Here is a 288,358-nt window from a genome sequence, read left to right on the forward strand (position 1 = left end):
GAAAACGACCCAGCTGAAATTCCTCTGTTGGGGCCTTCCTGGCCTCACACCACGCAACATATTTTCGCCAAATACGGTGATAATGGTTTGCGGTTACTTCTTTCCTGGCTTTTATCAGCGTAGGAATGACTTCCTCCGGAATGCCCTTTTGCTTTAGGATCCAGAATTCAACCGCCATGCCGTCCAACGCAGCCACGGTAAGTCTTGGAACAGACAGGGCCCCTGCTGTAGCAGATCCTGTCTGAGCGGTAGAGGCCATGGGTCCTCTGATATTATTTCTTGAAGTTCTGGGTACCAAGCTCTTCTTGGCCCATCCGGAACCACGAGTATCGTTCTTACTCCTCGTTTTCTTATTATTCTCAGTACCTTTGGTATGAGAGGCAGAGGAGGGAATACATAAACCGACTGGTACACCCACGGTGTCACTAGAGCGTCCACAGCTATTGCCTGAGGGTCCCTTGACCTGGCGCAATATCTAGTTTTTTTGTTTAGGCGGGACGCCATCATGTCCACCTGTGGCCTTTCCCAACGGTTTACCAACAGTTGGAAGACTTCTGGATGAAGTCCCCACTCTCCCGGGTGTCGGTCGTGTCTGCTGAGGAAGTCTGCTTCCCAGTTGTCCACTCCCGGAATGAACACTGCTGACAGTGCTAAGACGTGATTTTCCACCCATCGGAGAATCCTTGTGGCTTCTGCCATCGCCATCCTGCTTCTTGTGCCGCCCTGTCGGTTTACATGGGCGACTGCCGTAATGTTGTCTGATTGGATCAGTACCGGCTGGTTTTGAAGCAGAGGCCTTGCCAGACTTAGGGCATTGTAAATGGCCCTCAGTTCCAGAATATTTATGTGTAGGGACGACTCCTGACTTGACCAAAGTCCTTGGAAATTTCTTCCCTGTGTGACTGCCCCCCAGCCTCGAAGGCTGGCATCCGTGGTTACCAGGACCCAGTCCTGTATGCCGAATCTGCGGCCCTCTTGAAGATGAGCACTCTGCAGCCACCACAGTAGAGATACCCTGGTCCTTGGAGACAGGGTTATCAGCCGATGCATCTGAAGATGCGATTCCGACAACTTGTCCAAGAAGTCCCACTGAAAGGTTCTTGCATGGAACCTGCCGAATGGAATTTTGCTTCGTAAGAAGCTACCATTTTTCCCAAGACTCGTGTGCAGTGATGCACCGATACCTGTTTTGGTTTCAGGAGGTCTCTAAGTAGAGATGACAGCTCCTTGGCTTTCTCCTGCGGGAGAAACACTTTTTTCTGTTCTGTGTCCAGAACCATCCCCAGGAACCAGCTGTGACTTTGGAATGTATAGAATCCATCCGTGCTGTTGTAGCACTTCCCGAGATAGTGCTACTCCGACCAACAACTGCTCCATGGACCTCGCCTTTATAAGGAGATCGTCCAAGTACGGGATAATTAAAAACTCCCTTTTTTCGAAGGAGTATCATCATTTCTGCCATTACCTTGGTAAAGACCCTCGGTGCCGTGGACAGTCCAAACGGCAGTGTTTGGAATTGGTAATGGCAATCCTGTACCACAAATCTGAGGTACTCCTGGTGAGGATGGTAAATGGGGACATGTAGGTAAGCATCCTTGATGTCCAGGGATACCATGTAATCCCCCTCCTCCAGGCTTGCAATAACCGCCCTGAGCGATTCCATCTTGAACTTGAATTTTTTTATGTATGTGTTCAAGGACTTCAAATTTAAAATGGGTCTCACCGAACCGTCCGGTTTCGGTACCACAAACAGTGTGGAATAGTAACCCCGTCCTTGTTGAAGTAGGGGCACCTTGACTATCACCTGCTGGGAATACAGCTTGTGAATTGCCTCTAGCACAGCCTCCCTGCCTGAGGGAGTTGTCGGCAAGGCAGATTTGAGGAAACGGCGGGGGGGAGACACCTCGAATTCCAGCCTGTACCCCTGAGATACTACTTGAAGGATCCAGGGATCCACCTGTGAGCGAGCCCACTGATCGCTGAAATTTTTGAGGCGGCCCCCCACCGTACCTGGCTACGCCTGTGGAGCCCCCGCGTCATGCGGTGGACTCAGAGGAATCGGGGAAGAATTTTGATTCTGGGAACTGGCTGACTGGTGCAGCTTTTTCCCTCTTCCCTCGTCTCTGTGCAGAAAGGAAGCGCCTTTGACCCGCTTGCTTTTCTGAAGCCAAAAGGACTGTACCTGATAATACAGTGCTTTCTTAGGCTGTGAGGAAACCTGAGGTAAAAAAATTTCTTCCCAGCTGTTGCTGTGGATACGAGGTCCCAGAGACCATCCCCAAACAATTCCTCACCCTTATAAGGCTCTATGTGCCTTTTAAAGTCAGCATCACCTGTCCAGTGTCGGGTCTCTAATACCCTCCTGACAGAATGGACATTGCATTAATTCAGGATGCCAGCCGGCAAAATATCCCTCTGTGCATCCCTCATATATAAGACGACGTCTTATGTTCGCAAAATAGTATCCCTGTTTGACAGGGTTACAGACCACGCTGCAGCAGCACTATCTGCAGGTCTCAGTCTAGTACCTGAGTGTGTAAATACAGACTTCAGGATAGCCTCCTGCTTTTTATCAGCAGGTACCTTCAAAGTGGCCGTATCCTAAGACGGCAGTGCCACCTTTTTTGACAAACGTGTGAGCGCCTTATCCACCCTAGGGGATATCTCCCAGCGTAACTTATCCTCTGGCGGGAAAAGGTAAGCCATGAGTAACTTTTTAGAAATTACCAGTTTCTTATCGGGGGGAACCCACGCTTTTTCACACTTCATTCACTCATTTGATGGGGGAACAAAACACTGCCTGCTTTTTCTCCCCAAACATAAAACCCTTTTTTAGTGGTACTTGGGTTAATGTCAGAAATGTGTAACACATTTTTTATTGCCGGGAACATGTAACGGATGTTCCTAGTGGATTGTGTATATGTCTCAACCTCGTCGACACTGGAGTCAGACTCCGCGTCGACATCTGTCTGCCATCTGAGGAAGCGGGCGTTTTTGAGCCCCTGATGGCCTTTGAGATGCCTGGGCAGGCGCGGGCTGAGAAGCCGGCTGTCCCATAGCTGTTACGTCATCCAGCCTTTTATGTAAGGAGTTGACACTGTCGGTTAATACCTTCCACCTATCCATCCACTCTGGTGTCGGCCCACAGGGGCGACATCCCATTTATCGGCATCTGCTCCGCCTCCACATAAGCCTCCTCATCAAACATGTCGACACAGCCGTACCGACACACCGCACACACACAGGGAATGCTCTGACTGAGGACAGGACCCCACACAGCCCTTTGGGGAGACAGAGAGAGAGTATGCCAGCACACAACAGAGCGCTATATAATGTAGGGATAAACACTATCACTGAGTGAATTTTCCCCAATAGCTGCTTGTATAAACAATATTGCGCCTAAATTTAGTGCCCCCCCTCTCTTTTTAACCCTTTGAGCCTGAAAACTACAGGGGAGAGCCTGGGGAGCTGTCTTCCAGCTACACTGTGAAGAGAAAATGGCGCCAGTGTGCCGAGGGAGATAGCTCCGCCCCTTTTTCGCGGACTTTTCTCCCGCTTTTTTATGGATTCTGGCAGGGGTAATTATCACATATATAGCCTCTGGGGCTATATATTGTGATTATTTTGCCAGCCAAGGTGTTTTCATTGCTGCTCAGGGCGCCCCCCCCCAGCGCCCTGCACCTTCAGTGACCGGAGTGTGAAGTGTGTATGAGGAGCAATGGCGCACAGCTGCAGTGCTGTGCGCTACCTTGGTGAAGACTGAAGTCTTCTGCCGCCGATTTTCCGGACCATCTTCATGCTTCTGGCTCTGTAAGGGGGACGGCGGCGCGGCTCCGGGAACGAACACCAAGGACGGGTCCTGCGGTCGATCCCTCTGGAGCTAATGGTGTCCAGTAGCCTAAGAAGCCCAAGCTAGCTGCAAGCAGGTAGGTTCGCTTCTTCTCCCCTTAGTCCCTCGTTGCAGTGAGCCTGTTGCCAGCAGGTCTCACTGTAAAATAAAAAACCTAACATATACTTTCTTTCTAGGAGCTCAGGAGAGCCCCTAGTGTGCATCCAGCTCGGCCGGGCACAGAAATCTAACTGAGGTCTGGAGGAGGGGCATAGAGGGAGGAGCCAGTGCACACCAGATAGTACCTAATCTTTATTTTAGAGTGCCCAGTCTCCTGCGGAGCCAGTCTATTCCCCATGGTCCTTACGGAGTTCCCAGCATCCACTAGGACGTCAGAGAAACTATTGGTAGTTTTTTCTCCCCAAACATAATACCCTTTTTTGAGGTACCTGGGTTTTTATCAGAAATGTGTAATACCTCTTTCATTGCCTCAATCATGCAACGAATGGCCCTAGTGGACATTAAATTTGACTCATCGTCGTCGACACTGGTATCAGTATCCGTGTCGACATCTGTGTCTGCCATCTGAGGTAGTGGGCATTTCAGAGCCCCTGATGGCCTTTGAATTGTCTGGGCAGGCACGAGCTGAGAAGCCGGCTGTCCCGCATTTGGCATGTCGTCAAATTTTTTATGTAAGGAGTCGACACGTGCACGTAATTCCTTCCATAAATCCATCCACTCAGGTGTCTGCCCCGCAGGGGGTGACATCACATTTATAGGCATCTGCTCCGCCTCCACATAAGCCTCCTCATCAAACATGTCGACACAGCCGTACCGACACACCGCACACACACAGGGAATGCTCTTAAAGGAGACAGGACCCCACAAAAGCCCTTTGGGGAGACAGAGAGAGAGTATGCCAGCACACACCAGAGCGCTATATAATGCAGGGACTAACTGAATGATGTCCCCTTATAGCTGCTATAAGATATACTGCGCCTAAATTTAGTGCCCCCCCTCTCTTTTTTACCCTTTCTGTAGTGTAGACTGCAGGGGAGAGTCAGGGAGCTTCCTTCCAGCGGAACTGTGAGGGAAAAATGGCGCCAGTGTGCTGAGGGAGATGGCTCCGCCCCTTTTTCGGCTGACTTTTCTCCCGCTTTTTTCTGTATTCTGGCAGGGGTAATTACCACATATATAGCCTCTGGGGCTATATATTGTGGTTATTTTGCCAGCCAAGGTGTTTTTATTGCTGCTCAGGGCTCCCCTCCCCCCCCCCCCCCCCCCCAGCGCCCTGCACCCTCAGTGACCGGAGTGTGAAGTGTGTATGAGGAGCAATGGCGCACAGCTGCAGTGCTGTGCGCTACCTTGGTGAAGACTGAAGTCTTCTGCCGCCGATTTTCCGGACCATCTTCTTGCTTCTGGCTCTGTAAGGGGGACGGCGGCGCAGCTCCGGGAACGAACACCAAGGATGGGTCCTGCGGTCGATCCCTCTGGAGCTAATGGTGTCCAGTAGCCTAAGAAGCCCAAGCTAGCTGCAAGCAGGTAGGTTCGCTTCTTCTCCCCTTAGTCCCACGTTGCAGTGAGCCTGTTGCCAGCAGGTCTCACTGTAAAATAAAAAACCTAAAATAAACTTTCTTTCTAGGAGCTCAGGAGAGTCCCTAGTGTGCATCCAGCTCGGCCGGGCACAGAAATCTAACCGAGGTCTGGAGGAGGGGCATAGAGGGAGGAGCCAGTGCACACCAGATAGTACTAAATCTTTCTTATAGAGTGCCCAGTCTCCTGCGGAGCCCGTCTATTCCCCATGGTCCTTACGGAGTCCCCAGCATCCACTAGGACGTTAGAGAAATATTGTATTGGAGATCAAGAATTGCTAACAAATTAACACTGGAACATGTTTTCAAAGGGATTATTTAGCCCATCATCTGCACATGTAGATTTGACGATTTAGGACTCTGCTTGCCCAAGATATGTCCAGAAAAATGAATCCTCTCCAAACTATTCTTGGCCCTCTCTTTCCTCTTCCATGTCCCAGTAAATCATGGACTCATATCTCTGAGGACTATGGGCCTAATTCAGACCTGATCGCAGCAGCAAATTTGTTAGCTAATAGGCAAAACCCTGTGCACTGCAGGTGTGGCAGATATAACATTTGCATAGAGTTAGCTTTGGGTTGATTATATAGTTTCTGTGCAGGGTAAATACTGGCTGCTTTACTTTTACACTGCAATTAAGATGTCAGTTTAAACACACATCACGCAAATCTAACTCTCTCTGCACATGTTATATCTGCCCTCCCTGCAGTGCACATGGTTTTGCCCATTAGCTAACAAATTTGCTGCTGCGATCAGGTCTGAATTACCCCGTGTTACAGATACTTCACCTGTTAAATGATTTCTCTGTCATTTACATGGTAGTGGACTATTTTTCCAGATCAACTGGAAAGGTTATCTTACTGAGGAGAGATCTTTGGTCAGTCTTTAATGTGCCTTCCTTCTTGTGATGTTGCATAGACGTTACCTATGCTAAACTAGTTGGAGCATGCCCGGCAGTCATCCGTAAGAGTGGTGTTACCAAAAAAAGCCGTTCTTCCTGATCTTTACGATATAGCATGCGTCTTCAACCTGCGTCCCTCCAGCTGCTGTGGAACTATACATCCCAGCATGCCCTGCCTCAGGTTTAACATGCCTTAATAGCAAAACTATGGAAGGGCATGCTGGGATGTATAGTTCCACAGCAGCTGGAGGGACGGAGGTTGAAGACCCATGCTATATTTAATTTGTGTGTCATGTATAAAAGGAAAGTGCAGCACTTGTTTTCAGATTGCACTAGAGCAGCCCGTGCTGACCTCTGGTCTGTCTCTAATCAATGTCTTTGCCTTGTCGGCAATCTACACATTCCCGTTTTGCAGGGCAAACCAGGGGTGTGATATATTTTGCCAATATTCATCATTGATGATCTAGCATTGACTTTCCTGGTATGGCAGCTCCAGCGATGTCTTCCTGGTCCGGCGGGCAGCTGATGAGGACTTCAAGTGGAGTCAGCGGCGCTTCAGACAGTATCGCTAACCCCCACCCTTCCGTAGCCTAACTCGTGGCTGGCATGTTACATTTTAAAACAGACTATGGAACCCGTAAGTAACATGCTATATAGTTAGAAATGTAATTTATGCAACAACATAATTTATATTTTTAGATTGGTATATTTTGTAACAACAGCCACAGCAGATATAGAAAAGTAACACCGTTGTCGCCACATTGCATAGTCACATAGAGATAGCCAAATAAAAATGGGACAGTCATACCATGTGTCTAACACATGCACACGTGGTATCAGTATGAAATGCCGACGGACGAGATCCTGGCTGTCATGATCCCATCCACTGTAATGCCGGCAGCGGGGCAAGTGCTAGAAAGCCCCTTGCGGGCTCACTGCGTTCACCACACTGCAGGCACGGTGGCTCGCCACAGGTTCTATTCTCACTCTATGGGTGTTGTGGACACCCACAGAGGAAGAATGGACTGTGGAGCCGGTATTTCGGTGGTGGAATTGTGACTGGCAGGATCCCGACTAGCGGTATTTTAACCGCTTCCCGTACACATCTAAGCTAATGCAGAGTCCTCCCCTTTAGTTTTGTACTCATATACATTAAATAATGGCAGGTGAATTTATTACTCACTCTGTAGCCTCCTTACCTGTAAATTACATTTTAATTATACAGTATAAACTACAGAGAATGTATAACCATAGTCCCTGCCACAGTGAACGTGAGCATATGGTAAATTATTTTAAAGGAAAGCTTTAAAGCCAAGTGTTAAATCCCAGGAATCCCACTCCAATGAGTCGCACCCCTCAGCCAATGAGGTCCTCCGACACAATGACTGCAGACTAAAGAATGCAAATAGTCCTGTTGCTTTGGCCTGTAAAGTGCCAGCAAATAGCGAGTACCACGCAAAGGCATCATTTCTAGTTTGAGACCACTGTAAGTTTACTAGATGGGGGAGATTTCGGTTACCTATCATGCCAGTTTCTTCCTTAACTGCCCTAGCATTATCTAATTGTAACAAAATGGATACCATGACTTTTCATTAGTCAACTTGGATTAACTGTACCAGGGAGAACCTACCATGTGGATGGCTGTGGCATGCAGGTTTCCCCAGCATTAGACTAGCTGAAATGACTTCATACAATTCAGGTGATTTCTTGAGGAAGAGAACTTTGTGCATAATGACTATCACATGGTGCTTAATAAATAGAGCGGTATTCAAACTATATATATCTCGCCCAATCTCCTTTCTAAAGTGCTCCCCCGTTATCGCGCATATTGCGCCCATAGTAATCAGCTGCGTAAAGGGTTGCGTGCCCTTGCTACCCTGGGGGTAGCGAGCTGAAATGATTATACCACTCCTGTCAGTAGAAACAGAATGGGTGTGCAAGAGGGTAGAAAGAATTGAATACCGCCCACATTGTTAGTATACGCAGACAAGCTCCAGTCTATAGAAAAATAGCTAGTTGGCATATGTGAAATAACACTTAGGCAATTCAATAAAATAACGTTTGGGACTAGAAAGCAGCATAGTGTATGTACACCAGCCTTCCAGAATCTACTGCATGCTGCACCTAAGGAGTGGCTATCATCATATTAAGGTTTTGCCCGAAATCCACAAACTTAGCTTCAGGGAAAGATAAAACCATGGGTTTAAACCCAGCCAATTGCCTGTTGGTGTGTAGGTCTGTGTTTTGCATCCTCATGAACTACTACACAAAAAGCAGACGGGGATGAATGAAATGAAACTGGGGTAGCGATAATACTGTACCTTTATTTGAACTAGCCATATACCATCTGGTGAAATCTTCATTTCACACAACTGTAAATATCATCATATTGTTATGGTGGGAACTGAGATGTTAAGAAGCCAGGAGACATTTTTAAGATTTTATTTTTTCTTAAAATATTTTTTTTTCCTTAAACTCTTGTACTGACCATGTAAATACATACAGTAAGACAATAATCAAAACAAATAAAAAATAAAATAATTGACAGCTCAGCTCATGGTGTATATGCAATAGGGTCCACTATTGCCGTTTAAAAAATACGGGCACTCTCGGACGACATCACACACCTGCTCTATTACATACTGTATACCCCCATGAGTCAGAAGTATGTCATATGCACTACAGTACGTAACACAATAATGTAAGCTAACACACACCCAATCCTCCATATAACACGGGAATGCCATCAGAATAAATGTGCTTTACACAGGACTCGATTACCACTCTTCTTATGCTGCTGTATAATTATCTGTGAACAAATCCCACCTTGTGATAATGAGCAGAGATATGATCACAGGTAAATATACATATCTATGCTGCTCAATGAGCAGTGTCATAGCAGCAATGGCAAACCCTACCAGCAGCCTTCTACTTTGCCGCAGGTATGCCAAGAGATGAGGGGATGTAATATGTGATATTTAATATGCAATCGCAAGTGGCTTTGAAATTGAAATAATCACAACAAATTGTACCAGCAACAGATTAAATTAGACCTGTCACTTTTTCCAAAAACATATTATAAAGTCTTCAGTCATTATGCATTAGCTTCCTTTGTAGTCAGGTCCTCGCTAATATCTGCGTGGTATCCAAATGTATACGGTCAGGTCACTTGAAACATAAGGTATATAGGGGTTGATGTATCAAGCTGTGCAAAGAGTTGAGAAGTGAACCCGCAGTAGTGAAGTTGCCCATAGTAACCAATCAGAATCTACCTAATTGCTACCTCAAAGTTGATTGGGCAACTTCTCCACTGGTCCACTTCACTCTTTTCTACAGCTTGTTACATCAACATAATAGTCCCCAGCCAACTACAGACTATACAATTAAAAACAAATTATCTGTAGTTTGGCTGTTATAAACGCAATTTACTGGGTGTGGGGTCTGTAGACATAAAACTATGTATTACTGCTCCCCTGAAATGTCCTTGACAATCTATGTAGAGAAAGAGACAGGTTAAGCAGACATTCTAGCCTGTAGAGAAAGGAGTCATATTAGCACTGGAATAAAAATATAGATGATCATAATAGAACTATCTGTAATGTAAGATAAATGACAGACGTACAGTATGGGACACTTCCCCACAGTCATACCGCTATCGGAAGTTCCTAACATTCTCTTGTTATATACAGGTACAATGGATTATATACAGTTTTAAAAAACTAAGTCACCGAAGCAGTTCACCAAAAAGAAATTAAATTCCTCTCCCAATAAAACACACTGTACAAATCAGATCAGACAGACATCAGAGCATTAAATGTCCTTTTATCAATAAATTTTAAAAAAATATTTCCTACATGTAATTATGAATACAGAGAAAAGGCATATTATATAGTCTATGTCAGTGGTTCCCAAACTTTGTTGAGTCACGGCGCCCTAGAGTATTAGAATGTTTTTCACGGCACTCCTAGGCCAAAAGTTTCTTATTGAGAAATTAAGAAAAAAAATATTAGTAAATTGTTTTTATATGTCATGTTCAGTTACATAGTGAGGGACAGGATTCACTTCTTTTTGTCAACATATTTTATGACTGGAAGCCACCAGCACTGGTTTTGTCTATTACATTGACCGTAAATAATTGGAATTGGTCCTGGACCACCAATCCAGGGCACTGCTGCAAGTTCCCTGAGGCACGCCAGGGTGCCACGGCACAGTTTGAGAACCACTGGTCTATGTTAAAACTGCAGGACAAGAAAATGATGTGAGATTTGTAAGCTAAGAACTCTAGGATAAGGTTAGAGAAGAGCTAGCAATGCCCAGTCAGATACAGCTGAGCTACAGCAGGACCGGAGGAGGAAAATGCTTTTTAAATATGTGGATAGTGAACGAGATTTTTGAAAGTTGACATAAAAAGTATTGTAGCATGTAATTTACCGAGAGCACCTAAAGCGAAGGTGTGCTGCTGACCTTCTGATTCTTCCAGGCAACAGTGGTATTACACACATATCGGTGCTTGTTTACACAAAGGGAAAAGCTGCATCTTTTGAAGGTCTCGGCACGTTGGGAATTAAAATTTTAGGCTGCCCTCACATACTGTGTAAAGCCAGGCGTGCTGTATGCAGTGAGTTAGTGCTGCTTTAAAACGCCACCGCTTAGTAAATATAGCTCCATGGTGGAAATAACTCTATAAGAAATCTAGATTTCCTACACTTTCAGCATTAGTGAGCAGCTGAGAAGCACATTAACAATGGATAGATGTGAACGAATTCTCATTCAGTAGAAGCTACAGACATCACCGGGACCAGAAGAGATTTGTTGTGCTATCCAAAAGTGGGATTCCTATTAGTTACGAACAGCTTGCGTACGAGTTACCATTGCAATGGCGTGTAAACAACGGCAATGGCAACCAGATACGCACCCCTCTGAGCACCAGAGACACATATTTTTGCTCACGGCCCCATACATAAATAAGTATAATTGGATTGCCCCTACGATAGCATCATTCTGTAACGTTACCACCATTTCCACACAACAGATAATTCTAAATTCAAATTAAAAAGAGGCAAGCATAGACATGTTATATGATGGTCTTCAGTGAGTGGGAAACATATGGTGTGACCTCAGTTATGTAGTGTACATCTACAGGATCCTACACTAAATACCAGTCTATAGCATGCTGTACTGAAGGCATAGATTCCACTACGTTACTGGAGAAGTCCTATTATTATGCCAGCTAACTTGTTGCACTGACCGTGTCCTCAAATAGAATGAATCAATCAAGATTATTGTCCTGTACAAGGAGCATAAAATAAGTTCAAGGAATGGCAAAATTTGCGGGAGTGCAAAATATCGGTTTCTTATCTCAAGCTTTCAACCAAAATAAAAAAATATATTTACAAAACAAAAAATAATAAAAATATCGTTTTGTGCATGAAGATGGAATGAAATAAAACAATGTGGTGTACTTCAGTGAGGCAGTTCCACAAATAAATAACATTAGCTTTGTTTTATCCTGCACCAAAAGGGATTGCAAATCATTTTACAACAATGGACTCTAGGATGCTCTTGTAAACATGACTTATTATGCAGAGCATTTGCATTGCAGTGCAATATGCACTCATTTACAATTTAGTCATGGAGCATGCACACAGAAAATAAAATGAAGCTTCTTGTACAGTCTCCGTTTCTCTTCCTCTAAAAATTGCATGAATAGAAATGTTTTCCGCTCCTATAAAATTTCCAAGTCAACATGCCGAACCTCAGGATTGCATTGCTGTAACAAAGAGGAGATGTAATTAATGATAACATAAGAAAACATTTGCATCCTGGTCACATTACTTTGTCTTCAGCAACAGAAAGATATAGTCTCTACAACAGATGATCATTTCTGGGAGATGAGTTCATATTTTATAAACAGATATGCTGGAGTTGAGGCAGCCCCCCGCATGCAGAACGGTCTATATGCTCTGCAGCCTCAATCTGCTTACAGCAGAAGTGATGTTTAATGGTCATAATTAATACTAGAAGCTCTTTCTTAGCCTGCTCTGAGCTGCCTGTGCCCTGATGTTATGGAGGAACAGAGGGCTGAGCGGCTGCTGCCAGCAAGTACTCTCCTGACCACACTCTGCAGATGTAGCGTCTGTGCACCCCAGTCATTAGGGGCCCCAAGCTTTTCTATATAGAGAACAAACCTATTGCAGTACAATGGTAACTAAAGAGCCACACATCCGGAGAAGTCTGATTCCCAAGCATCAATGATTATTAAAAATAAATTTGCTCCAGTAAAAATAGAAGCTATTAATAGGGATGGTGATAAACCTAAGAACAATGCTCATTAATGTAGAGACCTCGGGGGTGATTGAACTAGCCAAGAGTCATCAAAAGCACTAATAGCATGGAGGCGTGAGCAAGAAAGGAGGGAGGTTTACCTCCCGTGATTACGCGCTATGGGGCTGATTCTTTGGTAGGAGAAAAAAAAAAAAAGTAAGTACAGTAAGTAACTTTGTATCTGGGACAAACCATGTTGCAATACAAGGAGTGGAAATACACTTATTACATTTGCATGCATGGTGAATACTGTGTTTCTGTATGTAGCCCAGAAATACTGGACACCTTTTTTTTTCACATTGCATCCTGGGACATGACCCCCTTTACACTGGGTCGGTATCATTTCCATGGCACTCAGGTGCAGTATCTTCTGGATGGTGCTCTGCCATGGCGTCATCGCCAAATGCTGGGTAAAACGGCAGATCGGGACCCCGGGGTGCTCCCAGCCTCCGGCACACACCTTTCCCAGCCATCGCTGCTGTCTGCTCAGCAGGACAGACAGCAGCGCTGACAGCATGTGCCGTGTTCCCCAACCTCCCGAGGGACACTGCGGTCAGGGAGGTATGGGCTATAGGCATGCATAAACAGATCCCGGGTTCGGATGACCTGGGTAACCCGTTTACACTGCACCTTAACTCGGGGCCTACCCATGTCCAACCTTGGTCGCTACCCAGGTTGGATTCCCAGGTAAATGGACTTTTTTTTTGGGACCCTTTTACACTGAGTAAAAACTTGGGTTTTTCAAGGCAGTGTAAAAGGTGAAACAGAAACGCAATGATTGCAGAGCCAAAGCTTTGCAAGAAAGGATTGAGGGAATTCTTTGCCCAGTGTGGATGAGTTACACAAGCACTTCTAGATTCACACAAAAGTGAAGAAATGAGATCTCTTTTGGGACAATTATTTTATTAATATATAGGGGTAGAGTGTTCATTGCTTCGCTGAAGAAGGCCACAGCCTTTTCCTCCTCCACCAAAGGAAATTACTTTCACTTCCCAAGTCCACAAAATAGGGGTTTTCTCCAATATGGGACCTACAGATGTGTCCTCATTCGACCAGCCTTAATTCGCCATGTGGCACGAGATACCCGTTGTGTGTGAGCAGCCCAGGTCCCATGCAACTCTGATTGTATATCTAAAGTGCGACTGAGTCTGTATATGAAGCACAACAGAACATGGCCGCGACATCACTGAACTTTGTATACAAATTCAGAGACAGATATACAAGTGTATACACAGATATAGAAGTGTTGAATACCAAATTAATCAGCACAGTCTTCAGGTGCATTCCAACTATGACACATTCTCAGGTAAAAAGATGGCTGGCACTAGCAGAAAGTTTGCATGGTACCTGGTGAGCTGACAGGGGCTGTTTGGGGCGACTGCAGCTAGAATATAGGAGGACACATCTGTATATAGTGGGGCATAATGCACATTCCAGCTAAACCTCTGCAATTTTCATACAGTATGGCAGATATATCTAACTGCATTCTCTAAAAGCTTAACACCACAGACACACTAAAGATATCTCTGCTCCCCACTCTCAAGATATACATAGATATTTAGAGAAACCAAGCAGAATATCAGGAGAAAAACTGAAAATGTAAAATAATAAAGGCCTGAGGCCTAGGATGGACGTTGTGATATTTTTCCGTTTCCACCATGTCCCATTTCCTGAGCCAATGGTAGTTTATGAGAGGAGAGGGCCCATGTGCTAGCAGCACTTGACAAATACGTACTGTGTGTAGATTTTGTGAGTTAATAAATGACTAAATGGTACATCTACATGACTTTCAGTTCCATAATACATCACTGCCTTTACAGAGGATATATTGAACAAGGAAAATAAAAAATGCTAAATGTTTAGAGACACGCCTCCATGTACAGTGCACAAGTCAGGTATATACAGGTGTATCCGCATTGCACCTAATAGCTCCATTTAGCTCACCACAGATTTTCTTAAAATATGTGTCAATCTACTACTATATACAGATTCCTTACTTTGCAACAAAAATACTAGTGTTCATTCTAGCACCCTGCACCTTTCAAAACCCATGCAATTTATTTTTCCTGCATGGTTTTACTCTCTGCTGTGGTTACACTCTAGCACACCGAGTTCTATATCTCGGTGCTGAGCTACAGACCAGACTGTGGGCCTAATTCAGATCTGATCGCTGCTGTGTGTTTTCGCACAGCGGGCGATCAGATCTGAACTGCGCATGTGTATGCACTGCAATGTGCCGGCGCGTCGCACAACAGCAACAGGCATCGGCGCCTAGTTAAGGAATGGTGCAAAAAATCGGAATGCACGGGCGTTCGCATGGTGATTGACAGGAAGAGGCAGTTTGTGGGTGGCAACTGACAGTTTTCCAGGATTGTCCAGAAAAACGCAAGCAGGCTAAGGCGTTTTCAGGGAGGGTTTCTGATGTCAGCTCCGGCCCCGATCAGCAGGACTCAATCACACGGGAAGAGTAAATTCTCGGCTGCGCAAAGACTGCACAAAATCAGTTTGTGCAGTTCTGCTACACATGCGATCGCACACTTGCTCAGCGATTTAACACCCTCCCCCCCCCCCCCCCCTGTAGGCGACGACTATGTGATCGCAAAGGCAGCAAAAAACGCAGCCCAGCGATCAGATCTGAATCAGGCAGGAAAGAGGAACTGCATGGGTTTTAAAGGTGCAAGGTGTTAGAATAAACACTAAATACTAATCCCAAGTAGCGAATTAAGATGCAAACTTCAGGAAACAGTACGCAAGCACGGGAAACACTACCTGTGGTCTTAGTCACGTCAGGCATCTTTCACCATATGGCACAAAAAGGATAAATGTATGAGGACACAGCTGTCCTGCGAGACTCTGCTTGTGCAAATCTGTTTTGCGTATTTTATCCAGGAAATGTGTCTTGGTCGCACTGCAATGTGGATAGGACACACAAGGAGACTCTACGGATTAATGTGATATATGGCTCGTGCAACTAAGTCTTTGAATCTGCATACAAAGATTCAGGAAGCAGAGACCGTGGCTTTGTCCATGCCAAGTTCTGTTGTGCTTCATATACAGACTTAGACGAACACAGATATACAAGTGTCGCATAACATATTAATCAGCAGTCGCCTGGTGCAGCCTAGTAGCAGTTTTGAATGGTTCCTGGAATCTCCCACTGCGTGGCATATTCAGGATAGATGTATGAGGACACAGGTGTAGGTTTACAGCACTGCCAGCATCCCTATGAAGCAGAAAGTTACTGCCTCTCTTCTCCCCCCTCAGAGCGAGTGATGGAGTTCTCTGACTCATCAATCAACAGCCGCTACTCTCAGTAGATGCAACCCAACAAACAGAGCTGTTACACTAGAGAGTGTGGTCTGCATTCCTCTCTTCTTTCATTTAAGCCAAGCTAAAACGATAAGACAATGTTACAAAATGTAAGGAAATAGACTCTACATTTGGAGTACATTCTCCATTGACTCATACATAGACTCCATAGTCTAGCAACGCAATACTGGGTTATACCATTGCCGTTACTCTTGTTCCATCACTTTGCAAAGACACAAGGAGGCTCAGTAGTGAGAGACACTCCAGGAGCGCTGAATTACTGTACCAATACAACAGACACTGATTGTCTTCTTGGATGGAACGATTACAGATGTATTTAAAGCTACATAACAGAATACATCACAAACATTTAAATCAGAAAATATAGTTTGTTGCTCTTATGGAGAGCACATTTCAAAGGAACACTATGACCATTTTTATTTGGACAAGCAGCATGTGCCCCATATTAGGAGGACACTTCGGGCCTTATTAGCAGGAGGTACATGGCTACTTGGGACATATCCACTCAGAACAAGGTTATATAGAAGGGCGTAGTTTTTATTAAAGGTCTTCTTTATATGCAATTCACCAATAAACAAAATGTACTTAAAATCCAACTTTCCAAACACGTAACAAATAATTTTTCACACACTGAAAGAAAAAGCTTAAGAATAAACGATGGCGGTATCTCTGCACTTTCTGCCAACAGTAATAGTTAATAACCACACGTTTTTATAAGTAAAATCCATATTTCATAAAATGATAAAGCATTGGCGTAATTATCGCAATTACTCTTTAATTATCGTTATGCCAAAACATGATCTATTATTCTGTTAAATGGCAGACCAGCAAATTAATTAGGTGAGCCTCCTAGAAAGATTTATAAGATGTGGAAGCATAGTAAGGAGGTGAATATGATAAACTGGCATTTCTTTGTAAAATCCTCCTTTTATAATGCAGATAAAAATGGGGTTACATATGTAAAGCACAAAGGAAGTATATTATCAATTGTGTGCGTCCCATGAGTGGATGTTATGTGAGAGCATTAAATAGTGAAGGCAAAATCTGCTACTCGCTCTATACTCTCAGTGGTGTAGTTGTATTGCAGGCCTGGCCAACCTGTGGCTCTCCAGCTGTTGTAAAACTACAATTCCCAGCATGCTTTGCCACAGTTTTGCTATTAGGGAATGCTAAAACTGTGGTAGAGCAAGCTGGGATGTGTAGTTTCACAACAGCTGGAGAGCCACAGGTTGGCCAGGCCTGTTGTATTGGGATATTAGTGCTTGAGAATGAGGAAAGCCGCCATGCTGAAACCAGAAGCATCTTGAGAGTACAAAGTGTGGACCATTATGTGCTAAACAGATTTCCGTGACTTCCAAAATGTCCTAGGACTAAAAAACCCACCAAAGGACTGTGTGCGATGAGAACAGTGATAGTGAATGCTGTAACAATTTGTGTCATTGCCTTAAGGGGCGTGCCTAATTACATATACGTGGTCATAATTGTAGACAACATTCAAGAAGGTAAGTTTAAGTTTCTACTCCTGAAATGTAAGGCTTACGCAAACAAAATAAATAAATAAATAAATAATAATAATAGGATTTTAGTACCTACCGGTAAATCCTTTTCTCCTAGTCCGTAGAGGATGCTGGGGACTCCAAAAGGACCATGGGGTATAGACGGGATCCGCAGGAGCTTGGGCACACTGAAAAGACTTTGACTGGGTGTGAACTGGCTCCTCCCTCTATGCCCCTTTTCCAGACCTCAGTTATAGGAACTGTGCCCAGGAGAGACGGACATTTCGAGGAAAGGATTTTTGTTTAAACCAAGGGCGAGAAAACCTACCAGCCCACACCACAACATACCGTACAACCGGAGTATCATGAAACCAGATAACAGTATGAATAAACAACAGCAACAAGGTGAATACAACTAATACACAACCCGCGTGTAAACAAATTTAACCAGCAATAATACACTGCAAGTAACAGTCCGCCCTGGGAAGGGCGCCCAGCATCCCCCCACGGACTAGGAGAAAAGGATTTACTGGTAGGTACTAAAATCCTATTTTCTCTTACGTCCTAGAAGATGCTGGGCACTCCAAAAGGACCATGGGGTCTATACCAAAGCTCAAGGAACAGGCGGGAGAGTGCGGACGACTCTGCAGCACCGATTGAGCAAACATGAGGTCCTCATCAGCCAGGGTATCAAACCCGACCAAGTAGCAGCTCTGCAAAGTTGAAGTGCCGAGACCCCTCGGGCAGCCGCCCAAGACGAGCCCACTTTCCTGGTAGAATGGGCCTTTACTGACTTCAGCAACGGTAGCTCAGCCGAAGAATGAGCTTGCTGAATCGTACTACAAATCCAGCGTGCAATAGTCTGCTTAGAAGCTGGATTTCCAATCTTGGTGGAAGTATACAGGACAAAGAGAGCCTCAGTTTTCCTGGCAAGAGCCGTCCTGGCGACGTTAATCTTCAAAGCTCTTACAACATCAAGACTTTGGAACTGTCACAGCATCCGTAGCCACAGGTACCACAATCGGTTGGTTAATGTGAAAGGAAGAAACCACCTTCGGCAGAAATTGTTGACGAGTCCTCAATTCTGCTCTATCCGAATGGAAGATCAAATATGGACTCTTGTGAGATAAGGCCGCCAACTCTGACACTCGCCTGGCAGACGCCAGAGCCAAAAGCATGACTACCTTCCAAGTGAGAAACTTTAACTCAACCTTACGCAAAGGTTCAAACCAGGGAGACATAAGAAACTGCAAGACCACTTCAAGATCCCACGTCGCCACAGGCGGCACAAATGGAGGATGGATATGCAGCACTCCCTTCACAAAAGTCTGAACCTCCGGAAGGACGGCCAATTCCTTTTGAAAGAAAATAGATAAAGCCAAAATCTGCACTTTGATGGAACCCAATTTCAGGCCTGCATCGACGCCTGCCTGCAAAAAATGGAGAAACCGACCCAAGTGAAATTCCTCCGCAGGAGCAGTTTTGGTCTCACACCACGAAACATACTTTCTCCAAATACGGTGATAATGTTTCGCCGTAACCTCCTTCCTCGCCTTAAGGAGAGTGGGGATGACCTCCCCAGGAATACCTTTTCGAGCTAAAATTTGGCGCTCAACTTCCAAGCCGTCAAACTCAGCCGCGGTAAGTCCGGAAATACGCATGCACCCTGCAATATGAGGTCCTCTCTTAGAGGGAGCGGCCAAGGATCTTCCACCAATAATTCCTGAAGATCCGGATACCAGGCCCTGCGGGGCCAATCTGGAACTACGAGAATCGCCTGAACCTTTGCTCGTCGCATGATTCCCAGCACCTTTGGAATGAGAGGAAGTGGAGGGAACACATATACCAACTGAAACACCCACAGAGTCACCAGGGCGTCCACTGCACTGGCTTGAGGGTCCTTTGACCTGGAACAATACCTCGGAAGCTTCTTGTTGAGGCGAGACGCCATCATGTCTATCAGAGGAATTCCCCAACGCTTCGTCACTTCTGCAAATACCTCTTGGTGAAGAGCCCACTCTCCCGGAGGGAGATCGTGTCTGCTGAGGAAGTCTGCTTCCCAATTGTCCACTCCCGGGAGGAAGACTGCTGAGAGAGCGCTCACGTGCTGTTCCGCCCAGCGAAGGATTCTTGTGGCCTCCACCATAGCCGCCCTGCTTCTTGTTCCGCCTTGACGGTTTACATGCGCCACCGCTGTTATGTTGTCCGACTGGATCAAGACAGGTCGACCCTGAAGAAGGCTCTTTGCTTGTAGCAGGCCGTTGTAAATGGCTCTTAACTCGAGGACATTTATGTGGAGACAAGATTCCTGGTTTGACCATTTCCCCTGGAAATTTCTTCCTTTGGTGACTGCGCCCCAGCCTCGGAGACTTGCATCTGTTGTCAGTAGGACCCAGTCCTGGATTCCGAATCGGCGCCCTCCTAGAAGGTGAGAGCTTTGTAGCCACCACAGGAGAGAAATCCTGGCCCTGGAAGATAGACTTATTTTCCGGTGCATGTGCAGGTGAGACCCGGACCATTTGCTCAGCAGATCCCACTGAAACACCCGGGCATGAAACCTGCCAAACGGAATGGCTTCGTACGACGCAACAATTTTCCCCAGAACCCGAGTACACTGATGAATCGACACACTTGTCGGCCTCAGAAACTCCCTGACCACTGTCTGTAGTTCCAGAGCTTTGTCTTCCGGAAGAAACACTCTCTGTAACTCCGTATCTAGAATCATGCCCAGAAAGGACAGCCGAGTGGTCGGAATCAACTGAGACTTTGGTAAATTTAGAACCCAACCGTGTTGTCGCAGAACCGACAGAGACAATTCCACATTTCTTAACAATTTTTCCTTGGACCTCACCTTTATCAGGAGATCGTCCAAGTACGGGATAATTGTAACCCCTTGTTTGCGAAGGAGAACCATCATTTCCGCGATGACTTTGGTGAAAAACCTCGGGGCCGTGGAAAGCCCAAACGGCAACGTCTGAAATTGGTAATGACAATCCTGTATCGCAAACCTGAGGAAAGCTTGATGCGGAGGATATATCGAGACGTGTAAGTAGGCATCCTTTTATATCGACTGATGCCATAAAATCCCCCCCTTCTAGGCTGGAAATCACAGCTCGAAGTGATTCCATCTTGAACTTGAAAACTTTCAAGTAAGGATTGAGGGATTTTAGGTTCAGAATAGGTCTGACGAACCATCCGGCTTTGGTACAACAAAGAGGATCGAGTAGAGCCCCTCCCCCCGTTGGGACGGGGGAACGGGAACAATGACCCTCTGTTGACACAACTTTTGTATTGCTGCCTTCACGACCTCCCTGTCCGGAAGAGACATTGGCAAGGTCGAAATGAAAAAGCGGTGAGGGGGCAAGGTCGAAATGAAAAAGCGGTGAGGGGGCATCTCCTGAAACTCCAGCCTGTATCCCTGAGACACTATTTCTAGGACCCAAGGATCCAGGCCTGATTGACCCCAGACCTGACTGAAGATCCGCAGACGGCCCCCCACCGGTCCAGCCTTCCCCAGGGGAACCCCAGCATCATGCGGTGGACTTGGTAGAGGCGGGAGAGGACTTTTGGTCCTGAGCGCCTGATACTGCAGGCGACTTTCTTCCTTGTACTCTACCCTTTCAAGCGAGGAAGGACGAGCCTTTTCCTCGCTTGTATTTATTTGGACGAAAGGACTGCATCTGCTGATGGGGTGCCTTTTTCTGCTGTGTGGGAACATAAGGAAGAAAAGATGACTTACCCGCAGTCGCGGTAGACACCAGGTCAGTCAAGCCGTCACCAAACAAGACACTACCTTTGAAGGGGAGAGCTTCCATAGCTTTCTTGGAGTCGGCATCAGCATTCCATTGATGGATCCACGGCGCCCTCCTGGCCGAGATCGCCATGGCATTGGCTCTTGATCCCAAGAGACCAACATCCCTCGCCGCATCCTTCAGGTAATCTGCAGCATCCTTGATATAACCAAGAGTCAAAAGAACATTATCTTTATCAAGGGTATCCATATCAGAAGCTAAATTATCAGCCCATTTAGCAATAGCACTACTCACCCATACCGACGCCACAGCAGGTCTGAGCAATGCACCCGTATTAGCGAAAAAATGGCCTTCAGAGACGTCTCCAGCTTGCGACCCGCCGGATCCTTGAGAGCTGCCGTGTCAGGGGACAGAATCGCCACCTTCTTAGACAATCGGGATAGAGCCTTGTCGACATTCGGAGACGACTCCCATTTTTCCCTGTCATCAGAGGGGAAAGGATACGCCATGAAAATTCTCTTGGGAATCTGCCACCTCTTGTCCGGCGACTCCCAAGCCTTTTCACAAAGAGTATTAATTCCATGAGAGGGGGGAAACTTCACCTCAGGTTTTTTCCCTTTAAACAAACAAATCCTTGTTTCCTGCACCGCAGGCTCGTCAGAGATACGTAAAACATCTTTAATAGCCGCAATCATGTACTGAATACTCTTAACTAGCCTAGGGTGTAAAGTAGCCTTAGTGAAGTCGACATCGGAATCAGAATCTGCGTCGGTATCCGTATCTACCATCTGGGTAAACGAACGCTTTTGCGACCCTGACGGGGCCTGCACCTGAGACAAAGCATCCTCCATGGATTTCCTCCACACTTGTGTCTGAGACTCCAATTTATCCAATCTCTTAGACAATGAGGCCACATTTGTATTAAGTTTACTCAACATCGTAAGCAAATCAGGTGTCGGCTGTGCAGACAGAGCCATCTCCAGACCCGTATCTGCGCCCCCAGCAACCTCCTCCGGGGAGTAACACTCAGCTTCAGACATGCCGACACGTAGTACCGACACACACACACTGCCTCAGCTAGGGGAGAGACCCACAAGGAAGCCCGGATAGAGAAAACACAGAGGGAGTATGCCAGCACAAACCCCAGCGCCCATATATCCCACCAAACGATATATGTGGAAAAGCGCTGCTGTTAATTACAATATATGCACCAAATATCTGTGCCCCCCCCCGATTTGCTCCCTTTTACTTGAATGGAGCTTGGAGGTCCCGGGCCAGCGTCTCATGCAGCAGCTGTGGATGAGAGAAAATGGTGCTGGTAAGCTGTGCGGCTAAGCCCCGCCCCTTCCCGGCGAGCTTCAGTCCCGCAAAAATTTAAACTTGAAATGCAGGCGGGGGTACGGAAAACGGTGCCCGGGCACCGAAAATGCCTTCTGCCAGCCCTTAAAAGACCCAGTAACATGCTGCCCAGGGCGCTCCCCCCCCCAGCGCCCTGCACCCGCAAGTGCCGTTGGTGAAGTGTGTGGGAGCATGGAGGGCAGCGCTACTGCTGCGCTGCTAACTCGTTACTGAAGTCTTCTGCCGTCTGATGTCTTCGGATCTTCACATACTCACCCGGCTTCTTTCTTCTGGCTTCTGTGAGGGGGGTGACAGCGCGGCTCCGAGAACAAGCAGCTAGGAGAACCAAGTGTTCGAACCCTCTGGAGCTAATGGTGTCCAGTAGCCTAAGAAGCAGAGCCCTTAACTAAGTAGAAGTAGGTCTGCTTCTGTCCCCTAACTCCCACGCTGCAGGGAGCCTGTAGCCAGCAGGTCTCCCTGAAAATAAAAAACCTAACATAAGTCTTTTCTAGAGAAACTCAGTAGAGCTCCCCTAGTGAGTGTCCAGTCACTCCTGGGCACAAAGTCTAACCGAGGTCTGGAGGAGGGGCATAGAGGGAGGAGCCTGTTCACACCCAGTCAAAGTCTTTTCAGTGTGCCCAAGCTCCTGTGGATCCCGTCTATACCCCATGGTCCTTTTGGAGTCCCCAGCATCCTCTAGGATGTAAGAGAAAATAATAATAATAAGTAGTAGTTATAAGAGTTACGGGTTACTGAGCAGACTGCTGTTGTGTACTGTGTATATGCTACTTTTGTTTATAAAAACCGTTTCATGCTATGAACACGATTTCCCCCTCTCTGATACACGCTATGAATACGAGTTTCCCCTGTCTGATACACGGTATGAATACAAGTTTCCTGTCTCTGATACACGCTATGAATACGAGTTTCCCCTCTCTGATACACGCTATGAATACGAGTTTCCCCTGTCTGATACACGGTATGAATACAAGTTTCCTGTCTCTGATACACGCTATGAATACGAGTTTCCCCTCTCTGATACACGCTATGAATACGGGTTTCCCGTCTCTGATACACGCTATGAATACGGGTTTCCCGTCTCTGATACACGCTATGAATACGGGTTTCCCGTCTCTGATACACGCTATGAATACGGGTTTCCCGTCTCTGATACACGCTATGAATATTAGTGTCCCCTCTCTGATACAAGTTATGAATACGAGTTTCACCTCTCTGATACAAGCTATGAATACGAGTGTCCCCTCTCTGATACATGCTATGAATACAGGTTTCCAGTCTCTGATACACGCTATGAATACGGGTTTCCCGTCTGAGATACACGATATGAATACGAGTGCCCCCTCTCTGATACAAGCTATGAACACGATTTTCCCCTCTCTGATACACGCTATGAATACGAGTTTCACCTCTCTGATACACGCTATGAATACTGGTTTCCCATCTCTGATACACGCTATGAATACGAGTGTTCCCTCTCTGATACACGCTATGAATACGAGTGTCCCCTCTCTGATACACGCTATGAACACGATTTTCCCCTCTCTGATACACGCTATGAATACGAGTTTCACCTCTCTGATACACGCTATGAATACTGGTTTCCCATCTCTGATACACGCTATGAATACGGGTTTCCCGTCTCTGATACACGCTATGAATACGGGTTTCCAGTCTCTGATACACGCTATGAATATTAGTGCCCCCTCTCTGATACAAGCTATGAGTACGAGTGTCCCCTCTCTGATACACGCTATGAATACGAGTGTCCCCTCTCAGATACACGCTATGAATACGGGTTTCCCATTTCTGATACACGCTATGAATACGGGTTTCCAGTCTCTGATACACGCTATGAATATTAGTGTCCCCTCTCTGATACACGTTATGAATACTGGTTTCCCATCTCTGATACACGCTATGAATACGAGTTTCACCTCTCTGATACACGCTATGAATACGAGTTTCACCTCTCTGATACATGCTATGAATACGGGTTTCCAGTCTCTGATACACGCTATAAATATTAGTGTCCCCTCTCTGATACAAGCTATGAATAGGAGTTTCCCCTCTCTGATACAAGCTATGAATATGAGTTCCCCTCTCTGATACACGCTATGAATACGAGTGTCCCCTCTCTGATACACGCTATGAACACGATTTTCCCCTCTCTGATACACGCTATGAATACGAGTTTCACCTCTCTGATACACGCTATGAATACGGGTTTCCCGTCTCTGATACACGCTATGAATACTGGTTTCCCATCTCTGATACACGCTATGAATACGAGTGATCCCTCTCTGATACATGCTATGAATACTGGTTTCCCATCTCTGATGCACGCAATGATTACGGGTTTCCAGTCTCTGATACACGCTATGAATATTAGTGTCCCCTCTCTGATACACGCTATGAATACTGGTTTCCCATCTCTGATACACGCTATGAATACGAGTGCCCCCTCTCTGATACACGCTATGAATACGAGTGTCCCCTCTCTGATACACGCTATGAATATTAGTGTCCCCTCTCTGATACACGCTATGAATACTGGTTTCCCATCTCTGATACATGCTATGAATACGAGTTTCACCTCTCTGATACATGCTATGAATACGGGTTTCCAGTCACTGATACACGCTATGAATATTAGTGTCCCCTCTCTGATACAAGCTATGAATACGAGTTTCCCGTCTCTGATACACGCTATGAATACGAGTGCCCCCTCTCTGATACACGCTATGAATACGAGTGCCCCCTCTCTGATACAAGCTATGAATACGAGTGTCCCCTCTCTGATACAAGCTATGAGTACGAGTGTCACCTCTCTGATACACGCTATGAATACGAGTGTCCCCTCTCTGATACACGCTATGAATATGAGTTTCCCCTCTCTGATACACGCTATGAATACGAGTTTCCCCTCTCTGATAAAGAAAACCGGGGTGTTTTGGGCTTTTTAAATGATTGCCGCTTTACGGGCTGACTTGTGGGCATCGTGCACAATTACGGGGATTGTGTCTGGGTCTGCATCTCGCAGGCTATTACATAGGGTCAAGAATGTAAATAAACTTGGTCATTCTCAGTTTGCAGTAGCTTCCAGATCTTGACCTCGCCACAATGAGGCTTGCCACAAACACACTGAATTGCGGGGATTGTACTATGGAGAGACATTTTCAGTAATTATGTTTTAGTGATCTTCGAGCAGGGTGAAACTTTCCCCTCCATTCTGGTTTCACCTTTAACTTCCCATTTACCTCGTTTTAAAAAGTATAACAATAACTCGCTGACAGTGATTTTTGCATTTCAAGTTTATTTTTCAGTGTAATATTTCTGTTAAAGTATTAGGAGTGTGGGGGGGATATGTTCTATATTAATGATCCTATCCAGGTATTTGGTTATTATATAGCTAACTAGATAGTTATCAACTTAACTTCTGTGTGCTTTTAAGGGTCCCATACATCAGTGGAGTCTTGGAGCAATTGCCAGTGCTCCAGAGACCAGGGTCGATAGATCAGGGAAATCAAACCTGTTGGTAATTGTCGATTCGCTGATTCCTACCAAAAAACTATCAGGATCTGCAAGTCAGGGATTTTTAACGTGATGTATTTTGCCGACGCCCAGACAGATTGTTGATCATCAATGTCCGTCGATCAGAGTTGGGGGAATCGCCCAGCTTATGTACAGCCCGTATTACTGGCAATTAGAGGATTAAAGTAAATGAGTTTCTATTAACAGCTCCTATACACTTCTGAAAAGGAGAGTTATTTGGCTCTTGAACAGAACAGTTTATAGAATAATCCTGTAATTAAGCTATTTGAATTCAAAATGACTGCCTTATTTAGAACAAGCGGTCTCATTCAGTAGTGGAACCTATACATTTCTGTAGGATTGGAGATGCACTCCAATTAGGGACAGTTAGTACCTAATTAGCTTCCTTAAGAAGACTGCACATGGTAGAACCTAGACTACTCTCTATGATTGGGCCAGTCCATTAATAGCATTTTTGCAGATATCGTAAGCATAGCTAGATAGACACAACTGAACCATAAGGCCATTTCCATTACACCACCTATGACTTTGGAAGTGTGTTAACGCCTCCAGACCAAGTGAAAAGTAGGGAAAACACTTATTTTAATGCAAAAATGACAGAATACAGTGAAGTGCCACTGGATTACCCATTTGAATGAATAATAATGTATATGGCCAATAAAGACATAATTTTCTATAAAATGCAGAATTGGGTTAAATGCTGCCTATCGTGTTGATGGAAAAGGTGCTTCTGGAACCTGCAGATGGAAGTTGCAAGGCTTTTTCCCCTACGTTCTTACAAACTAGTATATACACACTATGTTACTATGAAAACATTTGAATGCGCCCTAAAACCCTATAGATACTTATTTGTTGAAATACAATTGATTGCTAAAAAATTTTCCATAATTTCTAAAGGCTGCAAAAATCATCCAACTGAGGCCATGAAACAGCGTCCTACACTTTGCGTATTATTATTATTATTATCCTTTATTTATATGGCGCCACAAGGGTTCCGCAGCGCCCAATTACAGAGTACATAAATAAATAATCAACACAGGAAAACAGTGACTTACAGTTGAAGACAATATAGGACAAGTACAGGGTAAATAAACATAGTTACATCAGCAGATGACACTGAAATAAGTATCAGGTGGCAGAGGACTGCTGGATTTGGTGCAGTTGAAGATTAATAAAGTAAGAAAAGGATAGGCACATGAGGGAAGAGGGCCCTGCTCGTGAGAGCTTACGTATAGCCACTAACCGCCTTCTGCACTGTCCTGTTATCTTATTTGCAACCTTTTTGGGTTCAGGATGATTCCCCTAACCTTTCATGCACTTCATATAGAACTGCGCAATGCGTGACATTGTTGCAATGCCCGTGACTTCCTGTTCTAGCTGAATTATGCCCATATCTGGGGGATGCTTCATAAAAAGATCTGCATTGTGTGCGTTATTTAATGCAGTACTTCATACTACGGAACATCCGGATAATTGAATACAGATTCAACATAAAAAGTGGAGAAAAGAAATGGGCAGCAGCCTGATTTGGTTGCACCCTGGATCACAGCATTTGCTTTAGTTAACCAGTCTCCCACTGCCTTAATTGTAAGCGCACAGGATACACTCCAGTTTGGATGTAACTGGAAGAAATTACAGACTACTGTTTTGTGAAGTTCGTAAAGAAGATCTAAAAACACAGAGGGGGAACTTCCCAAACACTGTAGGTTTCTTCAAGAGCACTGTGTGAGCACAGCATGACACACATACACAAATCCGAAAATAGGCTCCCGGGGAGCTGACAAACGGAATAGTGAGGAAATTAGCAACTATAAATTAGCGACAGCAAAGGCTGCTGCAGAGACAGAGATGGATGTAAGAAGAAGCAGATCTTGTAGTCTGGTAACTGTAAGCCCAGGCCCGGAGGTGATGGGCCTCGTTTTCATATAAAACTCAATTAATCAGTTGAGCTCGGCAAGTCCAAAGACAGCGATTTTCATATCTAAGGCAGTGGTACTGAAATGTTTTTGAATCACAACACCCTAGAGTGTCAGCATTTATTCATGACATCCCTAGGCCAAATATTTCCTATTGAGATGTTCTACAAAACGCATTAAATTAAGCAAATTGTGCATATATGTAATCCTTAGATTCCGTTATCTGGCGGTGGACAGGGTTCCGTTTCCGTTTGTCCACATATTTTATGATTGGGAGGAGACACCAGCACTGGTTTTGCCTATCACATGGACCATAAAATAATTTGATTTGGTCCTGGACCACCAACCCAGGGCACTCCTGCAAGTGCCCCATGGAACCCCTGGGAAGAACTCAATTTGGGAAACACTGGTCTAAGGAATAGGCACTAATGAAGAAGAAACTATCTTTCTACCCATCTAAATGTGCTCTCCCAGAGTTCAGGACAAGTGACCTGTAGAATTGACACAATGGGTCCCTACACACACACACACTTTGAGATTTTCTTTTCTTTTGATGGGAATGGATCATTGACGATAAATGGAGTTTGTTCCTTATTGACTGGGAATAGTCACAGACTTACTGTAACCTCTACATGAGCTCTGCAAAATGAATGTTACTATATACAGGGTGTTTCACTCACCATTGGCCCCCAAAGTATTTTTTAACTTTTAAAGTAGTTGACGTAATTTAATGAAACTTGACACGGATATACTTTGGTCTATGAGAAACATAAGGAAGTCATAGCCGACTGCTGAGAGTGTTCGCCATTGGAATCCAGGCCAGACGTTCACGCATGCGCGACGTGAAGACCAGTTGTCCACCACCCTAGTCAGTAGGTGTTCCTGCTCTGACATTGGTGTCAAGTACTGTGGCGTCCACATACATTGTGTCTGTGTTACATGCCGACATGAACCAATACACAGCTGAACAATGCATATTTATTGTCCAGATGAAAATCCTCATGAACTCCGTGAGAAACCTCTTCATGCTGGAAACCTTCGAGTGCGGTGTGCTTTGGATCGGTGACGCATTATTGGCCCCATCTTCATCCACACAACAGTGAATACCACAGTCTACATGGAAACATTCAATGAGTCTGTAAATCAGGTTGACGATGAGGAAATCAGTACAGGTTCCTTCAGGAGAGTGGTGCCACCTGCCACCCCTTCAGTGCCAGCATGGCTGAAATAGCTTCATTCTCTGATGATGGCGTCATTTCCAAGGGACTTTGGCCACCAAGGTTGCTGACCTTAAACCACTGGATACCACAACAAGCCACAGATTCTCATGGCACCGAGAGAAAACATTCAGCAGGAAATTGAGACTGTGACTCTCGATATGTTGAGTAAAACCTTCCATTACATGGGGCGACGCCTTCAAGCTTCCCTGGATGCTAATGGTGAACACTTGCTATCATATTTCTCACAGACCAAGTTATGTCCATGTCAAATTTCACTAAATTATGTCACCTGCTTTAAAAGTTATAAGAAAAACTGTGGGGCCAGTAGTGAGTGAAACTCTGTATTGTATTTGTTTCATTCAAATATATTAAAATTTTTACACAGTGTGGAGACTTGGGATGGGCAGATACAAAATGTAAATGCACCACTGTCACATGACCAGATTGCCAATATTAACTGCACAAAGAGATATACCTTCAATTCTTTTTCAAGTCTGTCTACTTCAGCTCCTAACGTGTCTATGATGTTTTCTCCATGTTTGAGCATAAAAGCTTCTAAGTCCTCTGGAGTCTTCACCTGGCGGATTTCCTGCATCATAGATAAATAGGAAGAATCAACACAGACCAAATTTGTGCTACAAACTACATCTGGGCGCAGTGTCAGACCAGACGTATTCCAAATCCAAAATATCTATGTTTTATACAGCTAGATTATTTACCAAAACTTCACAACAGAAACACAACTGCAGAACACACAATGCTCAATAAATCTCAAGCCAGTGTCACGTGTATGTTAGCATCTTAGGGATACCTAATATATCAAATTGGTCAATGACCGCAATGCCATCATCCTGGTCCTGTTAGGAGAACTGATTGGCTGGTGCGTTATCACTTTGCACTTATCACTGCTTTATCACTTCTCCAAGCTTAATACATCTGCCCCCATGTGTTATAATTCTTAAATGATTAATTATAAAAGGCATGACTGGGATGTCCGCACACCACCGACTTTACTTATTTGTGGTGCCATCTAGTGGCAAAAGTAAACATATAAGTGGGCTTTTTTTCCATAGTTTATACTGACTCTGGTCAGTAGCAAGGAAATCAATAAGAAATCAACCTTCACTTCTTTGTTGAGCTTTGTAGAAATGCCCACGTTATTCAACCAATGTTTTCCTTTAATTAGTATGGGGTTGTTTGTAGGTTTATTTGCAGTCATTTAAGAGCATTTTGTGCACAGATATCTTGCTTTTAACTTCGTTGCAGTAAGGATATGCTGGTCTATTTTGCATTTTGTTTATTATTTCTGTGGACCTGACCACTTTAGCCAAGTGCATGCCTCTATGCCTAGAGACATAAGAGAAGCGGAGAATGTCAGCTCATAAGGCAAATGGATAGAAACACAACAAGGAAGCAGATGTGATTGCTGTTAAAGCCTTTTTGGATGAAATGCTTTCTATAATGTATATGGCAGAATGGGAACCCAGGCACTACTGTGGAGAATGCCTAGGCATCATTGTGCAGAATGCCTGAAATAGGTTAGGGTAAGTTAGAAGATATATCTTTACTTGCTTTGCCTAGGAATTGCTAACAATGCCTAATATACTGTATGTTACACAATGCGGGGAATAAAATGCCTACTTTGACTAGGAAAATGTAGGAAGACGGAGTAGCTACTTAGTCTGCCAGGACCACCTAACAAAGCCTGTTATCCTGAAACCTCCTAACACCAAGACAGACAAGGAAGTGGCTCATAATCTGACCGACATCTTCACTCTTGTTGGAGTTTGCAACCAGCATTTATCACTTTGCCTAAAAGCTTCAGCAAGTGTGTGCCATGCCTGGATTTCACACATTGACTGTAACTGCATATTTGTATTCACTATCCAAAATATGTATACACTTTGCAAATATACATTATTGGAATACGTTTCTGTCCTTCTATATTTCGATTTAAAAGAGAATATAAAAGATATTTTAATATGGAAAAAAAAAAAAAAATCATTTTGCAATATTTCTGTCCCCATAACATAATTTATAGCGAAAGCAGCAGGAAACGGAGAAAATATTAGGGTGTGTTTATATACCCCCCATAGACTGAAGGTGTACTACACTTCTACATCAGGGCTCACAAATCCATCACCCCACTCTAGTCTTGACATGGATCTAACAGTAATATACTGGTATACCTAATTAGGCTGTCCTGATTAAGGAACCAGTTGTCACAACCTGGAGGAAATCCCAAGTGAAGTCGCTGCCTGTTTTTGCAACATAACTCCACGGCAATCACACAACCGTGACCGTGGGCCCAGCAACAGGATGACACCGATTCTGGTTCCATCAGTTCAATAGCTTCAGCTCCTTTCTGATGTTTAAAAACATTAATCTGAAGTATTCATCAGCAGATGTAATATTTTTAAAAGTAAATTTACATTAAAGATTTAAAGGATCATTTATTATTTTGATTATATTTGACCTATCCCTATATTAGCAATATGAGATAGACTAATAAGCTTAGGAGCAGAAAATAGGTTTATCTTTTATTGTTTTTTTTTTTTTTTTGGGGGGGTGGGGGAGGGGGGGTGGTGGAAGTGTTTGTTTTTTGTTTGTTTCCATATTCGGCGGTGAGGAGTGTGTCTGCTTCCCGGTTACAGTGACAAGCTGGACCCCACTGCAGTCCAAACACATGGCACTGTTCCCCGAGGATGAGACAGGAAAGACTGCTTTTACCATCTCAGCTTACTTTCTGTAATTGTAACATTCAGAGAAACAAACGTATACTTACATGCAAAACCTGGTCTATATCTTGCTTTTCCAAGTATGATCGTGTCACAACCCGTCCATCAAAATCAACTTCTGCTTTAAATCGTACTTTACCCAAACCCATATCTGTAGCTTTGACATCATGAATCGCCCTGAGAAGAATTGGGAGATTAGCAGCACTCACTCTTACTATACATTGCACGTGAAACTGTGAAGAAACTTCCGCTTTAAGCAATTTACTTCTGCAGCAAATTCATTTATAAACCTGACTGCAAGTATAAAATGCTAAACGCCATTAGAGCAGATTAAATGACTATTAGTGTACATTCACCAGCTTCTCACAGCAATTACCACCATGGTGCTGATGAAGTGCGTTTCTGGGTAAATGGGATACAGATTAATGCCAGCCTCTGGTGCCGTACTTTTGTTCTAAATGACAGTCAGAACGTAATTAATTTTTAAGAAAAGTTTGTACAGGCAAATATAGTATACCACTAGTGCCTCATTTCTTAGCCTGAATATGTGCGCATACATACATACATACATAGCAACGCCAGAGTATGCACACCCTGCTGTATAGGAGGTCATGTATGTGGATAGTACCAGGGTATAGGCTGGGACAAATACACCTGGTGTATACAGTAGAGGTTCTTCCAATTGCACCTCAGTAACAAAGGGACAAATATAAATGCGATTAAACGCAAAATAAATCAGTATGAGGTCATTTATTCCGAAATCACAAAAATTCCCTATCCCTGTATCTTTATTTATAAAAAAACACTAAAGTTAGTAGCAATTACTTTCTTATTTCGATCATATCAAAGAATTCCAAACAACTAGTTTAGGAAATGCATATGCCAAACAGATAATCGCATTTGTAAATGATTGACAAGTACATTTTACCTCTGGTGAAATAGAATAAGCAGTTATGGTTGATTACACCCTACCTTTATGTGAACTGAAAAGATTTCAGTCGGAAAAGGCAGCATTCACACATCCTACAACTTTGTTATCATTACATTGGTGGCACAATATTGCAGCACTGTGTAGCACAGATAGACCTCAGTGTTGCTGAAAAGCCAATCATTTTATTATACATTGCTGGACATAGGGGGTGGTTCACAGATGGATGTAGATCGCTGCATACGCAGCCAGATATCTGCGTCCGTCTCCTCACATGATGGGGGCTGCCCAGCAAAGGGCAAGGCCGCCCAGCGTGTGTGATGGGCCGCCTCCTGATGCGTCCACAATTAGATTGTGGATGCATCAAACTAAGATTGACCCCGGTGCACTGTCAGGCGGTTGGTCGCCATTTTTTTTTTAAACGGAGCGGCTGCATGCGACGTACAGCCGTCCCGAAAACGATCACGGCATGCCCCCGTTTGGAGCCCCGTGAACGCTGCCTCGCCGGCGCGCGAAAGCCCGCCATTGTCAATCATCTTCAGCCGTAAGGAGTAGGGTCGCGCACATGCACTGTGCACAGACCAGTCGGACGCGGCCGCTTCCATCTCTGAATCAGCCCCCTAATCTGAAGTTGGGGAATATTCCCTGTTTTGTTACCTTACAGCAGGGTCACTTTCCAGGAATTCAATCAGACGCTGCACTTGTTCCGGCTGTATGGAGCGACCTATAAGAGCCTCGGTGTTGGTGTAAATGAGGAAGGCAGATACAGCTCCTAACAACGTCCCCACTCCCAAGGAGCCCAGGCTGTCATAATATGGATTCCCTAATAAAAGATATTAAGCGATATCAGGATCCACTGTCTGAATGTACAAACAGAAGGCCAGCACCAAACACACCTATCTACCACATCAGTATTACGCTGCGTGTGCGTGTTGTGGAAGCAACACATAAACTGCACAAGTTTATCCTGCGGAAAGTTATTCCAGGCAGTACCAGAGCTCAGCAGAGCGGATGAAAACATTACACACCTTAACATGCAAACTGTTTCTGTGACAGGTGACGCACAATAAAACAAAAGATGTGACTGCAGTTTGCCGAAACAACAGATGTGGTTGTTGAGATTTATGAGGTGAAAGAAAGAATTGAAAGTTCAGACAACAGCAGTATATGAGCATAATTCATGTAACTTTGCCTTGGGTGCATGTGTCCAATCATGGGAATGACAGGAAAATAAAAAAAATGAGGTGTCTTCAGAATTAACGACCTCACTGCTATATTGGTATGTAACCTACCGCGCCACCATGCAGCAATAGGTATCAGGTCTCCAATTAATACGCACATATGCATTTATCAAACAACTAGTAAATAAATGAAATAAATGTTGAACAGTCCAGTTTATTACCGAGAGAAGGCATATCTAAATGAATTGCAATCAATCAATCTGCTCCCATAAGAATACAGCCTATAAATTTACCTGCAGAGATTACGCTGTTCCGCAGGAGTCTGGAACAGTCCCTTGCATGCGGCACATTTTAAGGTTACAGATAATGGTGCTGACCCTTGACAGAGCACAAACCCTGATACCATATGTTACCTGTTAGTGATGTCAGACCCATACAAGAGGCAGCCATGATCACTCCTAAAACTGCTGCAGCGTCCTCCATCAACACTACATTAGTACTCGGGTCATGGGACTGGATCACTAAAAGAAAAAATGGTTTATTCTGCAGTGAAATATTAATAGTTTGTCCCAAACTACAGTTTAAAAAAAATTGGTGTCATTTGGTCAAAACAACTGGAATTAAATTAATAATAATAATTATTATTATTATAATTTTATTTATATAGCGCTCTTTCTCCAGCAGGACTCAAGGCACTTTACAGACATCAAAACAATGCACATAGGGGGTCATTCCGAGTTGATCGCTCGCTAGTAGTTTTTAGCAGCCATGAAAACGCTATGCCGCCGCCCACTGGGGAGTGTATTTTAGCTTAGCAGAAGTGCGAACACTTGTGCAGCCGAGCTCTGCAAAAACAGTTTGTGCAGTTTCAGAGTAGCTCTGAACCTACTCAGCGCTTGCGATCACTTTAGCCTGTTCGTGTCCGGATTTGACGTCACACTCCCGTCCAGCAAACGCCCAGACACGCCTGCGTTTTTACACACTCCCTGAAAATGGTCAGGTGACACCCAGAAACGGGCGTCAATCTTCCTGTCAATCTTCTTGCGGCCGTCAGTGCGAAGGAAAACTTAGCTAGAACCTGAGCACAACCACAAAGAGCTTTGTACCCGTACGTCACGCGTGTTCATTGCGGCCCATATGCATGCGCATAAATGCAGTTTTTTTTCACCTGATCGCTGCGCAAATCGGCAGCGAGCAATCAACTTGGAATGACCCCCATAATACAGAGGATCTAAGTAATACAGCAATAGATAAGCAACACAGACATAAAAGAAAACCTTAAGCACACAGAAAGCATAATGCATGATTGGTGTAGGCATTTTGGGTAATGACTTCCAAGGGTTGTGTATTCCACTCTCACAAGGTACCAAGTGCGGCAGCCATCTTGGGCGCACAGCGTAGGATTGCCCTGAGTGGAATAGTCCACCCCTAGAAGAGATGACACAAAATAAGAATTTACTCACCGGTAATTCTATTTCTCGTAGTCCGTAGTGGATGCTGGGTACTCCGTAAGGACCATGGGGAATAGACGGGCTCCGCAGGAGACTGGGCACTCTTAAAAGAAAGATTAGGTACTACATCTGGTGTGCACTGGCTCCTCCCTCTATGCCCCTCCTCCAGACCTCAGTTAGGGAAACTGTGCCCGGAAGAGCTGACATTACTAGGAAAGGATTTGGAATCCAGGGTAAGACTCATACCAGCCACACCAATCACACTGTATAACTTGTGATAACTATACCCAGTTAACAGTATGAACAACAACTGAGCCTCATTTAACAGATGGCTCATAACAAAACCCTATAGTTAAGCAATAACTATATACATGTATTGCAGAAAGTCCGCACTTGGGACGGGCTCCCAGCATCCACTACGGACTACGAGAAATAGAATTACCGGTGAGTAAATTCTTATTTTCTCTGACGTCCTAGTGGATGCTGGGTACTCCGTAAGGACCATGGGGATTATACCAAAGCTCCCAAACGGGCGGGAGAGTGCGGATGACTCTGCAGCACCGAATGAGCAAACTCAAGGTCCTCCTCAGCCAGGGTATCAAACTTGTAGAATTTTGCAAAAGTGTTTGATCCCGACCAAGTAGCAGCTCGGCAAAGTTGTAAAGCCGAGACCCCTCGGGCAGCCGCCCAAGAAGAGCCCACCTTCCTCGTGGAATGGGCTTTTACTGATTTAGGATGCGGCAGTCCAGCCGCAGAATGAGCCTGCTGAATCGTGCTACAGATCCAGCGAGCAATAGTCTGCTTAGAAGCAGGAGCACCCAGCTTGTTGGGTGCATGCAGGATAAACAGCGAGTCGGTTTTCCTGACTCTAGCCGTCCTGGAAACATATATTTTCAGGGCCCGGACTACGTCCAGCAACTTGGAATCCTCCAAGTCCCGAGTAGCCGCAGGCACCACAATAGGTTGGTTCAAATGAAACGCTGATACCACCTTTGGGAGAAATTGGGGACGAGTCCTCAATTCTGCCCTGTCCATATGGAAAATCAGATATGGGCTTTTACAGGACAAAGCCGCCAATTCTGACACACGCCTAGCTGAGGCCAAGGCCAACAGCATGACTACCTTCCACGTGAGATACTTCAACTCCACGGTCTGAAGTGGCTCAACCAATGTGATTTTAGGAAATCCAACACAACGTTGAGATCCCAAGGTGCCACTGGAGGCACAAAAGGGGGCTGAATATGCAGCACTCCCTTAACAAACGTCTGAACTTCAGGCAGTGAAGCCAGTTCTTTTTGAAAGAAAATAGACAGGGCCGAAATCTGGACTTTAATGGACCCTAATTTTAGGCCCATAGTCACTCCTGACTGTAGGAAGTGCAGAAATCGACCCAGCTGAAATTCCTCCGTTGGAGCCATCCTGGCCTCACACCAAGCAACATATTTTCGCCATATACGGTGATAATGTTGTGCTGTCACGTCCTTCCTAGCCTTTATCAGCGTAGGAATCACTTCATCCGGAATGCCCTTTTCCGTTAGGATCCGGCGTTCAACCGCCATGCCGTCAAACGCAGTCGCGGTAAGTCTTGGAACAGACAGGGCCCCTGCTGTAACAGGTCCTGTCTGAGAGGCAGAGGCCATGGGTCCTCTGAGATCATTTCTTGTAGTTTTGGGTACCAAGTTCTTCTTGGCCAATCCGGAACGATGAGTATAGTTCTTACCCCTCTCTTTCTTACTATCCTCAGTACCTTGGGTATGAGAGGAAGAGAAGGGAACACATAAACCGACTGGTACACCCACGGTGTCACTAGTGCGTCCACAGCTATCGCCTGAGGGTCCCTTGACCTGGCGCAATATTTTTTTAGCTTTTTGTTGAACACTGCTGACAGTGCTAGCACGTGATTTTCCGCCCATCGGAGAATCCTTGTGGCTTCTGCCATCGCCATCCTGCTTCTTGTGCCGCCCTGTCGGTTTACATGGGCGACCGCCGTGATGTTGTCTGACTGAATCAGCACCGGTTGGTTTTGAAGCAGGGGTTCTGCTTGACTCGGGGCATTGTAAATGGCCCTTAGTTACAGAATATTTATGTGTAGGGAAGACTCCTGACTCGACCACTGTCCTTGGAAGTTTCTTCCCTGAGTGACTGCCCCCCAACCTCGGACGCTTGCATCCGTGGTCACCAGGACCCAGTCCTGAATGCCGAATCTGCGGCCCTCGAGAAGATGAGCACTCTGCAGCCACCACAGCAGAGACACCCTGGCCCTCGGGGACAGGGTGATCAACCGATGCATCTGAAGATGCGATCCGGACCACTTGTCTAACAGATCCCACTGAAAGATCCTTGCATGGAACCTGCCGAAGGGAATTGCTTCGTAAGAAGCTACCATCTTTCCCAGGACTCGCGTGCAGTGATGCACCGACACCTGTTTTGGTTTCAGGAGGTCCCTGACCAGAGATGACAATTCCTCCTCCGGGAGAAACACCTTCTTCTGTTCTGTGTCCAGAATCATGCCCAAGAACAGCAGACGCGTCGTAGGAATCAGCTGCGACTTTGGGATATTCAGAATCCAGCCGTGCTGCTGCAACACTTCCCGAGATAGTGCTACTCCGACTACCAACTGCTCCTTGGACCTTGCCTTTATAAGGAGATCGTCCAAGTACGGGATAATTATAACTCCCTTCTTTCGAAGGAGTATCATCATTTCGGCCATTACCTTGGTAAATACTCTCGGTGCCGTGGACAGACCAAACGTCTGGAATTGGTAATGACAGTCCTGTACCACAAACCTGAGGTACTCCTGGTGAGGTGGGTAAATGGGGACATGTAGGTAAGCATCCTTGATGTCCAGTGACACCATAAAATCCCCCTCTTGCAGGCTTGCAATAACCGCCCTGAGCGATTCCATTTTGAACTTGAACTTCCTTATATAAGTGTTCAAGGATTTCAAATTTAGAATGGGTCTCACCGAACCGTCTGGTTTCGGTACCACAACATTGTAGAATAGTAACCCCGTCACTGTTGAAGGAGGGGACCTTTGATTACCACCTGCTGAAGGTACAGCTTGTGAATTGCCGCCAGTACTACCTCCCTTTCCTTGGGAGCAGCTGGCAAGGCTGATTTGAGGTAACGGCGAGGGGGAGACGCCTCGAACTCCAGCTTGTATCCCTGAGATACCACCTGTAGAACCCAGAGATCCACCTGTGAGCGAACCCACTGGTCGCTGAAGTTCCGGAGACGCGCCCCCACCGCACCTGGCTCCACCTCTGGAGCCCCAGCGTCATGCGGTGGACTTAGTGGAAGCAGGGGATGATTTTTGTTCCTGGGAACTGGCTGTCTGGTGCAGCTTTTTCCCTCTACCCCTGCCTCTGGGCAGAAAGGATGCGCCTCTGACCTGCTTGCCTTTCTGAGGCCGAAAGGACTGTACTTGATAATACGGTGCTTTCTTAGGCTGTGAGGGGACCTGAGGTAAAAAAGTCGACTTCCCAGCTGTTGCCGTGGATACGAGGTCCGTGGTTAGCAAAATAGTATCCCTGTCAAGGGAATCAATGTTATCTGACAGGGTATCAGACCAAGCAGCTGCAGCACTACACATCCATGCTGAAGCAATTGCAGGTCTCAGTATAGTACCTGAGTGTGTATACACAGACTTCAGGATAGCCTCCTGCTTTCTATCTGCAGGCTCCTTTAAGGCGGCCGTGTCCTGAGACGGCAGTGCCACCTTTTTTGATAAGCGTGTGAGCGCCTTGTCCACCCTAGGGGATGTTTCCCAACGTAACCTGTCCGTTGGTGGGAAAGGGTACGCCATTAGTAACCTCTTAGAAATCACTAATTTCTTATCTGGGGAACACCACGCTTCTTCACACAATTCATTTAACTCATCAGATGGGGGAAAAGTCACTGGCTGCTTTTTCTCCCCAAACATAATACCCTTTTTAGTGGTAACCGGGTTAATGTCAGAAATGTGCAACACATTTTTCATAGCCGTAATCATGCATCGGATGGCCCTTGTGGACTGTACATTTGTCTCATCCTCGTCTACACTGGAGTCAGACTCCGTGTCGACATCTGTGTCTGCCATCTGAGGTAGCGGGCGTTTTTGAGCCCCTGATGGCCTCTGAGATGCCTGGGCAGGCGCGGGCTGAGATGCCGGCTGTCCCAAAGCTGCGTCATCGAACCTTTTATGCAAGGAGTTGACACTGTCGGTTAATACCTTCCACATATCCATCCACTCAGGTGTCGGCCCCGCAGGGGGCGACATCACACTTATCGGCACCTGCTCCGCCTCCACGTAAGCGTCCTCCTCAAACATGTCGACACAGCCGTACCGACACACCGCACACAGGGAATGCTCTGACTGAGGACAGGACCCCACAAAGTCCTTTAGGGAGACAGAGAGGGAGTATGCCAGCACACACCAGAGCGCTATATAACAGAGGGATTTACACTAACAGAAAGTGAATTTTCCCCCAATAGCTGCTTATATCACCTTTTGCGCCTAAATTTATGTGCCCCCCCCTCTCTTTTTTACCCTTCTTGTAGTGTATACTGCAGGGGAGAGCCTGGGGAGCGTCCTTCCAGCGGAGCTGTGAAGAAAAAATGGCACCGGTGTGCTGAGGGAGATAGCCCCGCCCCCTCCGCGGCGGGCTTCTCCCGCTTTTTTAATAATGTGTATGGCGGGGGATTAGGCACATATACAGTTTAAAACTGTATTATGTGCACATTTGCCAAAAAGGTATACATATTGCAGCCCAGGGCGCCCCCCCCCCCCAGCGCCCTGCACCCACCAGTGACCGGAGCGTGTGGTGTGCTGTGGGAGCAATGGCGCACAGCTGCAGTGCTGTGCGCTACCTTATTGAAGACCGGAGTCTTCAGCCGCCGATTTTCTCCGGGTTCTTCCATCTTCTGGCTCTGCAAGGGGGATGGCGGCGCGGCTCCGGGAACGGACGATCGAGGTCGGGCCCTGTGTTCGATCCCTCTGGAGCTAATAGTGTCCAGTAGCCTTAGAAGCACAAGCTAGCTGCAAGCAGGTAGGTTTGCTTCTCTCCCCTCAGTCCCTCGTAGCAGTGAGTCTGTTGCCAGCAGATCTCACTGAAAATAAAAAACCTAACAAATACTTTCTTTTCTAGTAAGCTCAGGAGAGCCCACTAGGTGCATCCAGCTCTGGCCGGGCACAGATTCTAACTGTGGTCTGGAGGAGGGGCATAGAGGGAGGAGCCAGTGCACACCAGATGTAGACCTAATCTTTCTTTTAAGAGTGCCCAGTCTCCTGTGGAGCCCGTCTATTCCCCATGGTCCTTACGGAGTACCCAGCATCCACTAGGACGTCAGAGAAAATGGGATTAATATTACAGAAGTTTCCTATCATACAAGCTACAAATCAAAAAAAGGGATATAATCTTTCCACATGTTGGTTAGCTTGACCTTGCTGTCTATGACAGGACTGATATTGCTGCTACAATATCTTACACTGCTATGCTGTTCACTAACAAGTGGTGTGACCAAATTCAGCATTGATTTTTCAGCAATGATCTTTAGTTGGGCCTTAGAATTAAGGTAATTTACAATGCAATAAGCTCCATAGGTGCATCTGTCATGTCTACACAATGCACTCTATTAGATCCCCATTATAATGCTGTTCTAACAATAAGGGAGAGGCGTAAACCATCTGTAATGGAGAGTGGAGGAAATAATTAACTTTCTGAAAAGTACAACTGCAGTAATACGTTGGGTCAACACTTAAGGACAGATTCAGCAGATTTAGCAGGAAGTAAACCTTGGCAGCAATCTAAGCATTACTAATTCTTCTGTAAATCAACTGGAGAAAGCCAGTACTTTATATAGTACGGATGAGTTTAGAGCCCAGGACTTACCATATTGGTAAAAGGACAATCCCTTTGTCCTCGCACTTTTCCTAATTTCATTAATAGCGACAAGGAGTGTAGCTAAATCAAAGACAGGAAATGACAGTTATTAAAACAGTACAACCTTAAAAACACCACAGGTTTGCCTAAAATAGGGGAGATTCAAATGTTTGAAAATTCAGTTGCGAGTCTGTTTTTTCCCTATCTAATAGACAGGAAAAAACAGACACCCAACCGACTTTTCATACATTTGAATCTCCCCCAGTATGTCAGGTTATGGCAGATCCTTCAGTGGAGAATTGGTTGCACAGACACCCAATTAGCACTTTTTCACATGTATTAAACTTATTAGTCTATTATATGATTCAAAGCCGCATTCTAATTAGATGCATAACGTCTGCAGGTTCAGTTTACTGTTTACGGTCAGTCAGAGATACAGCGTCCTCTACCACGTGTATCAGTCTGCAGATTTATAGGCTGAGAAAACTGCTAAATCTACAGCAACAAGTAGAAATAATTGTAATCCTTCTACTCTGGCGAAAACTATTCAGATTAGATCATCCAATATGAGCTTCCTGACAATAATGAGGAAGAAATGCAAATACAGAGTTCCTAATGTTACAATATATTGGTAACTTATCTAAATAAATAAATAAAAAGAGAAAAAGCAAAGATGATTTCCTACCTCCTTCAGAAACTAATGATCCTGCTAGAATAAAATATGCCTGCAAAGAAAGACAGAATTTATGTTACTTTCTCTAGGAAGCGCTGCTTTGTTGCCGTGTAGTAAAGGCAGAAGTGGGACCTACCCAGAGAAGTGATTCAATTTGCTGTGGATGAAGTAGGCCCATGATGCCGTGGTACCACGACAAGCCAGCGCCCATCATAAAAATGCCAACACCGCTGATCAAGGAAGCAATATAGCGCATGTTTGTAAAGCCGTACCTGTGTGATGCCAAGCCAAAAACAAAAGAACAGAATTAATTCCTACGGTTCTTAATACTGTGTAATTCCGGTGCTGACGTACACCAGACAACGGATCACATGGAGATAAGCAACTACCATAAATGTATGAGCATATCTTTAGTTATTCTTAAATATCTGCAGGCTTGTCCAACATTTACATAAAACGAGCAATATATATATATATATATATATATATATATATATATATATATATATATACACACACACACACACACACACACACATATATATATACACATATACATACACACAGGTTGAGTATCCCATATCCAAATATTCCGAAATACGGAATATTCCGAAATACGGAATTTTTTGAGTGAGATAGTGAAACCTTTGTTTTCTGATGGCTCAATGTACACAAACTTTGTTTAATACACAAAGTTATTAAAAATATTGTATTAAATGACCTTCAGGCTGTGTGTATAAGGTGTATATGAAACATAAATGAATTGTGTGAATGTACACACACTTTGTTTAATGCACAAATTTATTACAAATATTTGCTAAAATGACCTTCAGGCTGTGTGTATAAGGTGTATATGAAAGATAAATGTATTCTGTGCTTAGACTTAGGTCCCATCACCATGATATCTCATTATGGTATGCAATTATTCCAAAATACGGAAAAATCCGATATCCAAAATACCTCTGGTCCCAAGCATTTTGGATAAGGGATACTCAACCGGTATGAATGTATGTATGTGTGTGTATGTATATATATATATATATATATATATATATAGAGGTCATCATTTATCTATTGTGTGTGAAGGGTATGGGTCGTTGTGTCGACACAACTTAGGTCGACAGTCATTAGGTCGACCAATAGTGGTCGACATGCATTAGGTCGACAGGGTCACTAGGTCGACATGGACATTAGGTCGACAGGTCAAAAGGTCGACTTGAGGTTTTTCCCCCTGTTTTTTTAGGTGTCATTTTCTTCGTAAAGTGACGGGGAACCCCAATTAGTGCTCTGTGTCCCCTCGCATGGCACGCTTCGCTCGCCAAGCTTTGGGCAAGGTGCCTCGCTGCGCTCAGCACAGGTTACCGCTCCCAATTTTAATCCACGTGGATCGTAAATTTTGAAAAAGTAAAAAAATTGAAAACAAATGTGAAAAACTCATGTCGACCTTTTGAACTGTTGACCTCGCACATGTCGACCTAATGACCATGTCGACCAATAGTGGTCGACCTAATGACTGTCGACCTAAGTGGTGTCGACCTAATGACCGCATCCCGTGTGTGAATGTGCTTTACATATAATAACAGAGTCTCTGAACAATCAATCGTACAAGTGATAAATAAGCTCTCTTACACATTTATTTGTGGGCTATAAGAAATATTGTATTCCCTATGTCAGTGGTTCCCAAACTTTTTTGAATCAAGCCACCCTAGAGTATCAGAATATTTTTCATGGCTTCCCTAGGACAAAAGTTTGTTACGGAGAAATTCAGAATATATTATTAAATTAAATTAATTGTGTTTATAGGTCATCCTTAGGTTCAGTAATGTGGTGAATGATCAGATGAGTCACTCACCTCTTTTGTACCCAGTGTGGCAGGAGGCGTGGCTTCACGGGGCAAAAAGTGGGAGGGGGCGTGGCTAAGCGCCCCTGCCCGGCTTTTCGTCGCTCCAGGGATCCAGGAGTTGCGGCCTGCACCCGGAGACTGACGTGTCTGCAGTCCCAGCTCCTACATGGTGACAGGAGCTGGGTAGCTGCACGTAATGTTACAGTGCAGCACCCAGCTCCTGTCACTGAGCAGAAGCCGGCACTTTGGTGGCACCCCCCGCACCCACCTTGTGACGCCACTGTGAGGGATAGGATTAGCTTCTCTTTGTCCACATGTTTTATGAGAGGAAGCCACAAGCACTGGTTTTGTCTATTACATAAATAATTAGAATTGGTTCTGGACCACCAACCCAAGGCACCCCTGCAAGTGCTCCGAGGCACCCAAGGGTGACACAGCACCCAGTTTGGGATCACTGCCCTAGGAGATTCACATATCCCTATTTAAAAGCACTGACAACTTTTTTAAATGACAATTTAATAAACATGTCTATTAAAAGGTGTAATAAACAAGTGTCATTTTAGAATTGTAGCTTACATTAAAGAAAAAATAAACTTTTTTATATGGCAGATATGATAAAGAAGACAGTGAATCCTGTTCTCAGAGACCAATTAAATAAGTAATCCCTTTATACTTTAATGAACAGGTCACTTCTGCTTTATACAATAATAAAAAAAAATGTTCTCTCATTATCTGTGTTCATCGCTGTATGAGAAGTCCGCAGATAGGCCTGAGTGGTAAAGACACATTATGGACAGTGATAAATAGATCGCCCTTCACACAGTAGTACCGCCTGCAACATGTGTCCTCAGATATTGTTGCTGCAGTCGCAACAAACAGCCCCTCTTGGCACGCAAGGTGCCGTGAGACTATGCTAGCGTCAGGTGTCTCTTTTTTTCCCCAAGAAGTGCACCCGAGTTGCAATGCAATGTGACTGGGTAAGTGCGTCCCAGCCGCATTGCATTGGAGACAACTGTGCAACACTTGTATATTTGTGTGCAACCGAGTCTCTGACTCTGTATACAAAGTGCTACAATGCAGCAACTTTTTTCCAGGATGTAGTCAGAATCCAGACACAAACGATGCAGATGGATGCCCACAGTGAGTACTGGGGTTAGTCACTAGGAAGGGAGGTTAAACTTAAAATACTCACCACAATCAGTCGACATTCTGACCGTCGGGATCCCAACCGCTGGTATTTTCATACCAACCCCCAAGTTCCGTTGAGCTTCATATACATAATCAGTAGTTGCTTATCAAATTAATCAGCACAGATCCCTGGTGCATCCTAGCCACATCACATCAAGACTAAGATGCCCAACATTGAGACAAAGATGGCCAATGCTAGGAGAGTTGCATGGGACCTTGCGGCTCACTCCCACCAGGCATCTTGTGCTGGATTGTGTATTGAGGCTAGATGTATGAGGGCACATCTGTACCTTGACTCACATACAAATGTGAGAAATGATTTACCTATTATTCTTATAACCACATATTCCACTTGCTCTTTATTGGCCATATTGTCCAAATTCACAGGATAACAGGACAACAGTGATAAGCGAATGGGGTTTTCTGTTTTTTTTTTTTTTGGTTCTATAATTTATTGCCTAGAACTTGCATGCACTTATAGTTCACACCAAAAGTACAATCACTGTTTCAGTACAGCTGTCCATAAACATCATGATCTAACCCCTGGAGCCAAAGCTTGACCATACAAAAGCTCTGTTAATTTGTTTATAGTAGTGGAAATCCAGCATACACAGACCAGATCATTTGAAGAACTGGATCACTTAAGGGTTCTCTCGAATCTGGTTGGATGAGGACTGCTCACACGATGTAAGTGGCCAATAGGACCAGATTTCCAGGCATACCTGATCCTGTCCAGATTTCAGACCACCACAAACGAACTCCTCGGTTGTAAAACAGACTGGTCACATGTGTTGCCAACGATGTACACAAAAATACTAATAACGCAGGTTCCTGGTCACCTCTTTTTTTTAGGTAATGTACTTGTTTTTATTTTACTGTATGTCCTTTGTGTGTAGTAACTGCTCAACTTTTCTTTTTTTTTTTAAATAACATGCAAAATTAAGTACTGCAAAAAGTACACAAACTAAGCATGGTGCAGAACAGTTTAATAGAATATGATTACTTTGTGCCCTTTTCAGTGTTTAAAAAAAAAAAAAGTAATTTAATTCTGTATATTTTTTTTCTCTCTAATCCCTTCCCTGCATAGGCTATTTAGATCTAATCTTATTACTTTAATGCTATGCACCGCAGCTGCTGATGAAATTGATTTAATCCCCCTTTTTTTCAATGCATTCAGATGTTTAATGAACAGGGTAGTATTTAAATATTCACTGACTACCATTCTGAATGTAAATCCTCTTGTCGTTCTGTGTAATTTCAGATATAGTTTGATATAGGAAATGCATTTTCACATTTGTAATTTGTAAGCATCTAGAAGTCCAAAGAGCTTGTTATTATCCTCTGGGGAAATGCTGATTGTACAAAGATGTTGTGCATGAATGTGGCAACTTGGGCAGGTGTAAGGGCTATAGGTCTCAAAGATCTGTGGCTGAAAGAAACCATAATAACGGAGATCAATGAATAAAATAATTTTGAACAATATGAAATTTGTGTACTAAAATCATCAGATATGTCAGATGAGTTATATGAAAACGTAATTCTACTTTAGAGAATGTCGTAAGACAGTGGTTCTAAAACTGTATGCCTAGACACCCTGGGGTGCCTTGGGACACTTGCAGGGGTGCCTTGGATTGGTGCTCCAGGACCAATTCAAATTATTTATGGTTAATGTAATAGGCAAAATCACTGCCGGTGGCTTCCGATCATAAAATATGTGGACAAACAGAAGCAAATCCTGTCCCTCATCACACAGTTGAACCTAAGGATGACATATAAACACAATTTACTTAATTTAATATTTCTTTCTAAATATCTGAATAAGCAATATTTGGCCTAGTAGTGCCGTGAAACAAATTCTGATACTCCAGGGAGCTGTGATTCAAAAAAGTTTGGGAACGACTGCCATGAGACATTCTAAATACCTTTAAGTTCAAGTTTACACTATACGTTTTCACGGCTATAAATCTCTTTGGCTTTTTTGAGTTTGCGTCATAAGTACCTTATATTGCAAAAATGAAAATCAATAAAAACAAGGACATAAAAAAGCACATACTGATTTTTAGGCTGGTTGTGTAACCGGGACTTCCCATATGATTATTATTAGAATTTATATTGGTGCTCAGCAGAGGTCTGCGGCACTGTACAGCACAGAGATACAAACCAGGAGACATAGGGGGTCATTCTGACCCTGACGCTGTACGGCGCATAGCGCAGATTCACACACTGCGGTCGCATCCACGATGGATGCAACCGCAATGTGATTGACAGCGGTGGACGTTTTCGGGGCGGCGACGCGACAGTGGCTGGGCAGGGTGATGCGAACAGGGAGTAGGGGTGCAGGACCGTTTTCGGGGGCGTCTGCGTGACGACACATGCAGACACTCCAATAAAAATAAAAAATGGCCACTGACCGCCAGACAGCACAGCCAGTCTGCGCTGCCAGGGGTCAACCTTAGGTCAGATGCATTTGCAATTAGGTTACGAAAGCATCGGGAGGCGGACTTACACATGCTGGGCGGCTCCGTAGCAAAAACCTCCATGGCAACAACATTACATGGGGTAACCATCATATATACACATAATTCCAGCAAATAATAGGATTTTAATACCTACCGGTAAATCCTTTTCTCTTAGTCCGTAGAGGATGCTGGGGTCACTTCAAGAACCATGGGGTATAGACTGGATCCGCAGGAGACATGGGCACTTAAAGACTTTCAAATGGTGTGACCTGGCTCCTCCCTCTATGCCCCTCCTCCAGACTCCAGTTTAAGGAACTGTGCCCACGGACATTTCGAGGAAAGGATTTATTGTTAAACCACGGTGAGCATCTTACCAGCTCACACCTCAAGCATGCCGCAGAACGTGGCCTTCAACAGAACCCAAGTCAACGGCATGAAGAATGTGCAGCAATATGCTGACAAAAATCGTAACACAACCAATAACTGCCGATACAGTACGCACTGGGACGGGCGCCCAGCATCCTCTACAGACTAAGAGAAAAGGATTTACCGGTAGGTATTAAAATCCTATTTTCTCATACGTCCTAGAGGATGCTGGGGTCACTTCAAGAACCATGGGGTTTATACCAAAGCTCTAGAACTGACTGGAGAGTGCGGATGACTCCAGCACCGATTGACCAACTTAAGTTCTTCATCGGCCAAGGTGTCAAACTTGTAGAACTTTGCAAAATGTGTTTGACCCCGATCATGTAGCTGCACGGCAAGTTGCTATGCCGAGACCCCCCTCCGGACAGCCGTCCAGAAAGAGCCCATCTATTTAGTAGAAAGGGCTTTCACCGATATCGGCAACGGCAAACCAGCCATGGAATGAGCGTGCTGAATGCTGTTTCGGATCCAGCATGCAATGATCTGCTTGGAAGCAGGACACCCAACCTTGTTGGGAGCATACAGGACCAACAGAGCCTCTGTTTTCCAAATCTGAGCCGTTCTGGCGACATAAATCTTCAACGCTCTGACCACATCCAGAGATTTTGACTGAGCGAAGGCGTCAGTAGCCACAGGCACCACAATAGGTTGGTCGATGTGGACAGAGGAAACCACCTTCGGTAGAAATTGCTGACAAGTCCTCAATTCAGCAGTATCTTCCAGGAAGATCAACTAAGGGCTCTTGAGAGACAAGACCGCTAACTCAGACATCTGCCGTGCAGATGCCAAGGCCAATAGGCTGACCACTTTCCAAGTGAGGAATTTCAACTCCACCTTCTGTAAAGGTCCAAACCAATGTGATTAAAGGAACTGCAACCCCACATGACGATCCCAAGGTGCCACCGAAGGCACAAATGAAAGTTGGACGTGCAACGCGTCTTTCACGCAACTGAACTTCCGGAAGGGAAGCTAATAGTTTCAGAAAGAAAATTTCCAATGCAGAAAACTGGACCATAATGGAGTCCAACTGCAGTCTGCATTTCCCCCAGCCTGTAGGAAACGGAGAAAACGCCTTACTGAAACACCTCCGTTGAAACTGTATTGGATTTACACTAAGACATATATTTTCTCCAAAAACGGTGGTAATGTCTAGACGTTACTCCTTTCCTGGCCTAAACAAAAGTGGGGATGACTTCCTTGGGAATACCCTTTCGGGTAGGATTCGGCACTGAACAGTCATGCTGTCAAATGTAGCCGCGACAAGTCTAGGTACATGCCCGGTACCTACCGTAGTAGGTCCTTGCGAAGATGAAAAGGTCCAGGATCTTTTAATAAGCAACTCCTGAATATCTGAGTACCAAGCTCTCCTTGGTCAGTCTGGGGCAGTGAAAATTCCCCCGAACCCTTGTTCTTCCTATTATCCCGAGAACTTTTGGGATCAGTGGAAGTGGAAGGAATACACTGACCGGAATAGTCACTGGGTTACCAGAGCATCTACTGCTACTGCCTGAGGGTCTCTTGACCTGGAACAATTTTTCGGAAGTTTCTCGTTGAGACGTCCACTGGAGGAACTCCCCAAAGACTTGTCACCTCTGCGAAGACTTCTTGGTAGAGGTCCCATTTTCCCGGACGGAGATCGTGTCTGCTGAGGAACCATGCTTCCCAGTTGTCCACCGAAATGAAAATTGCCGACAGAGCCTTTACAGATTTTTCTGCCCAGAGGAGGTCTTCGTCACCTCAGCCACCTCAGCTCTGCTTTTTTATGTTACCTTATCAACTGGATCTGCACGGGGTGATCTTGAAGAAGATGTACCGCCTGCTGAAGGCCGTCGTAAATGGCTCTCAATTCCAGCATATTCATGTGAAGGCTGGCTTCCCGACTTTAGCATTTTTCTTGGAAGCTTTTCCCTTGAGTGATAGCTCCCCAGCCTCGGAGACTTGCATCCGTGGATACCAGGACCCAGTCCTGACCCTGAACCTACGTCCCTCTAGTAAGTGCGAGGTGTGGAGCCACCACAGGAGCGAAACCCTGGCTTTTGACAACATGGATTATCCCGTGTATGTGTAGGTGGGAACCGGACCCCTCGTCCCACAGGACCCACGAGAACACCTTGGCAAGGAACCTGCCAACTGAACATTCCAAGGAATGGCCTTTGGCAGCAATGATGGTCTGTAACATGGTGCAGGAGTCTAGAACGGTCACCAGATGACCGAGGCCGGCAGACTGATAAGTTTTGGATTTTGTCTATTACATTGCATTGATGTTTGAAATTGTCTTGGCAACAAGATAGCACTTCTATGTGCTTATAACAAGATTGACATTTGTGTTTCAACTTTCATCTATGCCATCAGCATGGAATTTTTAAAGTGTTCTTTTTGGATATTAATAAAATTAAGAGATATTTGCTATTTATATGAGTGCCCTTTTCCTGCAAAGTATACATACTGGACCATGGAAGGAACAGATTAAAGGGGGCATTTACATGAAATTGGAGTGTGCATCTGTTTATAGACTCAAATATATATATATATATATGTATATATATATATGTATATATATATATATATATATATACACATATACACATACATACATACATACATACATACATACACACACATACAAACCCCTTTGTTCGGAACAGCAGGGTCCACAGTGACGTTAATACGTCCTTATTAAGTACTAATCATGTACTAAATGCTCCTTTTTTGGGGGGGGGGGGGATCTCATGAGGAAGCATTATGGTCGACACAGGAATTAGCATCCGTGTCGGTATAAGGGAGTAGTAACTGGACAAAATAACCTGTTTTCGACCCCGAGGGGTCTGAGGGAAACATAGGTATGACCAAGACATCCATAAATATTCCTGTGTCTCTTACACCGCATTATTCAACCTTTCTATATATATACGTATATGCATAGCCCTTTTTGATATGCATCACATTAATATGCAATTTTTTGCCCAGTCATATATTGGAGGTGCCGACAGGGTCACCCCCCCCCTCGTCTGTGTCCCCAATATAGTTTTCACTTGTCCATCCACTTACATGTTGACTCACATGTAACAGGAGTCGGCCGTGCCGACAGGGTCACTCCCACGGCCGTTTGTGGGAAGCACTCCGCCTCAGACATGCCGACACATGTGTACCCAACATGTCAGAGAGACCCAGACAGAGTTTGTCAGCTCATAACACAGCACTTAATTAACAGTTCTGAACATTATAGAATGCCCCCAAATCTGCAGCGCTTTATATTACACATATATTTCACCATTTGACTGTGCACACCCCCCCCCCCCCCTGTTTTGCACCCTGATACATTCAGCAGTGTGAGGAAGGACCAGAGTACAGCAAAGGAAAATGGCGCTGGCTGTGTGAGCTGTGAGGGCTAAGCCCCGCCCCCGCAATGGCACGCTTCAGTCCCGCTATTTTAGTTAACATTTTTATACTGGCTGTGGTTAGGACAGTGCCCCAGCATCTATGTCCCCTGTTGCCAGTCTTATAATTGAGGTGTATATGCTGCCCAGGGTGCCTCAAAAGCAGTCACTGAAGTCTTCTTTTCTTCTTCTACTCACCGGTCTACTGGCTCTGCAAGGGGGGTGACGGCGGGCTCTGGGAGTGAACCCCTAGGTTTACCTAGTGTTCCAAACCCTCAGGAGCTAATGGTGTCCTGTAGCCAAGAAGCAGAGCCTTTAAACTCCCTAGAAGTAAGTCTGACTTCTCTCCCCTAAGTCCCACGATGCAGGGAGACTGTTGCCAGTAGCCCCCCTGAAAATAAAAAACCTAAAAGAATTTTCCGAGAAACTCAGTAGAGCTCCTCAGTTGTGCATCCAGTCTGCCTGGGCACAGATCTAAAACTGGAGTCTGGAGGAGGGGCATAGAGGGAGGAGCCAGGTCACACCATTTGAAAGTCTTAAAGTGTGCCCATGTCTCCTGCGGATCCTGTCTATACCCCATGGTTCTTGAAGTGACCCCAGCATCCTCTAGGACGTATGAGAAACATAAATTAGTCACATACACGTAATAATTACGTAAATGTTAGGAGGAGGAATGAGAAAAGCACTGGCAGAGATTACATACTACTGGGGAGATGTAGGACACATAACAGGTGAGGGTTAGGGACCTTGTGGTGGGTCAGTAGGCTTAAGTGTACATGTGAGTTTTTAAGGAATGAAGGAAGGGGAGGAGTCTGATAAGAACAGGGAGAATGTCCAACACAGAAGGGCCGCAAAGGAGGCGACTTTGATGGGAGTGAGAGGTGGTAAATCAATGGGAAGGAGAGATGGCATTCACCAGCTGACTGAAGCGAGAGGGAGTACGGATTGAGATAAGGGGAGATAGTAGGTGAGGATGAGGAGTCTAAACAGAATTCTGAAAGTGACGAGGTATTGGCAGAGAGGGAGGTAGAAGCAGAGCGGGGTGAAAAATAGCTCAGTCTAACAGCAGAGTTAAGGAGAGATTGTAAAGAGGCAGGTGAGGGAGACATGATAATGTGGTCTGACAAGTAATATCAGCCTGTTTATATGTATGCGATATATAATAAAACATTCAGCTTCTTCATGTCAGCAAACATCTGCTTCTAGAACTAGCTGGATACAAAGTATTACATAAATAAATATATAAATAAAGGATAATAATAATATTACAATGCCAGACACTGCAGAATGTGAATGTAAAGATGACTTACGGGTGCCCAGGATCAGGTGTCCGTACAGACTGTGAGATACCCACTGCCAACAGTGCCTGCAATAGGGAACACAGAAATCAGTCACCTATGCAGACCTCTACAGAACTGGCAGCAGTTATACACAATTATGGTCACATAATATACAATTTATGGCCTAATTGAACATAGTGGAAAAGATATTCTAAATGAAGTTCTCCTAAACTCTCAATACATGACGACAAAAGGGCTGATTCTCAGTTGGAAGTATCTGCGGCCATGGGAGCCCGCTTACTAGCTTATATGAGAATTCCGCTGTATAAAATCCGTGCTTCTCCTGCTTTTCCCTCCTCTGCCATCATTAGTATTTGGACTTGCACCCACCCCACAATGGTAGACGGGCATATTACCTCTGTATACCGTGGTGGATGAAAGGCGGGCTACACTCCCATGAAACGCCCAAGACACTCCTATTAGATGTAACGCAAGGTGGTCGCCCAGAAACGCCTATGCCACAGATAGCGTGGTCCATCGAAGGACAAATAAATCCAGTGAACCGCATCTGTGCGCTCAAGTCTGATTTGGCGGATTCACAATCATCAACTTTTCTTTAGCGCATGTGCAGTATTCAGAGATCCGCGAGATTTGTCTACATTGCCAATTCCGTCCGACTCAGAATGAGCCAATTTTTATAAAAAAATCTTATCTTATTATTACTTTTAAAAACTACGAAACAATCTTAACATTGATTTTAATTCAGTATAATATTAGGAGCGCTCAATTTTCTGTTCAGTGTCTGTATTCAGTAAAATGATGAAACTAGTGCCACCTTGTGGCAGTGGTAGGATAGTCACATTTATGGAAATTTCAAGTCATTTATGAGCCATGAAACACAGTGAAACAAGCAAATGAGGCTACAGCTTCCCTGCCTGAGAGAGTAGTAATGGCGGACTCGATCATTACATTTAAGAAGGGGCTAGATAAATTCCTAATGGATAAGGATATACAGGGTTACGGTGGGTAAATCATGCACTATAAAATAATTAAAGAAAACATTCGCCACAGTTAAAATTAAAAATATTACAGTGTAGGAGAGCACTAAGAGGTTGAACTGGATGGACAAAATAGGATTTTAATACCTACCGGTAAATCCTTTTCTCCTAGTCCGTAGAGGATGCTGGGGTCCACTTCAGTACCATGGGGTATAGACGGTTCCGCAGGAGCCATGGGCACTTTAAGACTTTTCAAGGGTGTGAACTGGCTCCTCCCTCTATGCCCCTCCTCCAGACCTCAGTTATAGGAACTGTGCCCAGGGAGACTAACATTTCGAGGAAAGGATTTACTTTTATACTAATGGTGAGATTTATACCAGCTCACACCTCAACTATGCCGCACAACATGGCATTCAACATGACACACGCCAACAGGCATGAACCATTTACAGCAACATGCTGAAAACAAATGAAACACAACTTGTGTAACTATAAAAAACAAACTGCAGGTAAAGTACGCACTGGGTCGGTTGCCCAGCATCCTCTACAGACTAGGAGAAAAGGATTTACCGGTAGGTATTAAAATCCTATTTTCTCATACATCCTAGAGGATGCTGGGGTCCACTTCAGTACCATGGGGTTATACCAAAGCTCCAGTACAGGCGGGAGAGTGCGGATGACTCTGCAGCACCGATTGACCAAATTGAGGTCCTCGTCGGCCAAAGTGTCAAACTTATAAAATTTAGCAAATATGTCTGACCCTGACCAAGTAGCTGCTCGACAAATTTGTAAAGTAGAGATGCCCCAGGCAGCCGCCCAGGATGAGCCTACTTTCCTAGTAGAATGGGCCTTCACCGACTTCAGTATCGGCAATCCTGCTGTGGAATGAGCGTGCTGAATCGTACCTCTGATCCAGCGCGCAATAGTCTGCTTACAAGCAGGACACCCAATCTTGTTGGGAGCATACAGGACAAACAGAGCCTCTGTTTTCCGTATCCGAGCTGTTCTTGCGACATAAATCTTCAAAGCTCTAACCACATCTAGAGACTTTGACTCAGTGAAAGTGTCAGTAGCCACTGGCACCACAATAGGTTGGTTTATGTGGAAAGATGAAACCACCTTTGGAACTCTGCCCTATCTTCATGGAAGATCAGGTAAGGGCTCTTGTGAGACAGAACCCCCAACTCAGACTTCCGCCTTGCAGATGCCAAGGCCAAAAGCATCACCACTATCCAAGTGAGAAACTTCAATTCTATCTTCTGCAGAGGTTCAAACTAATCTGATTGAAGGAACTGCAACACCACATTAAGGTCCCATGGTGCCACTGGAGGCACAAATGGAGGCTGGATGTGCAAAACCCCTTTCACGAATGTCTGAACTTCTGGGAAGGAGGCCAATTGTTTTTGAAAGAAAACTGATAAGGCCGAAATCTGGACCTTGATTGACCCCAATCTAAGGCCCGCATCCACACCGGCCTGCAGAAAATGGAGAAAACGTCCCAACTCAAACTCTTCCGTAGGAGCCTTCTTGGATTCACACCAAGACACATATTTTCTCCAAATACGGTGGTAATGTTTAGACGTTACTCCTTTCCTGGCCTGAATAAGAGTGGGGATGACTTCCCTGGGAATACCCTTTCGGGCTAGGATCCGGCGCTCAACAGCCATGCCGTCAAACATAGCCGCGGTAAGTCTAGGTACATGCCCGATACCTACCGTAGTAGCTCCTTTGCGAAAAGGTCCAGGATCTTTTAATAAGCAACTCCTGAATATCTGAGTACCAAGCTCTCCTTGGTCAGTCTGGGGCAGTGAAAATTCCCCCGAACCCTTGTTCTTCCTATTATCCCGAGAACTTTTGGGATCAGTGGAAGTGGAATGAATACACTGACCGGAATAGTCACTGGGTTACCAGAGCATCTACTGCTACTGCCTGAGGGTCTCTTGACCTGGAACAATTTTTCGAAAGTTTCTCGTTGAGACGTCCACTGGAGGAACTTCCCAAAGACTTGTCACCATCTGCGAAGACTTCCTGGTGGAGGTCCCATTTTCCCGGACGGAGATAGTGTCTGCTGAGGAACCATGCTTCCCAGTTGTCCACCGAAATGAAAATTGCCGACAGAGCCTTTACAGATTTTTCTGCCCAGAGGAGGTCTTCGTCACCTCAGCCATCTCCGCTCTGCTTTTTTCTGTTACCTTATCCAACTGGATCTGCACGGGGTGATCTTGAAGAAGATGTACCGCCTGCTGAAGGCCGTCGTAAATGGCTCTCAATTCCAGCATATTCATGTGAAGGCTGGCTTCCCGACTTTAGCATTTTTCTTGGAAGCTTTTCCCTTGAGTGACAGCTCCCCAGCCTCGGAGACTTGCATCCATGGATACCAGGACCCAGTCCTGACCCTGAACCTACGTCCCTCTAGTAAGTGCGAGGTGTGGAGCCACCACAGGAGCGAAACCCTGGCTTTTGACAACATGGATTATCCCGTGTATGTGTAGGTGGGAACCGGACCCCTTGTCCCACAGGACCCACGAGAACACCTTGGCAAGGAACCTGCCAACTGAACATTCCAAGGAATGGCTTTTGGCAGCAATGATGGTCTGTAACATGGTGCAGGAGTCTAGAACGGTCACCTGATGACCGAGGCCGGCAGACTGATAAGTTTTGGATTTGGTCTATTACATTGCATTGATGTTTGAAATTGTCTTGGCAACAAGATAGCACTTCTATGTGCTTATAACAAGATTGACATTTGTGTTTCAACTTTCATCTATGCCATCAGCATGGAATTTTTAAAGTGTTCTTTTTGGAGATTAATAAAATGAATGCAGCAGGTCCTCGCGAGGAGGAAGAGCCCAAGGATCTTCTATGAGCAACTCCTGAAGATCTGGATACCAAGCCCTCCTTGGCCAGTCTGGGGCAATGAAGATTGCTCGAACTCTTACTCTTATTATTATTTTGAGAGCCTTCGGAATCAGTGGAAGTGGAGGGAAAACATATACCGACTGAAACACCCACTGGGTCACCAGTGCATCCACTGCTATTGCTTGAGAGTCTCTCGACCTGGAACAATGGTGGTCATTCCGAGTTATTCGCTCATTGCCGATTTTCGCTATGCTGCGATTTGCTGCTACATGCGCATGGTACGCAGAGCGCATGCGCTAAGTTATTTAACACAAAACTTAGAGGAGTTTTGTTGGTGTTCGTACAACGCTTTTCTGTCGCACTGCTGAGCGGTAAATGATTGACAGGAAATGGGCGTTTCTGGGTGGTAACTGAGAGTTTTCCGGGAGTGTGCTAAAAAACGCAGGCGTGTCAGGGAAAAACGCGGGAGTGTCTGGAGAAACGGGGGAGTGGCTGGCCGAACGCAGGGCGTGTTTGTGACGTCAAACCAGGAACTGAACGGACTGAGCCGATCGCAATCTGTGAGTAGGTCTGGAGCTACTCAGAAACTGCAAATAATTATTTAGTAGCAGTTCTGCTAATCTTTCGTTCGCTATTCTGCTAAGCTAAGATACACTCCCAGAGGGCGGCGGCCTAGCGTGTGCAATGCTGCTAAAAGCAGCTAGCGAGCGAACAACTCGGAATGAGGGCCAATATCTCTGAAGCTTCTTGTTTAGACGAGATGCCATCATGTCTACTTGAGGAACTCCCCAAAGACTTGTCACCTCTGCGAAGACTTCTTGGTGGAGGTCCCACTCTCCTGGATGGAGATCGTGTCTGCTGAGGAAGTCTGCTTCCCAGTTGTCCACTCCCGGAATGAAAATTGCTGACAGAGCTCTTACATGTCTTTCTGCCAAGAGGAGAATCCTTCTCACCTCTGCTATTGCCGCTCTGATTTTCATTACGCCTTGCCTGTTTATGATTGTGACTGCTGTTACATTGTACGACTGGATCTGCACGGGTTGATCTTGAACATGCACCGCTTGTAGAAGGCCGTTGTAAATGGCTCTCAATTCCAGAACGTTTATGTGAAGGCAGGCTTCCTGACTTGACCATTTTCCTTGGAAGCTTTTCCCCTGTGTGACAGCTCCCCAGCCTCGGAGACTTGCATCCGTTGTTACCAGGACCCAGTCCTGAATGCCGAACCTGCGTCCCTCTAGAGAACTGTGTAGCCACCACAGGAGCGAAATCCTGGCTTTGGATGACAGGATTATCTTCCAGTGCATGTGTAGGTGGGATCCGGACTACCTGTCCAAAAGGTCCCACTGGAATAACTCTGGCATGAAATCGGCCAAACTGTATGGCCTCGTAGGCCACTACCATTTTCCCCAACAACCGAATGCATTGATGGATCGACATGCTTGTTGGTTTCAATATTTGTTTGACCATTTTCTGGATTTCCAGAGCGTTTTCCACTGGAAGAAATACTCTCTGTACTTCTGTGTCCAGAATCATCCCTAAAAAGGACAATCTTGTCGTTGGTTCCAACTGCAACTTTGGAAAATTCATGATCCAACCTTGTTGTTGGAACATTGACAGGGAGAGTGCGATGTTCTGCACCAACTGTTCCCTGGATCTTGCTTTTATCAGGAGATCGTCCAGATAAGGAATTATATTGACTCTTTTTTGACGAAGGAGGACCATCATCTCCGCCATCACCTTGGTGAATACCCTCGGTGCCGTGGAGAGACCGAATGGCAACGTCTGGAACAGGTAATGGCAATCCTGTACTGCGAATCTCAGATAAGCTTGGTGAGGAGGATAAATGGGAACATACAAGTAAGCATCCTTTAGGTCTACTGACACCATGAAGTCCCCCTCCTCCAGACTGGAAATCACTGCCCTCAGGGATTCCATCTTGAACTTGAATCTTCTCAGGTAGAGATTCAGATTTTTCAGGTTTAAAATCGGTCTGAAAACCTTCTCCTTGTTGTGACAAGGGTACCAGGACAATGACCTGATCCTGACAATTTTTGAATTGCCGTTGTTACTGCCTCTCTTTCTGGAAGAGAAGGTCGATTTTGAGAAATCAGCATGGGGGGACGTCTTGAAACTACAGTTTGTACTCATGGGACACTATTTGTAAGACCCATGGGTCCAGGCCAGATTGAATCCAGATCTGACTGAAAAGCTTCAGACGTGCTCCCGCCCGAGCGGACTCCCGCAAGGGAGCCCCAGCGTCATGCCGCAGATTTGGCAGGAGCAGGGTTTTGACTTCTGCTCCTGGGATCCTGGAGACACTTCGGATTTCTTTCCTCTTCCCCTCCCTCTACCTGCAAAGAAGGGGGAACCTTTGGCGTTTTTGTATTTGTTGGGCCAAAAGAACTGCATGTGAGAGTGATGTGTCTTTTTCGCCGGTGCAGGAGCATAAGGCAAGAATGTTGACTCACCTGTGGTAGCCGCCGAGACTAACGCATCCAGCCCATCACCAAATAAGGCCTCACCTTTATACGGGAGAGCCTCCATGTTTCTTTTGGAATCTGCATCAGCATTCCACTGGCGAATCCACAACGCCCTCCGAGCCGATACTGCCATTATAGCGGCGTTTGAACCCAAGAGTCCAATATCCTTCATAGCTTCCAGCATGTATGCGGCAGCGTCTTTGATATTACCTAATGTTAGGAGTATCTCGTCTCTATCAATCGTGTCAATTTCCGATGACAAGTTATCTGACCATTTTTCAATAGCACGATTCACCCACGCGCAAGCAATGCCTGAGCAGCGTACCATTGGCCACATAAATAGATTTTAACGTTGTCTCCATTTTGCGGTCTGCCGGCTCCTTTAGTGAAGCCGTCCAATGTGCAGGGAGAATCACCTTTTTTGTTAACTTTGACAGTGCACTGTCTAATACCGGGGTGACTTCCACCTTTTCCTGTCCTCTAAAGGTAAAGGATAAGCAATCTAAATCCTTTTGGGAATATAAAATTTCTTTTCATGATTCACCCACATTCCCTCAAAAAGAGTATTTAGCTCGTGGGAAGGAGGGAAAGTTACCTTACATTTCTTTTCCTTATAGAAATAAGCCTTCTCCTGAGGTACAGTAGGGGCTTACGTAACTTCTAAGACCTCCTTTATAGGAACAATCATATATTGTATGTTTTTTGCCAATTTATGATCTATCTCCCTGGAGTCACTATCGTCGACACAAGAATCGGAGTCCGTGTCGGTATCAGTATGTACAATGTTTGCAAACGGTCTCTTATGTGACCCAGAGGGGTCGCCTGCGGATGAGACAGCAGATCCCGGAAAAATCACATCTTCAACTGATTTTCTCCAGCTTTCTGCATGAGACTCAGACTAATCTAATCTCCTACCGATATGATTCACACTATCACGTATTTCTTTCACCCATTCAGGCTCGTGGTGTGTTGGCAGCGCCACCACATTACAACTCTGTGTCCCTAAAATGGCTCCCTCAGGGGAAGAACTCCCTGCCTCAGACATGTCACACACGTGCACACACACACCACAGACACTCCGGGACTTATAGGGGACAGACCAACAGTAAAATCTGTCAGAAGGACACAGATAAGAGCAGCCAGTTCACAAACCCAGCGCCAGTAATACAATGCCTGAGAAACATAAAATGCCCGCTGACATACAGCGCTTTTTATAACGTAAATACACAATGTAAAGCACAAATTTCACTGTGCCCCTCCCTTTTTTGCACCCTGATACTTGTATTTAGTAGTGGAGGAGGACCAGCGTGGTCTCTGCAGCCTGAGGAGAGAAAATGGCGCTGAGCAGTGTGCTGGCTGACTGAGGAGGAAGCTCCGCCCCAGCAATGGCACGTTTCTCCTTAGAGATTCTGACAATATTATTTATACTGGCGGGGGTAGGGCTGTGCCACTTTTCTACCAGTTTTGTAAGGTATTATGCTGCCTAGGGCACCGCCGCCCCCCCCCCCCCCCCCCTGCAGTGCCTGTGTTGTGTGGGCAGTATGGCGCGCTGCGCTCCCGCCAGCCGCGTGGTACCTATAGCCGTCACCTTGATTGAAGATCTCTCTTCTAGCACTCACCTATCTTCTGACTTCTGGCTCTGCAAGGGGGGTGACGGCGTGCTGTGGGAGTGAGCATCTAGGCACAGCTAGCGTTCAGTACACTTAAGGAGCTAATGGTGTCCTGTCAGCCAGAAACAGAGCCATGAAACTCTTTAGAAAGTTGGTTCCTACTTCTGCCCCCTCAGTCCCACGAAGCAGGGAGACTGTTGCTAGCAGTCATCCCTGAAAATAAAAAACCTAACATAAGTCTTTTCAGAGAAACTCAGTAGAGCTCCCCTGGAGTGCATCCAGTCTGCCTGGGCACATTTCTAAAACTGAGGTCTGGAGGAGGGGCATAGAGGGAGGAGCCAGTTCACACCCTTGAAAAGTCTTAAAGTGCCCATGGCTCCTGCGGAACAGTCTATACCCCATGGTACTGAAGTGGACCCCAGCATTCTCTAGGACGTATGAGAAATTTTCTTTTTTCAACCTCAGAAACTATGTAACCATGTTACTAGAGCAGAGATATTCAGCATATAAACAGAAAAAATAAGATTTTACTTACCGGTAAATCTATTTCTCGTAGTCTGTAGTGGATGCTTGGGACTACGTAAGGACCATGGGGATAGACGGGCTCCGCAGGAGACATGGGCACTTTAAGAAAGAATTTAGGTTCTGGTGTGCTCTGGCTCCTCCTTCTATGCCCCTCCTCCAGACCTCAGTTAGAGAAACTGTGCCCAGAAGAGCTGACAGTACAAGGAAAGGATTTTGGTAATCCAGGGCAAGATTCATACCAGCCACACCGTATAACATGAGTTTATAACAACCAGTCAACAGTATGACAACAACAGAGCATCAGGTCCAACCCTGATGCAACCATAACATAACCCTTATTGACGCAATAACTATATACAGGTTGAGTATCCCTTATCCAAAATGCTTGGGACCAGACGTATTTTGGATATCGGATTTTTCCGTATTTTGGAATAATTGCATACTATAATGACATATCATGGCGATGGGACCTAAATCTAAGCACAGAATGCATTTATGTTTCATATACACATTATACACACAGCCTGATGGTAATTTTAGCCAATATGTTTTATAACTTTGTGCATTAAACAAAGTGTGTGTACATTCACACAATTTATTTATGTTTCATATACACCTTATACACACAGCCTGAAGGTCATTTAATACAATATTTTTAACAACTTTGTGTATTAAACAAAGTTTGTGTACATTGAGCCATCAAAAAACAAAGATTTCACTATCTCAGTCTCTCAAAAAATTCTGTATTTCGGAATATTCCGTATTTCGGAATATTTGGATATGGGATACTCAACCTGTACAAGCATTGCAGAAGAAGTCCGCACTTGGGACGGGCGCCCAGCATCCACTACGGATTACGAGAAATAGATTTACCGGTAAGTAAAATCTTATTTTCTCTAACGTCCTAGTGGATGCTGGGGACTCCGTAAGGACCATGGGGATTATACCAAAGCTCCCAAACGGGCGGGAGAGTGCGGATGACTCTGCAGCACCGATTGAGCAAACACAAGGTCCTCCTCAGCCAGTGTATAAAACTTGTAGAACTTTGCAAAAGTGTTGGAACCTGACCAAGTAGCCGCTCGGCAAAGCTGTAATGCCGAGACCCCTCGGGCAGCCGCCCAAGAAGAGCCCACCTTCCTAGTGGAATGGGCCTTAACTGATTTTGGCAGCGGCAATCCAGCCGCAGAATGAGCCTGCTGAATCGTGTTACAGATAAAGCGAGCAATAGTTTGCTTTGAAGCTGGAGCACCAAGCTTGTTGGAAGCATACAGGAGAAACAAAGACTCTGTTTTCCTGACCCTAGCCGTTCTGGCTACATAAACCTTCAAAGCCCTGACCACATCAAGCAACTCGGAATCCACCAAGCCAGTAGTAGCCACAGGCACCACAATAGGTTGGTTTATATGAAAGGATGAAACCACTTTCGGCAGAAATTATGGACGGGTCCGCAATTCTGCTCTATCCGCATGGAAAACCAGATAGGGGCTTTTATGTGACAAAGCCGCCAACTCTGACACACGCCTAGCCAAAGCCAAGGCTAATAGCATGACCACCTTCCACGTGAGATATTTCAACTCCACCGTTTTGAGTGGTTCAAACCAGTGGGATTTCAGAAAACTCAACACCACGTTAAGATCCCAAGGTGCCACTGGAGGCACAAAAGGGGGCTGAATATGCAGCACTCCCTTTACAAACGTCTGAACTTCAGGTAGAGGAGTCAACTCCTTTTGAAAGAAAATGGATAGGGCCGAAATCTGGACCTTAATGGAACCCAATTTTAGGCCCAAATTCACTCCTGACTGTAGGAAGTGAAGGAACGGCCCAGCTGGAACTCCTCCGTAGGGGCATTCCTGGCCTCACACCAAGCAACATATTTTCGCCATATACGGTGATAATGTTGAGCTGTCACGTCCTTCCTAGCCTTTATCAGCGTAGGAATGACCTCATCTGGAATGCCTCTCTCTGCTAGGATCCGGCGTTCAACCGCCATGCCGTCCAACGCAGCCGCGGCAAGTCTTGGAACAGACAGGGCCCTTGTTGCAACAAGTCCTGTCTTAGAGGAAGAGGCCACGGGTCCTCTGTGAGCATTTCTTGCAGATCTGGATACCAAGTCCTTCGTGGCCAATCTGGAACAATGAATATTGTTCTCACTCCTCTTTTTCTTATTATCCTCAGCACCTTGGGTATGAGAGGAAGAGGAGGGAATACATAGACCGACTGGAACACCCACGGTGTCACCAGGGCGTCTACAGCTACCGCCTGAGGGTCTCTTGACCTGGCGCAATACCTCTGTAGCTTTTTGTTGAAGCGGGATGCCATCATGTCCACCTGTGGCAGTCCCCACCGACTTGTAATCTGTGCGAAGACTTCCTGATAAAGTCCCCACTCTCCCGGGTGGAAGTCGTGTCTGCTGAGGAAGTCTGCTTCCCAGTTGTCCACTCCCGGGATGAACACTGCTGACCGTGCGCTTACGTGATTCTCCGCCCAGCGAAGAATTCTGGTGGCTTCCGCCATCGCCACTCTGCTCCTTGTGCCGCCTTGTCGGTTTACATGAGCCACTGCGGTGATGTTGTCTGACTGAATCAGAACCGGTTGGTCGCGAAGCAAGTTCTCCGCTTGACGCAGGGCGTTGTATACGGCCCTTAGTTCCAGGATGTTGATGTGAAGGCAAGTCTCTTGACTTGACCACAGACCTTGGAAATCTCTTCCCTGTGTGACTGCTCCCCACCCTCGGAGGCTTGCATCCGTGGTCACCAGGACCCAGTCCTGAATGCCGAATCTGCGGCCCTCTAGAAGGTGAGCGCTCTGCAGCCACCACAGAAGAGACACCCTGGCCCTGGGGGATAGGGTGATTAACCGATGCATCTGAAGATGTGATCCGGACCACTTGTCCAGTAAGTCCCATTGAAAGGTCCTCGCATGGAACCTGCCGAAGGGAATGGCCTCTATGATGCCACCATCTTTCCCAGGACTCGAGTGCAGTGATGCACTGACACCTGTTTTGGTTTTAATAGGTTCCTGACCAGTGTCATGAGTTCCTGAGCTCTCTCTATCGGGAGATAAACCCTTTTCTGGTCTGTGTCTAGAATCATGCCCAGGAAAGGCAGACTAGTCGTAGGAACCAACTGCGACTTTGGAATATTTAGAATCCAGCCGTGTTGCCGTAACACTTCCAGAGAAAGTGCTACGCTGATCAGCAACTGCTCTCTTGATCTCGCCTTTATGAGGAGATCGTCCAAGTATGGGATAATTGTGACCCCTTGCTTCCTCAGGAGTACCATCATTTCCGCCATTACCTTGGTAAATATTCTCGGTGCTGTGGAGAGACCAAACGGCAACGTCTGAAATTGGTAATGACAATCCTGTACCACAAATCTGAGGTACGCCTGATGAGGTGGATAAATGGGGACATGAAGGTATGCATCCTCTATGTCCAGAGACACCATAAAATCCCCCCCTTCCAGGCTTGCGATGACCGCTCTCAGCGATTCCATCTTGAACTTGAACCTTTTCAGGTATATGTTCAGGGATTTTAAATTCAATATGGGTCTGACCGAACCGTCCGGTTTCGGGACTACAAACATGGTCGAATAATAACCCCTTCCCTGTTGAAGGTGGGGAACCTCGACCACCACCTGTTGAAGATACAATTTGTGAATTGCAGTTAACACTATTTCCCTCTCGTGGGGGGAAGCTGGTCGGGCCGATTTGAGGTATCGGTGAGGCGGCATCTCTTCGACTTCCAGCTTGTATCCCTGAGACACAATTTTTATTGCCCAGGGATCCACCTGGGAGTGAACCCACTTGTGGCTGAAATTTCGAAGACGTGCCCCCACCAGGCCTAGTTCCGCCTGTGGAGCCCCAGCGTCCTGCGGTGGATTTTGTAGAGGCCGGGGAGGACTTCTGTTCCTGGGAACTAGCTGTGTTGTGCAGCGTCTTTCCTCTGCCCCTGCCTCTGGCAAGAAAGGACGCACCACGGACTTTCTTGCTTTGTGATCGAAAGGACTGCATTTGATAATGTCGTGCTTTCTTAGGCTGTGCGGGAATATAAGGCAAAAGATTAGAATTACCAGCTATAGCTGTGGAGACCAGGTCCGAGAGCCCTTCTCCACACAATTCCTCAGCCTTGTAAGGTAAACCTTGCATATGCCTCTTTTAGTCGGCATCACCTGTGCATGTTCCACAGGACACGTCTAGCAGAAATCGACATAGCGTTGACTCTAGAACCCAGTAGACTAATGTCTCTTTGGGCATGTTTATATATATATATATATATATATATATATATATATATATATATATATATATATATATATATATATATATATATATATATATATATATAAAATCTCCAAAGGGTGATATTCGGCGCGTAGAAAACCTTCCTCCAGACAGTTGGCTGGGTTAATAGCGTATAGGTTTAATTCAGAGCACTTTCCCTTTAATTCCCAGGGTGGCTGCCTATTTTTCCAAATGGCCCGCTGTTCAGTCAGGTCTTCTTAAAATCTACAAAAACAAAGTGAAAAAAAGGCGCCTCCTAGTGCAATACTGATAGTATGATTAACCTCCACCAATAACACCCTATAAGTGGGAGGTGTACCGTAATCAGTGGTCTTAAACCACCTTAAAGCAGCGTGTATAGATCCAATACTTTTCCCCGATTCTGATAATTAATTTTCTGGGTACAGTGGTCACTCAGATGTCCCGAGGCTCAATTCTCATAATCGCCCAGATGCAAAAAAATGAGAAGCAAAACGACCATAGTGTAGTAAAGTTTAAAAAACACACATATTTATTTGGTATAACACATAAAGTAAGTAGTTGCCCGTACCATATAAAAGAATAAAAACAGCTTATCTGATATCAAATATGTCAGTCCATCGGTCTGTCACTCAACGCGTTTCGTCCGTTGCTTACTGCAGGACTTCCTCAGGAGTTTGTACAGAAAGGCCCCCCTAGGACCTCTATTTATACCCCTCTTAATGGGGAAAATTGCTTCAAAATGCTCACAAAATTACCGGAAGTGACATCACTTCCTGTCCAGATTAAAAAAAAACTTTTTTTTTTTTTAATCTTCATGATTTTATATTATAATATGGTATTATATATGTATATATTCCGATATGATTTGTTTATATATATTTATTACACATGTACTTTTTTTTACATATATGGATTTTTTTTATATATATGAATTTTATATATATGAATTTTTTTATATATTGATATGTGTATAAAGTATTTTCATGATTTCATGATTTTTATTATCAATTGAATTTTGCATCATCATCTATTGATAGTTCTCTCCCATAATCCTTCTCATTCTCATCCTTATTTTTAATATATTCTTAATATATTTTTAATATATTCTTATTATCAATATTCCTTCCTATTTACAAAAGAATTTGACATTAATCACTATTACTACTTCTATGAAATTAACTGGTTTAACAAATATCGGATGATCTCCTTTAAAATGGCGCCGTGGTGCATGGACAAAAGATCATTGCATCCCTCACAGCGGGCGCACACAAGAGCGGCGAGGACGGGCGGCACTGTGTCCGGCCTAGTCCTGCGCATGCTCTGTAGATGCGCCTGACGCTGGAGCAACTGAGGGCGGAAGCGTTGCCCGGCCTGCTCGTGACTTCCGGCGGTCACGGGCAGCGGGAGCGGGGACGCCTCTCAATAGATGCAATTTTCTAAAAGTCAGCAGCTTGATGCACTGTTGTGGGGCATTTTAATATATAAATATTATCATCACAGCATTATAATGACTGGAAAAAAAAGGAGAAAAGAAAAAAAAAAGTTTTTTTTTTGTTTTGTTTTTTTTAATCGGGACCAGAGGTGATGTCACTTCCGGTAATTTCGTGAGCATTTTGAAGCAATCTTCCCCATTAAGAGGGGTATAAATAGAGGTCCTAGGGGGCCTTTCTGTACACACTCCTGAGGAAGTCCTGCAGTAAGCAACGGACGAAACGCGTTGAGTGACAGACCGATGGACTGACATATTTGATATCAGATAAGCTGTTTTTATTCTTTTATATGGTACGGGCAACTACTTACTTTATGTGTTATACCAAATAAATATGTGTGTTTTTTAAACTTTACTACACTATGGTCGTTTTGCTTCTCATTTTTTTTGCATCTGGGCGATTATGAGAATTGAGCCTCGGGACATCTGAGTGACCACTGTACCCAGAAAATTAATTATCAGAATCGGGGAAAAGTATTGGATCTATACACGCTGCTTTAAGGTGGTTTAAGACCACTGATTACGGTACACCTCCCACTTATAGGGTGTTATTGGTGGAGGTTGATCATACGATCAATATTGCACTAGGAGGCGCCTTTTTTCACTTTGTTTTATATATACATATATATATATATATATATATATATATATATATATATATATATATATATATACATACACACACACACACACACACACACACACACACAAATTCTGCTCCGGCACTCGGCTCTGTCCCTGTTATGGGACTGATTTGCTCAGGTGCCTTCCTCCCGGGGTACAAACCCTTTGTATAGAATCAGCAGGAAATAACGAGGCGGCACTCGGAGTCTTGTAAAACAGCAAACCATGTAATAGTGCAGATCAACGTTTCGGGGTTTCCCCCTTCGTCAGGATTAGTGCAATGTAACAAACAGTGTGTTTAAATACAACTTACCCCCTCTTCAGAACATCCCCTCTGGCCGGTGCCGCTGGCCGCGCGGTCCCGGTCTTCAGACTGACGTCACCAGCGTCTCACAGGAAGTGACATGCCGGCGCCGGGAGGCGCGTCCATAGCAACCCAGCCTGACAACCAAACATAAATATCGTTGTGAAACAGTGCCGTGAAAAACATCAAATAAGACACGGCTTTGTGACAAAACCACTTATACGAGCTTATACGGGTTTAGCTTTTAATATGGGTATTTTATCCTGAATAGAGTTATAATATGTTTTGCACAGATTAAGTTATGTCTATATGGTGGAAACATTTTCAATACTGTTGATGCAACAGCTAATATATGACAGCTCGTATAAGTGGTTTTGTCACAAAGCCGTGTCTTATTTGATGTTTTTCACGGCACTGTTTCACAACGATATTTATGTATTTATGTTTGGTTGTCAGGCTGGGTTGCTATGGACGCGCCTCCCGGCGCCGGCATGTCACTTCCTGTGAGACGCTGGTGACGTCAGTCTGAAGACCGGGACGGTGCGGCCAGCGGCACCGGCCAGAGGGGATGGTCTGAAGAGGGGGTAAGTTGTATTTAAACACACTGTTTGTTACATTGCACTAATCCTGACGAAGGGGGAAACCCCGAAACGTTGATCTGCACTATCACATGGTTTGCTGTTTTACAAGACTCCGAGTGCCGCCTCGTTATTTCCTGCTGATTATATATATATATATATATATATATATATATATATATAAGACAGCATCTTTTATATATATATATATATATATATATATATATAGATATAGATATATAGATAGATACAGACAAAAGTCCGGCACTCACGCTTGCAATGGAAACAACGGGTCCGGTGCCTAACCTCTCAGAAAGAGCATGTAGAAGAGCGTATGGTGGCACTCAGAAAAACGACAGCAAAGGCAACGCTGATGCGGTCAACGTTTCAGGGATGGTTCCCTTTTATCAAGACACAACCAGCAACCTGTGATACAAAACATTTAAATACAAACCCGGTACCTGGCAGGCCTCAGATCGCGCGGCTACGTCCGTCCCTCCCTGCCGCCAAACGACGACGTCATCAGTGCAGGACTGCACCGAAAAACCACGTCAGGCGGGTAGGGGACGCGGCTGCACACACGTCGGGGCATTGCTAGGCAACCAGACACAACAGGAAGTGCAGACGTACTGAAATAACACTTTAACAATACAGAAACATGAAAATAACGAACAGTTAAAAACACATAAAGATATGTATATCTATATACCCGGCACCACTATCCTATACAGCAGAAGAGCTAATTAAAGAAGCATGCAATGTAAACTACATGCTGATATATAAGTCGCTAACACTCACAATATAAATTGTACTGCAGCACAACCATCCTGAAAACAGAATGATGTGCACCTTAATAATGGAATGATAATGCGATAGCATACGCTAATTTGTGAACGAACAATCTAGTGAAAACAAAATATAGATAATAATACTATGTAATACCTTATATACTAATAAGCATTGCATACTAGCCATATTCTAGTGAATAATGGTGCCTACATAAAATGCATAAAAGGCACACTTTAACGGCCAAAAATAAAGCAGACTGTAGATGATAAATTACAGAAAACAATTAAAGCTAAGAGCTTCATTGAGGCCCTGCGGGTGAACCGTTTGGAGGGTATGGATCCACCACGCTTCTTTTCTCAATAGCACCTGGCCTCTATCACCACCTTTATTACTGGATGGAACATGGTCGATCATTTTATAGCGGATGGACGACAAGCTATGATTACATTTTTTGAAGTGTCGTGCCACTGGAAGATCGCTGCCTCTACCTTCTAAAGCTGCTCGTATACTAGACCTGTGTAGGGCAATCCTCTCCTTGAACTGTCTAATGCTTTTGCCGACATATAACAGCCCACAAGGGCATTTAATGTAATAAACAATAAATTTACTGCTACATGTCAGGGTATACTTAATAGTTCAAGGAGAGGATTGCCCTACACAGGTCTAGTCCTGTGTCTAATCCTAACCCTCTGTTCTACGCTCTCTATGTACCCCATCTGTGTCACCCCTGTCTGTTTACCCCTCCCCTTTAGAATGTAAGCTCTCACGAGCAGGGCCCTCTTCCCTCATGTGCTTATCCTTTCTTACTTTAATAATCTTCAACTGCACCAAATCCAGCAGTCTTCTGCCACCTGATACTTATTCCAGTGTCATCTGCTGATGTAACTATGTTTATTTACCCTGTACTTGTCCTATACTGTCACCAACTGTAAGTTGCTGTTTTCCGGTTTGATTATTTGTTTATGTACTCTGTAATTGGGCGCTGCGGAACCCTTGTGGCGCCATATAAATAAAGGATAATAATAATAATAATCATAATCATCATCATCCACATATCTGGCAGTACTTCATTAACGAACATCGCATTTGTGACGATCTTAGGACAGATAATCCCAAAACTTTTTTTATTAATTGAAAAGTCTGATTGTGAGTGAAATCGTTCAGGTATTTACCTATCATTAGGTGGCAAAAATTGGGCAACCTAATGAAGTGGGCAGCACCAATGTTGTTCATTCATCAAGTGATTCATTGCTATGTCTATTTACTTTGCAATTGATGATTTTCAACTTTAGGGTTAACAAACTGCATGCTTTTGAGACCCAAAGCTGCGCATTTTCCTTACCTGGTTACAAGTATCAGCTAAGGAGTGAATTGCTTCAGAAAACATGCTGGCAGAACCCGTGTACACCCAGGCCAAAAGCTTAAAGAAAAAGTTTAATCCGTTTCTGGATTCATGAGGAGGGGGGGGAAAAAAGTAAAAACACGTCAATATCAAAGCACTTACATTTCATGTTAGAGTAAAATCAGTAATTTTATTGTTTGTACGAAGTATGCGAATTTCATTATAGATGACAGTAGCACCTAGAGCAAACGGAGATGTCAATTAAAATTATTAAAGAGTTCCTTGTTCTAAGAAGCTTAATCTACAAAACAAATAAATATGACCAGGATCAAAGATGCTGTTTACTAGGGATTCAAAGCCAGGATAGTGCACACACAGACATCAAATAAATAGTATTGTCCCAAAAAACAAGATGGACTAAATAGCAAAATATATACATATATATATATATACCAACAGCTGATGACAAAAAGAAAAGACCTAAGGAAAGAAAAATAAGAATAGCAAATATAATTGAAAAGGATTGTGAAATAAAATGATTATAAATATACTGCTGAGTAACAATTTAATTACATCCACAAAATATAAACCCTCATAGGATTTAAAGATAATTGCAGGCAGGATATGAAAAAGATTGAAAATAAGTATTTTAAGCATAGAATAAATTCTGTATTTATTTCTCAAGTGCAACTCACATGCAGATAGCAACCATTACAACTTTACCAGGACCCTTCGTAAACATGGACGCTGTGCTCAGCCGAGGCTGCAATCAAACAGAAATATTCCACATGTAATAGCTGTAAATAGGAAAATGTGGAGCAAATTAATGAATGCAATAGAGGTATTGAGCGAAAATCAGACCCATGTTTGTTTGTGATTACTCATTGCTATAGCATTTTAAAATAGACCTTCCATCTGCAAACAGTAGACAGCCATTTTGTGAAAGAAAGAAATGTTCAGTCTATAAATTCACTAGGAACCATTAAAACTGAGGCAAAATTGCTGCAACCCATGACACAAACATAGGGGCAGATTCAATACCTGTGGTGTTTACAGAGTTGGTAAAGACCGAGGTTTTACGCCTGGAGCTATTTAATTGTTAGACAATTTCGATAATTTCTCAGATAACTCGCCCCAATCCATAGACTCCACATGAAGTGCCGAAATTTAAGGGTTTACCTGCGCATTAAGTCCGAGAGGGTGCATTTAACTCCTGCTAAGTGCACCCTCTAGCGAGCCTTAATTGAATAGCTCAGGGCTGACAATTAGCCAATGGGTGACCCTTGCAGTTTATTGAATCTGCCCCATAGTGGAGGTTGCCATTTTGATTCAGAGATTTAACTGGTGTCATTGAATATTGCTTTAATAGACTTCTAAATAAAATAATGCAGCAGCAATTTAACTTCATGGCAGACCTCAATTCAGCACACTGTTATACGTCTGTTTATGGTGCGGTCTACATTTTTTAAGTAAAAAAATTAAATACAAGCATATTACTTAAAATAATTATTTACTTACCGATAATTCTATTTCTCATAGTCCGTAGGGGATGCTGGGGACTCCGTAAGGACCATGGGGAACAGCGGCTCCGCAGGAGACTGAGCACATCTAAAGAAAGCTTTAGGACTAACTGGTGTGCACTGGCTCCTCCCCCTATGACCCTCCTCCAAGCCTCAGTTAGGATACTGTGCCCGGACGAGCGTACACAATAAGGAAGGATTTTGAATCCCGGGTAAGACTCATACCAGCCACACCAATCACACCGTATAACTTGTGATCTGAACCTAGTTAACAGTATGATAACAGAGGAGCCTCTGAAAAGATGGCTCCCAACAATAATAACCCGATTTTTGTAACAATAACTATGTACAAGTATTGCAGACAATCCGCACGTGGGATGGGCGCCCAGCATCCACTACGGACTATGAGAAATAGAATTATCGGTAAGTAAATTCTTATTTTCTCTAACGTCCTAAGTGGATGCTGGGGACTCCGTAAGGACCATGGGGATTATACCAAAGCTCCCAAACGGGCGGGAGAGTGCGGATGACTCTGCAGCACCGAATGAGAGAACTCCAGGTCCTCCTCAGCCAGGGTATCAAATTTGTAGAATTTAGCAAACGTGTTTGCCCCTGACCAAGTAGCTGCTCGGCAAAGTTGTAAAGCCGAGACCCCTCGGGCAGCCGCCCAAGATGAGCCCACTTTCCTTGCGGAACGGGCTTTTACAGATTTTAGCTGTGGCAGGCCTGCCACAGAATGTGCAAGCTGAATTGTACTACAAATCCAACGAGCAATAGTCTGCTTAGAAGCAGGAGCACCCAGCTTGTTGGGTGCATACAGGATAAACAGCGAGTCAGATTTCCTGACTCCAGCCGTCCTGGAAACATATTTTCAGGGCCCTGACAACATCCAGCAACCTGGATTCCTCCAAGTCCCTAGTAGCCGCAGGCACCACAATAGGTTGGTTCAGGTGAAAACGCTGGAACCACCTTAGGGAGAAACTGAGGACGAGTCCTCAATTCCGCCCTGTCGGAATGGAAAATCAGATAAGGGCTTTTACAGGATAAAGCCGCCAATTCTGACACGCGCCTGGCCCAGGCCAGGGCCAACAGCATGACCACTTTCCATGTGAGATATTTTAACTCCACAGATTTAAGTGGTTCAAACCAATGTGACTTTTGGAACCCAAACTACATTGAGATCCCAAATTGCCACTGGAGGCACAAAAGGAGGCTGTATATGCAGTACCTCTTTTACAAACGTCTAAACTTCAAGGACTGAAGCTAGTTCTTTTTTGGAAGAAAATTGACAGGGCCGAAATCTGAACCTTAATGGACCCCAATTTCAGGCCCATAGACACTCCTGTTTGCAGGAAATGTAGGAATAGACCCAGTTGAATTTCCTCCGTCGGGCCTTACTGGCCTCGCACTACGCAACATATTTTCGCCAACTGCGGTGATAATGTTTTTGCGGTTACATCCTTCCTGGCTTTAGATCAGGATATGGATGACTTCATCCGGAATGCCTTTTTTCCTTCAGGATCCGGTGTTCAACCGGCATGCCGTCAAACGCAGCCGCGGTAAGTCTTGGAACAGACAGGGTCCTTGCTGGAGCAGGTCCCTTCTTAGAGGTAGAGGCCACGGATCCTCCGTGAGCATCTCTGGAAGTTCCGGTTACCAAGTCCTTCTTGGCCAATCCGGAGCCACGAATATAGTGCTTTCTCCTCTCCATCTTATCAATCTCAGTACCTTGGGTATGAGAGGCAGAGGAGGGAACACATACACTGACTGGTACACCCACGGTGTTACCAGAGCGTCTACAACTATTGCCTGAGGGTCTCTTGACCTGGCGCAATACCTGTCGAGTTTTTTAATCATGTGGACGACTTCTGGGTGAAGTCCCCACTCTCCCGGGTGGAGGTCGTGCTGAGGAAGTCTGCTTCCCAGTTGTCCACTCCCGGAATGAATACTGTTGACAGTGCTATAACATGATTTTCCGCCCAGCGAAGAATCCCTGCAGCTTCTGCCATTGCCCTCCTGCTTCTTGTCCCACCCTGTCTGTTTACGTGGGTGACTGCCATGATGTTGTCCGACTTGATCAACACCGGCTGACCTTGAAGCAGAGGTCTTGCTAAGCTTAGAGCATTGTAAATGGCCCTTAGCTTCAGGATATTTATGTGAAGTGATGTATCCAGGCTTGACCCTAAGCCCTGGATATTCCTTCCCTGTGTGACTGCTCCCCAGCCTCGCAGGCTGGCATCCGTGGTCACCAGGACCCAGTCCTGAATGCCGAATCTGCGGCCCTCTAGAAGATGAGCACTCTGCAACCACCACAGGATGGATACCCTTGTCCTTGGTGACAGGGTTATCCGCTGATGCATCTGAAAATGCGACCCGGACCATTTGTCCAGTAGGTTCCACTGGAAAGTTCTTGCGTGGAATCTAACGAATGGGATTGCTTCGTAGGAAGCCACCATTTTTACCCAGAACCCTTGTGCATTGATGCACTGAGACTTGGTTCGGTTTTAGGAGGTTCCTGACTAGCTCGGATAACTCCCTGGCTTTCTCTTCCGGGAGAAACACCTTTTTTCTGGACTGTGTCCAGGATCATCCCTAGGAAACAGAAGACAAGTCGTCGGAACCAGCTGCGATTTTGGAATATTGAGAATCCAATCGTGCTGCCGCAACACTACCTGAGATAGTGCTACACCGACTTCCAACTGTTCCCTGGATCTTACCCTTATCAGGGAATCGTCCAAGTAAGGGATAACTAAAATTCCCTTCCTTCGAAGGGATATCATTTCGGCCATTACCTTGGTAAAGACCCGGGGTGCCGTGGACCATCCCTACGGCAGCGTCTGAACTGATAGTGACAGTTCTGTACCATAACCTGAGGTACCCTTGGTGAGAAGGGTAAATTTTGACATGAAGGTACGCATCCTTGATGTCCCGAGACCTCATGTAGTCCCCTTCTTCCAGGTTCGCAATCACTGCTCTGAGTGACTCAATCTTGAATTTGAACCTCTGTATGTAAGTGTTCAAAGATTTTAGATTTAGAATCGGTCTCACCGAGCCGTCTGGCTTCGGTACCACAATAGTGTGGAATAATACCCCGTTCCCTGTTGCAGGAGGGGTACCTTGATTATCACCTGCTGGGAATACAGCTTGTGAATGGCTTCCAAAACTGCCTCCCTGTCAGAGGGAGACGTCGGTAAAGCCGACTTTTGGAAACGGCGAGGGGGAGACGTCTCGAATTCCAATATGTACCCCTGAGATATTACCTGAAGGATCCAGGGGTCTACTTGCGAGTGAGCCCACTGCGCACTGAAATTCATTGAGAACGGGCCCCCACCGTGCCTGAGCTTGTAAGGCCCTAGCGTCATACTGAGGGCTTGGCAGAGGCGGGAAAGGGTTTCTGTTCCTGGGAACTGGCTAATCTCTTCAGCCTTTTTCCTCTCCCTCTGTCACGAGCAGAAAAGAGGAAACTTTTGTCCGCTTGCCAACAAAGGACTGCGCCTGATAATACGGCGTCTTATTTTGAGAGGCGACCTGGGGTACAAACGTGGATTTCCCAGTTGTTGCCGTGGCCACCAGGTCTAAAAGACCGACCCCAAATGTCCCCTTTCAAAGGCAATACTTCCAAATGCCGTTTGGAATCCGCATCACCTGACCATTTTACTGGTAGAATTGGACAACGCACTTATACTTGATGCCAGTCGGCAAATATTCCGCTGTGCATCATGCATATATAGAAATGCATCTTTTAAATGCTCTATAGGCAATAATATACTATCCTTATCTAGGATATCAATATTTCCAGTCAGGGAATCCGACCATGCCAACCCAGCACTGCACCTCCAGGCTGAGGCGATTGCTGGTCGCAGTATAACACCAGTATGTGTGTGAATACATTTTTGGATACCCTCCTGCTTTCTATCAGCAGGATCCTTAAGGGCAGCCATCTCATGAGAGGGTAGAGCCCTTGTTCTTACAAGCGTGTGAGCGCCTTATCCCCCCTAGGGGGTGTTTCCCAACGCACCCTAACCTCTGGCGGGAAAGGGTATACAGCCAATACTTTTTAAGAAATTATCAATTGTTATCGGGGGGAAACCCACGCATCATCACACACCTCATTTTATTTCTCAGATTCAGGAAAACTACAGGTAGTTTTTCCCTCACCGAACATAATACCCCTTTTTGGTGGTACTCGTATTATCAGAAATGTATAAAACATTTTCCATTGTCTCAATCATGTAACGTGTGGCCCTACTGGAAATCACGGTTGTCTCTTCACCGTCGACACAGGAGTCAGTATCCGTGTCGGCGTCTGTATCTGCCATCTGAGGTAACGGGCGCTTTAGAGCCCCTGACGGCCTATGAGATGTCTGGACAGGCACAAGCTGAGTAGCCGGCTGTCTCATGTCAACCACTGTTTTTTTATACAGAGCTGACACTGTCACGTAATTTTCAACAGTACATCCACTCAGGTGTCGACCCCCTAGGGGGTGACATCACTGTTACAGACACTCTGCTCCGTCTCCACATCATTTTTCTCCTCATACATGTCGACACAAACGTACCGACACACAGCACACACACAGGGAATGCTCTGATAGAGGACAGGACCCCACTAGCCCTTTGGGGAGACAGAGGGAGAGTATGCCAGCACACACCAGAGCGCTATATATATATACAGGGATAACCTTATATAAGTGTTTTTCCCCTTATAGCTGCTGTATGTTTTAATACTGCGCCTAATTAGTGCCCCCCTCTCTTTTTTTAACCCTTTCTGTAGTGTAGTGACTGCAGGGAAGAGCCAGGGAGCTTCCCTCCAACTGAGCTGTGAGGGAAAACGGCGCCAGTGTGCTGAGGAGATAGGCTCCGCCCCCTTTTCGGCGGCCTTATCTCCCGTTTTTCTGTATATTCTGGCAGGGGTTAAATGCATCCATATAGCCTAGGAGCTATATGTGATGTATTTTTTGCCATGTAAGGTATTTTTATCATGTTTTATTGCGTCTCAGGGCGCCCCCCCCCCCCCAGCGCCCTGCACCCTCAGTGACCGGAGTATGAAGTGTGCTGAGAGCAATGGCGCACAGCTGCAGTGCTGTGCGCTACCTTATTGAAGACAGGAACGTCTTCTGCCGCCGATTTTTCCGGACCTCTTCGCTCTTCTGGCTCTGTAAGGGGGCCGGCGGCGCGGCTCCGGGACCCATCCAGGCTGGGCCTGTGATCGTCCCTCTGGAGCTAATGTCCAGTAGCCAAGAAGCCCAATCCACTCTGCACGCAGGTGAGTTCGCTTCTTCTCCCCTTAGTCCCTCGTTGCAGTGAGCCTGTTGCCAGCAGGTCTCACTGAAAATAACAAACCTAAACTAAAACTTTCACTAAGAAGCTCAGGAGAGCCCCTAGTGTGCACCCTTCTCGTCGGGCACAGAAATCTAACTGAGGCTTGGAGGAGGGTCATAGGGGGAGGAGCCAGTGCACACCAGTTAGTCCTAAAGCTTTCTTTAGATGTGCCCAGTCTCCTGCGGAGCCGCTGTTCCCCAAGGTCCTTACGGAGTCCCCAGCATCCACTTAGGACGTTAGAGAAAAAGTGAAGTGCAGCATTCAAAAAGTAAAATGTGTTCAAATTCAAAAGTAAGATCCCCCACACAAGAAATTGTTCAAACAGACAAGAACACATCAAGGGGCCAAGTCAAACAAACATGAGAGGGGCAAGTTGCTGTTAAGTCATGGAAACACCAACTGCCTCCCAACTAGCTGCACGCATAGGCCAACCTCACCCTTGACTCATGGACTTTCTCATACGTCCTAGAGGATGCTGGGGACTCCAAAAGGACCATGGGGTATAGACAGGATCCGCAGGAGACATGGGCACACTATAAGACTTTGAATGGGCGTGAACTGGCTCCTCCCTCTATGCCCCTCCTCCAGACTTCAGTTAGACTCTGGACACACACTAGGGGAGCTCTCCTGAGTTTCTCTGAAAAGACTTTATGTTAGGTTTATTATTTTCAGGGAGACCTGCTGGCTACAGGCTCCCTGCATCGTGGGAGTGAGGGGAGAGAAGCAGACCTACTTCTTCTGAGTTCAAGGGCTCTGCTTCTTAGGCTACTGGACACCATTAGCTCCAGAGGGTCTGATCACTTGGTGCACCTAGCTGCTCGTTCCCGAAGCCGCACCGTCACCCCCCTCACAAAGCCAGAAGAAAGAAGCCGGGTGAGTATTAGAAGAACAAGACTTCATTGAAGGCAGAAGACTTCAGAGTCTCGGAGGTAACACACAGTGGTCGCGCTGCGCGCCATTGCTCCCACACACAAGCGGCACTACAAGGGTGCAGGGGGGCGCCCTGGGCAGCAATATACCTCATAGAATAAGCCTGGCAAAGATGTATACAGTGCATAGGCACTGTATACGGACCCCCGCCAGTATAAAAATTTTAAATGATAGCGGGGCTGAAGCGCGCCGAGAAGGGGGCGTGGCTTAGTCCTCACAACTCTATACAGCGCCATTTTCTCCTCACATAGATGCTGGGCCCGCCATAACACTGTTATACACCTAACAGTGTGAAATGAGGGGGGGCACAGATATTTAGTGCAATATAGGTTTAACCATGAAGCACTATAGATATGTATATATAATGAGCGTGTGTACAAGGAGTTGGTTAGAGTTTCTGTGTTTTCTCTGTCAGAAATCTGCCCATTTTAGCAATGTTGGTGGGTGTTTGGTACACGTGTGTCGACATGTGTGAGTGCTCTACCACAAACAGATATGGGAATCCCTCTGTTGGCATTGCCGACTCCGGATGGTACTTGATTCATGAGATTAAGCATGTCAGTAGTTGTAAGCTTTTCCAAAGTAAACACTGTTTGGGGAACACAGACGTAGGTGGGTGACCCTGTCGGCACCAACTATTAGGACTGGGTGTAAAATAATTTTAATAAACCTATACCTGTATGTGTATATATGTATGGTACGTTTGCAGTGAGCTGTAGCTCGAGCACAGACATGGTAGTATTTGTGGGAATTCCTAGTGAAATTAGGTATATGTTTCCCTCAGACCCCTCGGGGTCACAAAAATGTTGTTTTGCCCAGTTACTACTCCCTGTTGTCGACACGAATACTATGTTCTATGTCGGCCATAATATTTCCTGATTAGATCCACAACATTGGCATTCTGTACATGTTCATACACATTCAGAACACATTAATGTCACTAGGGACCCTGATGTTCCTGACAGATTGTGTGTGTGTATATATATATATATATATATATATATATATATATATATATATATATATATATATATATATATATATATATATATAGATGTGTGTATATATGTGTATTTAAATGTGTACATTTATATTTCAATTTATTATGAATGCTGAAGTAACGTTATTCCTTCTCATGTGCTGGTCGCTCTGTTGATGAAGCTATAGGTCAGCCGTGACAAGATGGTCTCAAATCCTCACGAGGAGTCCGAGTGTTTATTCTTCTACCGCCATGGATAGAATAAAGTGAATGTCAACCCCTGGTCTGCACGGGGCCCTGTCACAAAGGATCGTATACAGGAAGCTAAGTGATATTTTAATTATATGCTTTGATGATATTTGCATTACATGCACATGGGGGAGTGCTTGTATTCAGAAATGGTTGGTTACCTTGTTATCCGATATAATTACCCTGGGGAGAAATTGGATATTCCTTGGGTCTTATCTAGAACATTGCAGCTTGCTGCCGTGCGACTACAAGAGGTATGCACCGACTCCGAGAAATACTGGAGTATCTTCCCTATGAAGGGATAATCTGGTTTGGGGCTGACTTGGTTAAGTTGATCTCGGCAGATACCACTGGTAAGTCTACCTTTCTTGTGCTATGTTCCATCACAACGGTTGGTGACGCATTTTTCGTGGGATGCAGTCATTTTGACCGGTTGGATACCGTTTTTATTCCCCTTCATTGTAGGTAGAGGGAGGTGAAAGGTAAGAGGTCTGCAGCCTTTTCAAATTCGCAGAACCTGATATCGTCCTCTGTTTCTACCACATCCACCGCAGGTCGCTGGGTCTATCTTGCTGGAGCCCACACTGGTGGGAACTCGTCTAATACTCTTCAGTCAGTCCTGGAATGACTTGACACAGTGAGTTAAGAATAGGGTCCAAAGGGGGGACATACTGGAATTTCCAGATGATTCCACTCACTGAATTTTCAAAAAGATCTTACCGATTCTCCTCTGGAGAGGTAGTATGCGACGCCATACAAGAGTTGGGTCAGGATCAGGACATTGTCCTGCTGTCCCGGTCACAAAAAAAAGGAAGGAAAAAAAAAAAAAAAAAGATGTTCTTCGAGCTTTTTCGTGCTGCTGACGCAGAGGACGGAGTTGGGAATAAGAGTAAATACTGATCTGTTAAGAGATTGTTTTTTCCTGTGGAAAGAGATCTGATGATCCAGAGTCGGATCAGATTTGCAACAGTGTAAACCAGTCGATACGTTCCGTTGATGCAGAAGATGGTTGCGGCCTACGAGGCCATTCGGTGAGCAGGTCAAATGCCAGAGTTGTTTTTGCGGGACCAGTTGGACATGTGGTCCGGGTCTTACCTGCACATGCACCGGAAAATAATCCGATTTTCCAGAACCAGAATATATCTCCTGTGGTGGCTTCACAGTTCTCATCTCCTAGAGAGACGAAGGTTCTGGATCCAGGATTAGATCCTGGTGTCCATGGATACAAGTCTCCAAGGCTGGGAAGCAGTCTTTCCAGGGGGATAGGTCAAGCTGGGAAGCTTGTCTGCAATAAGCTTTCTTGAATTAAGCGCTATTTACAACGGAACATCTTCTTCGTGTTCTGCCCGTCTTAATTCTGTCGGACGACTAAACGGCAGTGGCGTAAGTAAGCCGCTAGGGTGGAACGAGGAGCAAAGCGGAAATGGTAGAAGCCGAAAAAGTTTCCGATGAGCGGAAAGGCATATAAACGCTCTATTAGAGGTCGTCGTTCCGGGTGAAGACAACGGAGAAGTAGACTTCCTCAGCAGACACGATCTCCATCCAGGAGAGTGGGGTCTTCATCAAGAAGTTTTCACAGAAGTGACAAGTCTTTGGGGAATTCCTCGATTAGACAGGTTGGCGTCTCGCCTCAACAAGAAACTTCAGGGATATTGTTCCAGGTCAAGGGACACTCAAGCTATAGCAGTGGATGCCCTCGTGACGCCTTGGGTGTTTCAGTTGGTCTATGTGTTCCCTCCACCTTCACTCTTTCCGAAGGTTATAAACGTAAGAAAAACAAAGGTTCAGGCGTTTCTCGTTATTCCGGTCTAGCCAAGGAGGGCTTGGTATCCAGATCTTCAAGACTTACTCATAGAAGATCCCTGGCCTCTTCCTCTACGAGAGGACCTATTACAGCAAGGACCGTGCGTGTATCAAGACTTACCGCGGCTGCGTTTTTGACGGCTTGGCGGTTCAACGCCATATCCTAGCCCGAAAGGGTATTGCCGGTGAAGTCATTCCCACATTGCTTCAGGCTGGGGAAGAAGTAGCGTTACCACCGTATTTGGAGGAAGTATGTGTCTTGGTGTGAATCCAATAAGGCTCCTGCGGAGCAATTTCAGCTGGGTCGTTTTTTCTCCATTTTTTGCAAGCAGGTGTGGATGCAGGCCTAAAGTTAGGCTCCATTAAAGAATTGGCCACCTTTCCAGAAGTTCGGACTTTCGTGAAAGGAGTGCTGCACATCCAACCTCTATTTGTGCCCCAGTGGCACCATGGGACCTTAACGTGGTTGCCACGTTTCTTATGTCACACTGGTTGGAACCTTTATGAAAGGTTGGGTAAAAATTTCTCACTTGGAAAGTCGTCATGCTATTGGCCTTGGCGTCCACAAGGCGGGTGTCGGAATTGGCGGCTTTGTCTCACAAGAGCCCCTATTTGATCTTCCATGTGGATAGAGCGGAATTGAGAACTCGTAAACAATTTCTGCCAAAAGTGGTTTCTGCGTTTCACAGGAACCAACCTATTGTGGTGCCTGGGGCTACTTAAGCCTTGGCCGATTCAAAGTCTCTCAATGTAGTCAGAGCTTTGAATATTTATGTCGCCAGAACGGCTCAGATTGGGGAAACAGAGGCTCTGTTTATCCTGTATGCTCCCAACAAAATTGGGGTTCCTGCTTCTAAGCAGTCTGTGGCGCGCTGGATCTGTGAGACGATTCGGCATGCTCATTCTACGGCTGGATTGCCGGTACCGAAGTCGGTGAAGACCCATTTTACCAGGAAGGTGGGCTCTTCTTGGGGCAGATGCCCAAGGAGTCTCGGCAGTTCAACTTTGCCGAGCAGCTACTTGGTCGGGTTCAAATACTTTTGCTAAGTTCTGCGAGTTTGATAGCCTGGCTGATGGGGACCTCTTGTTTGCTCAATCAGTGCTGCAGAGTCGTCCGCACTCTCCCGCCCGGTCTGGAGCTTTGGTATAAACCCCATGGTCCTTTTGGAGTCCCCAGCATCCTCTAGGACGTATGAGAAAATAGGATTTTAATACCTACCGGTAAATCCTTTTCTCTTAGTCCGTAGAGGATGCTGGGTGCCCGTCCCAGTGCGGACTGTATCTGCAGCTCTTGGTTGTCGTTACACTCATGTGATGTTTCTTTTCAGTCAGGTCTGTTGCTGCTGTTATTAATGCCATGGCATGCGGTATGTGATTACTGGTCATGTTACACACATGTTGCGTTACATTTTCGGTCAGCATATTGCTGTATGTTTTTTCCATGCCGTCAGCTGGTGTTCTATTGAATGCCACGTTCTGCGGCATGTTTGAGGTGTGAACTGGTATGACACTCACCATGTTTAAACAATAAATTCTTTCCTCGAAATGTCCGTCTCCCTGGGCACAGTTTTCTAACTGAAGTCTGGAGGAGGGGCATAGAGGGAGGAGCCAGTTCACACACATTCAAAGTCTTATAGTGTGCCCATGTCTCCTGCGGATCCCGTCTATACCCCATGGTCCTTTTGGAGTCCCCAGCATCCTCTACGGACTAAGAGAAAAGGATTTACCGGTAGGTATTAAAATCCTATTTTTGTACGCAAGCATATGGGGCTGCAAACAACACTCAGCGAGCCCAGAAGTAGCATAAGTGTGCCATAGAAGCGACTGAATCCTGCCTGATGAATTAAACCCCATAAAAGTGAGTGTTTGAGCGCATCACGCCTACTTACCTACCACTATGGATTAAGTGTATATCAACATAATACACACATCTGCACTAAACTAGCCAGTTTTTTTTAAATACCTTCAACATGGCACTAATAATGAAATACTAAGTTAAGTAATTTACAATTACTTTGAATCTTTTATTTCTATAATTTTAAAATATAAAAAAAAAGTAAACTGAGAAGACGGCTATTCAGCGAGCAATGGAATAAGTCACAGCACAAATACAGGATTGCATTCCATGAGTAATTATAACAGACACCTGTAAGAAAGCATAGCCTAAGGATTAAAAATGTCCCATATGTGATACTGTAGAAGTAAATAAGTAGATGTAATGATGAATTTAATATCAATGTATAATTTTCCTTCAAAATCTCTATCAACAGGAAATATAATGGGTATAATAAGTGCAGTGTAGACTTTTCCAAGCACTGCAACTACAAATGAGCATCTCCAACAAATCAATATGCGTGATTTATAGCTTCATTATTAAGCAATATCTCAGGTCATTACCCTGAACTTTTATTAGAGGAGAAATAGCAATACATTAGACATTTCATTTGTGGCTCTAATAGTCTACAGTATCAGTGTTAGGAGCTTTTCAGAAGTAATCCACTGCTAAAGTACAGCGTAATTACCGGATAAAAGCAGCTGCTACTCCAAGGGAGGACCCACAATCTTCACATCTGATAAATCCGATACATGTGCAAGAACATCTTCAGCCTAAAGGAGTGTTCTGGCCCATACAAAGGCAAGGGCTACCAGGTGGCCACAATGGGAGCTCTGGGAATATATTATCTAAAATCCCTTAGGTCAAATATAATACAGATGTGTCATCCTACACCTTTGCTGCAGTCACGCCAAATAGTTCCGCGCCAGGTCCTGCGAGAATCTTCTAGCGTCAGATGTCTATTTTGCTTCTTGTTGCCGAAAATGTGTCTTAATCGCAATGCAATGCATCTAGTATACACAACGGGGAGACTGTGCTGATTAATTTGATATAAGATACTTATACACTGTATCTGTGTGCGTAGGAGTCTCTGAATCTGCATACAAAGTGATACAAGTTCAGTCACACACAATATACAAGTGTCATATCAAATGAATCAGCACAGACTCCTTGTGCATCCTAGTCACTTAGCTTTGCGACCAAGATGCACTTTCTGCAAAAAAAAGAAGGCAGACCGTAGCAGAGTTGTATGGGACCTGGCTGCTCGCTCACACCAGACATCTAGCACTGCATGGTGTATTGAGGCTGCAGAACAAATAAGAATATATTTTTAGATTTTTTTTTCCCATTTTTATTACTATTATAATATTTATTACTATTATAAGTATTAAGGCAACTAGTTTTGCTCAGTCATCAGAATGTGGGCAGCGTGATCCTGACTGTATAATGCTAACATGATACTAATGCCATTTAAAACAGTGTTGGAATTACAGCTTTAAACATGATGGTAAGGCATTATGTTTAAAGCCTTAAAATGCTTATGTTTAAAGTGTTAAATGCCTTAAATTGTTAAAATGCCTTAATTAAACATTAGTACGGCATCTGCATTATGCTGCTTTCCAAATGGTAACAGTCGACAAAGTAAGTACTACCTGAGTTTTTTTGTTTTCTTTTTACAGTTTATGCACAGATGAAATTATTGAATCATTATTATTAAATTTGGAAAAGTATGACAGCTTTTACTTATTTTCAAATGAAACAATTTAACAAATCTGTCATCTTTAATAATCCTACTTACAACACTGCTAATGTACCTTTAAACAGTCAAAAATACGGTCAAACTAAGATTACACTATAAAATTATATATGGTGTGTTCTTAGCACAGATAATGTGAACGTGATGTCATTATACATGTACATTTGTGTGATGAACAAAAAACGGGCAATACTCTAGGAATTTCTATTACATAGTGAAGGAAGACGTTGCGTTATAGTGCTGCCTAGAGCACTAAACTGCATAGAAAACAACAGAAAATGAATGTCACAGTGCTATAGTCTGAGATCTGAAAAACATGATTTGTAACTTATAAATGGAGGACAAATACAAGTATCATGAAAAATATAACTGAATGATCTTTAGAAGTAAGCATGAAAGAAAAGAAAATCTGGTGAAGAGCATCAGGATTTCTCAGCATTATTTTTACAGCTTTTCTAACATATATAATTATAATGTACAGCGTTTTTTCCCAAGGTCAAGAGATTTCTCACAAATATACAGATGTTTTGCAAAGGTATTCAACCCCTTAAAAAGTCAGATGTGTCTGTATTACAAATGACACAGATTATTCCTGCTCAGGATATTTATTGCTTACTGCTAGCCTCTTAAAGTCAATTTTCAAAGTCCTAATTCATCTGCAGATATTTTTCTTGTTATTAATTGTTGCATAAGTATTCAACCCCTGCAACTAGAACTTGGTAGAAAAACCTTTTGCTGCAGTCACAGCCTTAGGTTTACTGGGGTACAGCAAGTTTCCACCAGGACTGCTCACTGTTTGGGAGTGATTTTTTGCCCATTCTTCTTTACAGATTTGCTCCAGATTGTTCAGGTTGGTTGGTTGGTTGGTTGGATGTTTGTGGACTGAAATTTTTAAATAGCGCCACAAATTCTCAAATAGATTCAGATCTACTACAGATCTTGACTTGGCCATTGTAGAGCATTCACCTTTTTGGTCTTCAACTAAAAAATGCTTGGACCTTGTGTAATGGATCATAGCTCCGTTGAAAGGTGAACTCTCTCCAAAGCTTACTTTTTTTCTAGCAGACTGAAGCAGGTTGTTTTGCAGTATCTTCAGTTATTTTGCACCATCCGTTGATTCTTCAAGTTTAAAAAGATGAACAGTCCCAGGTGAGGAAAAGCATCTCCATACTTCATTGTTGTGATGGTGTTTACTGAGGAATAGGTAACGTTAGGTCTGTGTCACAAACAGGGTTTTGAATTGGGCTCAAAAAGCTCCATTTGGTCTCATCTGGCTACAAATAATTATTCCATATTTTGGCTGGGTAACTCGAATGGTTTCTGGCAAATTCCAGACACCCTTTCATGTGGTTTTTCTTCAGTAATGGTTTCCGTCAAGCCACCCTCCCATACAGGCCAATTGTATGCAGGGCTCTTGATATGGTTGAGTGCTGCACCTCACTCCAGTCTCAGCCATTGAACTCTGCAGCTCCTGCATAGCGATGATAGTTGCCTGTCTGTGCCTTCCCTCACAAGTGTCCTTCTTGTGCCAATGCTTGACTTTGGGAGGAACTTCTTTGTCTAGGCAGTGCCTTGACGGTATGATGCAGCTTACATTTCCTCACAATTAATGCAACAATAAGAGTCACTTTTGCAACTTGGATAAATTGCCCCTTTTACCCATTACAGCAACAAGCGATATGTGTGCAGGCGGCCTATAGTACACCTTACATACCCACCAAGCCAGCACATGACACATGACAAACTTCATGGGCTACGCGTTACCGACGTCAAATGTAGGAGGTGGGTCGAATAATGTGACTCGACTGTGTATCTTTCGTCTGTGTAAACTTGGAGCTTCCACAGCACAGAGGTTGAAAACTTAACCGAAGAAACAAGCACCACATACAAACAGCATTTTTCAGTTTTTCTTTTAAAAATAAATAAATGTGCAAACAAATAATGAACAATAATTTTGTAAATTTACATTAAGAGCCTACTGATTCTAAATAAGTATCAACAACAGATCATGTTTTGTGGCTGCCTAATCATGTATAGGTGAGTTCATCTATTTTTCTCGGTCAGAAAATATCCCATCTGCTTCCATAATACAGACATGCTCAAATTATGGCCTGTTGGGAAAACTTGAGGGCTGAGGTTGGAAACCACTGCTGTAGATTATATGTTTTCCTTTGATTACTTTTCTAGCACATGCAAGAGCGAATTAACCTTATACACATACTTCCAAGATGCTGACAGCACAGTGCCATCATGCATGGTACAGCCAAAACACAAGGCATGATGGGACATTTATGCAAATTTATGAAAAGACGGTATAGACATTGAGGACCAATCAGATCTCTACTTTCTTCTTCCTACTAACTACACCAGTCTGATTCGGACCTATTTTGGAAACACAACATGCTTCTTTGCTCTTAATGAGTCTAGACACGCGCAGACCATACAAGAAGGAGAAACACATTTACAGCAGGAAGCAAAACAAATAAATTTTAAGAATGCCATGTATTATGAGCAGAGATATCATCTTTATTGCATTATGTATGAGCTGGTTCTAATAAGCAAATTCATACCTTGGTATGTCCTAGAAAGTCCTTGTATTCTTTTAAAAGTTTCTGGTTTTTAAATACATCTAAATCAAGAAGAAAAACAAAGATAAATTCATCAACCACTTTATTCTACAGTACATGTAATAATGTACAGTAGTGTATCCATGACGGAGAAGGATCTTTAACATCTGTATTCAGAAATATGGGCTCACCCGTCATTCCCATTCTTAAGTTATTTCAGAGTTTCCCAAACTCCACTAGTTCAGATGTGCCCTCTTACAGCTTTGCTTGGTGCACTACAAGTCGCGTTACACAACGCGTGAGTGCCGTGTGACTCTGTAGCACAGAGCGTCTTTTTTTGCGTTTTACCCGCGAAAATGCGTCTTAATTAAATAGGACGCAGGATCAGCTTCTGCTAATTAAAATTATATGCAGCATGCCTATATTCTGTGTGTGACTGCGGCTTTATTTGTATACAAATGCTATGCTTTTCCATGAAAACACTGTGGCGTTGCTTTTTGGATGCAGATAGAGTCGCAATTACACACAGAGTATAGGCATGATGCATATCACTTTAATCAGCAGAAGCTGGCAATGCGTCCTATTACATTAATTTGCGCTACTTCAAGGGCTGTTTAGTGTGACTGCAGCAAGGATGTTAGGTGAACCCTCCCATGGGCTGGTGAACTTTGAGAAAGTCACATGATCCGTGACGAAATGCGTCAGAACTCCTCCCCTTATCACGCTGGTTTCACTGCACGGCTCAAACAAACAGTCTCAACCACCCACTCTTTCAACACTGAAGCGGCTGCTCCATTTCATTCAGAAGCATACTAAGGCTCTGTCCCGCGGCATACACCGGCAAGCCTGCCACAGGTTTACCCTCCCCAACAAATACAGGAGTGGGCATCACATCGGACTTTACCGGAGGATGCTCTGGTTCACCAGTCCACGGGAGAGGTAATCAAATACCTGCTATTTACTTACCTGCACATTGCCGCGGCAGACATCAGTCATAGTGGAAAATCATTGCTATTCACCACTCGTATTGGGAGCTCCGCTGTTGAAACGGTTATTCAGGTACATGTGCACAAAGTAACACTGCTGAGATACTTTCCAACTATTGTTACACCTTTGCAAATAACGCTTGCTACAATTGCCATATAGACATTATTCAGCTTGGCTCCACACTGAGCCCGTTCATGCTCATTAGCTGATAACTACGGCTCCTAAGCTCTAAGGATTTGCACCTGTTTAGTGTTTATAACGGCACATTTATAAATTGTGGTAATTCAGTGAACCAGCAAACGACAATTTCCTTCTTTTAAAACCTTTAATTGTATGCGTCTTTTTATTCATGTGTATACTGTATGTTAACATGCTTTATCATCGAATTTATTAAATTCATATACTATATATATTTCTCTCTCTCTATTATATTATATTTAAATAAATGTGGACTAGACCTTATGCTCTTAGTTATCGAGGAGGCTGGAAAGGAACTAAGAGCTGTACGATCAAAGATTGAAACTTTTAAGAATAACTTTCAGTCCGACCTACAGAACCCCAGCTATGAACAATGGTGGACCAAATTAAAGTCTCAGTGCGATGCTTATAAAAGAGACCTAATTCGCTTTAAAAAATCTAAACTGTCGGTGGTACAACAAGATTATGATGATAATCGTGTCTATCGATGGATTCTGGGGGGTGAACAATTCAACTGTTCAAGACGTCAAGGGAATCGCACTACATGGCGTGATCGACGTAAAGGCCCAAGACAGCAAGAAAATTCCTCTCAGAGTGATAGTGATTTTGGAATTATTGAGTCCGATGAACCATCTACATCAACACAACATCCCCCTTTAGGGGTTCAAACCCGATGCGGAGCTTCTCCCAAAGACCCCAAAGGACGCGGCGTGGCCGCCAAAACGAAAGGGAATTCAAAAGCAGCCAACAAAAAGAAAAGTTAATATTCAATCTTTCATCACGTCATTTATCACCTTTGGAAATTAAAGTCTTAAATAGAGGTTTATCTTTTGTGCCTACCACGGTTCACAATGATTTCGAGTGGCAAATTGACCTGCACCGCATGAATAGAGGCTTAAGACTTAAAGAACACTTTCAACATCAGAAACCTGACTCATCAATAGGTCCAATTGAGTCTTTTTGCAGGAGCAGAAGCCATTCCTCATTTGACCCCATTTCATATAATCCATCAATTAAATCATATACAAGAATGTTGGATGATTCTATGACAAAATATACCAAGGCCCAACCACGTATCCATTTCAATCTGTCACGCGCTGAACGTAAAGCATTTATTGATCTTAGCAAGGATCAAACCATCTGTATACGCCCAGCGGACAAAGGAGGGGGCATTGTACTACAGGACATATCCAAATATAAAGAGGAAATTTACAAACAACTATCTGATCCACTAATTTATAAAAAAATGTCACAGGATCCTTTATGTGAATTTCAGGAGGAACTTTCTAAGTTTCTACGCGAAAAAATTGATCAACGCTTATTGGATAAGAAGACATGTGACGCCCTTACTCAGAAATTTCCCATCACTCCTGTGATGTATACGATTCCGAAAATACACAAAGATGAATTAAACCCTCCCGGACGTCCAATAATTTCAGCGTGCGGATCTCTTTTTCAACCCATATCACAATTTTTGGACAAACTCATTCAACCCTTTATATGTCAGCGCCCTACCTATCTTAAGGATACCACGGCATTTTTGAACCTATTAAATACACAGGCAGACATCAGACCAAATTCCATCCTGTGTGTGATGGATGTAATTGGCCTATATACATGTATCCCCCACCATCAGGGGTTACGTGCTATGCAATCCTTCATTTCTGAGTATACTGATAATATTGGTATTGATGTACATATGTTTCTCCAACTTCTTGAAATGGTGCTAACGCATAATTACTTTCTGTTTGATGGATCCTATTATTTGCAGATGTCTGGTTGTGCGATGGGGTCCTCTGTGGCCCCATCGTACGCCAATGTTTTTATGTTCCAGGAGGAACAACTGTTGTTTTTTGAACAGCCAGGCTTTGCTGATAATGTTGGTCTATTTACTAGATATATAGACGATTTATTTATGATTTGGCATGGGGGTCCTTCCGCCTTTGAAAAGCTTATGATTACAATTAACCAATCCACTTCACCAGTGAAATTTACGTATAAATGGAGTTATACCAATATTGACTTTCTAGACGTGTCAGTATCTTTGATTAATGGTACAATTCAGACGTCGATTTTTTACAAACCAACAGACAGGAACACGTTGTTACAATCAGGAAGTCATCATCCACCACCACTTAAACGTGGTTTACCGTATTCACAAATGCTCAGAGCTGCCCGGATTACCAGTAGTTTGGCTGATTTGCCATCACAACTTGACTTCATTGTCAATAAATTCCGCAGCAGAGGTTACAGTCTATCAAGTCTGCTACAGACCAAGGAAAAAGTACTGAAGTTACCTAGAAGTGACTTATTAAAATCTAGAACTAAACCATCTAACAGTGACACGTTTACATGGGTTACCACCTTTGATACATCGAGTGCTGTTTTGCCTGTAGCAAGCCGTGCCTTATGGCCAATTATCTCCAGTGATAAGGACTTACCTGCTTTTCATAAACTTCGTCCCATGACTGGTTATCGACGAGGTCGTAATCTCCGTGATTACCTTGTCCATACGGATGTCACTGATCATGATTTGTTTAATTATTCTACAAAAAAACCGGGCTGCTACCGCTGTCCTTCATGTGTCACTTGTAGTTACATGGCAACAGGTTCAAGTATCAAACATCCTCACTCTGGTAAAGAATTTGACATTAGACATGTGGTAACTTGCACTACACGATATGTAGTGTACGTTATTATTTGTCCTTGCGGGCTTTATTACGTGGGCATGACAACGAGAACTTTTAAAGAACGGATGGCCCTCCATCGGTCCGCTATTAAGGCTGCTCTGGAGGGAAAACCTATGGAACAGCCCGTAGCGGCTCATTTCAGAAATAGAGGACACACTTTGGCTTCGCTACGCTATAAGATTATCGACCATGTCCCTCCACTTATACGTGGTGGTGACCGTCAGGGCATTCTCCTTAAAAAAGAGGCATCTTAGATTTTCAGACTTGGTACTGTGTCACCTATGGGTCTCAATGAGCGCATCACTTGGAATGCGTTTATATAATTTGTATATAACATCTGTCTGAATATGCCTCTTTAATGTGAATGAATTTTTTCTCTGCATGTTGTCTATAATTACTATGTGCACTTTGAAAGCACTTTTTGCTTGCAGTATCTATTCCTATTGCTGCTAATGCATATTAACTTTATTATATATGAGTTGTTTAATATTGTCATTATTATGTTCATGTCTCCTTGTACCACTGTAATTGGTGTGTATGTTTTTTTTCAGCTCCCACGCTGACGATCGGAGCGGGAGAGCGTCTAACGTTGGCATGACAACGCCGGGTAATGAGTGCGACGTACGTCATTCTGATGCGACGCACGCTATCCCGGACCACGCGACCCGTCTCTGACGCCCGCGGAGGGGGATCTCACCGGGATATAAGGTTTGTCTTTTTCATTATTTTGTATATACTGCTTCCTGAAGACGGGGATATACTCCCCGAAACGTTGAAGTAAACTGTTACTTTATTTACCAATCCGGGAGTGCCGTGCCTGCTTTCCAAAGATTGCACCTGTATTCATATACTACTTTGGTAAAGGCACACCGGTGGTTGTTATTGATGTATGGAGTGCCAGACCTACTTGGGACATATATATATAGCTATATATATTTCTCTCTCTCTATTATATATAGCGTAGACGTATCCCGCTGTGGATAATGAGAGTGCCGGGGTAACTGTCCAGGTATATATATGTGTGTGTGTATATATATATATATATACATATATATATATATATATATATATATATATATATGTATTTTCTCAGCTCTCCATTCACTTTAATTATGTCTGCTCCCTCGAGCGCTGCTGCTTTTTCTATCCCCTTGTATTGTTATTATAGGCATACAGACGAGTGTAGAAGGGTTTGCCGGTGGCCGGGCTCCCGACGACCAGCATACCGGCGCCGGAATCCCGACCGCTGGCATACTGACAGCTGAGGGAGCGCAAATGAGCCCTTGCAGGCCCGCTGCGGGCACAGTGGTCCGCTACATGCACCACGCTATCTATTCTCCCTCCAGGGGGGTCGTGGACCCCCAAAAGGGAGAAAATCTGTCGGTATGCCAGCGGTCGGGATTCCGGCGCCAGTATGCTGGTCGTCGGGAGCCCGGCCGCCGGCAAACAGAAGACCACCCATACAGACTACCTTTACAGCAGCGAATGAGGGACCAGAATTGCAATTTATTTCCATCTTGGCGCTTATAGCAGTAATTTTTTTCATGTTAGAGGACACATTTGTATAGTCCACGTTTTACGGATATTCATGTTTGAGCTCAGATAATTAAATCAAATTGACTGAGGTACTAATTAAGTCACCTGTGCTCAAGCATGGATATCTTTAAAACCTGGACTGTAATGGTGGAGTCTGGGGAACGGAGCAATGTTATAAATAAGGAGTAGGCAACCTGTGGCACTCCAGAGTGAAGGGTGAGCCCATATTCCTGAAGACAATGTGCTATAACCTACAGTAAGTAGATGTTTCCTTTCAGCATGTAATTGTACTCAGTGACTGGATGTTACAGAGCAGAGCTTTGCTGCACATTAACCTGTACACAGGTTTCCATAAATACCCCCCTAATGTGTTTTATACATCTCTAGTCATTAAATAAAGAATTCCTACCTAACACTTTCTGTGTCCTCTCCCTGTAATTCCTCCTCAGTCTCTCTACGCTTCTCTGTATGTGGGGTATGTGCCTTTGCACACTGAGCAAGCAGATCCAGCGAAAATCTCCACGCTGCTTTCTTCCCCTCATTAATACAACTGCCCCAGTGTAGGTAGCAGTATGATGAAGGTCTTGCACTGATCTTCCATCTGCACTGGCTCTTACATGCTTAACTGTACAAACACATTTTGAGGTCCATTTATCACTGAGTTTTATGATACGCAACTCGTTGCATATGATAAATGATGCTCCAGCCAATCAGCTCCTGTCAAACCTTTGAAAATGCACAGTTGGGAGATGATTGGCTGGAGCCCCATTTATCATATGCAATGAGTTTTAAAACTTGTTGATAAATCAGCCCCTTTGTGCTTACTCTGTTCCAAATTAAAAACTCCAGGGAAGTCATCAGAGAGATCTTTGCAGTAAAAACTGTTATTTCTTGTTCTGTTTTACCTATGCAGTCTTTGTAGTACAGAATAAAGGATTTAGGGACATATTTACTAAGTACCAAACAACCAGCTCCTGCAGCCTGTAACATGGCAGTGAGGAGCTGATTGGCTGGTACTCTCTCGCTCTCTCCACGGTTTAAGTACATATGCCTCGATATATAGAAAAGCACACTATAACAGGACAAATACTCTACGAACTCCCCTCATTTCTTTTACCTTATGAAAGATCTGAATGGGGTTTTAGTTTGAGTGACATGGGGGGTCTTAAGTGCATGTAGTATCTTTGGTTATGTTGTTTTAACATCTTACTGAGATTTAAAAGGTAGCGTGTGGCCCTTTTGAATGTTCGAGGGCAACACATGTAAGGTTAGGATGCCTATAACTGGTTTCGGTACTTCCCAGCGATTTGATACAGTTGGTCAGGTTAATTTATATAACAATATGCTGGTTCAAGAAAAAAAAAATTTGTACTTACTTTAAAATTCCTTCCTTGTACACCATGTATTTTGGTTAACCTGTGCCAGCCTGTCTAACCCACAATCAGCAGTGTGTCCCAGATAAGATGGCTGAGGAATCCATACTTCCATACATAAACAAGCACTTTCAGTGTGAAATGTCCAACAGTTCTCAAATACGTTACAGACTATGGGCATAATTCAGAACTGATCGCAGCAGAAAATCTGTTCTCTAATGGGCAAAACCATGTGCACTGCAGGAGGGGCAGATATAACGGGTGGTCTTCAGTATGCCGACTGATGGGATCCCGGCGCACAGTATACCAGCGCTGGAATCCCGACAGCCGGCATACCGACACTTTTTCTCCCTCGTGGGGGTCCTCGACTCCCCTGGAGGGAGAATAAAATAGCGTGGCGTGCGTAGCACACCACCGTGCCCGCAGCGTGGCGAGCACAGCGAGTCTGCAAGGGGCTCATTTGCGCTCGCCACGCTGTCGGTATGCCGGCGGTCGGGCTCACGGTGCCAGTATGCTGGTCGCCGGGAGCCCGGCCGCCGGCATACCATACTACACTTGATATAACATGTGCAGAGAGTGTTAGATTTGGGTGGGTTATATTGTTTCTGTGCAGGGTAAATACTGGCTGCTTTATTTTACTCTGCAAGTTAGATTTCAGTTTGAACACACCCCACCCAAATCTAAAGGTGGGTACACACTGGTAGATATATCTGCCGATCAATTGATCGGCAGATATATCTATGGACGGTTCAGGCAGTGTGTTGAGCATACACACTGCCCGATCCGTCGGGGACTGACGTCATGAACTGGGCAGGTGTGTACACACGCCCCCGCCCAGATCAGCTGTCAATCACCGCCGGCTGCCGCAGCATGTGTACGGTCGGTCGGCCGACTGCTCGTACACACACAGCGATGCGCCAATATATCGGTAGATATATTGGCCTCCGGCTGTGCTGCGGGCCTGTGCGATACGTCTGTGAACGACTGAGTTCACAGACGTATCAACCGTACACACTGGCCGACGGACCCGCGATATATATCGGCCATTCAAGAGAACGGCCAATATATCGGCCAGTGTGTACCCACCTTAACTCTCTCTCTGCACGTTATACCTGCCCCCCCCCCTGCAGTGCACATGGTTTTGCCCATTAGAGAACAAATTTGCTGCTGCAATCAGGTCTGAATTAGGCCCCATGGGTGTGTTCACAGGGCCAATTTGTACTTGTTACACCATGAAACCCTTTCTGTACCCTTGCTTGAAAATAAACCATCACATTCATCCAAGGTATATAATATAATAATGAATGTAAAACTAACAAGAAATGTAAACAAAAATACTTGAAATACAACCTGGCACTGCAACCCATGTATTAAAATAAATAAATAAAATTAATTAAAAAAAATTATTTATTTTTTTAAAAGCCTTCTTACAGGGATTACCAGTCCATTCGTTACCTAAACAAACAATATAAACTATGGTGTGCACATTTTGGTGCCTAAGTGCTTTTTTTACAAGCTAATGTTGTAAAGTCCTCATTTAATATAGACTTTTTATTAATTGATTCTGGAGCCTGTCTGCATTTATACATTTAAACAGGGTCTAGAGACATGAAGGCACCAGCTGTAAAATGGAGCAAGTCGTGTGCTGCCCAAATACACACCACATAAAATTAAAGGGAATGATAAAGACCTAGACTTGAAATCAATTAAAACTACAATTCCACAAATAAAGGCATCCATTCTGGTGTCGACCCCCGAGGAGGTGACATCCTCATATTTGGCAATTGCTCCGCCTCCACACCAATAACGTCCTCATACATGTCGACACACACGTACCGACACACAGCAGACACACAGGGAATGCTCTATACGAAGACAGGACCCACTAGCCCTTTGGGGAGACAGAGGGAGAGTCTGCCAGCACACACCAAAAAGCGCTATATATGACAGGGATAGCCTTATGATTAAGTGCTCCCTTATAGCTGCTTTTATATTAATATATTGCCATTTATTTTGCCCCCCCTCTCTGTTATACCCTGTTTCTGTAGTGCAGTGCAGGGGAGAGACCTGGGAGCCTTCCTGACCAGCGGAGCTGTGACAGAAAATGGCGCCGTGTGCTGAGGAGATAGGCCCCGCCCCTTTTTCGGCGGGCTCGTCTCCCGCTATTTAGTACATTTAGGCAGGGGTAAATATCTCCATATAGCCTCTGGGGCTATATGTGAGGTATTTTTAGCCTTTTTAAAGGTTTTCATTTGCCTCCCAGGGCGCCCCCCCCCCCAGCGCCCTGCACCCTCAGTGACTGCCGTGTGAAGTGTGCTGAGAGGAAAATGGCGCACAGCTGCAGTGCTGTGCGCTACCTTAAGAAGACTGCAGGAGTCTTCAGCCGCCGATTCTGGACCTCTTCTTGCTTCAGCATCTGTGAGGGGGCCGGCGGCGTGGCTCCGGTGACCATCCAGGCTGTACCTGTGATCGTCCCTCTGGAGCTTCATGTCCAGTAGCCAAGAAGCCAATCCATCCTGCACGCAGGTGAGTTCACTTCTTCTCCCCTCTGTCCCTCGTTGCAGTGATCCTGTTGCCAGCAGGAATCACTGTAAAATAAAAAACCTAAGCTAAACTCTCTAAGCAGCTCTTTATGAGAGCCACCTAGAATTGCACCCTTCTCGGCCGGGCACAAAAATCTAACTGGAGTCTGGAGGAGGGTCATAGGGGGAGGAGCCAGTACACACCACCTGACCTGTAAAAGCTTTACTTTTGTGCCCTGTCTCCTGCGGAGCCGCTATTCCCCATGGTCCTTTCAGGAACCCCAGCATCCACTTAGGACGATAGAGAAATGTAAAGTTCTCCAGTATGAGAAAGACTAACATTTGCTGACATAATCACGCGCAAAAGGAACTGCACAAAGATAGAGGATCTAATGTACAACACACAACAGGATTGGCTAAGATGCGGTGCCCTGGGGTTGTCTGGCTGGGTGGCTCTGGGGCGTCCTGCCCCCCCCCCCCAGGCCTGAACACCTATAGTTCGTGATAGGGACTTACCCAATGGCGTGGTGGGTAAGCTCATAGCCCTGGCCAGGATTATGCTAAATGCCTCTGGTTATTACAGGTTGAGCTAGTGTGCGATAGTGCACCTGCACCTCTTTTCCCTTGTATACAGTGCCATATATACATCAGGGAGCATGCCTCGCTACGCGCACCAGAGACATAGCCATAGAGGAGACGTGTGCTGAGAGGTGTGGAAATCTGCAGAGGCATGTTACACAGAAGTATAACCATCCCATAAAAGGTCCAGCCTCCTACAACCAGAACCAACCCTCAGTACACAAAGCTTGAGTTTTTATCCAAAAATACCTCCCAGTTTAGCCTTATGAGTTTACAGCCTTTGTTTCACATTGTGCTCAGTTATCTGCACCTTGTTCTGGGAAAAGGTTATGTCTGCATCATCATATTACTCTGCATGGCCACACATCGCTGGTACAGCCAGGACTGGGAGATAAAAATACGCAGAGCAGCCCACAGGCAGCGGTGCGTAGAGCAATGTTTCAGGATAACTGGTGCTGCAGCTTTAGCGGAGAAGATCCCAGAAGGTAATGTATGCCTACAAACTATATCTTGGCTGGCTGAACAGAAGTATCAATTCTGAAAGCATCAATTCCCCCATTGGGACCGATTCAGTTCCAACGCTGTTGTGCTTAAAGTGCAAAGTACCGATGTTTGGTACTTTGCGCATGCACCAGACCCATACTGTGCAAGTGCAGTATGGGTCCTGCGTCATCAGATGTCAAGTGATTGACAGTCTGCAGGGAGTGTCAAGGCCAGGGTCTCCGTCTTTCGGCTGAGATTTCCTGGCCCCAAGGTCAGAGCTGCAGAGGCCGATATGCGTAACCTCAGGGTTCACTCAGCCGGCCAATGGGTAGCAAGTGATCCAATGCTGCGTTCTCGTACGCAGCACTGGACCACACATGCATGCAGGAGGCATGTACTTAAGGCCTCTTACTGCATTACCAAGGAAGCAGTAGCTATGCTTATTCCACATCTGAATCAAGCCCAGTATTTGGCCACAAGCTTTGTAGCGGAGCTGGATTATGATTTCCAGCTTTTAATACCAAAGGCGATCAACTTAGTAGCAATGCACACAATGTGCTGTTCTGCAGGAGCACATTGCAAGTTTTGCTTTGCACCCCATATCGGTGTGTATTAGAAGCCCGCAGTATCGGAATTACCATAACTGGCTGATATGTGCACAGCCAAGCATCAGCAGCACAAAGCCCCCCTACATGTAACACGTATCTGTGCCTTTACATCAAGTGTGTGTACTACGAATCCCCTCTACCTGCCAGATAGTACATTGCTTATCACCAGCTATAAACTGAAATGTACAGTGCATCCGGAAAGTATTCACAGCGCTTCACTTTTTCCACATTTTGTTATGTTACAGCCTTATTCCAAAATGGAATAAATTAATTTTTCCCCTCAAAATTCTACACACAATACCCCATAATGACAACGTGAAAACACAATGTTTTTGAGATTTTTGCAAATTTGTTAAAAATAAAAAACTAAGCCTGCACTGCTACCCACAATTCATTTTCTTAAAATCTTTATATTGTCCTTAAAAACTACTATTCGCTGTGTAATTTTTGTTGTTGCATATTATTTGAGTCATATTTTCATATTTAAGTCTGTCCCGTTTGCAACAATGTCACTATGCACTTTTGTTATGTTCGTGTTCTGTTTTCTTTTTGTATGTTTTGTTATGCAAAACTCAATAAAAATTACTCAACTCAAAAAAAAAAACTAAGAAATCACATGTACATAAGTATTCACAGCCTTTGCTCAATACTTTGTTGATGCACCTTTGGCAGCAATTACAGCCTCAAGTTTCGCCCATTCCTCTTTGCAGCACCTCTCAAGCTCCATCAGGTTGGATGGGAAGCATCCGTGCACAGTCATTTTCAGATCTCTCCAGAGGTGTTCAATCGGATTCAAGTCTGGGCCACTCAAGGACAGTCACAGGGTTGTCCTGAAGCCACTCCTTTGATATCTTGGCTGTGTGCTTAGGGTCGCTGACCTGCTGAAAGATGAACTGTCGCCCCAGTCTGAGGTCAAGAGCGTTCTGGAGCAGGTTTTCATCCAGGAGGTCTCTGTACACTGCTGCATTCATCTTTCCCTCTATCCTGACTAGTCTCCCAGTTCCTGCCGCTGAAAAACATCCCCACAGCATGATGCTGCCACCACCATGCTTCACTGTAGGGATGGTATTGGCCTGGTGATGAGCGGTGCCTGGTTTTCTCCAAACTTGACACCTGGCATTCACGCCAGAGTTCAATCTTTGTCTCATCAGACCAGAGAATTTTGTTTCTCACGGTCTGAGAATCCTCCAGGTGCATTTTGGAAAACTCCAGTGTGGGCTGCCAAGTGCACTAAGGAGTGACTTCCGTCTGGCCACTCTACCATACAGATCTGATTGGTGGATTGCTGCTGCGATGGTGGTCCTTCTGGAAGGTTCTCCTCTCTCCACAGAGGAATGCTGTAGCTCTGACAGAGGGACCATCGGGTTCTTGGTCACCTCCCTGACTAGGGTCCTTCTCCCCCGATTGCTTAGTTTAGATGGCCGGCCAGCTCTAGGAAAAGTCCTGGTGGTTCCGAACTTCTTCCATTTACGGATGATGGAGGCCATTGTGCTCATTGGGACCTTCAAAGCAGCAGATCTTTTTCTGTACCCTTACCCAGATTTGTGTCTCAAGACAATCCTGTCTTGGAGGTCTACAGACAATTCCTTTGACTTCATGCTTGGTTTGTGCTCAGACATGCACTATCAAGTGTGGGACCTTATATAGACAGGTGCGGGCCTTTCCAACTCATGTCCAAACAAGTGAATTTACCACAGGTGTACGCCAATTAAGCTGTAGGAACATCTCAAGGATGATCAGTGGAAACAGAATACACCTGAGCTCAATTTTCCGCTTCATGGCATAGGCTGTGAATACTTATGTACATGTGATCTCAAAAAAACTTTTTTCACGTCATTATGGGGTAATTGTGTGTAGAATTTGTAGGGAAAATTAATTTAATCCATTTTGGAATAAGGCTGTATCAATAACAAAATGTGGAAAAAGTGAAGCGCTGTGAATACTTTCCGGCTGCACTGTATTACTGGACATTTGAGTTTAGCACTATATTCTTACAGTTAAAGTTTCAAAATTTCAACTCACTCTCTCTATAAGCGATCTCTTCTTCTTTCCTTAATTTCCGTTCCCTGAAAACAGCTTCAGGACTCCCCCAAACCTCCATAGCCCTGTGTGAGGGATTAATCAGTGTTATTTACACAAGTACATAGCTGAAACTTGTACTGGTAACAGGTCATCACTGATATTCATTTCAAGTTACTGTCTACTTTATTTTGATTGAAAGTGAAACAAAATTAAGGTAGGGGTCATGCATTTAAGCTAAGGACTTACTAAAAACCAAATAGATGAATTATTAATAATGCAACCATGGAGGTATACACATTTTTTCAGTTCAGTTTTAAACATTGTAATTGGCATTACCATCATAGTTCTTTGTAATACACATTTCAATAAATAGAGATTTTTAAAAACAGACATACAGAAAATGTGCTGCTTAAATACTCTGTGCACTTACTTTGATTCTACATCTGATCTTAGGTACACCGTAAACGATTCTGTGTCATCATGAGGGCTTCTTCGTCTAATCTTCCGCAGTGGCTCCAAGTCACTGGTGCAACAAAGGAATTACATGGATAATAAGTGACAGCTAACCCTCACAAACTACTTAGTAGCGGAGTGCTGCGCAGTAAGAGAACAGATGGCCACTGTAGAGAATACAGGATTTTTTGTTTCCTAGAACCTAAGTTGCTCCCCAAAAAAACTTGGATTTAGTCAAAAGCACTCTTTTAAACACAGTAAGTCCCACAGCATCCCCCCCAATAGACCTAACAAGCTGTGGACATGTCCTATTACCCCTGCTTGCACTTTGCTTGTGGGGTGAGACTGTAAATATTATAGTTAGTACGTAATTGGAGAGATAACGGATATGTATATTAATGATTCCTGTGTAGCAGATGTGAAATGTTCTTTGTACATATAAAAAAAAAATCCTTAATTTGTTTTATTTATTTCCTTCAGTTTTGCAAAGATCCATCAAGGTGCATACAAGGAAATATTTACCTAATGATTATGTTTGTGACACAGTGCTCTCATCTATACAAGCTGCTCTGTAGATGACGGGTGAATAAGCTACACAGAGTGCCTGATTCACAGGTGCATGCAACGGCCATATTAGATACAGGGGAGCGTTTTTTTGCCATTGCACATGCGCCAAAGTTGCACTGCGCATATGCAGCAATTGAATAGCAACGGCACATGTACACGGGATTTATTCATAAACTGAGTGACAAGTCGTCAGCATTGGGGGGGGGGGTTTAGGGGTTAATGGTTTAGGGATGTCTAGTAAAACGCAGGCGTGTCAGCACCGTTTTCTGGGCATTCCCTAGACAGCCACTGCAAATACGCATGCAGCTGGAGAGGCGTGCAGTCTGAGACAGTGTAGGTCTGATGGCGCAACTGGCATACCCTCAATATGTTCGCTTTTGTATGTGAGCGGCGGATGTGAGACGGCAGCAGTGGGTGACTGTGCACAAGACGGCGGCTGAATCATTAGCATGCAACTTTGTGCACTTCTGAATCAGGCACAGAATATTCTATCAATACAATAGACTATTTTTTTTATTAAATACATATTTTAGGGGGCGTGGCTTCGACGGACATGGAGTAGCACACAGACTGTGTGTCTCTCCAGCTATTATATCCTGCCCAACATCCTGTGTCCCCCCCTGGGCCTGCAATCCGCCCCAATACTAGCACTATAATGTGGGGGTGCCCCTGGGCCGCTCTGAGACCCGTCAGCAAGCTATCCGCTGCAGTGGAGTGAATATAGTGTGCGGGGACCCTGGGCCTGCTACTGCACGTGGGACGCCGCCATCCTGCTGCCCGCACCGAGACCTGTATCCGGCTCCCGTCCTGAGCGCTGCTCACCAGGTCCGCGGCTTCCCCTCTGTTGTTGCTGGGGACGCTGTGGCGGGCGCCTCTCCTCTCGTGCTCCGGCCGACGAGCGCTCCTCCAGCCGCTGCATCACCACGTGACCCGCCGCCGCTCTCCCTGCTCGCTCCGGCGGCCCCAGCCCGTACCTCCGACTCCTGCACTGTGCTATGCCGCTGGGGAGGAGGTGCACGGCACGGCTGGATTCTATAAGTGCCTGTGCCCTCCCCATACTACTGCTGCCTTGCTGAACTCTGCTCCATTAGGATAAGGAGCATTGATATTAACCCCTGCAGATCCTGTGATACGCTGGTCAACCTCAGCTTCCTGGCACACACTCCATTTCAACTTATTGTCTCTCATATGCTGGGAGGGGAGGAAAGATTTCTTTATCCTGCTGCAATTATTTCTTCTGTGCTAACAGAGGTTCCTGTTATTCTACACGGTCACTGATCAGTTTTGGTATACTGTACTTACCCGCAAGCAGCGACTGGATAATTCTGATATACTACATTCAGTCATTATTGGCCGTCCATGGACAGTTCTTGATATACTATTTAATAAACTTCTTGCCTCCTCCCGCCCGCTCGGTTATAATGGTCAAACCGCATCAGTCTGCCGCGGCGAAGTTGGAGAAGTATGTCAGAAATCCGCCGACGCGGTCCCAACAGAGTGGGGAGATGCAGCCGACCTCTGCGCCGCCTTCTCCGTCAGCTGGCTCCTCATCTGCGGATGCCACCGATGCTGCTCTGCAAAAGGTGCTGGATGCGGTCACGGCCAGTGAAGCCCGCTTGGCCGACAGGATCGGTCAGGTCCAGTCGGATTTATCCATTATACACCAGGACCTTCAACGGGTGCGAGAGAGGGTCGGTGAGGTTGAGACGCGCACCTCCACGCTGGAAGACACGGTTACGCCTCTTGGTAGACGCACTTCTGCTCTGGAGTCTCAGATGCTGGATGTACATAGAAAGATGACGGATATGGAGGGGAGGTTGCGGCGGAACAATGTCCGTTTCGTCGGACTCCCGGAGAAAGAAGAGGGTACCTCCCCTGAAAAATTTCTTGAACATTGGCTGTTGGATGTATTTGGAGCGGAGGAGTTCACTTCACACTTCGCAGTGGAACGCGCCCATAGGGTCCCGATGCGCCCATTACCTCCAGGGGCACCTCCCCGTACGTTTATTGCCAAACTCCTCCATTACCGGGATAGAGACGTGATTCTGAGACTGGCCCGCACCAAGGGCCCCCTTAAGTGGAAAGGTTCCCCAGTTTCAGTCTTTCCGGATTTTGCTGTCGATGTCCAGAAGGATAGAGCTCAGTTTGTCCCTGTGAAACGCAGGCTGCGAGAATTGAATATCCCCTATGCCATGCTCTTTCCGTCTAAACTGCGGGTGGTCTCGGATGGGGAAACAAAATTCTTCACGACCCCTCGTGAAGCATCAATGTGGCTGGACGGACGCTTTCCGGCGCGGCGAGCGCTAGCTGCTGATTGAACTTATGTGTTTGATTTCCCTACTTGCAAGTATACTGCTTCGTTTATGCTTGATATGTTATTGTTATATTGTCTTGGGAGGGATGTATAGTTGTTTGTGGTTATGTTCCTTATGATTCCCTGCAGGACGTCAGTTTGGCTAGATGGACGCTTTTCAAATAGGGGAGCGATGGCTGCTGATTGCACTCCTCTCTCTGATTTCTCAGCTAAGTCAATATACTACTGTTTGTGATGTGCTGCTATGTGATTTACGGAGGGGCTATCTGCGGCCCCTCCGGGCCTTTATTGGGAGGGGGTAGCTCTGTGGGGACGGGTGATTGGTAGATGTTGCCTTTACGCTGATTTTGGGCCTTAGAAACTCTGTGTTTGCCCTGCCATATAGTCATTAAAGGGGTAAACGGTTACTCAGTTGGGGTGGGGGTATTGGTCTAGGGGGGGATTGGTTTTGTTTTGAGTTTAGCTGGGAGATTCTCCTGTCTTATGGTCATTAAATTCTTGGCCCCCTTAGTGGATATAGGAATTTGACCTCAATTGGTACTGGCGGAGTATGTTACCCGGCTCTCTGCCTTAGTTGGGATTGTTAGTACTTAGGGTGTTCTGTTGTTAGGGAATCAGGTATGCTGCTAGTTTTAGGTGGTATACGGGGTGGGGATGGGGGTTATTTTAGATTGTTAACATTGAGGTGTTTTCATTTTTTGCTGTGCAATGTGCTTATTTCTGCTATGTTTATGTTGCAGCTGACTGCAGGCGTATCCTTGGTATTCACTGGCGGTGGCTGGCCGCGGGTGCTATGCAAAATCACAACAATGCCCTGTTATGGCGTCGGTTAAGTTTCTGTCGTGGAATGTGCGGGGGATCAATGACAAGATTAAGCGCTCCTTGATCCTTAGACAGATTAAATCTTATGCGTCGGATATAATTTGCTTGATGGAAACCCACCTACTGGGTACTAAGATTATGTCCCTTAAAAAACCTTGGGTGGGATGGGCTTACCATTCTATGCATACTGCAGCGTCCCGGGGAGTGTCGATTCTAATTAGGAAATCTGTTCCCTTTGTGCTTGATTCTGTGCAAACTGATCAATGGGGTAGATATGTATTTCTCAAGTGCAGAATTAACTCCGTCCCCTTGTTATTGCTGGCTGTGTATGTACCCCCTCCATATTCGCACAATGTCCTTAAAAAGGCGTCTGTCTTTATGGCTGCTTCCCCTGATATACCAGTTATCTGTATGGGGGACTTTAACAATGTTTTAAATCACGAGCTGGATAGGTTGTCTAGGGCGTCCTCCAACCCGCGGCCTGGGCACTCCCCGTTTGCAGACACTGTGTCAGAGTTGGGTCTGATAGACCCCTGGAGATTGAAAAATCCTGATTTGAGGCAATACTCGTGTTTTTCACGCTCTCACTCTTCCTTCTCTAGGATAGATTTGGCTCTTCTGTCCCGGGAACTTTTGCCCAAAGTGCAGACTGTCAAGTATGAGACTAGGGGTATCTCGGATCACTCCCCTATATCGTTACATATCGACTTAAACTGTCAGCGAGGCCAAGCAGTGTGGAAATTTAATCCCTTTTGGCTGACGCATGTGGGTGAGGGATCCGATTTGGAGGCTAGCTGGTCAGAATTTTTTGTTATGCATGATGACACCACGGATGTGTCTCTGCTGTGGGACACTTTCAAGGCTTTCTTGAGAGGTACATTGATCAAACGGGTAGGGAGTCTTAAATCCTCCTATAGAAAACACGAGTCTGAATTGGAGGCTCGGGTGGCCGCTTCAGAAGTGACGTATGCGCGAGATGGCTTGGATGCTTCTAAATTGGTGTGGCTTCATGCGCAGGGTGAATGGAATGACTATCTGTGGGGGAAAACCCAGCACAGACTTCTCTTCTCCTCGCATGTCCAGTATGCTACGGGGGATAGACCAGGTTCTTATTTGGCCAATCTTGCAAGGGGCGACCGTTCCTCTCGTACTGTGGTGGAGATTTTGGATTCAGCTGGGTCGGTGCTGGACCGCACCCCCCAGATCGTGGCGGAATTTGTCTCTTATTATCAGGCATTATATAGTTCTCAGTTGACCTGTTCCCCACTAGAGCTGTGTGACTACTTGGATGGGGTCCACTTGCCTTCCATCTCCAGTGAGGCCAGGGCCCTTCTAGATGCTCCTTTGTCGGTGGAGGAGATTGAGATTGCGATCTCTGCCTCCCCCGATGGTAAGGCCCCTGGCCTTGATGGCATCCCGTCGGAACTGTATAAGAAATATATAAAATTCTTTGCCCCTCAGTTGCTTGAGTTGTTCAGCGAAATTCTTGCCCAAAGTGCGCTTCCCCCGTCTATGGCGGAGGCTTTGATTATAGTGATTCCCAAGCCGGATAAAGACCCCAGGAAGGTTGAATCCTACCGTCCTATTTCCCTGTTGCCCACGGATATTAAAATCCTGGCCAAGGTTCTGGCTTCCAGACTTGGCCGGGTCGTCTCCCAAATTATTCACCCTGACCAAACGGGCTTCATGCCTGGCAAGTCCACTGCTGTAAATTTGAGGCGCCTGTTTACTCATTTTCAGGCTTCTCGGGAGGAGGACTGCTCTGCCGTTATAGCCTCCTTAGATGCCGCAAAGGCCTTTGATTCGGTGGAGTGGGCCTTCCTCTGGGAGGCTATGAGTAGGTTTGGTGTGGGCCCCAACTTTATCAATTATGTTAAATTGTTATATTTTCAGCCCATGGCCAGAGTCTCGGTGAACGGGTTTGTTTCGGACTCCTTCCCCCTATCCAGGGGAACGAGGCAGGGCTGCCCTCTGTCCCCGACTCTGTTTGCTATCGCTATTGAGCCACTGGCATGTTTGATTAGGGCAACTCAGGATATTGTGGGTATTAGGGTTGGCGCCAGGGAAGACAGGATAGCGTTATACGCTGATGACCTGTTGCTCTTTGTGGACGATTCTGTTTCCTCCTTACCTAAACTCCTTGACTTGATAACTGACTATGGACGTTTCTCCGGGCTCAAAATTAACTGGGATAAATCCACCATCACTCCACTTAGAGGCCCGGTTTCTGAGGCCCCGGTGATTCAAACCCCCCTTAAATGGGTAGACTCCTTCAAATACCTGGGGGTATGGGTATCGAATAACCCTTGTACCTATGTTTCCCTTAATGTCAGGCCGCTGATGGGGTATCTCCGCTCGAAGGTTAGGGTTTGGGGGTCTCTGCCCCTGACAGTTACTGGCAGGGTCAATTTGGTAAAGATGGTATACTTGCCCAAACTCCTTTATGTTCTCCAGCAATCCCCTATATATATTAACCTGAAGACATTTCGACAGATTGACAGTTTGCTTTCTTCTTTAATATGGGCCAGCAGGAGAGCGAGGCTGAGACTAGACGTTCTGTCTAGGCCGAAAGTGTTGGGAGGCTTAGCTCTCCCTATATTTCGAATTTACTACTATGCCGCGCAGTTGGCACATATATGGGAGTGGGTGAACGCCCCGGATGCTCTCACTTTGCAGTCCCAATTGCTTTTCCAGATATACCCTGCCGGATCTCCATTACAGATGCTTCTTTGTGGGAACCCTAACTTGTCCAAGATCCCTATAATAAGACAGGCCGTCCTCATATGGAAACAGGTACATGTTATCCTATTGGGCCAGGGTATTGACCCGGATACTCCTCTGGACAATGCCCTCGGCTTCCCAGAGTTGGCCTCGCTGCGGACTGGGGCGGTGTGGGGGAGGTGGGGTGTGACGTCCCTGGGCCACGTATATAATGATGGTATACTGAGGTCCTTCCTGCAGCTTCAACAGGATTACAATATACCCTCTTCTCACTTCTACCGCTAACTGCAGCTGAGACATGCGCTTAACGCACAATTTCCCGAATCACCTCCAATGATTGCCGACTCCCCGGTCAAGTCTCTCCTGCGGTCCCTGGGATGCGGACATCTGGTGTCCAACATTTATGCAAGCATGCTCCGCTCTTACTACTCTGACCCGTTGTCCATTCTCAGGAACAAGTGGGAATCTGACTTGGGTGCCATCTCTGATGAGATCTGGGAGGGTGCTCTGTGTTCCCCACGATTATCCACTACCACCACTAGATATCAGCAAATTCAACTGTTTATAATACACAGAGTATATATGACGCCGGTGCGCTTGCGACATATAGGGGGTACCCACTCCTCTGGATGTCCTAAGTGCGATAGTCTGGATGCGGACTTTTGGCACATTATCTGGCTATGCCCCAAGGTTGCCGTATTCTGGTCGGGTGTTATTGACGCCCTGGTGTCAACGGGTATTCCCTCGTCTGTATGCTCCCCGACGACATGTGTGTTATCTGCTGTGGAGGAGGATGCCCTGGACCCCCCTGCCAAACGATATGTAATTAATCTGTGTGGCCTGGCCAAGGTGTGTATCGCCAGGCTTTGGCTAGCCAAGGATGCACCCACACTGCGATCATGGGTCTCCCTTGTAAATGATACGGCCTCTCACGAGAAATATGTATACCTAGCTAGAAAAGCGGAGAAAAAATATCAGGACTTGTGGGGTCGATGGCTTGAGTCCCCGCTCTCTGGAACCCGGGGCGTCTAGATATGCTGCGGGGGATTAAAATGGGTGTGTGACTTTTGATCTGCATTGGGTACACTGTCTCTTTTTCTCTGTGTTATCCCCTGCGCCCGCGGTCAGCCATTCCCGTTCCCATGCCATTGCTTTAGCTATAAAATTAGCTCAAATATATGTTGCGCTGCCATAGATATCTGTGTACAGCTTTCATTGATCTATACGCGCCTTGTTAGCATGCAATATTGATTCTAACTTACAACTTATGTTTCGGAATTTAGGCCTGCACCGATTTCCTATGATAACTATGATAATTGGTCCCTAATGGACAGGGGAATCTGCGCATTCCCTGGGCTGGGGATCCAATGTGGGTTGTGTTGTTGTTTTTTTTTTTTTTTTTCTTTTTTGTACTATGTTTAATGTTAAACAGAAAACTAATAAAAAAGTATTGAATTAAAAAAAAAAAATACATATTTTATTTTATGGGTAAAAACAATCTGCTGATACAAACATAAGGTATTTTCAGCTTTCATGTAGATGCAAAAGTTGCGGCCTCTGCTGGAAACAGCAGATGTTCCGTTAGACTAACTCCTGGGAGCTGCACCTAGAAAAACTTTATTCAAACATTTTTACAAACTGTTGAACAATCTTACAGTTTCAAGATATTCTGACATTTTATCTTTATAGAATTGCTTCGCTCTTTGATCGATAAAGCTAGCTATTTGCTTCCTATAGACCCTAGCCCAACATTTAAATTTGGCTAATGTCCGGATGAGAACCCCAGAAAACAATTATTTCTACTGATTCATATAAACAGCTGTAGACGTCTCCCACTTGATCGAAACACTCAACTACTGAAATACTTTGTGCTGCTGTAGACTTTGATGATCAGATTGACTATACATTGTTCTCTCTCCACCCACATCAAAGCTGAGTACATCCTGAACAAGTTGAAAAACTGAATACATTGAAGCGCTCACTCCCTTGTGAAATGTACCTTACAAAGTACTCCTGAGGTTCTCATACGTCTTCCAAGAAAGTTCATAAGGGACATTTATGAAAACTGTTCTGCAGTAATGGGTAAGGAAATTAGGTGCTGCACACAGCAATCACTCACATTCTATTAGTAATTTGTCTAGTGCAGTTTAAAATGAAAGCAAACATATGGTTGCTATTGGTAACACCACCTATTTCGACACTACAACCTGAACAATTTTCAGAAATATGCCTAAGTTAATGGTGACAAAACGTGTTCAATAATCATGAAAAAAAAAACAAATGACACATTATAAATGCATCTACTACTAAGACTAAGATGAAGCTCATAGTACCAGTGGTATTGTATTAGATGAGGGTGGCCCACACCTGTAGCCAGCAATGTCATTTTTCCAGTGATGTGATGGAAAAATGGTGCAAGCAAAGAAACTACGGACAGTATTTCTATACCAGCTGGTAAAATACCTGGGTTTAAGGCAGAATTCATTCATTGCTCGTACCCCGGTAATAAAGTTATTCTTCATGTATTTAGCTCCATATTCTCGCTTTTTTAACACCGCTTTAACTGGAATAAACATAAAAACATAGAATATAAATAGGCAATTAGTGTAAACAAACTAAAAACCAAAACTAATTAAAAAAACAAAACAAAAATAAGAATTTACTTACCGATAATTCTATTTCTCGTAGTCCGTAGTGGATGCTGGGGACTCAGTCAGGACCATGGGGAATAGCGGCTCCGCAGGAGACAGGGCACAAAAGTAAAAGCTTTAGGATCAGGTGGTGTGCACTGGCTCCTCCCCCCATGACCCCCCTCCAAGCCTCAGTTAGGATACTGTGCCCGGACGAGCGTACACAATAAGGAAGGATTTTGAATCCCGGGTAAGACTCATACCAGCCACACCAATCACACTGTACAACCTGTGATCTGAACCCAGTTAACAGCATGATAACAGCGGAGCCTCTGAAAAGATGGCTCACAACAATAATAACCCGATTTTTGTAACAATAACTATGTACAAGTATTGCAGACAATCCGCACTTGGGATGGGCGCCCAGCATCCACTACGGACTACGAGAAATAGAATTATCGGTAAGTAAATTCTTATTTTCTCTGACGTCCTAAGTGGATGCTGGGGACTCCGTCAGGACCATGGGGATTATACCAAAGCTCCCAAACGGGCGGGAGAGTGCGGATGACTCTGCAGCACCGAGTGAGAGAACTCCAGGTTCTCCTCAGCCAGGGTGTGCCCCTGACCAAGTAGCAGCTCGGCAAAGTTATAAAGCCGAGACCCCTCGGGCAGCCGCCCAAGATGAGCCCACCTTCCTTGCGGAATAGGCATTTACATATTTTGGCTGTGGCAGGCCTGCCACAGAATGTGCAAGCTGAATTGTACTACACATCCAACTAGCAATCGTCTGCTTAGAAGCAAGAGCACCCCGTTTGTTGGGTGCATACAGGATAACAGCAAGTCAGTTTTCCCGACTCCAGCCGTCCTGGAAACATATATTTTCAGGGCCCTGACAACATCTAGCAACTTGGAGTCCTCCAAGTCCCTAGTATCCGCAGGTACCACAATAAGCTGGTTCAGGTGAAACGCTGACACCACCTTAGGGAGAAACTGGGGACGAGTCCGCAGCTCTGCCCTGTCCGAATGGACAATCAGATATGGGCTTTTGTGAGACAAAGCCGCCAATTCTGACACTCGCCTGGCCGAGGCCAGGGCCAACAGCATGGTCACTTTCCATGTGAGATATTTCAAATCCACAGATTTGAGCGGTTTAAACCAATGTGATTTGAGGAATCCCAGAACTACGTTGAGATCCCACAGTGCCACTGGAGGCACAAAAGGGGGTTGTATATGCAATACTCCCTTGACAAACTTCTGGACTTCAGGAACTGAAGCCAATTCTTTCTGGAAGAAAATCGACAGGGCCGAAATTTGAACCTTAATGGACCCCAATTTGAGGCACATAGACACTCCTGTTTGCAGGAAATGTAGGAATCGACCGAGTTGAAATTCCTCCGTGGGGGCCTTCCTGGCCTCACACCATGCAACATATTTTCGCCAAATGCGGTGATAATGTTGTGTGGTCACCTCCTTCCTCGCTCTGACCAGGGTAGGGATGACCTCTTCCGGAATGCCTTTTTCCCTTAGGATCCGGCGTTCAACCGCCATGCCGTCAAACGCAGCCGCGGTAAGTCTTGGAACAGACATGATCCTTGCTGAAGCAAGTCCCTTCTTAGTATCTCTTGAAGTTCCGGGTACCAAGTCCTTCTTGGCCAATCCGGAGCCACGAGTATAGTTCTTACTCCTCTCCTTCTTATAATTCTCATTACCATTGCGTATGAGAGGCAGAGGAGGGAACACATACACCGACTGGTACACCCACGGTGTTACCAGAGCGTCCCAGCTATTGCCTGAGGGTCTCTTGACCTGGCGCAATACCTGTCCAGTTTTTTGTTCAGACGGGACGCCATCATGTCCACCTTTGGTCTTTCCCAACGGTTCACAATCATGTGGAAAACTTCCAGATGAAGTCTCCACTCTCCCGGGTGGAGGTCGTGCCTGCTGAGGAAGTCGCTTCCCAGTTGTCCACTCCCGGAATGAACACCGCTAACAGTGTTATCACATGATTTTCGCCCAGCGAAGAATCCTTGCTGCCATTGCCCTCCTGCTTCTTGTGCCGCCCTGTCTGTTTACGTGGGCGACTGCCGTGATGTTGTCCGACTGGATCAGCACCGGTTGACTTTGAAGCAGAGGTCTTCCTAGGCTCAGAGCATTGTAAATTGCCCTTAGCTCCAGTATATTTATGTGGAGAGAAGTCTCCAGACTTGACCACACTCCTTGGAAATTTCTTCCCTGTGTGACTGCTCCCCAGCCTCTCAGGCTGGCATCCGTGGTCACCAGGACCCAGTCCTGAATGCCGAATCTGCTGCCCTCTAGTAGATGAGCACTCTGCAGCCACCACAGAAGAGACACCCGTGTCCTTGGAGACAGGATTATCCGCTGATGCATCTGAAGATGCGATCCGGACCATTCGTCCAGCAGATCCCACTGAAAAATTCTTTCGTGAAATCTGCCGAATGGAATCGCTTCGTAAGAAGCCACCATTTTTCCCAGGACTCTTGTGCATGGATGCACTGACACTTGGCCTGGTTCTAGGAGGTTCCTAACTAGCTCGGATAACTCCCAGGCTTTCTCCTCCGGGAGAAACACCTTTTTCTGGACTGTGTCCAGAATCATCCCTAGTAACAGCAGACGTGTCGTCGGAATCAGCTGCGATTTTGGAATATTTAGAATCCACCCGTGCTGTCGTAGAACTACTTGAGATAGTGCTACTCCGACCTCCAACTGTTCTCTGGACCTTGCCCTTATCAGGAGATCGTCCAAGAAAGGGATAATTAAGACGCCTTTTCTTTGAAGAAGAATCATCATTTCGGCCATTACCTTGGTAAAGACCCGGGGTGCCGTGGACAATCCAAACGGCAGCGTCTGAAACTGATAGTGACAGTTCTGTACCACGAACCTGAGGTACCCTTGGTGAGAAGGGCAATTTGGGACATGGAGGTTCGCTATCACTGCTCTGAGTGACTCCATCTTGATTTGAACCTTTGTATGTAAGTGTTCAAAGATTTCAGATTTAGAATAGATCTCACCGAGCCGTCTGGCTTCAGTACCACAAATAGTGTGGAATAATACCCCTTTCCTTGTTGTAGGAGGGGTACTTTGATTATCACCTGCTGGGAATACAGCTTGTGAATTGTTTCCAATAATGCCTCCCTGTCGGAGGGAGACGTTGGTAAAGCAGATTTCAGGAACCTGCGAGGGGGAGACGTCTCGAATTTCCAATCTGTACCCCTGGGATACTACTTGTAGGATCCAGGGGTCCACTTGCGAGTGAGCCCACTGCGCGCTGAAACTCTTGAGACGACCCCCCCCCACCGCACCTGAGTCCGCTTGTACGGCCCCAGCGTCATGCTGAGGACTTGGCAGAAGCGGTGGAGGGCTTCTGTTCCTAGGAAGGGGCTGCCTGCTGCAGTCTTCTTCCGTTCCTCTACCCCTGGGCAGATATGACTGGCCTTTTGCCCGCTTGCCCTTATGGGGACGAAAGGACTGAGGCTGAAAAGACGGCATCTTTTTCTGCTGAGATGTGACTTGGGGTAAAAAAGTGGATTTTCCAGCTGTTGCCGTGGCCACCAGGTCCGATGGACCGACCCCAAATAACTCCTCCCCTTTATACGGCAATACTTCCATGTGCCGTTTGGAATCTGCATCACCTGACCACTGTCGTGTCCATAAACATCTTCTGGCAGACATGGACATCGCACTTACTCTTGATGCCAGAGTGCAAATATCCCTCTGTGCATCTCGTATATATAGAAATGCATCCTTTAAATGCTCTATAGTCAATAAAATACTGTCCCTGTCAAGGGTATCAATATTTTCAGTCAGGGAATCCGACCAAGCCACCCCAGCGCTGCACATCCAGGCTGAGGCGATCGCTGGTCGCAGTATAACACCAGTATGTGTGTATATACTTTTTAGGATATTTTCCAGCCTCCTATTAGCTGGCTCCTTGAGGGCGGCCGTATCTGGAGACGGTAACGCCACTTGTTTTGATAAGCGTGTGAGCGTCTTTAATTTTCTATTGGGGAAAACCCACGCATCATCACACACTTCATTTAATTTATCTGATTCAGGAAAAACTACAGGCAGTTTTTTCACACCCCACATAATACCCTTTTTTGTGGTACTTGTAGTATCAGAAATATGTAACACCGCCTTCATTGCCCTTAACATGTGTGGCCCTAATGGAAAATACGTTTGTTTCTTCACCGTCGACACTGGAGTCAGTGTCCGTGTCTGTGTCTGTGTCGACCGACTGAGGTAATGGGCGTTTTAAAGCCCCTGACGGTGTTTGAGACGCCTGGACAGGTACTAATTGGTTTGCCGGCCGTCTCATGTCGTCAACCGACCTTGCAGCTTGTTGACATTATCACGTAATTCCCTAAATAAGCCATCCATTCCGGTGTCGACTCCCTAGAGAGTGACATCACCATTACAGGCAATTGCTCCGCCTCCTCACCAACATCGTCCTCATACATGTCGACACACACGTACCGACACACAGCACACACACAGGGAATGCTCTGATAGAGGACAGGACCCCACTAGCCCTTTGGGGAGACAGAGGGAGAGTTTGCCAGCACACACCAAAACGCTATAATTTTACAGGGACAACTTTATATAAGTGTTTTCCCTTATAGCATCTTAATATGTAATAATATCGCCACAAAAATGCCCCCCCTCTCTGTTTTAACCCTGTTTCTGTAGTGCAGTGCAGGGGAGAGCCTGGGAGCCTTCCCACCAGCAGTTCTGTGAGGGAAAATGGCGCTGTGTGCTGAGGAGAATAGGCCCCGCCCCCTTTTCGGCTGGCTTCTTCTCCCGTTTTTCTGACAACCTGGCAGGGGTTAAATACATCCATATAGCCCCAGGGGCTATATGTGATGTATTTTTAGCCAGCATAGGTACTTTCATTGCTGCCCAGGGCGCCCCCCCAAGCGCCCTGCACCCTCAGTGACCGTTGGTGTGAAGTGTGCTGAGAGCAATGGCGCACAGCTGCAGTGCTGTGCGCTACCTTAAGAAGACTGGGAAGTCTTCAGCCGACGATTTCTGGACCTCTTCTCTCTTCAGCATCTGCAAGGGGGTCGGCGGCGCGGCTCCGGTGACCCATCCAGGCTGTACCTGTGATCGTCCCTCTGGAGCTAGTGTCCAGTAGCCTAAGAAGCCAATCCATCCTGCACGCAGGTGAGTTCACTTCTTCTCCCCTAAGTCCCTCGATGCAGTGAGCCTGTTGCCAGCAGGACTCACTGAAAATAAAAAACCTAAGAAAACTTTTACTCTAAGCAGCTCTTTAGGAGAGCCACCTAGATTGCACCCTTCTCGGCCGGGCACAAAAACCTAACTGAGGCTTGGAGGGGGGTCATGGGGGGAGGAGCCAGTGCACACCACCTGATCCTAAAGCTTTTACTTTTGTGCCCTGTCTCCTGCGGAGCCGCTATTCCCCATGGTCCTGACGGAGTCCCCAGCATCCACTTAGGACGTCAGAGAAAAAACACTTGTACAGAAGGGTTTCCTACTTCTGCTATGATTATTTAATCAACACTAGCACATATAGTATCTAAATGTATATATTTGTCAACATCAGCTTCCAAAATACGGCTTGTGCAAAACACACACATAATATATATATATATATATATATATATATATATATATATATATATATATATATATACACATATATACACACATATTAATTATTCCAGAGGTTCTCAAGGTACCCCATTTAACCACCTGCGCTGAGCCATGGATATACCTAAAACCTGGATCGTTGGGGTGCCTTGAGAACTGCGTTTGAGAACCTCTGCATTATGCTATAAAGTATAGATTGTACAGATTTGTCATCAAACACCTAGCCTCAACAAACGTGATAGCATACCATATTTTTCTTTCAAGATTGCTTCTTATTCACTTCACAAATGCAGCAAAAACACCACGCAGTGCACTACAGACGCCGGGCTGTGACTTTACCTGGACAGGAATAGGTTTACACACGTACAAAGTTCCAGATGAAGCACAATAGAACTTAGTATGAGAAAAAGCTGTTGCATCGGGGTGGTATTCATGAGACCGACGGTCACATGACCTCCTCCAGCCTCCCGACCCCCACTATCCCGATGGTCGGCATGCCGACCAACAGGGACTATTTCCACTCGTGGGTGTCCACGACACCCATAGAGTGGGAATAGATCCCGTGGCGACCATAGGTCGCCACCGAGCCCGCAAGGGGCTTGCTGCACTCGCCTCTCCCCGCCGGGATCCCGGCGTCGGTATGCTGCCGGGATCCCGGCGTCAGTTAGCTGACCGGCGGTCAGGAGACCGCCGGTCAGCCATACTACACCCGTTGCATCGTAGCCCTTCTTACAGATTAAGACTCATTCACTCATCAAATTGATTAGTGTGATCTACCAAAGTACCGCAGCTTATTCACTTCGTTGTCATTTCTGTAAATAAGACACACATTTTGAGCGAATAAGACACTCGCATGACCAAGTCGTTCGGGACCAAGTGCAACTGAAGCCACAGCGTTTAAGGACACATCTGTACACAGTATATAACATACCACAATGCACCCATTAATATAATCAATGTAATTATGCAAAAAAGTAATGGATGATCACTTACCTTTAACCTGAATAGACTCTGGGAGTAAAGTGCTTTTTTGCTCCGGTTTGCTGGAATCCGGTCCTGTTGAAAGCATAATATTTTTTTAATTGCAAGCCAGTATAAATAAATACATTTACTTTTACAGTATCACAGCTTTTACCAAACATACAACTAATTTATACATCAAATCACATTTCTCTAAGCACCTTAAAGGTATGTACACACGGTGAGATTTTTTCTTTAAATTTTGACTCTATAGTCAAAATTGCAAGAAAAGTCAGTGCAAATCGCGAGGTGTTATGCCGCTTGCGATTCCGATGCGCGGTCCCGTCAGGTCGCTACCGCAAGAAAATAGGATTTTACCTACAGGTAAATCCTTTTCTCGTAGTCCGTAGAGGATACTGGGGTCCACATTAGTACCATGGGGTATAGACGGGTCCACTAGGAGCCATGGGTACTTTAAGACTTTGATAGTGTGGGCTGGCTCCTCCCTCTATGCCCCTCCTACCAGACTCAGTCTAGGAAACTGTGCCCGAGGAGAGAAGGATAGAAAAGATAGATAGTGGTGAGATTCCGAACCAGCACACACAACTAGAGGAAAGCCAAGCTAACCAAACTTCAAACCAGGAACAGCAACAGCTGAACCAACAATGCTTAACCAATTAACAGTGCAGGAATAAACGAAGCACTGGGCGGGCGCCAAGTATCCTCTACGGACTACGAGAAAAGGATTTACCGGTAGGTAATTAAAATCCTAATTTTCGATTATGTCCTAGATCATAGGTTCTCAAACTCGGTCCTCAGGACCCCACACAGTGCATGTTTTGCAGGTAACCCAGCAGGTGCACAGGTGTATTAATTGCTCAGTGACACATTTTAAAAGGTCTACAGGTGGAGCTAATTATTTCACTTGCGATTTTGTGAGGAGGCCTGCAAAACATGCACTGTGTGGGGTCCTGAGGACCGAGTTTGAGAACTTATGTCCTAGATGATGCTGGGGTCCACATTAGTACCATGGGGATGTACCAAAGCTCCCAAACTGGGTGGGAGAGTGCTGAGGTTCCTGCAGAACAGATTTACCAAACTGAATGTCCTCAGAGGGCAAAGTATCGAACTTTTAGAACTTAGCAAACGTGTTCGAACCTGACCAAGTAGCTGCTTGGCAGAGCTGTAAAGCCGAGACACCCCGTGCAGCCGCCCAGAAAGAACCCACCGACCTAGTAGAGTAGGCCTGTAAAGAAATTGGAACCGGAAAATCTGCCGTAAAATAAGAATGCTGGATAGTAAGCCTGATCCAGCGAGCAATAGACTGCTTTGAAGCAGGACACCCAATTTTATTGGGATCATAGAGAACAAACAGCAAGTCAGATTTTCTGTGAGGAGCTGTCCACTTCACATAAATCTTCAAAGCCCTCACAACATCTAATGACTTTTAAGTAGCAGAGGCGTCGGTAACCACCGGAACCACAATAGGTTGGTTGAAATTAAACGCAAACACCACCTTAGGAAGAAATTGCTGACGAGTTCTGAGTTCAGCTCTATCTTCATGAAAAATCAAACAGGGGCTCTAGTGAGACAACGCCCTCAGCTCTGACAGCCAAGGCCAACAGTGTAACGGTCTTCCACGTAAGAAACTTTACGTCAACCTCCTGTAAAGGTTCAAACCATTCCAATTGCAGGAACTGCAACACCACGTTGATATCCCAAGGTGCAGTAGGAGGCACAAAAGGGCAGTTGGATGTGCAGAACACCCTTCAAAAAGGTCTGAACCTCAGGGGAGAGAAGCCAATTGCTTCTGGAATAAAATGGATAAGGCCGAAATCTGGACTTTTAAAGGAGCCCAAGCATTGGCCCACATCCACACCCGACTGCAGAAAAAGGAGGAAACGTCCCAGTTGAAAATCAACCGCAGGAAATTTCCTGTGCTAATGTTTAGACGTTTCCAGTGATGTGATGGAAAAATGTTTAGACATTTCCGGTGGTAATGTTTAGACGTTACCCCCTTTCTGGCTTGGATCAAGGTTGGAATAACCCTATCCGGGATCCCTTTCCGAGCTAGAATTTGACGCTCAACCTCCATGTCGTCAAACGTAGCCGTGGTAAGTCTTGATAGACGAACATACCCAGTTGCAGAAGATCCTCGCGAAAAGGTAGAGGCCACGGGTCCTCTAGGAGCATCTCCAGTAGATCCGCATACCAGGCCCTTCTTGGCCAGTCCGGAACAATGAGAATTGCTTTAACCTTTTCCCTTTTTATTCTTTTGAGAATTTTTGGGATCAATGGAAGTGGTGGAAACACGTACACCATCTGGTAGACCCAAGGAGTCACCAGAGCATCCACCGCCACTGTTTGTGGGTCTCTCGACCTGGAACAATACCACTTGAGCTTCTTGTTGACATGAGAGGCCATCATGTCGATTTGTGTCCTTCCCCACCAATGTGTCAAGCACCCGAACACCTTCGGGTGAAAGCCCCACTCTCCTGGTTGGAGGTCGTGTCTGCTAAGGAAGTCTGGCACTCAGTTGTCTACTCCCGGAATGAAGATTGCCGACAACGCCACAGCCTGTCTTTACGCCCAGAGGAGAATTTTTGACACCTCTGACTTTGCTGCTCTGCTCCTCCCTGTCGGTTTATGTACGTTACCGCCGTCACATTGTCCGACTGAATCTGAATGGCGTGATCTTGAAGAAGACGTGATGCCTGTAGAAGGGCGTTGTATATGGCCCTTAGTTCCAGAATGTTGATTGGAAGGATGGTTTCCATCGAACTGTTCCCCTTGGGTGACTGCTCCTCAACCTCTGAGGCTTGCGTCTGTGGTTCGCAGAATCCAATTTTGAATCCCAAACCTTCGGCCCTCGGTCAGGTGAGAAGTCTGAAGCCACCACAGAAGAGAAATCCTGGCTTTTGGCGACAAACTGATTCTCTGGTGCATGTGAAGATGCGATCCGGACCACTTGTCCAACAGATCCAGCTGGAAGGGCCTTGCATGAAACCTTGTTACCTTGAAACCTATTGTAGAGCCTCATAAGAGGCTACAGTCTTCCCCAGGAGGCGAATGCATAGATGCACCGATATCCGGGTTGGTTTTAGAACATCCCGTACCATCGATTGGATTACCAATACATTGTCTAAAGGAAGGAACCTTCTGTACCTCCGTATCCAGTATTATTCCCAAGAACGGAAGCCTCTGTGTTGTTTCCAGATGAGATTTTGGTAGGTTCAGAATCCACCCATGATCCTGGAGTAGTCGGGTTAATATGGCAATGTTTTCCAACAACCTCTCCCTGGATGGCACTTTTATCAGCAGATCGTCCAGGTACAGTATTATGTTCACTCCTTGTTTGCGGAGGAGAAACATAATCTCTGCCATTACCTTGGTGAACACCATCAGTGCTGTGGAGAGACCAAATGGCAGGGCCTGGAACTAGTAGTGACAGTCCTGTAATGCAAACCTTAGATAGGCCTGATGAGACGGCCAAATCAGAATATGAAGGTACACATCCTTGATATCCAGAGACACCAAGAATTCCCCCTCCTCCAGACCTGAGATCATCGCTCTCAGAGACTCCATCTTGAACTTGAACACCCGTAAGTACTTGAGATTTAAAATGGGCCTTACCGAACCGTCCGGTTTCAGTACCACAAACAGGTTGGAATAATAACCCTGGTTTTGCAGTTGAAGTGGAACTGAAACAATGACCTCAGTCTGTACCAGTTTGTGAATTGCTTTCTGTAAAGTCATACTTGCATCTTGAGAAGCTGGTAAGCCTGATTTGAAGAATCTGTGAGGTGGGAGTTCCTGAAACTCCAGTCTGTAGCCCTGGACGGTAAGATCTTTGACCCAGGGATCCTGGCATGATATTGCCCATATCTGACTGAAATATTTTAATCGGGCTCCCACCTGCCTGTGTTCCAGGCAGTGCGGTCCACCGTCATGCTGAAGGCTTAGAGGAAGCAGAACTGGGGTTCTGTTCCTGTGAACCTGCAGTTGCTGGTTTTCTGGGTTTACCTCGATTGCCTTTGAAGGCCGTAGAAGAACCTTTGGTTTTATTTTTAAATTATGCCATCCAAAAGAACTGCAGCGTTGGAGCAGAGTAGCTTTTCCTAGCTGGAGGTGATGCGGAAGGAAGGTATGTAGACTTACCAGCCATAGCCTTGGAAATCCACGTATCCAGTTCAGCTCCAAACAGGGCCTCACCTGTAAATGGTAGGTATCCCACGCCTTTCCTGGAATCCGCATCTGCAGTCCACTGGCGTAGCCATAGGCCCCTGCGTGCAGACACTGCCATGGCGGTGTTGCGTGCATTGAGCAATCCTATTTCTCTTATGGCCTTTACCATAAAATTTGCAGAGTCCTGTATATGCTGTAGGAGTAAAACTATCTCCCCCCTGTATAAGGAATCTAACTCGTCAATTAGGATTACCAGACCATTTTGTAATGGCCCTAGTGATCCATGCACAAGCAATAGTGGGTCTCTGGGCCACCCCAGCAGCTGTGTACAGGGATTTGTGAGTGTTCTTAATTTTGTGGTCAGCCGTGTCCTTTAAGGAGGCTGCCCCAGGGACAGGTAAGACTATCTTATGTGACAACCTATATACCGACGCGTCAACAATCAGTGGGTTTTCCCATTTTTTTCTATCATCCTAAGGGAAAGGGAAGGATGTGAGTAATCTCTTAGGGATCTGAAACTTTTTAGCAGGATTAACCAAGGTTTCCTCAGAGAATTCAACTCTTTTGATGCAGGAAAAGTAGCAGTGGATTTCTTTTTTACATTAAAATAAGACACCTCATCCTCCTCTGTCACCTCATCAGGTATTTGCAGAACGTCTCTAATAGCTTCTATCAGAGCCTGTACCCCCTGTAACAGAACTGCAGCCTCCCCCAGTGAGTCCACCTCACCCTCCTCTGCATCTGACAAGTCGTCATCAGTGTCAGTCTGCAGGATATGGGCCAGTGTACGCTTTTGTGGACAAATGGTAGGGGTCTGAGACGCTGGTAAGGGAACGGATTCTCTATTCATCAGGTCATCCACAGACTGTCTTAAGTATTGCATCTCTTTCTCATTCTGGGATAATTTATTAGAAATAGTCGAGATCATCCCTTTTAGAGAATCCAACCATGCTGGTTCAGATCCAGTAGCCTGAGAATGAGTACTATCCTGAGTACATTGTAGTGATCCCAATGGGGAAGAAAAACACTCTGCCATGCATGAAACACACTACTTAGACATTGTAATGTGAGGTACACACTCACACACACACACACACACAGGAGAAAAGTTAAGCACACTTAACCCAGACAGAGCCCTTCTAGGGAGACACAGAGTAAGATGGAGCCACCCACACAGCGCCCTTCTTGCTAAAGCTTAAGCCTAGCTGGGACGCAGATTAAGTACCCTTAAATGGGTATCCGTATTCTTATACTGCTCCCCCCCTTGCTATGACCCCCTGGTACAGCTGAGGTAATCTGGAGTCCTTGTGGAGGAGTTGCGCTTCTCTAGCAGTCTGTTCAGTGAGAGTTGCAGAGGGAAAATGGTGCTGGTGAGATGCTGGATCTGCTCACAGTGAAGCCCCGCCCCCTTAATGGCGTGCAGTCTTCCCAGTTTTTTATACTGGCTGAGGTTTATAATGTGCTTTACAGTGGGTTAGAACCCCTGTAAGCTGCTGCCAGTGTGGGTATTTTGTATTTTAAGGCTTCAGCTCGCCCCTCACAGCGCAGCACACATAGTATGCTTCTGAAACCTGGAGCCGCCGCTGCCTGTCAGGGCTGCGTCTCCATACCCTTATGCAGCCATTACCACCGGCAACCCGCTAAAAGGGACGCCGGCTTTCTACTCACCACTCTTCTCACTTCTGGCTCTGTTAGGGTTGGCGGCGTGCTGCGGGAATGTACACTCGGCGTGGAGGGGATTAGCAATAGTTCCCTCAGGAGCTCAGTTTCCTGTCAGCGGGGAACGGGTCCATTAACCCTATGGGAGGTTGGGCCGTCCCCCCCCCCCACCCTAAGTCCCACGAAGCAGGCATGCTGGTGCCATCCAGAACTGCCTGAAAATAACAAACAGAAAAATAAATGCAGAAAACTGTTCAGGAGCTTCCCTAAGCGTGACGGCTACTCCGAAAACATTTTCTAAACTCAGTCTGGTAGGAGGGGCATAGAGGGAGTAGCCAGCCCACACCATCAATGTCTTAAAGTGCCCATGGCTCCTAGTGGACCCGTCCATATCCCATGGTACTAATTTGGACCCCAGTATCCTCTAGAACTAAGAGAAAAGGTAGACTGTGCAGGCAAATTAATCCTTGCTAGATCGGTGTACTACCTAGTTTATATCGCAAGTGTTTCCAGTAGCTTGCGATATCGATCTGTGTCATCAGAGCCACTCCCTGCCGTCCATTTTCTTCATTCACTGCGCGGAGGCTGAGAAAGGTACATGTGGAGCAGCGGGCAGCAGAAAGCTTCAGGAAAAACAGTAAGTATCAGCAGCGGGGCGGAGGGGAGCACTGGGGGGCGATGTATTTGGCACTGGGGGGCAATCGCAAACATAGTAAAAATCTGGGGAGTTTGCAAAGTGAAAATCGAACATAGAATCTCACCGTGTGTATGCACCTTTAGTTTAAGTAACATTTATTATATAAAATAGTGGAGTCTGAGCACTACGTGTACATATGGGGGGTCATTCCGAGTTGTTCGCTCGCTAGCTGCTTTTAGCAGCATTGCACACGCTAGGCTGCCGCCCTCTGGGAGTGTATCTTAGCTTAGCAGAATTGCGAACGAAAGATTAGCAGAATTGCGAATAGGAAATTCTTAGCAGTTTCTGAGTAGCTCCAGACCTACTCACAGATTGCGATCAACTCAGGCCGTTTCGTTCCTGGTTTGACGTCACACACACGCCCAGCGTTCGGCCAGCCACTCCCCCGTTTCTCCAGACACTCCCACGTTTTTCCCTGACACGCCTGCGTTTTACCGCACACTCCCAGAAAACGGCCAGTTTCCACCCAGAAACACCCACTTCCTGTCAATCACACTCCGATCACTTCTACGATGAAAATTCTTCGTTCGGACGTGAGTAAATCTACTAAGTTTTGAGCAAAAATACTTAGCGCATGCGCACTGCGTACCATGCGCATTTTCGCCTTAATCGCTACGTTGCGAAAATCGGCAACGAGCGAACAACTCGGAATGACCCCCATGTTGTTCCAGCGTCTGTGTGGTTAAGAGGTTTCAGCGCTGACAAAATGGTTTATGCAGACTGATAAGATCATAGCACCATCTGCAGAATAACACACACTGTTCTGCTACTTCTATTGACAGTAGTGCATAATATTTTTAAATAATTTATAGAGACATTCATACAGACCTAATCCCTTATTGGGATAATAAACCTGCAACATAAAGCCAAAAAGACGTTTATCTGTACAAGTGTCACAAGGCATTCCATTGCTTCCTAATAATTACTCTTGAATTTGGTTTCATTCTGTCTAGTGCTCATGAGAAAAGGGTTGAGGAAGATGAACATACTCTGGCCTGCACCATGACATTATACGCCATCACAGAAATGAGATGCTACAGCCATCCCGTGAAGCAGACATTTATCTGGGATTGTTGTAAGTCTCAAAAATCGTATAGGCCCTATACAGATTGAGTGATAGGCTAGAAGCACACTACATCCCGTGACAGGCTCACGAGTATACAGGTGTCCTGCAGTCGCACCAAACCGAATGCCAGATCTCGTGAGACTCTGCTAGCATCAGGCAACGTTTTTTTTTTTTTTGACAAAAATTCATCTGTCACGACGTGATGTGGCTAGCATACTGTGCAGATTTACTGATACGCAACATTTGTATATCTGTGTGCGACTGAGTCTCTGAATCTGTATATGAAGTTCTACGATGCAGCTACCGCAGCTTTTTTCCATGTCAAGTTCCATTGTGCTTCATATACAGACAGACACACACAGATATATACGTTATGGTAAGAACTTACCGTTGATAACGTGATTTCTCTTATGTCCACAGGATAACATTGGGATATTGTCGAGCGACAGCGAAAATGGCACCAACACGGTCACAAGCTTTCTGGCCTCCCAGGATGCATTGGGGCCTCCACTATATAGTCCCGCCCACTGACTCAGTCAGATCAGTTCTTTCCACAGCGATTTTAGACAGGAACATCAGGCAGAGACCTGTTTAGGCGATAAGAACACACATGCACACCCTTCCATACAAGAAGGAAGAGGTTTTAGTGATTGTCTAGATCCTCAAACCAGATGCGTCAGGGTGGGATCCCTGTGGATACCTGTGGACATAAGAGAAATCACGTTATCAACGGTAAGTTCTTACCATAACGTATATTTCTCTGGCTGGGTCCACAGGATTATCCACAGGATAACATTGGGATTCCCAAAGCCATTTTAGTGGTGGGGACGCTCCTGATTGCACAGGAGGACCTTCCGCCCGAAGTCTGCATCCTGAGAGGCAAAAGTATCCAAGGCATAATGTCTAATGAATGTGTTTATGGAAGACCATGTGGCTGCCTTACATATCTGTTCTGCTGAAGCACCCTGTTGTGCTGCCCAAGAAGGACCTACCTTACGTGTAGAGTGTGCAGAGACATTAGCCGGAATAGGGAGATCTGCATGAGAATAAGCTTCTGATATTATCATTCGGAGCCATCTCGCCAGCGTCTGTTTACTAGCAGGCCATCCTCTTCTATGAAATCCATAGAGGATGAAGACAGAATCTGTTTTCCTGATGGCACTAGTACGATCTATGTAGATTCTTAAAGCCCGGACCACGTCCAGCGACGCTTCTCCCGCAGATAGTCCCGATACCTGAAAAGCTGGGACTACAATCTCTTCATTCAGGTGAAACTTTGATACCACCTTTGGAAGATAGCTAGATCTCGTTCTGAGAACTGCTCTGTCTGGAAAAAAAACTTAGGAAACGAGACTTACATGATAATGCTCCTAAATCTGACACTCTTCTGGCTGACGCCATTGCCAGTAAAAAAAGAACTTTAACCGTTAACCACTTAAGATCTGCTCTCTCAAGTGGTTCAAACAAAGGACCCTGGAGAAATTTAAGAACTAAATTCAAATCCCAGGGAGCTGCAGGAGGAAAAAATGGAGGTTGAATATGTACTACTCCTTGAAAAAATGTACGTACATCCTGTAAATCAGCAATCTTCTGCTGAAACCATACAGTTAACGCTGAAACTTGGACCCTCAAGGAAGCAACTTTCAACCCTTTATCCAATCCTGCCTGAAGGAAATCCAAAATCCTAGCTACTTTAAAAGATCTCGGATTGTAATTTTTTCCAGTACACCAGTGAATATAGGCTTGCCATATTCTATGATACACACGGGCCGAAGAAGGCTTTCTTGCTCTAAGCATAGTTTGGATTACTTGTTTCGAAAATAAGATTTTACTCACCGGTAAATCTATTTCTCGTAGTCCGTAGTGGATGCTGGGACTCCGTAAGGACCATGGGGGGATAGCGGCTCCGCAGGAGACTGGGCACAACTAAGAAAGCTTTAGGACTAACTGGTGTGCACTGGCTCCTCCCACTATGACCCTCCTCCAGACCTCAGTTAGGATACTGTGCCCGGAAGAGCGTACACAATAAGGAAGGATTTTGAATCCCGGGTAAGACTCATACCAGCCACACCAATCACACCGTATAACTCGTGATATTATACCCAGTTAACAGTATGAACATAACAGAGCCTCTCTACAGATGGCTCAACAATAACCCTTTAGTTAACAATAACTATATACAAGTATTGCAGACAGTCCGCACTTGGGACGGGCGCCCAGCATCCACTACGGACTACGAGAAATAGATTAACCGGTGAGTAAAATCTTATTTTCTCTGACGTCCTAAGTGGATGCTGGGACTCCGTAAGGACCATGGGGATTATACCAAAGCTCCCAAACGGGCGGGAGAGTGCGGATGACTCTGCAGCACCGAATGAGAGAACTCAAGGTCCTCCCTCAGCCAGGGTATCAAATTTGTAGAATTTTGCAAACGTGTTTGCCCCTGACCAAGTAGCAGCTCGGCAAAGTTGTAAAGCCGAGACCCCTCGGGCAGCCGCCCAAGAAGAGCCCACTTTCCTCGTGGAATGGGCTTTTACAGATTTAGGCTGCGGCAGGCCAGCCGCAGAATGCGCAAGCTGAATTGTGCTACAAATCCAGCGAGCAATAGTCTGCTTCGAAGCAGGAGCACCCAGTTTGTTGGGTGCATACAGGATAAATAGCGAGTCAGTCTTCCTGACTCCAGCCGTCCTGGAAACATAAATTTTCAAGGCCCTGACTACGTCCAGTAACTTGGAGTCCTCCAAGTCCCTAGTAGCCGCAGGCACAACAATAGGTTGGTTCAAGTGAAAAGCTGATACCACCTTAGGGAGAAACTGGGGACGAGTCCTCAATTCTGCCCTATCCATATGGAAAATCAAATAGGGGCTTTTACACGACAAAGCCGCCAATTCTGACACTCGCCTAGCCGAAGCCAAGGCCAAAAGCATGACCACTTTCCACGTGAGATATTTTAAATCCACGGTTTTAAGTGGCTCAAACCAATGTGACTTCAGGAAACCCAACACCACGTTGAGGTCCCACGGTGCCACTGGAGGCACAAAAGGAGGCTGAATATGCAGCACTCCCTTAACAAATGTCTGAACTTCAGGCAGTGAAGCCAGTTCTTTTTGGAAGAAAATCGACAGAGCCGAAATCTGGACCTTAATGGAACCCAGTTTTAGGCCCATAGTCACCCCTGACTGTAGGAAGTGCAGAAATCGACCCAGCCGAAATTCCTCCGTTGGGGCCTTCCTGGCCTCACACCACGCAACATATTTTCGCCATATGCGGTGATAATGTTGTACGGTTACATCTTTTCTAGCTTTAATGAGCGTAGGAATGACTTCCTCCGGAATACCTTTTTCTTTTAGGATCCGGTGTTCAACCGCCATGCCGTCAAACGCAGCCGCGGTAAGTCTTGGAACAGACAGGGCCCCTTCAGCAGCAGGTCCTGTCTGAGCGGCAAAGGCCATGGGTCCTCTGAGATCAATTCTTGAAGTTCCGGGTACCAAGCTCTTCTTGGCCAATCCGGAACAATGAGTATAGTTCTTACTCCTCTTTTCCTTATTATCCTCAGTACCTTGGGTATGAGAGGAAGAGGGGGGAACACATAAACCGACCGGTACACCCACGGTGTCACTAGACCGTCTACAGCTATCGCCTGAGGGTCCCTTGACCTGGCGCAATATTTTTCTAGCTTTTTGTTTAGGCGGGACGCCATCATGTCCACCTGTGGCCTTTCCCAACGGTTTACAATCAGTTGGAAGACTTCTGGACGAAGTCCCCACTCTCCCGGGTGGAGGTCGTGCCTGCTAAGGAAGTCTGCTTCCCAGTTGTCCACTCCCGGAATGAACACTGCTGACAGTGCTAACACGTGACTTTCCGCCCATCGGAGAATCCTTGTGGCTTCTGCCATCGCAGTCCTGCTTCTTGTGCCGCCCTGTCGGTTTACTTGGGCGACTGCCGTGATGTTGTCTGACTGGATCAGAACCGGCTGGTTTTGAAGCAGGGGTTTTGCCTGACTTAGGGCATTGTAAATGGCCCTCAGTTCCAGAACATTTATGTGTAGGGAAGTCTCCTGACTTGACCAAAGTCCTTGGAAGTTTCTTCCCTGTGTGACTGCCCCCCAACCTCGAAGGCTGGCGTCCGTGGTCACCAGGACCCAGTCCTGTATGCCGAATCTGCGGCCCTCTTGAAGATGAGCACTTTGCAGCCACCACAGCAGAGATATCCTGGTCCTTGGAGACAGGGTTATCAACCGATGCAACTGAAGATGCGATCCGGACCACTTGTCCAACAGGTCCCACTGAAAAGTTCTGGCATGGAACCTGCCGAATGGAATTGCTTCGTAGGAAGCTACCATCTTTCCCAGGACTCGCGTGCAGTGATGCACCGACACCTGTTTTGGTTTCAGGAGGCCTCTGACTAGAGATGACAGCTCCTTGGCTTTCTCCTCCGGGAGAAACACTTTTTTCTGGACTGTGTCCAGAATCATCCCCAGGAACAGTAGACGTGTTGCGGGAACCAGCTGTGACTTTGGAATATTTAGAATCCAACCGTGCTGGTGTAGCACCTCCTGAGATAGTGCTACGCCGACCAACAACTGCTCCCTGGACCTCGCCTTTATCAGGAGATCGTCCAAGTATGGGATAATTAAAACTCCCTTTTTTCGAAGGAGTATCATCATTTCGGCCATTACCTTGGTAAATACCCTCGGTGCCGTGGACAGGCCGAACGGCAACGTCTGGAATTGGTAATGACAATCCTGTACCACAAATCGGAGGTACTCCTGGTGAGGATGGCAAATGGGGACATGCAGGTAAGCATCCTTGATGTCCAGTGATACCATGTAATCCCCCTCATCCAGGCTTGCAATAACCGCCCTGAGCGATTCCATCTTGAACTTGAATTTTTTTATATATGTGTTCAAGGATTTCAAATTTAAAATGGGTCTCACCGAACCGTCCGGTTTTGGTACCACAAACATTGTGGAATAGTATCCCCGTCCTTGTTGAAGTAGGGGCACCTTGACTATCACTTGCTGGGAAAACAGCTTGTGAATTGCCTCTATCACAGCCTCCCTGCCTGAGGGAGTTGTTGGCAAGGCAGATTTGAGGAAACGGTGGGGGGGAAATGTCTCGAATTCCAGCCTGTACCCCCTGAGATACCACTTGAAGGATCCAGGGATCTACTTGTGAGCGAGCCCACTGATTGCTGAAGTTTTTGAGACGGGCCCCCACCGTACCTGGCTCCGCCTGTTGAGCCCCAGCGTCATGCGGCGGACTTAGACGAAGAAGCGGGGGAGGACTTTTGTTCCTGGGAACTGGCTGTATGCTGCAGCTTTTTTCCCTTACCTCTGCCTCTGGGCAGAAAGGACGCGCCTCTACCCCGCCTGCTCTTTTGGGGACGAAAGGACTGTACCTGATAATACGGTGCTTTCTTTGGTTGTGAGGGGACATGTGGTAAAAATGCTGACTTTCCAGCCGTTGCTGTGGACACTAGGTCTGAAAGACCATCCCCGAACAACTCCTCACCCTTATAAGGCAAAACTTCCATGTGCCTTTTAGAATCTGCATCCCCTGTCCACTGCCGAGTCCATAACCCTCTCCTGGCAGAAATGGACAGTGCACTTATTTTAGATGCCAGCCAGCAAATATCCCTCTGTGCATCTCTCATGTATAAGACAGCGTCTTTAATATGCTCTATGTTTAGCAATATAGTGTCCCTGTCTAGGGTGTCAATGTTTTCTGACAGGGAATCTGACCACGCAGCTGCAGCACTGCACATCGATGCTGAAGCAATAGCTGGTCTCAGTATAATACCAGTGTGTGTATATATAGCCTTCAGGAGACCCTCCTGCTTTCTATCAGCAGGTTCCTTTAGGGCGGCCGTATCCGGAGACGGTAGTGCCACCTTTTTTGATAAGCGTGTAAGCGCTTTATCCACCCTAGGGGGTGTTTCCCAACGTGACCTATCCTCTGGCGGGAAAGGGTACGCCATTAGTAACTTTTTAGAAATTACCAATTTTTTATCTGGGCAAGCCCACGCTACTTCACACACTTCATTTAATTCTTCAGAAGGGGGAAAAACTACTGGTAGTTTTTTCTCTCCAAACATAATACCCTTTTTTGTGGTACCTGGGGTCACATCAGAAATGTGTAAAACATTTTTCATTGCCTCAATCATGTAACGAGTGGCCCTATTGGACATTACATTAGTCTCTTCGTCGTCGACACTGGTATCAGTATCCGTGTCGACATCTGTGTCTGCCATCTGAGGTAGTGGGCGTTTTAGAGCCCCTGATGGCCTTTGAGACGTTTGGGCAGGCACGAGCTGAGAAGCCGGCTGTCCCGCATTTGGCATGTCATCAAATTTTTTATGTAAGGAGTCGACACTTTCACGTAATTCCTTCCACAAGTCCATCCACTCAGGTGTCTGCCCCGCAGGGGGTGACAACACATTTATAGGCATCTGCTCCCCCTCCACATAAGCCTCCTCATCAAACATGTCGACACAGCCGTACCGACACACCGCACACACACAGGGAATGCTCTGACAGGAGACAGGACCCCACAAAGCCCTTTGGGGAGACAGAGAGAGAGTATGCCAGCACACACCAGAGCGCTATATAATACAGGGATTAACTAAATTATAATAAGATTTTACTTACCGATAAATCTATTTCTCGTAGTCCGTAGTGGATGCTGGGACTCCGTAAGGACCATGGGGAATAGCGGCTCCGCAGGAGACAGGGCACAAAATAAAAGCTTAAGGATCAGGTGGTGTGCACTGGCTCCTCCCCCTATGACCCTCCTCCAAGCCTCAGTTAGGATACTGTGCCCGGACGAGCGTACATAATAAGGAAGGATATTGAATCCCGGGTAAGACTCATACCAGCCACACCAATCACACCGTACAACTTGTGATCTGAACCCAGTTAACAGTATGATAAACGCAAGGGAGCCTCTGAAAAGATGGCACACAACAATAATAACCCGAATTTTTGTAACAATAACTATATACAAGTATTGCAGACAATCCGCACTAGGGATGGGCGCCCAGCATCCACTACGGACTACGAGAAATAGATTTATCGGTAAGTAAAATCTTATTTTCTCTGACGTCCTAGTGGATGCTGGGACTCCGTAAGGACCATGGGGATTATACCAAAGCTCCCAAACGGGCGGGAGAGTGCGGATGACTCTGCAGCACCGAATGAGAGAACTCCAGGTCCTCCTCAGCCAGGGTATCAAATTTGTAGAATTAAGCAAACGTGTTTGCCCCTGACCAAGTAGCTGCTCGGCAAAGTTGTAAAGCCGAGACCCCTCGGGCAGCCGCCCAAGATGAGCCCACTTTCCTTGTGGAATGGGCTTTTATTGATTTTGGCTGTGGCAGGCCTGCCACAGAATGTGCAAGCTGAATTGTACTACAAATCCAACGAGCAATCGTCTGCTTAGAAGCAGGGGCACCCAGCTTGTTGGGTGCATACAGGATAAACAGCGAGTCAGATTTTCAGACTCCAGCCGTCCTGGAACATATATTTTTAAGGCCCTGACAACGTCAAGCAACTTAGAGTCCTCTAAGTCCCTGGTAGCTGCAGGTACCACAATAGGTTGGTTCATGTGAAATGCAGAAACCACCTTAGGTAGAAATTGAGGACGAGTCCTCAATTCCGCCCTGTCAGAATGAAAAATTAAGTAAGGGCTTTTATATGATAAAGCCGCCAATTCTGACACACGCCTGGCTGAAGCCAAGGCTAACAGCATCGACACCTTCCATGTGAGATATTTCAAGTCCACAGTGGAAAGTGGTTCAAACCAATGTGACTTTAGAAAACTCAACACCACGTTGAGATCCCAAGGTGCCACTGGAGGCACAAAAGGAGGCTGTATGTGCAGCACCCCTTTTACAAATGTCTGAACTTCAGGTACTGAAGCCAGTTCTTTCTGGAAGAAAATTGACAGGGCCGAAATTTGAACCTTAATGGACCCTAATTTTAGGCCCATAGACAGTCCTGTTTGCAGGAAATGAAGGAAACGACCCAGTTGAAAGTCCTCTGTAGGGGCCCTCTTGGCCTCACACCACGCAACATATTTACGCCAAATGCGGTGATAATGTTTTGCGGTTACGTCCTTCCTGGCTTTGACCAGAGTAGGAATGACTTCTTCTGGAATGCCTTTTTCCCTCAGGATCCGGCGTTCAACCGCCATGCCGTCAAACGCAGCCGCGGTAAGTCTTGGAACAGACAAGGCCCCTGCAGTAGCAGGTCCTTTCTTAGAGGTAGAGGCCACGGTTCGTCCGTGAGCATCTCTTGAAGTTCCGGGTACCAAGTCCTTCTTGGCCAATCCGGGACCACGAGTATAGTTCTTACTCCTCTCCTTCTTATGATTCTCAGTACTTTTGGTATGAGAGGCAGAGGAGGGAACACATACACTGACTGGTACACCCACGGCGTTACCAGAGCGTCCACTGCTATTGCCTGAGGGTCCCTTGACCTGGCGCAATATCTGTCCAGTTTTTTGTTTAGACGTGACGCCATCATGTCCACCTTTGGTTTTTCCCAACGGTTTACAATCAGGTGGAAGACTTCTGGGTGAAGTCCCCACTCTCCCGGGTGAAGGTCGTGTCTGCTGAGGAAGTCTGCTTCCCAGTTGTCCACTCCCGGAATGAAAACTGCTGACAGTGCTATCACATGATTTTCCGCCCAGCGAAGAATCCTTGCAGCTTCTGCCATTGCCCTCCTGCTTCTCGTGCCGCCCTGTCTGTTTACGTGGGCGACTGACGTGATGTTGTCCGATTGGATCAACACCGCCTGACCCTGAAGCAGAGGTTTTGCTTGACTTAGGGCATTGTAAATGGCCCTTAGTTCCAGAATGTTTATATGAAGAGATGTTTCCATGCTTGACCACAGGCCCTGGAAATTCCTTCCCTGTGCGACTGCTCCCCAGCCTCTCAGGCTGGCATCCGTGGTTACCAGGATCCAATCCTGAATGCCAAATCTGCGGCCCTCTAGTAGATGAGCACTCTGCAGCCACCACAGGAGAGACACCCTTGTCCTTGGCGACTGGGTTATCCGCTGATGCATCTGCAGATGCGATCCGGACCATTTGTCCAGTAGATCCCACTGAAATGTTCTTGCATGGAATCTTCCGAATGGAATCGCTTCGTAAGAAGCCACCATTTTTCCCAGGACCCTCGTGCACTGATGCACTGAGACCTGGCCTGGTTTTAGGAGGTTCCTGACTAGCTCGGATAACTCCCTGGCCTTCTCCTCCGGGAGAAACACCTTCTTCTGGACTGTGTCCAGAATCATTCCTAGGAACAGTAGACGTGTCGTTGGAATCAGCTGCGATTTTGGAATATTTAGAATCCACCCGTGCTGACGTAACACTACCTGAGATAGTGCTACTCCGACTTCTAACTGTTCCCTGGATCTTGCCCTTATCAGGAGATCGTCCAAGTAAGGGATAATTAAAATGCCTTTTCTTCGTAGAAGAATCATCATTTCGGCCATTACCTTGGTTAAGACCCGAGGTGCCGTGGACAATCCAAACGGCAGCGTCTGAAACTGATAATGACAGTTTTGTACTACAAACCTGAGGTACCCTTGGTGAGAAGGGTATATTGGGACGTGGAGATAAGCATCTTTGATGTCCAGAGACACCATATAGTCCCCTTCTTCCAGGTTCGCTATCACTGCTCTGAGTGACTCCATCTTGAATTTGAACCTTTTTATGTAAGTGTTCAAGGATTTCAGATTTAAAATTGGTCTCACCGAGCCGTCCGGCTTCGGTACCACAAACAGCGTGGAATAATACCCCTTTCCTTGTTGCAGGAGGGGTACCTTGATTATCACCTGCTGGGAATACAGCTTGTGAATGGCTTCCAAAACTGCCTCCCTGTCGGAGGGAGACTTTGGTAAAGCAGACTTCAGGAACCGACGAGGGGGAAACGCCTCGAAATCCAGTTTGTACCCCTGCGATACTACCTGTAGAATCCAGGGATCCACTTGCGAGTGAGCCCACTGCGCGTTGAAATTCTTGAGACGGGCCTGTAAAGCCCCAGCGTCATGCTGAAGACTTGGCAGAAGCAGGGGAGGGCTTCTGCTCCTGGGAAGCGGCTGCATGGTGCAGTCTTTTTCCTCTTCCTCTGCCCCGGGGCAGAAAAGAGTGGCCTTTTGCTCGCTTGTACTTATGGGAACGAAAGGACTGAGTTTGAAAAGACGGTGTCTTTTTCTGCTGTTGTGGAGTGACCTGGGGTAAAAAGGTGGATTTTCCAGCCGTTGCCGTGGCCACCAGGTCCGATAGACCAGCCCCAAATAACTCCTCCCCTTTATACGGCAATACTTCCATGTGCCGTTTGGAATCCGCATCCCCTGACCACTGTCGCGTCCATAACGCTCCTCTGGCAGAGATGGACATAGCACTTACTCTTGATGCCAGGGTGCAAATATCCCTCTGTGCATCACGCATATATAGTAATGCATCCTTTAAATGTTCTATAGTTAACAAAATATTGTCCCTATCCAGGGTATCAATACTCTCAGTCAGGGAATCCGACCATGCGACTCCAGCACTGCACATCCAGGCTGAGGCATTGCTGGTCGCAGGATAACACCAGTATGTGTGTATATACTTTTTAGGATATTTTCCAGCCTTCTATCAGCTGGTTCTTTGAGGGTGGCCGTATCAGGAGACGGTAACGCTACTTGTTTAGATAAACGTGTGAGCGCCTTATCTACCCTAGGGGGTGTTTCCCAACGCGCCCTAACCTCTGGCGGGAAAGGATATAATGCTAGTAATTTTTTAGAAATTAGCTGTTTTTTATCGGGGGAAACCCACGCTTTTTCACACACCTCATTTATTTCCTCTGACTCAGGAAAAACTATTGGTAGTTTTTTCTCACCCCACATAATACCCTTCTTTGTGGTACTTGTAGTGTCAGAAAGGTTCAATGCCTCTTTCATTGCCGTGATCATGTAACGTGTGGCCCTACTGGACATTACGTTTGTCTCGTCACCGTCGACACTAGACTCAGTATCTGTGTCAGGGTCTGTGTCGACCCACTGAGGTAACGGGCGTTTTAGCGCCCCTGACGGTGTCTGAGACGCCTGGACAGGCACTAATTGATTTGCCGGCTGTCTCATGTCGTCAACAGTTTTTTGCAAATTGCTGACATTATCACTTAATTGTTTAAATACAATCATCCAGTCAGGTGTCGACTCCCTAGGGGGTGACATCACCAACACAGGCAACTGCTCCGCCTCCACATCATTTTCCTCCTCATACATGTCGACACACGCGTACCGACACACAGCACACACACCGGGAATGCTCTGATAGAGGACAGGACCCCACTTAGCCCTTTGGAGAGACAGAGGGAGAGTCTGCCAGCACACACCCAGCGCTATATATATATACAGGGATAACCTTATATAAGTGTTACTCCCTTATAGCTGCTGTTAATATATTTATTTGCTGCCAAACGTGCCCCCCCTTCTCTTTTTTACCCTGATTCTGAAGCAGGACTGCAGGGGAGAGTCAGGGAGCCGTCCTTCCAGCGGAGCTGTGAGGGAAAATGGCGCTTGTGTGCTGAGGAGATAGGCTCCGCCCCTTCACGACGTCCTTATCTCCCGCTTTTTCTGTGTAAAATGGCAGGGGTAAAATACATCCATATAGCCCAGGAGCTATATGTGATGTATTCTTTTTAGCCACCTAAGGTATATACTGTAATATTGCGTCTCAGGGCGCTCCCCCCCCAGCGCCCTGCACCCTCAGTGACCGGAGTGTGAAGTGTGCTGAGAGCAATGGCGCACAGCTGCGGTGCTGTGCGCTACCTTAGTCTGAAGACAGGATCGTCTTCTGCCGCCGATTTCACCGGACCTCTTCGTCTCTTCTGGCTCTGTAAGGGGGACGGCGGCGCGGCTCCGGTGACCCATCCAGGCTGAACCTGTGATCGTCCCTCTGGAGCTAATGTCCAGTAGCCTAAGAAACCCGATCCACTCTGCACTCAGGTGAGTCCGTTTCTTCTCCCCTTAGTCCCACGATGCAGTGAGCCTGTTGCCAGCAGGACTCACTGAAAATAAAAAATCCTAAACTAAACTTTTATTCTAAGCAGCTCAGGAGAGCCACCTAGATTGCACCCTTCTCGGCCGGGCACAAAAATCTAACTGAGGCTTGGAGGAGGGTCATAGGGGGAGGAGCCAGTGCACACCACCTGATCCTTAAGCTTTTATTTTGTGCCCGGTCTCCTGCGGAGCCGCTATTCCCCATGGTCCTTACGGAGTCCCAGCATCCACTAGGACGTCAGAGAAATCCCCTTATAGCTGCTATATATGTATATTGCGCCTAAATTTAGTGCCCCCCCTCTCTTTTTTACCCTTCTGTAGTGTAGACTGCAGGGGAGAGCCAGGGAGCTTCCTTTCAGCGGAGCTGTGAGGGAGAAATGGCGCCAGTGTGCTGAGGGAGATAGCTCCGCCCACTTTTTCGCGGACTTCTCCCGTTTTTTTCAGGAATTCTGGCAGGGATACTTTATCCCATATATAGCCTCTGGGGCTATATATTGTGATGATTTTGCCATGCAAGGTGTTTATATTGCTGCTCAGGGCGCCCCCCCCCCAGCGCCCTGCACCCATCAGTGACCGCAGTGTGAGGTGTGCATGAGGAGCAATGGCGCACAGCTGCAGTGCTGTGCGCTACCTTGTTGAAGACAGGAGTCTTCTGCCGCCGATTTTCCGGATCACTTCTTGCTTCTGGCTCTGTAAGGGGGCCGGCGGCGCGGCTCCGGGACCGAACATCAAGGCCGGTTCCATGCGGTCGATCCCTCTGGAGCTAAATGGTGTCCAGTAGCCCAAGAAGCCCAAGCTACCACCAGTTAGGTAGGTTCGCTTCTTCTCCCCTTAGTCCCTCGCTGCAGTGAGTCTGTTGCCAGCAGATCTCACTGTAAAATAAAAAACCTAAAATATACTTTCTCTCTAGGAGCTCAGGAGAGCCCCTAGTGTGCATCCAGCTCAGCCGGGCACAAGATTCTAACTGAGGTCTGGAGGAGGGTCATAGTGGGAGGAGCCAGTGCACACCAGTTAGTCCTAAAGCTTTCTTAGTTGTGCCCAGTCTCCTGCGGAGCCGCTATCCCCCCATGGTCCTTACGGAGTCCCAGCATCCACTTAGGACGTCAGAGAAAATCCTTTAGCCTCTAAGATAGAGGTTTCAACAGCCACGCCGTCAAAGACAGGCAATCCAGATGACTGTGACAACAAGGACCCTGCATTAGCAGATCTGGACGTTGAGGGAGCAGTATCGGTGCTTCCCCGGACATTCTCAACAGATCTGTGTACCAATGACTTCTTGGCCAAGCTGGAGCTATTAGAATGATCGCTCCTTTTGCCTGTTTTATCTTTCTCACTACTCTGGGTAACAGAGATATTGGAGGGAACAGATATGCCAGCTGAAACCTCCATTCTACTGACAGTGCGTCTACAAGGACCGCTCCTGAGTCCCTTGTTCTCGATCCGTACCTCGGAACTTTGTTGTTTAGACGCGACGCTATCTCCGGTAGACCCCATCTGTTCACCAGTGTCTGAAACACTTCTGGGTGTAGTGCCCATTCGGTTTCCTGAATGGTGTGCCGACTGAGAAAATCCGCTTCCCAGTTTAGTAGACCCGGGACAAATACTGCTGACAATGCTGGGAGATGGAGTTCTGCCCATTTTAGAATTGGAGTTACTTCCTCCATCAGTCTCTTGCTGTGAGTTCCTCCTTGATGATTGAGGTATGCTACTGCCATCGCATTGTCTGAGCGAATCTGGACTGGTCTTCCTTGTAGATTGTCCTTTGCCTGAACCAGAGCCAAGTAAATGGCCTTTATTTCTAACAGATTTATTGGCAGGCGACTTTCCCTTGCGGTCCATTTTCCCTGGAACCAAAGGCTTCAGAGTACCGCCCCCCAGCCCTGCAGGCTGGCATCTGTTGTCAGGACTTGCCACTCTTTTATCCAAAAGGTTCTCCCCTTGTTTAATTGGTCTGTCTGTAGCCACCACGCTATAGACCGTTTTACATTTACTGGAATCTCTATCATCTGCTTCTTTATCGTCTGATGATTTCCGTCTGGATATCGTCTGGAGTGGAATTGCGCATATTCCACCATGTCGAAGGTTGATACCATCAGACCCAACAGTCGCATTGCTGCATGGACTGACATTGTCTGGGCTTGCAACGCTTCCCGAGCCATGACCTGCACCTTGACTATCTTTTTCTCTGGTAAGAGAACTTTCTGTAGGTCTGGATCCAATATGGCCCCCAAATGAACCATCCGCTGTGACGGATTCAGGGACGACTTTTCCCAATTAATGAGCCACCCGTGTCTCTGTAAACAAACTATCGTCTGTTGAAGATAGCTCAACAGTAAATCTTGCGACTGTGCTAAGATTAACAGGTCGTCGCGGTATGGGAATATTCTTATCCCCTGTTTGCGCAGACAAGCTGCCATAACCACCATGATCTTGGTAAACACCCTGGGTGCTGTAGCTAGCCCGAAAGCCAGAGCTTGGAACTGGAAATGTTCCTGGAGGATGGCAAACCTGAGGTAACACTGATGTGATAGTGCTATAGGTACATGTAGCTAAGCATCCCGTACATCCAGAGATACTATGTAATCTCCCGGTTCCATAGCCAACATTATGGAGCGTAACGTCTCCATGTGGAACTTCGGGATCCATATGTATTTGTTCAACATTTTCAGATTTAGAATTGGTCGGTATGACCCATTTGGTTTCTGGATTAAAAATAGATTGGAGTAAAACCCCTGTCCCCTTTGTGATGGAGGTACTGGGACAAATCACACCTGACTGCAGTAATTTTTGGGACTGCTTCTTGCAGGGCATTGGCCTTCGACTCTATACGAGACGGGCTGGTGCAAAAAAATCTTTGAGGAGGCTGCCTCCTGAATGGGAACCCATACCCCTGAGATACTACCTTCTGCACCCAAGCATCTGCTGTTGACTGTTGCCATATGTGTGCAAAAAGAAGGAGTCGGCCCCCCAACCCTGGAATCCTCCAGGCGGAGGCCCGTCTCTTCAGGCTGACTGTTTCTGTTCAGGTTTGGAAGCTGGCTTTTTGCTAGCCCACTGCTTCCTACCCCTGGATTTAAACTGGGGTTGCTTAGGCTCCTCTTTAGCTTTCGCTTTGCTTTGCCAACGAAATGAGCAAAATTTTAAACCCTTGGGCTTAGGGTTATAAGCAGCCGGAAATCTGACCTTTTTCGATTCAGCCTCTGATTCTAAGATATCCGATAAAGGTTTTCCAAATAATATATTACCGACAAAAGGCAATGCTTCCAATTCTTTCTTGGACTCCGCATCTGCCTTCCAGGTCCGTAGCCAAACTGCTCTGCGAGCGACTACTGTCAAGGCTGAAGCTTTAGAAGCAACTGTGCCTACATCAATTGCTGCTTCTTCCAAATACTGGGTAGATTGTCTTAAACGGCAAAAACGATCCTCTTGCTCCCTAGTAGGAGAAGGTATGTCATTCTCTAGTTCCTCTATCCATTCGCCCATTGCCTTTGCTACCCAGGCCGAAGCCATAGCATGTCTTACCACTGCTCCTACTAGAGAAAAAATATTTTTCAACAGGCTCTCTACCCTTCTGTCTGTGACATCATTCAATGAGGTAGATGACAGTGGTAAAGCAGATTTATGCACGAGTCGCAGAACATGTGCATCTACTTTTGGAGGAACTTCTCTTTTCGAACAATCCACAGCAGGAAATGGATAATAAGAATCCCATCTCTTAGGAATCTTATACTTTTTACTGGGCGCTGCCCAAGACTCATCCATCATTTCCGTCAGCTCATCTGACGCTGGGAATTCAGCTTTCACTGATTTTGTTTGTTTAAATACAGGTGCTTTTGCTTTTTACACTGTCTTGGCTGGCTCTTCCAATGAGCCTTTACAGCATTAATAAGTTCAGCTACATCTTCTGAACTAAAGCTCTGCAACTGATCATCATACGGAGTTGAATCTATTGTATCATCATCATCATCCGATGTATCATCTTGTGTAGTCTGCCACACGGACGCATCTGTCTTAGTCTTACCTGCCCCTTGGTTGCTTGTAGAAGCTACTGGAACCAAACCATAGGAAGGGAGCTGCATGTATGGGTTCATAGTGTAACCTAACCCTTGAGGTGGTGCTACCGGAGCTAACCTGTCCGCTATTGAAGACAGAGTCTTTGCGAACATATTCCATGGTGACTCTGTTGGTGGTTGAACCAACATAAACCCTCATAAGTGACCAATTGATTCATATCAAATACCCCTGACTTACAAGATAAGCATGTTAGAGCTGTAGGAGTGCTTGATAAATTCTCCTCATCACTTTTGCCGCTCACAGACATGGTATTAACCTGTTATTGACTACACAATTTGTGACTGAAAATCACCCTATATGTCAGTATAAAGAGGTGAGATCAATCTGACCACAGTGCACCTGATTTGAGGGTCAGAACAGTACTGACATTACACAGAAAAGTCAGCACACATACTAGCAGTCAGTCACATGTTAAAGCATTAGACATTGCCATATGAGAATACAACCTCCATAACAACTTATACATAAGTAGGAAAATTGTACTTCTGTTTTAAACTGGTTCTTTTTTCAACATAGCATGCAGAAAACACAGTAATATACAGGTCTCATACGCAATAGGTACTAAAAAATAAGATTTTACTTACTGATAAACCTATTTCTCGTAGTCCGTAGTGGATGCTGGGGACTCCGTCAGGACCATGGGGATTAGCGGCTCCGCAGGAGACAGGGCACAAAAATAAAGCTTTAGGATCAGGTGGTGTGCACTGGCTCCTCCCCCTATGACCCTCCTCCAAGCCTCAGTTAGGATACTGTGCCCGGACGAGCGTACACAATAAGGAAGGATTTTGAATCCCGGGTAAGACTCATACCAGCCACACCAATCACACCGTACAACTTGTGATCTGAACCCAGTTAACAGTATGACAAACGTAGGAGCCTCTGAACAGACGGCTCACAACAATAACAACCCGATTTTTTTGTAACAATAACTATGTACAAGTATTGCAGACAATCCGCACTTGGGATGGGCGCCCAGCATCCACTACGGACTACGAGAAATAGATTTATCGGTAAGTAAAATCTTATTTTCTCTGACGTCCTAGTGGATGCTGGGGACTCCGTCAGGACCATGGGGATTATACCAAAGCTCCCAAACGGGCGGGAGAGTGCGGATGACTCTGCAGCACCGAATGAGAGAACTCCAGGTCCTCTTTAGCCAGGGTATCAAATTTGTAAAATTTTACAAACGTGTTCTCCCCCGACCACGTAGCTGCTCGGCAGAGTTGCAATGCCGAGACCCCTCGGGCAGCCGCCCAGGATGAGCCCACCTTCCTTGTGGAATGGGCCTTGACAGATTTAGGCTGTGGCAGGCCTGCCACAGAATGTGCAAGTTGAATTGTGCTACAAATCCAACGAGCAATCGTCTGCTTAGAAGCAGGAGCACCCAGCTTGTTGGGTGCATATAGTATAAACAGCGAGTCAGATTTTCTGACTCCAGCCGTCCTTGAAATATATATTCTCAATGCCCGGACAACGTCCAGCAACTTGGAATCCTCCAAATCGCTAGTAGCCGCAGGCACCACAATAGGCTGGTTCAGATGAAACGCTGACACCACCTTAGGCAGAAAATGAGGATGCGTCCGCAGTTCTGCCCTGTCCGAATGGAAAATCAGATATGGGCTTTTATACGATAAAGCCGCCAATTCGGATACTCTCCTGGCTGAAGCCAGGGCCAGTAGCATGGTTACTTTCCACGTAAGATATTTCAAATCCACCGATTTGAGTGGCTCAAACCAATGGGATTTGAGAAAATCCAAAACTACATTAAGGTCCCACGGAGCCACAGGGGGCACCACCGGGGGCTGTATATGTAGTACTCCTTTAACAAAAGTCTGGACTTCAGGAACTGAAGCCAATTCTTTCTGGAAGAAAATCGACAGGGCCGAAATTTGAACCTTAATGGACCCCAATTTGAGGCCCATAGACAATCCTGTTTGTAGGAAATGCAGGAATCGACCCAGTTGAAATTCCTCCGTGGGGACCTTCCTGGCCTCACACCACGCAACATATTTTCTCCAAATGCGGTGATAATGTTGTGCAGTCACCTCCTTCCTGGCTTTAACCAGTGTAGGAATGACCTCTTCCGGAATGCCTTTTTCCCTTAGAATTCGGCGTTCAACCGCCACGCCGTCAAACGCAGCCGCGGTAAGTCTTGGAATAGACACGGTCCCTGCTGAATCAGGTCCCGCCTTAGAGGTAGAGGCCACGGATTTTCCGTGAGCATCTCCTGAAGTTCCGGGTACCAAGTTCTTCTTGGCCAATCCGGAGCCACGAGTATCGTTCTTACTCCCCTTTGCCGTATAATTCTCAGTACTTTGGGTATGAGAGGCAGAGGAGGAAACACATACACTGACTGGAACACCCACGGTGTTACCAGAGCGTCCACAGCTATTGCCTGAGGGTCTCTTGACCTGGCGCAATACCTGTCCAGTTTTTTGTTGAGGCGAGACGCCATCATATCCACCTTTGGTTTTTCCCAACGGTTCACAATCATGTGGAAGACTTCTGGATGAAGTCCCCACTCTCCCGGGTGTAGATCGTGTCTGCTGAGGAAGTCTGCTTCCCAGTTGTCCACTCCCGGAATGAACACTGCTGACAGTGCTATCACATGATCTTCCGCCCAGCGAAGAATCCTTGCAGCTTCTGTCATTGCTCTCCTGCTTCTTGTGCCGCCCTGTCTGTTTACGTGGGCGACTGCCGTGATGTTGTCCGACTGGATCAACACCGGCTGACCCTGAAGCAGGGGTTTTGCCAGGCTTAGAGCATTGTAAATCGCTCTTAGCTCCAGTATATTTATGTGAAGAGACATCTCCAGGCTTGACCATACTCCCTGGAAGTTTCTTCCCTGTGTGACCGCTCCCCAGCCTCTCAGACTGGCATCCGTGGTCACCAGGACCCAGTCCTGTATGCCGAATCTGCGGCCTTCTAACAGATGAGCACTCTGCAACCACCACAGAAGAGACACCCTTGTCCGTGGCGATAAGGTTATCCGCTGATGCATCTGCAGATGCGATCCGGACCATTTGTCCAGCAGATCCCACTGAAAAGTTCGTGCGTGGAATCTGCCGAATGGGATTGCTTCGTAAGAAGCCACCATCTTTCCCAGGACTCTTGTGCATTGATGCACAGACACTTTTCCTGGTTTTAGGAGGTTCCTGACAAGTTCGGATAACTCCTTGGCTTTCTCCTCCGGAAGAAACACCTTTTTCTGAACCGTGTCCAGAATCATTCCCAGGAACAGCAGACGTGTTGTCGGGGTCAACTGAGATTTTGGAAAATTCAGAATCCACCCGTGTTGTTGCAGCACTACTTGGGTTAGTGCTACTCCGTCCTCCAGCTGTTCTCTGGACCTTGCCCTTATCAGGAGATCGTCCAAGTAAGGGATAATTAATACGCCTCTTCTTCGCAGAAGAATCATCATTTCGGCCATTACCTTGGTAAAGACCCGAGGTGCCGTGGACAATCCAAACGGCAGCGTCTGAAACTGATAATGACAGTTTTGCACCACGAACCTGAGGTACCCTTGATGTGAAGGGCAAATTGGGACATGCAGGTAAGCATCTTTTATGTCCAGGGACACCATAAAGTCCCCTTCTTCCAGATTCGCTATCACTGCTCTGAGTGATTCCATCTTGAACTTGAATTTTTGTATGTACAGGTTCAAAGATTTCAGATTTAGAATAGGTCTTACCGAGCCGTCCGGCTTCGGTACCACAAATAGCGTGGAGTAATACCCCTTTCCCTGTTGTAGGAGGGGTACCTTGACTATCACCTGCTGAGAAAACAGCTTGTGAATGGCTTCCAATACCGTCGCCCTGTCTGAGGGAGACGTTGGCAAAGCAGACTTTAGGAACCGGCGAGGGGGAGACTTCTCGAATTCCAACCTGTAACCCTGAGATACTACCTGCAGGATCCAGGGGTCCACCTGTGAGCAAGCCCACTGCGCGCTGAAATTCTTGAGTCGACCCCCCACCGTTCCTGAGTCCGCTTGTAAAGCCCCAGCGTCATGCTGAGGGCTTTGCAGAACCCGCGGAGGGCTTCTGTTCCTGGGAAGGAGCTGCTTGCTGCCCTCTCTTACCCTTTCCTCTGCCTCGGGGCAGATATGACTGTCCTTTTGCCCGCTTGTTCTTATAGGACCGAAAGGACTGCGGCTGAAAAGACGGTGTCTTTTTCTGTTGGGAGGGGGTCTGAGGTAAAAAGGTGGATTTCCCGGCCGTTGCCGTGGCCACCAGATCCGATAGACAGACGCCAAATAATTCCTCCCCTTTATACGGCAATACTTCCATATGCCGTTTGGAATCCGCATCACCTGACCACTGTCGTGTCCATAAACTTCTTCTGGCAGATATGGACATCGCACTTACTCTCGATGCCAGAGTGCAAATATCCCTCTGAGCATCTCGCATATAAAGAAAAGCATCCTTTAATTGCTCTAAAGTCTGTAAAATACTGTCCCTATCCAGGGTATCAATATTTTCAGTCAGGGAATCCGACCAGACCACCCCAGCACTGCACATCCAGGCTGAGGCGATGGCTGGTCGCAGTATAACACCAGTATGTGTGTATATACTTTTTAGGGTAGTTTCCAGCCTCCTATCAGCTGGATCCTTGAGGGCGGCCGTATCAGGAGACGGTAACGCCACTTGTTTTGATAAGCGTGTGAGCGCCTTATCCACCTTAGGGGGTGTTTCCCAGCGCGCCCTAACCTCTGGCGGGAAAGGGTATAATGCCAATAACTTTTTTGAAATTAGCCCTTTTCTATCTGGGTTAACCCACGCTTCATCACATACATCATTCAATTCCTCTGATTCAGGAAAAACAACAGGTAGTTTTTTTACCCCCCACATAATACCCCTTTTTGTGGTACTTGTAGTATCAGAGATATGCAAAGCCTCCTTCATTGCCGTGATCATATAACGTGTGGCCCTACTGGAAAATACGTTTGTTTCTTCACCGTCGACACTAGATTCAGTGTCCGTGTCTGGGTCTGTATCGACCGACTGAGGTAAAGGGCGTTTTACAGCCCCTGACGGTGTCTGAGACGCCTGGGCAGGTACTAACTGGTTTGACGGCCGTCTCATGTCGTCAACTGATTTTTGTAATGTGCTGACATTATCACGTAATTCCATAAACAAAGCCATCCATTCCGGTATCGACTCCCTAGGGGGTGACATCACCATTACCGGCAATTGCTCTGCCTCCACACCAACATCGTCCTCATACATGTCGACACACACGTACCGACACACAGCAGACACACAGGGAATGCTCTATTGAAGACAGGACCCCACTAGCCCTTTGGGGAGACAGAGGGAGAGTTTGCCAGCACACACCCAAGCGCTATAATATATATGGGAACAACCCTATATAAGTGTTGTATCCTTATAGCAGCTTAAATATAGTAATATCGCCAAAAAAAGTGCCCCCCCTCTCTGTTTTACCCTGTTTCTGTAGTGCAGTGCAGGGGAGAGTCCTGGGAGCCTTCCTCACAGCGGAGCTGAGCAGGAAAATGGCGCTGTGTGCTGAGGAGAATAAGCCCCGCCCCCTATTTCGGCGGGCTCTTCTCCGGAGTTTGTGAGATCTGGCAGGGGTTAAATACATCCATATAGCCTCAAGGGCTATATGTGATGTATTTTCTAGCCATAAAAAGGTATTATACATTGCTGCCCAGGGCGCCCCCCCAGCGCCCTGCACCCTCCGTGACCGCTGTGTGAAGTGTGCTGACAACAATGGCGCACAGCTGCAGTGCTGTGCGCTACCTCAGGAAGACTGAAAAGTCTTCTGCCGCCTGCTTCTGGACCTCTTCCATCTTCGGCATCTGCAAGGGGGGTCGGCGGCGCGGCTCCGGGACGAACCCCAGGGTGAGACCTGTGTTCCGACTCCCTCTGGAGCTAATGGTGTCCAGTAGCCTAAGAAGCCAATCCATCCTGCACGCAGGTGAGTTCACTTCTCTCCCCTAAGTCCCTCGATGCAGTGAGCCTGTTGCCAGCAGGACTCACTGAAAATAAAAAACCTAAAAACTTTTTCTAAGCAGCTCTTTAGGAGAGCCACCTAGATTGCACCCTGCTCGGACGGGCACAAAAACCTAACTGAGGCTTGGAGGAGGGTCATAAGGGGAGGAGCCAGTGCACACCACCTGATCCTAAAGCTTTATTTTTGTGCCCTGTCTCCTGCGGAGCCGCTAATCCCCATGGTCCTGACGGAGTCCCCAGCATCCACTAGGACGTCAGAGAAATTAACAATGCATACTAAGAAGTAGAGAGAATTTTTAGTACTGTATACCCTGCCTCCGTAGAGCGGGATACAGGGAGACTCACCACACTTCCATATCCAAACAAATACGCTCGTAAGACGCCGAGTGGATTCAGATGCTACTGGTGTACACTGCCGCTCTTGATAACTGATAACGGACACGGACGCTCACCAACGGACACGGACGCTCACCAACGGACACGGATGCTGATCGACTTCCACGTGTATGCAGACGTTAAGGCCTGCGACTCGGTCTGGCGGGTTTATCTCCAGTGTACACAACCGCAGCGTCTAAGCTGCGACGAGTACCCTCGTGGTAGCGTCTGAGCCAGAAGTGAGGTAATTTAGTTCATGAAACGAGAAACATGCGGGAACTGGCCATGAACTCGGAGGAGGGACGGCCAGGAGAGCGTCTGAATCCCCCTGTTGACTTAAACTCCGCGGATCGCGGCCTCTACCTAGTCCTGGCGCCTATGATCCCCAGAGCGTAGCGCTGTCACACTCTAGATGTTCGGCGCATCAACACACTGTTTGTAGTCTCCACCAAAATCAGTGTAGCTGTGTCCTGACCCCTCTAGTAAGAGGAAGTCCATAGACTCACCGTCTCCCCATGCTCCGGCCACAGCCTGGTTACGTCTGCTGGACCTGCTAGAACCTCCGACACAGACGCCCGTCGAGACAGCACTGATACCCGAAGGTAAGCGTTGTTGCGACCCGGTGGGGAGTTGTTGGAGCGACTCTTTCTAGAATGCGTTTAAGACGCTGTTAAGATAAGTCGCTAAAAAAAACAATATAGTAAGTCTATAAAAAATAAGAATTTACTTACCGATAATTCTATTTCTCGGAGTCCGTAGTGGATGCTGGGGTTCCTGAAAGGACCATGGGGAATAGCGGCTCCGCAGGAGACAGGGCACAAAAGTAAAGCTTTTACAGGTCAGGTGGTGTGTACTGGCTCCTCCCCCTATGACCCTCCTCCAGACTCCAGTTAGGTACTGTGCCCGGACGAGCGCACACAATAAGGGAGGATTTTGAATCCCGGGTAAGACTCATACCAGCCACACCAATCACACCGTACAACTTGTGATCTAAACCCAGTTAACAGTATGATAACAGAGGAGCCTCTGAAAGATGGCTTCCTAAACAATAACCCGAATTAGTTAACAATAACTATGTACAAGTATTGCAGATAATCCGCACTTGGGATGGGCGCCCAGCATCCACTACGGACTCCGAGAAATAGAATTATCGGTAAGTAAATTCTTATTTTCTCTATCGTCCTAAGTGGATGCTGGGGTTCCTGAAAGGACCATGGGGATTATACCAAAGCTCCCAAACGGGCGGGAGAGTGCGGATGACTCTGCAGCACCGAATGAGAGAACTCCAGGTCCTCCTTTGCCAGGGTATCAAATTTGTAAAAATTTCCAAACGTGTTCTCCCCTGACCACGTAGCTGCTCGGCAGAGTTGTAATGCCGAGACCCCTCGGGCAGCCGCCCAAGATGAGCCCACCTTCCTTGCGGAATGGGCCTTAACAGATTTAGGCTGTGGCAGGCCTGCCACAGAATGTACAAGTTGAATTTTGTTACAAATCCAACGAGCAATCGACTGCTTAGAAGCAGGTGCACCCAACTTGTTGGGTGCATACAGTATAAACAGCGAGTCAGATTTTCTGACTCCAGCCGTCCTTTAAATGTATATTTTTAAGGCTCTGACAACGTCCAACAACTTGGAGTCCTTCAAGTCGTCTGTAGCCGCAGGCACTACAATAGGCTGGTTCAGGTGAAACGCTGATACCACCTTAGGGAGAAAATGCGGACGCGTCCGCAGCTCTGCCCTATGTCGAATGGAAAATTAAATAAGGGCTTTTATAAAACAAAGCCGCCAGTTCAGATACTCTCCCGGCCGAAGCCAGGGCCAGTAACATAGTCACTTTCCATGTGAGATATTTCAAATCCACATTCTTTAGTGGTTCAAACCAATTGGATTTGAGGAAATCTAAAACTACATTTAGATCCCACGGTGCCACCTTAGGCACCACAGGAGGCTGTATATGCAGTACTCCTTTGATAAAAATCTGGACCTCAGGGACTGAGGCCAATTCTTTTTGGAAGAATATTGATAGGGCCGAAATTTGAACCTTAATAGATCCCAATTTGAGACCCATAGACAATCCTGATTGCAGGAAATGTAGGAAAACGACCCAGTTGAAATTCCTCCATCGGAGCACTCCGCTGCTCGCACCACGCAACATATTTTCGCCAAATACGGCGATAATGCTTCGCGGTGACTTCCTTCCTTGCCTTTATCAAGGTAGGAATGACTTCTTCTGGAATGCCTTTTCCTTTTAGGATCTGGCATTCAAACGCCATGCCGTCAAACGCAGCCGCGGTAAGTCTTGAAAAAGACAAGGACCCTGCTGAAGCAGGTCCCTTCTCAGAAGTAGAGGCCACGGATCGTCCGTGACCATCTCTTGAAGTTCCGGGTACCAAGTCCTTCTTGGCCAATCCGGAGCCACTAGTCTTACTCCTCTTTGCCGTATAATCCTCAATACCTTTGGTATGAGAGGCAGAGGAGGAAACACATATACCGACTGGTACACCCAAGGTGTTACCAGCGCGTCCACAGCTATTGCCTGCGGATCTCTTGACCTGGCGCAATACCTGTCCAGTGTTTTGTTGAGGCGAGACGCCATCATGTCCACCATTGGTTTTACCCAACGGTTTAATAGCATGTGGAAAACTTCTGGATGAAGTCCCCACTCTCCCGGGTGAAGGTCGTGTCTGCTGAGGAAGTCTGCTTCCCAGTTGTCCACGCCCGGGATGAATACTGCTGACAGTGCTATCACGTGATTCTCCGCCCAGCGAAGGATCCTGGCAGCTTCTGCCATTGCCCTCCTGCTTCTTGTGCCGCCCTGTCTGTTTACATGGGCGACTGCCGTGATGTTGTCCGACTGGATCAACACCGGTCTTCCTTGAAGCAGAGGTTCCGCCTGGCTTAGAGCATTGTAGATTGCTCTTAGTTCCAGAATGCTTATGTGAAGAGACTTTTTCAGGCTCGACCACACTCCCTGGAAATTTCTTCCCTGTGTGACTGCTCCCCAGCCTCTCAGGCTGGCATCCGTGGTCACCAGGATCCAATCCTGCATGCCGAATCTGCGGCCCTCCAATAGATGAGCCTCCTGCAACCACCACAGAAGGGATACCCTTGTCCTCGGCGACAGGGTTATCCGCAGGTGCATCTGAAGATGCGACCCTGACCATTTGTCCAACAGATCCCTTTGCATGGAATCTGCCGAAAGGGATTGCTTCGTAAGAAGCTACCATTTTTTCCCAGGACTCTTGTGCATTGATGTACAGACACCTTTCCTGGTTTTAGGAGGTTCCTGACCAGGTCAGATAACTCCTTGGCTTTTTCTTCGGGAAGAAAAACCTTTTTCTGAACTGTGTCCAGAATCATCCCCAGGAACAGCAGACGAGTTGTCGGCATTAATTGGGATTTTGGAATATTCAGAATCCATCCGTGCTGCTTTAGCACCTCTTGTTATAGTGCTAAACCCATCTCTAGCTGTTCTCTGGACCTTGCCCTTATTAGGAGATCGTCCAAGTATGGGATAATTAATACGCCTTTTCTTCGAAGAAGAAATATTATCTCGGCCATTACCTTTGTAAAGACCCGAGGTGCCGTGGACAAACCAAACGGCAGCGTCTGAAACTGATAGTGACAGTTTTGTACAACGAACCTGAGGTACCCCTGGTGTGAGGGGTAATTGGAACGTGGAGATACGCATCCTTGATGTCCAAGGATACCATAAAGTCCCCTTCTTCCAGGTTCGCTATCACTGCTCTGAGTGACTCCATCTTGAACTTGAACTTCTTTATGTACAGGTTCAAGGACTTCAGATTTAGAATAGGCCTTACCGAGCCATCCGGCTTCGGTACCACAAAAAGAGTGGAATAATACCCCTTCCCTTGTTGTAGAAGAGGTACCTTGACTATCACCTTGCTGAGAATACAGCTTGTGAATGGCTTCCAAAACCGTCTCCCTTTCTGAGGGGGACGTTGGTAAAGCAGACTTCAGGAAACGGCGAGGTGGCTCTGTCTCTAATTTCAACCTGTACCCCTGAGATATTATCTGCAGGATCCAGGGATTTACCTGCGAGTGAGCCCACTGCGCGCTGTAATTCTTGAGACGACCGCCTACCGCCCCCGAGTCCGCTTGCGAAGCCCCAGCGTCATGCTGAGGCTTTTGTAGAAGCCGGGGAGGGCTTCTGTTCCTGGGAAGGAGCTGCCTGTTGCTGTCTCTTCCCTCGTCCTCTGCCTCGTGGCAGATATGAATAGCCCTTTGCTCTCTTATTTTTAAAGGAACGAAAGGGCTGCGGTTGAAAGGTCGGTGCCTTTTTCTGTTGGGGAGTGACTTGAGGTAGAAAGGTGGATTTCCCGGCCGTAGCCGTGGCCACCAAATCCGATAGACCGACCCCAAATAACTCCTCTACGCATCGCCTGTCCACTGTCGTGTCCATAAAGCTCTTCTGGCCGAAATGGACATAGCACTTACCCGTGATGCCAGTGTGCAGATATCTCTCTGTGCATCACGCATATAAAGAAATGCATCCTTTATTTGTTCTAACGACAGTAAAATATTGTCCCTGTCCAGGGTATCAATATTTTCGATCAGGGACTCTGACCAAACTACCCCAGCACTGCACATCCAGGCAGTCGCAATAGCTGGTCGTAGTATAACACCTGCATGTGTGTATATACCTTTTTGGATATTTTCCATCCTCCTATCTGATGGATCTTTAAGTGCGGCCGTCTCAGGAGAGGGTAACGCCACTTGTTTTGATAAGCGTGTTAGCGCTTTGTCCACCCTAGGAGGTGTTTCCCAGCGCTCCCTAACCTCTGGCGGGAAAGGGTATAAAGCCAATAACTTCTTTGAAATTAGCAGTTTTTTATCGGGGCACCCCACGCTTCATCACACACGTCATTTAATTCTTCTGATTCGGTAAAAACTACTGGTAGTTTTTTCACACCCCACATAATACCCTGTTTAGTGGTACCTGTAGTATCAGCTAAATGTAACATCTCCTTTATTGCCAAAATCATATAACGTGTGGCCCTACTGGAAAATACGGTTGATTCGTCACCTTCACCACCGGAATCAGTGCCTGTGTCTGGGTCTGTGTCGACCGACTGAGGCAAGGGGCGTTTTACAGCCCCTGACGGTGTTTGAGGCGCCTGGACAGGCACTAATTGAGTGTCCGGCCGCCTCATGTCGGCAAACGACTGCTTAAGCGAGTTGACGCTATCCCGTAATTCCACAAATAAAGGCATCCATTCTGGTGTCGACCCCCTAGGAGGTGACATCCTCATATTTGGCAATTGCTCCGCCTCCACACCAATAACGTCCTCATACATGTCGACACACACGTACCGACACACAGCAGACACACAGGGAATGCTCTATACGAAGACAGGACCCACTAGCCCTTTGGGGAGACAGAGGGAGAGTCTGCCAGCACACACCAAAAAGCGCTATATATGACAGGGATAGCCTTATGATTAAGTGCTCCCTTATAGCTGCTTTTATATTAATATATTGCCATTTATTTTGCCCCCCCCCTCTCTGTTATACCCTGTTTCTGTAGTGCAGTGCAGGGGAGAGACCTGGGAGCCTTCCTGACCAGCGGAGCTGTGACAGAAAATGGCGCCGTGTGCTGAGGAGATAGGCCCCGCCCCTTTTTCGGCGGGCTCGTCTCCCGCTATTTAGTACATTTAGGCAGGGGTAAATATCTCCATATAGCCTCTGGGGCTATATGTGAGGTATTTTTAGCCTTTTTAAAGGTTTTCATTTGCCTCCCAGGGCGCCCCCCCCCCCCAGCGCCCTGCACCCTCAGTGACTGCCGTGTGAAGTGTGCTGAGAGGAAAATGGCGCACAGCTGCAGTGCTGTGCGCTACCTTAAGAAGACTGCAGGAGTCTTCAGCCGCCGATTTTGGACCTCTTCTTGCTTCAGCATCTGTGAGGGGGCCGGCGGCGTGGCTCCGGTGACCATCCAGGCTGTACCTGTGATCGTCCCTCTGGAGCTTCATGTCCAGTAGCCAAGAAGCCAATCCATCCTGCACGCAGGTCAGTTCACTTCTTCTCCCTTCTTCTCCCCTCTGTCCCTCGTTGCAGTGATCCTGTTGCCAGCAGGAATCACTGTAAAATAAAAAACCTAAGCTAAACTCTCTAAGCAGCTCTTTATGAGAGCCACCTAGAATTGCACCCTTCTCGGCCGGGCACAAAAATCTAACTGGAGTCTGGAGGAGGGTCATAGGGGGAGGAGCCAGTACACACCACCTGACCTGTAAAAGCTTTACTTTTGTGCCCTGTCTCCTGCGGAGCCGCTATTCCCCATGGTCCTTTCAGGAACCCCAGCATCCACTTAGGACGATAGAGAAATAAAATAATAAAAGCTTGAGGCTGCTCTCACAGCAGCCCTATGACCATGCGGCTTCCTGCCGCACCAAGCAAAAAACTGATCTGACTGAGTCAGTGGGCGGGACTATATAGTGGAGGCCCCAATGCATCCTGGGAGGCCAGAAAGCTCGTGACCGTGTTGGTGCTATTTTCGCTGTCGCTCGACAATATCCCAATGTTATCCTGTGGATAATCCTGTGGACCCAGCCAGAGAAATACAAGTATTGCATATCAAATTAATCAGCACAGTCTCCTGGTGCATTGCTTTGCGAACAAGACGTATTTTCAGCACAAAAACAAAAAAAAACAAAAAAAAGACAACTGCCACTAGCAGGATTACACAGGACCTGGTAGCTCACGCACACCAGGCATCTTGTGCTGCATGGCGTATTGAGGCTAGATGTATGAGGACACATCTGTAGCAGAAAGCAACAGAAGCACATTTGCGTGGTATATATGTTTATACGTATGACCATATGCGGATTACACACCTTTCAAGTTTCCAAATAGCAATTTTAGGGTTAAGCAGTCAAAATGAGCTTAATGCATTTATTTACAGACAGACATCTGGCCTTATGAATGTTGCAGTATTTCCAAATTACCTGAGCACAGATTTGGGAACTACTGTACAAATTAAATACATTTATAGTTTATATCTTATGATGGAGAAGCTTTCCGACGGACGGGATCCCAGTGCCAAGATCCCGAAGGAGGACGCAATCCCGGCATCTAGATACAGACGCCGCACGGGATACCAGCGTCACAATACAGACAGCCGGCATCCCGATCGTCCTGACAACGTGACGTGCTGGCGTCCTGCCGTGTGGGGAGGGGAAGGAGGGGGGGGGTTAGCTTTAGGCAGGAGTAGGGTGGTTAGGGTGCAGGGCCGGGAAGGTTAAGGTTAGTCATCAAGCGGGGAGGTTTAGGTGAAGGCAGCGAGGAGGAATGGTTAGGATTAGGCACCACCCGGGAGGGATAGGTTTAGGTACCCACAAGGGAGAGTTATGGTTAGGGCAGGGGGCAGAGGAGGGTACTTTAGAGGGGACAGTTGGGATTTTGATAGACTGGATTCTGCTGTCTGTATTCTGACCACCGGCATGCCGTACATCGGAAAATCATACTGAACCCTTATGACGGATTACATATGATTTACCGGTGGACGGGAGGCTGGCTGTCAATATCCAGACGGCGGCATCCCACCCGCCAGAATACCAGCAATGGGGCCAGCGTAAAGAGTCCCCTTGCGGGCTCGGTTGCTCGCTGCTCGTGCCACAGGATGTTTTCCTACTTTACGAGTGGGAATAGCTCTGGTGTGCCGGAATTCCGGCTGTCGGGATCATACAATATGCACCCACCTGCTACAGCAGGGGTAGTCAACACACAGCCCTCTAGTTTTACCATGGCCTAATACCAAAACTGGCATGCTGGGTGGGATGGTTCACAGCAGCAGGATTTGGGGTCTGTATAGGATTCAGTACAATAGACACTGATAGAAAGCAGACAATGGGTAATTCTAAACACATACATTTATCACTAAGTGTCACTAAGAAAGAACAAAACTCAGAAAATGCAAACAAACTGATGGATTTCTGGAAAATTAATATCCGTTTGTTTTGCTAATGATGGCAGATGTTTTTGTCTTATAAATCTTATGCGGGGGAGATGGAGCTTGAAGTATTGCTGCTTAGATATTCTGCATCTGTAATAAGTGACTAGTTTGTTCCCTTAAACTACTTCTGAATGTGCTTGGAATGTAATAATATGAACCATTCTGTGGTTGAGCGTATAAAGGAATACAGACGTTCCTTACTTTGAAAACACATTTACCTGTACACATACTGATTTGGGCAAAACTCTGAGGCTCATGGACTTAAATTTTGAAAATAACAGAAAACAAAACAGCATTTGTTGTTTAGCCAGCAACACCTGCTACCTGCGCATTGATTTAGATAGACCCTTCCACCCCCAAATCTACAAGTCCTACAAACTGTTCTGCTTACATTTTTAGCATAATTTAAAACAAGTAGCGGGATGTAATGGAGTCCAAGATCACCGTAACGCCATTCCTCTCCCAGCACAATTTAGCTGGTCTCTGAGTGTGCAGAGATCAGCTGCAGCAGGGGGGGACTGATCATCAACCAGGGGGGAACTATAACCAGTGGGGGGGGGGGGGACATAAAGATAAAAAAATAATGCTGGAGGGGAAAGTTAAATTAGTAACAAAACAAATACACTGGTCACAGGGTATTGGGGGGGGGGGGGGGGGGGGAGTTCATAAAACATGTTGTTGTTGAGTGGGGGGGCGTGGCTTGACACCGCATGGGGTAGGCAGCTTCCTGCGGGTATGGGTCGACTCAACTGGACAGTCATTGGGTCGACCACGATAGGTCAACACGCGTTAGGTCGACAGGGTAACTAGGTCGACATGGTCGTTAGGTCGACTGGTGAAAAGGTCGACATGAGTTTTTATTTTTTGGGGGTGTCGTTTTCTTCGTAAAGTGATGGGGAACCCAAACTAGTGCACAGTGTCCGCTTGCCACGCTTCGGGCAAGGTAACTCGCTTCGCTCGGCACAGGTTACCGTTCCAATCGCAGTCCACGTGGTTGGGCAAGTATGGAAAAATCAATAAAATGTAAAGAAAATTTTTTTTTGAGAAACTCATGCCGACCTTTAGACCTGTCGACCTAATGAATGTCGACCTATCGTGGTCGACCCAATGATTGACACTACAGCAGGTGCTTACTGCAGTTGGTTCTTTTGAGCAACGAATCACTAATAGACTGGATGAGCTGAGGGATGACCTTTACGCATATTCACCGTGAACTACGGCTGGTGATGGCGCGTGTGGATCCTCCTTCAGCCTCTGTTTCTTTGGTGGTGATTCCACAGACCCCCGTGGAGATTTAATCTGCAGTCACATTTCTCAGATGAAGAGGGTGAACGGCGACGTAACTTCCTCCACCTTACTGGCACTCCACAAGAGGTAATGGCCTTTCGTGTAATATTTATTTGGAACAGTGGTTTGGTGTAACCCGTGGATGGAGGTTTTTTCCCTAATCCAGTTTTTTTCAGCAGCTACTTGTTCCTATGCGTTTATTTTGACAAAGCTGTGTCTGATGGCAGATGGCTCAGTTTATCCTTCTGCCAACTCTCGAGAGATTATCATTTGGCTGGACTCCTCCTCCGGACTGATTTTGCTCACCTTGGGACTGGGAACCATTTCACTGGATGCTGAGACCCTTACTGTGCACTGTTCGTTAGCTACTGCATAATTTCATATTGTTTGTACTTCCTTTCAAAGATCCAGTTGTGTTATATTGCTATTCTTGTGCTCATTCTAGATAATTATTTGCATACAACCAATTATTTTCCAGTAGAATTCTGCTCTAATGTTTAAGGCCATTTATTTAGTGTTATCGTCACTTATATAGATATTAGTCTGTTTTCCGGCTCAGTCTAAACCTATGTGCATTTTTCACTATTTTACAGGAGCCGCTTGCCATATTTAGTTTGTGGTCATTTATTTTAATGCCACAGCCACTTCTATTTACATTATGTCTGTTCTTTACACTCAGTTATCCTGGTATTTGCATAATACTGTACTATTCTATGGGTATAACCTGCTCTATTTAGTTTCTGGCCTTTTATTAATTGCTCCTGACAATTTCAGTATATCGTGTGCTTATCCTGTAGCTACAGTTTTGTTGTTCTGCTATCCTCGTACTAATTATGGCTAAATATTTGAGTGCAACACTTACTTTCCGATTGAATCCAGCTCCTTGTATCTAAGAACGTGTGCACTTTTTACCATTTTGTGGGAGAAGCTTGCCATATTTAGTCTGTGGTAGCTTGTTTTAGTTCCACAGCCATTTATATTCATATTCTGTCTTTAAGCTCAGCTATCTCAATATTTGTGTACTATTTTACTATTCTGCGAGTGTAACCTGCTCCACTTAGTTTATGGTCATTAATTTTAGCTGCCCCTGTCAATTATACGGTATACTTATCCTGTGTTATGGGGTTGGGGGGTGGAGAGATGTTAGGCATTTAGGTGTAGTGTAGTTAGAGATGGGGTTCTTAAGGGGATCCAGGTGTGCAGAGGTTGGGGTTAGGTTATACAAGGTGGGGGGTTCTTAGGAGGTTTGCTTTGGGTGTCTATTTTATTTTGTGTGGTTTGTAGGGTATATGGGGTGGGGGGAATGTGAGGCTTTTTGTTTTGATATTCTGATGGATGTCAGTTTTTATATTTTCATTTATGGCATGTCACCTATGCCCTATTATAAATCTGGTTCTCTCACGTGTACACTCGAATGGCGCCTTCGGGTGGCATTTATGTTATAAGTGTTTGATGTGGGGTGTTCTGTATGTCACTGTTTTTAATATATCCTGCTATTGTTCCATTTCTCATGTCCAACGGCTTGGTGGCCGATCTATATTTTGTCAGTTATACACGGTTTATGCCCTCCTGTATTATTCCTCATGTTTGCCTTACAATTCATACGCCCGTTCAATGTCTGGGTGTAACTCTTTAAATCTACAATAAAAAGGACAATTAAAAAAAAAATTTATTATACCACTAAGGGGGTGTTCGGGTTCCATTATTAGAATTTAAGACCACTAGAGGGGTCTATTGCCAATGGAAGGGGGGGAAAGTTATTTTGTAGTGAGGGCCTCTGGACAAGGGAGAGCGTGCAAACGTGTGTGTGTGTGTGTGTGTGTGTGTGTGTGTGTGTGTGTGTGTGTGTGTGTGTGTGTGTGTGTGTGTGTGTGTGTGTGTGTATATATTTTTTTTTTTTTTAATAAAATATTTTAATATTTTATTAAAAATACTTTTTCAACTTTATTAAGTAGTACAAAATGAGCGCAGTTTTGTGGGGGAAAAGTTGTCAGTTAAGAGCTTATGTTAATCTTTTATGAAAATCTACGCGAAAGAGCTAAGATTTTGGGACATTTTTACTCATTTTCATGGAATGGCACTGCACAGTATCAACTAGGCTGACAGCAACAGTAATACTGGCTGTTATTGGAGGCATGTGTGCTTCTCCTGTCATATGGAAACGTATAACATGACAACCCCAATCCCATCAGTGCTCTAATCACAGCTGTCCAGGTGGCCTAGCTAACCACATACATAAAACACACTCATCATACAGTACATATTCTATGACGGCTAAAACCAAGATAAACCATAACCCTGGCAAACAAGTATTTTATCCAACGTATCTGAAAAAGGTAGAGCCTGCAAAACATATGACCATTCCCTCTAATTAATACCAGTAGCTAGGCCACTGCCAATAAGGATTTCAGGAAAGTCAATGAGATAATCTGTAAAAATGTTAGCAAAAATAGACACTGACAAGATGTCCTAAAATAGGATTTTAATACCTACCGGTAAATCCTTTTCTCTTAGTCCGTAGAGGATGCTGGGGATGCTTCAAGAACCATGGGGTATAGACGGGATCCGCAGGAGACATGGGCACTTTAAGACTTTAAAAGGGGTGTGAACTGGCTCATCCCTCTATGCCCCTCCTCCAGACTCCAGTTATAGAAACTGTGCCCAGGGAGACGGACATTTCGAGGAAAAGGATTTATTTAATGTTTTATTTAAAAATTTTAAACTAAGGTGAGATACATACCAGCTAACACCTCAAACACGCCGTACAACATGGCATTCAACAACAACAACGCATGCAACGGCATGACCAACATCAGCCACAGACTGACTGTACTTAACGCAACATGAGTGTAACCAAAAACCAAAAACTGCAGATACAGCCTGCACTGGGACGGGCGCCCAGCATCCTCTGCGGACTAAGAGAAAAGGATTTAACGGTAGGTATTAAAATCCTATTTTCTCTTACGTCCTAGAGGATGCTGGGGATGCTTCAAGAACCATGGGGTTTATATCAAAGCTCTAGAACTGGCGGGAGAGTGCGGATGACTCTGCAGCACCGATTGACCAAACAAGAGGTCCTCCTCAGCCAAGGTATCAAACTTGTAAAACTTTGCAAAGGTGTTTGAACCCGACCAGGTAGCAGACCGGCAAAGCTATAATGCCGAGACCACTCGGGCAGCCGCCCAGGATGAGCTCACCTTTCTGGTAGAATGGGCTTTCACCGATTTCGGTAACGGCAATCCCGCCGTAGAATGAGCCTGCTGAATCGTATTACAGATCCAGCGTGCAATAATGTGCTTAGAAGCAGGAGCACCCAATCTTGTTGGGAGCCCAATGACAAACAGAGTCTCTGTTTTCCTAATCTGCGCCTTTCTGGTGACATAGATCTTCAAAGCTCTGACCACATCGAGAGACTTCAACTCCGCCAAGGCGTCAGTAGCCACTGGTACCACAATAGGCTGGTTTACATGAAATGATGAAACCACCTTTGGCAGAAATTGCTGATGAGTTCTCAACTCCGCTCTATCAGCATGGAAGATTAAATAGGGGCTTTTGTGAGACAAAGCCGCCAACTCAGAAACCCGCCTTGCGGATGCCAAGGCCAACAACATGACTACTTTCCAAGTAAGGAATTTTAACTCAACCTTACGTAAAGGTTCAAACCAATGAGATTGCAGGAACTGCAATACCACATTAAGATCCCACGGTGCCACAGGAGGCACAAATGGAGGTTGGATGTGCAGCACACCTTTCACGTAGGTTTGAACTTCTGGAAGGGAGGCCAATTCTCTCAAAGAAAATTGATAAGGCCGAAATTTGTACTTTAATAGAGCCTAACTTTAGGCCCGCATCCACACCTGCTTGTAAAAAATGGAGCAAACGCCCCAGCTGAAATTCTTCCGCAGCAGCCTTCTTGGATTCACACCAAGACACATATTTTCTTCAAATACCGTGGTAATGCTTTGCCGTTACTTCCTTTCTAGCCTGAAGAAGAGTGGGAATGACTTCACTGGGAATCCCCAGCCGCGGTAAGTCCTGATACACGCACGGACATTGTTGTAACAGGTCCTCCCGTAGAGGAAGCGGCCAGGGATCTTCTATGACCAACTCCTGAAGATCTGGATACCAGGCCCTCTTTGGCCAGTCCGGAACAATGAGTATCGCCTGAACCCTTGTTCTTCTGATGATCTTTATCACCTTTGGAATGAGTGGAAGTGGAGGGAACACATAGACCGACGGAAACACCCACGGTGTCACTAGGGCGTCCACCGCTATTGCTTGAGGGTCCCTCGACCTGGAACAATATCTCTGAAGCTTCTTGTTGAGGCGGGACGCCATCATGTCTATTTGAGGAATTACCCAACGACTTGCCACTTCTGCAAAAACCTCTTGATGAAGACCCCACTCTCCTGGATGGAGATCGTGTCTGCTGAGGAAGTCTGCCTCCCAGTTGTCCACTCCCGGAATGAAGACTGCTGACAGAGCGCTTGCATGTCTTTCCGCCCAGCTAAGAACTTTCGTGGCCTCGGCCATCGCAGCTCTGCTCTTTGTTCCGCCCTGGCGGTTTATGTACGCCACTGCTGTTATGTTGTCTGACTGAATCAAGACTGGCAGACCGCGAAGATGTTCCGCTTGCAGAATGCTGTTGTAAATGGCCCTTAATTCCAGAATGTTTATGTGCAGACAAGCTTCCTGGATTGACCATTTTCCCTGAAAGTTTCTCCCCTGTGTGACTGCTCCCCAGCCTCGGAGACTTGCATCTGTGGTCACCAGGATCCAATCCTGAATCCCGAACCTGCGTCCCTCCAGAAGGTGAGAACTGTGCAGCCACCACAGAAGGGAGATCCTGGTCCTGGAAGATGGGATTATTTTCCGGTGCATGTGGAGGTGAGACCCGGACCACTTATCCAACAGGTCCCACTGAAACACCCTGGCATGGAACCTGCCATACAGAATGGCCTCGTAGGCCGCCACCATCTTCCCCAGCAACCGAGTGCACTGAAGAACTGACACTTTTGCCGGTTTCAGAATGTGTTTTACTATGTTCTGTATTTCCAGAGCCTTTTCCACTGGAAGTAAAACTCTCTGTAATTCTGTATCCAGAATCATACCCAGGAACGACAGCCGTGTCGTCGGAATCAACTGTGATTTTGGCAAATTTAGGAGCAAACCATTTTTCAGCAACTGCTCCTTGGATCTCACCTTTATGAGGAGATCGTCCAAGTACGGGATAATTGCAATTCCCTACTTGCTCAGGAGAACCATCATTTCCGCCATTACCTTGGTGAAAATCCTTGGTGCTGTGGAGAGACCAAACGGCAACGTCTGAAATTGGTAATGACAATCCTGAACAGCAAACCTCAGGTATGCCTGATGTGGAGGATATATGGGAACGTGTAAGTAAGCATCCTTTATGTCGACCGACACCATAAAATCCCCCTCCTCCAGACTGGAGATCACTGCTCGGAGAGATTCCATCTTGAATTTGAATTTTTTCAGAAAGAAATTGAGGGATTTTAGGTTCAGAATCGGTCTGACTGAGCCATCCGGCTTCGGGACGACAAAAACTCGAATAAAAACCCTCCCCCCGTTGTGACGTGGGTACCGTGACAATGACTTGATTTTGACACAGCTTTAGTATTGCTGCGCATACTACCTCCCTTTCTAGATGAGAAGCTGGCAAGGCCGATTTGAAAAATCGGTGAGGGGGCACGACTTGAAACTCTAATTTGTACCCTTGGGTTACTATTTCTAATATCCAAGGATCCAGGTCCGAGTGCACCCAGACCTGACTGAAGAGTTTGAGACGTGCCCCCACCGGTGCGGACTTACGCAGAGGAGCCCCAGCGTCATGCGGTGGATTTGGTAGAAGCCGGAGAGGACTTCTGCTCTTGGGAACTTGCCACAGCCTGTGACCTCTTTCCCCTTCCTCTCCCAGCAAGGAAGGAGGACCCTCGTCCTTTTTTGAATTTATTGGGCCGAAAGGACTGCATCTGATAGTGGGGCGTTTTCTTCTGTTGTGCAGTAACATAAGGTAAAAATGACGACTTACCCGCGGTAGCCGTAGATACCTGGTCAGTGAGGCCGTCACCAAACAAGACACTACCGTTAAACGGTAAAGACTCCATCGCCTTCTTAGAGTCAGCATTCCATTGATGAATCCACAATGCTCTCCTAGCAGAGACTGCCATGGCATTGGCCCTTGATCCCAAAAGGCCAATATCCCTTACAGCTTCTTTTAAGTATGCTGCAGCGTCCCTGATAAAACCCAGAGTCAAAAGTACGCTCTCTCTGTCCAGGGTATCTATCTCAGATGACAAGTTATCTGCCCACTTTTCAAGAGCGCTACTCACCCATGCCGAAGCAACGGCAGGCCTGAGTAGCGAACCCGTAGTGACATAAATGGATTTTTGTGTATTTTCCTGCTTACGATCCGCAAGATCCTTCAGGGCTGCAGTGTCAGGAGACGGAAGCGCCACCTTTTTGGATAGACGCGATAGAGCTTTGACCACCGTGGGTGTTGACTCCCACTTTTCCCTGTCCCCAAAAGGAAACGGATATGCCACTGGAATTCTTTTGGGAACCTGTACCTTCTTGTCAGGATTTTCCCAAGCCTTTTCAAAAAGAGCATTCAGCTCATAACAGGGAGGAAACGTTACCTCAGATTTCTTTCCTTTATACATACAGACCCTAGTATCAGGAACAGCAGGGTCCTCTGTTATATGCAACACTTCTTTTATCGCCACAATCATGTACTGAATGCTCTTAGCCAGTTTAGGATTCAATCTGGCATCACTATAGTCGACACTGGAATCAGAGTCCGTGTCGGTATCCGTATCTGTTATCTGGGTAAATGCACGTTTCTGTGACCCCGAAGGGGTCTGAGCTTGTGAAAATGCATCATCCATGGATTTCATCCATGTCTGGCTTTTAGACTCAGATTTATCGAATCGCTTAGTCAACCGAGCCACATTAGCATTCAAAACACTCAACATATTTACCCAATCAGCCGTCGGCGGTGTCGACACGGTCAATCCCACCGCCTTTTCTGTCCCTACTCCAGCCTCCTCCTGGGAAAATCACACAGCTTCAGACATGTCGACACACACGTACCGACACCCACAGCCACACTGGGGCTATAGGAGACAGACCGACAACCAAGCCTGTTAGAGAAACACAGAGGGAGTTCTGCCAGCTCACAACCCAGCGCCTATCCCGGTTCTAAAGCAAGTAAAATTACTGCCCACACCTGTTGGCGCTTTTACATTAAATAAACTAGCACCAAATCTCTTGTGCCCCCCCCCCCCGGCCCCGTTTTGCACCCTGTTACTTGTACAGCAGTGTGGGAGGCAAGGCTCAGCGTCTCTGCAGCTTCTGTGAAAAGAAAATGGCACTGGTCAAAGCTATGAGGGCTAAGCCACGCCCCCTCAAAGGCGCGCTTCAGGGGCGTGGCTTAGCCCTCATAGCAAGAATTTTATATCTTTATACTGGCGGGGGTCTGTAATTAGTGACCAAGCACTTTATACACTTTCTGCCAGTCGCTAAAACGAGTTTTATGGTAAGAACTTACCCTTGTTAAAACTCTTTCTGCGAGGTACACTGGGCTCCACAAGTCTGGACAATGGGGTGTAGAGTAGGATCTTGATCCGAGGCACCAACAGGCTCAAAGCTTTGACTGTTCCCAGAATGCACAGCGCCGCCTCCTCTATAACCCCGCCTGCCAGCACAGGAGCTCAGTTTTTAGCTAACCAGCCCAATGCAGTAGCAGGAAGAGAGACGACAACGGTTAGTAGCCACATACACCACACTCTCACGACAAGAGAAGTGTCAGCGGCTAATGCCATATCAACCCAAAGAAGTTAAGTGCGTCAGGGTGGGCGCCTTGTGGAGCCCAGTGTACCTTGCAGAAACAGTTTAAACAAGGGTAAGTTCTTACCATAAAACTCGTTTTCTGCTGCGGGGTACACTGGGCTCCACAAGTCTGGACAATGGGGATGTCCTAAAGCAGTTCCTTATGGGAGGGATGCACTGTAACGGGCACAAGATCCCGGCGTCCAAAGGAAGCATCCTGGGAATAGACAGTATCGCAGGCATAGAACCTTATGAACGTGTTCCCGGAGGACCACGTAGCCGCCTTGCACAATTGGTCAAGGGTCGCACCACGTTGGGCCGCCCAAGAAGGTCCAACAGACAGAGTAGAATGGGCCGTAATGTGAACAGGAGCTGACAGACCAGCCTTCACATAAGCATGCACAATCACCATTCTAATCCACCTGGCCAGGGTCTGCTTGTGAGCAGGCCAGCCACGTTTGTGAAATCCAAACAAAACAAAGAGAGAGAATCAGACTTTCGAATAGAAGCAGTTCTCTTCACATAGATACGGAGAGCCGAACCACATCCAAAGACCGCTCTTTGGGAGACAATTCAGGAGAAACAAAAGCTGGAACCACAATCTCCTGATTAAGGTGGAACGAAGAAACCACCTTAGGTAAATATCCGGGACGAGTCCTAAGAACCACCCGGTCACGGTGAAAAATCAGATATGGGGAACTACAAGATAAGGCACCCAAATCCGATACTCTTCCAGCAGAGGCAATAGCCAGCAAGAACACCACCTTAAGGGAAAGCCACTTAAGGTCAGCTTGAACCAAGAGGTTCAAATGGAGGCTCCTGCAACGCCTCCAAAACCACCGACAAGTCCCAAGGAGCCACAGGCGGGACATAGGGAGGTTGGATACGCAACACACCCTGAGTGAAAGTATGAACATCAGGTAAAGTCGCAATTTTTCTCTGAAACCACACCGACAAGGTAGAAATATGAACCTTGAGGGAGGCCAGACGCAGGCCTAAATCTAGGCCCTGCTGTAGAAAAGCCAAAAGTTTGGCTGTACTAAACTTGGAAGCGTCATAATGGTTAGATGCGCACCAAACAAAGTAGGAATGCCAGACCTGATGGTAAATCCGAGCAGAGGCCGGTTTCCGGGCCCGCAACATAGTTTTAATGACCTCTTCAGAAAAACCCTTAGCTCTTAAGACGGAAGCTTCAAGAGACACGCCGTCAAAGACAGCCGGGCTAGGTCCTGGTAGACACAGGGGCCCTGAACGATGAGGTCTGGGCATTGTGGAAGTGGACGCCCTGACGATAGGCCTTGCAGGTCTGAGAACCAGTGCCGTCTGGGCCACGCCGGAGCTATGAGAAGCAGATTTCCTTTTTCTTGCTTGAACTTCCGAATTACCCTGGGCAGGAGTGACACCGGAGGGAACACTTACGGCAGCCGAAACCTCCACGGCACTGCCAGCGCATCCACGAATGCTGCTTGAGGATCCCTTGTCCTTGCTCCGAACAACGGTACCTTGTGATTGTGTCGAGACGCCATCAGATCCACATCTGGAAGACCCCACCTTTCCACAAGGAATTGAAACTTCTGGATGGAGGCCCCACTCGCCGGCATGCACGTCCTGACGACTGAGAAAGTCCGCTTCCCAATTCAGGACTCCCGGAATGAATATTGCCGATATGGCCGGTAGATGGCGTTCTGCCCAACGTAGAATCCGTGAGGCTTCCTTCATTGCCAAACGACTTCGAGTGCCGCCTTGATGATTTATGTAAGCCACTGTGGTGGCGTTGTCCGACTGTACTTGAATAGGACGGTTCTGAATCAAATGCTGGGCTAGGTTCAACGCATTGAAGACCGCCCGCAATTCCAGAAAGTTGATCGAGAGGAGAGATTCCTCCTTGGTCCACCAACCCTGCAAGGAGTGCTGCTCCAGCACTGCGCCCCAACCTCTTAGACTGGCATCTGTCGTCAACAGGACCCAGTTGGATATCCAGAAGGGACGGCCTCTGCACAATTGTCGGTCCAGGAGCCACCAGAGCAGCGACAGACGGACCTCCGGAGTCAAAGAGTTCATGCAAGACCTGATCCGGTGAGGCAGGCTGTCCCACTTGGCTAGAATCAGCTTCTGGAGGGGGCGAGAATGGAATTGAGCATACTCCACCATGTTGAATGCTGACACCATGAGGCCCAGCACCTGCATTGCCAAATGTATCGACACTTGCGGACGAGAAAGGAAGCAACGAATCCTGTCCTGAAGTTTCAGGACTTTCTCCTGAGACAAGAAAAACCTCTGGGTTGTGAGTGTCCAACAGCGCTCCCAGATGCACCATGCTCTGAGCAGGGACCCGTGGGCTTGTAGAAACCGGACCGTCATATCCAGATGACGTAGGAGAAGATCTGGGGAATTTGTCAGGATTAACAAGTCGTCCAGATACGGCAGTATGCTGACCCCTTGACGGCGGAGTACCACCGTCATCACCGCCATAACTTTGGTGAAGACACGCGGAGCCGTTGTTAAACCAAAGGGTAACGCCCGAAACTGGTAATGGAGGTTGCCAGTAGCGAACCTCAGGTATTGTTTATGTGACACTGCTATAGGAATATGCAGGTAAGCATCCTGTATGTCCAGGGAGACCATGTAGTCCCCAGGTTCCAAGGCCAGAACTATAGAGCGAAGGGTTTCCATACGGAACTTGGAAACCTTCACAAATTTGTTCATCGCCTTGAGGTTGAGAATGGTCCGGGAGGACCCATTCGGTTACGGGACTAGAAACAGCGGAGAATAGTACCCCCAGCCCCTCTGAGCAAGAGGCACCTGTACTACGACTCCTGTATCCAGGAGGGTCTGTACCACCGAATGCAGTGTGTTTGCCTTTGTCTGGTCCGACGGGACGTCTGTCTGGCAAAATCGATGAGGGAATCGGTTTTTGAAGGCTATGGCGTAACCTCGAGTGACGACTTCCCGTACCCAGGCATCTGAAGTGGTCTTCAATCATTCCTGGGTATACCCTAGAAGCCGGCCCCCCACACTGGGATCCCCCAGGGGGAGGCCCGCCCCGTCATGCGGCAGGCTTATCGGTCTTGGCTGCTGGCTGACGGGCAGCCCAGGCTCTTTTGGGCTTCGGCTTACCAAGTTTGGAAGTGCGGGCCTGCTTATGGTACGCCTGACCTTTTGCTTTACCTGAAGGACGAAAGGGGCGAAAGGACGTGCCTTTGGCCTTCGACACAGAAGGTGCTGTATTAGGCAGACAGGCAGTTTTGGCAGTAGCCAAGTCAGCCACTATCTTATTTAAGTCCTCCCCAAACAGAATATCCCCCTTGAAAGGGAGTACCTCCAGGGTTTTTCTAGACTCCTGATCCACAGACCAGGATCTCAGCCACAATATCCTGCGAGCCAGGACTGACGTAGTAGAGGCCTTGGCTGATAGGATACCGGCATCAGAAGCCGCCTCTTTAATATAGCGAGAAGCTGTGACAATATATGACAAGCATTGTCTAGCATGGTCAGAGGAGATTTCAGCTTCTAACTCCAAGGCCCATGCTTCAATAGCCTCTGACGCCCATGTAGCTGCAATAGTGGGCCTTTGTGCAGTACCCGTGAGAGTGTAAATCGCTTTTAGACAACCCTCGACACGTTTATCCGTAGGCTCTTTTAGAGACGTGACGGTAGTGACAGGTAGAGCTGAGGAAACCACCATCCTAGCCACATGCGAGTCTACTGGAGGAGGCGTTTCCCAATTCTTAGACAGCCCTGGCGCGAGGGGATAGCAAGCCAGCATCTTCTTGTGAGGCACAAACTTTGTACCCGGGTTTTCCCAGGGTTCCTGACGTATATCCACTAGGTGGTCAGAGTGAGGTAAAACTTGTTTAATCACCTTCTGACGCTTGAACCTATCTGGTTTCTTAGGAGGAACGGATGGCTCGGGATCATCCGTAATCTGCAGAATTAATTTAATAGCCTCCAAATGATCAGGAACATCCACATGTGAACTACCCTCCCCATCAGCCGCATCTGAGTCAGAACCTGTGGGGTCAGTGTATGTGCTGTCTTCATCAGACGAGGTGTAAGTGACAGCAGTGGTTTGTGAGGAGACGAGCGCTCGCTTAGAGGACCTCTTGGACTTAGGCAAGCGTTGGTCAGACTTTTTAGTAGTCAGGGACTGGTTCAACTAATTTAATTGAGCAGATAAATTGTCCGCCCACGGCGGGTTAGCTGCAGGGACCACATACGGTTGTACCAACATTGGGGGTCCCATAGGGGGTGTTAGTTTATGAACTAGCGTATGCAGAAGTGTGGAAAAAGAGGCCCACGGAGGGTCAGTATGTGCCTCCGTTGCCACAGTCCCACTGGGGGGCAAGGAGCCCCCAGAACCAGAGCCCACAGCTGCTATATTCTCACCATATGTGCCTGTGGCTTCAGCAACACCAGCAGTGTGTTCCGCCCCAGAACCTTTACCCTCAGAAGTAGACATGATGTAACTTGCAGTATGAGGTAACACAGTACAATTATCAGCAGCACAATACCTCTAAACCCAAACCCCTGCGCAGTGTAGTCAGCACCAGCAGAGATAAAGGAGAGATATGGTGACTAAATCACAGAGAAAAATACGTAATACAGTATATCTTTGTGAAAATCCTATATTAAATAACACCTGACGCACCAAGCCCCCTCAGGTTATAGAATATAGGGATAGCAAGTTGAGTGAAAGACACGAGATGGACACCACTCAGCTATCAAATGCACACACAAATAGTCACAGTTTGTACAATGCAGAGGTTATTACAGACAATTATACTGCACTGGACTAGCTTACACAGCTATATAGTCAATAGATATAACACTACACAGTAAGAAACTGGATGTATATCACAGGGTAATTGTACTATAAACCCCTGACTAAATGCACTGTTTCTTACTAACACTGACTGAAAAGGCAGGTAGAATACTTAAGTGTCATGTAAAGTCACGGCACTGACAACCATGCTGCTTTACATAGGAGGATTTGCCCAAGCAGTCCCAGGAACAGTGAGCTGAGGAGTAATGGCGCCGCAGACACTGACAGGGAGTGAGGAAAGACAGAGATGCAGCTCCAGGGCGGGAACACTTGCTGGAAATGGCGCCCTGGGGCGAGGGGAGGTGCTTCAGGTCTAAGCCTTATCCCCCTTGCTGGCAAAACCACCAGGTACTGTGGGCGATATTAAAATCGGTTTTAAGAGAAAACCTGACCTGCGCCCATGCCCTGGTGATCTAGTTGGATCGCCTGTATCCACAGTGTCTACCGCCAGCGCGCGCGGCCCGCCTCCCACTGACCGCGCCAGATCCCCGAAGCGCGGCCACGCGATCCTGGAGAGCCCCAGCCGTATGTGCCTAACGTGAAGTAAACCGGAGCCTCCGCTGTAGGTACCCAGCAACCAGGGCTCGGGAGTGTACAGCGCCGCTGGGGAGAGCTGGAGCTGCAGCAGAGAATGTCAGAAGACATTTACCCCTGCTGCTGCCCTTGAAGTCTTCACTTTTTACCTCATAAAAAGCTTTTCTTAGGGCTGCCTGGAGCAGCCAATCTGTTATGTGCCTGCTTACTGCAGCACCAACTGACAAACTGAGCTCCTGTGCTGGGAGGCGGGGTTATAGAGGAGGCGACACTGTGCATTCTGGGAACAGTCAAAGCTTTGAGCCTGTTGGTGCCTCGGATCAAGATCCTACTCTACACCCCATTGTAAAAACTTGTGGAGCCCAGTGTACCCCGCAGCAGAAATTGAGGATATATGCTGCCCAGGGCGCCCCCCCTGCGCCCTGCAGTGCCGTTCTTATGTGGGAGCATGGCGCGCAGTGCGGTACCTCAAAAAGCCGCCTTCTGCCGTCACTGAAGTCTTCTGATCTTCTGTTACTCGCCCTTCTGGCTCTGCAAGGGGGGTGACGGCGCGGCTCCGGGAACGAGCAGCTAGGCGCACCAAGTGATCGGACCCTATGAAGCTAATGGTGTCCAGTAGCCTAAGAAGCAGAGCCTTTGAACTCAGAGAAGTAGGTCTGCTCTCCTCTCAGTCCCACGATGCAGGGAGCCTGTTGCCAGCAGGTCTCCCTGAAAATAATAAACCTAACAAAGTCTTTTTTTCTGAGAAACTCTGGAGAGCTCCTCAGTGTGCATCCAGTCTCACTGGGCACAGAATCTAACTGGAGTCTGGAGGAGGGGCATAGAGGGAGGAGCCAGTTCACACCCCTTTTAAAGTCTTAAAGTGCCCATGTCTCCTGCGGATCCCGTCTATACCCCATGGTTCTTGAAGCATCCCCAGCATCCTCTAGGACGTATGAAAAAATAAGATTTTACTTACCGATAAATCTATTTCTCGGAGTCCGTAGTGGATGCTGGGGTTCCTGAAAGGACCATGGGGAATAGCGGCTCCGCAGGAGACAGGGCACAAAAAGTAAAGCTTTTCCAGATCAGGTGGTGTGCACTGGCTCCTCCCCCTATGACCCTCCTCCAGACTCCAGTTAGGTACTGTGCCCGGACGAGCGTACACAATAAGGGAGGATTTTGAATCCCGGGTAAGACTCATACCAGCCACACCAATCACACCGTACAACTTGTGATCTAAACCCAGTTAACAGTATGATAACAGCGGAGCCTCTGAAAGATGGCTTCCTTCAACAATAACCCGAATTAGTTAACAATAACTATGTACAATTATTGCAGATAATCCGCACTTGGGATGGGCGCCCAGCATCCACTACGGACTCCGAGAAATAGATTTATCGGTAAATAAAATCTTATTTTCTCTATCGTCCTAGTGGATGCTGGGGTTCCTGAAAGGACCATGGGGATTATACCAAAGCTCCCAAACGGGCGGGAGAGTGCGGATGACTCTGCAGCACCGAATGAGAGAACTCCAGGTCCTCCTTAGCCAGAGTATCAAATTTGTAAAATTTTACAAACGTGTTCTCCCCTGACCACGTAGCTGCTCGGCAAAGTTGTAATGCCGAGACCCCTCGGGCAGCCGCCCAAGATGAGCCCACCTTCCTTGTGGAGTGGGCCTTTACAGATTTAGGCTGTGGCAGGCCTGCCACAGAATGTGCAAGTTGGATTGTGCTACAGATCCAACGAGCAATCGTCTGCTTAGACGCAGGAGCACCCATCTTGTTGGGTGCATACAATATAAACAACGAGTCAGATTTTCTGACTCCAGCTGTCCTTGCAATATATATTTTTAATGCTCTGACAACGTCCAGTAACTTGGAGTCCTCCAAGTCACTTGTAGCCGCAGGCACTACAATAGGCTGGTTCAGATGAAATGCTGACACCACCTTAGGGAGAAAATGCGGACGAGTCCGCAGTTCTGCCCTGTCCGAATGGAAAATCAGATATGGGCTTTTGTAAGATAAAGCTGCCAGTTCTGACACTCTCCTGGCCGAAGCCAGGGCTAGAAGCATGGTCACTTTCCATGTGAGATATTTCAAATCCACCTTCTTTAGTGGTTCAAACCAATGAGATTTTAGAAAGTCCAAAACCACATTGAGATCCCACGGTGCCACTGGAGGCACCACAGGAGGCTGTATATGTAGCACTCCCTTAACAAAGGTCTGGACTTCAGGGACTGAAGCCAATTCTTTTTGAAAGAAAATCGACAGGGCCGAAATTTGAACCTTAATAGATCCCAATTTGAGACCCATAGACAATCCTGATTGCAGGAAATGTAGGAATCGACCCAGTTGAAATTCCTCCGTCGGAGCACTCCGATCTTCGCACCACGCAACATATTTTCGCCAAATTCGGTGATAATGTTGCACGGTTACTTCCTTCCTTGCTTTAATCAAAGTAGGAATGACTTCTTCCGGCATGCCTTTTTCCTTTAGGATCCGGCGTTCAACCGCCATGCCGTCAAACGCAGCCGCGGTAAGTCTTGAAACAGACAGGGACCCTGCTGAAGCAAGTCCCTCCTTAGAGGTAGAGGCCACGGATCTTCCGTGATCATCTCTTGAAGTTCCGGGTACCAAGTCCTTCTTGGCCAATCCGGAACCACTAGTATCGTCCTTACGCCTCTTTGCCGTATAATTCTCAATACTTTTGGTATGAGAGGCAGAGGAGGAAACACATACACCGACTGGTACACCCAAGGCGTTACCAGCGCGTCCACAGCTATTGCCTGCGGATCTCTTGACCTGGCGCAATACCTGTCCAGTTTTTTGTTGAGGCGAGACGCCATCATGTCCACCATTGGTCTTTCCCAACGGGTTACCAGCAAGTGGAAGACTTCTGGATGAAGTCCCCACTCTCCCGGGTGAAGATCGTGTCTGCTGAGGAAGTCTGCTTCCCAGTTGTCCACTCCCGGGATGAACACTGCTGACAGTGCTATCACATGATTCTCTGCCCAGCGAAGAATCCTTGCAGCTTCTGCCATTTCACTCCTGCTTCTTGTGCCGCCCTGTCTGTTCACATGGGCGACTGCCGTGATGTTGTCCGACTGGATCAACACCGGTTTTCCCTGAAGCAGAGGTTCTGCCTGGCTTAGAGCATTGTATATTGCTCTTAGTTCCAGAATGTTTATGTGAAGAGACGTTTCCAGGCTCGTCCATACTCCCTGGAAGTTTCTTCCTTGTGTGACTGCTCCCCAGCCTCTCAGGCTGGCGTCCGTGGTCACCAGGATCCAATCCTGTATGCCGAATCTGCGGCCCTCCAATAGATGAGCCCTCTGCAACCACCACAGAAGAGACACCCTTGTCCTTGGAGACAGGGTTATCCGCAGGTGCATCTGAAGATGCGACCCTGACCATTTGTCCAACAGATCCCTTTGGAAAATTCTTACGTGGAATCTGCCGAATGGAATTGCTTCGTAAGAAGCCACCATTTTTCCCAGGACTCTTGTGCATTGATGTACAGACACCTTTCCTGGTTTTAGGAGGTTCCTGACAAGCTCGGATAACTCCTTGGCTTTTTCCTCCGGGAGAAAAACCTTTTTCTGAACCGTGTCCAGAATCATCCCTAGGAACAGCAGACGAGTTGTCGGCATTAACTGGGATTTTGGAATATTCAGAATCCACCCGTGCTGTTTTAGCACTTCTTGAGACAGTGCTAATCCCATCTCTAGCTGTTCTCTGGACCTTGCCCTTATTAGGAGATCGTCCAAGTATGGGATAATTAATATGCCTTTTCTTCGAAGAAGAATCATCATCTCGGCCATTACCTTTGTAAAGACCCGAGGTGCCGTGGACAATCCGAACGGCAGCGTCTGAAACTGATAGTGACAGTTTTGTACAACGAACCTGAGGTACCCCTGGTGTGAGGGGTAAATTGGAACGTGGAGATACGCATCCTTGATGTCCAAGGATACCATAAAGTCCCCCTCTTCCAGGTTCGCTATCACTGCTCTGAGTGACTCCATCTTGAACTTAAACTTCTTTATGTACAGGTTCAAGGACTTCAGATTTAGAATAGGCCTTACCGAGCCATCCGGCTTCGGTACCACAAAAAGAGTGGAATAATACCCCTTCCCTTGTTGTAGAAGAGGTACCTTGACTATCACCTGCTGAGAGTACAGCTTGTGAATGGCTTCCAAAACCGTCTCCCTTTCGGAGGGGGACGTTGGTAAAGCAGACTTCAGGAAACGGCGAGGTGGATCTGTCTCTAATTTCAACCTGTACCCCTGAGATATTATCTGCAGGATCCAGGGATCTACCTGCGAGTGAGCCCACTGCGCGCTGTAATTTTTGAGACGACCACCCACCGTCCCCGAGTCCGCTTGAGAAGCCCCAGCGTCATGCTGAGGCTTTTGTAGAAGCCGGGGAAGGCTTCTGTTCCTGGGAAGGAGCTGCCTGTTGCTGTCTCTTCCCTCGACCTCTGCCTCGTGGCAGATATGAATAGCCCTTTGCTCTCTTATTTTTAAAGGAACGAAAGGGCTGCGGTTGAAAAGTCGGTGCCTTTTTCTGTTGGGGAGTGACTTGAGGTAGAAAGGTGGATTTCCCGGCTGTAGCCGTGGCCACCAAATCTGATAGACCGACTCCAAATAACTCCTCCCCTTTATACGGCAAAACTTCCATATGTCGTTTTGAATCCGCATCGCCTGTCCACTGTCGCGTCCATAAAGCTCTTCTGGCCGAAATGGACATAGCACTTACCCGTGATGCCAGTGTGCAGATATCCCTCTGTGCATCACGCATATAAAGAAATGCATCCTTTATTTGTTCTAACGACAGTAAAATATTGTCCCTGTCCAGGGTATCAATATTTTCAATCAGGGACTCTGACCAAACTACCCCAGCACTGCACATCCAGGCAGTCGCTATAGCTGGTCGTAGTATAACACCTGCATGTGTGTATATACTTTTTTGGATATTTTCCATCCTCCTATCTGATGGATCTTTAAGTGCGGCCGTCTCAGGAGAGGGTAACGCCACTTGTTTAGATAAGCGTGTTAGCGCCTTGTCCACCCTAGGAGGTGTTTCCCAGCGCTCCCTAACCTCTGGCGGGAAAGGGTATAATGCCAATAATTTCTTTGAAATTATCAGCTTTTTATCAGGGGCAACCCACGCTTCATTACACACGTCATTTAATTCTTCTGATTCAGGAAAAACTATAGGTAGTTTTTTCACACCCCACATAATACCCTGTTTAGTGGTACCTGTAGTATCAGCTAAATGTAACGCCTCCTTCATTGCCAAAATCATATAACGTGTGGCCCTACTGGAAAAATAAGAATTTACTTACCGATAATTCTATTTCTCGGAGTCCGTAGTGGATGCTGGGGTTCCTGAAAGGACCATGGGGAATAGCGGCTCCGCAGGAGACAGGGCACAAAAGTAAAGCTTTCCGATCAGGTGGTGTGCACTGGCTCCTCCCCCTATGACCCTCCTCCAAGCCAGTTAGGTACTGTGCCCGGACGAGCGTACACAATAAGGGAGGAATTTTGAATCCCGGGTAAGACTCATACCAGCCACACCAATCACACCGTACAACTTGTGATCTAAACCCAGTTAACAGTATGATAACAGCGGAGCCTCTGAAAAGATGGCTCACAACAATAATAACCCGATTTTTGTAACTATGTACAAGTATTGCAGATAATCCGCACTTGGGATGGGCGCCCAGCATCCACTACGGACTCCGAGAAATAGAATTATCGGTAAGTAAATTCTTATTTTCTCTATCGTCCTAGTGGATGCTGGGGTTCCTGAAAGGACCATGGGGATTATACCAAAGCTCCCAAACGGGCGGGAGAGTGCGGATGACTCTGCAGCACCGAATGAGAGAACTCCAGGTCCTCCTTAGCCAGGGTATCAAATTTGTAGAATTTAGCAAACGTGTTTGCCCCTGACCAAGTAGCTGCTCGGCAAAGTTGTAAAGCCGAGACCCCTCGGGCAGCCGCCCAAGATGAGCCCACCTTCCTTGTGGAATGGGCATTTACATATTTTGGCTGTGGCAGGCCTGCCACAGAATGTGCAAGCTGAATTGTATTACACATCCAACTAGCAATAGTCTGCTTAGAAGCAAGAGCACCCAGTTTGTTGGGTGCATACAGGATAACAGCAAGTCAGTTTTCCTGACTCCAGCCGTCCTGGAACATATTTTCAGGGCCCTGACAACATCTAGCAACTTGGAGTCCTCCAAGTCCCTAGTAGGTGCAAGGCACCACAATAAGCTGGTTCAGGTAAAACACTGACACCACCTTAGGGAGAGAACTGGGGACGAGTCCGCAGCTCTGCCCTGTCCGAATGGACAAACAGATATGGGCTTTTTTGAGAAAAAAACACCAATTTGACACTCGCCTGGTCCAGGCCAGGGCCAAGAGCATGGTCACTTTTCCTGTGAGATGCTTCAAATCCACAGATTTGACTGGTTTTAAACCAATGTGATTTGAGGAATCCCAGAACTACGTTGAGATCCCACAGTGCCACTGGAGGCACAAAAGGGGGTTGTATATGCAATACTCCCTTGACAACTTCTGGACTTCAGGAACTGAAGCCAATTCTTTCTGGAAGAAAATCGACAGGGCCGAAATTTGAACCTTAATGGACCCCAATTTGAGGCCCATAGACACTCCTGTTTGCAGGAAATGCAGGAAACGACCGAGTTGAAATTTCTTTGTGGGGCCTTCCTGGCCTCACACCACGCAACATATTTTTGCCACATGTGGTGATAATGTTGTGCGGTCACCTCCTTTCTGGCTTTGACCAGGGTAGGAATGACCTCTTCCGGAATGCCTTTTTCCCTTAGGATCCGGCTTTCCACCGCCATGCCGACAAACGCAGCTGCGGTAAGTCTTGGAACAGACATGGTACTTGCTGAAGCAAGTCCCTTCTTAGCGGCAGAGGCCATAAGACCTCTGTAAGCATCTCTTGAAGTTCCGGGTACCAAGTCCTTCTTGGCCAATCCGGAGCCATGAGTATAGTTCTTACTCCTCTACGTCTTATAATTCTCAGCACCTTAGGTATGAGAAGCAGAGGAGGGAACACATACACCGACTGGTACACCCACGGTGTTACCAGAACGTCCACAGCTATTGCCTGAGGGTCTCTTGACCTGGCGCAATACCTGTCCCGTTTTTTGTTCAGACGGGACGCCATCATGTCCACCTTTGGTATTTCCCAACGGTTCACAATCATGTGGAAAAAACTTCCCGATGAAGTTTCCACTCTCCCGGGTGGAGGTCGTGCCTGCTGAGGAAGTCTGCTTCCCAGTTTCCATTCCCGGGATGAAACACTGCTGACAGTGCTATCACATGATTTTCCGCCCAGCGAAAAGTCCTTGCAGTTTTTGCCATTGCCCTCCTGCTTCTTGTGTCGCCCTGTCTGTTTACGTGGGCGACTGCCGTGATGTTTTTCCCACTGGATAAATACCGGCTGACCCTGAAGCAGAGGTCTTGCTAAGCTTAGAGCATTATAAATTTACCCTTAGCTCCAGTATATTTATGTGGAGAAAAGTCTCCAGACTTGATCACACTCCCTGGAAATTTTTTCCCTGTGTGACTGCTCCCCAGCCTCTCGGGCTGGGCTCCGTGGTCACCAGCATCCAATCCTGAATGCCGAATCTGCGGCCCTCTAGAAGATGAGCACTCTATAACCACCACAGGAGAGACACCCTTGTCCTTGGATATAGGGTTATCCGCTGATGCATCTGAAGATGCGATCCGGGCCATTTGTCCAGCAGATCCCACTGAAAAGTTCTTGCGTGAAATCTGCCGAATGGAATTGCTTCGTAGGAAACCACCATTTTTACCAGGACCCTTGTGCAATGATGCACTGTTTTTAGGAGGTTCCTGACTAACTCGGATAACTCCCTGGCTTTCTCTTCCGGGAGAAACACCTTTTTCTGGACTGTGTCCAGAATCATCCCTAGGCACAGCAGACGTGTCGTCGGATCAGCTGCGATTTTGGAATATTTAGAATCCACCCGTGCTGTTGTAGCAGTATCCGAGATAGTGCTACTCCGACCTCCAACTGTTCCCTGGACTATGCCCTTATCAGGAAATCGTCCAAGTAAGGGATACTTAAGACGCCTTTTCTTCGAAGAAGAATCATCATTTCGGCCATTACCTTGGTAAAGACCCGGGGTGCCGTGGACAATCCAAACGGCAGCGTCTGAAACTGATAGTGACAGTTCTGCACCACGAACCTGAGGTACCCTTAGTGAGAAGGGCAAATTTGGGACATAGAGGTAAGCATCCCTGATGTCCCGGGACACTATATAGTCCTCTTCTTCCTGGTTCGTTATCACTGCTCTGAGTGACTCCATCTTGATTTGAACCTTTGTAAGTGTTCAAAAATATTTTTTAGAATAAGTCTCACCTAGCCTTCTGGCTTCAGTACCACAATATAGTGTGGAATAATACCCCTTTTCTTGTAGTAGGAGGGGTAATTTAGTTATCACCTGCTGGGAATACAGCTTGTGAATTTTTTTCCATACTGCCTCCTTGTCGGAGGGAGACCTTGGTAAAGCAGACTTCAGGAGCCTGCGAAGGTGAAACGTCTCGACCTTCCAATCTGTACCCCTGGGATACTACTTGTAGGATCCAGGGGTCCTGTACGGTCTCAGCGCCATGCTGAGAACTTGTCAGAAGCGGTGGAACGCTTCTGTTCCTGGGAATGGGCTGCCTGCTGCAGTCTTCTTCCCTTTCCTCTATCCCTGAGCAGATATGATCTTATAGGGACGAGAGGACTGAGGCTGAAAAGACGGTGTCTTTTTCTGCAGAGATGTGACTTAGGGTAAAAAACGGTGGATTTTCCAGCAGTTGCCGTGGCCACCAGGTCCGATGGACCGACCCCAAATAACTCCTCATCCTTTATACGGCAATACACCTTTGTGCCGTTTGGAATCTGCATCACCTGACCACTGTCGTGTCCATAACATCTTTTGGCAGTTATGGACATCGCATTTACTCATGATGCCAGAGTGCAAATATCCCTCTGTGCATCTCGCATATATAGAAATGCATCCTTTAAATGCTCTATAGTCAATAAAATACTGTCCCTGTCAAGGGTATCAATATTTTTAGTCAGGGAATCCGACCAAGCCACCCCAGCTCTGCACATCCAGGCTGAGGCGATCGCTGGTCGCAGTATAACACCAGTATGTGTGTATATACTTTTTATGATATTTTTCCAGCCTCCTGTCAGCTGGTCCTTGAGGACGGCCCTATCTATAGACGGTACCGCCACTTGTTTTGATAAGCGTGTGAGCGCCTTATCCACCTTAAGGGGTGTTTCCCAACGCGCCCTAACTTCTGGCGGGAAAGGGTATACCGCCCATAATTTTCTATCGGGGGGAACCCACGCATCATCACACACTTTATTTAATTTATCTGATTCAGGAAAAACTATGGTAGTTTTTTCACATCCCACATAATACCCTCTCTCTTGTGGTACTTGTAGTATCAGAAATATGTAACACCTCCTTCATTGCCTTTAACGTGTGGCCCTAATAAGGAATACGTTTGTTTATTCACCGTCGACACTGGATTCAGTGTCCCTGTCTGTGTCTGTGTCGACCGACTAAAGTAAACGGGCGTTTTAAAACCCCTGACGGTGTTTTTGAGACGTCTGGACCGGTACTAATTGTTTGTCGGCCGTCTCATGTCGTCAACCGACCTTGCAGCGTGTTGACATTATCACGTAATTTCCTAAATAAGCCATCCATTCCGGTGTCGACTCCCTAGAGAGTGACATCACCATTACAGGCAATTGCTCCGCCTCACCAACATCGTCCTCCTACATGTCGACACACACGTACTGACACACAGCACACACACAGGGAATGCTCTGATAGAGGACAGGACCCACTAGCCCTTTGGAGAGACAGAGGGAGAGTTTGCCAGCACACACCAAAAACGCTATAATTATATAGGGACAACCTTATATAAGTGTTTTCCCTTATAGCATCTTAATATATATAAGCATATCGCCAAATTAGTGCCCCCCCCTCTCTGTTTTAACCCTGTTTCTGTAGTGCAGTGCAGGGGAGAGCCTGGGAGCCTTCCCTCCAGCCTTTCTGTGAGGGAAAATGGCGCTGTGTGCTGAGGAGATAGGCCCCGCCCCTTTTTCGGCGGCCTCGTCTCCCGCTCTTAACGGATTCTGGCAGGGGTTAAATATCTCCATATAGCCTCCGGAGGCTATATGTGAGGTATTTTTAGCCAAATTAGGTATTCATTTGCCTCCCAGGGCGCCCCCCTCCCAGCGCCCTGCACCCTCAGTGACTGCCGTGTGAAGTGTGCTGAGAGGAAAATGGCGCACAGCTGCAGTGCTGTGCGCTACCTTTAGAAGACTGAGGAGTCTTCTGCCGCCGATTCTGGACCTCTTCTTACTTCAGCATCTGCAAGGGGGCCGGCGGCAAGGCTCCGGTGACCATCCAGGCTGTACCTGTGATCGTCCCTCTGGAGCTGATGTCCAGTAGCCAAGAAGCCAATCCATCCTGCACGCAGGTGAGTTCACTTCTTCTCCCCTCTGTCCCTCGTTGCAGTGATCCTGTTGCCAGCAGGACTCACTGTAAAGTAAAAAACCTAAGCTAAACTTTCTCTAAGCAGCTCTTTAGGAGAGCCACCTAGAATTGCACCCTTCTCGGCCGGGCACAAAAATCTAACTGGCTTGGAGGAGGGTCATAGGGGGAGGAGCCAGTGCACACCACCTGATCGGAAAGCTTTACTTTTGTGCCCTGTCTCCTGCGGAGCCGCTATTCCCCATGGTCCTTTCAGGAACCCCAGCATCCACTAGGACGATAGAGAAATACGGTTGATTCGTCACCGTCACCACTGGAGTCAGTGCCTGTGTCTGGGTCTGTGTCGACCGACTGAGGCAAAGGGCGTTTCACAGCCCCTGACGGTGTTTGAGTCGCCTGGACAGGCACTAATTGATTGTCCGGCCGTCTCATGTCGTCAAACGACTGCTTTAGCGTGTTGACACTATCCCGTAGTTCCATAAATAAAGGCATCCATTCTGGTGTCGACTCCCTAGGGGGTGACATCCTCATATTTGGCAATTGCTCCGCCTCCACACCAATATCGTCCTCATACATGTCGACACACACGTACCGACACACAGCAGACACACAGGGAATGCTCCTAACGAAGACAGGACCCACTAGCCCTTTGGGGAGACAGAGGGAGAGTTTGCCAGCACACACCAAAAGCGCTATATATAACAGGGATAGCCTTATAATAAGTGCTCCCTTATAGCTGCTTTATATATATCAAAATATCGCCATAAATTTGCCCCCCCTCTCTGTTTTACCCTGTTTCTGTAGTGCAGTGCAGGGGAGAGACCTGGGAGCCGTCCTGACCAGCGGAGCTGTGAGAGGAAATGGCGCCGTGTGCTGAGGAGATAGGCCCCGCCCCTTTTCCGGCGGGCTCGTCTCCCGCTATTTAGTGAATCCAGGCAGGGGTTAAATATCTCCATATAGCCTCTGGGGGCTATATGTGAGGTATTTTTAGCCTTTATATAGGTTACATTTGCCTCCCAGGGCGCCCCCCCCCAGCGCCCTGCACCCTCAGTGACTGCGTGTGAAGTGTGCTGAGAGGAAAATGGCGCACAGCTGCAGTGCTATGCGCTACCTTTAGAAGACTGCAGGAGTCTTCAGCCGCCGATTCTGGACCTCTTCTGACTTCAGCATCTGCAAGGGGGCCGGCGGCGCGGCTCCGGTGACCATCCAGGCTGTACCTGTGATCGTCCCTCTGGAGCTGATGTCCAGTAGCCAAGAAGCCAATCCATCCTGCACGCAGGTGAGTTCACTTCTTCTCCCCTCAGTCCCTCGTTGCAGTGATCCTGTTGCCAGCAGGAATCACTGTAAAATAAAAAACCTAAGCTAAACTTTTTCTAAGCAGCTCTTTAGGAGAGCCACCTAGATTGCACCCTTCTCGGCCGGGCACAAAAATCTAACTGGAGTCTGGAGGAGGGTCATAGGGGGAGGAGCCAGTGCACACCACCTGATCTGGAAAAGCTTTACTTTTTGTGCCCTGTCTCCTGCGGAGCCGCTATTCCCCATGGTCCTTTCAGGAACCCCAGCATCCACTAGGACGATAGAGAAAAGGGTGTTGTACCACAGCAGCCATCCAGACAGCCTCAGTGCTAGGCACACATTGTACAAAAACTCAGTATTTCATGAGAAAGTACATTATTTGGCTTTTTGGTAATGGCGGAAACCACAATTTCAAGTGCAGCTCCAGAAAGTCCTGCAATTGTTCAATTGTGCTGTAATCTGAGGCATATAGATTATATCTTTTTCATGCCCATCTGAGCATTCACTGACCACTCATGTGCATTAGTACATGGCCATTCAGAAACATAGACCCATTAGTATAGAAATACTGTAATATAGGATGAATTTACAAGGAATAAAAATGACTGTAAATTATTGATATTTTTCCTTGCATCTCACACCATAATAGGTTAGCCAGAATCTCTCACTGTGGTAAAGATGCATTCTAGCCTCTGGGATTCGCTCAGTGTGTGTAGAACAACACTAATATAGCACAGAACAGGGATGCCGCTTCTGACTATGGGCCTAATCCAGAAATGGGCACCAATTGCGTTACTGATGCGGCTTCCTATGCAGCGGATGTGAGAAAACATGCAAATGTCGCAGCAGCTGGGATTTGTACAGAGACCCTTTTTATTCGGCACCTCAGATCCTCCACTTGCTTATAAAGTTGGACATTAGTCGCACCATCAAACATCTGAGACACCTTATGGTCATTTTGACTACATGAGTAGGCATCACGGTTGTGTCCCTGTACTGCACTCCCACCCCCATCCCCTGACACTACAATCGCTGTTGTAAGACTATCTTGACACATGTGGAGTACGACATACGCTAAATACAAAACATTAGCGACATGTGAAAACATTAGAGTTATGTCCACCTCTGAATCGGGTCCTATATGACAATTTGTCACAGCTGGATATCGGTGAACCCGCTTAATACATTTTTATTAGGTAGTATATATAATTCAACTTGACCACAGCATGCCTCTCTGTAACACGTGCTATGTATGCTGAAGACAGGGCCTGCTCATTCACTAGGGATGGCATGTCAAATCAAATCACAGCTGCTTTTACATGGCAAAACTTAGTGATGTGGTTAATAAACATCTTTATTCATTGCTGGATTTAATTATAGACTAAAATTACACCTAATTAGCGCATTTGTAATTTAGATTAGTTTAATTTAGTACATTTTCAACCTGAATTTAAATAAAACCCACCATCATTTATTATCAGTATTGCTAAACCTATATATTAGCAGATGTCCTAATAGGCTGTAAAGGGCAAGTCACATGGAAGTCAGCTGTATTTAACGCATATCCCCTAAGTGACTGAAAGCTGCGGGGAAAAGTCAGAGCTGATGGTCAATTACAAAATGTATGAGAACGCATACAACATCTAGGGTGAGCAGAATTCCTTTCGTCTACATACAGTGGGGCAAAAAAGTATTTGGGCAGCCACCGATTGTGCAAATTGACCCAAGATGAGAGAGGACTGTAATTTCCATTATAGGTACACTTCAACTGTGAGAGACAGAATCTGAAAAAAACAAAACAGGAAATCAAATTGTATGATTTTTAAACAATTTACTTGTATATTCTTGAGGGAAAGAAATATTTGGACACCTACCAAGCAGCAAGATTTCTGGCTGTCACAGACCTGTTTCTTCTTCTTTAAGAAGCTCTTCTATCCTCCACTCTTTACCTGTATTAATGGCACTTGTTTGAACTGGTTATCTGTATAAAAGACACCTGTCCACACCCTCAAACAGTCAGACTGCTACCTCTCCACCATGGCCAAGACCAGAGAGCTGTCTAAGGACACCAGGGACAAAATTGTAGAGCTGCACAAGGCTGGGATGAGCTACTCGACAATAGGCAAGCAGCTTGGTGAGAAGAGATCAACTGTTGGAGCAATTATTAAAAAAATGGAAGAAATACAAGATCACTGACAATCTACCTCGACCTGGAGCTCCATGCAAGATCTCACCTCGTGGGGTATCAATGATCTTGAGAACGGTGAGGAATCAACCCAGAACTACACGGGGGGGGCCTGGTCAATGACCTCAAGAGAGCTGGGACCACAGTCACAAAGGTTACCATTAGTAACACACTACGTCGTCATGGATTGAAATCCTGCAGCACCCGAAAGGTCCCCCTGCTTAAGCCAGCACATGTCCAGGCCCGTCTAAAGTTTGCCAGTGACCATCTGGATGATCCAGAGGAGGATTGGGAGAATGTAATGTGGTCAGATGAGAGCAAAATCAAACTTTTTGGTATAAACTCCACTCGCCGTGTTTGGAGGGAGAAGAATGACGAATGGCATCCCAAGAACACCATACCCACTGTGAAGCACGGGGGTGGAAACATCATGCTTTGGGGCTGCTTTTCTGCAAAGGGGACAGGACGACTGATCTGTATTGAGGAGAGAATGAATGGGGCCATGTATCATGAGATTTTGGGCAAAAACCTCCTTCCCTCAGTAAGAGCATTGAAGATGGAACGTGGCTGGGTCTACCAGCATGACAATGACCCCAAACACACCGCCCAGGCAACTAAAGGAGTGGCTCCGTAAGAAGCATTTCAAGGTCCTGGAGTGGCCTAGCCAGTCTCCAGACCTCAACCCAATGGAAAATCTGTGGAGGGAGTTGAAAGTCCGTGTTGCCCGGTGACAGCCTCAAAACATGACAGATCTAGAGAAGATCTGTATGGAAGAGTGGGCCAAAATACCTGCTACAGTGTGTGCAAACCTGGTCAAGAACTACAGGAAACGTTTGACCTCTGTAATTGCCAACCGAGGTTATATTACAAAGTATTGAGTTAAACGTTTTGAATGTCCAAATATTTATTTCCCGCAAGAATATACAAATAAATTGTTTAAAGTCATACAATGTGATTTCCTAGTTTTATTTTTTTTTCAGATTCGGTCTCTCACAGTTAAAGTGTACCTATGATGGAAATTACAGACCTCTCTCATCTTTTTAAGTGGGTCAGCTTGCACAATCGGTGGCTGTCCAAATACTTTTTTGCCCCACTGTATGGCAGTAGCTTATGATGTCTTATTGGCAGACTTGGGTCATGAAATAAATAATATAAACAAACAAAAGGTCAGTAGTGCAGAGAAAGGATGAGTGAGGCACCCCAACTGCCATGGAACTACACATCTCGGCATACCTTGCATAGCGACATGTACCATGGCAGGGCATGCGGAGATGTGTAGTTTTATGCCAGGTGAAGTGCATCATGTGGTCAGCCCCTGATGTAAGCCCTTGCAGGTGACAGGAGTGATTATATACATACACATGCATATATTTTATATATACATGCAGTACATACACACACACACACACACACACACACCTGTGTCTTTGCTCTACCCAGTCAGATCTGTGCTCACACTGGGGTAGATGTATTAACCTGGAGAAGGCATAAGGAAGTGATAAAGCAGTGTTAATCAGCTCCTAACTGTTAATTTACATATGGGAGCTGATTGGCTGGTGTGTATCACCTTGCATTTATCACTTCCTTATGCCTTCTCCAGGTTAATACATCTGCCCAATTGTTGTCATCTTTCTCCAGTTTTTCCTTCTTTTCTTTACCAAATTGTCTGCTCATTAGGTCCCGTTCCTCCAGAGTGCCATCTACATTACTACATCCTATAATCCTATTTTTTTTTTTTTTTTATAATGCAGAAAACACAAATGCATAAGTATTCAGCCGACTAAATTACAAATTATACTTATACCACTGTTACATGAAAAAACCCGGGTCTGACTCGAGTTACTGAATTCAGTTTCAAGCCGTGTCACTGCTGCTTGAAATCAAGTTCACACTGCAGGCTGGACCCAGGTTATTGACAGGTCTTCCCATTGCCAGTGCTTGGAGATGACAATCTGCAAATGCCGGTGTTCTGGCCTTCTGTAAATATTTAGTGTGACCCGGGCATCAAAAACAGCAGGCTACCCAGGTCGGTGCCGGGTTTAACCCTGATAGCTACCAGGCTTGGATTCCTGGACCACCAGGGTAGACCAATTCACACCAATCGAGAAAAAACCCCAAAACAAACAAAAGATCTGGTGCCAACACAATTATTTGATACTTAATTAGCCAACAGCTGTCTCTCCTGCTGTCTCAGTTAAGGGGATACTCGGCCCCCACTTAAACAAGAAATTAGAAAGACCGCAAAATGAGGCGCTAGAGTTTCAGGTGATTTTATATTAAAATTAGTAACAATAATACACTAATACTGGCTGGATCAAAAAAATGCTAAAAACATTTATATTAAATATCAAAGTATATAAAAACAAGGGATCCGGTCTGAAGATCGACAGTGTCTAGGTCGACAATGTTTAGGTCGACCGTCACTAGGTCGACATGGATGGAAGGTCGACAGGGTTTCTAGGTCGACATGTGCCAAGGGAAACCTGGCCCGGAATCCCCACATGGGGGGTGGCATGGAATAAATGCAACTCTGTAACAGATGAGGACTATGCACAGAGCTTTAGCAGGTGATAACATCACACAGACATGGGCATTGCGCTTATGCAGAAGGGATAATTCTACAAGACATAAAGCAGCAGACAATGTCAGTTATGGAAATCCTTAGCTCCTGGCATGAGTATTACCTGCTGTAGATTTGTCTGGGGCGCTGGCAGCAGCAGGGGAGCCACTTCCTTCTTTCAGGTCATTAGAAGAATACAATCTGATTTGTGCTTGGACTGGCAGACGGCTAGGTGGCATTACACACAAGACCCCTCTACTCTTCAGGGAGTGTTGCCATCCTGCAAAAGGAAACACTGTCCTGTTAAAATTATACCGATTAAACAACAACTTAATAGTATGCTTTAATTATACATATTACACAAGTGATTCTTATATATGTATAACCTGTTGTAAATGTCTGGACACCATGGGAGCTCTGAGGCCATGTTGCTTATAACAGGGGAGTCATCCCTCGTGTGTTATTTAGAAAATGGCGAATATCATACTTCATCTCCCTGTATTGTCCATCAGTGCAGCCCATTATTATAATTAATTAGCATTTTCCAGTCCAAAAGTACAATTATCCTACAGTATGGAGACCGTATGGAGACACTATGGGGATGATTCAACTGGGTTTAACAGCTGCGATAATGGGTGCCCAACGGAGCAATCCAAACCACAGAGTTTTCACACATTTCTGCTCGCCACCTCACAGAAATGTGACCCCCGGCACCTGAACAGAGGAATGGCTTTGGCGCTATCTAGTGGCAGTCACTAGGAAAAACACTTGAATTCCCGAGTATTGGTAAGACGATTTGGAATTGAAAGCATAGTTTCAAACTAAACGATTATTGGATAGTGGGACTTATCTGATCACAGCAGCAAATTTGTTAGCTAATGGGCAAAACCATGTGCACTGCAGGGGGGGCAGATGTAACATGTGCAGAGTTAGATTTGGATGGGATGTGTTCAAACTAAAATCTAAATTGCAGTGTAAAAATAAAGCAGCCAGTATTTACCCTGCACAGAAACAATATAACCCACCCAAATCTAAGGTGTGTACACACGGTGAGATCCTTGCTATGCCCGATTTTCACTTGCGATTTCCCTTGAACTCCCCGAAGCCCAGATAGCACAGATTTTGACTAACTTTTCTTGAGATATGGACTATGGGGGTAATTCTGAGTTGATCGCAGCAGCAACTTTGTTAGCAGTTGGGCAAAACCATGTGCACTGCAGGGGAGGCAGATATAACATGTGCAGAGAGAGTTAGATTTGGGTGGGTTATTTTGTTTCTGTGCAGGGTAAATACTGGCTGCTTTATTTTTACACTGCAATTTAGATTGCAGATTGAACACACCACACCAAATCTAACTCTCTGCACATGTTATATCTGCCTCCCCTGCAGTGCACATGGTTTTGCCCAACTGCTACAAAGTTCCTGCTGCGGTCAACTCAAAATTACCCCCTATGTGTGCTTACGATTTTGGCTTATGTGAGATATTGGCTTATATGAGATGTCATTGACATGTGAGATGAACTAGAGCAGCCGTGGTCAACCTGTGGCTCTTGAGCCGCATGCGGCTCTTTCTTTATTCAAATGTGGCTCCTGACACTCAGTCACCTGACAACAACAGATCCTGGAAACTGGCGCACTCCAACCAGACACACAGCAGCACTACAGCGACTGAAAACTGAGGTAGCCAGATACTGGGCTGTAGTGACATATGAGGGTGGACTGGACTGACACAAGGGGGAGCTGGAGTGACACAGAAGGATCCTGGCAGGAGAGACATAATGGGGGAGCTGGCTGGAGTGACACAGGAGAGTGCTGGCAGGAGTGACACAATGGGAGCTGGCTGGAGTGACACATTGACACATGGGGGAGCTGGCTGTGTATTATGTGAATATGACTTTTTCAATATATTTTATGTGGCTCTGGATTTTTTTATTATGTTATGAGGAAGTGTCTTTTTCAATGTATTTTATGTTGATTCTGGCTTTAAAATGTATTTTATGTGGATCAGGCATTTTCATTGTCTTTTATACCAGTGGTGTTTCCTAGCAGGTACAAGGTCACACCCTATTTTTGCACATGCGCCTTCGGCTTGATGTCGGCTCTTTGACGTACCTAACAAGATTTTTTGGCTCTTTGTCTATGACTGGTTGGCCACCCCTGAACTAGATAGTACACCGATCTAGCAAGGATTGACTTGCCTGCACAGTCTATCTTTTCTTGCGATGCTGACCTGGTGAGACCGCGCATCGGGATCGCAAGGTGACTTTCACCTTGCGATATGCACTAACTTTTCTTGCGATTTTGACTATATAGTCAAAATCGAAAGAAAATATCTCACCGTGTGTACACACCCTTACTCTCTTTGCACATTATATATTTGCCCCCCCTGCAGTGCACATGGTTTTGCCCATTAGAGAACAATTTTGCTGCGGCGATCAGGTCTGAATTAGGCCCTATGTCACCATACACACTCTACAAATCTTTGGCAGATCAGTTGCCACTCACAGGAATAAATTGGGAAAAAGAATTGGACAAACCAATGACAGGAGGGTACATAATCCTATACTGGTCATGTAATTGGAGATTGGGTCTCCTGATTTTTCATCATGTTTACAAATCTTTTGATGTGGCCAGGATTGGATGAAAACAAAGGTTGTGCGAGCGTACACACTCTATTGTTGTTGTTTTTTTGAAGCCCGAGGTGCGTGGCTTCTTCACCCAGTGTCTGTGACCAAACGTGCTGGGGGCATAGGTTCTTGGACCCTCTCCGAAAGGAGAAGGGCCCCGTTACTCCCCTACCCCTTAGAGCCAAAAGGCCTACTGAGGGGAAAAAGGGACTGTGGGTCCCCCCTTGCCAGAGCGCAGAGGGACCCTCGTGTATCCCCAAGGTTGGCCGAAGCTTCCCCCTGGGGATCGAAAACAGCCTGAGTCCCTCCCCAAAAGGAGAGGGCCTCGGCAACTAGGGGAGAGGGTGGCGCATAACGGTCTCACCTAAACACCAAAGTGTTGTACGAAAGTGCAAAACATGCGCATAAATAAATAAATAAGCCCTAGCCAGAAGGCCAGGGCAAAGGACAAAGGCGCAACAGAAGTAGGGGAAGTGAGAGTGCAAAGTGCCGTACTTGTGCAAAGGTGGGCAGACATCACCAGTGCAGGTTCAGACACCCCTGGCTCTTCCCGCACCAGAGGCACATATCACCTCGAGCTTCTAGTTGCTCCCGACCTCTCAGCCAGACCAAGCTTCATACCCACTCTGTGCCAGGGTCAACCCCCAGTACGAGAGTGGATACTAGACCAGGCCGTTCCCGCTCCACGTAAGTGGTCCTATTTCAACCCCTAAATAGGCAGCGGATACTAAGCCCGGTTTTTCTCCTCTCTCGACCAGTGGCATTGCCACACCCCGGCATGGTACTTCACAAGGTGTTTCTCCATTCCACACTAGGAACCTCTCACGCTCCTAGTGTAAGAACAGGTACTCCACCAAGTGTTTCCCTCGATCAGGTACTACACTTGATCTTAGCCAAAAGGCCGAGAAGCGAGCATACACACATACCAATGTCGGATCAACTTGCAGGTTAAGATGTGCACAATACCTTGGCTAATTGTATCTCCTCTTTTAAACATGCTTGAGAATCCAATCATGAGAAGAGATCTATTTATCTGCGATAAATAGAAATTGCATTATATTCCCAGCTGATCTGCCGGATAATTGTATTGTGTACTCGGATGCAATCTCATTGCACTTGAAAGATACTGTATCACATCAATAGACTGCAACGGTGACAACTGATGCAACAGCAGGAAATGGAAATATACACAAATTTACAAGTCTCAACAATTTCATGCATGCAACATTAATTGCTATTTCTAGACCAATCTGCTCTCAGTCTCTGTCAAAACTGTCAAGTGAGAAAATTATGTTTTAAATGAAGGTCACAAACACAAAATTATATATATATATATATATATATATATATATATATATATATATATATATATATATATATATATATATATATATATGGTACTAGGATAGAAGAACAAGCGCCTTATGGTGCAGTAACTTTGTTAATAGTGTATTGCAAATACATCAAATGGAAAAGTCCATACCAGATAGCAACTTGTGTTAGGGCCTATCGATTCCTTATCCAATAAGTGTTCTTCACATATATCAGGAGACATAAAACATCGCCATATAGTGTAGCATCTTATATATTTCGTCTGGGGGTCCCACCCCTATAAATCACGCGTACCAAATAAATTCTTCAACAGCACGTGTCAGATAAACCTCTATCCGGTCGACCTAACGTCGGTCCGTATAACACAATAGCAGACTACCTTGTATTAAAAAATGAAAATAATTTTTAATACATAGAAATAAAAATAAGAATTTACTTACCGATAATTCTATTTCTCGTAGTCCGTAGTGGATGCTGGGGACTCCGTCAGGACCATGGGGTTTAGCGGCTCCGCAGGAGACAGGGCACAATAATAAAAGCTTTAGGATCAGGTGGTGTGCACTGGCTCCTCCCCCTATGACCCTCCTCCAAGCCTCAGTTAGGATACTGTGCCCGGACGAGCGTGCATAATAAGGAAGGATATTGAATCCCGGGTAAGACTCATACCAGCCACACCAATCACACCGTACAACCTGTGATCTGAACCCAGTTAACAGTATGATAACAACGAAGGAGCCTCTGAAAAGATGGCTCACAACAAGAATAACCCGATTTTTGTAACAATAACTATGTACAAGTATTGTAGACAATCCGCACTTGGGATGGGCGCCCAGCATCCACTACGGACTACGAGAAATAGAATTATCGGTAAGTAAATTCTTATTTTCTCTAACGTCCTAAGTGGATGCTGGGGACTCCGTCAGGACCATGGGGATTATACCAAAGCTCCCAAACGGGCGGGAGAGTGCGGATGACTCTGCAGCACCGAATGAGAGAACTCCAGGTCCTCCTCAGTCAGGGTGTGCCCCTGACCAAGTAGCAGCTCGGCAACGTAGTAAAGCCGAGACCCCTCGGGCAGCCGCCCAAGATGAGCCCACTTCCTTGTGGAATGGGCTTTTACTGATTTTGGCTGTGGCAAGCCTGCCACAGAATGTGCAAGCTGAATTGTACTACAAATCCAGCGAGCAATCGTCTGCTTAGAAGCAGGAACACCCATCTTGTTGGGTGCATACAGGCTAAACAGCGAGTCAGATTTTCTGACTCCAGTCGTCCTGGAAACATATTTTCAGGGCCCTGACAACGTCAAGTAACTTGGAGTCCTCCAAGTCCCTAGTAGCCGCAGGTACCACAATAGGTTGGTTCATGTGAAAAACAGAAAACACCTTAAGGAGAAATTGAGGACGAGTCCTCAATTCTGCCCTGTCAGAATGAAAAATTAAGTAAGGGCTTTTATATGATAAAGCCGCCCATTCTGACACACGCCTGGCTGAAGCCAGGGTTAATAGAATCTTCACCTTCCATGTGAAATATTTTAATTTCACAGTGGTGAGTGGATCAAACCAATGTGACTTTAGGAAACTCAAAACAACATTGAAATCCCAAGGTGCCACTGGGGGCACAAAAGGAGGCTGTATATGCAGTACCCCTTTTACAAACGTCTGAACTTCAGGCACTGAAGCCAGTTCTTTCTGGAAGAAATTTGACAGGGTCGAAATTTGAACCTTAATGGACCCTAATTTTAGGCCCATAGACAGTCCTGTTTTCAGGAAATGTAGGAAACGACCCAGTTGGAATTCCTCTGTAGGGACCATCTTGGCCTCACACCACGCAACATATTTTCGCCAAATGCGGTGAAAATGTTTTGCGGTTACATCCTTCCTGGCTTCGACCAGGGTAGGGATGACTTCATCTGGAATGCCCTTTCAGGATCCGGCGTTCAACTGCCATGCCGTCAAACGCAGCCGCGGTAAGTCTTGGAACAGACAAGGCCCCTGCTGGAGCAGGTCCTTTCTTAAAGGTAGAGGCCACGGTTCTTCCGTGAGCATCTCTTGAAGTTCCGGGTACCAAGTCCTTCTTGACCCATCCGGAACCACGAGTATCGTTCTTACTCATCTCCTTCTTATGACTCTCAGTACTTTTGGTATGAGATGCATAGGAGGGAACACATACCCCGACTGGTACACCCACAGTGTTACCAGAGCGTCCACCGCTATTGCCTGAGGGTCCCTTGACCTGGCGCAATATTTGTCTAGTTTTTTGTTCAGGCGGGACGCCATCATGTCCACCTTTGGTTTTTCCCAACGGTTTACAATCATGTGGAAGACTTCCCGCTGAAGTCCCCACTCTCCCGGGTGGAGGTTATGCCTGCTGAGGAAGTTTGCTTCCCAGTTTTCCACTCCCGGAATTAACACTGCTGAGAGTGTTATCACATGATTTTTCGCCCAGCGAAGAATCCTTGCAGTTTCTGCCATTTCCCTCCTGCTTCATGTGCCGCCCTGTCTGTTTACGTGGGCGACTGCCGTGATGTTGTCCCACTGGATCAATACCGGCTGACCTTGAAGCAGAGGTCTTGCTAAGCTTAGAGCCTTGTAAATTGCCCTTAGCTCCAGTATATTTATGTGGAGAGAAGTCTCCAGACTTGATCACACTCCCTGGAAATTTTTTCCTTGTGTGACTGCTCCCCAGCCACTCAGGCTGGCATCCGTGGTCACCAGGACCTAGTCCTGAATGTCGAATCTGCGGCCCTTTCATAGATGAGCACTCTGCAGCCACCGCAGAAGAAAACACCCTTGTCCTTGGAGACAGGGTTATCCGCTGATGCATCTGAAGATGCGATCCGGACCATTTTCCCAGCAGATTCCACTGAAAGGTTCTTGCGTGAAATCTACCGAATGGGATCGCTTTGTAAGAAACCACCATTTTTCACAGGACCTTTGTGCAATGATGCACTGATACTTTTCCTGGTTTTAGGAGGTTCCTGACTAGCTCGGATAACTCCCTGGTCTTCTTCTCCGGGAGAAAACATCCTTTTCTGGACTGTGTCCAGAATCATTCCTAGGAACATTAGACGTGTCGTCGGAAAAAGCTGCGATTTTGGAATATTTAGAATCCACTCGTGCTGTCGTAGAACTACTTGAGATAGTGCTACTCCGACCGCCAACTGTTCTCTGGACCTTGCCCTTATCAGGAAAGCGTCCATATTTCTTTTAGGAAGAATCATCATTTCGGCCATTACCATGGTAAAGACCCGGGGTGCCGTGGACAATCCAAACGGCAGCGTCTGAACTGATAGTGACAGTTCTGTACCACGAACCTGAGATACCCTTGGTGAGAAGGGCAAAATTTGGACATGTAGGTAAGCGTCCCTGATATCCAGTGACACCATATCGTCCTGGTTCGCTATCACTGCTCTGAGTGACTCCATCTTGATTTGAACCCTTGTATGTAATTGTTCAAATCTTTTATATCTCACCGAGCCGTTTGGCTTCAGTACCACAATATAGTGTGGAATAATACCCCTTCCCTTGTTGTAGGAGGGGTACTTTGATTATCACCTGCTGGGAATACAGCCTGTGAATTTTTTTCCAATACTGCCTCCCTGTCGGAGGGAGACGTTGGTAAAGCAGACTTCAGGAACTTGTGAGGGGAAGACGTCTCGAATTTCCAATGTACACCTGGGATACTACGTGTAGGATCCAGGAGTCCACTTGCGAGTGAGCCCACTGCGTGCTGAAACTCTTGAGATGACCCCCCACCGCACCTGAGTCCGCTTGTATGGCCCCAGCGTCATGCTGCGGACTTGGCAGAAGCTGTGGAGGACTTCTGTTCCTGGGAATGGGCTGCCTGCTGCAGTCTTCTTCCCTTTCCTCTAACCCTGGGCAGATATGACTGGCCTTTTGCCCGCCTGCCTTTATGGGTACGAAAGGACTGAGACTGAAAAGACTGTGTCCTTTTCTGCTGAGATGTGACTTGGGGTAACAAAAGTGGATTTTCCAGCTGTTGCCATGGCCACCAGGTCCGATGGACCGCCCCTTTATACGGCAATACTTCCATGTGCCGTCTGGAATCTGCATCACCTGACCACTGTCGTGTCTATAAACATCGTCTGGCAGATATAGACATCACATCTACTCTTGATGCCAGAATGCAAATATCCCTCTGCGCATCTCGCATATATAGAAATGCATCCTTAAAATGCTCTATAGTCAATAAAATATTGTTCCTGTCAAGGGTATCAATATTTTTAGTCAGGAAATCCGACCAAGCCCCCCCAGCGCGGCACATCCAGGCTGAGGCGATTGCTGGTCGTAGTATAACACCAGTATGTGTGTATATACTTTTTAGGATATTTTTCAGCTTCCTATCAGCTGGCTCTTTGAGGGCGGCCGTATCTGGAGACGGTAACGCCACTTGTTTTTTATAAGCGTGTGAGCGCCTTATCCACCCTAAGGTGTGTTTCCCAACTCGCCCTCACTTCTGGCGGGAAAGGGTATACCTCCAATAATTTTCTATCGGAGGAAACCCACGTATCATCACACACTTTAATTTATCTGATTCAGGAAAAACTACAAGTAGATTATTCCCACCCTACATAATACCCTTATTTGTGGTACTTGTAGTATCAGAAATATGTAACACCTCCTTCATTGCCCTTAACATGTAACGTGTGGCCCTAAAGGAAAATACGTTTGTTTCTTCACCGTCGACACTGAAGTCAGTGTCCGTGTCTGTGTCTGTGTCGACCAACTGAGGTAAATGGGCGTTTTTACAAGCCCCTGACGGTGTCTGAGACGCCTGGACAGGTACTAATTTGTTTGCCGGCCGTCTCATGTCGTCAACCGACCTTGCATCGTGTTGACATTATCACGTAATTCCTAAATAAGCCATCCATTCCGGTGTCGACTCCCTAGAGAGTGACATCACCAATACAGGCAATTTGCTCCGCCTCCTCACCAACATCGTCCTCCTACATGTCGACACACACGTACCGACACACAGCACACACACAGGGAATGCTCTGATAGAGGACAGGACCCCACTAGCCCTTTGGGGAGACAGAGGGAGAGTTTGCCAGCACACACCAAAAACGCTATAATTATACAGGGACAACCCCTTATACAAGTGTTTTCCCTTATAGCATTTTCACATATGTAATCATATCGCCAAATAAGTGCCCCCCCTCTCTGTTTTAACCCTGTTTCTGTAGTGCAGTGCAGGGGAGAGCCTGGGAGCCTTCCTCACAGCAGAGCTGAGCAGGAAAATGGCGCCGTGTGCTGAGGAGAATAGGCCCCGCCCCCTAAAACGGCGGGCTCTTCTCCCGGAGTTTGTGAGATCTGGCAGGGGTTAAATACATCCATATAGCCTCAAGGGCTATATGTGATGTATTTTAGCCATAAAAAAGGTATAATACATTGCTGCCCAGGGCGCCCCCCCCAGCGCCCTGCACCCTCAGTGACCGCTGGTATGAAGTGTGCTGACAACAATGGCGCACAGCTGCAGTGCTGTGCGCTACCTTATGAAGACTGAAAGTCTTCTGCCGCCTGTTTCTGGACCTCTGGACCTCTTCAACTTCGGCATCTGCAAGGGGGGTCGGCGGCACGGCTCCGGGACGAACCCCAGGGTGAGACCTGTGTTCCGACTCCCTCTGGAGCTAATGGTGTCCAGTAGCCTAAGAAGCAAATCCATCCTGCACGCAGGTGAGTTTACTTCTCTCCCCTAAGTCCCTCGTAGCAGTGAGCCTGTTGCCAGCAGGACTCACTGAAAATAAAAAACCTAACTTAAACTTTTATTCTAAGCAGCTCAGGAGAGCCACCTAGATTGCACCCTTCTCGGCCGGGCACAAAAATCTAACTGAGGCTTGGAGGAGGGTCATAGGGGGAGGAGCCAGTGCACACCACCTGATCCTAAAGCTTTTATTATTGTGCCCCGTCTCCTGCGGAGCCGCTAAACCCCATTGTCCTGACGGAGTCCCCAGCATCCACTTAGGACGTTAGAGAAATATAAAAAGCTTAGCTTAATTGATACAGGTAGGTAGGTTGTTCAGTCAGGTCTCTCAATCTCAACGCGTTTCGCCCATCTGGCTTCCTGATAGGCCCCAACACAAGTTGCTATCTGGTACGGAGCTTTCCATTTGATGTATTTGCAATACACTATTAACAAAGTTACTGCACCATAAGGCGCTTGTTCTTCTCTCCTAGTACCATAGAAATCCCATGACTGAGTATACCCGGGTCATTTACTGACGAACTGAGCTGCCGCCAGGAAGTCTGGAGTGTGCATACAAGATTTAGATGATCCTACCAAGTTACTGAGGACTGACAGTTTTGAGATTTTTAAACAACTAATGACTGACCCATATATACCGTATATACTCGAGTATAAGCCGACTTTTTCAGCACATTTTTCTATGCTGAAAAAGCCCCCCTCGGCTTATACTCGAGTCACGGCTGCAGCAGACGCCGTGGGCTGTGTGGGCGTCCGCTGCAGCCGGCTCCAGGGACAGACACTAGAGGTCATTATTGACCTCTAGTGTCTGTGCGGCGTTGCTATGGGAGAGACGTCATGACGTCTCTCCCATAGAGATGATCGGGTGCCGGGAAGCGGGCGCCGGCGCGGGCGGCCAGACGGAGCGGCGACCATACAGAGCGGGTACCATACAGAGCGGGTGGACAGATGGAGCGGCGTCCAGACGGAGCGGCGGCCAGACGGAGCGGGTGGACAGATGGAGCGGCGGCCAGACGGAGCGGGTGGACAGACGGAGTTGAGCAGCGCAGCAGCAGAAGAAGCGGTCGGGAAGCAGGAGCGGGGCAGTGGTAAGTATTGTTTTAGTGTGTGTTTGTGTGTTTGTAAGCTGCAACGGGGGCACAACAACTACTGGGGGCAAAGAAAGGGGGCACCACAACTACTGGGGGCAATGAAAGAGAGGGCATAACTACTGGGGGCAATGAAAGAGAGGGCATAACTACTGGGGGCAATGAAAGAGAGGGCATAACTACTGGGGGCAATGAAAGAGAGGGCATAACTACTGGGGGCAATGAAAGAGAGGGCATAACTACTGGGGGCAATGAAAGAGGGGGCACAACTACTGGGGGCAAAGAAGGGGCATAACTACTGGGGGCAAAGCAACGGGGGCATGTTTTTATCTGGCACTGTGGGGAGATATCTGTCACTGGGGGTATATGTGGCACAATCCTAGAAACAAACATTACCCCCTGGCAACAAGCATAACACCTACCGCATTAAATCCCTGGCAACGAGCATGACACCCTGAGCATGAAAACCCCTGGCACCGTGCATTTCCCACACTAGGCTTATACTAGAGTCAGTAATTTTTCCCAGTTTTTTGTGGTAAAATTAGGTGCCTCGGCTTATATTCGGGTCGACTTATACTCGAGTATATACGGTATATTATATATATATATATATATATATATATATATATATATATATATATATAATGGTCATAAACATAAAATATATATTTTGACAATTGTTATTTCCTTTGGATGTTATTTATACACGATATAAATTCTAGGAGAGTAAAGAAACAATCTACTGTACAATAATATTTGAGCTTACTTTAACAATCTTGCTTTATCATCCTTTAATAAAAAAAAATAAGAATTTACTTACCGATAATTCTATTTCTCATAGTCCGTAGTGGATGCTGGGGACTCCGTAAGGACCATGGGGAATAGCGGCTCCGCAGGAGACTGGGCACATCTAAAGAAAGCTTTAGGACTATCTGGTGTGCACTGGCTCCTCCCCCTATGACCCTCCTCCAAGCCTCAGTTAGGATACTGTGCCCGGACGAGCGTACACAATAAGGAAGGATTTTGAATCCCGGGTAAGACTCATACCAGCCACACCAATCACACCGTATAACCTGTGATCTGAACCCAGTTAACAGCATGATAACAGAGGAGCCTCTGAAAGATGGCTCACAACAATAATAACCCGATTTTTGTAACAATAACTATGTACAAGTATTGCAGACAATCCGCACTTGGGATGGGCGCCCAGCATCCACTACGGACTATGAGAAATAGAATTATCGGTAAGTAAATTCTTATTTTCTCTAACGTCCTAAGTGGATGCTGGGGACTCCGTAAGGACCATTGGGATTATACCAAAGCTCCCAAACGGGCGGGAGAGTGCGGATGACTCTGCAGCACCAAATGAGAGAACTCCAGGTCCTCCTCAGCCAGGATATCAATTTTGTAGAATTTTACAAACGTATTTGCTCCTGACCAAGTAGCTGCTCGGCAAAGCTGTAAAGCCGAGACCCCTCGGGCAGCCGCCCAAGATGAGCCCACCTTCCTTGTGGAGTGGGCATTTACAGATTTTTGGCTGTGGCAGGCCTGCCACAGAATGTGCAAGCTGAATTGTACTACAAATCCAACGAGCAATAGTCTGCTTAGAAGCAGGAGCACCCAGCTTGTTGGGTGCATACAGGATAAACAGCGAGTCAGATTTCCTGACTCCAGCCCTCCTGGAAACATATATTTTCAGGGCCCTGACAACGTCTAGCAACTTGGAGTCCTCCAAGTCCCTAGTAGCCGCAGGCACCACAAATAGGTTGGTTCAGGTGAAACGCTGAAACCACCTTAGGGAGAAACTGAGGACGAGTCCTCAATTCCGCCCTGTCCGAATGGAACATCAGATAAGGGCTATTTCAGGATAAAGCCGCCAATTCTGACACGCGCCTGGCCCAGGCCAGGGCCAACAGCATGACCACTTTCCATGTGAGATATTTTAACTCCACAGATTTAAGTGGTTCAAACCAATGTGACTTTTGGAACCCAAAACTACATTGAGATCCCAAAGTGCCACTGGAGGCACAAAAGGAGGCTGTATATGCAGTACCCCTTTTACAAACGTCTGAACTTCAGGGACTGAAGCTAGTTCTTTTTGGAAGAAAATTGACAGGGCCGAAATTTGAACCTTAATGGACCCCAATTTCAGGCCCATAGACACTCCTGTTTGCAGGAAATGTAGGAATCGACCCAGTTGAATTTCCACCGTCGGGCCTTACTGGCCTCGCACCACGCAACATATTTTCGCCAATTGCGGTGATAATGTTTTAGCGGTTACATCCTTCCTAGCTTTGATCAGGATAGGGATGACTTCATCCGGAATGCCTTTTTTCCTTCAGGATCCGGCGTTCAACCGCCATGCCGTCAAACGCAGCCGCGGTAAGTCTTGGAACAGACAGGGTCCTTGCTGGAGCAGGTCCATTCTTAGAGGTAGAGGCCACGGATCCTCCGTGAGCATCTCTTGAAGTTCCGGTTACCAAGTCCTTCTTGGCCAATCCGGAGCCACGAATATAGTGCTTACTCCTCTCCATCTTATCAATCTCAGTACCTTGGGTATGAGAGGCAGAGGAGGGAACACACACCCTGACTGGTACACCCACGGTGTTACCAGAGCGTCTACAGCTATTGCCTGAGGGTCCCTGGACCTGGCGCAATACCTGTCGAGTTTTTCCCAACGGTTTATAATCATGTGGAAGACTTCTGGGTGAAGTCCCCACTCTCCCGGGTGGAGGTCGTGCTGAGGAAGTCTGCTTCCCAGTTGTCCACTCCCGGAATGAATACTGCTGACAGTGCTATCACATGATTTTCCGCCCAGCGAAGAATCCTTGCAGCTTCTGCCATTGCCCTCCTGCTTCTTGTGCCACCCTGTCTGTTTACGTGGGTGACTGCCGTGATGTTGTCCGACTGGATCAACACCGGCTGACCTTGAAGCAGAGGTCTTGCTAAGCTTAGAGCATTGTAAATGTCCCTTAGCTTCAGGATATTTATGTGAAGTGATGTCTCCAGGCTTGACCATAAGTCCTGGATATTCCTTCCCTGTGTGACTGCTCCCCAGCCTCGCAGGCTGGCATCCGTGGTTACCAGGACCCAGTCCTGAATGCCGAATCTGCGGCCCTCTAGAAGATGAGCACTCTGCAACCACCACAGGAGGGACCCCTTGTCCTTGGTGACAGGGTTATCCGCTGATGCATCTGAAAATGCGACCAGGAACCATTTGTCCAGCAGGTCCCACTGGAAAGTTCTTGCGTGGAATCTGCCGAATGGGATTGCTTCGTAGGAAGCCACCATTTTACCCAGAACCCTTGTGCATTGATGCACTGAGACTTGGCTCGGTTTTTAGGAGGTTCCTGACTAGCTCGGATAACTCCCTGGCTTTCTCCTCCGGGAGAAACACCTTTTTCTGGACTGTGTCCAGGATCATCCCTAGGAACAGAAGACAAGTCGTCGGAACCAGCTGCGATTTTGGAATATTGAGAATCCAACCGTGCTGCAGCAACACTACCTGAGATAGTGCTACACCGACCTCCAACTGTTCCCTGGATCTTACCCTTATCAGGGAATTGTCCAAGTAAGGGATAACTAAAATTCCCTTCCTTTGAAGGAATATCATAATTTCGGCCATTACCTTGGTAAAGACCCGGGGTGCCGTGGACCATCCATACGGCAGCGTCTGAACTGATAGTGACAGTTCTGTACCATAAACCTGAGGTACCCTTGGTGAGAAGGGTAAATTTTGACATGAAGGTAAGCATCCTTGATGTCCCGAGACATCATGTAGTCCCCTTCTTCCAGGTTCGCAATCACTGCTCTGAGTGACTCAATCTTGAATTTGAACCTCTGTATGTAAGTGTTCAAAGATTTTAGATTTAGAATCGGTCTCACCGAGCCGTCCGGCTTCGGTACCACAACAGTGTGGAATAATACCCCGTTCCCTGTTGCAGGAGGGGTATCTTGATTATCACCTGCTGGGAATACAGCTTGTGAATGGCTTCCAAAACTGTCTCCCTGTCAGAAGGAGACATCGGTAAAGCCGACTTTAGGAAACGACGAGGGGGAGACGTCTCGAATTCTAATTTGTACCCCTGAGATATCACCTGAAGGATCCAGGGGTCTACTTGCGAGTGAGCCCACTGCGCGCTGAAATTCATTGAGACGGGCCCCCCACCGTGCCTGATTCTGCTTGTAAAGCCCCAGCGTATACTGAGGGCTTGGCAGAGGCGGGAGAGGGTTTCTGTTCCTGGGAACTGGCTGATTTCTGCAGCCTTTTTCCTCTCCCTCTGTCACGGGGCAGAAATGAGGAACCTTTTGCCCGCTTATCCATGAAAAGACTGCGCCTGATAATACGGCGTCTTCTCATGTTGAGAGGCGACCTGGGGTACAAACGTGGATTTCCCAGCTGTTGCCGTGGCCACCAGGTCTGAAAGACCGACCCCAAATAACTCCTCCCCTTAAGGCAATACTTCCAAATGCCGTTTGGAATACGCATCACCTGACCACTGACGTGTCCATAACCCTCTACTGGTAGAAATGGACAACGCACTTAGACTCGATGCCAGTCGGCAAATATTCCGCTGTGCATCACGCATATATAGAAATGCATCTTTTAAATGCTCTATAGGCAAAAATATACTGTCCCTATCTAGGGTATCAATATTTTCAGTCAGGGAATCCGACCACGCCAACCCAGCACTGCACATCCAGGCTGAGGCGATTGCTGGTCGCAGTATAACACCAGTATGTGTGTAAATACATTTTAGGATACCCTCCTGCTTTCTATCAGCAGGATCCTTAAGGGCGGCCATCTCAGGAGAGGATAGAGCCCTTACAAGCATGTGAGCGCTTTATCCACCCTAGGGGGTGTTTCCCAACGCACCCTAACCTCTGGCGGGAAAGGATATAATGCCAATAACATTTTAGAAATTATCAGTTGTTATCGGGGGAAACCCACGCATCATCACACACCTCATTTAATTTCTCAGATTCAGTAAAACTACAGGTAGTTTTTCCTCACCGAACATAATACCCCTTTTTGGTGGTACTCGTATTATCAGAAATGTGTAAAACATTTTTCATTGCCTCAATCATGTAACGTGTGGCCCTACTGGAAGTCACATTTGTCTCTTCACCGTCGACACTGGAGTCAGTATCCGTGTCGGCGTCTATATCTGCCATCTGAGGTAACGGGCGCTTTAGAGCCCCTGACGGCCTATGAGACGTCTGGACAGGCACAAGCTGAGTAGCCGGCTGTCTCATGTCAACCACTGTCTTTTATACAGAGCTGACACTGTCACGTAATTTCTTCCAACAGTTCATCCACTCAGGTGTCGACCCCCTAGGGGGTGACATCACTATTACAGGCAATCTGCTCCGTCTCCACATCATTTTTCTCCTCATACATGTCGACACAAAAGTACCGACATACAGCACACACACAGGGAATGCTCTGATAGAGGACAGGACCCCACTAGCCCTTTGGGGAGACAGAGGGAGAGTTTGCCAGCACACACCAGAGCGCTATATATATATATATATATATATATATACACAGGGATAACCTTATATAAGTGTTTTTCCCCTTATAGCTGCTGTATAGTTAATACTGCGCCTAATTTGTGCCCCCCTCTCTTTTTTAACCCTTTCTGTAGTGTAGTGACTGCAGGGGAGAGCCAGGGAGCTTCCCTCCAACGGAGCTATGAGGGAAAATGGCGCCAGTGTGCTGAGGAGATAGGCTCCGCCCCCTTATCGGCGGCCTTATCTCCCGTTTTTTTATGTATTTTGGCAGGGGTTAAATGCATCCATATAGCCCAGGAGCTATATGTGATGCATTTTTTGCCATCCAAGGTGTTTATTATTGCGTCTCAGGGCGCCCCCCCCAGCGCCCTGCACCCTCAGTGACTGGAGTGTGAAGTGTGCTGAGAGCAATGGCGCACAGCTGCAGTGCTATGCGCTACCTTGTTGAAGACAGGACGTCTTCTGCCGCCGATTTTCCGGACCTCTTCTGCCTTCTGGCTCTGTAAGGGGGCCGGCGGCGCGGCTCTGGGACCCATCCAAGCTGGGCCTGTGATCGTCCCTCTGGAGCTAATGTCCAGTAGCCTAAGAAGCCCAATCCACTCTGCACGCAGGCGAGTTCGCTTCTTCTCCCCTTAGTCCCTCGATGCAGTGAGCCTGTTGCCAGCAGGTCTCACTGAAAATAAAAAACCTAAACTAAAACTTTCACTAAGAAGCTCAGGAGAGCCCCTAGTGTGCACCCTTCTCGTTCGGGCACAGAGATCTAACTGAGGCTTGGAGGAGGGTCATAGGGGGAGGAGTCAGTGCACACCAGATAGTCCTAAAGCTTTCTTTAGATGTGCCCAGTCTCCTGCGGAGCCGCTATTCCCCATGGTCCTTACGGAGTCCCCAGCATCCACTTAGGACGTTAGAGAAATTATTTAATATCTTAGCTTGAGAAGACACCTTAAAGAAAAAAAGTAAAGTAAGCTGCAATAGGCATCTACATGCCAGGACCAAATAACTATAATAGGCCTACATAGAAAAAAAACAAAACTAAACTAAAGCACATAAGAAATGCAGAGAGAGATGGAAAATGTATTTGGATTTAAAAAATATACAGTTTACAATTCATTGAAAAAATAAGATTTTAAACCTACCGGTAAATCTTTTTCTCCTAGTCCGTAGAGGATGCTGGGGACTCCGTAAAGACCATGGGGAATAGACGGGCTCCGCAGGAGACATGGGCACTAAAAAAGAACTTTAGACCTGGGTGTGCACTGGCTCCTCCCTCTATGCCCCTCCTCCAGACCTCAGTTAGAGAAATTGTGCCCAGAGGAGACGGACAGTACGAGGAAAGGATTTTGGAAAGCCAAGGGCAAGATTCATACCAGCCACACCATTCACACCGTATAACATGGGATACACGAACCAGTCAACAGTATGAAACAAAACCAGTATCAGTCCAAAACTGATCCAAACTGAAAACATAACCCTTATGTAAGCAACAACTATATACAAGTCTTGCAGGATGTTGTCCGCACTGGGACGGGCGCCCAGCATCCTCTATGGCAGGGATGGGGAACCTTCGGCCCTCCAGCTGTTGCTGAACTACACATACCAGCATGCCTTGATACAGTTTTGCTATTTGGCCATGCTAAAACTGTTGCAGGGTATGCTGGGATGTGTAGTTCAACAACAGCTGGAGGGCCGAAGGTTCCCCATCCCTGCTCTATGCACTAGGAGAAAAAGATTTACTTATTTTCTCTTACGTCCTAGAGGATGCTGGGGACTCCATAAGGACCATGGGGATTATACTAAAGTTCCAAAACGGGCGGGAGAGTGCGGATGACTCTGCAGCACCGAATGAGCAAACATTAGGTCCTCATCAGCCAGGGTATCAAACTTGTAGAATTTAGCAAAAGTGTTTGAACCCGACCAAGTAGCCGCTCGGCAAAGCTGTAAAGCCGAGACGCCTCGGGCAGCCGCCCAAGAAGAGCCCACCTTCCTAGTGGAATGGGCCTTTACCGAATTCGGTAACGGCAATCCAGCTGTAGAATGAGCCTGCTGAATCGTGTTACAGATCCAGCGAGCAATAGTCTGCTTAGACGCAGGAGCACCAACTTTGTTGGCTGCATACAGGATAAACAGGGCCTCCGTTTTCCTAACCCGAGCCGTTCTGGCCACATAAATTTTCAATGCCCTGACCACATCCAGGGACTCGGAATCCTCCACGTCCCTAGTAGCCACCGGCACCACAATAGGTTGGTTCATATGAAAAGAAGAAACCACCTTAGGCAGAAACTGAGGACGAGTCCGCAACTCAGCTCTAGCCACATAAAAAAATCAGATAAGGGCTTTTGTGAGACAAAGCCGCCAACTCCGACACTCGCCGCGCCGAAGCCAAAGCCAATAACATGACCACTTTCCAAGTGAGATACTTAAATTCAACAGTTTGAAGAGGTTCAAACCAGTGAGACTTAAGAAACCGTAACACCACGTTAAAGGTCCCATGGTGCCACCGGAGGCACAAAAGGAGGCTGGATATGCAGCACCCCATTTCACGAAAGTCTGGACTTCTGGAAGAGAAGCCAATTCCTTTTGAAAGAAAATGGATAGGGCCGAAATCTGAACCTTAATGGAGTCTAACTTTAGGCCCAAATTCACTACAGTTTGCAGGAAGTGGAGAAAACGGCACAGATGGAATTCTTCCGGAGGAGCAGTCCTGGCTTCGCAACAAGATACATACTTCCTCCAGATACGGTGATAATGTTTCGATGTCACCTCCTTCCTAGCCTTTATCAGAGTAGGAATGACCTCATCCGGAATGCCCTTTTTCGCTAGGATCTTGCGTCCAACCGCCATGCTGTCAAACGCAGTCGCGGTAAGTCCTGGAACAGACAGGGTCCTTGTTGTAACAGGTCTTCCCTGAGAGGAAGAGGCCACGGATCTTCTGTGAGCATTTCCTGCAGATTCGGATACCAGGTCCTTCGAGGCCAATCTGGAACAATGAGAATTGTCTGAATCCCTCTTCGTCTTATGATTCTCAGTATCTTTGAGATGAGAGGAAGAGGAGGAAACACATAGACCAACTGGAACACCCACGGTGTCACCAGGGCGTCCACTGCCATCGCCTGAGGGTCCCTTGACCTGGTGCAATATCTCGGAAGTTTCTTGTTGAGGCGTGAAGCCATCATGTCTATTTGAGGCAGTCCCCACTGACTTGCAATCTCTGCGAAGACTTCCTGATGAAGTCCCCACTCTCCTGGATGCAGATCGTGTCTGCTTAGGAAGTCTGCCTCCCAGTTGTCCACTCCCGGAATGAAGACTGCTGACAGAGCGCTTACATGACTCTCCGCTCATCTTAGAATCTTTGAGGCTTCTGCCATCGCCACTCTGCTCCTTGTGCCGCCTTGGCGGTTTACATGAGCCACTGCTGTGATGTTGTCTGACTGAATTAGAACCGGTAGACCTCGAAGTAAGGTCTCTGCTTGACGAAGGCCGTTGTATATGGCCCTTAATTCCAGTACGTTGATGTGTAGACAAGTCTCCTGGCTTGACCACAGACCTTGGAAGTTTCTTCCCTGTGTGACTGCTCCCATCCTCGGAGGCTCGCGTCCGTGGTCACCAGAACCCAGTCCTGAATGCCGAACCTGCAACCCTCTAGAAGGTGAGCACTCTGCAGCCACCACAAGAGAGATACCCTGGCCCTGGGGGACAGGCGGATCATCTGATGAATCTGTAGATGTGACCCGGACCACTTGCCCAGAAGGTCCCACTGAAAAGTCCTGGCATGGAACCTGCCGAATGGAATGGCCTCGTAAGACGCCACCATCTTTCCCAGAACTCGAGTGCAGTGATGTACAGACACCCTGTCTGGCCTTAACAGGTCCCTGACCAAGCTCTGAAATTCCTGGGCCTTTTCCATCGGGAGAAAGACCCTCTTTTGTTCCGTGTCCAGAATCATGCCTAAGAAAGGCAATCGGGTCATTGGAACTAACTGTGACTTCGGTAGATTGAGATTCCAACAGTGTTCTTGCAACACCCTCAGGGAGAGAGATACGCTGTCCAGCAACTGTTCTCTCAATTTCGCTTTAATCAGGAGATCGTCCAAGTATGGGATAATTGTGACACCCTGCTTGCGCTGGAGCACTATCATCTCTGCCATTAATTTGGTAAAAATCCTCTGGCCCGTGGAAAGCCCAAACGGCAACGCCTGAAATTGGTAATGACAATCCTGCACCACAAATCTCAGGAACGCCTGATGAGCTTCATGGGGACATGAAGGTATGCATTCTTTATGTCTAGGGACACCATATAATCTCCCCCTTCCAGACTTGCAATGACCGCTCTGAGCGATTCCATCTTGAACTTGAACCTCTTTTAGTATAGGTTTAAGGATTTTAAATTCAGAATGGGTCTGACCGAACCATCCGGTTTCGGGACCACAAACATGGTTGAATAATAGTAGCCCATCCCCTGCTGCAGCAGGGGAACTTTGACCACCACTTGTTGAAGGCACAACTTTTGAATTGCTGCCAAAACTGCCTCCCTCTCTGGGGAAGAAGTCGGCAGTGCCGATTTGAAAAACCGGCGAGGAGGCACCTCTTCGAATTCCAGCTTGTACCCCTGGGAAACAATGTCTATTGCCCAGGGATCCACCTGAGAGTGAACCCAGACTTGGCTGAAAAGACGAAGACGTGCCCCCACAGGAACGGACTCCCCCCGCGGAGCCCCAGCGTCATGCGGTGGATTTAGTAGAAGCCGGTGAGGACTTTTGTTCCTGGGAACTGGCTGTAGCTGGCAGCTTTTTCCCTTTGCCCTTACCTCTGGCAAGAAAGGAAGATCCCCGAGCTCTCTTGGATTTATGCGAACGAAGGGACTGCATCTGATAATGTGGCGCTTTCTTAGGCTGCGAGGAAACATAAGGTAAAAAGGTTGATTTACCTGCAGTAGCCGTGGAAACTAGGTCCGCGAGACCTTCCCCAAACAATTCCTCACCCTTGTAAGGCAAAACCTCCATATGCCGTTTCGAGTCGGCAACACCCGACCACTGTCGGGTCCACAGTGCTCGCCTGGCAGAAATCGCCATAGCGTTCGCTCTGGACCCCAGTATGCCCACATCCCTCTGAGCCTCTCTCATATAAAGGACCGCATCCTTAATATGGCCCAGGGTCAATAAAATAGTTTCCTTATCCATCGTATCCATATCAGCAGATAAGGTATCGGTCCACGCTATTACAGCGCTACAAACCCAAGCCAACGCTATTGCCAGCCTGAGTAATGTACCGGTATGTGTGTAAATCGACTTCAAGGTAGTTTCCTGCTTGCGATCAGCAGGATCCCTGAGGGCAGTGGTATTCTGAGATGGCAGCGCCACCTTTTTGGAAAGGCGCGTCAACGCTTTGTCCACCCTTGGGTAGGATTCCCACCGTATCCTGTCCTTGATCGGGAAAGGATACGCCATAAGAATCCTTTTGGGAATCTGCAGTTTCTTGTCTGGAGTTTCCCAAGCACTTTCAAATAACTCATTTAATTCAAAAGAAGGTGGAAAAGTAACCTCAGGCTTCTTTTCTTTGAACATGTGGATCTTTGTATTAGGTACAGCGGGGTCATCTATAATATGGAGCACATCCTTTATAGCAATAATCATATAATGAATACTCTTTGCCAATTTTGGCTGCAACCTCGCATCATCATAATCGACACTGGATTCAGAATCCGTGTCGGTATCTGTGTCGACTACCGGAGAAAGTGGGCGTTTTTGAGACCCAGAAGGCCCCTGTGACATAGGGAAAGGCAGGGCATGACCCCCTGTACCGTCCCTGGACTCTGCTTTGTCCAAACGTTTGTGCAATAAATTCACATTTGCATTTAAAATATTCCACATATCCATCCAGTCATGTGTCGGCGTTGCCGACGGAGACACCACACATGCGCTCCACCTCATCCCTAGGAGAGCCTTCCGCTTCAGACATGCCGACATGCACGTACCGACACCACACACTAGGGGAAAGCTCTAATCTGGAGACAGTTCCCCCACAAGGCCCTTTGGAGAGACAGAGAGAGAGTATGCCAGCACACACCCAGCGCCAATAACCCTGGAAAAAATTACCCAGATACAGCTCTTCTTTATATATGTACCGCGCCAAATTATGTGCCCCCCCCCCCTTCTTTAAAACCCTCTATCACCGGTGATCAGCAGGGGAGAGTCCGGGGAGCCAGCTTCTCAGCGTTTGCGGTGGAGAAAATGGCGCTGGTGAGTGCTGAGGGAGAAGCCCCGCCCCCTCAGTGGCGGGCTTCGGTCCCACTCTTTTAAAACAACTGGCGGGGATTCACTGTAAATACCACAAAAAAGTGTATATATATGTATAGCCAGTCTTAGAGGTATGCATTGCTGCCCAGGGCGTCCCCCCCACCCCCGCTCCCTGCACCCAACAGTGTGCGCTGTGTGTTCTGTGAGGGAGCAATGGCGCGCAGCGTTACCGCCGCGCGTTACCTCAGTGAAGATCTGGAAGTCTCCTGCCGCCCTATACTCACCCGGCTTCTATCTTCCGGCTCTGCGAGGACGACGGCGGTGCGGCTCCGGGACAAACCGCTAGGGGAGACCTGCGTTCTGACTCCCTCTGGAGCTAATGGTGTCCAGTAGCCTAAGAAGCAGGGCCTATCACTTAAGTAGGTCTGCTTCTCTCTCCTCAGTCCCACGGTGCAGTGAGCCTGTTGCCAGCAGGTCTCCCTGAAAATAAAAAACCTAACAAAATACTTTCTTTCAGGAAGCTCAGGAGAGCTCCCTGTAGTGCACCCAGTCTCCTCTGGGCACAGTCTTAAACTGAGGTCTGGAGGAGGGGCATAGAGGGAGGAGCCAGTGCACACCCATACCTAAAGTTCTTTTTTAGTGCCCATGTCTCCTGAGGAGCCCTTCTATTCCCCATGGTCCTTACGGAGTCCCCAGCATCCTCTAGGACGTAAGAGAAAGTCATAAGACATTTTAAAGAACCAGCATCTACCTGCGGCTGCCACCTGCACACAACTCATGCGCCACCTACTTATTCTGCTTCAAGGTAACCTGGGCCCACAGCACCTCTCCCCCTACTCCTTACTGGCCGCACGCCTGGTGTCACACCTCTCTCTTGCACAGTTGATGCCAATAACTATTGTTTTTGTTACTGCTCAGCTTTAACTTGATGGATCAGGATGAAACAAAGTGCAGGTTATTTCTATGAGTCTCCACTACAAAATTATGCAGATTTCATGAAGATGGGTACAGTGGTTTTTGCACCAACTTGGAACAGACAGACAGACAACGTTCTAATAATTAGTATAGATGAAATGTTCAGTAAGCATGATTTCCAGCCATACAACTAAATAAGCACTGCATATTCTAAATACATAAATGTCCTCATACACTATTGCTGCTGTCACACCAAACATCCCTACTCACCACGCCAGTTCCTGCGCAACTCTGCTTGCGCAGAGTGTCCTCTTCATTTGGATGTACGCCTTAATCGCAGCACGACAAAACCACTTCACAAGGAAGCACTGATTCATATTATATGCAACACTTGTATCTGTGTGTGACAGAGTCTGAATCTGTATAAACAGTACTACAATGCAGTGGTCACGTCTTTTTCACTCCGACTTCTAATGTGCTTCATATACAGTTTCAGACTCAGTAACAAATGTCGCATACAAATGAATCTGTGAAGTCTCATGAAGCAGTTTTATTGCATCCGACTGTGACTAAGATACACATTCACACGAAAAAAAAGCTACACCAGAGTGAAAACAAAAAGAAACCAACTGCGCTTTTATAAAAATTTCACAATTTTATATTTGCTAAAATCAATACACAGACATTAAAAAGAAGTATATATCATCAATGACAATAATCAATCAAAAAAAGACGTGCTAAAAACCGAGCCTTAATAAGCCAATCTTTGGACCGCAGCTTTATCAAGACCTATCAAGTGACAGCGAAACGCGTTATGAGCAGTGGCGTAAGTTCGTCACAGTCACCCGGAGGCAAGTTCATACCAATTGCCCCCCTCCCTTATATTTAGACAAATGTATGTATGTATGTATGTATGTATGTATGTATGTATGTGTGTGTGTGTGTGTGTATATGGAGTGTTCTGAATTTTTTTTTTATATACTGTATATATACACTTCATTGTCTTTTACTTTAAAATCACACATTTCTTGGCAGTCCTACCCAGGATTAGAACCCACTGACAGCAGACACTTTACTGATGGAGCTATTTGCTCCAGTACAGGAAGCATGAGAATTGTAACTATATGAAGTTATGTGTAATTGTCAGAGAAGTAACTTCATATAGTGAAGAGATAGCGGCAGCCATCAATTAACTTACTTCAATGGTGTCACAGAATGGGGGGGAGAAGATCACCCCTTCAGAGCGGCAGATGACTTCTTTGCCTCCCAGAGTTCTGCCTCTGGTTAGGAGCCACATCTTTGACCAGGGCATTGCTGAGAAAGTCTGCAGGACGATGCACAGGTTGTCTGCACAGCAGGAGATTCCAGTCCCTTGATTGTGGAGGTTAATAAAGGGAGAACCACCATTGCCATTGCATTGGATAAAGAGAATACTCTGGAACCTCGCTAGGTGGAATACCCGGCTGAAATACCACCAGGGACTTGGTAACTATTCCTCTCCAGTTTGGATGTTACAAAAATACATGCATAAGTATGCCCTGCAGGATTTTTACATTCATCAGCATTAGTTGCTTATGCCGGCATTTGCACATTGACTGCCCTAAAATAGACTATTGTGGTCCAGAGATTGGCTTATTAAGGCTCGGTTTTTAGCACATCTTTTTTTGATTGATTATTGTCATTGATGTATATATATTATATATATATATATATATATATATATATATATATATACATACATACATACACACATACTTCTTTTTAATAATGTCTGTGTATTGATTTTAGAAAATATAAAATGTGAAATTTTTATAAAAGCGCAGTTGGTTTCTTTTTGTTTTTATGTTTATTGGGGTGACCTACTATCACCTTTTCCAACAGCAGCTTAGAGAACCAGCTCAGTTGCAGCGCCTGTTCGTTTACCATTTATGGTAAGGTCACTTTTCTTACACCACTCAGAGTGGCTCACTTGCGCCAGGCATCTCACAGCGCATGGCTTATTGAGGCCAGGTGTATGAGGATATATCTGTATATACTAAAAGACTGAAAGTAGGCAATTGGCTTACCCAGTGCTTAAAGTGGTCCTAGAGAGGAGGTGGTGGAACTCCCACCCCCCCATTTAATAAAGGAAATGTGTGCGCCTACGGCACGCCCCCCAAACAGGCGTGGTCTCAAAAAGAAAGGGGAATGGTCACACAATAGTATCACCAATTAAAATTATGCCACACAGTAGCACAATCTTATTCACATTACACCACATAGTAGTGTACCTTATTCATGTTATGACACACATTAGTGCCCATTATACACAAAGCCCACAGTAATAACACCCCAAAATACACATAAAGACCACAGTAGTAGCACCCGTAATACACATAAGGCCCACAGTAGTAGCACCCCTAATACAGATAATGCCCACAGTAGTGGCACCCCATAATACCCATAGCAGTAGCGCCCCTTATACAATGCCCACGGTAGTAGTGCCCCTTATGCAATGTCCACTGTACTGGTAGTGCCCATTGTGGTAGAGCCCATTGTGGTAGTGCCTCCAGTAGTAGTGCCCCTTATGTCCCCAGGAGTGATGCCCCTTATGAAGTGCCCCCTTTACAATGCCCTCATTAGTAGGGCCCCCAGTAGTAATGCCCTGAATGGTAATGCCCTTGTGTAGTATTGCCCCCAGTAGCAATGCCGCCTGTAGTAATGCCCCCAGACATTTAGCCCCCCTGTAGTTTGGCCCCAGTAGTAATGCCCCTGCAGTTATAACCTGAGTAGTTTAACCTCCCTTTAGTATAGCCCCCCAGTGGTAATGCCCCCAGTAGTTTATCCTCCCTGTAGTTTAGCCCCCAGTGGTAATGCCCCCCGTAGTTATAGCCCCCAATAGTTTAGCTCCCCAGTAGTAATGCCACCCAGTAGTTTAGCCCCTGTAGTTATGCTCCCCTGTAGTTTTCCCCCAGTAATTAGCCCCCAGTAGAAGTGCCGCTAATACACTCACATGAAAATTAAAAAAAAATTAAAAATAAGATTTTTAACCTACTGGTAAATCTTTTTCTCGTAGTCCGTAGAGGATGCTGGGGACTCCGTAAGGACCATGGGGATAGACGGGCTCCGCAGGAGACATGGGCACTTTAAGAAAGTCTTTAGACCTGGGTGTGCACTGGCTCCTCCCTCTATGCCCCTCCTCCAGACCTCAGTTAGAGAAACTGTGCCCAGAGGAGACGGACAGTACGAGGAAAGGATTTTGTTAATCCAAGGGCAAGATTCATACCAGCCCACACCAATCACACCGTACAACTTGTGATAAACTACCCAGTTAACAGTATGAAACAACATAGCATCAGATCAGGACCGATGCAACTATAACATAACCCTTATTGAAGCAATAACTATATACAAGTATTGCAGAAGTAGTCCGCACTTGGGACGGGCGCCCAGCATCCTCTACGGACTACGAGAAAAAGATTTACCAGTAGGTTTAAAATCTTATTTTCTCTAACGTCCTAGAGGATGCTGGGGACTCCGTAAGGACCATGGGGATTATACCAAAGCTCCCAAACGAGCGGGAGAGTGCGGATGACTCTGCAGCACCGATTGAGCAAAGAAGAGGTCCTCCTCAGCCAGGGTATCAAACTTGTAGAACTTAGCAAAATTGTTTGAACCTGACCAAGTAGCAGCTCGGCACAACTGTAATGCCGAGACCCCTCGGGCAGCCGCCCAAAAAGAGCCCACCTTCCTAGTGGAATGGGCCCTAACCGATTTAGGCAACGGCAATCCAGCCGTAGAATGAGCCTGCTGAATGGTGTTACAAATCCAGCGGGCAATAGTCTGCTTTGAAGCAGGAGCGCCAAGCTTGTTGGCAGCATACAGGACAAACAGTGATTCTGTTATTCTGACTCAAGCCGTTCTGGCTACGTAAATTTTCAAAGCCCTGACCACATCCAGGGACTTGGAGTCCTCCAAGTCACGCGTAGCCACAGGCACCACAATAGGCTGGTTCATATGAAAGGATGATACCACCTTAGGCAGGAATTGAGGACGTGTCCGCAACTCCGCTCTATCGACATGGAAAACCAGATAAGGGCTTTTATGAGACAAAGCCGCCAATTCTGACACTTGCCTAGCCGAAGCCAAGGCTAATAACATGACCACCTTCCAAGTGAGATACTTCAATTCAACAGTTTGAAGAGGTTCAAACCAGTGAGACTTAAGAAACCGTAACACCACGTTAAGGTCCCATGGTGCCACCGGAGGCACAAAAGGAGGCTGGATATGCAGCACCCCTTTCACAAAAGTCTGGACTTCTGGAAGAGAAGCCAACTCCTTTTGAAAGAAAATGGATAGGGCCGAAATCTGAACCTTAAATGGAGTCTAACTTTAGGCCCAAATTCACTCCAGTTTGCAGGAAGTGGAGAAAACGGGACAGATGGAATTCTTCCGGAGGAGCAGTCCTGGCTTGGCACCAAGAAACATACTTCCTCCAGATACGGTGATAATGTTTAGATGTCACGTCCTTCCTAGCCTTTATCAGCGTAGGAATGACCTCATCCGGAATGCCTTTTTCCGCTAGGATCCGGCGTTCAACCGCCATGCCATCAAACGCAGCCGCGGTAAGTCTTGGAACAGACATGGGCCCTGTTGCAACAGGTCCTGCCTTAGAGGAAGAGGCCACGGATCTTCTGTAAGCATTTCCTGCAGATCCGGATACCAGATCCTTCATGGCCAATCTGGAACAATGAGGATTGTTCTTACTCCTCCTTTTTCTTATTATTCTCAACCCTTGGGTATGAGAAGAAGAGGAGAAAATACATAAACTGACTGGAACACCCACAGTGTCACTAGGGCGTCTACCGCTACTGCCTGAGGGTCTCTTGACCAGGCGCAATAACTCTGCAGCTTTTTGTTGAGGCGGGACGCCATCATGTCTGTCTGTGGCAGTCCCCACCGAACTGCAATCTGTGCGAAGACTTCCTGATGAAGTCTCCACTCTCCAGGACGTATGTCTGATGAGGAAGTCTGCTTCCCAGTTGTTCACTTCCGGAATGAACACTGTTGACAGTGCTCTTACATGATTCTCCGCCCAGCGAAGAATTCTGGTGGCTTCCTCCATCGCCACTCTGCTCCTTGTGCCGCCTTGGCGGTTTACATGAGCTACTGCGGTGACGTTGTCTGACTGGACCAGAACTGGTTGGTCGCGAAGAAAGGTCTCCACTTGACGTAGGGCGTTGTATATGGCCCTTAGTTCCAATATGTTGATGTGAAGACAAGTCTCTTGACTTGACCAAAGACCTTGGAAATTTCTTCCCTGTGTGACTGCTCCCCAGCCTTGGAGGCTCGCGTCCGTGGTCACCAGGATCCAGTCCTGAATGCCGAATCTGCGGCCCTCTAGAAGGTAAGCACTCTGCAGCCACCACATTAAAGAGATACCCTGGCCCTGGGGGATAGGGTGATCAACTGATGAATCTGTAGATGTGACCCGGACCACTTGTCCAGTAGGTCCCATTTGAAGTCCTTGCATGGAACCTGCCTAAGGGAATGTTTTCCCAGGACTCGAGTGCAGTGATGCACTGACACCTGTCTTGGTTTCAATAGGTCCCTGACTAGAGTCATGAGTTCCTGGGCCTTCTCTATCTGAAGGTAAACCCATTTCTGATCTGTATCCAGAATCATACCCAAGAAGGGCAGACGAGTTATAGGAACCAACTGTGACCTCGGGAAATTGAGAATCCAGCCGTGTTGCTGTGACACCTTCAGCGAAAGTGACAAGCTGTTGAACAACTGCTCTTTTGATCTCGCCCTTATTAGGAGACCGTCCAAGTATGAGATAACTGTGACTCCTTGCCTGCGTAGGAGCACCATTATTTCCGCCAATTACCCTGAAATTGGTAATGACAATCCTGTACCGCAATTGTCAGGTACACCTGTTGGGGTGGATAAATGGGAACATGAAGGTATGCAGCCTTTATGTCTAGATACACCATCAAATCCCCCCCTTCCAGGCTGGCGATGATCGCTCTGGGCGATTCCACTTTAAATTTGAACCTTTTCCCGTATAGGTTCAGAGATTTTAATTTTAAATAGGTCTGACCGAACCGTACGGTTTCGGGACTACAGCCAAGGTTGAGTCATATCGCCTTCCTTGTTGCAGGAGGGGAACCTTGAGCACCACCTATTGGAGATACAATGTGTGAATTGTATTTAATATCTCCCTTTCTGGGGGAGAAGCCGGTAGGTCCGATAAGGAAAAACCGGCGAGGAGGCACCTTTTGAATTCCAGCTTGTAACCCTGAGAAACAATTTTTATTGCCCCGGGATCCACCTGTGAGTGAACTCAGATGTGGCTGAAGAGTCGAAGACGTGCTCCCACTGGGACGGACTCCCTTAGCGGAGCTCCAGCGTCATGCGGTGGATGTAGTAGAGGCCGGGGAGGACTTCTGTTCCTGGGAACTAGCTGTGCCCTGTGCCCTTACCTCTGGTAAGAAAGTACGCTCCTCGTACTTTCTTGTTATTCTGCGACCGAAAGGACTGCATTTGATAATGTCGTGCTTTCTTGGGCTGTGAGGGAATATAAGGTAAAAGATCAGAATTACCAGCTATAGCTGAGGAGACCAGGTCCGAGAGCCCTTCTCCACACAATTCCTCAGCCTTGTAAGGTAAACCTTCCATATGCCTCTTTTAGTCGGCATCACCTATCCATTGCATGTTCCACAGGACACATCTAGCAGAAATCGACATAGCGTTGACTCTAGAGCCCAGTAGACTAATGACTCTTTGGGCATGTTATATATATATATATATATATATACACATACATACACATACATATACTAGGGTCAATAACATGGTATCCTTATCTAGGGTTTCAATCTCCGCTGATAAGGTATCTGTCCACGCTGCTACAGCGCTATAAACCCATGCCGACACAATCGCCGGTCTGAGTAGTGTACCAGAATGTGTGTAAATGGACTTCAAAGTACTTTTACTGCATGCTATCTGCAGGATCCCTGAGGATAGCTGTTAAGTCAGCGCTACCTTTTGGGTAAACGTGACAAAGCTTTGTCCACCCTAGGGGAAGATTCCCATCGTATCCTGGCCCTAGTAGGGAAAGGATACTCCCTGAGAATTCTTTGTGGGAATCTGCAGTTTCTTGTCTGGAGATTCCCGCTCTCTCTCTTCATGAGAGGAGGGAAATTTACCTCAGCTTTCTTCCCCTTAAACATGTGTACCCTCGTGTCAGGGACAGATGAGTCATCAGTGATATGCAAAACATCTTTTATTACAATAATCATCTATTGAATACTTTTCTGCCAGTTTTGGCTGTACTTTGCATTATCGTAGTCGACACTGGAGTCAGACTCCGTGTCGATATCAGTGTCTATTATTTTGGATAGTGAGCGTTGTGAGACTCTGAAGGTCTCTGCGACATAGGGACAGACATGGGTAGATTCACTGTCTGTTCTCTAATCTTTTGTGCAATAAATTTACCTCAGCACTTAATTTCACATATCCAATCAGGTGTCGGCGTTGTCGACGGAGACACCACTCACACACACATTTGCTCCATCTCCTCCTTAGGAGAGCCTTTTACCTCAGACATGTCGACACACACGTACCGACACACCACACACTCAGGGAATGCTCATCTGAAGATAATTCCCCCACAAGGCCCTTTGGAGAGACAGAGAGAGAGTATGCCAGCACACACCCCAGCGCTATATGACCCAGGAAAAAACACAGCAATTTAATGTTTACCCAGTAGCGCTGTTATTATCTGCGCCGAATTATGTGCCCCCCCTCTTCTTTAAAACCCTCTTTTCTACCGTGGTATAAGCAGGGGAGAGTCCGGGGAGCTTCCTTTCAGCGGTGCTGTGGAGAAAAACATGGCGCTGGTGAGTGCTGAGGGAGAAGCCCCGCCCCCTCGACGGCGGGCTTCTGTCCTGCTAAAAGTGTAAAATTGGCGGGGGCTCCTGCATATATACAGTGTCCAGCTGTATATATGCTCCTTTTGCCAAATAAGAGGTTTATATTGCTGCCCAGGGCGCCCCCCCCTGCGCCCTGCACCCTTACAGTGACCGGAGTATGTGAGGTGTGTGGGAGCAATGGCGCACAGCTGCAGTGCTGTGCGTTACCTTAGTGAAGATCATGAAGTCTTCTTTTCTTCTCATACTCACCCGGCTTCTATCTTCCGGCTCTGCGAGGAGGACGGCGGCGCGGCTCTGGGACGGACGGCGAGGGTGAGATCCTGCGTACCAATCCCTCTGGAGCTAATGGTGTCCAGTAGCCTAAGAAGCAGGACCTGAACTCAGAGAGTAGGGCTGCTTCTCTTCCCTCAGTCCCTCGATGCAGGGAGTCTGTTGCCAGCAGAGCTCCCTGAAAATAAAAAACCTAACAAAATACTTTCTGTCAGCAAGCTCAGGAGAGCTCACTGAAAAGCACCCAGTCTCCACTGGGCACAGTATCAAACTGAGGTCTGGAGGAGGGGCATAGAGGGAGGAGCCAGTGCACACCCAGGTCTAAAGACTTTCTTAAAGTGCACATGTCTCCTGCGGAGCCCGTCTATCCCCATGGTCCTTACGGAGTCCCCAGCATCCTCTAGGACGTTAGAGAGAAAAAAAATACTCACCAAGCCCCACTCCCGACTGCTGTGGTCCTTCCGGCGTCCGCTCCTCGGCACTGTGGTAGAGACGTCATGACGTCTCTCCCATAGCGCACACTGACAGAGCCGGGAGCCAGAGCTCAGTAGTGAGCTCCTACTGTGGAGAGGGAATCGGGCACCCGCTGGTAACACAATCTCAGCGGGCGCCCGGCATCTCCATGCGGCGCCGGGCACACATGGGTTAGGTGAGACGGAGGAGGCGGAACTGCGTTCCGTCTCAAAGTGGAACTGACGGAACGCAGACGCGCTCCGATCTGGCTCACTTTAACCCCTGGGCTTACCTCAGTTCTTGATGCTTGCACTAACATGGTTTGGCCATATACACACTGTGTTCATTTATTTATTTTACTTCACACAATATATGAAGCCTAGCATCATGTTCTCCAACACAGAGAGAAGGACCTTTGAAATAACCCTTACGTTAGGTACACACTAGATCAGGGTTTAACAAATCCCATGGGCCAGGTCTCCAATGCCCCTAGATTTTGCTGCCTGGCTACCAGATTATGCAGGAAGGGAGGAAGCAGTTCCTTTTCAGCCCCAGTGGAGATTCGTTGGCGTGCCTTATTGCGGCAGCCATTTCATGTATGGAAATGCATGTGCTGAATGTCCATCACGGACTGTGCAGAATGTTGTGCCTGTCTGTCCCAGACTGCACTATCTGCTGTCTCCAAACTCTGGCTGCAAAGAGCTCTTACGATAAGAGGGTCTATGTATGACTGGGGATTGCAGCATCGGAGGGGTTAGTGATACGGCCACATGGTGGAGAGGATTGTTGGCCTGGGGGATACGCCAAAGGGCTGGTTTGCCTATGGGTACTCCCTTAGTTGTGTAGTCGTGGGGTTTGGTTTCCTTGGGAGGTGGGGAAAAGCTGCTCAGTAATGTAGCTGCACTGGAGGGGAGGGAGGTTTCAGTTGTATTTAATTTTTATTATTTTATTTTTTTTGGGGGGGGCAGTGGTCTGGCTCTTACACATTCATACGGGCTCCTAGAATTTAGGAAAATTTGTCAAGCTCTGCACTAGATGGATATACCATTTGTTCATGCAACAAACGATGTATCGGTAGTGGATTGGTAGGTGTGTAGATCAGGTATGTCGACATGGTTCACAGACATATCTAATAGACCCTGTCCTGCAAATATGTATGGACGACCTGCTTCCTGTCAGTACACTGGCTGTAGAGACCGTCGACACTGAAATCACCACTTGGCGTCCAGTTGCGATGTGTGGCCCAACATATTGAGGGACTGGTAAGTGTGTATAGCTTACCTAATTGCCCGCTTGGTCGGTGCAATGGCCAGTCCGTTACTTTGTCTTTCTAGTGTGTACCCAGCCTACGTGCCTTCCGTTGGCAGGGGCTCATTTTGCAATGAATGTGCAAACTAAACCTATGTTCATATGAAGTCAATAACGTTGCCACATCCTCATTAAAATTAATTCTTGAGAGCATGACCAATTTCATTAAAAATGTCCCGCGTGACTGCTCGAGTGGCTTGGCAAACTATTATACGTCAGTCAGGAGTCTGCCATAAAAGGGATCATAGTGCAGCCCTGAGTAATATTATACAAGCATATATTGTACAAGCATTTCACAATGGTCTCAACACGCAATTACTAGCTGCGAGATAAAACCAGTCACCTCTGGTTGCTGATTCTGGGCTGGCAACTTGGAAAATTCCTATTTCAATAAACAAAGTGCTTACAGTACAGTTGTTACAGGCATCTGTTGAATAGATAGATAGATAGATAGATAGATAGATAGATAGATAGATAGATAGATAGATAGATAGATAGATAGATAGATATATTTTTATTATTTTTTTATTATTTATTTTTAAAGAAACACATTTACATTTTGCATGACCTTGTAAGGATTCAAAAGCTATAAATCTATTCACATCAATCAGAATGACTGCAAAACGTTATGCTGCAGAAAAGTAATCTATATATAAATGTGAAAGCCCTCACTCACGCACTGACTGACTTATCGATATGTTAGGAAGATGAAATGTAACATAGGTATTCTACAGGTGGGAAATAGGAAAACTACGTAATTAGCATTTTTAAAAAAACCTCCCTAAGGGGATGGAAAAGGGGTTGACATAATGACATCATTGCCGATGCATGGCTTGCGTTGCGTGAACGATAACGCCCAAACTAACAATCGGATCAAAATTTGAATTGCACCTCCAGTGGGTAGAATTTAATAAACTACAAAAACGGTTCTGTCACTTTTTACTGTATCTGCGACGGGTGCTCCTCAGGTAACGCCAAAGAAGCATGGATTAATATTTACATTAAGAGGTCTCAAATTTACAGCTGTATAGAGTTAACACATATTTAACACTCATTTATATTTACAACTGTGAAAATCAGAAACTTCTGTGCAAAGAACAGGTAGAACAGCTAGTTTAGGATAAGCAATAGTTGAGCTTTACTGTAAATAAGACTTACCGCTGCAATAAAACAAGCACCAATAGTATTTGCTGATTCTACATTTAAACAATCATACTAATTAAGCTAATGTACACTTGAATTGCCCATCAGAGCAATTCAACTGTTGCTCTAATCAGGGGCCCATTACTTTTTAAGGGTCCAAAAGCACAGGGATTAGCCACATAAAGACTAAAATAGTGCCCTCAACGTAAAAATCCCTATTTGGGTGCGCAAACGGGACACTTTCGTACATTTCCACCACCTCAGAAAGCAGTGATCAGAAAGGTTGGCACCATTGGCAATTGTGTCCAAATGGCAGAACAACTGAATTGCTGTCGGGGGGCAGTATCTAGTGGTTGCTGTAGGTAGCTCTCGCGATGACTCGCCGCCGTGCGACCAGAGACTTTATTGGCAGTAGTGGTGTAGCTTGATGTAATCCCGGTATAACTCACCAGAGGGGGAGGGCATACCGGAGCTTGGCAATATCCAGGTTGATCAACAGTAATGGACAACAGCTAATGCTTTGGCAGCTCAGTCTCAACGAGTAGTTTCCTCAGGAGAAGTACATACTACACCACTACCGCCAATCAAGTCTCTGGTCACACAGCGACGAGTCATCGCGGGAGCTATCTACAGCAACCACTAACAGCCTGTAAACGCTGCTAATGGAACTGAACGACAGGTCCAACCTGAACCGTATGTGGGTGAGAGCAACATCTGTTAAATCAGTGGTGGAAGCATAGCGAACCTGACCGGTTGTTAAACAATAGCCCGGGACTTTACCACAGCTGTGGACTCCGAGTGTCATTCCGAGTTGATCGCTAGATAAAAATGTTCGCTGCGCAGCGATGAAGCAAAAAAACGGCACTTCTGCGTATGCGGCGCAGTGCGCACGCGCGACGTACTTTCACAACGGTCTAGCGAAGCTTTTCAGTCGCACTGCTGGCCGCAGTGATTGACATGAAGTGGGCGTTTCTGGTTGTCAACTGACCGTTTTCAGGGAGTGTTCGAAAAAAACGCAGGCATGCCAGGAAAAACGCAGGCGTGGCTGGCCGAACGCAGGGCGTGTTTGTGACGTCAAATCAGGAAATGAACAGTCTGAAGTGATCGCAAGCGCTGAGTAGGTTTGGAGCTACTCTGAAACTGCACCATTTTTTTTGTGTGGTCGCTCTGCGATCCTTTCGTTCGCACTTCTGCTAAGGTAAGATACACTCCCAGAGGGCGGCGGCTTAGCGTTCGCTCGCTAGCTATTTTTAGCAGCCGTGCAATCAACTTGGAATGACCCCCTCTGTCCGGGACTCTGCATAATACATATTGCTATAAACTAAATAATTTCTACTAAATGGACACAGTACTAGATATTTAACTACTACGGCTTTCTACAGCTATAAAACGGCAACTGCATAAGACTATTTATTGCTACCGATCATATGTAAAGTTTCTATATATACACACACCTTTGCAAGTAATGTATTGTGATTTTTAAATGTGATTAAATTATATTTTACCTAAGTTTAATTGTATCAGTGCTCCTTGTTGCTAGTTGGTAACAAAGTAATAAGTTCCCTTCTTTCTATTTACTGAATAAGTGTATAGTGCGATAATAAAACAAAGTAACAAGGTTAGCTTAGCACAGTGCAACAATTTCATGTGACTGAGCTTTGCTATGTACAGATCATGAGGGGTTTAGAATCCTCTGGTCAGGAAACAAATTCCAGCATCACTACAATTTGCCTTACCTACTGCGTGACAGAATAATCAAGAATACGGCTTCAATAACATGAAAAGCAAAACTAAAACAAATCACTGAACTACTGTTCTCACCATCACTTCTATATGGTCAAAAGAATAATAATAATAATAATAATAATAATATGAAGAGTTACAAGACTGCACATAGGGGGTTATTCAGGTTTGTTAGCACTGTAGGTGGGGCAGATGTAACATGTGCAGAGAGATTTAAGGGGCATACACACAATGCGATTCTCCCTATGTGGCAGATTTGCACTATGCGATTTTCCTTAATCACCCCAGAGTCAAAATCCACTGATATTGACTATACAAACGGTGCGATTTTGCCTCTGGGCGATTTTAGCTATGACTCAGTTTTGACTATACAATGTACCAGACTGCACACTTTATAGTCAAAATTTACCTGCCTGCACAGTCTATTTTTACCCCGCATCGGCATCGCAAGCTGTGTACACAAGGTGCAATATTTACTACCGATATGGACTGGTATCCGGTCTCTAGGTCGACCACACTTAGGTCAACAGTCACTAGGTCGACATGGTTTCTAAGTTGACATGGTCACTAAGTCGACATGAGGTTTTTCACGATTTTTTTTTTTTTTTTTTTTACTTTTTCATACTTTACGATCCACGTGGATTACAATTGGGAGCGTAACCTGTGCCGAGCGCAGCGGCAGTGATCACAGTCTGAATCCCTTTATGGAGTGTGCACGCGCACCCCGGAACCCCAGTGAGATACTAACAGCATCGCAGGGCTGCGGGGCGGTGCCAACGGCGTTAGACCGCCATTGGCAGGGAGCAACTACGATCAGATCTGAATTACCCCCATAGAACGTCTCACTTGCAATCTACATCTGTTGCTATATAGAAGGGTAGTGTTCCCACTAGGCTGTTTCAGCGGGGTGCCACACCCAGCCCAATACTGAAAATGGCAAACTGTGCCTTGTGCTTATGGCGGCACCCTGCTGAAGCAGTCTGCCCTTGTCTGTCCTCAGCCACAAATGGGAAAAGTTGCAGTTTAACCCTCACAGTCAGTAAACAGATGTTGTGAAAATGCACACGGCATCCATTCACAGCAAGGGGAGAGCTTGGAGGCAGCCCAACATGTCCAAAAGTGTTGGGTACACCCCACAAGAGTGATGACACCCCCCCCCCCCCCCCCCCCCCAAGTGGCCATGCCACCTTCTCAGGAGTTTCCACCCTCCAGGCTGGCACCTTGACCGCAGTACCCCCAAGCATGAACACTAAGGTCTAATGTAACTTGGAAGTACATTTTACGTTCACTGTAAAATATACTCACAATGACTAAGTGACTATGGGGGAAATGTATAATGCCCAACTAATCATCTTCTGGCTAACATTTATCTAGTAGTGCATTCTATAAAAGTATATGTAGAAGCTGTTGCTATGGGAAACTGCCCCACTCTTTAGAATGGTCTATCATTCCATTCATTTTAGAAACCAGCTTAACTCCATTTACAAGCATGGAAGTGGACCATAACATGGGAAACAAGTTTAGAACATGGGGCTGGTGCAGATGATGATACCGACGTACATTTACAATAATAAAATAAAAAAAAACCACACACGCACACACCTCCGACTATATGGATAACAGTATATTTCTCATGATGCGTCCGAATTCACATCGGTAGCATATGTGCCTGGATTAAGTCATCAGCAACATCATGTACTGTATCTGCACGTGTCCTGGAACTGGCCAAATGATAAGCCTCCTCACAGGTGTATACATGCGTGTTTCTGCAGAGCCACATCTGTATGCGGTTACTTGACTTGGGCAACTCTACCCCATTCCGCTTCTCCAGTCAAAGCGGCACAAGGGTAAGCTGCTATATAATCAAGTCTGCTAGGTGCATGTGCACTCTTTTTGTAGGCATGCAAAGTGGATTGTGAACAGTTTACGCTACATACACTCATGTATGTCCAATTCAGCATCAGGCCCACTTTCACAATCCAACAATCATGTTTGGAAGGGAACTTGATTATTTGCTTTATCAAACAGATTCTATAAAGGTAGTATTATTATTATTAGATATGGACATTCCATAAAAGTATGAAACGGCAAAAGGCATATAAAATGTGGGAGAGACTTTAGCAGGTAATATGCATATAATATTTACTTTAAGCCACAACTAGATAAGTGGTTCTCAATATTCCCATTACATATACAGTAGGCTTACCATAGTATCCCTTTAAACCGGGACACTCATGGATAACACAGGTTCTGCAGCAGATTAAAACAGGTGAAATGCAGACTTCAAGTCAGCCAGCCACAGAATTTGTGTAATTCATGAAGGTCCCACTTTGAAGAGATCGTATGGTAAGCCTAAAGCTGGGTAAAAACTAAAAGATATTTTGAATGATTTGCCGATTTCAGATGGAATCAAAAGGACAAATCGTTCAAATTGTCCAGTGTGTATGCACAATGTACGCTGCTGCTGCATTGTTTGTTGCATCGTCAGATTGGCCGTACATACATGCTGCTCAATCAGACGATGTCATTTGCGGCGCCATGCATAGTAATGAAGGACAGAACAACAAATCGTTCAGTCATTCATTACCTAATTCAGAATGTACGCGATGTATCGTTACATTGTGGGCCTAATTTAGACCTGATCGCTGTTGTGTGAAATCGCAAAGTGGCAGATTATCGAACGACTGCGCATGCATACGGATAATAATGTGCAGGCGCGAGGCGTATGCAGATTGATTGACAGGATGCAACTGTTTTGGTGGTGGTCACTGTCTGTTTTCTGGGAATGTCAGGAAAAACGCAGGTATTCCCAAGAATTTTCACGGAGGGGGTGTCATGTCAGCTTCGTCCCGATCAGACTGGTTTTTTTGCACTGTAGGTCCTGGGCTACGCACAGACTGCACAAATCATTCGATGGTGAGTGAGTCGCAAACGGATTTACAGCTGACCGGCGTTTGCAAAGCTTTTCGCGCGGCATACGCAGTTTTGCACAGGGCAGATCACTCTGACTATCCAATCGCAAACCTCTGTAAATTCGCAGAGGTGCGATCAGGTCTGAATTAGGCCCTGTGTAATGTGTACCCAAGCTTAATTATATACTGCCAACAGTGTTTACTATCCAGCTCTGCATAGGCTTTTCTGTAAGAAGCAACAAGCAGGATATGGAGAAAATACCGCCATAGCCATGAAAATGTTTCTTGCAAACACTTGTTTATTTAACGCGTTACCTTCACTGCCACAACAGCATAAAATTAATAACACCACACACAATAAAAATGTTATCTTCCGCAATCAAAGGTGTAAAGGGAATCCAGAACAACGCACATAAAATAACACTGTACATGTAAAAGTCATCATCATGGCTGCTACTGATTTCTTTAGTGTATGCAAATGACAATGTGCATTTACAAAATTAAATCCAGTTTCAAAGCAGGAGAAACAAAGAAAGAATGTACAGTATATATAACTGTATATCAGTCATTTGGGTATAATGCACAATAAACAGCCACCTGTATAACAGCTACTGCTAAATAGTTTATATATTGTATAGTAGTATAAGTAAGTATGAGAAGAACCTGTCTCTCTCTCCAGAGTGTGAAGGGGGAAAATAAGTGCTCTGATCATATACCTACTGCCAAGTCTTGTAACTGTACATTAATGCAACCATACAGTACAACACTGAGATGACTATACTACAGGTTCACAGTATTACACCTTTACATTAGCACAATAATTTAAAAAATATATATCTTCTAAGTACAAAAACCTGCCAGGTTTCAACTAAAAATAGGTTTAGTAAGTAGTTACAAATCATACATTATTATTATTATTATTGCAAAACAAAGGACAATACGGGGAGAATTACAACTTGGCCACTCTGCCACAGTTACTCATGATGCCAAATGATATTATTACCGATGTATAACAGCTACATCCATTATGTTTCAGAATGCGACTCAAATCTTGGAACCGCAGATCAGAGTAAAGGCCCCCATAGACTACAGCAATATATGTCTGAGGCTGAAGTCGGAGGCGATTTCCCTTGAACTCTCACGGGAGCTTCCAGGGACTGGTTCCATACGATTTGGTACACTTTGCATGCGATATATCTTATGCGATCCCAGCCATGCCTGCGGGAACCGACATATCACGAGTGCAGCACTAGCGATCTAGGAGATCCTATCCAACCCTCACAGGAACGTGTATCGGATCGGAAACACATACAAAATGCCCGATTTCACCCAATATATCGGCCCAAATTACCCCGAAATTGGATGAAATCGGGCATTATCGTTCTAGTGTACAGGGCCCTTAACACACGTCTTGAGTAATATTTACCTGTGGCTATAAAACATAATTTGCTGCTATTTTTTTTAAAAATGAGATAACAGTGTAACAGGGTATGTGACTTGTACTGTAGCTAAAATCCCAGCATATTGCTGTTGATTTTATTTATTCTTCCTTGTAATAGGAGTAGGGGGAAGGGGGGTATGAACTAAAGACACAAGCTATGCTAGAGAGATGACAGAGGCTCACTGGTTGCCATGGGGAACTTCACTGTATCCCTCCCAAAGGTTTGAGCCATCACCCCCCACAGTGCTATGGCTATTACAGGAGATAGGGATATGTAGCCGATGCCAGCATGATGTGGTAGTAGGTGACTCCTGCTGTAGATAGCTCCCAGCTGTGGCAATCACTAATATAGCACTGATGTACTATATACACCAGACAGGATGTCCCACATACAGCTCTAACAGAAAGCCTCAGGAAGGATGATACATAGAGCCCCCCGACCGCTGCCCAGATCCCAGCGCTCACTCACCGTGACAGGCCCACCCGCCGCCCGGCCGCACCGCATGCAGGCGCAGGTAGAGGCCGCAGAGTGAGGACCAGCCCCGGCTCTGTGCAGACACCCCCGCCATAGTAATGTACTACTGCTCCCTCCGTGCCAGCCCATACAGCTGACAGTGACCCGGTGCGCTAGAGCCAAAACGCCGCCTCATGGGTTTCTGTCTCCCAGCAGGAGGACATCTTCTTGTAGCCCGTGCTGCTGCCCTGTAATCTGTTTGGTCTTCATAACAATGGCGTACAGCGCTGTGTGGGATATATACCAGTCCGAATACATGACTATGACAATGTAATATATACATAGTTGTGTCTCGGTGTCTTTGCAAACTCCCCGCACATGAACACTCATTTTATGAGATAAAAACGTGCGACAAGTCACGCAGCATAAATATCCCCTATCAGGGCTCAGAGAGTCAGAGGGGCTTGGCTCGACAACTTCTGGTACTAATACTTTGTCTCCTACAACAGTCCAGCTTTATTGACAACGGGAGCAACAACCAATGTTCTCACACAGAAGCAGATTTCTCATATGTCCTAGAGGATGCCGGGGACACTTCAAGAACCATGGGGTATAGATGGGATCCGCAGGAGACATGGGCACTTTAAGACTTTGAATGGGTGTGAACTGGCTCCTCCCTCTATGCCCTTCCTCCAGACTCCAGTTTTAGAATTGTGCCTGGGCAGACTGGATGCACTTGGAGGAGCTCTACTTAGTTTCTCTGAAAAGACTTTATGTTAGGTTTTTTATTTTCAGGGGGGCTGCTGGCAACAGTCTCCCTGCATCGTGGGACTTAGGGGAGAGAAGTCAGACTTACTTCTAGTGAGTTTAAAGGCTCTGCTTCTTGGCTACAGGACACCATTAGCTCCTGAGGGTTTGGAACACTAGGTACGCCTAGGGGTTCACTCCCAGAGCCCGCCGTCACCCCCCTTCCAGTGCCAGAAGTCAGAAGACCGGTGAGTAGAAGTAGAAAAGAAGACTTCAGTGACGGCTTCTGAGGTACCGCACAGCGATCGCGCTGCGCACCATGCTCCCACACACAGCGGCACTACAGGGTGCAGGGCGCGGGGGGGGCGCCCTGGGCAGCATAAAACTCCTCATTAAGGCTGGCAAAGTGGAAATTAAGTGCTTAGGCACAAAATCCTAACCCCCGCCAGTTTGATTATATATAAAAAAAAAGCGGGGCTGAAGCGCGCCATTAAGGGGGCGGGGCTTAGCCCTCGCAGCTCTTATCAGCGCCATTTTCTCTTCACTGAGCTGCAGAGACGCTGGTCCTTCCTCACAACTGCTGTACAAGTAACAGGGTGCAAAACGGGTGGGAGGGGCACAGTTAATTTGGTGCAAATATAAGCATTATAAATGCGCTACATGTCTGAAGCTTTATATTAACGTTTCAGAACCGGGATTGTGCGCTGGGTTATGAGCTGGTAAACTCTCTCTGTGTTCCTCTGACAGGCTTTACTGTGGGTCTGGCCTCTTTTTGCCCAGTGTGTCTGTGGGTGTCGTTACGCGTGTATCGGCATGTCTGAGGCGGAGTACTCTTCCCAGGAGGAGACTGTGTTAGGGACAGAAACGGCTGTGGGAGTGACCCTGTCGGCAACGCCGACTCCTGATTGGGTAACTGTGTTGAATGCTAATGTGGCTCTTATTAATAAGAGATTAGATAAATCTGATACTCAGAACCAGGCATGGAAGAAATCTGTGGAGGATGTGTTATCACAGGTTCAGACCCCCTTGGGTCACATAAACGTTCGTTTGCTCAGTTGGCAGACACAGATACCGACACGGACACTGACTCCAGTGTTGACTATAGTGATGCCAGATTAGACCCAAAATTGGCAAAGAACATTCAGTACATGATTGTGGCAATAAAAGATGTGTTCCATATCACTGAAGACCTTGCGGTTCCTGATACTAGGGTCTGTATGTATAAGGGAAAGAAACCTGAGGTAACATTTACTCCCTCTCATGAACTGAATACTCTGTTTGAAAAAATGTGGGAAAATCCTGACAAAAAGTTTCTGATTCCCAAAAGGATTCAGGTGGCGTATCCGTTCCCCTCTGGGGATAGAGAAAAGTGGGAGTCATCCCCCATTGTGGACAAGGCTCTATCACGGTTGTCTAAAAAGGTGGCTTTACCGTCTCCTGACATGGCAGCCCTTAAGGATCCTGCGGATCGTAGACAGGAAAATACGTTAAAATCCATTTACGTCATCACAGGTACACTGCTCAGACCAACCATCACATCTGCGTGGGTGAGTAGTGCTATAGAAAATTGGGCAGAGAACTTGTCATCTGATATAGATACCCTAGATAGGGATAGCATCCTGTTAACTCTGGGTTATATCAGGGACGCTGCGGCCTACCTAAAGGAGGCGGCGAGAGATATTGGCATTTTTGGATCAAAAGCCAATGCCATGGCGATTTCAGATAGGAGGGCATTGTAGATTAAGAAATGGAATGCTGATGCGGACTCTAAGAAAGCTATGGAGTCTCTCCAATATGAAGGTACTGTCTTGTTTGGTGAGGGTCTCACTGATTTGGTATCTACGGCTACCGCGCGTAAGTCGTCATTTTTGCCTTATGTGCCTCCACAACAAATGAAAGCTCACCACTTTCAGATGCAGTCCTTTTGGCCAAGTAAATACAAAAAAGGGGGAGGTTATTCCTTCCTTGCAAATAGGGGAAGAGGAAAAGGTAAAAGATCGCCAGCCGTGGCAGGTTCCCAGGAGCAGAAATCCTCCCCGGCTTCTGCCAAATCCACCGCATGACGCTGGGGCTCCTCTGCAGGAGTCCGCACCGGTGGGGGCACGTCTCAAGCTCTTCATTCAATTCTGGGCTCGTTCGGCCCTGGACCCATGGGTTTTAGAAATAGTGTCCCAAGGGTACAAACTGGAGTTTCAAGATGTTCCCCCTCACCGATTTTTCAAATCGGCCTTACCAGCTTCTCTTCCGGACAGGAAGGTTGTATGTATGCAATACAAAAGTTGTGTCTAAATCAAGTCATTATCAGGGTTCCCCCATCACAACAGGGAGAAGGCTTTTATTCAAGCCTGTTTGTGGTCCCGAAACCGGACGGCTTGGTCAGACCAATTCTGAACCTAAAGTCTTTACCTAAGAAAATTCAAATTCAAGATGGAATCTCTCCGAGCAGTGATCTCCTGTCTGGAGGAAGGGGATTTCATGGTGTCGGTCTACATAAAGGATGCCTACTTACACGTCCCCATATATCCTCCGCATCAGACTTACCTGAGGTTTGCTATTCAGGATTGTCATTACCAATTTCAGACGTTGCCGTTTGACCTGTCCACGGCTCCGAGGATTTTCACCAAGGTAATGGCGGAAATGATGGTTCTCCTTCGCAAACAAGGAGTCACAATTATCCCTTACTTGGACGATCTCCTGATAAAGGCAAGATCCAAAGACAAGCTGGAGCAGGACATTGTGCTCTCCCTGACAGTTCTACAGCAACATGGTTGGCTCCTAAACTTGCCAAAGTCACAGTTGAATCCGACAAAACGGCTGTCATTTTTGGGAATGATTCTGGACACGGAATTAAAGAGAGTTTTTCTTTCAGAAGAGAAGGCTCTGGAAATTCAGAGTTTGGTCAAACAAATTCTGAAACCAGCGAGATTATCAATCCATCAATGCACGGCCTACAAGGCCATTCAATTTGGCAGATTCCATGCCAGAGTGTTTCGGTGGGACTTATTGGACAAGTGGTCTGGATCCCATCTGCGCATGCACCGGAAAATAATCCTGTCCTCCAAGACCAGAATCTCACTCCTGTGGTGGCTGCACAGCTCTCACCTCCTGGAGGGACGCAGGTTCGGGATCCAGGACTGGATCCTAGTAACCACGGATGCGAGTCTCCGAGGCTGGGGAGCATTCACACAGGGGGAAACCTTCCAGGGAAAATGGTCAAGCCAGGAAGTTTGTTTACACATAGACGTTCTAGAGTTAAGGGCCATTTACAACGGCCTTCTTCAAGCGGAACGTCATCTTCGCGACCTGCCCGTCCTAATACAGTTGGACAACATAACAGCAGTAGCGCACATAAACCGCCAGGGCGGAACAAAGAGCAGGGCGGCAATGGCAGAGGTCACAAAAGTTCTCCGCTGGGCGGAAAGACATACAAGCGCTCTGTCAGCAATCTTCATTCCAGGAGTGGACAACTGGGAAGCAGACTTCCTCAGCAGACACGATCTCCATCCAGGAGAGTGGGGTCTTCATCAAGAGGTCTTCACAGAAGTGACAAGTCTTTGGGGAATTCCTCAAATAGACATGATGGCATCTCGCCTCAACAAGAAACTTCAGAGATATTGTTCCAAGTCGAGTGACCCTCATGCAATAGCAGTGGACGCGCTGGTGACACCATGGGTGTTTCAGTCGGTGTACGTGTTCCCTCCGCTTCCACTCATTCCAAAGGTGCTAAAGATCATAAGAAGAACAAAGGTTCAGGTGATCCTCATTGTTCCGGACTGGCCAAGGAGGGCTTGGTATCCAGATCTTCAGGAAAAACTCATGGGAGATCCCTGGCCTCTTCCTCTACGAGAGAATCTGTTACAGCAGGGGCCATGCATATATCACGACTTACCGCGGCTACGTTTGACGGCTTGGCGGTTGAACGCCGGATCCTAGCCCGAAAGGGTATTCCCAGTGAAGTCATTCCCATACTTCTTCAGGCTAGAAAAGGAGTAACATCTAAACATTATCACCGTATTTGGAGAAAATATGTGTCTTGGTGTAAATCCAAGAATGCTCCTACGGAAGAATTTCAGCTGGGGCGTTTTCTCCATTTCCTGCAAGCAGGTATGGATGCGGGCCTAAAGTTAGGCTCGATTAAAGTACAAATTTCGGCCTTATCGGTTTTCTTTCAAAAACAATTGGCCTCCCTTCCAAAAGTTCAGACTTTCGTGAAAGGAGTTTTGCACATCCAACCTCCATTTGTGCCCCCAGTGGCACAATGGGATCTTAACGTGGTGTTGCATTTCCTTCAGTCACATTGGGTTGAACCTTTACAGAAGGTAGAGTTGAAATTTCTCACTTGGAACGTGGTCATGCTATTGGCCTTAGCATCCGCAAGGCGGGTGTCTGAGTTAGCGGCTTTGTATCACAAGTCTCCTTATTTATTCTTCCATGAGGATAGAGCGGAGTTGAGGACTCGTCAACAATTTCTACCGAAGGTGGTTCATCGTTCCACATGAACCAGCCTATTGTGGTACCAGTGGCTACTGACACCTTCGCGGAGTCAAAATCTCTCGATGTTGTCAGGGCCTTGAAGATTTATGTCGCCAGAACGGCTCAACTTAGGAAAACGGAGACTCTGTTTGTCCTGTATGCTGCCAACAAGATTGGGACACCTGCTTCCAAGCAGACTATTGCGCGCTGGATCTGTAATACGATTCAGCATGCTCATTCTACGGCTGGATTTCCGTTACCGAAATCAGTGAAGGCCCACTCTACCAGAAAGGTGGGCTCATCCTGGGCGGCTGCCCGGGGGGGGGGTCTCGGCATTACAACTCTGCCGAGCAGCTACTTGGTCGGGTTCAAACACTTTTGCGAAATTTTACAAGTTTGATATCCTGGCTGATGAGGACCTCATGTTTGGTCAATCGGTGCTGCAGAGTCATCCGCACTCTCCCGCCCGTTCTAGAGCTTTGGTATAAACCCCATGGTTCCTGAAGTGTCCCCAGCATCCTCTAGGACGTATGAGAAAATAGGATTTTAATACCTACCGGTAAATCCTTTTCTCTTAGTCTGTAGAGGATGCTGGGCGCCCGTCCCAGTGCGGACTCTAGCTGCAGTTATTAGTTATGTTTACACACAGGTTGTGTTTCTGTTATAGTCAGCCTGCTGCTGACATGGTTCATGCCGTTGACTGGAGTTCTGTTAAATGCCATGTTGTACGGCGTGTTTGTGGTGTGAGCTGGTATGTATCTCACCTTAGTTTAACAATAAATCCTTTTCCTCGAAATGTCCGTCTCCCTGGGCACAGTTCCTATAACTGGAGTCTGGAGGTGGGGCATAGGGGGAGGAGCCAGTTCACACCCATTCAAAGTCTTAAAGTGCCCATGTCTCCTGCGGATCCCGTCTATACCCCATGGTTCTTCAAGTGTCCCCAGCATCCTCTACGGACTAAGAGAAAAGGATTTACTGGTAGGTAGTAAAATCAGTAAAATCCTATTTTATCAAAGCTTGGAAACTGAGATAAACACAGATGTATGAAACGGCATTAGGGGAGGGAAGTGGTTGCGCTGATACCGCTCCCCCCATGTATTAATGCGACGGTGTGTGCAAGGTAATTGTAGATGTGTAACAACAAACTCAGGACGACACTTGCAGCATCAGTGTAATACAGGTCTTTACTCAGCATGAGCCAGACACCAAGTGGAAGTAACAGGAGACAAACATGAAGTGAGTCACCTCGGCATGACATCATCTCCCATGATGCACAGCATGCATTTACATCCCCCTTTTCAAACTGGAAGGATGCAGAACATATATGAAACGAATGCAACAATGTGACAATGTTAGACATGAAACAAAAGAAAATACATTATACAATAAAGTCTTGGAACTTTGGGTTGGGTTTGGACACACAGCCTGATCTGGTAATGGTACACTGGGAACCCATGGGCATGTCCACTGTGGCACCAGAGGGCTCTATTACTTCAGAAGTGGTCTCTGAGGAAGGACTGTCCATGCAATGCGAATCACCGCTGACATTGGTTGCAGCTGTGGTAGAAACTGATGAGTCAGGCTGTGTAGAGCTTTCTACAGGTACACTTAACAGATGGCGACGGTTGCGTTCATAGAGGGCATTATCAGACTGTACCAAGTAGATATTTGGACGACCTGCAGGATGCTGAACCACCGCCATGCTGTCAAATCCTTGCTCGGTTTGCATGCGGACAGGCTGGCCTGGAGACAGTGGTGGAAGGTGGTATGCTGATCTGTCATAAGAAGCTTTGGCAGTCATTCTGGGCTTGCTGATGTTCTCCCATCCCTGTGGCTCTACTCTGGGTTGCAGGAGCTGCTTTGCCATTGGGATGCCTGTGCGGGTGTGCCGTGCTAATAGGCACAGTATATGTCCGATCCATCTCCTGCACACTTCTCCATTAGGTGCTTTGCAGAGCGGACTGCACGCTCTGCCAATCCATTTGACTGTGGGTAGTGTGGACTACTAGTGATGTGCTGGAAGTCCCATGCATTCGCAAAGTCCTTGAACTCTCTACTCTTGAATTGCATGGCATTATCAGTGATCAGCTGCTGTGGGGTGCCATGTGCTGCAAAGTGTCTCTTCAGCTTTGCAAAGACCATTTGACTTGTGGTGCTGGGCAAGTAGTTTATCTCGAACCATCCTAAATAGGAGTTAACTAATACCAGGTACTCCTTCCCCCTCCATTCGAATAAATCGGCCGCAAGAATGGACCACGGAAGATCAGGACTGTCATGGATGGAGGAGCATGGGCTGCCATAGCAGGTGTGGACGCAAGGCATTGCAGGGTGCACAAAACGAGACAGCACGGTCAATGTCACCTTACATGGAGGGTCAGAACGCGGTTTCACGGGCCCTATGCTTGGTAGCCTCCAGGCCGGCATGGCCCTGGTGCATTTGCTGGGTGTAGAATCACGAAGCGATGACCCCGCAGGATGACACCATCAGACGCGGTGAGCTTATCTCTCACAGTAGAAGAGGCGAAGGCAGTGCTGCAGTTCCTTGGAAGAAGATGGCCAGCCTTTGATTTTCACAGCAGAGAGACGCTGGCAAAGATCATCCGCAAGTGTAGTAGCACGCAGCTCTTCCAGCCGCTTGATAGGTAGCACCTCCACAGCCATGACCTCATAGTCATCCTCAGCAGCGTTCATGTCAGTAGTCGAAAGGAAGGCTCGAGACAGAGCATCAGCAATGTACATTTCTTTGCCTTGTTTATATACGACATCCAGGTTGTACCGCTGCAGCTTGAGTATCATGCCCTGAATATGGGAAGAAGCAGAGTGGTTGGGCTTCTTCAGTATGGTGATGAGAGGCTGATGGTCGGTCTCCACCATGACAGGACGGCCATAAATTAAGTCATGGAAGCGGTTGCAGGCGAACACCAGCGCCAACAGTTCTTTCTCAATTTGTGCATACCTGGTTTCAGTGTCAGTGAGGGCCCTGGAAGCAAAAGCCAACGGGTTGCGGTGTTGGAGGCACACAGCCCCTAGACCACTCTGAAGCGTCGTCAGAGAGGACTACCGGATCACGCACGTTGAAGTATTGCAGGACCGGTGGATTCGTCATCATGGTCTTTAATCGATCAACAGCAGCTGTGTGTGTGTCCAGCCAGCACCATTCTGAGTCCTGGTGGAGTAGCTGCCGTAAAGGTGCCATGGTTTCACTATATTGCGGAACAAATTTAGACACGTAGTTGGTCATCCCCAGGAAACGTTGTAGTGCCTGTTGGTCAGCTGAAGCGGCATTTGCTGGATGGCAGTGATTTTATTCGGGTCCGGTTTGACGCCTTGACTGGTGAGCACGTGGCCCATGTATGCCACTTCGGTGACTGTAAACTTGCATTTGTCTTGCTTGAGCTTGAGGTTCAAAGCACGGGCCCGTGTAAGTACCTGGTGTAGCCGCTGGTCGTGTTCTTCCTTGGTGCAGCCCCATACCAAGATGTCATAGACGATGATTTCACAGGGATAGCCTGCAAACAGTTGCTCCATGCAGCGCTGGAAGACCTCTATGGGGGCCCGTAGTGATTCCATAGGGCATGCGAAGGAAGACCTACCGCCCTATTGGGGTCATGAAGGCAGTGAGCAGGGATGAAGCTCTGTCCAAAGGGATTTGCCAGAATCCACACTTTGCATTCAGGGTACTGAAAACTGTACCGATTTTTATGTGTAAAATGTTGGAGGGTATGCACACCTGCAGCTATCGATTTCCATAAACCACAGCCAGGGACAGCGCTGCAGCAGCTGCCGACTCCAGGCTTCATGTAAGATCTCGCGATAGTAGCGAGAGTTCGCACATGCGCACTGGAGCCGGTTAGGCAGGGAGACACAGCCTTTTTTCTGTAAATGCTGATTTACATACAGGACTAAAAGCAATGCTTTAAAAATAAGATTTTAAACCTACCGGTAAATCTTTTTCTCGTAGTCCGTAGAGGATGCTGGGGACTCCGTAAGGACCATGGGGATAGACGGGCTCCGCAGGAGACATGGGCACTTTAAGAAAGACTTTGACTCTGGGTGTGCACTGGCTCCTCCCTCTATGCCCCTCCTCCAGACCTCAGTTAGAGAAACTGTGCCCAGAGGAGACGGACAGTACGAGGAAAGGATTTTTGTTAATCCAAGGGCAAGATTCATACCAGCCACACCAATCACACCGTATATAACTTGTGATATACTATCTAGTTAACAGTATGAAAAAACAACATACCAACGGTCCAAAACCGATAAAACTATAACATAACCCTTATGTAAGCAATAAACTATATACAAGTCTTGCAGAAGTAGTCCGCACTTGGGACGGGTGCCCAGCATCCTCTACGGACTACGAGAAAAAGATTTACCGGTAGGTTTAAAATCTTATTTTCTCTAACATCCTAGAGGATGCAGGGGACTCCATAAGGACCATGGGGATTATACCAAAGCTCCTAAACGGGCGGGAGAGTGCGGATGACTCTGCAGCACCGATTGAGCAAACAGGAGGTCCTCCTCAGCCAGGGTATCAAACTTATAGAACTTTGCACAGGTGTTTGACCCTTACCAAGTAGCAGCTCGGCACAGCTGTAGTGCCGAGACCCCTCGGGCAGCCGCCCAAGACGAGCCCACCTTCCTAGTGGAATGGGCCTTAACCGATTTCGGTAACGGCAATCCTACCGTAGAATGCGCCTGCTGAATCGTGTTACAGATCCAGCGAGCAATAGACTGCTTTGAAGCAGTGCCGCCAACCTTGTTGGCTGCATATAGGACAAACAGTGCTTCTGTTTTTCTGATCCTAGCCGTTCTGGCCACATACAGTGACTCGGAATCCTCCAAGTCACGTGTAGCCACAGGCACGATAATAGGTTGGTTCATATGAAAGGATGAGACCACCTTAGGTAGGAATTGAGGATGGGTCCGCAATTCCGCTCTATCCATATGGAAAACCAGATAGGGGCTTTTATGTGACAAAGCCGCCAATTCCGAAACTCGCCTAGCCGAAACCAAGGCTAACAACATGACCACCTTCCAAGTGAGATATTTCAACTCCACTGTTTGAAGTGCTTCAAAACAATGTGACTTAAGGAAACTTAACACCACGTTAAGGTCCCAAGGCGCCACCGGAGGTACAAAAGGAGGCTGAATATGCAGTACTCCCTTCACAAAAGTCTGTACTACAGGTAAAGAGGCCAATTCCTTTTGAAAGAAAATGGATAAGGCCGAAATCTGAACTTTAATGGAGCCTAATTTTAGGCCCAAATTTACTCCAGTTTGTAGGAAGTGAAGAAAACGGCCTAGATAGAATTCTTCCATAGGAGCATGCCTGGCCTCACACCAAGAAACATATTTTCGACATATTCGGTGATAATGTTTAGATGTCACGTCCTTCCTAGCCTTTATTAGCGTAGGAATAACCTCATCCGGAATACCTTTTTCCGCTAGGATCCGGCGTTCAACCGCCATACCGTCAAACGCAGCCGCGGTAAGTCTTGGAACAGACAGGGACCTTGTTGTAACAGGTCCTGCCGTAGAGGAAGCGGCCACGGGTCTTCTGTGAGCATTTCCTGCAGATCCGGATACCAGGTCCTTCGTGGCCAATCCGGAACAATGAGCATTGTTCTCACTCCTCTTTTTCTTATTATCCTCAACACCTTGGGTATGAGAGGAAGAGGAGGAAACACATAGACCGACTGGAACACCCATGGTGTCACTAGGGCGTCCACAGCTACCACCTGGGGGTCTCTTGACCTGGCGCAATACCTTTGTAGCTTTTTGTTGAGACGGGACACCATCATGTCTATTTGGGGCAGTCCCCACCGACTTGCAATCTGCGCGAAGACTTCTTGATGAAGTCCCCACTCTCCCGGATGCAGGTCGTGTCTGCTGAGGAAGTCTGCTTCCCAGTTGTTTACTCCCGGAATGAACACTGCTGACAGAGCACTTACATGATTCTCCGCCCAGCGAAGAATTCTGGTGGCTTCTGCCATTGCCACTCTGCTCCTTGTGCCGCCTTGGCGGTTTACATGAGCTACTGCGGTGACGTCTGACTGGATCAGAACTGGTCGATCGCGAAGTAGGATCTCCGCTTGACGTAGGGCGTTGTATATGGCCCTTAGTTCCAGGATGTTGATGTGAAGACAAGTCTCTTGACTTGACCAAAGGCCTTGGAAATTTCTTCCCTGTGTGACTGCTCCCCAACCTCGGAGGCTCGCGTCCGTGGTCACCAGGATCCAGTCCTGAATGCCGAACCTGCGGCCCTCTAGAAGGTGAGCACTTTTCAGCCACCACAGGAGAGATACTCTGGCCCTGGGTTACAGGGTGATCCGCTGATGCATTTGCAGATGTGACCCGGACCATTTGTCCAATAAGTCCCATTGGAAGGTCCTTGCATGGAATCCACTGTAGGGAATGGCTTCGTATGTCGCCACCATTTTTCCCAGGACTTGAGTGCAATGACGTATTGACACTTGTTTTGGCTTCAACAGGTTCATGACTAGAGTCATGAGTTCCTGCGCTTTTTCTGTCGGAAGAAAAACCCTCTTCTGGTCTGTGTCCAGAATCATGCCCAAGAAGGGCAGACGAGTTGTAGGAGTCAGCTGCGACTTTGGAATATTGATAATCCAGCCGTGTCGCTGTAACACAATAAGTGAAAGTGATACGCTGTTCAGCAACTTCTCCCGTGATCTCGCTTGGAGATCGTCCAAGTACGGGATAATTGTGACACCCTGTTTGCGCAGGAGCACCATCATTTCCGCCATTACCTTGGTGAAAATTCTCGGGGCCGTGGAAAGCCCAAACGGCAACGTCTGAAATTGGTAATGACAATCCTGCACCGCAAATCTGAGGTACGCCTGATGAGGAGGATATATGGGAACATGCAGGTATGCATCCTTTATGTCCAGAGATACCATAAAATCTCCCCCTTCCAGGCTGGCGATGACCGCTCTGAGCGATTCCATCTTGAACTTGAACCGTTTTAAGTAAAGGTTCAGGGATTTTAAATTCAAAATGGATCTGACCGAACCGTCCGGTTTCGGGACCACAAACCAAGTTGAGTAGTACCCCTTCCCTCTTTGCAGCAGGGGAACCTCTACCACCACTTGTTGAAGACACAATTTGCGAATCGCATGTAACACTATCTCCCTTTCCAGGGGGGAAGTCGGTAGGGCCGATTTTAAAAACCGGCGAGGAGGCACCTCTTTGAATTCCAGCTTGTAACCCTGGGAAACCATTTCTATTGCCCAGGGATCCACCTGTGAGTGAACCCAGATGTGGCTGAACAGTCGAAGACGTGCCCCCACTGGAGCGGACTCCCTCAGGGGAGCCCCAGCGTCATGCGGTGGATTTTGCAGAGGCCGGGGAGGACTTCTGTTCCTTGGAACTAGCTGTGTTGTGCAGCTTTTTCCCTCTGCCCTTACCTCTGGCAAGAAAGGACGATCCACGTACTCTCTTGCTTTTATTGGAACGAAAGAACTGCATTTGATAATGAGGCGCTTTCTTAGATTGTGAGGGAATATATGGCAAAAAATTAGATTCACCTGCCGTAGCCGTGGAGACGAGGTCCGAGAGGCCCTCTCCAAACAATTCCTCACCCTTGTAAGGCAACAACTCCATATGTCTCTTGGAGTCGGCATCACCTGACCACTGTCGGGTCCAGAAGACACGTCTAGCAGAAATAGACATAGCGTTGATCCTGGAACCCAGTAAACTAATGTCTCTTTGAGCATCCCTCATATATAAGACAGCATCTTTTATATGCCCTAGGGTCATTAAAATGGTATCCTTATCAAGGGTCTTAATATCCGCTGATAAGGAATCTGTCCATGCTGCTACAGCACTACAAACCCAGGCCGACGCAATAGCCGGTCTGAGTAACGTACCAGAATGTGTGTAAATGGACTTCAAGGTAACCTCCTGCTTGCGGTCAGTAGGATCCTTGAGGGTAGCCGTATCTTGGGATGGAAGCGCTATCTTTTTTGATAAGCGCGTCAAAGCTTTGTCTACCCTAGGGGAGGATTCCCATCGGATTCTGTCCTGCGACGGGAAAGGATACGCTATTAGAATCCTTTTGGGAATCTGCAGTTTTTTGTCTGGAGTTTTCCACGCTTTTCGCATAATTCGTTCAGCTCCTGTGAGGAGGGAAAGGGGACCTCAGGTTTCTTTCCCTTATACATGTGTACCCTCGTGTCAGGGACAGGGGGTTCTTCAGTGATATGCAAAACATCTTTTATTGCAATAATCATATATCGAATACATTTAGCCACCTTTGGCTGTAATTTTGCATCATCGTAGTCGACACTGGAGTCTGAATCCGTGTCGGTATCTGTGTCAACTATTTGGGATAGTGGGCGCTTCTGAGACCCCGAAGGTCCAGGCGACATTGGGACAGGCATGGGTTGACTCCCTGACTGTACCCCAGCTTCAGCTTTGGCTAATCTTTTGTGCAATAAATTAACATTAGCACTTAAAACATTCCACATATCCATCCAGTCAGGTGTCGGCACTGCCGACGGAGACCTACCATTCATACACTCTCCCTCCTCCTTAGGTGAGCCTTCAATCTCAGACATGTCGACACACGCGTACCGACACACCACACACACACAGGGAAGCTCTTTTCTGAAGACAGGTTCCCCACCAGGCCCTTTAGAGAGACAGAGAGAGAGTGTGCCAGCACACACCCCAGCGCTATATGACCCAGGAAAAAACACAGTATATATATACCCAGTAGCGCTTTTGTTATGTATATGCGCCAATTATGTGCCCCCCCTCTACTTTAAAACCCTTCTTTCACCGTGTGTTAAGCAGGGGAGAGTCCGGGGAGCTTTCTCTCAGCGGTGCTGTGGAGAAAAATGGCGCTGGTGAGTGCTGAGGGAGAAGCCCCGCCCCCTCGGTGGCGGGCTTCTGTCCCGCACAAATTTCTCAATAACATGGCGGGGGCTCTTTATATACATGTACAGTGCCCAGCTGTACATGTGTGTGTGTATATATATATATATATATATATATATATATATATATATATATGTTGAAATTCAGCCCGGCACTCTGTTTGTACTGCAGAATCTGCCCCGGTGCCTCCAGTAACGGAATCAATAGTAAATAAAAGAAGGCTGCGGCACTCGAGGTCTTGTCAAAAAGTAGGTTATTATTGAAACATCAAAGCCAATACATCAAATGTATTGGCTTTGATGTTTCAATAATAACCTACTTTTTGACAAGACCTCGAGTGCCGCAGCCTTCTTTTATTTACTATATATATATATATATGCCACAGGAGAGGTTTATATTGCTGCTCAGGGCGCTCCCCCCTGCGCCCTGCACCCTTACAGTGACCGAGGTGTGTGAGGTGAATGGGAGCAATGGCGCACAGCTGCAGTGCTGTGCGTTACCTCTATGAAGATCAAGGTGTCTTCTGCCGCCTCTGATGTCTTTTCCTCAATACTCACCCGGCTTCTATCTTCCGGCTCTGCGAGGAGGACGACGGCGCGGCTCTGGGATGGACGGCTAGGGTGAGACCTGCGTACCGATCCCTCTGGAGCTAATGGTGTCCAGTAGCCTAAGAAACAGAGCCCTGAAACTCAGAGAAGTGGGTCTGTTTCTCTCTCCTCAGTCCCTCGATGCAGGGAGTCTGTTGCCAGCAGGCTTCCTGAACATAAAAAACCTAACTAAAATGCTTTCTTTACAGGAAACTCAGGAGAGCTCCTGAAATGCACCCAGTCTCCACTGGGCACAGTATCAAACTGAGGTCTGGAGGAGGGGCATAGAGGGAGGAGCCAGTGCACACCCAGAGTCAAAGTCTTTCTTAAAGTGCCCATGTCTCCTGCGGAGCCCGTCTATCCCCATGGTCCTTACGGAGTCCCCAGCATCCTCTAGGACGTTAGAGAAAAGACATTTCATACACTTTAAATGGAGCTGCTGCGGCTGCTATACTTAATCCTCAACCTACGTACTTATTACACCATTAGCGTACAGAGCCCCGTACCGTGTACGTACTTTGCGTACAAACACCGCGCTGGCTGTTCAAAGTACACAGCGCGTACACACCCAAAGATACACCGTGAACCCTTAACAGCTATGCATGCGATAGTAATACACTTTAAACCTTAGCAGAGAAAGGAAAACACGACACCAGATTGTATTTAAAATGCCGGGTTCCGACACCACAACATATTACTGAAAGGGGGTTACTATAGCAAAGCAATACAATACAAAAGAATAATGGCTAAAGTCAATGGTACATACGTGTTTGGTTTTCGCAGCACTACCCAGTCTGGTCCTCGGTCATCTAGATAGATAACTTTTAGAGTCTTGTGTGACCAGGCCTGCAGCTGGGTCCTTTTATACAATCTTCAAAAACTTAACACAATGGATACTGTAATCTCTTTGTCCATTGGACACAGGGATGGTCATTTACAGTACAGGAGAGGTCATAGGTTGGTTTGAATAGGTGGGCGATGTCTGTTCCAGATGCACTTGTGGGTGGTCTCCTCTGGGTTCCCGCCGCATACCTAATGTACAGTAAATACAGTTTATATCTATATTCTGCTCCTGCACATAACTATTCGCAGGAACGTGCGATCTGCTCCAAACCAACACCGGAATATTACCCTTAAAATACCCTACAGCTGGATACCAAACACCACCTTATAACCTTGTTCTGTCCCCTCCTATCCTGTAAAGGTGAATCCCTTTGTTCTGATACCATTTAAACTGTTGTAACTTGCTGGTGTGGAGCAGGGAGACTATGTGTACATTGTGCACTATTTGGATTAAATATGTAATGTGTTTTGATGGCTTTTCCAGGCGTTCACAAATTCTACCGTAAATACTCATACCACCCGCTAATGCGCAGGAACGTGGGAGCGACCATACGCAAATTGCAAATATGCGCATGCACGGCAGAACAAGTACACGCACGGAGGCCATCTGTGTGTAGTTTGTACGTGATGTGTGTACTGCAATATTTTTTGACTTTGACATTTCACTCCTCCGATTCGGCAGACGAGCTGTTAATACATCTTCTCGATGTTCGTTCATGCTTCGTCTTTGTAATGGGGCAAAACTAGAAGTGCTATAGCGGCACAATCTGTGCTGCTATACTGTAATACATCTCCCCCAAAGTACCAACCAACCAGCTCCTTACTGTTATTTATCAAACACAGCCTGTAACGTGACCATTAGGACCTGAATGGCTTGTGCTTTATCTCTCTCCAAACTTTGATAACCCCCCTCTAGTTAAAATACTACTCTGCTTCTTCTTGTCTAACCCGTAATTTACTGTGTGCAAATATCTATTAGTGATTGTTACCCCCTTGTAACATAGAGGGTAATTCAGAGTTGATCGCAGCAGCAAATTTGTTAGCAGATGGGCAAAACAATGTGCACTGCAGGTGGGGGCAAATGTAACATGTGTAGAGAGAGTTAGATTTGGGTGGGTTATTTTGTTTCTGTGCAGGGTAAACATTGGCTGCTTTATTTTTACACTGCAATTTAGATTTCAGATTGAACACACCCCACCCAAATCTAACTCTCTCTGCATGTTATCTCTGCCCCCCTCCCCCCCCCCCCCCGCAGTGCACATGGGTGGTCATTCCGAGTTGATCGCAGCCAGCAACTTTTTGCTGCTAGTGCGATCAACTAATCCACGCCTATGGGGGAGTGTATTTTAGCTTAGCAGGGCTGCGTTCGCTTCTGCAGCCCTGCTTAGCTAAAAAAGTTTTGTGCTGTTGAAGAGTAAGGCTGGATCTACTTACCCAGTGCGACGGATCTAGCGACGTTCCTCCTGGCTTTGACGTCAGACATCCGCCCTCCGTTTGCCTGGACACGCCTGCGTTTGGATGACCATTCCTCGAAAACGGTATCCAATGCTGAGTATCCGCCCCGGAATGCCTCTCCGCTGTCAATCTTCTTGCGATCAGCGCTGCATCTTCTTTTTTCGCTGTGTGCGCCATTGCCCGGTGACAGACACGATGCGCGTGCGCAGTTCTAACCCATTCGCACCGCAGCGAAGAACCGCTGCGTGCGAACGGGTCTGAATGACCCCCATGGTCTTGCCCAACTGCTAACAAACTTGCTGCTGCGATCCACTGTGAATTAGGCCCATACTGTCCTTAAACAAAACGGTCTGTAGCCTAAGGCAGAGTTTCCCAAACTCTGCCATTACAGTCCAGGGCCAGTATTTACTAAAAATCCGAGTTTTGACGATTTTTGTTTTTTTTTCTAAGTCCCAATCCGGGAATTCACTAAGCAGAAAACTCGGCAGTGCCTGGTCTATTTGTAATGGTTTGATTGGCAAAGTTCAGAAATACGAATGAATAGACCATCGGTCAAACGCGGCTGTTATTTCATACAATACGGGCATTCACTATTCATTCGTATTTGGGTGTTAGTCTCTTAGTGCTCAAGTGCGGGTCTGTTTTTTTTTCGATACGTTAAAAAAAGCAGCAAAAAAATAGACCTGCTTTTTCCAGTCGAGTTTGGATAACCATGCATGGATCAGTGAGATCTGTGCATGGTTATCTATGGAAAAGGGTCTGTTTAGTGTAAAAACAGAAAAAAATTTTGCGTTGGGTCTCCCATCCTAAGCATAACCAACCTCGGGCTCTTTGAGCCGGTCCTGGTTGACAAAATATGGGGGGGGAAATGACAGGGGTTCCCCCATATTTCATCAACCAGCACCGGGCTCTGTGCCTGGTCCTGGTTCCAAAAATACGGGGGGGGGGGAAGCGTAGGGGTCCCCTGTATTTTTGAAACCAGCATCGGGCTCCACTAGCCAGGTACATAATGCCACAGCCGGGGGACACTTTTATACTGGTCCCTGCGGCCCTGGCATTACATACCCAACTAGTCACCCCTGGCCGGGGTACCCTGGAGGAGTGGGAACCCCTTAAATCAAGGGGTCCCCCCCCTCCAGCCACCCAAGGGCCAGGGGTGAAGCCCGAGGCTGTCCCCCCCATCCAAGGGCGGCGGATGGGGGGCTGATAGCCATGTGTAAAAAATGTGAATATTGTTTTTAGTAGCAGTACTACAAGTCCCAGCAAGCCTCCCCCGCAAGCTGGTACTTGGAGAACCACAAGTACCAGCATGCGGTGGAAAACCTGGCCCGCTGGTACCTGTAGTAGTACTACTACTAAAAAAATACCCGCCAAAAAACAGGACACACACACCGTGAAAGTATAAGTTTATTACATACATGCACACCTCCATACATACATACTTACCTATGTTCCCACGAGGCTCGGTCCTCTTCTCCATGTAGAATCCTTTGGGGACCTGTGAAAAAAATTATACTCACATAATCCAGTGTAGATTGTCTCCAAAGTATAATCCACGTACTTGGCAAAACAAAAAAACGGAAACCCGACCACGCACTGAAAGGGGTCCCATGTTTACACATGGGACCCCTTTCCCCGACTGCCAGGACCCCCCCTGACTCCTGTCAAAGAGGGTCCCTTCAGCCAATCAGGGAGCGCCACGTCGTGGCACTCTCCTGATTGGCTGTGTGCTTCTGTAGTGTCTGTGAGGCAGCACACAGCAGAGATACAATGTAGGCCCTATGTGCTCCATTGTAGCCAATGGGGGGAACTTTGCGGTCAGCGGTGAGGTTACTTTCGGTCAACCGCTGACCGCAAAGTTCCCACCATTGGCTACAATGGAGCGCATAGGCGCTACATTGTATCTCTGCCGTGTGCTGCCTCACAGACACTACAGGAGCACACAGCCAATCAGGAGAGTGCCACGACGTGGCGCTCCCTGATTGGCTGAAGGGACACTCTTTGACAGGAGTCAGGGGGGGTCCTGGCAGTCGGGGAAAGGGGTCCCATGTGTAAACATGGGACCCCTTTCAGTGCGTGGTCGGGTTTCCGTTTTTTTGTTTTGCCAAGTACGTGGATTATTAAAAAAGGACACGACACACTGGATTTAGGTGAGTATAATTTTATTTTCAGGTACCCTGGAATCGACGTCGAGACGTGGGCCGAGTCGGCATCTGAACATAGGTAAGTATGTGTGTGTCGGAATGTATGTAATAAAGTTGTATTTCAAGGTGTGTGTGTCCTGTTTTTATTTAGGTATTTTTTTTGTAGAAGAACTATAGGTACCAGCGGGCCCGTTTAACCCCCGCATGCTGGTACTTGTGGTTCTCCAAGTACCAGCCTGCGGGGGAGGCTTGCAGGGACTTGTAGTTCTTGTGCAAAAAACAATATTCTTTTATTTTACACTTGGCTATCAGCCCCCCATCCGCAGCCCATGGATGGGGGGGACAGCCTCGGGCTTCACCCCTGGTCCTTGGGTGGCTGGAGGGGGGGGATCCCTTGATTTAATGGGTCCCCACTCCTCCGGGGTACCCCGGCCAGGGGTGACTAGTTCGTGATTTAATGCCAGGGCCGCAGGGACCTATATAAAAGTGTCCCCCGGCTGTGGCATTATCTCTCTGACTAGTGGAGCCCGGTGCTGGTTCAAAAAATACGGGGACCCCTACGCTTTTTGTCCCCCGTATATTTTTTGCACCAGGACCAGGCGCAGAGCCCGGTGCTGGTTGATCAAATATGGGGGAACCCCTGTCAATTTTTCCCCATATTTTTTCAACCAGGACCGGCTCAAAGAGCCAGAGGCTGGTTATGCTTAGGAGGGGGGACCCCACGCAATTTTTTTCAGATTTTTAAACACTTTAAAAACCTTTTTAAGGTACACAATGAAGCCCTGCACGGATCTCACAGATCCGGCCGGGATTCCTTGTGTTTTGTCAGGCAGTGTTTTACTCATCACTCCCGTAAAACAATGCCTGATATTACGAATCACATCGACATCGGAAAATACGAATTGTGAAAAGTCGGCAGCTTAGTGAATGAGCGTATCAGGATTCAAAAAGTTGCAGTAAAATGCACCCGATACCATTCGAGGTCAAACACCCTTCAAAACGGCCAAAACACGAATCTTTGTAAATATACCCCCAGGTTTTAAGGATATCCACACTTGAGTCCACATGGTCAAATCATATTGACTGAGGTACTAATTAAGGGGGTAATTCAGAGTTGATTGCAGCAGCAAATTTGTTAGCAGTTGGGCAAAACCATGTGCACTGCAGGGGGGGGGGGGCAGAGAGAGTTCGATTTGGGTGGGTTATTTTCTTTCTGTGCAGGGTAAATACTGGCTGCTTTATTTTTACACTGCAATTCAGATTGCACACACCCCACCCAAATCTAAAAGGCCCCATACACTAAAGTGACATGTCCGTCTGACATATCGCTGGCGATTACCTCGGCAGCCTCCCGGAGGGAAGGATCGGCCAAGATACATTGTATGCTGTCCTTTTGCATATGATGTATCTTAGGCGATTCTGGCCGATCCCAGCCATGCCTGCGGGGTCGGACCAGATTGAATGTGCAGCACATTCAATCTGGAGCATCCGATCCGATGCTCACTGGGCCGCGCATCGGATTGGATACACAGCCAAAATGCCTGATTTCACCCAATATATTGGGACGAATGCCCGAATTGGGCTGAAATCGGGCATAATCGCTTTAGTGTATGGGGCCCATAACTCTCTTTGCACATGTTATATCTGCTCCCCCCACCCCTGCAGTGCACATGGTTTTGCCCAGCTGCTAACAAATTTGCTGCTGCAATCAACTCTGAATTACCCCCTAAGGCCCTCATTCCGAGTTGATTGCTAGCTGCCGTTGTTCGCTGCTTAGCGATCATTTAAAAAAAACTGCAAATCTGCGCATGCGTATGCACCGCAATGCGCACACGCGGCGTACGGGTACAAAGAGCATCTTGGTTTTGCACAGGTTCTAGCAACGCTTTCAGTCGCACTGGCGGACGCAAGGAGATTGACAAGAAGTGGGAATTTCTGGGTGTCAACTGACCGTTTTCTGGGAGTGTTTGGAAAAACGATGGCGTGGTCGGACGTTTGCTGGGCGGGTATCTGACTTCATTACCGTGTCATTCGTCGCAGCAATCATCACACAGAATAAGTAACTGCAGGGCTGGTCTTGTTTTGCACAAAATGTGTTTGCAGCCGCTCTGCTGCACAGGTGCCGCACTCCTGCAAAGCGAAAATACACTCCCCCGTGGGCGGCAACTATGCGTTTAGCACATCTACGATCAGCTTCCCTGACATGCGGGGGGGATGCCCAGCACAGGGCTAGTCCGCCCCGCATGACAGGCCCTACCCCGTCGCACAAGTACAAAAGCTTTGCACGGCGGCAATGCTTTTTTACTCGAAGAGTAGCTCCCCACCAGCGCAGCTCCTGCGAGCTGGCAGGGAGCTACCCGTTGATGTGAGGGTCAGAGTGGCTGCGTGTGACATGACGCAGCCGCCCCCTGCACGGTCCGGGCACACCTGTGTTGCCCGGACCGCGCCCCTTCAAACGGCGGTCAAACGCCGCCCTCCCGCCCAGCGAATGCCTGACATGCTATGGTTTTCTATTTCAGCTCTCTGTCCATTATCAGCAGCCTTTCAAACATTTGTTCCACTCTACAGAATTTGGGCAGGATGCATCAAGCATTGCATTTTGCATGTGATACATACTGTCATACTGTCATTGATTACAAACAAAGCAGCGTTTAGTAATGCCTTATGGGGGTCATTCCGAATTGATCGCTCGTTATATTTTTCTCGCAACGGAGCGATTAGTCGCTAATGCGCATGCGCAATGTCCGCAGTGCGACTGCGCCAAGTAAATTTGCTATGCAGTTAGGTATTTTACTCACGGCATTACAAGGTTTTTTCTTCGTTCTGGTGATCGTATTGTGATTGACAGGAAGTGGGTGTTTCTGGGCGGAAACTGGCCGTTTTATGGGTGTGTGCGAAAAAACGCTACCGTTTCTGGGAAAAACGCGGGAGTGGCTGGAGAAACGGAGGAGTGTCTGTCCGAACGCTGGGAGTGTTTGTGACGTCAAACCAGGAACGAAACTGACTGAACTGATCGCAGTTGCCGAGTAAGTCTGGAGCTACTCAGAAACTGCTAAGAAGTGTCTATTCGCAATTTTGCTAATCTTTCGTTCGCAATTTTGATAAGCTAAGATTCACTCCCAGTAGGCGGCGGCTTAGCGTGTGCAAAGCTGCTAAAAGCAGCTTGCGAGCGAACAACTCGGAATGAGGGCCTATGCTTGTACAATTGTGAGTAAAATCCGATTGGATCCCTCTCAGGGTACAATGCGGAGAGAAGCATGTAGGCTTATCTATTGATAACATTGCCTATCGGGTCCCAGCTCCATACATTTTGGCTTTCCAGAGTTTGGTGCATAAGGGGAATGCGGTCAAATCTCAGAAAACTGCATTTTTGGAGGTCTGACCTAATTTTTGCTGTTGGTACATCATCCCGCCCTGTGTCTTCTGTTGCAGAGGAGGCAGATACCTGTGCTTATTTAGGATACGGTCATTAGGTCGACCACTATTGGTCGACATGCATTAGGTCGACATGGAAAAAGGTCGACATGCGTTTTTCACATTTTTGTATTTTTTGAACTTTTTCATACTTTACAATCCACGTGGACTACGATTGGGAATAGTAACCTTACCCGAAGTATGGCGAGCCATGTAAGAGGACACGGTGCACTAATTGGGGTTCCCCGTCACTTTAACGATGAAAACGACACACACAAAAAACTCATGGCGATCTTTTTCCATGTCGACCTTGTTCATGTCGACCTAATGACTGTGTCGACCTATTTCAGGTGTCGACCTAGTCACTGTCGACCAATAGTGGTCAACCCAATGCATGTCGACCCTATGACCCATACCCGCTTATTTAAAGAACCCCTCAATACAGGGCCATTTCGTGGGCCAGGCAAGCTGTGCAAAACGCAAGGGGCGCAGCGGCCCTGTCTGCAGCTGTATTTCTGCAGACTGTCCGTCCGCATGCAACACAGCTGAAAATGCCCCTACTAAAATGGCCACTCCCTGACTGGAGACATGCTAGAGGCGCGCACAGATTATTATTTTTTTCAAAACTACTTGGGCGGGCGCATTTATTACTGTTTGTACTAGGAGCTAAATTGTCTACAAAAGGCCCTGCCTCAATACATGACATATTGGTGGCTTTCGAGGACTGTAGTTTGCAAACAATGGCTTATGCAATGGTACGTATTGTTTTATTTTTGTTTAGCAAAACTATCCGTTATGATGCTTTTCTATTCTTTGTTTCGCAGTACCTTGTTATGAGTTGCAAAAAGGGATGATTATCGGCTTTCGGGCCAAGGGTGGCAGTATTTCTGAAACAGCGCAGCTTGTGAACTGTTCACATGCTGCTGTGGTGAAGGTGTATCGTAACTGGACAAATGGCACCATTGCGAAGGTGCGTGAGGGCTGATCGGTGTGCTACAGTGGAGCAGCTCACCATCAGAATGAACCGGGGGACTACCAGACATGTGTCTAAAATGACAGTACAGCAGGGGGGGGGAGGGGGGGGGCTTGACACGGCATGGAGTAGCAGCTTGTTGCTGTAGCTCCCTGCACGAATCCTGTTAAAAATCCTGTTCCCTGTTTCCTATTACTTACATTTTTAGGGTGCGGCTGTGGGAATACTCACTGTGCCCTCCGGTGCCTGCAGTACGACTGTGGAGCCAAATTCCCCGCTGATCTCTGGCTCGTGAGTGGTGAGGCCTCCGGCTGGGACCCTTGCTGCCGAGACCCACTCTGTGCGCTCCGTGCGCCTCCTGCACTTCCAGTCGCGGCTGGCTGCTCTGTGCTTCAGTGGCTGCTGACTCCTCTGCTCCGGTGGCTGCTGACTCCGGTCCTGTGAGACAGACTGCGTCTGGGAGCGGTGCTGGGGCTGCTGCCTACCTGAGGCTGCTGATCATGTAGCCGCATGGTCCTGCAAGCTGCCGCCATTTTCTATCTCCTGCTGGGACTCCTGTCTGTGACCGGTAAGCGCTGGTGGCTGAAGTTGTGGAGGGAATACACCTGGGTGGTCACCAGAGGAGCAACTTTGTTAATGATCCGAGTACGGTTGGCGGTGTCCCTATGGAGCTCTGTTAATGTACTATCCTGGCACACCTTGCAGTCCCCTCCGGCTGCCGCCATTTGTGAATGAGTCCTGCGTGCTGAGTCCAGGAGCTCCTGTTACAGCCTCGGAGATCTGTCTGCTGGCCTGCGCTCTCTGGATGAGCTGAGCTCCTGTGTGTATAGCTCTGCTCCCTTTCTACCAGTGGATCTTCCTCCTGCTCATATATTACTTCTTCCCTCTGAAGCCATGTGTAATCCTGTTAATACTTCTGGACATTCGGTCTCAATCATCCTGAAGGCTATCGGGGAATCCGAGCAAAGGGTTCTTTTTTTTTAAACTTTTCTTTTTATTGAAGCAATAAAGGTGTAGTACAACAAATACATTTGTATGAGTATGATTCCATTAGACACAAGAGTAAAGTACATCAGAGTGTGCAATACAGCATATGTAGAGGAAAGAGAGAACAGAAATTGTATATATTATGCATATAATATACAAATGAGAAGCAGAAATAAATAGAATACATATATGTGTGAGAAGAGGGGTCAAAGACCACGGACAATCAATCAATCTCGTCAAATAGTGATAGGAGGATCTTGGAGGAAAACTCGAGTTTCATACCATATGGTGTCATTGAAGCATTTAAGAATGGCTTCTTTAGTGGATATAGGAAGAACCTCAATAAAACTCTCCCAAGTAGCAAAAAAAACAAGATTTTAAACCTACCGGTAAATCTTTTTCTCCTAGTCCGTTGATAATGCTGATTTATATACAGGGATGAAAGCTATACCTTAAACACACTTTAAATACACTTTACCATGGAGCCGCTGCGGCCACTATACTTAATACACACTCTACGTACTCTTTACGCTATTAGCGTAAAGAGTCCCGTACTGTGTACGGACTTTGCGCACAAACGCTGCGCTGACGGTACAAAGTACACACAGCGCATACACACCCAAAGATACACCGCAAACCCTTAACAGCTATGCAATGCGATAATAATACACTTTAAACCTTAGCAGGGAAAGGAAGACATGACACCAGATTGTAATTAAACTGCTGGGTTCCGACACCACAGCATATTATTACTGAAAGGGGGTTACAATATATACAATACAATACAATACAACAGAATAATTGCTACAGTCAATGTTACATACTTGTTTGGATTTCGCCGCGCTACCCAGTCTGGTCCTCCGTCATCTAGATAGATAACTTTGTGAGTCTTGTGTCTGACCAGGCCTGCAGCAGGCTCTCTTTATACAATTCTTCCAAAACCTAACGGATACTGTAATCTCTTTGTCCATTGGACACAGGGATGGTCATTTACAGTACAGGAGAAGTCATAGGTCGGTTTGAATAGGTGGGCGATGTCTGTTCCATCTGCTCTTGTGGGTGGTCTCCTCTGGATTCCCGCCGCATACATAATGTACAGTAAATACAGTTTATATCTATATTCTGCTCCTGCACATAACTTCGCAGGAACATGCGATCTTCTTCAAACCAACACCGGAATATTACCCTTAAAATACCCTACAGCTGGATTCCAAACACCACCTTATAACCTTGTTCTGTCCCCTCCTATCCTGTAAAGGTGAATCCCTTTGTTCTGTTACCATTTAAACTGCTGTAACTTACTGATGTGGTGCAGGGAGGCTATGTGTAAAATGTGCACTATTTGGATTAAATATGTAATGTGTTTTGATGGCTTTTCCATGCGTTCACAAACTCTACCATAAATACTCATACCACACGCTGATACGCAGGTCCACGGGAGCGACCATACGCAAATTGCGAATATGCGCACGCACGGCAGAGCAAGTACGCGCATAGAGGCCATCTGTGTGTAGTTTGTACGTGATGTGTGTACTGCAATATTTTTCGACTTTGACAGTCCACCCTTTGACAGTCACCAATAACTGCCACTATCTAATCATCTAATCACTAAACAGAAAAATATCTATACAATATCTACAGAAGCTTGGATGATCGGGGAGAGTTGTAGGTGGGAAATGTATGACCTAGTGGGATAGTAAAAAGCATGTATGTATGAATCCATGTCTGAGGGGCATGTATCATCGTGCCGTATATGTTCTAAATAAGCTTCGAGGTATTGCGAAGTATACATTAAATCCTTCTCATCCCATATTAAGGGTCTGTAAGTGGGCCAACAAACACTACCGAGCTCTTTTCGGCTTCTTGTTCCAACAAATGGGGTGCACATTTAGTTGATGATACATGGAGGGGTAAACGTGAATGATAGTATATGTGGATATCACCTGTCAACTATGTGTGCCATTAACTGGAGGTTGCAGAGATGAAGATAAGACACATATATAAAATACATTCACATAAACATTTTGGGTAGGGCTGTTGTCTTTTCCGGATGGATGTATCTGGGCAGAGGGGGAAACAAAAGAAAAACAGGTGAAAGAAACAGGCCATGAAATTCATTTGCAATCGTTATCATAACACTGTCTCTATGGATGGGTCATAAATTAAATCTGCTGCTATAACAGCGCCCTCGCTCCTTAGACTCATCAGATTTGTGCCGTGTTTGCGCTGCATTAGAACTCGAACACACCTAAATATCGAACCAATAATTATGACGACTCCCAGGATACAAAGGAGAAACTTCCCAACACCCATAATAACATTCTGAGCCCACTCTCCTAAACCTGAGAACCATTTGCGTGGGTTCAACCATGAGACCCAGCCGGTCAGTTCATTACTCACAGTCGCTAAGGTAAGGTTGTGCTTCCTCCTGAACTCCCACTTCAACTGCAAGATATCGTCCATCTTTTAATCGATACTCTCTGTTGGGTCATCAGTGCTGTTCGTAATATAAGTACAGCACTTCACACCATATTGAGTTGCCAGAGTAACACAGTACCCACCTGTCACAGCTGTGACATAATTAAGGACCATTCTGTGCTGAATCAGTTCCTTCTTGTAAGCTTGTAACTCCCTTCCTGTATACCTGAAGGTGTCGTCATACATCTCAGTGATATTATCTATCAAGTTCGCTAGCGCATGGATATACCTATAATTTATAATTCCTCTGGCAGTACGGGTGATGTCTAATGCGAGAAGGAATTGAATCCCGGTGGATTCGTGGATCAAATCAGAGGCTGCGTGCTCTACCCTATCTATGAGGTGTCTCTTGATGATGTGTTAATTGTGAGTATGAGTATAAGGAGCCTGAGCACTGCGGTGAACGTCTTTCATCTTATCATGGGTTATGGTCATGACCTCTGGCAGTACTCTCCCAATATAACACAATTCCTCTGAGCTCGGGGCAAACCACTTGTACGCCTTCCTCCCACATATGAAATAGGCATCATCTGGGAGAACATAGGGGACAAAATATAACATCACCATATTACAAGTTTTCCAAGTAAAGAAACCAATCCCTAGTTCTCCCATCTGCTCAGTACAAGTATCGGGGCTGGATGATATGGGCACAATACCCTGGCGATACTTTTCCAACCCACACGGTCTTGCTTCCACGAGTATACCTATACCGAAAATACCTTCCACTGTTGGCTATTTGGCGTACAAGTTCAGAGTCTATGGGTATCCTATCAGCTCTGTGTGAAAAGGTCATTGGTTATTCCACGTCACTTCCCAATTTCCCAGTTTTCGGTAATTGGAAATATTAAAACATAATAAGGACCTGTCTACATGATACTGGTGGAGCTTCAAACGAGGGGGCCTAGAGATGTTGAATTTCTTGTCCACCGGTCTCCCACCCCGTAATTCGAGTACCTCATCTATTGCTAAAGGGTATGGTACTAATCCTGACTTGCTCTGACCTTGAGGTACCTGTGAGCACACCCAGCATTCTGTCTGGTTTAAGTGCTTACCCACTAGTGAGTGGTAATCACTCAACGAATGATGGTCCATGTCGATATTAAGGTTGGACTGACATCTCTGGATGCACCCATCCTCAACTATATTCTCACAATTCCTACAAATACAATATTCATCAGACAATAACCCCTCACAGTGCCTCCGAGCTCCCTGACTACCAGAGCGCTTACTGATGCCAGCCTTTACTAAAGTGATGCGCTGATCCTGAGATCCTACAAATTCATACTTGCTATCAGTACCCATTCCAGATCCCTGCTCGACCTCTCTGGGACCCTCACCAAAACAAACTGTCCTTATCAAAACCAGAATTACTAACATAACCCGAAATGCAGTCTCTTGTGATCGATCCATTTTGTTAGGGGAAAAGGAGGAAAATAAGAAGGAAAAAAGAAAGGAAAAATGCAGGGGGAGGTGAAAAAGGAAAGTGGTACGACAACCGTTCTAGGTCTTGTTACTCTCTGTGCTCAGATGCCCTACAACAGTTCTGCCTCTCAATTTTCCCGGAACAGACACTCCAGTGATACGAGATTGTAACACTCTGCTCCTTGTCACGAGTTCTCTCTGGGTAATCGACCTTCTTGCAGTGGGACGAGTGGACCCAAGTCTCTCTTTCGGCGACCTTCAATGCTGTAGTGCTGGTTAACAAGACTTGATATGGTCCTTCCCACCTGTCTATGAGGCAACCTGAGCGTAAGAAATTTCGAATCATCACATAATCCCCAGGCTCAATGTCATGACAATTACTGTTCGGAAGGTCAGGAATCACCAGCTTTAAATTTCTTTGTTGATTTCTCAGCTGCTGGCTCATCCCAACCAAATATTTCACAGTCACTTCATTATTACATTTCAAATCATCCTGGGGGTCTATCATTACATGAGGTTGTCGACCAAAAAGAATTTCGAATGGTGATAGGTTAAGGGGAGACCTGGGAGTGATTCTGATGCTGTACAACACTAGTGGCAAAGCTTCTGGCCACGACAATCCAGTTTCAGCCATTAATTTGCTCAGCTTGTTCTTAATAGTGCTGTTCACTCTCTCCACCTTTGCACTCGCCTGTGGACGGTACGGAGTATGCAGCTTGCTATTACGGTAATTCCCATCAGTTTGCACATGACCTGAAAGACTTCACTTGTAAAATGGGTACCCCTGTCACTTTCAATTATGCTAGGGATACCATATCTACACACAAATTCCTGCACAAGTTTCTTTGCAGTGAATGTAGCAGTATTTGTGGCAGCAGGGAACGCTTCTATCCAGTTGGAAAATACATCAATACAAACTAACACATATTTTAAATTCCTATAGGGTGGTAACTGTATGAAATCGATTTGTATTACCTGAAAAGGTCCGTCTGTCGGAGGGATATGGGATGGCTCTGTTGGTATTGACTTTCCAATATTCTTCCTCAAGCAAGTAAAACACGTCATTGCTCTCTAACCTGCATGAGAAGAGAATCCTGGCGCACACCAGTAGGCTCTTACCAGCTTACACATACTCTCTTTGCCCAGATGAGTCAGACCGTGTGCCGCCTCAGCTAAGCTTGGAAGACATGCTCTGGGGGCCACCGACTTACCTTGTCCACCTGTCCACAGTCCTGAGGATTCCTGGCCATACCCCTTTGACCTCCAGACTGCCTTTTCCTGTAAAGAACACAAATCTTGCATTTCAATTAATTGTTGTGTGTTGATCGTGTTAAATGTTATCAGTGGTGTGATGTTCGTTTGTATGGGGGTGCTGGCTGCTGATTTAGCAGCTTCATCTGTCCGGCTGTTACCAAGTGAAATTGGGTCTTGGTTGTAAGTATGTGCTTTGCACTTGATAAAAGCCACTCTGTCTGGTTCCTGTATCGCTGTTAGAAGTATTTTTATGTGGGACGCATGCGCTACAGGTGTGCCAGCTGCCGTCATTAAATTTCTGAGGCGCCATAGGGCCCCGAAATCATGCACTACTCCAAAGGCGTACCTGGAATCCGTGTATATATTAGCTGACTTACCCTTGGCCAATTCACACGCTCTGGTTAAGATGACCAACTCAGCAACTTGTGCTGAGTGCGTTGGGCCCAGAGGTTCAGCTTCTATGATACCTCTATCGTCTACAACTGCATATCCAGTACACAAGTCTCCCGATTCTGTGTCTGTGGCAACTACCGTCAGTGTAGAAGGTAAAGTCTATTCCTTCCAGTGGGTTGTCACTGATGTCAGGTCTCGCTGTGAAAGTCTGATTCAGGTATTCCATACAATCATGCGTATCAGTATCTGCACTAAATCCTCCTTCACCATTATTCTCATCCTCCACCCTTTGTGCCTGTCCAGGCACACTTGGCAAGTAAGTTGCAGGATTTAGTGAGTTGCATCTCTTAATGGTGATGTTTACCGGGGCCATCAGTGATAATTCCCACTTTGTAAACTGAGCAGATGAGACATGTCTGGTTTGGGCTGAGTTCAGTAAGGCTGATACTGCATGAGGTGTATGAATGGTCAGGTCATGTCCTAACACTACGTCCTCGCTTTTACTTACCAGCAAAGCTATCGCTGCAACACTTCGCAAGCAAGTGGGGAGAGACCGCGCTACCGTGTCCAACTGTGCACTGTAGCATGCTACCGGTCTGCTGGCATCACCATGTCTCTGAGTTAAAACGCCTGCCGCGCACACCGCACTTTCTGTACCGTACAATTCAAAGGGCTTCTCATAATCTGGCATACCTAATGCAGGTGCCTGTGATAGGCACTGTTTGAGTCTCTCAAATGCCAGTTCGGACTCATCTGTGTGCAAGACCCGTTCTGGTTTGTTTGAAGAGACCATTTCTTGCAAAGGTAAAGCCAGTATAGAGAACCCTGGAATCCAGTTTTGACAGTACCCACACATTCCAAGGAAAGTGCGGATCTGTTGTTGCGTTTGTGGCAGAGTCATGTCGCGAATCACCTGTATTCTATCAGCGGTGAGGTGTCTAAGTCCTTGGGTCAAGCAATGTCCCAAATATTTTACCCTGGTCTGGCACAACTGCATCTTATCCTTTGAAACCTTGTGTCCCGTTTGGGAAAGATGAAACAGAAGCTGTTCCGTGTCTTCCAAGGACGATTCGAGTGAGTCAGTACACAACAATAAGTCATCGACATACTGTATTAGCACTGATCCACTGTCAGGTTGAAAGGATTGTAAACAGTCATGCAAAGCCTGAGAGAAAATACTCGGGCTGTCAATGAAACCTTGGGGAAGACGAGTCCAGGTGTACTGTACTCCCCTGTATGTAAAAGCAAAAAGGTATTGGCTGTCAGGGTGAAGATGGACAGAAAAGAAAGCAGAACAGAGGTCAATGACAGTGAAAAATTTTGCCGTAGAGGGAATTTGCATGAGGATGACTGCTGGATTGGGCACTACGGGGAATTGGCTCTCAACTATCTTGTTTATCCCCCTTAGATCCTGCACTAGACTATAACCCCTCCCCCCACTCTTTTTCACAGGGAAGATGGGACTATTGGCGGTGCTGGACGTCCTGACTAGGATGCCCTGCTGTAGCAGCCGCTCTATAACAGGGTACACTCCTAATTCTACCTCTGGCTTCAGAGGATACTAAGGAATTTTTGGAGCTATCCTACCATCTTTTACTTGTACTACTACTGGAGCTACATTCGCCATCAATCCAGTGTCTTGTCCATCTTTGGTCCAAAGGGAACCCCGTATTTTTGAGATCATTTCCTCTACCTTTGATGGACACTTGTCTATAACAGTAGAATGCAACATTAGCCTTTGAGGGGTGTCTAATATACCTTGTGCTTCTTGAGCGTGGTTCCCAGGTATATCCAAGAAGACACCCTCAGGAGTACAGTATATGACACACTGCATTTTACACAATAAATCTCAGCCGAGTAGATTAGTCGGAGCCGATGCAGCCAACAGAAAAGAATGTTTGGTTTGCAAAGGCCCTATCGTAATCTCTGCCGGTCTACTCAAAGGGTATTGTTGCACAGTTCCTGTTACTCCCATTACCGAAATTGTTTTACCCGTGGTTTTTATACCTATCGTTGAATTTAACACTGACCTGGCCGCCCCTGTATCTACGAGAAAAGGTAATGGTACACCAGCTACATCAACCGTGACCTCAGGTTCACTACCAAGGCTATCAATCAACTTCACTGGCTGCAGACTACAGGTGTGGCCCAACCCCTATTGTGTGTTGAGACCCTCCCGCAGCGCATTGGCCCTCATTCCGAGTTGTTCGCTCTGATAAAGCTAAATATTTATCGTATATAATACCCTTTATGAGGTCTAAGAACACTGTACGCTATTTATGTATGAAGTACCGTAAGGGTACGCTAGTTGCGTAACAATCGCTTTGCCGTGATCGAGACGCTCAAGCGTCACGTTCACTCACGGCCAAGAGATCACAGGCAGGCACGTTATTGGCTGTTAACTAAAGTAATGATTCGCTATAGCGTAGCGAACGCTCGGGACCACGAGGAGATCACCAGCGGAGCTGACGCTCACTATATTAAACCTTTGTATCTAAACCATAAACAGTGTATTGTGCAGTAAAACCTTAGTGTAATATTAGAGAGTAAATGCAACACAGTATAACCTTATTACCTTAAAAGCTGTTTGAGCGTCACCGACGCTCTGAGAATACTTAATACTATAAGAAACACACAGATACCTGGGCTTAGGGTCCAACGCCTAACATATATATTTTGAATGATATACTTGTAAAAGAATTAATACAAATACAAATCATACACTACAACATAACATAGACTAACTAACCAGGTAACTACACAGTAAATACAATACAATTAAGTTTAAGAGAAAAATGAGAGAAAGAGAAGAGAGAGAGAGATATGGCCCATAATAACAAGAGAGAAACAGTATGATTACGGAGAAAAACTTACGCACAAAGGAAACGATCGCATGCGCCTCGATATCCAGCTCCCGATTATCAGCAATGAGAACCGTTGAAGAGAGTGAACTGGATATGGTCGGCCTGCCTATTTATGCCCCACACACAATACAATTCAATGGTCCCTACAATCTCATTGTTCATTGGACACAGGAATTCGGCTTCGCATTATAACAAAAGGTCATAGGTTGATTCATACAGGTGGGCTGTGACTATTTCCAACTGCTCAGGTGGGAGGGAAACTGGGTTTCCCGCCGCATGGGTAATAAAGTGCAAATAAAGTAAATGTTCATAAACTTCTTATGTCCATAACTATTCGCACGAGCGATTGATCTGCTTCAAACCAACACCGGAATATTTCTAATTAAATATTCTTCCGATGGATACTAAACACCACTGTATTACTCCTGTCTGACCCTTCGTATCAAACAAAGAGGGATTTCTCTGTTCATGAACATTCTATATTAACCAAACTTTCAGAATCTATCAAAGGGACCATGATCTACAAAATACATTATATAGTGAAAATATGTAATGATTGAGTCGCACGCTACGATCGCATAAACTCTACCGTAAATACGCATACCATGCGCCTGCGGGTGCCCGCGACTGTGAGTATGCGCACGTACGGGAGAGCGTACGCATGCGCAGCACGGACCAGTATGAGGTGCAAATATGGCAGTGTGTGTAGAGATATTTTTCTGACTTTGACAGTCCACCCTTTGGCAGTCAATAATAACTGCCACCTTCTAAAACATTTCAAAAGGAGAAAAATATATGTCAGGGGTTAATTCATTTCCATGGTTGGGTAAGGGAGGAGAGAGGAGTAGGTGGGAAGAGGGTATGACCTAGTGAGATAGCAGAAGCATGTGTGTATGAGTCCATGTTTGGGGGGTCATGTATCATCGTGCCGTACGTGTTGTAAATCAAGCTTCGAGGTATTGCGAAGTATACATTTGAATTCCTTCTTATCCCGTGGTACGGGTCTGTGGATGGGCTGTCAAACTTTACCGAGCTCTTTTCGGTTTTGGTTGTAACAAAATGGGGAAGCACATTTTAGTTGATGATACATGAATGGGGGAGATATGTGATTGCTGATATCTGTGCCTGTATTCCCTATCGACTATGTGTGTCATTACCTGTGGGTTGTAGAAATGAAGAAAAGACATAATTACGGTAAATGCGGTGGTATTCTATGTCAGGTAAATGTACAGTCGTCGATTGAGGTTTTGTTCGGTATCAGTTGAAAGTCGTCTTCTTTGCACTGTTTTGCCCATTAGGTGCGAGCAAAAAGCTTTGTCAATGCCAATAAATTTACAAAAATGTTGGGCTAGCGTGAGTTTAAGAATTCTAGGGAAACTGGGGATCCATGGCAAAGTTCATCAAATGTCCGTATCTAAAGTGGTCAATACTTCTTCTTTGGTCAATCCGTTGTCTGTATAGTGTCTTGTCAACTTCCTCGTCCAAGGGGGTCTTTTTATCTTGGAGAAAAACAGAAAAACAGGTGAAAGAAACGGACCGTAGAAATCGCATTTTCATCACATCATTGTTTCTACATTTGGGTCATAAATCAAGTCCAGGTTAATTACAGTTTCCTCACTCCTTAAACTCATTACCCTAGTACGATGATTGCACTTCATTAAAGCCTGACCGCATCTAAATATCAATCCAATCGATATGACAACACCTAAGATACATAGGAGAAACTTCCCAACATCCATTATGACTCCTTGAGCCCAGTCTCCTAAACCAGAAAACCAATTTCGCGGGTTCAACCATGACACCCAACCAGTCAGCTCATTACCTACAGCAGCAAGAGTGAGATTGTGTCTCCTGCGAAATTCCCACTTCAATTGGAGAATATCGTCCATCTTTTGGTCTATGACCTCGACCGGATCCTCGGTGCTATTCGTAATATATGTGCAACATTTCACGCCGTATTGTGTTGCCAGTGTGACACAATATCCGCCTGTCACTGCTGTGAGGTAATTGAGAACCATTCTATGCTGTACCAGTTCTGTTTTGTAAGCCTGAAGTTCTCTTCCAGTATACCTAAACGTGTCATCATACATTTCAGTGATATTATCTAACAAATTTGCGAGCGCCGATATGTATTTATAATTCAGCACTCCTCTAGCGGTGCGGGTGAAATCTAACGCGATTAAGAATTGAATCCCGGTGGATTCACTTATCAGATCAGAGGCCGGATGCTCTGTCTTCTCTATCAGGTGCCTTTTAACAACGTGCTCGTAATGGGTGTGAGTATAAGGAGCTTGGGCACCACGGTGTATGTCTTTCATTTTGTCATGTGATACAGTCATTACTTCAGGCAGTACTTTTCCAATATAACACAATCCTTCAGAGTTTGGGGCAAGCCACTTGTACGCCTTTCTCCCGCATATGAAATATGCATCATCGGGGAGAACATATGGGACGGAGTAGGACATAACCATATTACACACCTTCCATGTGAAATCTCCTAACCCTAATTCTTCCATCTGCTTAGTACACGTATCAGGTTGTACGATATGTGCACAGTATCCTGGTGATACCTCTCCAACTTTAGTAATCCTATTTCCTAAGGTATACCTATACCGGAAAGATTTTCCTCTACTGGCTATGTGGCGTACAAGCTCTGTATCTGTAGGCATTCTATCTGCTCTATGCGAAAAGGTCATGGTGTGGTTACTCCATGACACTTCCCAATTTCCCGGTTTTCGGGGATTGGAGATGTTGAAACATAATAGGGACCTATCCACATGGTATTGGTGGAGCTTCAAACTAGGAGGGCTGGAGATATTAAACCTCCGGTCCACCGGTCTCCCACCATTTAACTCAAGTACCTCCTCTATCGTTAAAGGAAATGGTACTAGCCCTGATTTGCTATGACCCTGAGGTACTTGAGAGCATACCCAACAATCTGTTTTGTTTAACACATTACCCACTAAGGAGTGATAGTCACTCAATGGATGCCGGTCCATATGGATATTAAAACTCGATTGGCATTTCTTAATGCACCCATCCTCAATGACATTGTTACAGAGCCTACAGATACAGTTTTCTTCAGCTAACAATCCTTCACAATTCCTTCTATGGTCAATGCTATCGGATCATTTTCTGATACTCGCCTTTGCTTGTTGATTATGTTGTTCTCGGAAAACTACGCCTCCATCTTTATCATCAGAACCCATTCCAGAACCTCTCTCGACCTCCATGGTACTCTCGCCGGAACAGACTGCTCTGGTCAACATCATGGTTAACAGGAAAATCCGGATCACAGTCTCTTGGGGCAAGTCCATTTTATAGGAGGAAACGGAGAAGAATGAGAAGGGGGGAAAAGAAATTTTAGGGAGAGGGGATGGGAAGTGGAGAAAAACAATAAAAGGGAGTGGGGAGTCGACAACAGCTCTTGGTCTTGAGATTTTCACGGCTCAGGTGCCGCCTCAGTCCTCCTGGAACAGACACTCCAGTGATACAACCTCTACCGTCTGTTCCTTATCACGGGACTTCTCTGGATCAGCAACCTTCTTGCAGTGGGATGAATGAACCCAAGTCTCTCTCTCAGCAACCTTCAATGCTGTAGTGCTAGTCAATAAGACCTGGTATGGTCCTTCCCATCTGTCAATAAGGCAACCTGAGCGTAGAAAATTCCGTATCATCACATAATCCCCAGGTTCAATGTCATGACAATTACTATCTGGTAAATCAGGAATCACCAACTTCAGATTATCATTTTGATTCCTTAACTGTTTACTCATGTTAATCAAGTACTTTACAGTCACTTCATTGTTACATTTCAAATCATCCTGAGGGTTAATCATGACATGCGGTTGTCGACCAAACAAGATTTCAAAAGGGGACAGATTAAGAGGGGACCTGGGAGTGGTTCTGATGCTGTACAGTACAATGGGTAAAGCTTCTGGCCATGTCAATCCTGTCTCTGCCATCACTTTACTCAATTTATTTTTAATAGTGCTGTTCACTCTTTCGACCTTCGCACTCGCCTGTGGACGGTACGGAGTGTGCAGCTTGCTATCAATTCCCATCAATTTACACATTCCTTGAAAGACATCACCTGTAAAATGGGTACCCCTATCACTTTTGATAATTCTAGGGATACCATATCTACATACAAATTCCTGCACAATTTTCTTCGCAGTAAACATAGCGGTATTTGTGGCCGCCGGAAATGCTTCGACCCAATTTGAGAAAACATCTATACAAACAAGTACATATTTCAAATTTCGACAAGGGGGTAATTGAATGAAGTCAATCTGTATTACCTGGAAAGGGCCGCCGGCAGGTGGGATATGGGATGGTTCTGTAGGTATTGCCTTTCCAATATTCTTTCTCAAACAGGTAGGGCACGACATTGCTCTTTTACTCGCATGAGAGGAGAATCCTGGGGCGCACCAATATGCTCTTACCAACTTGCACATCCCTTCCTTGCCTAGATGAGTCAGCCCGTGAGCTGCTTCAGCCAAACATGGAAGATATGCTCTGGGGGCCACTGGTTTACCATGTCCATCCGTCCAGAGTCCTGAGGACTCCTGGCCATATCCCTTTGCCTTCCAGACTGCCTTTTCCTGTGTGGAACACAAATTTTGCATCTCACACAACTTCTGTGTGTTGATGGTATTAAATACCATCAGTTGTGTGGTGTCTGTCTGTCTGGGGGTAGCAGCTGCTAACTTAGCTGCTTCGTCTGCTCGGCTGTTACCAAGCGATACTGGGTCTTGGCTATATGTATGTGCTTTACATTTGATAACAGCCACTCTGTCGGGTTCCTGTATCGCTGTTAGAAGCCTTTTTATGTGAGCTGCATGCGCTACCGGTGTACCAGCTGCCGTCATGAAATTTCTGAGGCGCCATAGGGCTCCGAAATCATGGACTACCCCGAATGCGTATCTAGAATCGGTGTAGATATTGGCTGATTTGCCCTTAGCCAATTCACATGCTCTGGTTAGGGCGACCAGTTCAGCAACCTGGGCTGAGTGAGGTGGGCCTAGCGGTTCCGCTTCTATGGTGCCTTGGTCATCTACGACTGCGTATCCAGTACACAAGTCTCCCGAGTCTGACTGTCTATGACAACTACCGTCCGTGTAGAACGTAAGTTCTGCATCTTCCAGTGGGTTGTCACTGATGTCAGGCCTTGCGGTAAAATTTTGGGTCAAATATTCTATACAATCATGAGTATCTTCCTTTGTATTAAATCCTCCTTCCCCAGTACTCTCATCCTCCACCCTTTGGGTCTGTCCAGACACACTTGGGAGATATGTTGCAGGATTTAATGCACTGCATCTCCTTATGGTGATGTTTACGGGGGCCATTAGTGCCAATTCCCATCTTGTAAACCGCGCTGATAAGACGTGCCTGGTTTGGGCAGAATTTAACAAGGCTGACACTGCATGCGGTGTATGAATTGTGAGGTTGTGACCTAGCACGACGTCTTCGCTTTTCGTTACTAGCAATGCTATCGCAGCAACGCTTCGCAAGCATGTGGGGAGGGATCGCGCTACCGTATCTAGCTGAGCGCTGTAATATGCTACTGGCCTGCTGGCATCACCGTGCTTTTGGGTTAGTACGCCTGCCGCGCAACCAGCACTTTCTGTTCCGTATAGTTCAAAGGGTTTCCCATAGTCCGGCATACCTAATGCTGGTGCCTGCGTTAGGCACTGTTTGAGTCTCTCAAATGCTGCCTCAGACTCGTCTGTGTGCGAAATCCGATCAGGTTTGTTTGAGGAGACCATCTCCTGCAAAGGTAACGCTAGGATGGAAAACCCTGGGATCCAGTTACGGCAATACCCACACATTCCTAAAAATGTTCTGATCTGTTGCTGGGTTTGTGGCAGAGTCATGTCTCTAATTGCTTGAATTCTATCAGCAGTCAGGTGTCTCTGTCCTTGTGTTAAACAGTGTCCCAAATATTTTACCTTAGTCTGGCATAATTGCAACTTGTCTTTGGAAACCTTGTGTCCTGTGTCTGAAAGATGAAACAGGAGCTGTTTCGTATCCTTCAGGGATGCCTCCAATGAATCAGAACACAGTAGTAGATCATCCACGTACTGTATTAATACTGATCCACTCACTGGTTGGAAAGACTGTAAGCAATCATGCAAAGCCTGAGAAAATATACTTGGGCTATCTATGAATCCTTGTGGTAATCGAGTCCATGTGTATTGGACTCCTCTGTATGTAAATGCGAACAAATATTGACTGTCAGGGTGCAGAGGTACCGAAAAGAAAGCGGAGCAGAGGTCAATAACAGTGAAAAATTTCGCAGTGGGAGGGATTTGCATTAGGATGACAGCTGGATTTGGCACTACGGGGAACTGACTCTCAACTATTTTGTTAATCCCCCTTAGATCCTGCACTAGCCGGTAACCCCTCCCCCCACTCTTTTTCACAGGGAAGATGGGACTATTAGCAGTGCTGGACGTTCTTACCAGAATGCCCTGTTGTAGCAAGCGCTCTATTACTGGGTAAACTCCTAACTCCACCTCTGGCTTCAGAGGGTACTGTGGGATTTTTGGAGCTATCCTACCATCTTTTACTTGTACAACTACCGGAGCTACGTTTGCCATTAATCCAGTGTCCTGTCCATCTTTAGTCCAAAGTGACTCTGGTATCTGAGATGTCATTTCTTCTACTTGGGAGGGAGTCCTATTTGTCATAGTGGTATGTGACATTAATTTTGACGGGGAGTCTAACATGTCTCGTACTTCCTGAGCGTGATTCTCAGGTATGTCCAAGAATACACCTTCAGGAGTACAATAAATGACGCACCCCATTTTACACAGTAAGTCTCTTCCCAGGAGATTGGTCGGTGCCGATGCAGCCAGCAAAAAGGAATGCTTGGTATGTAAAGGCCCTATTGTAATCTCTGCTGGTTTGCTAACAGGGTAATGCTGGACTACTCCTGTTACTCCCACGGCTGGAATTGTCCTACCAGTGGTCCTCATGCCCACTGTCGAATTTATCACTGATTTGGCCGCCCCTGTGTCTACAAGAAAGTTTAATGATTTACCAGCTACATTGATTGCAATTTCTGGTTCACTTCCAAGACTTGCAATCAATTTTACTGGCTGCAGATTACAGGTATGGCCACACCCCTATTGGGTATGGTGACCTCCCTGAATCCCGCTGGCAGCAACTACTTGTGAGGGAGTTAGCTGGGAACTACCAGAGGTTTGCCAATCTCTGTTTGGGGGGTATCTTTTTGTTTCCCCTGCATGTGGCTCATAACTCCGTTTCTGCGGACTTTGCTCCCAATGTCGTGTGTCGTGTCATTGTCTAGGGGGTTGGTATGAGTTTCGTACATTCTTTACTCTACAATCTCGTGCCATGTGTCCCTGTTTATGACAAGAATAACAAGTAACCACACTTGACTTACCCACAGGGTTTGGTGATACAAACAAAGGCTGCCTTGTGGTCAGGGCCTGTATACTTACGGCCATTAACTTATCACTTTGTTGTTCCCTGTGTCTGGTGATGTTCCTATCGTGATCAATAGCAGCCTCTCTCAAAGTAGCCACAGACAGACCTCGCCAACATGGTTGTGTGGTCTGTACCCTAGTCTTCAATGACTCTTTTAAACCATCCATCAGTACCGATACTGCTACTTCTCGATGGTTTATGTTTGTTTTGATGTCCTCTATGCCTGTGTATTTTGCCATTTCTGATAATGCTCTGTGAAAATACTCTGCAGCTGTCTCTGACTCCTTCTGTTTAATGGAGAATATCTTGTTCCATCTGACTACCGCTGGGAAATATTCTTTAAACTGTAAGTTTATTCTTTTTACATTGTCTTTGTTGTACACATCTGTAAGAGGTACATCCTGATCTAATCCGCAATCAGCTAAAAATTGAGTTGCGTCAACATTGGAGGGTAAACATGCTCTCAGCAATATCTGCCAGTCTTTATTGTTGGGCTCTACAGTGTTACCTAAGTCTCTGATGTATTTTTGACTGGCAACTAAATCTTTTCTAGGGTCAGGGAATTCAGACACGATGGTCCTTAATTCCATTCTGGAAAATGGGCTATACATGGCAATGTTCCTCACAGGGGTGACCCCTGTTGTGTCAGTTTTCCCATTTGGAACAGCTATTACCCTAACAGGATTAACTCTAACAACATCACTCTGTGTGGGTTCTACAGCCTGTGGTGAAATGGCTTCAGCATAGTGTATGGTGCCGTACTTACCTGTAGACACGACCTCACCTATCCCTCCGCTAGGGGCCTTTGTTACTAATCTCGTGGGTGGAGCTGTGCCTACTGTGGTCTCTGCTATGGTGGCTGCTAGAGAGAGCGCTGAAATTGTTGCCGATTCGTCTTCTTGATCACACTCCTGAGGAAAGTTCAAAACAGGGTACAACTTGCACGGGTTAATACTTGTATTGGTTAATTGGTTAACATTATCTTTAACATTTACACAGTTGCTAAGTGTTTGTGTGTTACACCTTAGTGCGTCATTCTCCGCAACCAATTTCTCTCCTGATATGTATGGTGGCGGTGGGGCCGTGGCTATCAGTTTTCTGATTGAGCCAGATCCCGCCGCCTGAGCCAATCCTCTCTGTATGTCACCTTCCTGCTGCCACAACTGCAAACAATCGTAATGTTTGATTCGTCTCTTTGTTGATTTAATGAGACATATCCTTCTCCTTAAATTCGTTAACACCTCTGTGCTGAAGCTACCTACTCTTGGGAATTTCTCCCCGTCATGTACTGTCATTCTCTCCCATTCATCACATAAAGCTTCTGTGTGACTTCCGTATTTCTCACACATTACATACCTTGCCGACCCAATTGGCCGGTTCACTGAATCAACCCGAACCGAGGTTGATCGCCCCCTACCTGAACAAGTGGCCCCCATAGTTCGAAGGTGTTGCTTTATTTAACCAACCCTTACGCAAACCAAATGTCCAAAATAGGCTGACAGTGGCGGTTTACCGAGTACCCCACTCACTCGCCCACGCCGACCAATACGACCTGATCACACCGATATGGTGCTGGCGTACTCGACCTAGGGCCCCTGCGACCTGAACCTCTATTTACTGGAACCTGTGAGGGTGCTCCGAAGAACACTTACTCTTTCCAGTAACTATTGGTTGCTGGATAGTTCCTGAGTGAGCAGCGAACTTCCCTTAAAATAAAAAAAGTTACACAAATCACGTTAGAATGTACAAATAGCGTTTATGACCTTCGTACACAAATAGTACCGGTCAGGTTTACTAATGCACACAATTACGTGCGGTACAATCGTTTAGTACACAAGCAACTAATCTTATGTACTGAGCGACCAGTGGAATCGAAAATTTCGGCTGCGAATTCCTTCAGCCAGAGCTTATATGGCCTATATGGGTGTTGCACCAACCCTTTCTTGGTGTTGTGCCTGTGGACTGTATAGCGGACTTCCTTGTCTGCTGTACCTGAACCTGTTGGTCTGCTATGACCTCCTGGTCTGTTACAGTATGACCTCCTGGTCTGCTACACTCTAATGCTCAAATTGTATATTTAACCAGGGATGCCTCCCTAGCCACCATGTACGTCACTTACACGCATGTACCTCACGAGTACTCGACTTTTCTTGTGGTTCAACCTGTAAAATTGTATGCAACACACTCACTCACCACATGTACACTTTTGTTTCTATTTCTATTTCTGCGCAGAAATGTCTCTTTAGACCAGATATGTTACAAATTAGGAGAAGGATCTATTAATTTAAATTTGGAATTAAAAAAAAATTTTGCGCGATTTATCGCCTGGCGTTATTTACCGCGTAGCGCTACTTATCGCGTTGAGAGGAGAGAAAAAAAAAAACTTGTGATTTGAGTTACGTGGGCGTACCCGTACGCTCCGTTGCGTAATATACGCTGCGTGCGTCGGCCCTTGGATTGCGTACGCAAGTCTCAGTCTTTTGTTAGAGACACGTGTACGCAAAGCAAAGATCCACCGTGACACAATTTATACGTTTATCAACTATAGAACTGGCAAACAGGAGAGTGACATACGAAAATACACCAATGAAAAGGAAATGCAGATATATATGTGTGCGTGCGTGTGTACGCAAGACAGAAAAATAAACAGTTTTAAAAAGACACTATTGTTTTGTTCTTACCTCCGGTTCCCGGATTCCTTCAGCACCCTTTACTAAGAGAAGCAGACGCTTATCCAAACAGCACTACGAGGAATATGATCTCCCGCCCTTTGCTGCTGGATAATGTCTGCTGAAATTACCTAGTGCAGATATGTGAAGGACAGGGCGAGCCGCCAATTGATAAAGCTAAATATTTATCGTATATAATACCCTTTATGAGGTCTAAGAACACTGTACGCTATTTATGTATGAAGTACCGTAAGGGTACGCTAGTTGCGTAACAAACGCTTTGCCGTGATCGAGACGCTCAAGCGTCACGTTCACTCACGGCCAAGAGATCACAGGCAGGCACGTTATTGGCTGTTAACTAAAGTAATGATTCGCTATAGCGTAGCGAACGCTCGGGACCACGAGGAGATCACCAGCGGAGCTGACGCTCACTATATTAAACCTTTGTATCTAAACCATAAACAGTGTATTGTGCAGTAAAACCTTAGTGTAATATTAGAGAGTAAATGCAACACAGTATAACCTTATTACCTTAAAAGCTGTTTGAGCGTCACCGACGCTCTGAGAATACTTAATACTATAAGAAACACACAGATACCTGGGCTTAGGGTCCAACGCCTAACATATATATTTTGAATGATATACTTGTAAAAGAATTAATACAAATACAAATCATACACTACAACATAACATAGACTAACTAACCAGGTAACTACACAGTAAATACAATACAATTAAGTTTAAGAGAAAAATGAGAGAAAGAGAAGAGAGAGAGAGATATGGCCCATAATAACAAGAGAGAAACAGTATGATTACGGAGAAAAACTTACGCACAAAGGAAACGATCGCATGCGCCTCGATACCCAGCTCCCGATTATCAGCAATGAGAACCGTTGAAGAGAGTGAACTGGATATGGTCGGCCTGCCTATTTATGCCCCACACACAATACAATTCAATGGTCCCTACAATCTCATTGTTCATTGGACACAGGAATTCGGCTTCGCATTATAACAAAAGGTCATAGGTTGATTCATACAGGTGGGCTGTGACTATTTCCAACTGCTCAGGTGGGAGGGAAACTGGGTTTCCCGCCGCATGGGTAATAAAGTGCAAATAAAGTAAATGTTCATAAACTTCTTATGTCCATAACTATTTAAAATGGGATACAACTGGCAAGGGTTAGCGTTAGTACATTTATCAATTACTCTCCTATCCTGTACCAATGTACCATTGTCTGTAGCCACTTTCTCCCCCACAATATATGGTGGTGGTGGTGCGGTCGCCATTGTTTTCCCGCTAGGTTTGGAACCTGCTGCGCGAGCTAATTCCCTTTGCACATCCCCCTCCTGTTGCCATAAATTTAAACAATCTGTATGTCTAATCCTTTGTTTCTTGGATTTTATCAGACATATCCTTATCCTTAAGTTCTGTAATACCGCTGGTTCAAAGCTGCCCACCCTAGGGAATGGTACCCTATCTTTGTCAGTCATACGTACCCATTCAGACAAAAAGTCTTCCGTGTGTGATCCATATTTACCACACATAACAAACCTCGCTGACCCCTTGGGCCGCGGCTCTTCAACCTGAACCCTGGCTACAAAACGTCAACCGCTTGTGCAATTGGATCCCATCGCGGACTTTTTCCTTTTTACGCAATCCCCAATGCACAATACAAATAGACGGTGAAAGTTCTTAGAGCGCTTTCACCCTCTCCTTCTTCGCTGAGTACCACGACTCACTCCAATAGTGACCACCGCGAACCCAGTGAGGCCCCTATTTGGTTTCTATTCACTGGAAGTGTTTAGGAGTGACTTACCTATTCCAGTGAATATACACCGCTGGAGATTTTCCTGAGAGAGACCAGCGAAAACTCCCTATACACTTATACACAAATCACGCTTGCGTATGCTCTATACAGCGCTAATGATATCGCGATTTTACTCAAAAGTTCGTAAAGGGGTATCAAGTTGCGCTGTATATATCGCACCCACAAACGCGCGGTCCAATTGCACAGCGTATAGGTACTTGTTACCTATCTGCCGTACAACCACGGGTCAATGTACAAACTGTGACCCTCAGCCCGGAGCGTAATACAAAAACCTTTTTACTTCAATACTTCGCAATACTTATGCACTATCACGCTCCTTTGCAAATCACCTTGCGATTTGCGTATTAAACCTAATACTAACTTGAGTCAGCCGCCTCACGCCACCAAGCCTCCACTTACTTGATGTACCACACGACGGGATCCCGAATTCCCTGGGTTCAAATATCCACTCACTCCTACGTTCGCTCACTCAAATACACTTTGTTTTTCTGTACAGAAAATTTGGATTCATTCAGGTTGGCAGCTTTACCCCAGAGGCAATTTAAAAAAAATGTTTTTATACTAAAATTTTTTTTTATATTAATCTGCTTTAGAAACCGAGCAGTTTTGTGCTATTGTAGCGTGGCTACTGTCCCACCTTTAAACTAAACGAACTATTGTGTAATTTGTACTTAGCGCCCGTACTCTTACGCACTTTGCGTAAACACTCGACCGTGCGTGTCTCTTACGCTGCGTGCGCAGTCCTGTACTTTGTCCGAGACACGTGTACAAAACCGTACGTCCGCAAAAAAAAAACAAATCCCACAACTTCTATAAATGTGAGCAATACTAACTACAATTGCTCACTTAACACAACACAGTTTCTTTCTGTATAAACCTTTACAACCAGGCCAGACTGCGTTTGTGCTTTACACTTACTTCCTTAAACATTTATTTTCGTTTTAACTATATAGCAACAAAATGTAACCGGTTTCACACAGATCTAAATTAATCTAACAATTTGAGTATTATGGCAATAATGTGAGCGGGTATACACATGGTATGGGTGCCTTTTGTTGTGTACGCTTTTGGCGCCAAAAAAATTCACAGATTTTTTTAAATAGCTTTTTTCCTGTTTACTTTACGGGTTCTACCAGCATCTCTACAAACCATACAGAGCAGACGTCATCTAATCAGCACACAAGTAGGGTTTTTAGTGTATCCACCGACCAAGAAAAGGTTACGTAGGATACTTCCTGTCCACCCTTTTGCTGATAGATTAAGTCTGCTGTTACCTGTTAGGCTGTGAGTATGTGGAATCCCTGACGGAGCCCCCAATTGAGAATGCTGATTTATATACAGGGATGAAAGCTATACCTTAAACACACTTTAAATACACTTTACCATGGAGCCGCTGCGGCCGCTATACTTAATATATACTCTACGTACTCTTTACGCTATTAGCGTAAAGAGTCCCGTACTGTGTATGGACTTTGCGCACAAACGCCGTGCTGACGGTACAAAGTACACACAGCGCGTACACACCCAGAGATACACCGCAAACCCTTAACAGCTATGCAATGCGAAAATAATACACTTTAAACCTTAGCAGGGAAAGAAAGACACAACACCAGATTGTAATTAAACTGCTGGGTTCCGACACCACAGCATATTATTACTGAAAGGGGGTTACAATATATACAATACAATACAATACAATACAATACAACACAACAGAACAATGGCTACAGTCAATGTTACATACTTGTTTGGATTTCGCCGCGCTACCCAGTCTGGTCCTCCGTCATCTAGATAGATAACTTTGTGAGTCTTGTGTCTGACCAGGCCTGCAGCAGGCTCTCTTTATACAATTCTTCCAAAACCTAACACAATGGATACTGTAATCTCTTTGTCCATTGGACACAGGGATGGTCATTTACAGTACAGGAGAGGTCATAGGTCGGTTTGAATAGGTGGGCGATGTCTGTTCCAACTGCTCTTGTGGGTGGTCTCCTCTGGATTCCCGCCGCATACATAATGTACAGTAAATACAGTTTATATCTATATTCTGCTCCTGCACATAACTATTCGCAGGAACGTGCGATCTTCTTCAAACCAACACCGGAATATTACCCTTAAAATACCCTCAGCTGGATACCAAACACCACCTTATAACCTTGTTCTGTCCCCTCCTATCCTGTAAAGGTGAATCCCTTTGTTCTGTTACCATTTAAACTGCTGTAACTTACTGATGTGGTGCAGGGAGGCTATGTGTAAAATGTGCACTATTTGGATTAAATATGTAATGTGTTTGATGGCTTTTCCATGCGTTCACAAACTCTACCGTAAATACTCATACCACGCACTGATGTGCAGGTCCGCGGGAGCGACCATACGCAAATTGCGAATATGCGCACGCACGGCAGAGCAAGTACGCGCACGGAGGCTATCTGTGTGTAGTTTGTACGTGATGTGTGTACTGCAATATTTTTCGACTTTGACACCGTAGAGCAGGGCTGGCCAAACCAGTCCTCGAGATCTACCAACAGTTCACATTTTCCAGACCACCTAGCTGGTGCACAGGTGTAGTCATTACTAATTAAGATGTGCTGCATTCATTCCTAACTGACAATTCTACAGATCTCCAGGAGGCCTGGAAAACATGAACTGTTGGTAGATCTCGAGGACCGGTTTGGCCAGCCCTGCCGTAGAGGATGCTGGGGACTCCGTAAGGACCATGGGGTATAGACGGGCTCCGCAGGAGACATGGGCACTCTAAGACTTTAGATGGGTGTGAACTGGTGCCTCCCTCTATGTCCCTCCTCCAGACCTCAGTTAAAGAACTGTGCCCAGAGGAGACGGACAGTACGAGGAAAGGATTTTTGTTAATCTAAGGGCGAGATACATACCAGCCCACACCATACACACCGTACAATCTAGAATATACCAAACCAGTTAACAGTATGAAAAAAACAGCATCAGCTAGAGACTGATCACAACTGTAACATAACCCTTATGTAAGCAACAACTATATACAAGCCTTGCAGAATTTGTCCGCACTGGGACGGGCGCCCAGCATCCTCTACAGACTAGGAGAAAAAGATTTACCGGTAGGTTTAAAATCTTATTTTCTCTTACGTCATAGAGGATGCTGGGGACTCCGTAAGGTTGGTTCATATGGAACGATGAAACCACCTTAGGTAGAAATTGAGGACGAGTTCTCAACTCCGCTCGATCCACATGGAAAATCAGATAGGGGCTCTTGTGAGACAAAGCCGCCAATTCGGACACCCGCCTCGCAGATGCCAAGGCCAACAACATGACCACTTTCCAAGTGAGAAATTTTAACTCCACCATTTGAAGAGGTTCAAACCAGTTTGATTTAAGGAACCGTAACACCACATTAAGGTCACACGGTGCCATTGGGGGCACAAAAGGAGGTTGGATGTGCAGCACTCCCTTTACAAAAGTCTGGACTTCTGGGAGAGAAGCCAATTCCTTCTGAAAGAATATAGATAAGGCCAAAATCTGCACCTTAATGGAGCCTAACTTAACGCCCATATCCACTCCTGTCTGTAGAAAGTGGAGTAAACGACCCAGCTGAAAATCTTCCGTAGGAGCATTCTTGTCTTCACACCAAGAAACATATTTCCTCCAGATACGGTGACAATGCTTCGCTGTTACCTCCTTCCTAGCTTTGATTAGAGTAGGGATGACTTCCCCCGGAATACCTTTCCTAGCCAGGATTTGGTGTTCAATCGCCATACCGTCAAACGTAACTGCGGTAAGTCTTGGAACACACAGGGCCCCTGTTGCAACAGGTCCTCCCTGGGAGGAAGAGGCCACGGATCTTCTGCGATCATTTCCTGAAGATCTGAATACCAGGCCCTTCGAGGCCAATCTGGAACAATGAGTATTGTCTGCACTCTTGTTCGTCTTATGATTCTCAATATTTTTGAGATGAGTGGAAGTGGAGGGAACACTTAGACCGACTGAAACACCCACGGTGTCACTAGTGCGTCCACCGCCACTGCCTGAGGGTCCCTCGACCTGGAACAATACGTCCAAAGCTTTTTGTTGAGGCGGGACGCCATCATGTCTATTTGAGGAAGCCCCCAACGACTTGTAATCTCTGCAAAGACCTCTTGATGAAGTCCCCACTCTCCTGGATGGAGATCGTGTCTGCTGAGGAAGTCTGCTTCCCAGTTGTCCACTCCCGGAATGAAGACTGCTGACAGAGCGCTTACATGATTTTCTGCCCAGCGAAGAATCCTGGTAGCTTCTGCCATTGCTGCTCTGCTCCTTGTCCCGCCCTGGCCGTTTACATGCGCCACGGCTGTGACGTCTGACTGAATCAGAACGGGTAGGTTGCGAAGAAGACTCTCCGTTGGTTGTAGGCCGTTGTATATGGCCCTTAATTCCACATTGATGTGTAGACAAGCCTCCTGGCTTGACCATATTCCTTGAAAATGTATTCCTTGTGTTTAATATGGCAGTCCATAATGGGGGGAATTCTCTGGGGTGCGGGGCTCCCTGTGCCTGCCGTGGCTAGGTGTCCCTGGGGCATCGCAATTTAACACTATTTCATCACTCCATGGCACTTATAGTTTGTTTTATATATATGTAACACCTTCACATAATTTTCTTTTACTCCTCACATTATTCACACATGCAGCAGCAGCTGCTCCTACCTCTTTAACCCTATATTTTTATCACTCCTGCGATGCCCTGGGGTTGTCTGGCTGGGTGGCTCTGGGGTGTCCTGTCCCCCGGACCTGAACCCCTATAGTTAGTGTTAGGGACTTACCCAATGAGAGGCTACCTTGATGCGGTGGGTAAGCTCATAGCCCTGGCCAGGAATATGCTAAGTGCCTCTGGTTACTACAGGTTGAGCTAGTGTGAGATAGTGCACCTGCTACCTTTTCCCTCTGTACACTTTACTAAGTCTCAAGCAGAGTAGAACCTCACTACCTAATTAAGGTGTGCAAATTAGGGCCCTTTTCCCTCTGAAGTCCCCACTCTCCTGGATGGAGATCGTGTCTGCTGAGGAAGTCTGCTTCCCAGTTGTCCACTCCCGGAATGAAGACTGCTGACAGAGCGCTTACATGATTTTCTGCCCAGCGAAGAATCCTGGTAGCTTCTGCCATTGCTGCTCTGCTCCTTGTCCCGCCCTGGCGGTTTACATGCGCCACAGCTGTGACGTCTGACTGAATCAGAACGGGTAGGTTGCGAAGAAGACTCTCCGTTGGTTGTAGGCCGTTGTATATGGCCCTTAATTCCACATTGATGTGTAGACAAGCCTCCTGGCTTGACCATATTCCTTGAAAATGTATTCCTTGTGTGACTGCTCCCCATCCTCGGAGGCTCGCGTCCGTGGTCACGAGAAACCAGTCTTGAATGCCGAACCTGCGACCCTCTAGAAGGTGAGCACTCTGAAGCCACAACAGGAGAGACACCCTGGCCCTGGGGGACAGGCTTATTCTCTGATGAATTTGTAAATGGGACCCCAACCACTTGTCCAGAAGGCCCCACTGAAAAGTTCTCTCATGGAACCTGCCGAACGGAATGGCCTCGTAGGCCGCCACCATCTTCCCCAATACTCGAGTGCATTGATGAACTGACACTCTTTTTGGTTTTAGCAGGTCCCTGACCATGTTCTGGAGTTCCTGGGCTTTTTCCGTCGGGAGAAAAACCCTCTTTTTTTCCGTGTCCAGAACCATGCCCAAAAATGACAGCCGAGTCGTCGGAACCAACTGCGACTTTGGTAGATTTAGAATCCAACCGTGTTGTTGTAGTACTCTCAGGGAGAGAGACACGCTTTTCAGTAACTGATCTCTCGATCTCGCCTTTATCAGGAGATCGTCCAAGTATGGGATAATTGTGACTCTTTGCTTGCGCAGGGGCACCATCATTTCCGCCATTACCTTGGTGAAAATTCTCGGGGCCGTGGAAAGCCCAAACGGCAACGTCTGAAACTGGTAATGACAATCCTGTACAGCGAATCTCAGGTACTCCTTAAAAGGCGGATATTTGGGGACATGAAGGTGTGCATCCTTTATGTCTAGTGACACCATAAAATCCCCCCCCCCCCCTTCCAGGCTGGAGATCACTGCCCGGAGAGATTCCATCTTGAATTTGAACCTTTTCAAATATAGGTTCAGGGATTTTAGATTCAGAATCGGTCTGACCGAGCCATCCGGCTTCGGGACCAAAAACAGGGTTGAATAAAACTCCTTCCCCTGTTGCATTAGGGGAACCTTGATAATCACCTGCTGTTGACACAGCTTTTGTATGGCAGCTGAAACTAATTCCCTCTCTGGGGGAGAAGCTGGCAAGGCCGATTTGAAAAATCGGTGTGGAGGCACCTCATCGAACTCCAGCTTGTAGCCTTGGGATACAATTTCTACCGCCCCAAGGATCCAAATCCGACTGAACCCAGACCTGGCTGAAGAGCCAAAGACGTGCCCCCACCGGTGCGGACTCCCTCAGCGGAGCCCCAGCGTCATGCGGTGGATTTTGTAGAGGCCGGGGAGGACTTTTCTTCCTGGGAACTAGCCGTAGCTGGTGTTCTTTTCCCTTTACCTCTACCTCTGGCGAGGAAGGAAGAGCCCCGACCCTTTCTGAACTTATGCGGCCGAAAGGACTGCATCTGGTATTGAGGTGTTTTCTTTTGCTGTGGGGGAATGTAAGGCAAAAAAGAAGACTTACCCGCGGTAGCTGTGGAAACCAGGTCCACGAGGCCCTCCCCAAATAAAACTTCACCCTCGTAAGGCAAAGCCTCCATATGTCTCTTTGAATCAGCATCACCTGTCCATTGACGGGTCCACAGGGACCTTCTAGCAGAAACTGCCATGGCATTGGCTCTTGAACCCAAGAGCCCAATATCTCTCGCAGCCTCTCTCTCATATATAACGCTGCGTCCTTAATGTGACCCAAGTTCAACAAAATACTATCTTTATCTAGGGTGTCGATGTCAGATGACAAGTTATCTGCCCACGCTGCAATCGCGCTACCCACCCATGCCGATGCTACTGCCGGTCTGAGCAGGGCACCCGTAGTCTTATAAATTGATTTTAAGGTAGTCTCCTGTCTGCGATCCGCAGGATCCTTGAAGGCTGCCGTGTCCAGGGACGGTAATGCAACCTTTTTGGACAAGCGCATCAAGGCCTTGTCCACCGTGGGCGAGGATTCCCACCGTAACCTGTCCTGTGAGGGGAAAGGATACGCCATAATAATCCTCTTGGGAACCTGCAGTCTTTTGTCTGGAGTTTCCCAAGCCTTTTCAAATAAAGCGTTCAGCTCATGAGATGGGGGAAACGTTACCTCAGGCTTCTTTTCCTTAAACATGCAGACCCTCGTGTCAGGGACAGAGGGGTCCTCTGTGATATGCAAAACATATTTTATTGCAATAATCATATATTGAATACTCTTGGCCACCCTTGGGTGCAACCTTGCATCATCATAGTCGACACTGGAGTCGGAATCCGTGTCGGAATCAGTGTCTGCTATCTGGGAAAAGGGACGTTTATGGACCCTGAAGGGCCTTGTGACACAGTCAAAGCCATGGATTGACTCCCTGCTTTTTCCTTGGACTCTGCTTTGTCCAATCTCTTATGTAATAAGGTCGCATTAGCATTTAAAACATTCCACATATCCAACCAATCCGGTGTCGGCTGTGCCAACGGAGACATCACCACCATCTGCTCTGCATCCTCCCTAGACGAGCCTTCTGTTTCAGACATGTCGACACACACGTACTGACACCCCCACACACACTGGGATATATGAATATGGGGACAGCCCCCCAATAAGGCCTTTTGGAGAGACAGAGAGAGAGTATGCCAGCACACACCCAGCGCCACTAGACACCGAAAACACAGTCCCAGCCTGTACAGCGCTTTTTTATATATATGATTTGCGCCAAATAAATGTGCCCCCCCCCCCTCGTTTTTTGTCCCCTGTTACTTGGTTCAGCAGGGGAGAGTCCGGGAGCAGCTTCTCTGCAGCATGCTGTGGAGAAAATGGCGCTGGTTAGTGCTGGAGTATCAGGCCCCGCCCCCTCGATGGCAGGCTTCGGGCCCGCTCATTTTTTTATACTGGCGGGGGTTTTATAATATACTGACTCCGCAGTATCTAACAATGGTGCCAGTGTTATGTGAGGTAATTATTGCTGCCCAGGGCACCCCCCCCCCTGCGCCCTGCACCCTTGCTGTGCCTTGTGTGTGTGTGTGTGTGGGAGCAATGGCGCGCTGCGCTGTACCTCTCTGAAGATCTGAAGTTTTCTGCCGCCTTTGTCGTCTTCTTACTTCATATACTTACCCGGCTTCTATCTTCCGGCTCTGTGAGGAGGATGGCGGCGCGGCTTCGGGACAAACAGCGAGGACGACACCTGTGTTCCGACCCTCTGGAGCTAATGGTGTCCAGTAGCCTAAGAAGCAGAGCCTATCAGTAAAGTAGGTCTGCTTCTCTACCCTCAGTCCCACAAAGCAGGGAGCCTGTTGCCAGCAGTGCTCCCTGAAAATAAAAAACCTAACAAAAGTCTTTTCAGAGAAACTCAGTAGAGCTCCCCTGCAAAGCCTGCAAACGACTTAGTTAAATTAGAAGCATGGGCAGCCAAATGAAGAATGCGCTTCAACACAGACAAGTGTAAGGTAATGCACTGTGGTAACAAGAACAAAAATTACAACTACCTACTAAATGGGGTAAAATTAGGGGATTCTGTACTGGAAAAGGACTTAGGTGTCCTCATAGATAGCAAACTAAGCAGTAGTACCCAAAGTAGGACTGCTGCAAAGAAGGCTAATAAGATATTAGCATGCATAAAACGGGGTATTGATGCTAGGGATGAGAGTATTATACTCCCGTTATATAAATCACTAGTGAGGCCACACCTTGAATACTGTGTGCAATTCTGGGCACCGTACTACAAAAAGGATATCCTGGAGCTAGAAAAGGTTCAGAGGAGGGCGACCAAACTAATTAAGGGCATGGAGACGATGGAATACAAGGAAAGGCTTGAAAGACTAGGCATGTTTACATTGGAAAAGCGGAGACTAAGAGGGGATATGATCAACATCTACAAATATATAAGGGGACAATACACAGAGCTTGCGCGGGACCTGTTTTTGGTTAGATCAACACAGAGGACTCGGGGACACTCGCTCAGGTTAGAGGAGAGGAGATTCCGCACAATACGGCGTAAAGGCTTTTTCACGGTAAGGACAATACGTGTTTGGAATTCCCTGCCTGAGGGAGTTGTAATGGCGGAATCTGTCAACACCTTTAAGAATGGGTTAGATAAATTCCTAATGGATAAGGATATCCAGGGGTATGGTGCATAGTCATGCATTATAGTTACTATAAATAGGGATAAAATGCATCGGCTGACAGCAGCATCAGTCAGAAATTTTTAATCAAATCATCATGCATAGGAGACCACAAATAGGTTGAACTCGATGGACAATTGTCTTTTTTCAACCTCAGATACTATGGGCCTAATTCTGAGTTGATCGCAGCAGCAAGTTTGTTAGCAATTGGGCAAAACCATGTGCACTGCAGGGGGGACAGATATAACATGTGCAGAGAGAGTTAGATTTGGGTGAGTTATTTTGTTTCTGTGCAGGGTAAATACTGGCTACTTTATTTTCACACTGCAATTTAGATTTCAGTTTGAATACACCACACCCAAATCTAACTCTCTCTGCACATGTTATATCTGTCCCCCCTGCAGTGCTCATGGTTTTGCCCAATTGCTAACAAACTTGCTGCTGCGATCAACTCAGAATTAGGCCCCATGTTACTATGTTACTATGTTACTATGCAGTGCATCCAGTCTCCTCTGGGCACAGGATCTAACTGAGGTCTGGAGGAGGGGCATAGAGGGAGGAGCCAGTTCACACCCATCTAAAGTCTTAGAGTGCCCATGTCTCCTGCGGAGCCCGTCTATACCCCATAGTCCTTACGGAGTCCCCAGCATCCTCTAGGACGTAAGAGATACTTTCAGTACGGGATTCTTTTTGGAGAGAAGCCTCCAACCAATCCATATGAAAATAAAAAACAGTTTATCTGTAAACATATCCAACGTTGGTACTGAGCTTTGTATCCACATATGTAAAATTGATTTACGGGCTGCAGATGATATTGCTAATAATAATTTTTTGACCGGTTTGGGTGCTCGAGTGTTTGGTGGTAGTAGACCAAAGATTGCCCATTCAGGCGTATGGGGAATATAATTTACTAGGTGTTGAGAGGCAAAACGCCATATCATTAGCCAAAATTGTCTTAATGAAGGACACGCCCAAAAACAGTGGTAAAGGTCAGCGGGCTGATGTCCACATTTAGGGCAACAAGGATTGTTCAAGAGGCCCATTATATGACCCCTATGCGGCGAAATATAATAGCGATGAAAAATATTAAGACACATCTCTGTATATTTAGCCGCTTGGAATGTGGCAATCGAGGTCTGTAACATTTTTAACAAAGTGTCTACCGTAAGGGATGGGAAATGTTCCAACCAATTAGCAATACCAGTTTTAAGGGAAGAGTGTTCCAGTAAGGTTCTAAGACAATTATAATAAGAGGAAATAGCCCCTTTAGATAGAGGCGATTTTAGCAACATGTCATCCAGAGGGTTGCCCCAATCACCCGCCGGGATTAGTTTAGAGATCTGATTAGCATAATGTTGAGCTGGAAGAAATATAAGGTTGTGAGGACCGAGAAATGTAAATTTCGTCACTGCATCTGAGTACGAAAGCGGTTTATGAGAATCTGAATTAATCAGTTGGCCTACTCTATAAAGTCCTTCTGAATACCATGTAGAGAATGGGTGAGCAGCATTACCATATTAAAAAGGGTAGATGTATGGAGAAGTTTTGGTGGATTTTGTATTTATGTCGTAACAGCAACCATACTTTTCTAGTGGTAAGAAGAAGAGGGTTGTTGGTCAAATCTAGAGGTAATTCTGCATCCTTAGTGTGCAAAAAAGCTGCCAATGATATTGTAGGAATTAAATGTTGTTCCAAGGATGTGTCAGTATATGTTTGCTCGCGATGCAACCAGTCCTTAATATAACGGAAATGGGCAGCATAATTATATGTTAGAATGTTAGGAAAGTTAATTCCACCGTTAGATGTGGGTTGACAAAGCTTTATTAATCCAATTCGTGCCCGTTTATTATTCCAAATAAATTTTCTAAAAAGGGAGGTTAACTGCAGCAAATCAGTTCGGGACAATAATATAGGAAGAACCTGTAATGGGTATAAAATTTTAGGAAAATAAATCATACGAAGTATGTTAGCTCTACCCAAGAAAGATAATTGGAGATGGCTCAACCCCTCGATCCCCTTCTTAATCTGCAATATTGTTTTTTTTTATATTAATGTCATATAAATTAGATATGTTCTTGGGAAGGAGAATACCCAGGTATGGAAGTCTCGTTTTTGCCCATTTCAAAGATAATTGTCCAGCCCATTTTGGACTATGAAATCCACGTTTTAAATAAAAAGCTTGTGATTTTTCAAAATTAACAAAAAAAAACCAGAGGTAGAGCCTATCCTATCAATCAAGTCCAAAAGTGGCCGTTTAGGATTTGATATATGAATGAGGACATCATCAGCGAAAGCTGTGATTTTTATTTCAGAGGTTCCTACACGTATGCCCTGTAATACAGGCCAAGAATCTATAATCCTAAACAGGGGATCCAGTGATAAATTAAATAGTATTGGGGAAAGGGGGCAGCCCTGACGGGTACCTCGGGACATTACGATCGGGTCAGTTCTTGTACCATTGAACAAAAGGGAGGTAGTAGGAGAGTTATAGAAAAAAGTTATTAAATTAATAAAGTGAGGACCAAAGTCCCTAGTTGAGAGTATTTTAAATAGAAAGGGCCACGACACCGTGTCGAATGCCTTTTGAGCATCAAGGCTCAGAAGCATATTAGGAATAGTAGGATTAGTATTAGCTGCTACAATTGAGGCTATGGCCGTACTGATACCTTTAACAGAATGCCTGCCACGAGTAAATCCCAGTTGATGTGACGTAAATAGAGTAGAAGAGAATGATTGTAATCTAGTTGAGAATATTTTAGAAAGAATTTTAAAATCCACATTTAACAGAGTAATGGGGCGGTAAGATCCAAGCAATGTTAGATCCCTTGTAAACAAAGAAATTGGGTTCTTTAAAATGTGCGCAAGGCAGCTTTAACCAGAAAAAATGTCTAGCAGGATGTCACCCCACCCCAAAATGAAACAGAAATTTTCACAAGGAAAAGACAATTTTTTAAGTATAAGCGCCAAAATGGAAAAAAATGGATAATAGATGTATATATACGTCCCTTAAAGGTGTTAACAGTCGATTGTTCCTCAATTATTCACAGGATATCCTCAGTTGGTATAGATGATGACCAATGGTTTTTATATGGAAAAGAAAACAGACATACAATGTGTAGTATTGTTTTACATACAGAGTTCTTCTCATACACAGATTTAGCTTAATCCCACTAGGAAAGGGTTAAAGCAGTGGCGTGAGGACGGAGTCTATATATATGGTGCGTACCCCAACTCACAATGGGAGGGGCAAATATGTGCACAGAAAGGTTTCTTTAGAATTTCTTCACCCTCTTTGTGTATCTTTCACCATAAAGTATGCGTGGAAGAGCGTACCTAGACTCACTTTAAGATGAAAGCGAGTCAAATATATAAAGGTATCTTTTTATCCTATTACTGCTATGTCAGATGGAGATGCGTACCACACTCACAGGCCAAGAAGTGGAGCCAATCCTATCAAGGTTTCTTTAGGGTCCAAGATGTACTTCCCAACTTCTGAAAGGGGGCTCAAAAAGATGGTTCCCGGTGGGAGCAGATCATACCCAGTGATTTTGTATGGAAAAAAAAAGGAAGCAGGCATACAATGTGGCATACAATGTGTAGTATTGTTGTTGTATATCCAGTTTCCTTATTAGATAAATAGAGTTATCTTTATCCTACCAAGATAGGGGGGGACACTACCACAAACAGAGAATCTGTATAGGATGCGTACCCCAACTCACAATAGGAGAGATGAATGTGTGCACAGAAAGGTTTCTTTACAAATTTGTCACCCTCTTACAGTGTCCTTCACCATGTGGTATGTATGGGAGAGCATACCTCAACTCACTTTAAAGTGGGGAAAGACAGGTGTATAAAGGTATCTTTTATTCCTATATGGTTGTATCGATAAAGGTGCGTACCACACTCACGGAATATATGGTGAAGATGTTCCCATAAAGGTATCTTTTGAGTCCACCAATGTTTCGTACTCCACAAAAAAAAAAAAAAAATATGGTATGGCAGTTCCAAATCATAAAAAGAGGGGAAAATACCAATCAGTCCGATTGTTCTTTTTACATTTTAATACACACAACCCAAAGTTGGGAAGACAAAAAAGTATACATAAAACAACACTTGGTTATTCCACAAAGAAGGAGCTCAAAATGGAAACATGAATTGCACAAAAAAAATAAAAAAAAAATATTTTTTTTAAAAAGTCCAAAAATTCATAAAATCCATTTAAATTGTATAAAATACCTCAAACGTTAGCTTCTTAGAGAAGACATCATGTCTTGAGGAAGGCTCCTGTAGAGCCGAAACACGTCGACAACACTGGGCACTGTGCTACCTCGTTTTCTCTAAGAAGCTAACGTTTGAGGTATTTTATACAATTTAAATGGATTTTATGAATTTTTGGACTTTTTAAAAAAATATTTTTTTTTTTTTTTTTTGTGCAATTCATGTTTCCATTTTGAGCTCCTTCTTTGTGGAATAACCAAGTGATGTTTTATGTATACTTTTTTGTCTTCCCAACTTTGGGTTGTGTGTATTAAAATTTAAAAAGAACAATCGGACTGATTGGTATTTTCCCCTCTTTTTATGATTTGGAACTGCCATACCATATTTTTTTTTTTTGTGGAGTCCGAAACATTGGTGGACTCAAAAGATACCTTTATGGGAACATCTTCACCATATATTCCGTGAGTGTGGTACGCACCTTTATCGATACAACCATATAGGAATAAAAGATACCTTTATACACCTGTCTTTCCCCACTTTAAAGTGAGTTGAGGTATGCTCTCCCATACATACCACATGGTGAAGGACACTGTAAGAGGGTGACGAATTTGTAAAGAAACCTTTCTGTGCACACATTCATCTCTCCTATTGTGAGTTGGGGTACGCATCCTATACAGATTCTCTGTTTGTGGTAGTGTCCGCCCCTATCTTGGTAGGATAAAGATAACTCTATTTATCTAATAAGGAAACTGGATATACAACAACAATACTACACATTGTATGCCTGCTTCCTTTTTTTTTCCATACAAAATCACTGGGTATGATCTGCTCCCACCGGGAACCATCTTTTTGAGCCCCCTTTCAGAAGTTGGGAAGTACATCTTGGACCCTAAAGAAACCTTGATAGGATTGGCTCCACTTCTTGGCCTGTGAGTGTGGTACGCATCTCCATCTGACATAGCAGTAATAGGATAAAAAGATACCTTTATATATTTGACTCGCTTTCATCTTAAAGTGAGTCTAGGTACGCTCTTCCACGCATACTTTATGGTGAAAGATACACAAAGAGGGTGAAGAAATTCTAAAGAAACCTTTCTGTGCACATATTTGCCCCTCCCATTGTGAGTTGGGGTACGCACCATATATATAGACTCCGTCCTCACGCCACTGCTTTAACCCTTTCCTAGTGGGATTAAGCTAAATCTGTGTATGAGAAGAACTCTGTATGTAAAACAATACTACACATTGTATGTCTGTTTTCTTTTCCATATAAAAACCATTGGTCATCATCTATACCAACTGAGGATATCCTGTGAATAATTGAGGAACAATCGACTGTTAACACCTTTAAGGGACGTATATATACATCTATTATCCATTTTTTTCCATTTTGGCGCTTATACTTAAAAAATTGTCTTTTCCTTGTGAAAATGTTAGATCCCTATCCGGCTTCGGAATTAAGGTGGTGAATGCATTATTAAAAGAAGGGTAGACTGGACAAGATTTGTGTATATTACGATAAAGTTCTAGTAGAGCAGGAGTAATGTCCAGTTTTAAAAGCTTAAAATATTTGCCAGAAAGGCCATCTGGGCCAGGTGCTTTGCAAGTGTGTAGAGAGGATATTGCCAAGCTAATTTCCTCTTCTGTTATGTCAGAGTCTAAAGTTTCCCTTTGCTCATTCGTCAAACTAGGTAATTTAACTTCTCGAAAAATTTCCTCTACGGAGTCTGAGACCAAAGAGTCCGCTGAATATAGTTTACTATAATATTCATGAAAAGCCCTTGAAATATCAGAGGTCCGTGTTAAAGAGGGAAGTGGTATCTTTTTTTGTTGAAACTATATGATTTTTTTTTTTGTTTATACGTTTTGGTTAATGAAGCCAATAAGCATCCCGGTTGCATACCCCAACTATAATATCTGTTTTTTGTAAAGTCTATGCGTAACTGTGCTTGGGCCAACAAGAAATTATCTAGTAAAGCTTTGGCTTGAACATATGTAGATAATTTTTCTTCCAAAGGATTATCAACATACAAAGAGAAAGAGTTTTGTAAAGCCGTATACAGGGTGTCATATTGTTTTTTCTGTGATTTATTACGCTGGGACACATACGAGATAATATGACCTCTCATTACCGATTTGGATGCTTCACAAAATAAAATAGGGTTATCCCAGTGGCCAATGTTATTATCTACATAATCTAGCCAGGGTCCTTTTAAGTAATCGCGGAAATGTTCAGAGTGAAAAAGGTATGTTGGAAGTTTCCATGAACGATGTAAGGGGCCCATAACTGGTAGTTTAAATGAGAACTCAATAGGTGCGTGATCGGAGATTACTATTTCCGCTATGTTGGCAGAAGATACCTCCGTTATCAAACCATTAGCGACCAGAAAATAATCTATTCGAGAGACTGAATTATGAACGCCTGAATGAAAAGTGAAAGTTTTATCTGAAGGGTGGAATAGTCTCCAAACATCAGTTAGTTGTAATTTCAACATGAATGTACTAAGGGCTGTCCAAGAGGGGGAGTGTAAAGAAGAGAGTATAGGAGATGTCAAAGTCAGAAAAATATCACGCTACACACTGCCATATATGCCCCTCATGCGAGTGCCTGCTGCGTGTGCATGAGCCCTCCCGTGCGTGCGCATACTCTCAGTTGCGTGCACCCGTAGGTGCACGGTATGCGCATTTACGGTAGAGTTTATGTGCGTCTAGCGGGCGACTCAATCGTAACATATTTTAGTCATATAATGTATTTTGTAGATTATGGTCCCTTTGATAGAATCTGAAAGTTTAGTTAATATAGCATGTTCGGGGACAGAGAGATTCCTCTTTGTTTGATACGAAGGGTCAGACAGGGGTTACACAGTGGTGTTTAGTATCCATCGGAAGAGAATATAACTAGCAATATTCCGGTGTTGGTTTGAAGCGGATTACTCGCTCGTGCGTATAGTTATGGACATAAGAAGTTTATGGACATTTACTATATTTGCACTTTATTACCCATGCGGCGGGAAGCCCAGTTTCCCTCCCACCTGAGCAGTTTGAAATAGTCACAGCCCACCTGTATGAACCAACCTATGACCTTTTGTTATAATGCGAAGACGAATTCCTGTGTCCAATGAACAATAAGAATGTAGGGACCATTGTACTGTACTGTGTGTAA

General features: G+C 46.3%; 1 protein-coding gene and 1 pseudogene across 1 annotated transcript; both read right to left on the reverse strand.

Moving 5' to 3' along the window:
* Nucleotides 1-8,748: 8,748 nt before the first annotated feature.
* On the reverse strand, nt 8,749-227,020 carry SLC30A9 (solute carrier family 30 member 9). The gene is made up of 18 exons (XM_063921008.1): nt 226,800-227,020; nt 185,837-185,992; nt 116,624-116,686; nt 109,836-109,935; nt 100,926-101,018; nt 100,496-100,578; nt 87,501-87,559; nt 71,233-71,300; nt 70,538-70,640; nt 52,707-52,762; nt 42,240-42,375; nt 42,116-42,155; nt 41,440-41,511; nt 34,532-34,639; nt 33,595-33,760; nt 32,057-32,186; nt 29,747-29,860; nt 8,749-12,092 (listed from the first exon to the last, which is right to left on the reverse strand). The coding sequence occupies exons 1-18, from the start codon at nt 226,897-226,899 to the stop codon at nt 12,048-12,050; spliced, it is 1,692 nt and encodes a 563-aa protein (XP_063777078.1). The 5' UTR covers nt 226,900-227,020; the 3' UTR covers nt 8,749-12,047.
* Nucleotides 189,180-189,252, reverse strand: LOC134961067 (U2 spliceosomal RNA; annotated as a pseudogene).
* Nucleotides 227,021-288,358: the final 61,338 nt, after the last annotated feature.

This window comes from Pseudophryne corroboree, chromosome 1 (genome assembly GCF_028390025.1).
Source record: "Pseudophryne corroboree isolate aPseCor3 chromosome 1, aPseCor3.hap2, whole genome shotgun sequence".
In the NCBI taxonomy this organism is placed as follows: Eukaryota; Metazoa; Chordata; class Amphibia; order Anura; family Myobatrachidae; genus Pseudophryne; species Pseudophryne corroboree.

Excerpts from the sequence above, each read along its gene's own strand:
- SLC30A9 (XM_063921008.1), bottom strand. The coding sequence starts at position 226,899 with ATGGCGGGGGTGTCTGCACAGAGCCGGGGCTGGTCCTCACTCTGCGGC. Across the intron at positions 87,560-100,495 it reads AGAGATCGCTTATAGAGAGA|ATGTATTTAAAAACCAGAAA; the intron begins GTGAGTTGAAAT and ends TTCTTGATTTAG. Across the intron at positions 70,641-71,232 it reads GTAATGGTTGCTATCTGCAT|AAACGGATTAAACTTTTTCT; the intron begins GTGAGTTGCACT and ends TCATGAATCCAG.